This window comes from Mustela lutreola, chromosome 9 (genome assembly GCF_030435805.1).
Source record: "Mustela lutreola isolate mMusLut2 chromosome 9, mMusLut2.pri, whole genome shotgun sequence".
Classification (NCBI taxonomy): Eukaryota; Metazoa; Chordata; class Mammalia; order Carnivora; family Mustelidae; genus Mustela; species Mustela lutreola.
The window spans coordinates 45,966,227-46,175,089 of record NC_081298.1 but is presented as its reverse complement, the minus strand read 5'-3'; the positions used below and the strand labels follow the sequence as shown (position 1 = coordinate 46,175,089).

The window sequence follows — 208,863 nt, the reverse complement described above, 5'->3', positions numbered from 1 at the left end:
TGTCCTCTCTGAAGCCAGATGTTGAAGGATTTCAAAAAAGGTAAAATAATGTCATTCTTCTCACTAAATGTCTTTTGTTGGGGAAATAGAGTTATTTTCATAAACTATGTTAACAGGAACAAGTTTTTTTCTATTTTTAAGTGAACTGATAAATTAGCATTTTAGAATTTTCTCAAGGTCAATTTGGAACATGGTAAACATTGATAGATACAAAGCACACAAACAAAAGCTCCTTGGGGTGCTCAATAATTTTTAAGAGTATAAAGGAGTCCTGAGACCAAACACTTAGAGAATCTGTGTCTTATAACATAAAATGGAAATGGAGTCTATATGTTAGTGCTCTTAGATCAAGGCAAAGCTTTGTTTTTTCATATTTCTAAGATTTTTTATATATTCAGATGTTGTCTCAAATGCTCCTTGCTACCTAAAACATTCTGCACTCATCATCACCAAGTATAATTCACAGTTACAAATGAACATGACCTTGGTGAACAAACACACGAGCATGTTTGTTTATATGCAGTCCTGTCTTCATTAAACTTCAGAATTTAGCTCAGAAATAAAGGTAGAAAGAGGCAATACAGTAATGTAGATAATCAAAAGATGTATTTTTAAGGCCTGAATATGTACACATTGCAAAATTTATTCATAAAGACTATTTAACTGCAAACCTTCTCACTATATACTCATACCTTAAGTTAACTAAGGAGGTATAACAATGAGTAGTGCACCCCAAAGTGTGTGAGAAAGAGGATCCGTGGCCAAATAACTTTGGGAGCATTGGGTTAAATTTGAGCTAAAGGGACCATATTTCTATGGCCCCTTTAGAGGCTTTTTGTATGCCCCCATCTCTAAATTTCTCCAATCATGGGAACCTCCCCCACATCTTGCAAGGCATCTTGTAGGCTTTGTATCCCTCAGAAATGCAGGGAAATGGTGCTACAAATGTGTAAGTATGTACAGGCTGCTACTGAGGTTTTAGCAAGCTTTGGCTACATTAGGTTGCCAAGAACAGGGTTTGACCAAAACCATGAGTCTAAATCCTTACTTGTTATTACATGGATTTAAATGACAAATCCCATGCTCTAAAATGTAACCCCAAATAGTCAAAGCCTGCTAGAACATTATTCACTTGTAATGCCAGTAAAAGATGTCCTAGATCCAGCACTATGAAAGGGTCCTACTACATTTCATTTCCTAATATGACATCTGAGAAAATTCTGGGGGATTTCTGTTTAAGGCCACAGGTTGTACCGTCTCCTAAAGCAAAAGACAGGGAGTTGACAGAAGGCACATATTTCAAGGAGTTGAACTGTAATAATTCCCTCTGGGGGTATAAATGGGGAAGCCGGATGGAAAAGACCTTGTTTAAAGGATAATAAAGTGTAAAGCACTCAGAAGTGTTGAAGGTAAGACCTCAACCCTACAAGCTGATAAGCAGGCCCAGACTTTTATTTATAGTGACATGAGTGACATTTATCTGCTTTTCACTAGAACATCTAATCCACTTGTCAAGGTGTGTCTTGAACAGAGACCCGGTTTCTGGCCACAGTTGGCAGACTTCGCATACAAATGTGACTACCCTGGCTGATTCTCGATTGAAAAACACATCAGTGGGATATGAAATGATTGGGTAAATATATCAACTCAATTTCAATTTGATTCAGAGAAGACACTGTCTGAAAAGGGTCTTGACGTTGTGATAGAAATAGGAGTGGAGATGAATTAACAAGGGGTTCACAAACCTCGGTATCTTCCTTCTCAGTCCCAAAGTACAAGCGTAATAAGACATAACTACCCCTTCCTTACCCCCAGTTGTTAACACGGTCCAGTTTTAGGAACTGAAAATCTTATTGAGTCAAGAACACCTACAAAAACTGCCCACCTGCTATGGTTAAAGAACTGTTAGAGATCCTGGATACAGTGCTCTCTTAAGGAGCTTGTTACAGATGATGAGATGAGGCATGACCACATTTAAAAATTAAGTAGTGACAAGCAATTTGAATAGCAGTTCAAGAAAAAGAAGACCATGTTTATCTCCAAACAAATTAAATACACGGAACTTACTAGCAGAATGCAGAGGAGGGAAAGAAGAAATGGTTGCTGTGGGTAGCTAGTCCAACATGTATTTATGGAGGAGGTGGGAATGGAAGCAGGTCTTGAGGGAAGAGCAAGATAAACAAGATCTTCAGCAAAACTGACATGTTATTAATTAATTCTGGTCCATAGAGATCCCTTCATACACACACACACACACACACACACACACGCACACGCGCACACACACTCTGCTCTTTTATTTCTTCTTCATATCTACCCTGACATCTGTTGTTCTTCAGTATAGGGTCTGTGTTATGAGACTTTACCTCATCTTCATTCTAGATGACACATACTTTAGGGAAGTCTCTTCTGTCTCCTCTTTGCCTTGTGTAGAGCTGTACCCAAATGTAGTTTTTCCCCACCACTCACCTTTATTGGGGTATAATTTACATAAATTATAATGCATCCATTTCACATGTACATGTACAGTTCAATGAGTTTTCACAGATGTATATACTTGGATAACCACCACTACAACCAAGATATAGAACAATTCCATTGCCCCCCAAGTCCTCCTGTGGTTTTGTGCTATGGCAACTCCCTCCTCAACCCTGGCTTCAGGCAACCTTTGATCTGCTTTTTGTCCCCATACAATAGGTTGGTTTTTTTCTAAATTTCCTGTAAATGAACTCATACCATTTATAGTCTTTTGCCTGGATTCCTATACTCAGTATGATGTTTTTGAAATTGATCCATGCCGTATGACTCCATCATGTTTTTAATTGCTGTGTGGGATCTCATTGTGAGGAGGTACCACAATTTGGTTACCCATTCATTAATTAATGGATATTTGGGTTGTTTCCAGTTTGTGGAATAAAACTCCAATGGACCTTCTTGTACAAGGTTTTTTTGAGGAGGTACATTTTTATTTCCTTAGAGCAAATACCTAGGAATAATGATTGGATGGTAGGTATATGTTTAACTTTGTAAGAAACTACCAAACTGTTTTCAAAGTAGTTGTACCATTTTATTTAAATATATGCTTGATGATTATAGGAATGACTTCCATGAGCATTGTTGTCACTGTTGAAAAAAAAAGCTCTCTGATTTCTGTAGAATGGATTTCACACTCCTCAGGCTAGCGTCCTTGGCCCTCTACAGTGTCCTCATTTCATTTTTTGGATTTTGTCTTCCACTGCTCTGGTATGTGCTAACTTCACTCACTCATGCCCCATCGAACTACTTGCTCACTCACAAGTGAGCCATATTTAAGTCACAGTGCAAATGGATACATACAAGTTCAGCTCCTCTGTTTGCCTCGTTGTCCACGTGATCAGTGTCTCATACTTATGAGCCACATGGCCAGGGTTAGGGCTCGACAGAGGCAGGATTAAGCACCAACTTACATGTGTGACTCAGTATATTCCTCAGACAGATTTCACAAATATTATTAATTTTGAAATTATATTTGTCTCTAAACATGCCAAACATGCATCTAGGATTTGAGAAATACTCTTTTTGAAGAGGAGAGGAGTACAAAGGCCATTCTGTCTTCATAGATGCAGTTGACAAACATTTACTGGGCATCTACAGTGTACAAAGCTTTATGAGAGATACAGATCTGTAGTGTCTCTGCAGGATGGGTGGAGTCACTGCAGCAGTATGAAAGGGGGGAAATAGCAGATGGCTCTCAGAGAGCCTGAAGTATCTAAGTAGGCTGATGCGATTTTAACTGAAGCACAAACTGGAAAATTGGAATGTACGGTCCATGACAATTATGAAAAGGAAGAAAAAAGAAAAAGAGAGCAATGCAGCCGATCCTGCCTCATTATTCATTCATTGCTTAAGCAGATAAACTTAAGATCATCCATTTGGTGATGCTGAATTTGAATTAAGTCTATTGCTATTAGAAACATTTTCATTGAGGGATACTGGAGGGGGAGAAAAACCATGAGAGACTGTGGACTCTGAGAAACAAACTGAGGGTTTGGAGGGGTAGGAGGTTGGGTGAGCCTGGTGGTGGGTATTATGGAGGGCATGTATTGCATGGAGCACTGAGTGTGGTGCATAAACAATGAATTCTGGAACACTGAAAAGAAATAAAATGGGGGAAAAGAGGAAAAAAGAGAAAAAAAAATAAAGCACAGGTAGTTTCCAGAAAAAATAGAAAGGAAGGAAGAAAGAAACATCATCATGGGCAAGATTTGGCCCCATAATGTCTCCTGAACTCAGGTGGTTTCTCCAAAGTAATGCTAATCGTGAAGATGGGGACCAAGATAGAAAGGAGAAGAATTGTGTATTTTAAAAATCACCAATGGCTGATTTTGCTTGTGACACAATGATATCAATTTGAAGTAGAAAATACATTAGTAATTTAGTGTATAAAGTGTGCAAGCACCATTTCTCGTTTCTTGTCTCTTTTTTTTAAAAACCTGGTTCACACTGTTCTGTGGATCCTCATATTCTTTTCTGAAATGAATCTTCCACCTGAATTAGTGTGTTCCTTTGTCCTAACAGATGTTACTTAAATAGAATCATTCAAAAACCTTGAATAAGAGCTAAAACATAGAATTGGACTCTTGTGTTATGCAAAAATGAGTCATTATTTGGCTTAAGGCTGCACAATGTGTGCTGCTCATACTCCAGATGTAGTACAGCATAATAAGAGAATGTCTTAAATTAATTAGCACTCTCAGAAATGCAACAAAGATAGGGATCCCAAAGCTTTTTCATGAGTGAATAGCCATAAACATGTTTCTATGTTTCTATCATGGAATCACTTTCTTGAGAATTGGCTCAGAAATCTTGAGCTTTTACAGAGAGTTCTTTAGCTGATGGTGGGGAAAAAAGAGGATTTTATGACTCTAAAGACCAGGAATTTTTTTATGCAGCTGATTCCACTACCCAAGGCAAATCAAATGACCTAAAAACTCCAAAAAGCATGCATTGCCCTTCTGTATCATAAACAGAAATTCTGCCAATATGTGAGCATGAATTTTATTGTCCGATTCATAGTCCCATTTCTAAAATTTCATTCATTTTTGTCCAGCCAGCATTGTCAGGGTAGGAATGATCCTTTCTGAAAAGGCGTTGCCCTAGAGGGAGCAGCTATCCTTCTCCAGAAGAATAAAACATCTGGAGCTTTAACTTTACCTAGTGACCCAAGTCATGCTGCCTGGCTCCTAAACCTACTGCTGTGTGACCTTAAATAAGCTTTTCCCCTCCTTTGGATCCTACCCTCCTCACCTGTAAAATGAGGAGCTACACCAAGTCACCTCTAAGGATCCTTCTGGTTCTAACTGTTCAGAATTAGATGCTCCTTCCGTTGTCTGAATGGCTGTGACAGTTGTGATCTGCATTTAATATGTTGATATATATCGCCTATTGCCATTTGTTTTCTGCTGATGGTCTTCCTTTCCTGGAGCCATTCAACATACTCAGTAACATTTGACAAATCTTTACTGAGCAGCTGATGCATGCTGGACTCTGTTGTAGGTGCTGAGTGTTGGGCACAAAATGCCTGCTTTCTTAAACTTTGAAGTCTTGTTTAAGGTGGGAGAGAGATAGTAAATAAGTAAAAAAACAACATGCAATACTGTGTTGGACTGTGATAAGTGCTTTTATTTTACTTTAAAACAGGGCAAGGGGATGGACGGTAATGGTGGGGTGGAGCTTCTATTCTAGGGTCAAAGAAAGTTATTTTTCCATTTTTAAAATTGGGGTATAACTGACATACCATAAGATGAACAATTCTTAAATGTTCAGTCAATGGGTTTTGGCAATTGTTCAGACCCGTGGTTGCGTTAAAATGTGTCTAAAAATTCTGTGGCCTTTGTGACTTAATTCCAGTGCATAGAATGTGGTAAAAAGGACACAGTATGACTTCTGAGGCTAGGTTAGACAAGACAAAACATCTTCCACCTGACAGTCTCTCTCCCTCTCTTTCTCTCTGAACCCATCCATCACGCTGTGAGGAAGCCACACAGCCACATGGAGAGGCCAGTGTAGGTGTTCTGACCAAAGCCCCAGCTAAGGTCCTGGTCAACATCAACATCAAATAAAAAGTAAATGAGTCTTTGTATCATTCTAGCCCCCAGGCTTCAGTTCTCTAGCTGAGATCCCAGACATAACAGAATACATTGCTCCTAATGTGCCCTGTCCAAATTCCTGTCCCACAGAAACTCTCAGAGTTAATAAATAGTTGCTTTGCATAACTGAGTGTGGGGTCAAATTTGTTACACAGCAATAGATAACAGAAACAATATCCACATGGGAATCATCATCCCAAATAAAGTACAGAACATTTTCATGCCCCCTGAATGTTCCCTTGTGGTCCTCCAGGCAATTCCACCTCCACCCAGAGGTACCTCCCCCTAACTTTTATTGTCATAGATTAGTTTTTCTTATTCTAGAGAGGGAGGTCCTCAGGATGAAAAGTTTTGATTAAACACCTGCAGGAAGTAAGGGAGTGAGTGAACCAGGCAAAGATCTGTGGGATGTAGGCAGAGGGAACAGCCAACGCAAATGCCCCCAGACAGAAACATGACTGGGGATTTTGAGAAACATCAAGGGACTAATGTGACTTGAATGAGGTGAGTAGCAGATGAGAACTGGGAGGGGGAGCAAGGATCAGATGAAACAGAGTTGACAATCATGATGAAAAACTTCAGTTTTAGTCTGGACAAGAGAAGAAGCTACTAAGGAGTTTTTAGAATAGGAGTGACATGGTCTGACTTATGTTTTCAAAGAACAAAGTCGTGAAGCTATGTGGAGAATTATGGGATGAGAAAAATGGAAGCAGGCAGAACTGTGGGGGTTAAAAAATGACCACAGATTCTTTGCTGCTCTTCCCATCCAGAAGTGGAGTTTATTTCTCATTACTTGAATCTGGCTGGTCCTGTGACTGCCTTGACTAAAGGAATGCATAGCGGTAATTCTGTCTAACTTCCAAGGCTGTGATTTAAGAAATCTCCATTTGCCTGTCAGGGTAGCTCCTTCATAGAACCCATGTTGTGCGGCAGCCTAAGTAGTTACATGGAGAGCTGAGGTTCGTGTAGAGGAGCTGAGGCCAGTGTGGAGGCCAAGAGCTAATAGTGCACGCTGAGCTCCCAACTAAGCTGTCATCACAAGCTGCTAGCTGCAAGAGTGAGATCATATTAATCCTAGCCATCCTATACCCCAGCTGACACCACATGAAGCTGTGGAACTGCCTGGTCAACCCACAGAATCATGAGAAATAATAAATAAACTGGTGTTGCCTTAAGCCATTAATGTGGGGACTGTTTATTACACAGCAGTACATAATTGAAATAACCTGTTAGGACAGTATTAGTCTGGTTGGGGAATAATGATGGCATAGCTGAGGGTGGTAGTAGCAGAGGCCATAAGAAGAAAGATGACAGGATTTGTTATTGTGCGATGAGAGAGAGAGAGAGAGAGAGAGAGAGAGAGAGATATGATACAGGAAATGCCAAGGATTTAAGCCTGAATATTTGGAAGAATGGAGTGGTCATTTACTAAGGTGGGAAGAATGCTAGAAGAGCAGGTTTGGGGAGAAATCAAGAACTCAGATTTGGACAGGTCGAATGTGATATGCTGATTAGACCTCCAAGTGGAGAAGGCAGTAGGCAGGTGGATCTATCAATCTGAAACCCGGGGCAAGAATTTGGGCTGGAGACTTTAATTTGGAAGTCAGCAGTATATATGTGTTATTTAAAGTCATAAATATGGATGTAATTACTTTGGGCTAGTATTAAAAAGGAAGGGAAGAGTTGTGAGCACCGAGCCTCCAGGGAACTTCAATATTTAGAGATCAAAAAGATGAGGAAAAATCTCAGAGGAGACTGAGAAAAAGCTGCCAGTGAAATGAGAAAGAACTCAAGAGACTGTGTCCTAGAGGCCAAGAGAAGAACATGTTTCAAGAAGGAAGAACAACTATGACCAATGCAGCTAATGTACTCTTTAAATGCAGCTATGAAGTCTGCTATTGTACCAATCATTCTGTATTTGTTGAAACTTGCTCTGTGGCTGAGGATGCAATTAATGTTTATTAATGTGTCTCCTGCAGCAGAGGGGTGCAGTATTCTGTACAAGTCAGATAAAGCCTGCTAATTGTGTTCAAATCCTTTATATCTTTCATTATTCTTTTGGTGTGTTTGATCTATCCATTACTGAAAATAGCTTGTTAAAATTACCCACTAATGGGTGATTTTATATATTTCTCTTTGTAGTTTTGTCAATTTTCTTTCTTTATATATTTTGAGGCTATGTTATTAGGGGCATTCAGTTTTAGATTGCTTAGATTGTTACAGTGGTACATCCTTACGAAGTGATTCTTTATTTCGAGAAATGCTTTGTGTCATGAAAATCTAGTTTGTTTAACATTCATACAGCTATACTAGCTTTCTTTTGATACTTGTCAGATATATAATTTCCCATTCTTTCCCATTTCTTTCACTCATTCTGTATTCTTATTTTTTATGTGTTTCTTTCAAATGAAAAATGGTCTTTTTTTTTTAATCCAGTCATCTCAGTCCAGGTGCCAGACAGAGTGAAGTAGCCATCCTGGACATCCAGTCCTGGTAAGCATTCAGATGACACCAGTTTTGACCATGGGGTTACCACATGCAAGATCCCACGAAAGCACAACCAAGTTGATCCCATCAACCCAAAGAACGATGAGAAATAATAAATCATTGTTTCAAGCTATTAAGTTTTAGAGTGGTTTGCCACATATCAATAGGTAACTGAAAAGAGAACTTTCTAGTATCAGAATAAATAGAATAGTGGACATTAAAAAAAGGAACACTAATGATTTGACTATATATAAAATATTAAACTTTAGTATGTAAAGTTTAAAAATATAGAAAGATAGAGGCATGTTTGTCTTCCAATATCATGAAAAGCCCAGGGCTCTGGGCATACTTAACCCCACAACAGCTAGATACTACACACTCTCTGCGGCATTGCTAGGGTCACAAGAACTTGGTATGATCTCCAGGGGCCTTTCTCCTTGCTTATCCTCCAAACAAACCACAACCAGAGTTGAGCCCGGTGGATGTGGGAGCCAGGGACCGGGCAGTCAAAGGCCAGAGTAGGAGTGCTTGAGGTTCGAGGCACAGAAGCAGGGTGGAAGCAAGAGAGAGTGGTGAATCATGTGGCAGGCAGGGGTGGCGTCTAGCAGCTACAGCCCATCAGGGACAAATCTAAAGTTCAACAAAATTAGATTTGATAGCATGCTACAATGGAGGAGTCCCTAACCAACAAAGGAATAGGCAGGGATATTCTAGGATTGGGGAAAAGAGGAGTTTAGGCAATCTGCATAGAGCAGTATTTTGATAAGCTTAAAGCAAAGCCAGGTTGTGTATGAAGTTTATATTAGTCTGGACTGAGGAAAGGGCCCAGGATCCTATTTACTTGGAAACGACAAAATTGAGGTAAATGGTACTGTTGTATAGGGTGGAGGTGGAGGCCGTTGTCAAAGTGACCCACAGTGCTCGTCCTCAGAGCAAGAGAGATGCTATGTTCTCACTGATAAGGGTTCAAGAGGCAGAATTTCTTTTTGGGGGGAAAAGAACAATTTTAGAGAAGAAGGTTTATCAGCACCTTGTTCTTTTGTTGATTAGTGAGTTGGCTTTTATAGGTCCTCACCAGAGTTCTTTAGTGACTGTTGGAGCAGCAAGGAGGAGGGGAGGCTGAGTCTCAGATGAACATTTTTAATCTAAACCCTCCATGGTTGCTGAAGAGGTAGGTACAGAACATTTCAAGGCAGCACTCTGTGGTAAAAAGGAGAAGGGAGAAATGGTTAGCTAAAAGGGGTATATTGATATAAAGGAATACTATAGCAATTTAAAAAGACCAAGGTAGACTCTTAGGTAGCAATATTTTGTCAACTGCAACACTTTTGTAACCAGAAACAAGAAACTTAAAATTCCTAAATATAAGGGCATATTTGTAAATGCACAGCAAAGCACCTCTAAGGATACTTACCTATTTATGGTTTGAATATTATAGAGTGAGAACCTACTCATATGTTACTTGGACAATTAAAGATTTCATAGGGAAACTAAAAACAAATGAAGCTAAAATTTCTACTGCTTGCTTGGGAAGCAAAGGGTATAGTGTTTATTTTCTTCTGTGTTTATATGTTTACATTTAGTAGATTTTTAAAATATGATAACTAGGGTAGTGTTGAAATAACAATCAAAATAAGAAAAGAGATTATCCAAAATGAAAAATAACAAATAGAACGTGTTCATTAAAGGGGATGTGAAATTGGAGAACAAGTGCTCCTGAGCACATTCCAAACTCTTCCCCTCACTGGGTATAAATACTTCCCAGGGGGCGCCTGGGTGGCTCAGTGGGTTAAGCTGCTGCCTTCGGCTCAGGTCATGATCTCAGGGTCTTGGGATCGAGTCCCGCATCGGGCTCTCTGCTCAGCAGGGAGCCTGCTTCCTCCTCTCTCTCTCTCTCTGCCTGCCTCTCTGCCTACTTGTGATCTCTCTCTGTCGAATAAATAAATAAAATCTTTAAAAATAAATAAATAAATAAATACTTCCCAGGGACTGTGTACATGGTGGTGGGGGCAGAGAAGGCATGAAGGACCTCTGGAACCATTGATCTTGGTTCTTGGTTCTTGGTTCTTGGGTCTTGGAGGCCAAGAATTGGCATAGTAGCCTAAGATGGATGGCCAAGAGGTCCTCTAAGAGTTAGGAGCATCTCCATGGGGTCCATTTGGCTGGATCCAGAGAGAAAACAGTTTCTGTGGATAATAACTGTGTGGTCAGGACCATTCTAACTTGGATACAAGCTGCTTGCTGCAGTGGGGCCTAATTGCCACAACTACTCTCCCTTTCTTCTCCACCTGGTTCTACTCCTCCTGCTCAGCTGCTTGGCTCGTGGCAAGCTGGCAAAGCTGGTATGCAGGCCAACTGCACGGCTGCAGCTGACCAAGTATGACACACCCCATCTATGTCCCCTCTTTGTAACACTGATCTTCTGAGAACAGAAGTAAAATCAGAGCCTTCCTTCAAATGAAGGTTGCTCACTTTCTACTAATACTGGTTTAGAATCTAGACCTCCCCATTTTCCCCTTTGGCTTCCTCAACCTCTGAATTCCAAGAGTCTTAATCAATATTAATTGACCAATAGAATGGACCTTGGCAGTGCCCAGAGGTCAGACCAGGGGATGTCTCTGGGCAGCATAAACAGAGTGTGAGGTCTGAACACTAACCTTCCATTTGTTAAAAATTCCTTCCTACTCCAGGCCCAAGACCCTCATTTGGACCAAGAGAAAGAGAGTCTCCTGAGAGACTAGGCAAGAGTGTGCACTCAAAGCTAGAAAGATTCAAGACAGAAGGAGTACAAACAATGCCCCAGGGGGAGGCAAAAAAAATTGCTTTGCCATCTAAATAAAACACCTTATAGTGTTTATCCCATTTGGAAGTGAGAGGATGATCCTGACATTGTCCTCTGAGAACAAATAAGAGTTAGTAGTGCCCAGTATGAGGAAGCAAGAAAACTTACATTCTTAAAAACTTGTTTCATTTTGAAATAATCTCAAACTCTCAGGAAAGTTTCAAGAATAATACAAAGAATCACATTTGCTCATTTTTTGACATTTAAATTATTTTTTAAATTTATTTAAGTAATACATGCATATAGTTTATGAAATCAAATAGTCCTAAACTTTTATAACAAAAACAGTGGCTCCATGCCTCACCTCTCTCCTCTTCCTTAGGGGTACTATTCTCATATTTATACATGTCTCGATCTCTAAATAATATGCACATCATCTTTATCATGTCCCCTTTCCTTCAACCCTTATATTTTAAACTTAATTTCATTTTTTCAGTGTTCCAAGATTCATTGTTTATGCACCACACCCAGTCCTCCATGCAATACGTGCCCTCCTTAATACCCACAACCAGGCTCACCCATCCCCCCACCGCACTCCCTTCCAAAACCCTCAGTTTGTTTTTCAGAGTTCACAGTCTCTCATGGTTCGTTTCCCTCTCCGATTTCACCCAATTCACTTTTCCTTTCCTTCTTCTAATGTTCTCCATGTTATTCTTTGTGTTCCACAAGTAAGTGAAACCATATAATAATTGAATTTCTTGCTTGACTTACTTCCCTCAGCATAATCTCCTCCAGTCCTGTCCATGTTGATACAAAAGTTGAGTATTCATCCTTTCTAACGGAGGTGTAATATTCCATTGTATATATCCATTCCTCTGTTGAAGGGCATCTTGGCTCTTTCCACAGTTTGGCGATTGTGACCATTGCTGCTATGAACATTAGGGCACATGTGGCCCATGGCCCTTCTTATCACTACATCTGTATCTTTGGGGTGAATACCCAGTTGTGCAATTGCAGGGTCATAGGGTAGCTCTATTTTTAATTTCTTAAGGAATCTCCACACTGTTTTCCAAAGTGGATCCACCAACTTTCATTCCCACCAACAGTATAAGAGGGTTCCCTTTTCTCCACAAGCCCTCCAACACTTGTTGTTTTTTGTCTTGTTAATTCTGGCCATTCTAACTGTTGTAAGATGGTATCTCAATGTGGTTTTGATTTGAATTTCCCCCATGGATTATGATGAACATTTTTTCATTAGTCTCTTAGCCATTTATAAGCTTTCTTTGGAGAAGTGTCTGTTCGTGTCTTCTGCCCATTTTTTGATGTGATTATCTGGGTTTTGGGTGTTGAGTTTGAGGCATTCTTTATAGATCTTGGATATCAGCCCTTTGTCTATAGTCTCATTTGCAAATATCTTCTCCCATTCAATGGGTTGCCTCTTTGTTTTGTTCATTGTTTCCTTTGCTGTGCAGAAGCTTTTTATCTTAATGAAGTCCCAAAAGTTCATTTTCGCTTTTGTCTCCTCTGCCTTTGGAGACATGTCTTGAAAAAAGTTGCTGTGGTTGATGTCAAAGAGGTTATTGCCTAAATTCTCCTCCAGGATTTTGAGAGATTCCTGCCTCAATTGAGGTCATTTACTCTTTATTCAGATTCATGACTGGTCTATATTTTGCCACATGTGTTTTAGTATTCTTTCTCTCTCTTGCATGCACTTTCTTTCTGATCTCTTTGAATACAACTTGCAGATATCATGTTTCTTTACCCCTTGATATCCAAGTGCTTTTTCTCAAAACAAAGAAATTTGTGGGACATCTGGGTGGCTCAGTCAGTTAAGCATCTGCCTTTGGCTCAGGTCATGATGCCAGGGTCCTGGGATTGAGTCCTGCCTTGTGCTCCTTGCTCAGTGGGGAGCCTGTTCTCCTTCTGCCTGCTGCTCCCCCTGCTCATGCTGTCTCTCTCTCTGAAAAATAAATAAATAAAACCTTTAGAAAAATAAATAAAAACAAAGAAATTCTCTTAGACAATGATCAAAATCAGGAAAAATACTGACAGTACTTTCATTTTTTTTTATTATGGAAGTATGGTCAACATACAATATTATATTAGTTTAGGTGTACAACATAGTGATCTGACAATTGTATATGTTACTGTGTTCACCATGATAAGTATAATCATCATCTGTCACTGTACAATGTTATTATAATGTTAGTGACTTTATCCCTAATGCTGTGGTTTTCATATCCTTGACTTATTTTATAACTGCAAGTTTGTACCTCCTAATCCCCTTTACCTATTTCACTCACTTGCCTACCTGTCTCCCCTTTGGCAATACCAGTTTGTTCTTTGTATTTAAAAATCTGTTTTTTTGGTTCTTTATACTTTTGTTGTTTTTTTTTTTTTGATTATACATATGAATGAAATTGCATGATATTTGTCTTTTACTGTCTGACTTATTTCACTTAGTGTCATGCCCTCTAGGTCCATCTATGTTGTCACAAATGGCAAGATTTCATGCTCTAATGACCAATAATTGTTCCATTGTATGTGTATATATCACATCATTTTATCCACTCATCTATAGATAGGTGCTTTGTTTAAATTTAATATTATTATTATTAACTATAAACATTCATTATTCAACTTTTACCCTCTGTCCTAATAGTGTCCTCCATGGCAGATTTTTTTCTGGATTGGGACATAATTCTGGATCACACATTTGCATTTGGTTGGTATAACTCTTTAACCTCCTTCAGTCTGAGACTGTTCCTAATTCCTTCTTTGTCTTCCTTAACCTTAACATTTTTTTGAAAAACAGGCTAGTCATTCCATAAGATATACCTTAGTGTGGGCTTGTCTGATTTTTCCTCATGATTAGTTTTGGATTACACATGTTGGGAGGAAAAAATCCAGAATTGACACTGCTTTCTTCTTGGTGCATCTGAGGTCGATGTGTCCCATTGTTGGTGATGTTAATACTGATCTCAAGTTTCTCCATTATAGAGTTACTATTTTCCCTTTGTAACTAATTAATTATTGGAGAATGAACATTTTGAGAATAGATATACCATTCTTTTTTTTTCTTTTTTGTGTAAATTTTTAAAATTAACTTTTAAATTTTTAAATTAACATATAATGTATTATTAGCCCCAGGGGTACAGGTCTGTGAATTGCCAGGTTTACACACTTCACAGCACTCACCATAGCAATACCCTCCCCAATGTCCCTAACCCCACCACCCTCTCTCTATCCCCCTCTTCCCAGGCAACCCTCAGTTTGTTTTGTGAGATTAAGAGTCTCTTATGGTTTTTCTCCCTCCTGATCCCATCTTGTTTCATTTATTATTTTCCTACCCCCAAACGCCCCACATTGCATCTCTCCTTCCTCATATCAGGAAGATCATATGATAGTTGTCTTTATCTGATTAACTTATTTCGCTAAGCATAATACCCTCTAGTTCCATCCATGTCGTCGCAAATGGCAAGATTTTGATGCCTGCATAGTATTCCATTATATACCACATCTTCTTTATCCATTCATCTGTTGATGGACATCTAGGTTCTTTCCATAGTTTGGCTAGTGTGGACATTGCTGCTATAAACATTTGGGTGCACATGCCCCTTTGGATCACTACATTTGTATCTTTAGGGTAAATACCCAGTCATGCAATTGCTGGGTCATAGGGTAGCTCTATTTTCAACTTTTTGAGAAACCTCCATGCTGTTTTCCAGAGTGGTTGCACCAGCTTGCATTCCCACCAACAGTGTAGGAGGGTTCCCCTTTCTCCACATAGATATACCATTCTTAATCAAATGTTCATACACTAGTTTTAGCATCCATTGATAATTCTTACACCACTATTAATATGATGACTGCAAAATGGTGATATTTCTAATTGCCTCATTTCTGCCACACTTATTAGTTGTCATTCTATGTAGAAACAAATGGGAGAGAAGGGAAAGATCTTTTTTATAGTAGAATGTCAGCTAATGTGTACTATGTATAGGCATACACATAGATACTTATACATAATATACTAATAATGTATGTGTATATATACTTTTATATTAAGTTTGTACTATTAATTAACATTCTAATATCTAATTTTTAATTATGCATATGTATGCTTATGTTCATACACACACATATATATGCAGTGTGTATATAATAACCATGAGATGATAGATTCTTATTTTATTTATGGGTTATAACCTATTACTGTCAGTAATTATCTTTATGGTCAAATTATCTCAAATTTGGTCAGTGGGAACTTCTTCAAGATAATTCCTGCATCCTTTTGATGTATTTCCATGATTTTCAGAGTCAGTCCTTTCTGTCACAAGAAGTTGTTCCCAGCTCTTCTTGAACTTTCCATGCCCCAGGTCTAGAACCAGCTATTTCTCCAAAATTCCCTGGAAGCTTATACATTTAGAAATGAAACTGGGTCTAATAAAGAACCAGAATTGTCTATTTCTAAAGCTCTTGAAATTTCCCCCAAATGATCCATTGGGATATCCATGAAGCACCCCATCTAGTTAAAATAAAAGTGGAAGTGTCCTTTCCTTCAGCACTAATATTCCATGTAAAATGATATTTTATCTCATTTAATTTCATTTTGTGTCTTAATTATTTGTAGTATAACGCATTGAAAAATACTTATTAAGAGGAGACTTTTGATGTACTCTATATGTTTAAATGTCTTATGATATTTAGAACAAAATGTAATATGGTTTCCTACCTTTTGTTTTTGGATGAAATGAATATTTTTTGCCACAAAATCAAAAGAGTAAGCTTTTATAGGCTCATCTGAACACCTTCCTAGCCATTATGTAGAGTTTGTATGGGAAAATGCTTTCTGACAGTAAAAACTACCAGTTTGTAAATGGACTTGGAAAGATAAATGATTCCTAAGATGAGTTCAAAAGGCAGTTGAATTAGCCAGTGAAGTTTAAATTCTCTATTACTCCTGAAATTCTTTTCTTCTATTCACCTGTAATTACCTTTAATTGGGAACCAACACAAAGCTTGACTCTGAGTGGTAGCTGTAGGTGGAAGGTAACTTTTAGTATGTGACTTAGCTCTTATATTCTTTTCCATGTTCCACCAGGGATCAGTTCAGAAAAAAACTTGTCTAATGAACTCAGGAAAAAAGGGAGTTTTTCTACCATGCCACATAATTTGGAGACGTGGTTTGTCCAAAATGGGAAGATGTGCAAAGAAAACAAGGGGACAGCAGGTAATTGGTACCACAAAGATTTTAGGAAATTGTTCTCAAACTGTGGCCTCCAGACCAGCAGTAACAGCATCTCTAGGAAACTTGTAAGAAATGCATATTCTTGGGTTCCTAGGTAGCTCAGCCCTTTAAGCTTCTGCCTTTGACTCAGGTCCTGATCTCAGGGTTTCCCACTCAGCACGGAGTCTGCTTCTCCTTCTTCTTCTGCCCTTCCCCCTGCTTGTGTGCGTGTGCGCTCTCTCTCTCTCTCTCTTTCTCTCTCGTCAAATAAGTAAATAAAATCTGAAAGAAACAAAGAAAGGAAGGAAGGAAGGGAGAAAGTAACGCATGTCCTCAGTCCACACCAAGACCCCTGGATCTGAATCTTTGTGCATGTAGTTAACACTACCTCCCGGGGATTCTGATGATTCTGATGCCACTCAAGTTTGGGAATCAATGTTCTAAGGAGTAGGATGGGAGGTCAGAGCTGCTCTGCATAACAAGCCAGACAATTTTCCAGTGGACATGGGCATGCAGCAGGAAAGGGAAGCATTTTAGCTTACGGGGGCAGGCTGGAGCAGCTCCAGATTTGTCCAGATCCAGGTGTTCCGGTGAACCAAAACCAGCAGGGAAAACTCCAAGTAGGGAATTTTCTATGTTCACAGAAAATTTGCAGTTCATATCAAAATTATGTTAATTTGTGGGGTGCCTTGCTGACTCAGTCAGTGGAGCATGCAACTCTTGATCTCCGGGTTGCAAGTTCAAGCCCCACACTGGGTGTAGAGATTTCTTAAAATCTTTCCCAAAATTATGTTAATTTGAGCAAAAATTGATTTGAATCAGGGAGCACCAAACAGTAAGTGGTTAGGAGCACTCCATGTACAGGAGGTAGGGAAGGACTTGCATAGAGAAGAGACAGAAGCAAAGCAGGGAAATTATTGATTAGCTGAAGCTTGAGTGGTTGCCTTATTTGGAAAAGTCTAGTTGGCTATAATTGGTTGTCCTTAGGTTTTGATTTCTAAACTTTGAGAGATTTATAGGCTTAGGTTTTGATTTGCTTACATAGGCTACTAAGGCATTAAAGCCACCTCATTGAGTGGCCTCCTTGTTTAATTAATTTAACACCAGTGAGACCAAAAATAATTTCTGTTTGTTGTCTCTATTGGCTCCCCAGCCTATGCCTGATTCCATTTCAGAGAAGTCTTCTTGGGATGCTGGTTTTTTCCTTGTTGAGTCTTCCCTGACAAATAAGGATGTGAGGGTTCCAAGGGAATAGGTATGGGAAACCCTAGCAGAATAGTTTTATGTGGAAAAGTTTGCGAGCCAGGGACTGAGGGCTGGTGGTTGAAGACAAAGGTGAAGAGAGCTTTTCCCTGACCTTGTGGTCTGCCCTTCACAGGCCAGGGAGCATCCAACCCCTCAATGATAATGTGGCTGCCTTAGAATCTCTGTTCCTAACCATGAGGATGAGGGAACAGGATTATGATCCCAAACTGAAGCTATAATAATATCTGACATCTATTTACAATTTCAGGATTAAGCTTTCTGCTATCCTAGAAAAAGGGCCTGCTGTGCTTGGCAAGTGGATGCAGAGTTACCACGGAGGGGTCAGGAATGGTCTTGAAAAACCATGTGGATAAGTTGTGTAAACAGGACCGAGTGAGTTATTCTGGACTTATGTGGGCCAATGTCATCTCTCACTTTCTGCAAAGAGAGGCTCAGTGTGACTTAAACCTTAGGCATCTTTAGGAAATTACAAAAGTAGGAGCTGTGACAAATGCTTTCCTGACCAGGGCATCACAGGCAGCATAAGGATCCAAACGCTCTGTATTTAAAGATGAGTTCAGGCCAAGACTGGCCTCAGAGGGAGAATCGCTGAGTCTCTTTCTGCCCACTCAAAGCCAGGCTTGAGAGTCCTACTGGGCTGAGAGGCTCTTCAAGGATCTCAAATTTGCCCATCAGGGAGGATGTTGACCTTCCATTTTAATCAGTAGTTCTTCCCCTGAGACCACATAGAAGATAGAGCCTGCAATCTGTCCTTTTGCCTTCTTTTCTCTCTCTAAAGCCCTTCCTCAGGACTTGCAGAGCTGTTCCCTTAGAAAGAAATAGGCAAACATTTACATCTGACTTCCAGGGTCCTAGGGATAGTCTGTGGAGTTCCTGTAGCCTTCTGTTTTCTGACGGTTTCCTAGTGTGGAGGGTAGAAGAGAACTGTCCAAGCCAAAGGTTACAGTCCCTTTTCCTGCAGGTAGAGGACTCACAAGAAAGGGACTCCACCTTAGAGAACTGAGATCATGAATAAACCTTCCAAAGTCCTTGTACACATTCTGGCATCTATTAGAATAAAATGATAGCTCCCCCACATGATGTAAAGGCAGTAGAAGCTCACCAGGGGCCTTCAGGGTCCTTCCATGCAGTATCAATAAGAAGCTTGTGAATGTATTTGGCTTTGGGCTAGATAATGTGTAAATCAAGAAGAATTATAAGAATGTATGTCTGGTTCTTCATGCAAGAAAGATACTCTGTTTAGTGTCGTGACTAGGGTTAATAGACTCTTGTATTCTGGACTCCTCCCTGTGTCTGGAGATGTGTTACCATATCTTCCACCAACAGAGGCAGGAAGGTCCTGGGTTTATTTACTTTCACTCTCTTGATACCACTTTGCAAAATCTGTTCTTCCTTCCTTTTTTTCTTCCCAACCACCAGTTCTCACTCTTTCTAAGTATCATCCAGAGTGATTTGTCTCTACTCAAAAGAGTAAATAAACATGAAGGGCATAGGGGTTCCCAAAAGGGAAATATACAGCTTAGAATCACTATGGAGGGAAAGAAATGATCCACCAAGAAATAAAATAAGAACATAGATAAGACCCATGAAGAAGCCAATATACCAAGTACTAAGGACACTAGGTGTTTATGTATGACCATAAATGAAAATAACGTATGCAAAAGTACTTGATAGCCTAGAAAGGACTAGTTTACAATAGCATTCACCACAAATGCTAACTCCTGTTAAAACTTAGGACTGTGACAAGGGTAGAACAAATGTTGCTCCTCATTCTGAGAGGAGCAAAGAACTGCCCAAATAATAACCACACTGGGATTTCTAGTTATGATCTTTTTCTTCAGTAATTTCAAGAATTCATCATGTATATAAAAACCAAATGCAGTGAGTAAGTGTCAAGTAGCTTCTGCAGCTTAAAAAAAAACTTGCTATAAGAATTTATTTGGGCACAAATAGCAAAATTCAATTGTGGACTGTATGTTTTTTTTTTTAAAGATTTTATTTATTTATTTGACAGAGACAGAGATCACAAGCAGGCAGAGAGAGGCGGGGAAGCAGGCTCTCTGCTGAGCAGAGAGTTGGATGCAGGGCTGGATCCCAGGACCTTGAGATCTTGACCTGAGCTGAAGGCAGAGGCTTAACCCACTGAGCCACCCAGGTGCCCCTGAGTGTATGTTAAATGACAAAACAAACTGAGGGTTGCCGGGGGGAGGGGGTTGGGGAGAAGGGGGTGGGATTATGGACATTGGGGAGGGTATGTGATTTGGTGAGTGCTGTGAAGTGTGTAAACCTGGTGATTCACAGACCTGGGGATAAAAATATATGTTTATAAAAAAAAAAAAAAGTTGTCTTAAATATGACAGTAGTACTGTAATTAGGTAGAAGATGTCCTTATTCTTCAGATAAGATAATTCAGAGATGCAGGCTAGAGGATATAGAACATCAGGGAAAGGGGGTACTAAAGGTGAAAGAGTGAATGAAGATATCAGAAGCCCCCACTGGTCTGCTCAAGACCCCACTCAGTCAGATGGAAAACATACCGTTTTGCACAGCTCTTGCTGCATAAATAAACCAGCCTGAAACATGGAGGCTTAAAGTAACAATTGCTTGTTTGCTTCCAATCTGCACTCTGGGCAGGCTCCTAATCTCTGCTTCATGTAGCATCACCTCCTGTGCTCAAAGGATTGAAAGCCGAATGGAATGACTTAATGTTGCCAGCTTCATTGATTCTGCTCCTCAGATCCTCTCATGTGGTTGTTTTGGGCTGCCTCACAGCCTGATGCTTTCAGAGAAGTTAGATTTCTTACACTGCAGCTGATTCCCCTTGAAGTGTGAACATGGAAGCTTCCAGACCTTCATAAGTACTAGACCTAGAACTGGCACTGTGTCAATTCTGCTTTAAGTCATAAGGCCAGGTGAGATTCAAAGATGAGAGAGAAACTCATCGTAGGGGTCACTAAATTAACAGTTTGCCACAGATAGGGATCAGGAACTGTGGCCAGCGAAATTTCCTGTAGACCAGCAACTGCAGGGACAGGGCATATGAGAAGTGACAATGTTTCAAAAAAATTCTTGGGTCTTGATCACTGTTGAATGACCAAACTCTTGGTCACTGTTGAGTGACCAAACTCTTCCATGAAAATGGGAAAAACAAAGGTTTCCTTTTTGTAGCTCCTCTCTGAGAACTGGAGAAGATCATATGGATTGAGATATAATATAAAGTGTTTCCCGGACCTGTCAGACCATGGTGTACACTTTTTATCGAGTATCATTTGGGATATAAGGATTGTAAAGATCCAATTTGGATTTCTTAAAATTTAGATTTCTTAAAACTTAATAGCACTTAATAAAACTGTGGTAAAATACACATAACATAAAATTTACCATCTTAGCCATTTGTAAAAGGGATTTTATTTAGTTGTGAGAGACACACAGAGAGCACAAGCAGGGAAAGCTACAGGCAGAGGAAGAAGCAGGCTCCCCGATGAGCAAGGAGCCTGATGTGGGACTCAATCCAGGGCACTGGGATCATGACCTGAGCTGAAGGAAGACACTTAACAACCCACCAAGGTGTCCCTTAACCTTTTTAAAAGGAATACTTCAGTGTTATTAAGTGCATTCACATTGTTGTACAATCATGACCACCATCCATCTCCAGAACTCTTTTTGTCTTACAAAACTAAAAGGCTATATTCATCAAACAACAATTCCATTTCCCTATTCTCTTAACCCCTCAATAAACACCACTCCACTTTCTGTCTGTGATCTAAGTACCTTATGTAAGTGGAATCATACAATATGTGTGTGTGGGGGGGTGTAGCTTACTGATAGCTGGTCTCTTTTGATTACTATTCATATTGAATATATTTTTCCATATTTTCACTTGCAACCTGTTTGTGTCTCTAGATTTAAAGTGAGTCTTTTGTAGATGGCATAGAGGTGGATTATGTTTTCTTTTTAGAATCCATTCTGCCAATCTCTATCTTTTGATTAGAGAATTTAGTCTACTTACATTTAAAGTAATTACTGGTAATGAGGGATTTACTTATGTCATTTTGATGCATTTTATATGCTTTGTGTCTTTTTTGTATCTTATTTCCTGCATTATTGCTTCTTTTTTGTTTAGTTGATTTTTTGCAATGAAATATAACTCTTTTTACTTCCTTTAGTGTATATTCTATAGCTATTTTCTTTGTGGTTACCATGGAGATTACATTTTAACATCCTAACATGATAACATTCCAATTGGAATTTGTACCAGAATAACCCCAGTAGCATACAAGATCCCTCATCCACTTTCAGTTATTGGTGTTACAAATTACATTTTTATGCATTGTATGTCCAAAACCATAAACTAGTAATTGTTTTTAAATGCATCAATCTCTTAAATTATGTAGGAAACAAAATGTGAAATTATAAACCAAAGTTATAGTAGTAGCTTCTAAACTAATACTTTTAGAAAATATATTAGTCTCTTAAGCTATGTAGAATATAAAAATTGGAGCTATGAACCAAAGTTAAAATAATACTAGCTTTACAACTGTTCATGTATTTATCTTTAGTGAGATCTTTATTTCTTCATACAGCTTCAAGTCACTGTCTAGTGTCCTTCCATTTCAGAATTTTTTTTAAAGATTTTATTTATTTATTTGACAGAGAGAGATCACAAGTAGTTGGAGAGGCAGGCAGAGAGAGAGAGGAGGAAGCAGGCTCCCTGCCGAGCAGAGAGCCCAATGCGGGACTCGATCCCAGGACCCTGAGATCATGACCTGAGTCGAAGGTAGCGGCTTAACCCACTGAGCCACCCAGGCGCCCTGTCCTTCCATTTCAACCTGCAGCATTCCTTTTAGCATTCTTGCAGGGCAGGTCTAGTGGTAATGAACTTTCTTAGCTTTTGTTTTTAGGGAGTGTATTAATTTCTCCCTTACTGTTGAGGGACAGTTTTGCCAGATATAGGATTCTTGGTTGACAGTTTTTTTCTTTCAGAACTTTTAATATAAAAGCCCACAGTCTTCTGGCCTCCAAAGTATCTGATGGGAAATCTGCTAATCATATTATTGAGCATCACTTGTAGGTGATGCATTAATCCTCTCTTGCTGCTCTTAAGATTCTCTCTTTGTCTTGGAACAGCTTGATTATAATGTTTCTATACTAAGGTCTTTTTTAATTCATTTGACTTGGAGTTTGTTGAGATTCTTGGATGTTCATATTCATGTCTTTAATCAGACTTGGGAAGTTTTGGGGCATTATATCTTTGACTAATCTCTTTGCCTCTTTCTCTCTTTTCTCTTTCTGGGACTCCCATAATGCATATGTTGATCCATTTTATGGTGTCCCACATGTCCTTTAGGCTCTATTCACTTTTCTTCAGTATTTTTAATCTCTGTTCTTCAGATTTGATCATTTCAATTGTCCTCTTTTAAAGTTCGCATATTTTCTTTTTCTCCTGGCTGCTCTGATATACCTTTGACTCACTCTAGTGAATTTTTCATTTCAGTTATTGTACTTTTCATTTCCATAATTTCTTTTTAATTTGTTTTTAGGTTTTCTATCTCTTTATTGGTATTTCCATTTTTCTTATACATTTCTTTCTTGACTTTCTCCCTGTCTTTCTTTTGTTCTTTGAGCATCTTTAATACAGTTGTTTTTAAGTTTTTGCCTAGCAATTCTGTCATCTGGTCTTTCTTGGTGATGGTTTCTTTTGCTTTCTTTTTTTCCCCTTTAAATGGGCCATAGTTTCCTGTATGCCTTCTTATTTTTTGTTAAAAAATGGACATTTGAGTCTAATAATGTAGTAACTCTGGAAATCACATTCTCCCTCTTCCTCAGGGTTGTTGGGAATCAGCCTAAAGCATAAAATTAAGGTCTTCTCAGGTCTTTTTTAAAAGACTGTGCCTTTCCCTGGCCCAGGCATGGTGACCTTTTTATTTCCTTCATACAAAATATGAAATTTTGAAATCCCTGGACTTTAAATGTCTGGCTCTCAAAAAGAGGGAAAGAGGAAGGAGCAAAATGAAGGGTATGAAAAGAGGAGGGAAAGGCGTACCTGCCTTTGATTTCCCTGGAAGTTGCTTCAGCTGGAGGCGGAAGAGCTTGCAACATTGTAAGAAGTGCAACAATGACCCCCTGCCTATGTTTCTGCATCTTCAAGATCAGAAGCAACAATCAGCAGAGGGCACCAGATCCTCAGTTTTTGGAGGTTGGGGTCCTTATTGCCCACCCAAAAGGGACTGAAGCTATATGCCATATGGCTGAGGGGTTGGGGGCTACCATGTTAGGAGCTGAAATTGACCAAAATTAACTGCAACAGGCATTAAAATCTTCCTCTGGAAGTTGTAGGCCTTGAAACAGACTCCAGAGTTTCAAAATAGTTACATCAGCCAGATTTTGCCAGTGCAATCCCTGCCTAGGTAAGGGACAGATTCCTGGTGCTTCCTATTCTGCCATTTTCCCAGAATCCTTGCTTCTCTGGTTTGGATTCTTGTCTTCCAAACATAGAAGATGAGTTTCATATTGGATTATGACTCTGGCTTTTCTGCTGCCTGTCTTCAGTGCCAATATGACACCTGTCCCCTGAATCTCATGATGTATGTTGATGATCTCTCTTCTCCCACATCCTCCCATGGGGATCTGAGGTTCAGTGTCACTATGGAGCCAGAATGTGAGACCCAGGGGGCCCAATATGAGCTCCCTTGGTAGGAGAAAATTTTAATTGCTCACAGGTAAAAAAACATTATCTGGTAAATGTGTGCCCAGAATGACCGAGGTCCCACTTGTTCAATTTCTATTGGTCCTTTGAGACTCAGCCAAAGTTTACCTCCTTATCTAAGCCCGATAGGACCCACTCATAGGCAGTCTATCTAATATTTTTATTGTATATCCATGGAATGGTAAATAATAACCTTATCTAATACTTCCTGGGTACCTACTAAGTGAATGATACTGTATTGTGTCCTGGGATTCAAATATAGCTTGTCTGACGCCTGAACCTGGGTATTTAATGATTTCATGATTTGGCCTCTTTGATATTTTCCTCTAACAATATTTAGCACATAGTATTGTGTGGGAAAGACTACCAGTTTTCCACTAAAATCCATTTTTCTCTTCTTCCCGTGAACATATTTGTCCAGCTGGAGATTGTTTCCCAATCTATTTTATAGCTAGGTATGGCCAAATAAGCATTCACTGATGGAATGTAAGAAATACGCATGTCATTCCTTAAAAGAAAATTCCTTTCCTATGACTCCCATTCTCTACCTCCTCCTGTGTCTGCAACCCAGTTTCACCATGCAGACTAGGGATGACCTATGGATCATGGAGGAAAAAAATGGAAGGAACCTGCATTTCTGAATGTAAGAGGGGAGCCACCTGCCAATCCTGGGTCTATTAATGAGAGAGAAATAAACTTCCATATTCCCAAAGCCACTGTATTTGGGGGCCTATTTGTTACCACAGCTAAAATGTCACCCTAAAACATTTGCATGTAGATGCCCAGTTTCTTTCCAATGAATCAGGGAAGTTCTTGGTTTATCTCTCCATATATTTGGGCTGGCACAGTGGCTGGGGCATAGCAAGTACTCCAGAGTGAATGCTCTTGTTAAACAAGTGATTGAATAAATTGTTACTTCTTATATTATTGCAAAAATGCCTATGAGAAATGTATGAGCATTGAAACTGGAAAGGGAAAAAGAACTGGTCATTGGCAAGAACTGGGACCAGGATGCAAGACTGACAGCATTCTTGTTGCACCAGAGGGAGGGATGTAATTTGATTTCAGTTGATTTCATACGGTTGCCCTAAGTATGCTTGCAAGTGCTAGGAAAACCTGGCCAGTGGGGTCCTATGAATAGCATTTAGTAAACTACCATGGTAATTAAACCACAGGATACTGCAGGGTGACTTCCTAGTGCTTTTCTCCAGCACGTTCCCTCAGTTGAGAAGCATCCAGCTTTAAATTTGGGAAGGCAGGAGATGGCAGCCGTACTGTCCATCAGTATCATCTGTCGCCATCTTTGAGCTGCCAGCGTGACAGCTGGGGAAGAGCAGGATCAGGTTGACTGGCAGAATGTTTTACATCTAATGAGTTTGTGCACAATAATAGTATAATAAATAAGGCTCTAGAGGAACTCAGTTATCGCTTGCTTTCCAAAAGTGAGATATGGCCTTACCAGAAGCTCACAGAGCCATCTGTCATCAAATATTAGTCTTTGTGTCAATGGCTGGACTGGCCTGAGGAAATGGAAAACATCAGTGCAGTGAGGCAAATGACGACACCATGTCGTTCAAAAAGATTTAAAGGGGGCTACCTTAAGGAGCCAGAGATTTCCAGATGATTCTGAAATAAATATACAGAACCACTACCAGAAGCGGTTAGACTTGAAATCTTGGCTGCTGAATGCTAATGAGTATTTCTACTGGATGAATTCAGTTTCTGTCACTCGGGGTAAGTTCTTGAGTAATATAATCCTTATCTGTTTGGATTTGGGGCTGGAATTATTGCAATCTTCTTTAATGTGTTTTTGCCAGTTTGATACATCGAAATCTGATCGTCACCGAAGCGCTCTGCCGATGACAGTCATAGTGACAGGAATACTGAAAGTGGACGAAAGCTTGAGAGCTGGATAAAAGCTGTTAGGATTCACAGTTGTTCGGTTTCCTCATTTTTTCTTGAGGAAAAGGAGAAGGGAACTCATGAGCTGTCACCCATAGAGAATTGGGCCCTAAACAAATCTTGTCAGTCAGTAATGCAATTAAATGAGGAGAGTAGCAAACCACATACACGATAATGAGAGAAGTCTGGGAGGACGCGGCGGCAACCGACCACTTAAAAAGAAAGTATAAATAGAAAAGCAATTCACCGAGATGAAAGGTTCAAGGATAGCCAAATCCCAGTGGCAACAAATGTCAGGTCTTTTAGCCAGGACTGGCCTTAGTAGGATTTATGCTAGGAGAAGTGTCATTTCCCACTGTTGTTGGAAAACCCTGCATAGGCTTCTGTTGGGAGTTACAGGGATTGGTCCCGGGCATAGACTTCAGTGAGATTAATTTTGGTCACTCAAACTCAATAGAATCTGCCCCTGAACCTGGCTTCCCTATTCAGAACAATCCTTCCCAAGTGTATTCCAGGACCAATACTGGTAGATATTGACAGTAGACATGGTAGAATGATGCTCAGTTACCATTCTAGCTTCTAGTGGTATGCTTGCTATACTGCAAAGCCTGAAAAGTTAACAATTGCATTTTCTACATTCCCTTTGTGATTTAGGCAGGTACTACCAATCACATGTATGGGATTTGGACATCGGTTTCTTTCTAGTAACTAGGATTGGGGAGATGGTGTCTAATAGGCACAGAGTTTCAGTTGTCCAGGATGAAAAGGGTTCTGGAGATGGATGGCAGTAATGGCTACACAACAATGTGAATGTCCTCAATGCCACAGAACTGTACCCTGAAAAATGGTTAAGATGGTAAATGCAGCTCTGCTGGGCATGAAATGGCACCTCACTGTACTATTTTTCTTTCACCGTTTACTATACTAGTAAGTCTAAGTAAATTTTAAATTTACTGATCATTTGAATTTCTTTTTCTATGAACTCCTCATTCTGATCCTTTATTTTCTACCGAGTTGTATTCTTTTTTATTGATATGTGGTTCTCTATGTATTCTATATATAGATCTTTGATGGGCATATATCCTACATACATCATCTTCTAGCTCATGATCTGTCTTTTCATATTGTTAGTGTTTTGGTTATACAGAATATTTTCCTTTCAATGTGTGAACTGTCCTTGGGAATGTAAAATGGTGCAGTCACTGTGGAAGACATGCATGGTGTTACAATGATCATTGAACGAACAAAAACCAAAAAGCAGTATGGCAGTTCCTCAAAAAAATGAAAATAGAATTGATAATCCATATGATCCAGCAATTCCACTTCTGGGGATGTATCCAGAAGAACTGAAATCAGGATCTTTTTTTTTTTTTTAAAGAAGATATTATTTATTTATTTGACACACACAGAGAGAGCACAAGCAGGGGGAGCAGCAGAGGGAGAGGGAGAAACAGGCTCCCCAATAAGCAGGGAGCCTGATGTGGGACTCGATCCCAGGACCCTGAGATCATGACCTGAGCTGAAGGCAGTTGCTTAATTAACTGAGCCACCCAAGCATCCCTGAAATCAGGATCTTGAAGAGGTATTTGTACGTCCATGTTCATAGCAACATTATTCTCAATAGCTTAAACATGGAAGCAACACAAGTGTCCACTGACAGATGAATGGGTAACCAAATGTGGCATATACATATGATGAAGTACTATTCAGCTTAAGAAGAAAGAAATTCTGACATATGCTACAGTGTGGATGAATCTTGGGACATTACACAGAGTAGAATAAGCCAGTCATGGAAAGGCAAATAACTGCATGATTCCACTTATATGAGGTAGTTCGAGTGATTAAAATCCTAGAGACAGAAAGTAAAATGGTGGTTTCCAGGGGTTGTATGTAGGGAGGGGGCATTCAGAGTTTTAGTTTTACAAGATGACAGAGTTCTGGAGATGGATGGTGGTGACAGCTGACATTGCGAATGTTTTTAATACCACTAAAGTGCACACTTAAAAATGGTTAAGATGATACATTTTATGTTACATGTATTTTATCACAATAAGAAAGATTGGGGAAAAATGTACTGGGAGAAGTGGAATGGCATCAGATGTACCCTAAGTGAATAAATGAATTAATTAATGGTGGGAAAGAGTGAGGCAGGAAGAGAGAAGGGCCTTTTCTTTTTTCCTCCATAAGGAGAGAAGATATCAGCCATGAAGAGACGGCAATGGAAGGAAGACAAAGGCGCTTATACTTCAGTCTTAGCAAACTAGCAATCTTAGCAAATACAGCTGGGGAAGAAAGAGGTTTAGAAGGGCTAGAGTGGTAGCATGCTCTCCTAGGTAATTTTCAAAGGGTCACTAAAAATGTTCCAAGGCACTGAGAGTGAAACTGATGAAAAAAATGAATATTTTATGATTACCATGTAAAAAAAATTAATTTGGTGTTTTGCCATGTGGATTGCCAATTGGTCCAGCACCATTTATTGAAAAGTCTATTACCACCTCATTGACTTCTGAAACTAAATTTGTACACACTCAGTTTTCTTGCCTGGGGCTAGCACTAGAGCCTCCCTTCTGCTCCATGGTTCTATCCCCAAGCCAATACCACAAGGCCTAATTACTACTCTTAACAATAAATCCTGATGTTTGCCACCGCAAGACCTCCTTTTTGTTTTTCCAACTTGTCTGGGACATTTTGGCCCTTTAAATTCCTTCTGAGTTTTATGACCATCTTGTAAAGTTCTGCAAAAGACCTGTTGGGATCTTGATTGAAATGGAATTGGCTTTCTGGATTAATTTGGACAGAATTGTGTATTTTAAGATATACGGTTTTCCCCCAGGGAAGACTGAGTTCTCTCTTGTCAATAAATATTTTGAATTTTGTCTTTCAAACTGAGAGCTTTTCCCCTAAGATCAGGAACATGACGGGGATGTCCACTTTAACCACTGTTGTTCAATATAGTACTGGAAGACCTAGCTGCAGCAGCAATCAGACAACAAAAATAAATAAAAGGCATCCAAATAGGCAAAGAAGAAGTCAAACTTTCACTCTTTGCAGATGACATGATACTCTATGTAGAAAACTCAAAAAATTCTGCCCCCAAATCACTAGAACTGCTCTCGGGATTCAGCAAAGTCACAGGATATAAAATCAATGCACAGAAGTCAGTTGCATTTCTATACACTAACAGTGTATAGAAACTCACTGCCTAACAGTGAGGCAGAAGAAAGAGAAGTCAAGGAATTGATTCCATTTACCATTGCACCCAAACCCATAAGATACTGAGGAATAAAACTAACCAAAGAGGTAAAGAATTTGTACTCTGAAAACTATAGAATGCTTATGAAAGAAATTGAGGAAGACACAAAGAAATGGGAAAACGTTTCATCCTCATGGATTAGAAGAAGAAATATTGTTAAAATATCTATGATAACCCAAGGCAATCTATACATTCAATACAATCCCTATCAAAACACCATCAGCATTTTTCATAGAGCTGGAACAAATAACCCTAAAATTTATATGGAGCCAGGAAAGGCCCCAAATAGCGAAAGGAATGTCGAAAAGCAAAACCAAAGTTGGAAGCATCACAATTCTGATTTCAAGCTGTATAACAAAGCAGTAATCATTAATACAGTATGGTATTCACAAAAACAGACACAGTGGAATGGAATAGAGAGCCCAGAAATGGACCCTCAACTCTATGGTCAACTAATCTTCCACAAAGCAGGAAAGAATGTCCAATGGAAAAAAGACAGTCTTCAACAAATGGTGTTGGGAAAATAGACAGCTACAGGCAGAAGAATAAAACTGGACCACTTTCTTACACTATGTACAAAAATAAACTCAGAATGGATGAAAGGCCTAAATGTGAGACCGGAATCTATCAAAATCCTAGAGGAGAACACAGGCAACAACCTCTTTGACTTTAGTTGCAGCAACTTCTTGCTAGACATGTCTCCAAAGGCAAGGGGGAAAAAAAGCAAACTTGAACTATAGGGACTTCATCAAGATAAAAAGCTTTTGCACAGCAAAGGAACAGTCAATAAAACAGAATGGGAGAAGATATTTGCACATGACATATCAGATAAAGGGCTAATATGCAAAATCTATAAAGAACTTAACAAATTCAATACCAAAAAACAAACAAACAAAAAATCCAGTTAAGAAATGGGCAGAAGATATGAATAGACATTTCTCCAAAGAAGACATACAAATGGCCAATAGACATATGAAAAAATGCTGAATATCACTTCGCATCAGGAAAATACAAACCAAAACCGCAATGAGATACTGGTCAGAAGGACTAAAATTAACAGCTCAGGAAACAACAGATGTTGGTGAGAATGCAGAGAAAGGCCAGCCCTCTTACACTGTTGGTGGGAATGCAAACTTGTACTGCCACTCTGGAAAACAAGTTCCTCAAGAAGTTAAAAGTAGAGCTACCCTAAGACCCAACAATTGCACTACTAGGTATTTATCCAAAGAATACAAACATAGTGATTCAAAGGGGCAACTGTACCCATGTTTATAGGAGTCAGGTCCGCAACAGCCAAACTATAGAAAGAGACCAGATGTCCATTGACAGAAGAATGGATAAAGATGTGGCGCACGCACACACACACACACACACACACACACACACACACACACAGAGGAATATTTCTCAGCCATCAAAAAATGAAATCTTGGGGTTCTTGGGTGGCTCAGTGGGTTAAAGCCTCTGCCTTAGGCTCAGGTCATGGTTTCAGGGTTCTGGGGTCAAGCCTGGCATCGGGCTCTCTGCTCAGCGGGGAGCCTGCTTCCTCCTCTCTCTCTTCCTGCCTCTCTGACTACTTGTGATCTATGTCTGTCAAATAAATAAATAAAATCTTTAAAAAAATGAAATCTTGCCATTTTCAATGACATGGATGAAACTAGAGGATATTACACTAAGCAAAGTAAGTCAGAGAAAGAAATACCATATGATTTCACTCACTATGGAATTTAACAAACAAAAAAAATGAATATCGGGGAAGGGAGAAAAAAACGAAATAATATTAAAATAGGGAGGCAAACCATAAGAGGCTCTTAACTATAGGAAAGAAACTGAGTGTTGATGGAGGAGAGGTGGCGGGGTGGGGGGCTAGTGTAATTGGATGATGGGTATTAAGGAGGGAACTTGATGTAATGAGAACTGGGTGTTATGCAACTGATGGATCACTAAATTCTACCCCTGAAACTAACACAGTATATGTGAACTAAATAGAATTTAAATAAAGAATTGAAAAATTTATCTTTTAATCCCTTAAAAACTTTAGATTTTGTGCATGTGATTTTTGTTGTCACTGTTAATGACGTCTTTCAAAGGCTTTCAAACTGGTTTTCCTGTATATTGCTATACTATTTTTCGTTGAAAAGCCACCAACTTTTCTGAGCTTACTGGTTCTAACACTTTCCTTTTAGAGTCTCTTGATTTTCTTAGTAGACGATCATATTGTCTGTGTTAAAACACACACAGAGGTGAGTCTTGAAAATTCTGAGCAGATAAAACCACTTTAGTCATACAAGTAAATCTTAACTTAGGTCATTTTCTAAGACGAGAAAGGCTCCCTTGAACTTCACCTCTTGCTTATGCCTCTGAAAATCACAAGTGAATCTTCAACTGTTTCCCCAAGTTGATATGTGGTAGCCACTAACCAATTCCCTTTCGTTTAGGAAAATTCTAACATAACCAATCACTGTGAAGGATAGACAGTCCCTGGTGCCACACTACATAAGTCGCTTGACAACAAAAGACCTCTGAGTCTCATCCCATGTTATGTTTCAGAGCTCCCACTCTGCAAACCATTCAGTATGTGCACAACAGTTTTACAAATTACAACTTCAGTGATTCACTGGTTTTAGTTCTTTTTTTTTTTCTTTTTAAACATTTGACATCTGTGGGTAATGCACACAAATTCATTCCCTCCCAGCTAGAGTTGCTTCCTTCTCTTGATGCCTGCCCCCTTCTCTCCCTGCCTGCCTTCAGACTCAGTGCTCATCCTTGCTGCACACGGGTCTTGTGCTAGTCTCTCTGCTTGTGTTTCCTTTAAACATGTTCTTTTGCACCCCTAAGGCTTGCAAGTGTCATTTCTCTGCCTCTAGTCCCTATTCCCCCAGCCCAACCCCATCCCAACAAATGTCACCTTCCCGAACTCAACCCAGGAGAAACCATTTTTTTCACTCCTCTGAGCCTCTGTGTGTGTGTGTAAGCTTATCTTTCTATCATCTATCTATCATAATATATTGTACATAATGTGCCATGTTTAAGGCTTTTTCTCTCTTGTTGGAGTGTGAGCACCCTGAGGTTAATGACTGTTAAGATCCATCTTTGTATTATTCCCAATGACTAGCACACTAGGTACTGACAGGCAGGAAGTGTCAATAGAGGCTTGTTAGTGAGCAGATGTTAAAGCCACATCTGAAGCTCGGTTGGTAGGTGCTGGGAGGGCAGTTACCCCCAACACAGAACTGAGTCCTTAGCACTGAGCTCTGGTGCTTGATTCCATCAGGTCTTCCCATTAACCAACCTCACCAAAATCTGATCCAGAAATTGGAAGACCAGTGGGAAGTAATAGAAAATGTATATACTGGACTCTGCTCCCTGGTTCCTGACACAGAGCACTTAAAACTCTTGGACTTGCCCTGGGTGACTGGAGTCTTTTGTTCTATTGAGGTGACTCTGGGTGGGCTCCTGACCGCTTCAGGGTAAGGGCTGATCTCCAGAGAGACCAAGCCATGATGAGGAGCTTGGAACATTCAGCCCCGTGTTCTTTGGAGAGGGGGTGGGACTAGAAGTGAGGTTCCTAATCTGTCATGCTTACATGATGAAGCCTCTCTAAAAATTCCCAGTACTATGAGGTTTGGAAGCTTCCAGGTTGCTGAACACACAGAGGTGCCAGGAGAGTGGCCTCCCTGGCAGAGAAGTTCTGTGCACCCTTTCTACATACGTTGTCCTTGCATCTCCTCCATCTGGGTGCTCATCTCTGTCCTTTGTCATATCTTTTACGATAAATCAGTAAAAGGATTTGGTGTTCCCTGCATTCTGTGAGCCATTCTAGCAAATTATCAGAACCAAGGAGGGACTGTGGCAATCCAGCTTTTAGCCAAGTCTGATGGAAGATGTGGGTAACCCAAGGACATACTACTTGTGACTGGTGTATGTGACTTGTGAGACTGAGCCCTTAACCTGTAAGGTCTGCACTAAGAGCAGGTAGTGTCAGAATCGAATTGCATCGCAGGACGGGGTCAGGGAACTTGTTAGTGTGGGAGAGCACCACACATCAGGCGTCGGGAGCAATATGAGTTGTGGTAGTGGAGGGAGGGTAGAGGAAAACACAGGGGAATTTTTCATACAAAGAGTTTACGAACTTACGTTGTCCCACTGCCTCTACCTGGGGAAACAAGACCGGCTACAGGCCTGTGTGTGACGCTCTAGAAATTGAAGCCCTTGGAGACCTCAAAATGGATCAGAGTGTTGTCTGGTGAACACAGAAGAGCAGAGCTTAGCCAAGCCCTCTTATCCCTTGTACTGTTATTTTCTTAGTGTATTTTAAAAAGTTGATTATCCTCTTTTCCCTAAAACATATATAAAAAGGGAACTTTATATTATTCCTCTTTATTTTAAATCAGGGTCACTTGAGGTCTCCCATCCAAGTACTAACCAGGCCCGACCCTGCTTAGCTTCCGAGATCAGACGAGATCGGGCGCGTTCAGGGTGGTATGGCCGTAGACCAGGGTCACTTGAGGTAAATAGGAAGTAACCAAAAAAAGAATGTTAAATTTAGCTGGAAATTTTGCCTGCTAAAGATGTTGGGCCCCAGGCCTACTCTACTACTATGCAGAAGTAAGATTAAATGTTAGAAAAGTAGTGGACTAGCACCAGACCGAGGCTTTCTTCTGGGTCATCATCAGTACACCTGACATATGATCTCCAGTAAAAGGTGTTTAGATCTATGACTCTTGCTTTCTGTTAACACTGCTGACAAGTAACCTAGTTAGTGTCCTGGCTGAAAGTCTGTTTTATTTTCTGATAAGATTTAGAATTAGCGGGGCACCTGGGTGGCTCAGTGGGTTAAGCCTCTGCCTTTGGCTCAATCCGGGGGTCCTGGGATCAAGCCCTGCATCGGGCTCTCTGCTCAGCAGGGAGCCTGCTTCCTCCTCTCTCTCTGCCTGCCTCTCTGCCTACTTGTGACCTCTGTCTGTCAAATAAATAAATAAAATCTTTTAAAAAAAATTTAGAATGAAAAATAGAAATGTTTAAGATGATGTAAAAAACAAACACATACACATAGTGACAGTCTGGAAGGGTATCACTTACTTGTCTATGTTTACTGCCCGCTGAGCAGAGAGCCTGATGCGGGGCTCGATCCCAGGACCCTGAGATCATGGCCTGAGCTGAAGGCAGAGGCTTAACCCACTGAGCCACCAGGTGCCCCTACTGCTGGATTTTTGCGTATGGAATAATTTTAGATTTAGAAGAGTTTAAAAAAGTTGCAGAGATAATAGAGATAATACAGAAAGTTCTGGTTTCTAATGTTATATCCCCCTGATCTTATGTTGCCATGGTTCATTTGCAGAAACTAAGAAACCCACACTAGTACATTACTGTCAACTATACTCCAAACTTCCTTTGGATTTCCCATTAATGCCTTTTTTTTTTTTTTTTTTTTTTTTCTGGTTCAAGGATTCAACCTAGCATCTCGTTACAATTTTAGTATATGTGCTGCCGAAGCGAGCACCAACCTAGCATCTCACACTGCATTTTGTCTTCGTCTCCTCTGGTTTGTAACACTGTCTTTTCTTGATTTTCATGACCTTGACAGTCTTGAGAATAGACCAGATATTTCACTGAAATGTCTCTCAATTGGAGTTTGTCTGATTTTTTTTTTTTTTTCATGATTAGACTCTGGTTACACGTTTTTGTAAAGAACACCACACAGGCAAAGTGTCCTTCTCGCTGCAGCATGGTGGTGGTGTGACAAGCAGATGACCTCTCATTGGCGATATTAAACCATGGTCACTTGGTTAAGGTGGTGTGAGAGTGGGAGAGAGAATTACGTTCCACTTCCTGGGTCAGAAGGTTGGAGGAAACTTACTTATTTCATCTATTATTTTCCAGGTGGGAGCTACATAAATACCCAGAAAAAAGTTCCGGATGCTGTGCCAGCTGTCCCGAGATCCCACTGCATTTCACAGGGGCTGGGGTGACCGCTTCCCATGTTTTGGTTCTTTTGTGGAGTTGATAGTGTTTTCCAAAGTTGTGGCACCGTCTCCCATCCCCACCAGCAGTGTGTGAGGGGTTTTCTCCACATCCTCACAAACACCTGTATGACCTGTCTTTATGATTTTAGCCATCACATGGGAATGTGGATACCATGTGATTCTGACTTGCATTTCCCTGTTGACTAATGATGTCAAGCATCCTTTTACATGCTTATTTGTCATTTGTATATTTTCTTAGGAGCAATGTCGATTCGGATCCTTTGCTCATTTTTAAATTGGCTTAGTTTTCTTTTTGTTATTGAGTTATAAAAATTCTTTATATACTCTGGATACAAGTCTCTTTTTAAATATATGATTTGCAAATATTTCTCCCATTCTTTTCGCCTTCCTGATAGTGCTCTTTGCAGCAAAGAGTTTTGATTTTGGTAAAGTCCAATATATCTGTTTTTCTCTGTTAAGGGCCTTTGATGTCATAACAAAGAAACCATTGCCTAATGCAAGGTCACAAAGATTCACAACTATGTTTTCTTCTATGAGTTTTATAGTTTATCTCTTACATTTAGGTCCTTCTTCCACTTTGAGTTAATTTTGTATACAGTGTGAACTTCATTCTTTTGCAGGTGGCTATCTAGTTGTCCCAGCACACTTTGTGGAAAAGATCATTTTCTTCCCATCAAATGGATTAGTGTCTTTGTCAAGGATTAAGTGACCATAGATGTTAGGATTTATTTCTGGATTATCAATTCTAGATTATATATAAATTGATATTTCATTGATCTATATGTCTATGCCAGTCCCACACTGTCTCAATTACTAGTTTTTTTTTTTTAAAGATTTTATTTATTTATTTGACAGACAGAGATCACAAGTAGGCAGAGAGGCAGGCAGAGAGAGAGAGAGAGAAAGAGAGAGAGGGAGGAGGAAACAGGCTCCCTGCTGAGCAGAGAGCTCGATCCCAGGACCCTGGGATCATGACCTGAGCTGAAAGCAGAGGCTTTAACCCACTGAGCCACCCAGGTGCCCAATTACTACAGTTTTTAAGTAAGTTTCAAAATTGGGAAGTGTGAGTACTCCAATTCTGGTGTTCTTTTTCAAGACTGTTTTAGTTATTCTTGTTCCCTTGGATTTCAATATGAATTTTTGCATCAGCTTGTCAATTTATACAAAGAAACCAACTTGAATTTTGATGGGCATTTCATTCATCACTTTGTTTTTTGATAGCACTTCAAATGAATATGCTAGTTTATGTTTATGTACAGAATTTTGCTCCAGTAGCAATGTGGTCCCAAGTTTTCCCATAAAACAATTAGAAAGCTTAACAACACATGTTTATTTAGGATATCACATACAAACACAGGGTTTTAGTTTGTTTAATGACTTTATTTCCAACAGTTGTTACTGCTTATTAGTCATAAAAATCATCAAAATCATCAGAGGATGTGTTATGGTTTCTAGGACGTAAAGCAGCTTCAATTTCTGAGTTACTGTCATCAGACTCACCCCAGAAGGCTGGAAGAGAAAACCAGACAGTAATAGTATCTCTCCATCTAAACAGCTGGACTTCATCAGCCAAATAGTTTAATCAGACAGGACCACTGGCCTGCAAAAGACCTACTAGGGACAAGGAGGGACGAACCTGACAGATGCATCTGGAATGCGTGTCAGTACAGCACTCATTCGCACATTTCAGTGTGTTCTATGGAAAACACTGCAGAATATTTCCTTCCTTTTTGTTGTGCCCAGAACCTTGCTGCAGGATGGGTCTTTAAGGCCAGGATTACCATGGAAGCAGGGTTTGCTGGGTGTTTCGTCAGGCCTGGGACTGCCTCAGCTCAGTTGCTCCTGCCCTTTCATCTCCTCTGGTCTCCACAAGAGCAAAGGGGAGAAGGGAAGGCACAGGGGAAGAAGAGCATGAGTTGTGTGCTGAGACCAGGTTGTGCGTGCACATGGTTTACTTGGGAGGTGATCCTGGGAACCACGGGAGAGGCTAGAAGAGCAATGCAGGAAGAAAGGAAACCAACGGAGGGTGTGTTCATGAGGGGGCGGGCAGGGCACAAGAGGACCCAGTCCTATAGGGCACCCTCTGAGAGACCAGAACTTCCCTCAAACTGTCTCAATAAAGAGTAAGGAGCTGGGGTTATTTACTGACCAATTTCCTCTTCTCATTAGGGGTTATTCTCAAGTAGGAGATCCACTCCCTGGCACTCTGGGCGGCCCTGTAGGGGCTGGGCATGCTCCCATGGCCAGACAAAGCCCTCAGGCAGATGAGCACTGCCCACGGCCACCAAAGGCCACAAGCGTGCCTATGAACTGCACTGTGATCTCCAAGTTGGCCAGTCAGGATGTGGGGAGGACACTGTCTGCTATACTGACCATCTCCATGACCACTGATATCTCTGCTGTACTCACTGCCATTCTGTGGTGACTTCTTATATCCAGTCCCATTTCACCCTTTTCCTACCTTGGAAAGCCTCCACCTACTGAGCAAACAGGTGGAAACTGGTCCCAATCGCAGCATTACAGGGTGCTCAAGCTACCAGTCCCACCCAGGTTGTTGGATTCACACCCATGCTCTTGATCACAGGCCACCCGGGAAGGGGGTCTAAGCTGATATGAGCAGAGCAAGCCTAAGCTCCACAGGAGACATGCCATAGTGCTGGCCTGCGAGGTGGGGGAGAGTCTCCCTGTGGGCTGGGGGTTCAAAACTGAATAAGAACTCAAGGTGCTAAGGAAAAGGGAAAAACCGCATGAGCAAAGGGACAGAGGAACAAGTGTGGTATCCAGGGACACCACATTTTCCTATGCTTCTCAAAGATTGGGATTTTTAAAAATTCAAGGTCTGTGTCAACCCTACATCAGGCAAATCTATTGGCACCATTCTTCAACAGCATTTGTTCACCTTGAGTCTCTGTGTCACATTTTGGTAATTCCTTCATTATTTTAAACCTTTCTGTTATTATTATACTTCATAGAGGGACCTGTGATCAGTGATCATGACTTGCTGAAGCTCAGATGATGATTAGCATCTTTTAGCAATAAAGTGTTTAGTTATTTTTAAAGTATTTTAAATTAATGCTGATTAACATTTTTATAGGCATAATGCTGTTGTACACTCAAGAAACTATAGTATAGTGTAAATACAATTTTATAGGCACTGGGAGACCAAAATTTTTATTTGGCTTTATTGCAGTGGTCTAGAATCAAATCTGCAATACCTCCAAGGTATGCCTTATATTTGGAAAAAGCTGGTTGTGACCTGACCCGAAGAGGACAAGACCTTGGAAGGAACACAGCTGGAAAGTAAGGAAGGGCCAGACCACAAAGGGATCAAATTAGAGACTCTATCCTGCACCTAGTGGAGGGCACTAGCAATTTTTAACTAGGAAAGTAAGAAGGCTCAGTGAAGTTTTAGATGCTGGTAGCCAGGTCGAAGGCATTCAGGACTTGGGGAGGGACTGGATGTGAGGAAACCAGTTAAGGAGCCCTGTCATATCATGAGCAGTGGGTACTTGTGGGGCATTAGCTGTGAGATTGGGGAAAGAGGCAAAAAATATTTCACAGGTAGAATATACCAATGTTGGCAATCAGTTGGATGTGGAGGCCAGGATACCATGCAAATTCATACTTGTGAATTAGAACGCTAAGCCACTGTGGCCCAGTGGCACCCCCATATGTGGTCAGGTCCCAGCCCTGTCACTGAAGAACTGTGCCCCGAGCAGACCCTCCGATCCCCTCAGAGACTATGCCACCCTGGGGAGGGCTGCAAGGGCCCCCTGTGATCACAGGCACCCTCAAAGCCCTTACGTGAGGGTTCAGAAAACAGATAAAAGGTGCCCAACAACTCTCAGTAAAACACGAAATGAATTCTCTTACCTTTAGACTCTAAAGTGGTAGGTAGTTTCTTTTCATTTTCATGCCTGAAAAATAAAGAAATAGCCTAAGTCCTGAAAAAATAGTCCTATCAGACTGATATTTTTGCAATGAGCACATGAGCGAAGTCCGTGTGATGCACTGAAAGGCCAGGCATTTTATGCGTGCTCCCCACGTTTTGGGTTTTGTTTTGTTTTTAAGGTTTTGTTTATTTGTTGGAGACAAACAGATACAGAGAGAAAGATAGAGAATGAGCAGGGGAAGCGGCAGAGGGAAAAGGAGAAGCAGTCTCCTTGCTGAGCAGGGAGCCTAATGTCGGGCTCGATCGCAGGACCCCATATTCTCCAAGTCTTAAGAGCAAGAAGAAAATGTCAGGACTATGGTGGCCAGAGGTATTTGCCATGGTGGGTGGGTCGCTGTTGCGACAGCATCATAGGGTCTCTGAGTGTGTTCCGTGCTGGTTCTTCAGAGACCAGGTCAGAATGCTCCTGTGGGCACGGCTTGTAGCATTGGACAAGGAGCCCACAGGCAGTGAGGCAGAGCACGGACTTCCTGTTGACAGCCCTCTCAAAAACAAGAACGGGCAAAGTTTTGGTACTTTGAGACAAGCTAAAAGTAAAATACTTGAGAAATGTAAGTATTCTGGACACCAGTGTGTAGATTTCTAGGTATCCCATGCACAAAATGCTAATACTGAGTAATGTGCTCCTGCCAAGGTATTCACTGGCATCAGATTGATAGACTGTTTCATTAAAACAGATTCCGTCCAGGCTTTTAGATGAGTAAAATGAAGAATACAGACCCCAATGTGCACGGTCCCTGCTCAGGGTTAGAACCCCAGTTCCCCTGATATAGGAAACCTTGTAAACTCACCTTCCCCCTCCCTATGGTTAACCTATGCTTAAAAACCTGCTGTTGGCCGGAGCTGCCATAATTTATGGATTTGGTTGGTTTCTTTTTCTGTAGAATAAGCTCCACTCACGTATCATTTTTCTGGGTTCAAAATCTTCCAACACTCCCTTTAAACTTGGTGCCTGTTCCATGATCTGCCATGACCTCAGCTGCCTGCAACTATTTCCCCACGGGCCAGCTCTGTGGCCATGAAATAAGGCCTGGCACTCACCAGCAGTCACAGAGGTGGCAGGGAAGGTGGCTGCCATCCACATGGGTCCATCTGACATGAAGTACTAGCCCCCTCCCCACCCCTAATACACACACACACACGCACACACACACACACACACACTCTAAATGCAACTACTGGGTTGGGTGTTGTCTACTGTTTACCTACTTCCCATTTCATACGGACACTGGTCCAGATGGCGGGGCAGAGGTGGATTTGACAATGCTGGTGGTACAGAGAGGCTAATTTTCCAGGTGTAGTCCAAGTAATGAGAGTTGCAGGGGAAGAGGGCAAGAGTGCCAAGGGCTGGGAGAACCTGGAGCACAGGGTAGGTGATGGGTGCCTGCAGGGCACCTCCTGGATCCTGCTTTGAAAGCTGGAGTGGACCTCACAAGCCGCGATGGAGAAGGAGGATGTGGTAGGGTGTGGTAGTGGGGAACCCCTGGAAAGAACAAGGGCACTATGGCCCCCACCACTTCTCTGTGCTCCAGAAGTATGTCCAGTGCTCATGTGCTAGCTCTACTTGGATGCTTCCAAAGTTCCTTGTGGTCAACATGCCCATCCATTACCAAATTCACAATCTCCCCAGTGTGGTTCACTTCCCCTGCTGGGCCAGGCCCCTCCTATCTCAGCCAACAGCACCTGGACCCTCTGTTCCCTCCCCAACCCCTTCCACTCCTCTGCCCTCCTGCACCCAATCAGCCCTTAGGTCCTGCCAATAGGCCTCCCAGTACTTCGTGAAGTCCTTGCTCTTCCCTTTGCACTGTTGCTACCCAGCCAACTACACCAGCATCTCTGCCTACACTTTGTAACCACCCCTAGTACGTGATGCCACAAACAGTCCATTTTCCACTCAGAAGCAAGAGTGAACTACAGTCCCTTTTCCACTCAGAAGCAAGAGTGAACTCGTCAAAACACAAACCTGATCACTCCACTTCCTCACTAAAGACCCTTGATGCCTTCCTGTTGTTTTTGGGCAAAAGCCCTAAATCCTGAACAGTACCTCCAAGGCTGATCCCCAGACTTGGTTGGGTCCTTCTGCTACAACCTCCCCATTGCTCCTCTCCTGCACCACCGGCACGATAGTAATCCTCATCCAAGTTGCCACTTCACAAGCATCTGTGTAACGAACACATGTGTGATCACGCCCCCTCCAGAGTATGAGCTCTGTGAGGGCACAGACGCTACCTGTTTGGCTCAGGGTAACCCAGTGCTTTGCACTTAGTGGATGCTTGGGGATTATGTGTGGAATGAAAAGAGGAACCTCACTAAGAGCAGGGCCCTACTTAAAGACACCTGACCAATATGTGCTGATATGTGCTGACAAAGCATTTGATTTGCAGGTTTCTGCTTATGGGATTTCAGAATCAGGTTTAAGTTTCTTATTGGAAATGTGCAAGAAATATGTTGCAGAACTAAACATGTGTGGTTCACCTACTGAGAAAGGTGGAAAATGCCTCTAGGTGTTTCCTACTCCATCCCCACATCTTTGGGGAAATTATTTTTCCCTGGAGGAAGCCATCTCTACATGCCACAAAGTGCGTGACACCCCAAAGTTGATCTGAATTGCACAATTCTTCAGGTCAACGTTTCTTTTGGAGCTATACCTAACATGTAAAGCTCAGATGAGGCCCAGGGGCATGGTGGGAGAACATTCCCCAGAACTAGATATAGCCAATTTGTCTAGCTACTACAGCAAATTAGAGACAAAACATTTTCAGTTTGGAAAGCAGAAAAAAATGGAAGAGTTAGTCTTACAGGCCATGAGATAGGGTCACCATAGCTTGTCACACATGCTTGGAACCGGACTGCTTCATCTTCCCTGAGAGAACGCAAGTAACATTTCCGTCTTATAATGCCCAGGTTAGCAGAGGTTTGCCTTAATGAGCCAGAGAGCAAACGCCTTGGGCGTTGTGGGCCATCTGGTCTTAGTCACAACTGCTTGCTTCTGTGGTTGTGGCATGACAACAGTTGTGAACAATGTGTAAACTGGTAGACACGGCTGTTACAATTCAACCTCTACAGGCAGGCACTACAATTTGAATTTCCCAGTACTTCTGGGTGTCATGCAACATTATTCTTCTTTGGATTCCTCACAACCATTTAAAAATATAAAAACCACTCTTAGCTAGCTGGCTGTACAGGACCAGGCGGCGGGAAGGCCCGGACTTTGCCTTGGGGCCACAGTGCACCAAGCCCATTGCACGGGTGATGCGTGCCATACTTGCAGCCCATCAAAGGGCCTGCCTTTCCCCTGCAGTCTTCATGGTAACTCCTGGGATCCAAGACAGCAGACTTGACTATTTCCCATGGTTAGACTTTAGACTTTGCTTTTAAATGCTGCAGATTTCCCCAGTAGGTTTGGCAATTTCTCCCCTTAGCTGTACAGTAAATACCATGTACCCATGAAGGGGATGTTCAATTGTTAACCTTCTGCCATATTGGCCTTATCACATAGCTTCCCTCTTTCTATCCAGCAAGCTATCTTATTTGTGATGAATTTCAGTAATTGTTTATAAATCCCCTGTCGTTGATAAATCAGATTGGGGAACTCAAGTCAAAGTCACTTTTGTGTTCATCCTTGCTAAACTTGAGACATTAAGGTTGGCCACGGTCTTAATAGGTTACAGTCTGAGAGCAGCACCCGGCACTACGTATGCAATCATGGCAACACACAGAGTACTAAAGAAATAGTTGAAATTATGGGTGCCGACTGTCCATTTTATAGCAGTACAAGGCTAATGTAGCTAGAAATAGTTACTTAATCAGATTAACACAGTCAATATCAACACAGTTAGATGGCAAGGTCTATTGTAAACATGAAGTTTTGCTTTGTGGAACCAGCAAGTACAGTAAAAATGAGCTATGGAAAGCCTATGAGTTTCTAGGAAATCTATTATTAAATTATAGCAGGGCATTTATGGTTTGATTATCAATCCAGCACTTTCACTGTCTAGGTGGTGGGGCCCGGGAGGCTGAGCGGGATGTGTCTCAAGACACACAGTGCTAGCAGATGGAGGGGACGAGGTGGGGCAGAGCTCCTCCTGGCTCACAGATACTTCCCAAAGGCATGCATTGCAAAGACCTTTCCCCACAGGAACCGGTGAAAAATTGTCACACAGTAGGGTGGGGAGAACCTACGTTGGTACTGGTCCCTATCCCAGTGTTGGACTGCTGATGGGATACAGTGCCAGCTCTGGGGCCAGAGAGCCTCTGGCCACCCCCCATTCCCAGCCCCCATGCCCAACTCTGCTCCCTGTGTGGCCCTGGGTAAGTTCCCTACCTCTCTGAGCATCTGTTTTCTGTCCGCAAAATGGAGGTAGTTAGGTCTTCCTTGCATTGTCCTGGTCAGCTTTGAGACAATCACGCTCAACAGCCTGGGAGCAGTAGGTCTCAGGGGGTGGCCCTGCCTCACATTTACAGCTTTTGGGTGAACAAGGGCATGTGCTTGGTTTAGTGATGTGCAGTCATGGGGTCTAAGTGGAGGTGACAGGTCCTCTGGCACAGTGGCTAAGGAAAGGGAAAGTCTGGGGACAGACTGAAAGGCAACAGGCCCAAGATGCATGAAGTCTCCTCCCTGAGGAGCCTGATGGGTGGGACGGAGAAGAGACTAGGCAACTGCCTCTGCTGGGCCTGGTACATGCAGATGGGCCAAACCTCTCCTCTGCAATGGGCTGTTCATTCGTTTGCTCACTCTCTCATAAATCCCGTACAGGTGACACTATACATCAGCTCTGTGCTAGGCCTGCAGACACAAGCAAGACACATTTCACCTCTTCCTGGGCCTCTCATGCTTCATTGGGGAGACAGACAGCAAAATAAGAACTGTGACATCAGCCAAAAAAGGCAACTGCAGGGTGGGCCAAGAATTGACAGCAGCAGAATTAAGGGGCAACAGCCAAGCCCCTAACATGTGCCAAGAGCCTACAAGCCCTTGTCAAATTCAGGGCCAGGAGCCAGACATCCTTTCTCCAACAGACAGGATGGCAGTCAGGTAAGGATTCCAGGAAGCCACTCAAAATGTGTACACCCAGTGTGCTTCCTGGAAGCCAAATGTAGAGTGTGTGAGCAGAGTGTACACAGTCAAAGTTGACTGCAAGAGTCTCCCTTGGGAAACATGCAAGTGCACATGGCCTTTCCTCTTCCACATGCTTGTGCAGAGACCTTTGTGGAAAGCTCCCTGTGGAAAGGGTACATGATGCCGCCCAGAGGTGAGAACATCTAAGACAAATGCCCGAGTGAACAGTAGAGCTATATACAGATGTTCACACACTCAGCAAGTTCTATGGTTTTTGAGCACTGGTGGCCAACAAAATCTCCCCAGGCCCTAGTGAGGAGCTCACAGTGGGGGCAAGGTACCTGCAAATGGCTACCACCCCTATGTTACAGATGATGCTAGAACTAGCCATGGTGCCACACCAGGGGCATATTGTATGACCAGCTCCTCTGCTTAGGAAACTTTTAGAAAGTTAATAGTTAAACCTTGACAGTCTAGTGGGCATTGGCCAGGTGAAAGAGTGGGGCAGAAACATTCCAGCAAAAGAGCAAGACTAGAAGCTGGTGCATATGATGCAGCAGGTTGTATGAGGACATGACATGAGGCTGTCCAGTGGGCATAGGGCACGTGGGAACAGGCTGGGGGGCACTGCAGATGATGGTACACGTGGTACTTGAGTGGGGCCATGGGAAGAGGAATCTGGAAAACAGTCAGTCCTGGGGGATATCCCAATATTAGTAACACAATGACTTTCAACCTCATGGTCAGTATCATTGCTTTAACGGAAAAATGTGTCCACAGCCTGTTAACAAACTACCCAAGTTACTGTGACTTTGAGGTCATGTCAGCAGAGTCTGGCAATGAGACTCTTAGGATGGATCCTGCCGAGGGCAGGGTGTATGGTCGTGGGGACAATCGGGAGGGTCTCCTACTGGGAAGTGCCCTTCTGGTTCTAGGCTCTTACTTTAAGACTGAAAATAACTAGTAAGAAGATGTGATCTATAGGGGTGCCTGGGTGGCTCAGTGGGTTAAAGCCTCTGCCTTCAGCTCAGGTCATGATCCCAGAGTTCTCGGGGAGGTCTCTGCTCAGCAGGGAGCCTGCTTTCCCCCCTCTCTCTCTGCCTGCGTCTCTGCCTACTTGTGATCTCTGTCAAAAAAAAAAAAAATAGAATTAAAAAAAAAGATTAAAAAAAAAGGTGTGATCTATAAACCGACTTCTAATTCTAATGATTTGACTGTTAGCTAGAATTGGTATTAAAATGTCTCAAACTGCATCTTCGGCTAGAATTTTTCTTAGAGAAGACATATACTTCTGAAAAACAGAAGGCATGAAATAATTCAGTAAGAAAAAAACCCCCACAGGTATGCCAACAAATCTTGGTAAACAGTAATTTCAAGTTTTCTTAAGAGCAGACAGAAAGCAGACACACTTTTAATTTGACAAAGTCCGAGCGCCCCCTGATGGTTAGCCAGGGGCCCTGCAGCAGATGCCTTTTTTTTTTTTTTTTTTTTTTTTTGTAAAGCTGCCTGTAGAGGGTCAACTTGTTAACTCCTTCCCTTCAGCTAGTCAAGCAAGGGACTGGCTCTTCCATGCTCTGTGTAGAAAAAATAAAGTATGTGGGTTTGTGAGAAGAAACATGGAGGACATTTAGGCAGCTGCTTATTCAATGGCATTTAAGGAGAATGTAGATTTGTTTAGCCAGAGACGTGGAATGGGGACTTTAATAGGAGAGCCTAAAGGACTTCCAGAAAAACTGCATTTTTATTTCACTGGTACTGATTCCTTGTGATCTTTGTATTAGCCCAAGGGAAAATGGCACAGTGACCAGGCAAGAAGAGAGATCCCAGGGTCCCCACCAGAGCATCAGCTGCAACCTGGCGCCCTCCACTGGCCACGCGTGTGGCTGCAGAATGCCACCCACAGTGGCCCTGCCAGGGTGCTGCGCCTGGGTGACTTCTGCTACCTTTCCCCCAGGCAATTATGTTGCAAGCACACATCCTTTTCTTCCCGTAAAATGTTATCTCGATCTGGCCAGTAAACTGAAGTTATACACGACAGGCTGTTGAAATATACTCTCCATTGAATAAATGGATCCCGGAGCGTGAAAACTGCTTCCTGAGGAAGGTAAAGCGAGACAATGTTTGCAGAGGAGAGGAAGCTCTGGCATGCACCCCTGAACAAAAGGGAACAAGTGGTCTTTACTCGGAGAACGGCTTCCTATTAGGACTCACTCCTTCGTACATTATGCCTTTCATCCCCACTCAACCACAAAATGATTTTGCTGAAGCAAATACAATGGTAGAAAAAGATTTACACTGAAAGAATCTTTAATAATAAACTGTTGCCGATCTGCCTACTTGCCCGTGATTTATAATACAATAAACATCGGATTCTATTACGGCTCATGCACTGAAGCTGCTGCTCTGAAAAACGGAATATGAAAGCACCCAGATCCCACCACCATCACAATGAAATGAGCATGTATAAATGTGCTAAGAGTATCTCTTTGCATCTTTTATAGCTTGTGTGTATTAATCTGTAACGCTTATTAAGAAAGTCATTGCTATGCAAAGCAGCACCCAATCCCTTTCTCAGGCTTTTCAACAGAGTGCACTGTTTAGCCAATAGGACGGACCCTCTGGACCTCATTCTGCATTCATCACAGGCAACATTTGCACAATGTATCTCTCAAAGGCGGCTGAAAAGAAGGCCTTAATACTCATGTAAACAACTGCAAACCAATTACTTAATGAATCAGGCCCACACATAATGAGGTGCAGACAAAGAGCTATAAATGCATTTTTGCACCCAAGCCGCTGCTTTAAAGTAAAATCCCTCAGCTGTAGTTTGGGCTTAACTAGCACATCATAATTATTGTCTCTAGGACATCAGAGGAAGCCATTTTTTTTTTTTTTTAAGGTCCAGCAGGGTCTTTTTTTTTTTTTTTTTTTTTTTTTTTGAGGTTGCTCATCAGCTCACTGACAAAATAGAGCAAAGAAGAATTTTTAAAAGTGCTACAGCAGCACCGCACTGTTATGTTTATTCTCAAGTACTGGGTTTCGAGACCACTTGTAAAAGCAATAAAGCACGAGGAGTGACTGCAGTAAGTGGGATCCTTAAATGTAAGCCTCTAAGAAATTTCAGTGAATCCAGGCACAAACCACAAACCTAGAGCTCTCCAAAGCCCAGGGTGCTGTACTAACACCACCAAACCCAGCACAGCAACCACACCATGACATACAGCACACCGAACCCACACACTCAACACCCAGGCCTTTTCCTCACTGGATCATTAGTAAGGGTCTAGAACCAAAGATTCCTTGATTTTTCCCACCTCCTTAAAGGGGGGTGATAAGATGACTTGTAATTTATTTAGAAAAATAATTTCACGTAGGAACGATACGTCCTTGCTTCAGAATGAAGGGGGAAGAAAGTGTGAATTTACTTTAGTAACATACAGACACAAGACTTAGTTAATGTTCTTGGGGCCCAGCTGCTTTCTAAATGTATTTTAAAACTGCCTCAGGTGTGTATACCTATAAAGACAAGTTAAAGAAGAATTGAGCTTTTTTTGTGCCCTTAAGATATAATAGAAAAGAGCACTTCTAACAAACTTTTTTTAAAATTTCTTTTCAGCTTAACAGAATTCATTGTTTTTTGCACCACACCCAGTGCTCCATGCAATGAGTGCCACTTCTAACAATCTTTAAGAAATGGTAATAGGATGCCCCGAAACTACCTGTAGAACTCATTACCTTTAAAATTTCCTTTAGAAGGCCCAGAATTGAATTTACAGTATAACCCAAAAAATATAACACTTTAGCACTCTTCCTGTTCCATGATTCATTTCCTCCCACTTCCTTCAAAAACAAGGACGAAAACCCAGGTATTACAGATGCTAATTTCTGAGAACTACATGAGTGATTTTCTAAAATTGAACTTGCCAGGTTTCTAAATGAACGATCTAATTTTAGAATGTCATTTCAAGATATTCTGAGTCCTAAAAATATCACATTTTTTTTTTTTGTTTTTACAATGTTTTTCAAAATAAAAGTGAAAGCATTTTAAAAATACTAGATTTCTGGATCAAATCATTTTATCTTATGGGACATTTTATCTTATGGGACATTAGATATGTAAAGTTTCTGTTTTAAAATTTCATCAGGGTAAGAAGTTAATTAAAAAGTAACCCAATCATCTAAAGGACATCGCATAAATGAGAACTGTTATCACAAAAGGAAATTTGTGCAGTTTTAAGCAACATGCAGCCCAAAGCCAAAACGGTAGGTATCTCCTCAGACAACTGCTTCTGTCCCCACTGATAAATTCTTTTTGACCCAATGCTACCGCATGGTCAGTATTTCATGTTGGAGACAAATCCAGCACACAACTCACCAACTCACATATTGTTGCCTGGAAAACTTACGAGAAGGGCTACATTTTCCACAGATGTGAAAGTATAAATTTTGTTCTTTATGGACAATAAGCAGGGAAGTTGCAGGAAAGGAAAGGGTAACCCAGCCCAAAGGCTTGGTGAAAAAGAGGAATACAAAAACAAATCCCAGGCAATTGCCAGTATATATGTCAGCCGCCTCAGGAAGAAGAAACAGGCCACTTTATTTCTTTTAAGGCCCGATGTTTTCTCTCTGCCCTTTTCCGACACCCTTCATTGTGTGGTCTCTAAGCAGCCCTACTGCGAGCAGCTGTAGACGCTAATTTGTGGTTCACTGAGGTGTCAATTGAGTCTTAAACCAACGAAACAACAGCTGCAAAACAATGCTTGGCTCTGGTGCAAATATTTTCAAAGGTAGACTGAAGTTTCTACTGTTATTTCAGATCAACAAAACCCCAAACCGTAACCTGCCCTTGAGTCACACAACAAAATAATATGAGTTTCATTCATTACAGAGTGACATTTCTCATCTTGTCGATGCTGTTCAGAAAGGCTTTCACGACTTTACCTTGACAAAGAACTTCCTTTGCTCGATGAAAAACTAGCCTCTGACACGATTTTGTTAGTTGTCTTTGTCTTGAATGTCCCACTGCCAATGTTCAAACCTGTGATAAGCACAAATGTGGAGAGTGAGTGCCGGTCGCCACACAGCAAAGAAATGCACTGAATGGAGCAGCAGCCGCACAATAACTTTGGTGAAACAAACGTTGACGGGGCTTGATGCTGTTCAAGCCACAGAAGGCAAAGGAGCTTCTGAGGCAAGGAACACGTTGGCAGCATACTGAAAGGAAGTGTGTGTGTGTGTGTGTGTGTGTGTGTGTGTATTTGTGGTGGTGGGGGGATGTTTCTGGGACAAACTGAAACCAAAAAAAAGTAAAAATCACTCAAAGAGCTCTATTTTAAATGACCAAGGCACACAAGTACACACATGGATCTCTTCCCTGGCACTAAGCACTGATAATCCACCTTGTTGTAACATGTGGACACGGGCAGTGAGAGATCACCAAAACGATGGGTGCTGGGAACCAGGTCTCAGAAATCACTGACACCCCAGGGTGACAGTTACCCCTCTGTCAAATCCTCTTTTTCCCATCTTGTAGAGAAGAATGAACCTCGATTGAAAGCCATCAAGGCCACTCTTTACCCAGCATGAAAAGGTTGATGGGAAGATGCACAATCTACCTCTTCCCTGGAGAGGGGGGACCAGACCATCCCCACAGGGCAGGCCTGACCCCCTACCTCCTGGTTGCCCTTGGAAGTGTCGGCTACCAGTCTGATTCTGAACTGGTGGTCACTAGTATCATGGATGGAGAGTGCACGGGCATCGCTGGGAAATGCACCGGCCGAGCTTCTGACCTCCTACTTGCTCGCCTCACAGAACCTCCATAGCCAAGTGATGTGCTTAACAAGGTGTCCACATTTGCCTGAAGAGAGCCCCCACATGCTTAAAAAGACGAGGTCTTTTCAGACATGAGAACAAAGGCACAAGGTTTAAGTGGCTTGCCTTCGTGACAGGTCCAGAGACACAGCCTAAAACATTTGACACAAAAAGTAACTGAAATCTGCACTTCTTCCATAGTTAGAGTTCAGCGTGCACACCCCTCCTACTATGTGTAACAAACTTGTGAGGTCTAACAGGGATGCATGGCTTCCATTTCCCTCTGCCCTCCCAGCCCACTTCCTGCTTTTCTTTGGAGCTCAGAGAAGTTCCTGGGATCACAGTGAGTGTGAATGTGAAAAAGTAATCATAACCAAAGGTAAAGCAAATGCTAGAAGCAGGATCTAACTACAACGAAAGCCAGGACCATGAGAAACACTTCTGTGATCCCAGTGCTAGAAAATCTGGACACTTGCAAAGCAAACAGCATCATTTTGCTGAATGTAGGGGTGCCTAATGATACAACCTATCACTTCACTTACGAATAGGTTAATCAATGGATATACTAGTTATTACTATATAAATAGTACCAAGCCACTTGATATACATGCTATAATTTATGTCAAATTTACTTATCCTTTGAACCTGTCCAATGAACTATAGCAAATATACTTACCACAAACAGATTTGTGGAGTCATCTTCCAAATGTGTTGTTTGCTAATGGGCTGTACTGCTCTGAGAGAGGCCTCACCCTCTTGAGGCCCCATTTGTAACACGAGGGGTTAGAGAAATACTTTCTAAGATCCCTCTGGACTCTAGTTCTGTGACTCAAATGTGAAGAAGGTGATGAAAAGCCCAGTTGAGGGTTCACAAGTGTTGTATCTTTCCAAAGTGCTAAAGACTTCCACCAGGGTAGGGGTCCTGCTTTCTACAGCAACAGACAGCATGGTCTCATGTTTGTGGAGATGAGGTCACCATCACCAATGCTCTTCGAGGACTTTTCTCTCACAGGTGCTGTGCTGGGCATTTAACCTGCAGTGACTCACTGCATCCTCAAAACAACCAAAATAACTGAACTTTGCAGCTACTGATTCTAACACTAATATTATCTAGGAAATAGCTCCCCAAAGGCAAGTGAAGTCTGAACCACTGAAGTACGTCCCTCCAAAAAAAACAGTCTGTCTCATGAGATGACTGGGAAACCCGGATGTGGATTGGGAATTACGTGATTAAAAAAAAAAATCATTATTCCGGTAGGTGAAATTAAGACATGATTGTTTATATAAAAATAAGAAAGTCATTAAAACATACTTTAATGCATTTACTTTCTCAAAGGGAGCTGAGGTGACTCATACTAAAAAAAAAATGTGTAATAAGAGAAAAACCACTAAGAACAATAAAAATACAATAACAGAATGTATGAAAACAAAGAAAATTACAGTTCCAACAAGGGGTGCCTGGGTGGCTCAGTGGGTTAAAGCCTCTGCCTTCAGCTCAGGTCATGATCCCAGGGTCCCGGGATTGAGCCCCGCATTGGGCTCTCTGATCAGCAGAGAGCCTGCTTTCCTTCCTCTGTCTCTGCCTGCCTCTCTGCATACTTGTGATCTCTCTCTCTGTCAAATCAATAAATAAAATCTTTAAAAAAAAAATCCTATGTTGAAGGAACTATATTTAAGCTTAAAATTTAGTTTTACTGTGATTTAGAGTATTTTCATTTAAAGAGCTCCAAGTCCTCCAACATTCTGGGGAGGGAAGGTGGCCCAGCATGATGTTCCCATTGATGATTAAGAAACTGGGAAATGTAGGGAAGGGAAGGAATTTGGGGTATATCCAGTGCAGTTACTATCGCAACATCCCAGGCAGAATCTGAGGGTCTTTTTAGCTCTTTGTTGTCATGCTGGGAGCCAGCACATATCTAGGAGGGGGGACTTCTAAACTGTTATTCATTAAGAATTGAAAAAGTACTGGTTTAGTCTGACCTGGTAACAATTTGTTACAGAGCAATCCCCAGAAACCTTCCAAGGATGACCGCCCTCGCCTGAACACAGCACCAGTTGCCAGCCCAGGTCCCCCGGACACTGGCTTCAGGTGCTGAGTATGCCCTGCTTACCTGATAGCTGTAATACAGAAACATCTGCCTTTTGGAATCTGTCTTCAGTGTGATTTATATTATCCTGCAGGGTAGACTGCTTCAGCAACTGGTAGGCTTTTGTTTCTACAGATTTAAAAAAAGACACAGATAAGTGGATATCCACATGCAAAAGAATGAATTTGGACCCCTGCCTTATACCACACAAAAATCAATTCGAAATGGATTACGGACTTAAACACAAGACCTAAGACTATTAAATCCCTGGAAGAAAACACAGCAGAAAACTTTCAGGACATTGGACTTGGCAATGACTTCTTGGATGATACCATGGTGAAACCGAGTTGACAAAATTAAAAATGGACAAATGGAACTCTAACAAACTTATAAACTGTTGCATGTCAAAGGAAAAAAGTGAACATAGTGAAAAGGCAGCCTACAGAATGGGAGACAATGATTGAAATAACATATCTGATTAGCGGTTAATATCCAGAATATATAAGGAACTCCAACAACTTGATACCACCCAGTGAAAAGGTGGGGAAAGAACCTGAACAGACTTTCTCCAAAGAAGACATACAAATGGCCAATAAACACAAGAAAAGATGCTCAAAATCACAATCATTAGGGAAATGGAAATGAAAAACACAATGAGATAATCCCATCTGACCCATGAGGATGGCTACTATCAAAAGAACGGAAAATAACAAGCATTATCAAGGATGCAGAAAAGTTGGAGCCCTGTGCACTACTGGTGGGAGTGTTTTCGAGATGGTGCCACCATTCTGGAAAATACTATCGAGGTTCCCCAACAAGTTACAAATAGAACTGCGACATGATCCAGCAATCCTACTTCTGAGTATATATTCAAAAGAACTGAAAGCAGGGTCTTGAAGAGATATTGGCACACCTGTGTTGCCTGCAGCCAAGAAACAGAAGGCACCCAAATGTCCATCAAGAGATGATAAGCAAAATGCAGCATAGACATACAACTGAATATTAAGAGCCTTTAAAAAGAAGGAAATCCCAACACATGCTACAACACAGATGAACTTTGAGGGCACAATGCTAAGTAAAATAAGCAGTCTGAAAAGAACAAATACTGTATGATTCTGGACATATGACATTCTGGACACTGACTATTGAAAGTAGTCAAAATGATAGAAACAGAAAGTGGAAAGGTGGTCACTAGGGCAGGGGAGAAGGGGAAGGGGAAATCAGTGTTTGGTGGGTATAGTAGTTCAGTTCTACAAGATGACAAAGTTTCAGGCAGCTGTCGCACAACGATGTGACTGTGTTGTATACTACTGAATTGTACACTTAACTTGGTTAAGATGGTAAATTTAATGTTATGTTTTTTTTTTTTTTATCACAATTAAAGAAAAAAGTAGAGTGACCAGACATCCCAATTTGTCCATGACCAATTCAGGTTTATGTCTATTGTCCCAGTATGACTATGAATTGAATCCCCTTCTGGAACAGTGACTTAGCTGGTCATCCAGACCAAATGTAGAGTGTTGGTAAAGTCTGGCTACTGACTGAAGAAAAAAAACCTATAAAAAACATTAGAACACTGATTGGATAGTTGATGATACTGATAAATTATTATTAATTGTTTTAGTTATGGGGGAAAAAAAGACATAAATACAAAATATTCTTTCTAATTTATTTATTTATTTGAGAAAGAGTGAGCGAAAGCATGAGAGTGTGGGGTGAGGGGTGAGGGGCGGAGGGAGAAGCAGACTCCTCACTGACCAGGAAGCCTGATATGGGGCTCAATCCTGGGACTGTGGGATCATGACATGATCCAAAGGCAGACACTTAACCAACTGAGCTACCCAGGCACGCCAATACAGAATATGCTACTACCCAGAGAGAAGTTTCTTAAATTCTTCCTATGATGTTAACACTGTTCAAAAACATGCAAATTATTTTTTGAACTGTCACATTTTAGAAATTCTGAAAACAAACAAAAAACAATTTAGTTGAACCCAGGTTTCAAGATTCGAAGACCTGTTGTAGGAGTTTATCTGAAGTGGCCAAATTCCAGTCATTATTTGGAATGAAGCTGTAGTTAAGGCTCCACATCCTAGTAAAATGGTTTCTCTCTTCCCTGGGCCTTGCAGAAGTCACTAGAGGAACAAATTCAAGAGTCCAGCCCTGACTGCCTCGGTCTCCCAGGCCCTCTGCAGGCACTCCTGGATCTAGAGGGCAACAAGGGCCGGGGAAAGGCTGGGTGAGGGCAGGAGGGCCAGGAAGACCAGCGGCCACAGGGTGTGTGAAGAGGCCGGCAGCTGAGAAAATCGAACCAAGACTTACTGTAGGGATGGAGCAAAGTCAGATGCCCCAGAGGGATCAGCAGCAGCCGGGACCTGGCCCAGGTCCACAGGACAGGAGGCCCTGAAGGGCTTCTAATCATGCCTGCTGCAAGTTACCTACCGTGGGAAGACTGTTGGGAACAACGACAAATAAAAGCTACGTAAAGGACGGGAGTGACATAACCTTTCCTGTCACCTCAGGTCAGACCAGGTATCAGGTCTCCAGGATACCTGAATGAAACCGATCGCACAGACATAACAAAAAAGGATCCATGGCTGTATCTTCAATACGGCCACAAAAATAAAAGGATTCCTGCTGTCAGCACCAGGGGCTTGCATTCCTGCGTTTGCTGGCTCCATTTAAGAACTTAACCATGAGCCCCTTATTACTGGATTAAAGCTACTGTCACACTGAAGAGTAAGAATATAACTTCTCTTGCCCTACTGAGAATCAATCAAGATAAAAATAAGTATTGAAAATGAGCATCATATTTTGGAACGCTAAATGATATATAATTAAAATATGTACAGATCAAAGACTCTTAACTCTGAAAATAATAACTTCTAAGGCAACATTTTTAAACACTGCTGGATTGTGAAATCAGTTTGGTGCATTGGAACCAGATTTGTGCAAAATTTAATACATAAAACACCAGATACAGTGCCTGCAGAATGTGTGTGTGTGTGAGTGCGCGCGTGCGTGCGTGCGTGCGTGCATGCATGCTGGCCTGGGACAGAAAGTGTTTCTTGCTGTTGATTAGTCTCATTGTCCTAGGATAGCTTCAATAGGATGGCATCATAATACTCTCCAATTAATCCTAATGTCCATATTATTTCAGAGTTGTAAGGTTATTTGGAGAGAGGTGAGATATTAATAAAATCAAAGACAAAGCCTCTGGATTCTAAGTAGGTAAAACATCACTGTAAAGGAGGGGAAAATGTACTGTTTTGTTTTTATTTTATAAAAACTTTCTAGCATTTAGGATCTAAGTCCAGAGCATAATGACCCTATGCTATTTCTGCATTCATTTACACTTAATTGGTCAAGGAAGAGATAAGCAAAGACAGACATTTTTTTTTTTTTTTAAAGATTTTATTTATTTATTTGACAGAGAGAAATCACAAGTAGATGGAGAGGCAGGCAGAGAGAGAGAGAGAGGGAAACAGGCTCCCTGCTGAGCAGAGAGCCCGACGTGGGACTCGATCCCAGGACCCTGAGATCATGACCTGAGCCGAAGGCAGCGGCTTAACCCACTGAGCCACCCAGGCGCCCAAGACAGACATTTAACAACAAGAAAACACAGAGGCTCCTGCCAGCTGGAGGCAGGGATTGGGGTTCCTCTCCTTTATTATCTTAAGGTAAATCATTTCACTCCAGTGAGCTGGCTCTCCTGCTTCTCAGAGACCAGGAAGACATGTGCCTTTTATTTTCAGGAGAGGTTTTTTGTGAAAAATGGCAAGCTAGTAGTTAAAAGTAATTTCAGATTTGGGGGGATTAAATATTCCATCCAAATATTAAACAGTACTGATATTGTTACTGGTCTAAGTCTAGCAAGGGAGAAATGTGAAGTGAGTTCACTCTTAGCATTTAACTATTCTGGAAAGATCAGCCATTTCCATGTTCTACCTAGTTTCTGTCCTGGTTTTCTTTCCTTCTTTTTTAAAATTGAGGTATAACTGAAATACAACATCATATTAGTTTCAAGTATACCACATAATGATTTCAGCATTTGCATGCACTGTGAAATGATCACCACAGTAAGTGTAATTATCATCCATCACCTTAATAGTTACATATTTTTTTTCTTGTGATGAGGACTTTTAAGATTTACCCTTCCTTCCTTATTAAGGGACTTGGGCTCTGTAACTGGGCTGTAGCCTTTCCCTTCAAGGCTGCTCCAAGTCTGCTTTGAGAGAGAGCTCATGTCTCCTGTTCCATTCAACCAGAGCTCAACCCCCTTCCCAACCATGGATCCTCACTGGTATTTGATCCTTAAACCTTCTATGGGCCTTCTCTAGTAAGTCCCTGAAGCCCACCCGGATACATTTTATCTGCAGCTGCCCTGACCTGAATGATAGAGGGTTTTAGCAAAATCAAGCTGAGGACTGCTGGGCACATCACCTGCCCCATCCCCATGCATGATTCCTTCAATGGTTTAATGGCAAAGTGAAGCTTAAAAAGTAAAATGATTAAATGCATTCCCTTGGAGGAATAAACACTAGTGGAGAAAGGACCAGAGACACCAAAACAGCTAGAGGAGTTGGAACAGACTGTGCTTTTGGGCATCAGGAGGTCTGTGTTGGGGATCAGGTGCTCAGAGCTGGGTGTCACTCTCCCATGGAATGTCTACACCCTTATTTAGCCAGTAGAGCTGCAATAAACCACATATGAAGGACTGGGAGCTCACCCAAAAATGGTTTGGTGAAAAAAAAATAATCAGGAGAGGCTAAAGGCTGCATAGCCTAGGTTGAAATAGGGGAAGAAGGGTTCAGGTACACAGATACTGCAAACAGACAGGACAAGGCAGGACTGTAAATGTAGATGCTTTCTAGAGTCAAACAGGTACCACACACAAGGGACTCTGGCATGGTGGGAGTGGTGGGAAGGGGAGCCCTACAGCAGGCTGGAGAGCTCATGTCGCATCCAGAGAGGACAGCTGTTATCTGGAGACAGTCAATTGCTGCCAGGTGTAAAAGAGGGACAGACTTCTTGCCAGAATTCTATCTTTTTTAAAAAAATAAAACCCTGCACAGGCCAAACAGAACATACCTGTAACCTTAGAACTTGAAGGTAGTGAGCAAGTTTTTCTGTGTTCACAAGAACCCTTAGAGAAAAAGTCCAGTCAAGGGATATAAGTTCGAGGTCAGGAAAAGCTTCCTCAGTTGAAAGTTGATTATGGGGGTGGGGGGTGGCGCTGCAAGAGCTGTGTGATTTTTAAATAGCCATCTGTATCAAAGGGACCAGGCTGCACAGTCTTTGGAGGAAAGGGTGCAGTTTTTGCTAGGGGTCTCCAATAATTCAGATATCCTCCTGGAATGGCTTAGAAGACTAGGATGTCAGCTTTATAAAGCAAAAAGGCAAAGCCACAGGCATGAGGTTTATGGCAACTCAGGCCCAGGCTTTTCTAAAAGGAAGGAAGGAAGGATCAGTAAAGAATCAGGCTGTTAAAAGTTGCACTGTGTTGCCCTGAAAATTCATAGTTATTTAATGATTGAACAAATCTAGAGGTTCAAGTTAGTACGTTTAAGCAAAGCTAATATGGTTCCTAGGGAAAAGACTTCAGGGGTGCCTGAATGGCTCAGTCGGTTGAATGTCTGCTTTCTGCTCAGGTGGTGGTCTCAAGGTCCTTAGATGGAGGGAGCCCTGCATCAGGCTCTCTGCTCAGCAGGGAGTCTGCTTCTCCCTCTCCTTTTGCTCCTTTCCCCTGTTCATGTGCTCTTTCTCTTTCAGATAGATGGGTAAAATTAAAAAAAAAAAAAAGTCTTGAGTTTTCTCAACTGCATATTAATTGCAGTCTGCAAACTGGAGGCCTAGGTGGCCCCTTAAGGTTTCATTTTCCAGCCTGTGTCTTAGAACTCCAGAGAAATGCTTCCTCCTATTACTATTGTCAGACCCTCAGAAAATTATTGAGTAGTGCAAATAATTCGGTAAAACAAATATTTCTAAAGAATACAACTCTTTTTGATGAGAATGTTCTGGTGTACACACAAATACACACGCGTGCTCAAGCATTCCGTTCTGGATCTCTCAGTTAAATGTCCATTATATACTTAAATCTACGTCAAGATTTCATTTAAAAAGTAGAAAACAGTGGAGTTTAAAACATAAAGTAAGACAAGGTGGTTAAAAAATCTATCCCTGGCTACTAAGTCCCTACCAATGACACAACAATAAATACATCTTTCCCTACTTTGTTACATAAGCTGGCTGAACCCAGTCATCTGTCTTCCTGCAAAGTGGGTGAGGGATCACTGAGATTGTGTTTTTCTTTTTGATATACACTTTGTGTCTAGAAAATGGAACAGCCAGGGAAAGAAAGAGGAAACATGCTGAATAAAGGGACGGAGGAGAGATGATGTTGGTGAGAAGGGGAGAGAGAAAAAGCCTCAACTTCTTATCTTTCCTTCTCTTTTATATGCAAATGTACACCTGCTAAAATACTTCTAAATCTACAAATAAAGGGAAAAAGAAAATATCTGATGAACAAGTGCATTTAACAACCCTTTACAAGAGCGTTTTATAAACGTGGGGTTCACCAGCCTCGAAGGGGTGTCTCCAAGGCAGAGCTTTCGCAGAAATCCCCCATGAAAAAAGGGAAGAGCTGGGCCCGGAAAAGGAATAACAAAGGGGGATGCAAACAATACTATCACTCCGGCTAGGAAAAAACGACCTTGAACCGACAAAGCGCTGGGTATCCTCGAGTACAGGAGGATAATTATGATTCCTATATGAAGTGTGCAGTAATTTAAAAATGAAATTTGAAAAGTATTTTCTGCCCGCTGAATTTCCCAGTGCTGTTACCCTTCACATATGTCTACACCCAAACAATTTTTCCCCCACACTGTGCTAGATGTGTGGCTGATTGTGGCAAACCCATTTTTGCAAAAGAAAATAAAAATTATGGTATGTAGTTCTAAAATTAATTCTAAAGATAAAGACTATCGCTTAAAATCCAGAAATCATTTGTCTAATAATCTGCTCAAATGAAAGTGAGAGAATATTAGGATATGGGTGTTTCCAAGGTCAGAGAATACAGAAAATTCATCTATATTTAGGATTTTTAAAATTAAAGGCTGTGAGTCGATGTTAGGTGAAACACACAGGTTGGATCCAAAACGAGAATCGCTTTTCATGTCCAGATTTTCTGCAATAAACCCCACTCAACCAGTCATCCTGGGCCCGTAAATCTATCACCAAGGAGAGGGTTGATGCATACAGAAGAGACGAAATACCTAATCCAGAAGAGTCGTCTGAAGCTGCTTCAGAAAACAAGTATATACACCACATTCTTAACTTCCATAGAGCAATTCAACAATTACACCTGAAAATAAATGGCAGGATTGTAAACCCCCTTTAAGAATATTTCAAAACCAAACCGAAACACTTCTGGGGGTGTTACTTCACATGTAAATTTATAGCCCTAGTGTCTGCCACTTAACACTATTCAGTCCTGGGAGGTGAGTGTTCAACTCTGAAAGTCATGGAGTCTGAAGATGAAGTAATCTGATCAGGAAGCTGTATTTTATAGGATTTTTTAGCAGCTTTGCATGCAATGATTTATAGGAGAAGAATCAGAAATAAAGACAGTAATACTATCATTATCATCATTTATAGTAGGGCCAGGAAAAATCGCTGTATAAGATGACTTGGGTGCTAGAAATGTAAAATATGCAGATATCCCTCCTTATCCACTGTAGTGGGTTGCCAAGTGTCTCCCCCATCTCCCAGGTTTATGACCACCCAGAACCTCAGAATGTGATCTTTGGAAACAGGTTCTTTGCCGATGTCATTAGTTATGGACCTTAAAATGAAATCACCGGAGATTTATGGTGGGCCTTAAATCCAATGACTGGGGTCCTGGTAGGAAAAGGAGAGAACAGAGACACAGGAAAGAAGGCAATGTGAACATAGGCAGAGACTGGAGTGGTCCTGCCAAACGTGAGGGGCCACCAGAAGCTGGAACAGGCACAGAGGGATTCTGCCCTCGAGCCCTTAGAAGGAGCACAGCCCTGCTGACATTCTGATTTTAGGCTTCTAGCATCCAGAACTGTGAGAGAATACATTTCTGTTGTTTTAGGTTTGTGGTACTTGTTATAGCAGCCCTGGGAAAATAATACACTCCCTGAGCCCCAATTTTACTGAAATAGTCAAAGCTCAATCCCTTTTCTTTCTCTCTTTTCACTTGGGTCTCGTGTAAAATGAGGGTGTGTCACAACATGACCCACGGGGTTCTCTCATCTTGAGACCTCCTGCTTTGTGGTTCTCATACCTGGGAAGTCACCAGGTATCTAGAAGACTGATGCCTGGGCCCCATCCCCAGAGTTCTGATGGGACTGGTCAAGGGTGTGGCTGGGGCATGGACATGTTTAAAAGCCTGCATGGGATGTTACTGCACAGCCACTGAGCAGAACTTCTCTAGGCACTTAGGAACTGATTTTCTGGAACACAGGAGTCTCCAACCAAGAATGAAAGATGCCTTTCATTCTTTACTGACCACTTTAAGTCACCATGGCCACCCTTAATGCCATGAGTGAGGACTGCTTTGCTGGAGCAAGCAATAGGCAATGGGCCCCACCCGTGAGACCCCAGCAGCCTGACCGCCCTCCCCAAGAGAGACAGGACTGTGTGGACTGCAAGGGACAGTCTAGCAGCACATGGTAGCTCCCCTGGTTTTGCATGAGTTGGGGGTTCCCAGTCTCAAGTACCGCAGGTGACATGTCTTTACATGATTCTTGTGCATTTCTGGGACAGGACAAGTGAGACACGGTCTTAGAAAAGTCTGGGTAGTGGAGGGGCTGTGCCGCTGTTCTCTGGCTGCCAAAAGTTGTAACTGTAGTCTTTTCTCCCAGGATAAATCTAGTAGCCAATGACAACCTGGCTGTTGTAGGTTCTCAGCCCTTTTGCGATGTGATGAAAAACTCAAGTAATCATGTTTGGGGAAGCACTGCCCAGAACCCTAAGTGGCAACCTTCAAATCGATGCTGACCTCCCACAAAGCTTTTAAATGGACGTACCTTAGTATGACCTTGAATATTCAGCTTCCAAAGAATATCAGTGAGAAATGGCACAGTCAGGCAACCACTTTCAACACAGCTTGACCAAGAGAATTGGTGTCAAAAGAATGAGAGGCTGAATGGACATTCTTAGAGGCTTAATCCTCTTGAGATAAAAGCTGAGAGGTCTTTTCACATGGAGCTTAAGGAGATGAGTTTTGCCAGGATGGGCACGTGGGGTGGGAAAAGTACTGGTGGAGTGAATGACTGAAAGAGATAGTATTCTGGCCTGAATCAACAAGCATTAAGGAAACTCCTTAATACTCTCATTTTTATTCATTCGTTTGACAAAATGAGTGGCCACTATGTGCGGGATACTGTGTTAGGAGATGGGTTTTTAGGACATTTAGCATAACTGGCTAAAATGAAAACTTACTTACCTCTCAAAGGTAAATTTAGTGTGAATACAAAAAAATGAAAACTTACCTCTCAAAGGTAAATTTAGTGTGAATACAAAAAAAATCACCAGTGTGGAAAATTTTACTTGGGGGTAGAAGTAGTTCAGAGGGAGACTTTCTCTCATCAGCTAGATTAAGTGTGGCCTTAATCCTGGCCTACATGTTTCAGGGAAACACTGACCTGAACAGCCTCCTACTTGCACACGGTCTCAGGCCTAACTGCACTCAGGCTTGCCCTTCTTTATGAAGGGCAAACCTTTGGTACAATCTGTACTTGGAAATCCTTGTGAGCTGCCCACCTCTCTAGGCCTGACACAAGGGAAAGGAAAAGTATGGCTTTGTTCATCACAGCTCTCCAAGCATCCTCACAGAGCTCATCTTTTGTGGGAATACACACTGACATTTCACTGATCCAGACATCCTGATGCGGTTGTCTCTCCTGTCAAATGAAAGGGGAAGGGTGGTGGAATGAAGGAGGTCAAGGCTTAAATCTTGAAGCTTGAGTTCCAAACCCAACACACTAACTACAAGGCCTTGAGCAGGAATCTTAATCTTTCTAGGTTTCTGTTGGACTGTCTATAGAATGAGTGACTGATATTTACCCCACAGGACTGTTATGAAGATCGGACCGGATGGAGGCTTAGTGAGGGCAGGGTCATGGGCTTTTGCTGTCCTGGTATTTCCAGGAAGCAGCCCAAGTAAAGGTATAGCATGCATGCATATGATATATTTATTTATTTTACACAGAAAACCAAATGTTCTTAGTCATTCAAATTAATATTTGATTTGTACCTGGATTCTTAAGTGTGAAGAGCCAGACTAATAAAAGGAGTAGACTCTGTTAACAATGGGAGATCATAAAGGCTGTGTGTGTGGTGTGTGTGTGTGTGTGTGTGTATTGAAGGATTTCTCTGTAAATTCTAGCACAGACTGTGGGAGCCTAAGTTATGAAACTTACAGTCTCCCAAATGATGATTAACAAAGTAGATGCCTTTCAGAGTGATAGCAAATTTGTTAAAGATGAGCCCCTCTGCCAGGAAAACCCATGTTTGGGAATGATAAGCAAATAAAGGGAAAAAAAAGAAATGAGAATGTTGGCACATTTGATTCCTTTGCTACGGACTGCGAATCACAGACTCCCAGCATTTGAAGGAATGCTGGGGTTCCCAGAAACAAGAATTCCTTCCATAGCACCCCTCTAGAGTGGGTTCCTGCCACAGTGCAACAGCCAGCAGCTGAAAGACACCTTGTTTTTGCTGGAATGGAGAGCTAGAAAGTTCTTCTACAACCCCACTGTGAATTCCTTCCTTGCAACACTCACAAACTGAGCTACACTATGCAGTTACACTTGATAAATGTTGGTATGTAGCAGCCCCACAAATATTTACAGATAGCTTTTGTGCTCTTTTTGGTTTAAACTTCCCCAGGACCCTCATCATTCTGAAAACGGTGTAACTTCAGGGCCTCCCACCCATCCTGCCCAGCTTCCTGGGGCCTGTCCTACATTTCACCTCAGCCTCTCTCTTTACTACGTCTCTCCTGAGATGGCTGTAAAGCAAATAATGTCACACAGAGGACACACATGGAAGAGGAGCACTTTGGACTGTCACAAGTTACTACTTGTCAGTTCAGGGAGCAGCTTTAACATATAGCTTTCAGTCGTGACGTCATCTGGGCTTAGTTACACTAAATATTATAATATCATAAAGTAATCTAATCTGTGAGGGATGTTCCCACAAAAGAGAACCATAGGAAAATGTTGAAGATAAATTTAGACTATTGAGAATACAGGTGCCCTCGTTAGACTTAAGGCTTTTGTTTGTTTGTTTGTTTTAGAAAGGAGGAGAGGGGTAGGGGGAGAGGAAAATATAGAATTCCAAGCAGGCTCCATGCTGGGCTCTATCTCCCGACCCTGAGATCATGACCTGAGCTGAAATCAAGAGTCAGACGTTTAATTAACTGAGCCACCCAGGTGCCCCTAGACTTAAGGTTTGAATAAACATTCCAGATATATGTGTGTATATTTACATTTCCCAAAATGTGTCCCACAGAATATCAACTTTGTTGGCCATTTATAGGAAGGATTCCATTTTCAGATAGGAGATAAGTTATATGAAACTCTAAGCTCACACTTTTAAATGTTTCATTTATTGGAAATTCTAAAAGTTCTTTAATGTGCCTCGGCACACTGTGCTGGCTAGAGAGGGAAAGAGGGATCATGTAGGGTTTGGTCCCAAAATACATGTTCCTCAAAGTATATTCTCAGTGGAGTATTGCACAGAACAGATTGGGGGGGAATGTTGCATCAGCCCAGCAACATGTGTTAGAGCACACCACGGGAACACTTGCCTGGTGATCAGGTGCCCTGCAATTTCCTCAACTGTGGATATGTCAGGCATGTGGTACATGAGTTCTCACAAGCAGAAACGTGCGGCCTTCACCAAGAAGACCTCCAGGAATCACTTCATCATCCTCTTAAATGGTTTTTTCATGGGAGTAATTAGAAGTTCCTAAAATATCATGAAACTCTCCTCAAGATTCCTTTTTGATAAGGTAAAAATCCTTATACATTCAAACCATCCATTGAGTTTTCAAGTGGAAATTTCTTGAAGAAATTAATTTAGTGGTACTACTGGGAAGTGCTGTCTATGAGGAATTATGGTAGCACAGGGCTTGGGTAGGTCTTGGTCCCAAGTGCCTACTGCAGTTCTGGAAGTAGCATTCATATATTGAATGTGTAGTACATGCTTGGCACTTTCACACACATGATCTCATTTCAACTTTAAGATAACCTTGCCAGGTAATATGTCTGCTTTCCTAATAGAAATGCTCAGAGGGCGCGCCTGGGTGGCTCAGTGGGTTAAGCCGCTGCCTTCGGCTTAGGTCATGATCTCAGGGTCCTGGGATCGAGTCCCGCATCGGGCTCTCTGCTCAGCAGGGAGCCTGTTTCCTCCTCTCTCTCTCTCTCTGCCTGCCTCTCTGCCTACTTGTGATCTCTCTCTGTCAAATAAATAAATAAAATCTTTAAAAAAAAAAAAAAAAGAAAGAAATGCTCAGAGGGATGAGGAAACAGAACAGGGAGTAAAGAGCTGACATATATGGCTGATGCCAAAGCCCAGGGACAGCCACCATATCTCCTCAACTCCCAGAGGAAAGCCTCTGGAATATTCCTTCTTTGGAATATTCTAGAAGGAATGCAGCTCATACAACAGAAAAAACTTAAAAAATTATTATGAATGGAGAGGCGGACTCTATCTTAAATCAGATGATACACCTGCCCTAACTCTACCGAGGGCCAAATCCCCAAGTAATTATGCCAAAAGACACAAAGATTTAGTAAAAAGATGATGGTTGGGGCACCTGGGTGGCTTAGTTGGTTAAGCGGCTGCCTTCCGCTCAGGTCATGATCCCAGGATCCTGTGATCAAGCCCCACATCGGGCTCCTTGCTCAGCGGGGAGCCTGTTTCTCCCTCTGCTTGTGCACTCGCTCTCTTTCTCTCTCTGTCAGATAAATAAATAAAATCTCAAAAAAAAAAAAAAGATGATCAAAAACTTGGGAGATTGAACTAATACAATGTTATATGACAATTATATCTCGCAAAAAAGTGGGGCGAAAAACGAACTTAAGATTGTAACTTCAGTGACGTGTGCAACAACAGTATTAAGCAGGGCCAAGGTGTCTGAGGTCCTCAAACATTAACTTCATGGGAGATCTGGTGGGTGGGGAGCACAGAAGAAAGTTGGTAGCCAGGACAGAACTGGCAAGGCTCAAACAAAGTCACTGGCTTTGAAAGCTTTTTTTTTCTTCTTATGTATTTCCCAAGTTAGTTTATGTGTCTACTACTTTGGCATACAAGAAGCACAAAGTACTTTTTTTTTAAACTGCCAACTACTGATCGGTCAACGGCAGGTTGTTGGAATTGCAATTTCTTTGAAGATCCTAATGGCAAATAATCCTTGTTAGGCTCATTACACCTCTTTCTGCACAAGGAGAAAAATGTGAAAGTCCAGTACCTAACTCTCTTCTACTCTAAAAGTCTGTGGAAAATGCCATCTGGATTAATTTGGGGGGGAGTCGTCTCTCCCATCTCGCAAGGGATGACTGGAAAGAATACTGGAGAAGTAAGAATGGGCAACTGGGTCATCTCCTGGCTTCCACCCAATTAGCCTTTGTCATTTTCACTGAAACAAATTCAGAGGGCATTAGATACTTCTGCATTCAAAGGTAAACTGCAAAGGAAAAGCATCCAAATAACTTCTTGGTTATTTGCAGCTTGGGATCATCTACACTTCTATTCATCAAAAGAAAATAAAGAAGAGACCCTCACAGAGTTTTCTCAAAATGAAGAATAAAAATGCAATAAACTATATTACTGGGAAAATGTTGAAAAGAAAACCTGTGTATTTTGGAGTGAAATACTATCTGATGCAGAATATATACAATAATTGCTCTACTATAAACTCCTTTTTCAAAACCAGAGTTCATCACAGAAACATGGGTTTAAAAAATTAATCATCAGGCCATGAATTGCACTGCCATAAAAGAAAGCCATTCTTTTCTGCTTATAAACAACAAAACTACCAGATATGCAGATGCATGCCTCAGTACCTCGGTGCAATGGTGTATTTACTTGTATAAATATTTAAAGTCAGACCTTTGAATTTCTAATGAAGTAGTATACCACTTTACAAAATAAGGTACTAGTAAATTTAGATGTACGACAAATAGAACGCTGTTCAGAATACTAATTGCTGCTGTTGATGTTCTAAAACTAAAAAAAAGTAATGATATTCAGATTGCATCTAAACAAGCCTAATACATGTGCAGAAATATTAATAGGTCTTGATGAAACTTTACTGCTAAAATTGTTAAATTATCAGACAAGCTAATCACCTCCTACTTTGGTTAGTTTTAAGTTATCAGAGGTACAGGGCAAGCTTCCTGTCTGGCACTCCCCCAACCCTTGCTCTTATTTTAATGATACACATTCAATTATCACAGGCAAGAAAAGAGTCACAACAGAAACATCTGTAGTTTGCCATATAATGACTGGGTGTTCCCCATGGAGACTGACCTTGTCACCCAGACGCAGGTGCTGAAAGGCTGCGGGGTGGGGGTGCTCACATGTGTAAATATATGACATGATTATGAAGTATTTTCCATCTTAGTTTATGTTAACGTAAGCTCACATGTTCTGCTCTGACGATTAATCGCCTGCTCCAGTATGCAGTGGCTGAATATCCTTGCTCTTAGTGGAGTTCACAAACCACTAACCTAGAAGGTTCCGATTACATGATAAGGCTGAATTCCTTTTGAAACTCTCAGGTCACTGTAACTTTACCTGTGATTGGGATCTTCGCTGCCATGCTTTCTTCCTTGCTCTCATCTCCACAGCCACTGGAAACTTCTAAAAACAAAACATGCGATGATAAAAGTGTATCTCAAGGTTATATTTTGGAGTGGACCTTTGTTTGCCTTTTTTTTTTTAACTGCCGTTCCTTTTATTTTCATTGACTCCCCATGTCCCTTTCTGTGGGTTAGTTAATTTTTTTTGTCCGAAATTGTACCATATCTAAAAGGAAGTCTATTCTTTTTAAAGATTATTTATTTATTTGAGAGAGCTGGAGAGAGCGTGAGCAGCAGGGGAGGAGCAGAGGGCGAGAGAGAAATGGGCCCAATCCCAGAACGCTGGGATCATGATTTGAGCCCAAAGCAGAGGCTTAACTGACTGAGCCACCCAGGTGCCCAAAAGGAAACCTGTTCTAAATCTAAGGTATCTCTATGTTGCCTTGAAGCAAAATACTATAGTGCAACATCTTTCAAATTCAAATAGGTCTTAAAACAAGTGAGTTCCAAATCCTGTGCATGTATATCGACTTCTAAGCATATCCTGAGCAACTTATGGCTCTCAGAAATGACATTACAGCAGTTTCCTGGCATGCCTTAACAGTACTACTAAAACAATCACAATTCCCAGATACTAAAAATTGCCTCTTAAATTTGGGGAGCATAAACTCATTGATTCTTAGTCATCTGTTAAAACTTTTATAAGGTTCCATTATAATTAAAAAGAATGTTTACAAATTATGAATAGATTTTATTAAGGAATCATTTTAATGGAATCACCTTCATCTTTGTGACATGATCAAAATGATCTACTGCCAAGAGATTCATTTTGCTAATATTTCATTACTTACAAAAACTTATTGGAGGGGTGCCTGGGTGGCTCAGTCACTTAAGCCTCTAACTTCGGGTCAGGTTATGGTCTCAGGGCCCTGGTATGGAGCCCTGTGTCCTGGGATCCAGACCCACACTGGGCTTACTGCTCAGTGGGGAGTCTGCTTCTCCCTACCCCCTTTGTGCTCCATCTCTCTTTCAAATAAGTAAATAAAATCTAAAAAAAAAACCCTTATTGGATATTCAGCAGAACTGCAGACCTATGGTTAGGTCTTCCATTTCTGTTAGACTAAATGAAAACAAATATATTTCCTAAGAGGTGGTATAAAACAAAGAACATATCATGCATATTAAAATCAGAAGTATTCTCTAATCAGCTTAATTTTATAGGCAATACCCTGAGAAAGAGGGTGTTGGGTTGACTCTGAATGCATGTTTTCTGTGGACAGAATTTATAGCAATAGTTACCTTGTTCCTTTGTACAAACACTGTTGAGCCACTGAGCGGGTTTGGCTTCCTTTATTCCACTATTGTCATTCAGAATAGATGGCAAGCTGCAAGATGATTCATTACTGTGAATAGCTGACCTATCCTCACACTCTTCTGTAAGGGCTTTTTTCAATAATGCTGTTGCCTAGAGTGTTTAAAAGAAAGCCTAAAGAAGTAAAAACAAACTCTAACCACATTACCCTTGGTCTCAAAAACCCAGCCTTCAAAAGTAATGTTAGGTTAAGCTTTACTTGGGGTTTAATTTGCTTCCTGACATTTAACTGAAATTAAAATATCTTCAAGATGAGACAACATCTGATTATTTTCCAGCATAATTTCTTTACAACACTTGCACTTGTGATACCTTCTTTGAGGACTTAAAGAATGCCGAAATGTTCTTTGACTCGTAAAGTATGTATATGAGATGTGACCACCTCCATTAATCTGGGCTGGTTTATCCAAGATTTATCTTTCACTGCATGAATCTGTTTTTCAGGCATAGAAGATGGTTGATTTGGAATGAGAAAGAGATCTGGAAGAATGTGACCTTGAAATAACCCCATCTTTCTAGAAATGACCCTGAACTTCCCCAAATGGGAAGACTGTAGAAAAACTTCATGGCTGAGGAGGATACATGAAAGCAAAAAGAGAACTAACCTTATTCTATTTTATTTTATTTATTATTTATTTATTTATTTGACAGACAGAGATCACAAGTAGGCAGAGAGGCAGGCAGAGAGAGGAGGGAGCAGGCTTCCTGCTGAGCAGAGCCCGATGCGGGGCTCGATCCCAGGACCCTGGGACCATGACCCGAGCTAAAGGCAGAGGCTTTAACCCACTGAGCCACCCAGGCACCCCAAACTAACCTTATTCTAAATCATCATCTTTAATCAAGGATAAAGACACTCCGCACTTTGCCCATCAGTCCGCTGGGAGCTCAGGAAACTAGCCTGCCACACTGCCTATCTGTTTTCAAAGGGCCCTGAACTGTCTTACCCATATCACCTTATGTCTCGTGGGCAGGCAGGTGGGCACAGATTTTATCACGGCCAAGTTGAGAGGTAGAGAACAAATGGCAATTAACAGGACAAGTTAATACTCTCGTCTATTCATTTCCAGGTCAGTATACTCTGCTCCTGAGAAATAAAAATATACTGGCAGCAAGAGGTAACCAAGCCTCCTTCTAGAGTGTAGGTTTCTCTCTCAGTTCCTACTTGTAAGTGGTGATTTGCCCAGGCTTTTCGCAGAGAAAACCTAGGTGGTGGTGCTGACCTATCACTGGTATCTGACGACAGGGCAGTGTCCAACCCAATCCATGGGAAACGAACATGAGACTCTACAAGTTAATAAGAGTGGGACTGGACAGAACATTACAGGTCATCTTTAGTCTAAGCACAAAGCCGTGTAACACCGTAATTATCTGGGGAAGAAGAGGGAATACAATAATCTTTCCTTGTGATTAATATGAAAGAAGGTGAAGATGCCTTGACAGGGAGAATCACTGAGGCAGAATATGGAAGATCTAGCCTTGTTGAGTTTGCCTGGAACATACTTTGAGGTCACTGCCATGGGCCTTGACATCCCTGCAAGGCTCTTACCATATGCCCTCCCTAGGACTAGCTGGCCTCTTGAACTTGCACCCATTCTAGGGGCTGCAGCAGCTGAATGGAGGGGAATAAAGGAGTTCTAGCCTCCTTGGTCAAGGGACTTGGCATTAAGTTAGACTTGCAGCCAAGACCTGTCTGTGGTCCACTTCTAGTAACTAGGTGTTTTTCCTCCATTTGTTTAAAGTTAGTCCTGAATCTTACTCCCATGGTGGTAACTCTGTACTGGGGTGATCTGCACAGTATCCTTGCAGACTAGGATTCGGGTATAAAGTCTTGCCTCTGAAGCCCAGGCCAGGGCTGGTTCCCGTCACTGGCTGCCACAGTGCCCCAGTCCCAGCTGCCCACATGGACCACTGCACTACATCTGCTTCCAGAATCTGTCCAGGAAGAGAGATATGAAGAGTAGGAGGACCACGTCCTTGAGCTGTCATCTTTCAATTGACAGTATGGTCTCTGGACCAGCCTGGAATGTCTCATTTCTAGATCTCCACTCATTCTGATCTAGTCTGGTCCCACAGAGAGTTAAGCTCCAATTCTCTGTACCCAATAATCCTGGCTATGTGAAAAGCATTTTAGAATGTGAACAGAAAGGGGTGCCTGGGTAGCTCAGTGGGTTAAGCTTCTGCTTTTGGCTCAGGTCATGATCTTGGGGTCCTGGGATCAAGCCCCACATTGGGCTCTCTGCTTAGCAGGAAGCCTGCTTCCCCCACCCACTGCCCACCTCTCTGACTACTTGTGATCTCTGTCAAATAAATAAATAAAATATCTAAAAATATATATATATATGAACAAAAAGAATTGGCCCAGAGTCTATATTGACAGCTGTAGTTTTGGGGCGCCTGGGTGACTCAGTGAGTTAAGCCTCTGCCTGTGGCCCAGGTCATAGTCTCAGGGTCCTGGGATTGAGCCCCACATTGGGCTCTCTGCTCAGCAGGGAGCCTGCTTTGCCTGCCTTTCTGCCTACTTGTGATCTCTCTCTTTGAACTAAAGAAATAAAAATCTTGGGGGAAAAAAAAAAAAAAGAAAGCTGTACTTTTCTTTTTCTGATAGTAAAATACTCCAAACATCTGAATATCCCTCAAAGATGTATTTCTTCCACATCTTACCTTACGCAATAGCTGTAACTAATAATTTCTTGGCATGACTTCAAAATGGCCTGTCTTCACATATATCTTAAGAATAAAATTATTCAAGGACTGTTGCTACTTCCTGCACTTTGTGCTGTAGAATTTGCAGACAATAGAAACTGGAGTTGCCAGTGACTCAGATTACTTCTAATAAGTAATGTGTGATGACACACAATTTATTTCAAAGCTTTGTGCATCCCTTTTCATAGGAGACTTTCTTTTGCTGTAGCTGCGTTCCAACTGGTCCTCAAAATAAAATGCTAAATTAATATTGAATGTCTTTCTAATAATAAGTCTTTCTATGCTTAATAACCATAGGAGCCCTGCTGACAGTTCTACACTGAGCCCTCTTTTCTTTCTTTTTCTTTTTTTTTTTTGACTAGGGTGAAGTAAGTAGAGTGGTGGGTATACTGCAGGTCTTTATTTATTTCGTGTATTTCACAAGTGAAGATAAATGATCTTCAATCCTCAATACTCCTTTCTCTAGGACTTCTCTTACTTTTTTGAGAGAGACATTTATAAAAGGACTCATCTTTTAAGATAATTCCATAGATAATTTCTCAAAGATGAGTTTTGTCTATCTATAAGGATTTTGATAGAAGGTCAAATTACTACAGGAGAATGGCTGGCTTGGCTTTAGTGGACCATGGAGCCAACAGAGAACAGCAGATGTGCCCAGCAGGTCATCCGTAAAGGAATCCACAATATAAGGCCCCAATAAGCAGGGAATAATGATAAGCAGCACAGTAAGAAACACCAGCCTCAGATAAGGAATAGTCAGAAGGTTTTGAGTCAAAAACAAGTTTGGTAATGTTGGGAGAAACATCTGTAATACATTCTCAAACTGTATTTTTTGCAGACCTTTTAGAAAGGCATATTTTTAAGGAAGCCCCCGACTTGAAGGAGCTACAACACTAACCCATACCTGCACAGGAACAAAGCCCAGAGAAGAGTGAACAAGCTGCTTTACACAGCTCATGCTGGGACTGAATGGGCTCTGCAAATTGGAGCTCTCTATGTGAAAAATGCCACCAGACAACAACTTTTCCTACCGGCCTCCTGATGGTGCTTATGAATGGACTATGCTTGGGTTTCAACTTATCCGTTAGCTAATAAAGGCTCTCTTTGATTGCATACATTTTGAGCCCAGGAGGGCGATGGAGACTGTCACTGTTTAAGTCTGATGCTTAAGTCAATATCAATAAGCTAGTCTCTCACTTTTCTGCCTTCCCCAGAGCCAGGCAAAAGGGAAATTCAATGCCAAGGCACACACTGTTTGCAGAATGACTGGTGGTGATATCTCCACATTTCAGATCTTACTTTTTATTTTTATTTTTTTAAAAGATTATTTATTTATTTGACAGAGAGAGAAAGAGAGAGAAACAGTGAGAGAGGGAACACAAGCAGGGGGAGTGGGAGAGGGAGAAGCAGGCTCTCCACAGAGCAGGGAGCCCTATGCAGTGTTCGGATCCAGATCCCAGGACCCTGGGATCATGACCTGAGTTGAAGGCAGCTGCTTAACGAAGGAACCACCCACAGTCGCCCCCACATTTCAGATCTCATAAAAGATAAATCATCCCATGAATTATACTCAGCAGGACACCTAGAGTTATTGGTTCAATGTGCTAGAATTTTCCTCAAAGTTCAGTTTCAATATGGATCCTGCTAGGTCGAGAGCCCCGAGAGTCATCTCTTAATTTATATCCAGAAACAATCAAGTGTGAGATTCACATGCATAGATAGATAGATGAATGTATTACTGGAAAAGACATTATGTCCTAAACACTATTAAAATAAATGAAAGGAGGAAATCAAACTGTTCAAAATATTGCAACAAATTGCACCAATTTATAGGGGAAAAAAAGTTCTTACAAGTCAGTAAGAAAAAAATTACTAACCTAATAGAAAGATGAGCAAAGAACATGAGCCTGCAAATTATTAAAGAAGAAATTCAAATGGCTAACAAATAGGTAGGGGAAAATTTGACCTCAATTGTAATAGAAAGGTCAAATGAACAACAACAAAAAAAATTGGATGTCATTTGTACTTCTCAATCTTGTTCCAAAAAAAAAAAAAGTCAATAGTATCCAATTTCATAAAAAGCTCAGGGAAATCACATTTTCATTCATTCCTTGTACCTGATGACCCTTCCAGAGTGAGACGTACTGGTGCATAGCTACAGTGTGAGAGATACATGTACCTTCTGACCTCACAATTCCACATCTAGAAATTCATCCTAAGGGAATAGTGTGGACATCTGTAAAAATTGAATGGCCCAGATGTTCTTTGAAATATTTTTTACTAGAGGAACAATTAAAAACAAAAGAGACTGGAGTATTCATATGGGGATATCTGTACAGCGATTTGAAATGATGTAGAAGAACATGGGATGATATGAAGGAACCCTACTTGTGACAAGTGGGAAAAAAAGCAACTTTGTACCTACAGTACAGCCCATGTTTGTCAATATATTAAATATTAAGAACCACATACTGCAATTCCAACGGAAAATTATCTTTTATTCTTTTTGCTTATCTCAATATTCCAAATTTGGAGGGTTTTTTTTTCTACTAGTTTTTTTTTTTTTTTTAAACATATGCTACCCATAAAAGAGGCCAGTTTCTGTGATGGGTGCTACAAATATAAAGAGAAGGTAAATGTGAAAGCATTTAGTAAAATTAAATTCTCTCCTACATAAATCAGTGCTATTAATGCAGATACAAAAAAAAAAAAGAAAATTTAAAAAAATCAGGTGACATTTTCTTCTAATACACAGATTTAATTGATCTTCCTCAAGGAGGCTCCTCTTGCACACTGGAAGTAATTTTTCACAAGTTAAAGCAAAATGCTCTTAAGTTATATCTAAGTTATAGGAGGAGAAGAGGAAAAGTTATGGGAAAGGGGGTTTTTATCTATGTAGCAATTAAAAGAAACAGGAAAGTATTCATATGAGCCAGCAAACATGTATTCAAGAGATAAGATCAAAAATCTTGTCCATCATTTAGGGAGAGATGAAGGGATTTCTGTGACTAGTCACATGTCCCTCTGGCGGTGCATGTGTGGTGAGGGACATGACTGACCTGCTCTGCAGGTGACACCAGCAAGCCACTCTGCTTTGCCTGGAGGAATTCTGGCAAAAAGAGGCATCACGTAGGAAAAAAGGAGTATTGAGGCACTTAGTGTTTTAATGAAGCACCCAACTCATTCTTTTTTCCACATAAAGTAATTACAAATTTTTATGATTTAAAAGCAAGCAGCTCAATTATGTAATTACCTAATAGGTTATGCAGGTGCTGTGGATCTTATCTGGTCTCAAGGGGACATAATCTGAGTTTCCTCGGCTTTAATGATGTATTTACTCAAGAGACAGGATTGACTCCAGCTGACAGCAAAGGGACCCACAGGTAAACATCATTTACATGTGGCTGTTTAATTAGCCATTTACCCAAGAGATCAAAGTAAATATTTCTGAGCTTCATTAGGTTCTTCACCAAGTAATTTCTAGTAGAGCTTTCTTAAATTTTGAAAATCTCTTAGTTTTATGATTTTTATCTATGGAGAAATATTTAACCCATATACTAAATGTGTATATTATTTCAATGCAGAGAAACAACTCAAAGACACTTGAAATTTTGCTCATTGTGACAGAATGACTGTGTAAAACAAAGCAGTCCTAGAATTCACAAAAGCATTTTGTTGTAAAGTTCACAAGGCTCATCTTGCTCATGTCATTTTGGTAACAGGGTTCTTTAGGGCTTTGCATTTCTTCAGTCCCAAACAGAAACTTCTCGCTTACTTCTACTTTTAAGGGCAGATTTCATCATTAATTTGTTGGTAGCTTTTATGATTGTCACAAAGATGAGATCACAATGATTTAAGAAGGAACAAAAAGTATACTAGGGGAGGCAGAACATCATTTGGTTTAAAAGTTTTTAATCAAGCTGCCCCCTTCCCATTAATACTGGAATTATTATTTGAAAAATTATGAGTGAATTGGTAGTCTGGAACTTGGAATATGTGTTCTACTATCAACAACTTAAATAGCAAGATGACTAGATAGCGAAGGGAAGTATACCAGTACTTCTGTCACCCTTGATGTGGGTGAAATGTGAAGTACTTGCAGTGAATGAAATGAATGGGAAACAATGTTGTTATAAAATAGTACTGAATAAAACGGACAACAAAACCTGAGAATAAAATTCTTCTTAAGAACCACATTTATCAACAAGTATGGAATGGATCTAAGAAACACAGGTTCTGTTTTTCCTAAAGAATATCGTTCTTTATTTACCGAATCACACAAAATGCAGCAAAATGCAAATGTGTGCAAGGGGGATACATCCAAGATTATCTGTGAAAAGGGAAATGGGATCCATGAGAGAAACATGTAGCTGTATCTGTAACTGCAATAGTGATTTCAGAAGGAAGCAAGTAGGAGGAGGGCGGGGAGGCATAAGGTGATGGCAGGTTTTGTAGGAAGAAGGAAGCAGAAGGTGAGGTTTGAAAAAAATCTGGTGCAATGGTAACAACACACATGAACTTGGACAGGCATGGGACTTAATATTAAGTTCATTACATCATTCTATGTGTGTATGTTTGAAATCCTTAAAAAAATCCTTGTCCTCTCTTTTTACTTTAGTTAAGATAGAGGCAAGGAAGGGGGGCGCTTGAAGGATGGAAGGTGCTCTGAAAGGGGAAGTGATGGCAGAGACTCGACTGCATAGTGACAGTGGTGTGTGACTTCAGTGCTGAGGTGGCAAGGCTTGCCTCCAGGAGGGGCATGTGTCAAATCCTTGAACCCTGAATGTGATACAAATACAAACTTAAGAAAAGATCAAAGCCAGAATACCCTACATTGAAGATGAGAAAACATACTTTGAAACAAGACACAGTGACAAGACATTAAACTTAGAAGAAGTGCCATCTCTCTGAATAGATGGCCTTCTAGAGAATCATGAAGACTACTCTGGGCATGCTTTAGACCTGGGCTTCTGGGTCCTCTCTTGCTCTCCTTGGGGATCTACTCCATCTGTTCAGCATCTTCACACTCTCCCTCAGGCGATTCCTTGCTTAAAAAACTCTTAGGGCTTTCCAGGTCTGCTAAACCAAATACAAACTCCCCACTTGTGCTGGATGGATGCTGCACACAGGGCCCATGACCACTCAGGACCTTGGAGGGATCCTGCCCTCCAACCAGAAGGACCAGAGCTCGGTTCTACTTCCTGGGCCTGTTCTTTGGCTCCCAACAGCACTTCCCTGTTGCCCCTGCCATCACCTTCCTGATACACCCACCTGCACTCAGTCTATTAATATTCTGTCTCTCTTTTACGGGTCATCTCATACCTCTCTACTTCCTCTGCTGTAAAGTCAGCCCTCATTGGATCTCTGGGTGGCTTGGCTCCTTTTTCTGAAGGCCCATAGCCTTTGGTATTCTCTTATTGCACACATCCCACTATGCCATTCCCCAGAAGGAGATGCCACATTTTTATTTCTTTTTTTCTCTTCAATGGATCTGGTCTGGTACCTGTGTACAGAGGTGGATCAATATGTATTTGCTGAATTAACATTTATGACTGTTCAGTATTTTTTTTTAAGATTTTATTTATTAATTTGACAGAGAGAAATCACAAGTAGACGGAGAGGCAGCCAGAGAGAGAGAGAGATAGGGAAGCAGGCTCCCCGCTGAGCAGAGAGCCCGATGCGGGACTCGATCCCAGGACCCTGAGATCATGACCTGAGCCGAAGGCAGCGGCTTAACCCACTGAGCCACCCAGGCGCCCCTATGACTGTTCAGTATTTTTAAAGTATGGAGTAGAGAAAGAAAACCAGAATGCTATAAAATGCTTCTAAGTTCTTGGAAAAATGTTGTGCTTGTTGTGTCTAATTAGGTCACCTCCAGGATCTCAATTAACTGTATGGAGGAAGTTGAGATTCCTACACAAAACTCTGTGCAAAAGGCCTAATGTGCAAGCAAACCAACCATAAAAACTCACTTATTATGGAATATTTTTAAAAATTATTTTAACCATTGTCAAGAATGTGACTATTTCTACAAATAATCCTTTGCATAAACTTTAAACTTATTTTTTAAAAAAGTAAATATTACTGACCCTTGTCATCTGGTCCATATTTTTGACTGGGAAAACTTCAGATGACTTAGCTACCTCTTCTCTGATAGAATTATCATGTTCTTGCAAGGTGGTGACACGCTGACCCAAGTGTGCCCTCAATAAGGCTGCTGCTGCTGCTTGTTCAGATCTATAAAACAGAAAGGGGAGACACATTAAAGGTTGGCCGTACTGTATTACCTAGGAGATTCCTTCATTTTTAGAGGTGCCATAGTCAAGTCAGCAAAGGACAGTTTATCCAAAAAAGTCTGGAACCTAGTATATTCGGGACTAAGATAATTTCCAGGGTCCGGGTACCTTTTTTTTTTTTTTTTTCCATTTACTTTGGTTATGAGTTCACTGCTAAATGAGCATTCCCAACTTTGATTGTCTAGAGGAACTACCTGGGGAGCTTTGCAAAATCTAAGTGTCTGGTGCCACCCCTAAAGGATCTAGTAAAATTGGACCGGGGTGTGGTCTGGCTGTTAGGACGTTTTTAAGGCTCACAGACAGAGTGGTTCTAGTTTCAAATCACGGCATAGATGGTCAAGCTCCTCTTACATGGGGTTAAAAAAACCGATCACATTTTATGCTCAAAAACAGTATATCCTTGTTATACTCTTACTATGGTCTACTTGTAATTAAAAAGCATTAAGATAATATTAGGAAAGACTTAAAAGTGAGCCTAAATTATATAGCATGTAGTACACCTCTGGGGTAGGAGATGGACAAGATGAGCCTGGAACACCTTGGCATCACAGAGGAAGCTCTCTGAGACTACTGAGTCATGTCTAAAGGCCTCACAGGCTACTGTGAAGGGGATCCCAGTGGCCCCAGATGAGACAATGTGAACACCAAAAAGAACAATGACTGCAATGGACTGACACACAGCAGATATACGAAAATCATGAGTTCATTTAAAAAAAATAACCGAAAAAGTAAGGAAGCTTTGAAAAGAATAAGAACCTCTGGATTTAGCCTTAAAAAAGGAAGCAAGTCTTACCACATGCAGCAATAAGCATAAATCTTAAGGACATTATGCTAAAGTAAATAAGCTAGTCACAAAAAGGCAAATACTGGAGGATTCGACTCACATAAGGTACCTAAAATGGTCAAATTCATGGAAATAGCAGAATGGTGCTTGCCAGGGGCTTGGAGGGAGGGAGAAATGGAGAGCTGTTTAATGGGTATAGAGTTTCAGGGTTTTTTTTTTTTTTTTAGCTGATGTTACGTTTTATTGAGATAGAACAGAATACATGTACTACATACTGCTGCATTTGGAAAGGAATTAAAGGAGTTACAGTTGCTTAGCTGTTCAAAAAATGCCCCCAGAATAATTCTCCATTGCTCCTTGGGACTAGCACACTGAGGGGGTGTCACTTGGACAAAGCCAACCTTCTAAAAGTTAAGAGCTCTACAAGGGGATAGGGATGGGAGAAAGGGGGTTGAGTGGCTCAGCCTGTCATAGGGTCCTCTATGCATCCTGGCAGCTGGACTTCACCAAGGAGGTCTTGCCCAGCCAGGGGACAGTGTATATCTGGAAAGAGCAGAGCGTTTTCCTCATCAGGTGTGGCTGGTCATGAAAGGGACAGCTGTCCAAGTTGGGCTGAGACTTTGTACATCTGGTTCGTCCGATCTCCACCTCCAAGAATTAGTTCAATCCAGCCACGACCTGCTTGCGGACGCGCACCACGCGCATTGCGCGGCTGTGGTACGCGTCGTTGCTCGCCTTGTTGTACTCGCTGAGGGCGAAGTTCAGCGCCTGCTGCACGCCCTCCTCGTTGACATCGGCGTCCAACAGGCCGCCCACCATTGGAGACTTGCCATTTTTCCGGCTTGCCCTGGGACCCAAGTCCACAGCCAGTGCCAGGGTCAGGGCCAGGGCGGCCAGCAGGAGCAGGGGGGTGCGGAGGTGCCCGGCCATGGTGTGCTCCGAGGCGAGTGAAGCTCAGCAGGAGGTGATCCAGCAGCTCTGCTTCTTGTGCTCCCCTAACCCAGCTCTTCCCTCCCAGTCCCAGCCCTGTGTCCTGAGTCGGGGCCCCCACTCTTCTCTGGGCCTTATTTCCGCAGGTCAGGCTCTTTCTCCCTCCTCCCGAGTTTCAGTTTTTTAAGATGAAAAAGTACTGGGGATCTGGTGCCCAACAATGTGAATGTCCTCAGTGCTTCTGAACACTTGAAATTGGTTAAGATGGGGAGCACCTGAGTGGCTCAGTCAGTTAAGCATCTGCCTTCAGCTCAGGTCACAGTCCAGGGTCCTGGGATCAAGCCCTGCATTGGGCTCCCTGCTCAGCAAGGGGTCTGCTTCTCCTTCCATCCCTCTCCCCACTCATGCTCTCTCTCCCTTACTCTCATTCCCTCTCTCTCTTGCTCGCAAACAAACAAATGAAATCTTTAAAAAAAAAAAATGGTTAAGATGGTAACTTTTGCTGTGTGTGTCTTGTTTTGTTTTGTTTTCTTGCTGTGTGAGTTTTTACCACAATTAATAATATAAACCAACCAACCAACCAACAAACCTTTGGAGGTTGCTAGGGCAACAACTTATTCTGAAAATTGGTAAGTAAAGGGACAGAATCATTTGTTCCACCCTTTCGGTCAAAAAAATGCATTTCAGGATTACCAAGAAGTTGATGGACAAAATTCTCCCAACTAATAAATGCACAACAAATGAATAAATTAGTCACCATTCTATAAGTCCAAATTAATGAATGCATCCAAGAAATGATAATTTTGTGAAAACTGCGTACTGGTAAACGTCCTACTAAAGGCATCAGTGTGCCAACACTTGGACCCAGCCATCCCATGCTGCCTGCGGATGTGTAACAGAGGGACCACCACCAAAGACGTTGTCTTGTCATCTTGTATCTGGATTGAACCACCAGTTCATGGGTAGCATCATGTGGAACCTTTTTCAAACAAATCAAATATAAAAAGACTTTGAGACAAACAAGGTCAATTGGCAAAGAATAGGTATTAGATAAGGAATCTTGTTAAACGTAATGTATCAAATGCTTATCTGTTAGAAAGGTAAGTATTTGTATTTATAAAGGAAATATATTTTCTGTTTTAAATGACTCAAGAAAAAAGTGTAGGGGAGGAAAAAGGCTAAAAAAATGTTGACAATTGGTAGAACATGATTATAAATACATGGGATTTCATTATGTTGTTATATTTACTCTTGTGAATTTTTTAAAATTTCAAAGTAGAAAGTTAAAAAAAAAAAACCCAGTGTATTAGTGCCTGTAACTACTTGTAAATGCATAAAAATAAGAGATTGAGATTGAGAGATGGATGGAAGGATGGAAAGACAGACAGATACAGGTGTATAATAACATGTCAATGGTAGATCTGAGGGGTGGATATAGGGCTCTGTACAGTTTTCTTTATTTTTCTTTATGTCTGGAAATTTTCATAACAAAATGTTTGGGTGGGAAAGTAAGTCTATGTACAATTGAGACCTTTCTTTAATGAATCTTAATTGTTATAATCTCTGCTTGACTTAACCAAGACGTGTCTAAAGTAGGATGTGTCATGGGGATCCTTGAACTTCTTTAGAAACTTCCCAAGATGATTCCAAAGTTTCTGGCTGGTTTGGCAAAAGCCCCTTCAGCAACTTGAATTTCTTCACTTCTTCCAGACTTCACTGAAGTCATAATGCCACCCAGTTCCTTTGTTCTGATTCTATACAAATGAAGGAACATCCATCTGCATTTGGTTTCACAATAGATTTCCCTACTGAGAAAATGTACTCACAGGACAGGAGCAAATTCTAGTCTATTCCGCTGTTCCATTTCTTATAATGAGTAAATCAACTGTGTTTCTGGTCTGAAAGCATATTTAGTTAGGTTGAATTAAACTTGAAAATAAGTTGAATTCGGATGAATTACATTAATTAAATTAGTTGGGAAGGATTAAACGATCAGAGACCAGTCTCTCAGGTGATTGACACATATGATTTCTGCGGAGGCAAAGCCAAGGCAAGACTCTGGCTACTAATAACCCCACCAACTATAACCATCCTTCAGGTCCTGGGATGAAGAACTAGCTAAGGTTTTCCACAATTACTGTACAAACTTCACAAAAGGACAAAACCATTAATCAACTTGCACGAGGCCAAACAGCAAATGAACTACTGAAGGAGTTACAACATCTAGAATCTGTGACTTTGGAACAGCTAAGCCAAGACTTAAAGTACAAAAAATGGGCTTTTCTGCAGATTTATTTCAGGATCAATTGGGCAAGGAATGCAAGAGCCATGGCTGTTTTTGCATGAAGTGTTGTCCGTGGTTCTACATAAATACACCAAATCAGAAAATTTGCGAAGTGGTACAAAGCCCTCTAACGTGTTTTTTCTTCTTTTACGCACTTCTGTTGAAGATTTGTAATGTCAGTGCCACAGAGAGAAAACAAAGTTTGGTGTCAGTTAAATGATATACTCCTCTAGTTAAAAATACAACAAAGGAAGAAACTTGTATCTATAATTAATTTCATATATTTAGAATGGCTTCCAATCAAAAAACTGCAATTAACACAAATGCACCTATGCTTCCTAACCACAACTGATTTATAACAGATTGGTAATTGATCAAAGTTTTAAACATTTTTTTTTTAAAGATTTTATTTATTTATTTGACACAGAGAGATCACAAGTAGGCAGAGAGGCAGGCAGAGAGAGAGAGAGAGGAGGAAACAGGCTCCCTGCCGAGCAGAGAGCCCGATGCGGGACTCGATCCCAGGACCCTGAGATCATGACCTGAGCCGAAGGCAGCGGCTCACCCCACTGAGCCACCCAGGCGCCCTGATCAAAGTTTTAAATGCAGGCAAATTAATGAACATCTTGATTTTTATTTTGAACACAGTCAGATAAAATAAAGATGTTTTTATATGTTGTAATCCAAACAATATAAAGCTGACTCAGTTTTTCAGTGTTGAGTTTGAGAGCAAAATTGGGAAACTATGTTTGAGAGTAAGCCACTAAGAGAGACAATTACTAATTGCATGATGGCTCATCATTTAAGATAAAACTACTTACTAAGTGATCATTATTATCTTAAAATATGCTTTCCCAGATGCCTGGGTGGCTCAGTGGGTTAAATAAAGCCTCTGCCTTCAGCTCAGGTCATGATCTCGGGGTGCTGGGATCAAGCCCCACAATCGGGCTCTCTGCTAATCAGGGAGCCTGCTTCCTACTCTCTCTCTTTCTCTGCCTGCCTCTCTGCCTGCTTGTGATTTCTGTCTGTCAAATAAATAAATAAAATCTTAAAAAAAAAAAAAAATGTTTTCCCAAAGGCATTGATGAACGAAATTTTTTATCAAGTACCCCAAATGACACTAAGCATATTTTAGTAGTTCATTAATTATTTAAAATACTGACTTAGTCCTCTACGTACTAAAAAGCCTTTCTTTCAAATGAAGGTCTTTGAACACTTAATCCTTGATATAACAAAAATCAATAATGATGATAGTAATGGTCTTGTTCTTTTTTCTTTTCTGTTCATCTTTTCTTGATACTTCATTTTATGAGCAGGAATTTGGAAGTCTTCACATTACCTTTTAGCATAGGCCATGGGGCAGGTATCCTAGTCTAAGGATGAGATTAAAGAGGTCGATTGCCATGGTTTGGTCAAGGGCACAAGCAGGACTTCAGCCACACCAAACATGGCTCTATTCAATAGGCTTTGAGGAGTTCATAATTGCTAGAGGCGTCCCACTCTGTCTGGCTTAGACTTCTATGAAATCAGAATCATTAGCAATCAAGGAACAAAAGCAGATCATTCTTTCCAAATCTGCGTCTCTGAGATGGTTTATCAAATTGACTAGTTTGGTCCAGGGGAGATCACCAAGAAAGCAGGAGTATTTCACTTAGGGGAGTACCCAGCAATAACTATTGGGTGTTGAGGGGTGTAGGGGAGTCTTTAGAGCAAGGAGGACAGTGGGGAGCCCGATGCCAGGGTTAAAACCGTTAGAAAGAACGTGTATTTAAAAACCTACTTGTCTCTCACAGGTCCTATAAAACTTGGCACTTTTTCCAAGGCTAGACAGCAAAACAGTGACAATCAGTGTGTGTTACACACTATTCCCACAGTACATGCGACAATTCTAATTGTAACAGAACATAACACTGACATTAGTAACCATTCCTGACTTCTTTATCTGGCTTTGAAAAATGATTGTGGTAACCAAACAGTCTTGAAGGCTCCAGATATTAATTTTAAAATTTGTGTTCATCATAAAGAAGGATGATTCTTAGAGAAGGCTGATTTATACACAACTATAGATCAATAGTCACGTAAAATGCAACCTTTCATAATGGAAATCAATGCTCTATCATGCATGTTGAGAAACTATAACAAACGTTAGTCTAGTAGATGTAGATATTATATCTTCTCACCCACAATCACAGTTTGGCAGCCGAGGTTAAGAGAGTCAAACAATGAATCATTTAGTCTACAAGTCAGTTTGCACACAGAATTATAAATGCATATATGCTTCCTATGCCACATGCCACAACTGTGGTTTATGCTGAACAGTATATCAACAGATATAAAAGGCAGTGAGAAAGAAATAGGGGCCCAGTCAAAAGCCTCACGACACACAAGCACTGAACAACCTATAGAGTGCAGAAAGACTCCTTCCAGGCAGCTTCTTCCACCACCTTGTAAAGGAGTATTTTAAGACTGCTCTTTCATTTCACATGATAAATACATGGAGGAGGATTATTTTTCCTTTACTGCTTTAGGTTGAAAAGCTACTGGCTAGGAAGGTCATTTCCAACATTTTGGGGATCACTAGTGGAGATGCTGAGGGTAAAGGAAATGCAGTCAGGACTTGTGAAGCTCATTGTGGTCTGTGAAATGGAACCATTCAATTGGTCAAGTTTGTTTGTTTGCTTGTTTTGCAATAAGGCCCTTTTAGAGACCATTATCCTGACTTCTCATGCCTTAAGGGGATCCAATATATACTACACTTAGGCTGAATTCTACTCTAAAGAAAGTAGTGAACAAAAAACAGTGAACATGGCACATTAAAGGTAGATAAAAAGATGTTGGAGCTAAGATAACCAGACCCCAAGAGCCCCTCCTGTGCTCTCAGTCACACTAGGTCCTTGCAGATGGGCTTTCACAGACACCCATCTGCTGACCAGGCCTGAGCAATAATCTGTTTTCTACTATAAATGGTAGGACATATTTTTATAAGAAGAAATACAGTCAATCCCCAAAATATAAATCAAAGAACACTGGCAACATTTATGCCACATGAATTAGGTACCTATCAGATGACAGTACTGGACAAACCGTTACGCACTTTACATATTTGTAATTTTATGAACTCAGTAAGTAGCCCACTGTCACAAAACTTCTGGGGGCCGTGAACAGAAACCCACACTGCCTAAAAGGTGGGTAGAGTGTATGGAATGGATTTCTCTTTGACTTAGGAAAAATGTGTAAGCATTATGTATGGTTCATATGCACCAACCACCCTGCAAATAATTAACTTCCTCTCATCCCAGATTTGTGACCATTTAAGGCATATCTTTGGAATGGTGGCTCTCAAACTGGAAGGAGCAGAGTTCCCTTAAGGGTTTATTAAAATCCAGATGGCCAAACTGCACCTCCAGATTCCTGATTCAGGGGTTCTGAGGTGGGGCCTGAGAAAACATGTTTCTTTCTTTTATTTTTTTAAAATTTTTTTAACAATTTCATTTATTTGTGGGGGCACACAAGTAGGCAGAGGAGCAGGCAGATGGGGAGGTGGAAGTGGGCTACCCACTGAGCAGGGAGTCTGATGGGGGGCTCAGTTCCAGGACCCTTCGGGAGCTGAAGGCAAACGCTTTACCGACTGAGTGACCCAGGTGTCCCAGAACACGTGTTTCTAACAAACTCCCAGGTTTTGTTGATGCTGCTAGTCCAGTGACCACACCTACAAATTAGAGGCCTGTGTCACTAGCATGACCTTGGACATTGAGGAATGCATCCCTCTAGGTGGTGGTTATAATGGATTATATCCTGGGTTGTTCTCAAAGTATGCTTATATGCCAGACAAAGGCTACCTGCACTCCCTGCCCCCTGCCCCCCAGCAAGCCCTTAAAACACTGCTATGAGCAGACACTGAGTAGATATATCCAATTAATAGGAACAGATATATTTACAAAGAAGTGAGAGTATTGTGATTTACGGTTGGTAAAAAGGTTAAACTGATGACTACAAGCATCTACCCCGGTCACCACTGGGTGAGCTCGGAGTCTGCAACTCTGTAACCCTTCACATGTGGAAACTCGAGAAACAAGAACGGCGATTGCACCCCAGCAGCAATTAATACCTGACTTGCTTTTCACTGCTGTCACCCGCAGATAAGGGTCTCAGAAACTGGTGAAGGACAGCTGCTCTGCAGGTTTCAAGGTCTTCTTCCAGAATGTCACTGTGATTATAGAGCCTATAAAATAAAACAGGTGCTGCATGAGATGTTTATTTAAGCACAGACCCCCTGCTTCTAGAATCTATGGTGGTTCCTTGTGGTTTATTGAAATATATCTGTAATATAATCTAGACATAAAAATGCAGCAACTAGACTGTCTCTTGACAAAAATGTAAAATGGGGCAGTTTGAAAAACTTGTTTGTGTGTATGTAGCAGTTTTAAATCCATCAGAGGAAGCAACTTTTAACCCTTTGAAGCCTTCAACGTTGTTCAATCTATAGCTGTGCAATCTCATTCCACATTGCATCTGACTGATAGGAATGCTAGATAATTTTAACCGTGGAAAAGGCTAATTTTATATTGTCAATCATAACAAAGTTAGAGCTTTACAACTCATGTGGAATTTACTTAAATTGTCACTGCTAAGAAATTGCAAACTGCTGGCTGAAGTATAGGTTATGTCCTCTATTTCTGAATGCAGAAAAATGACTATTATTTCTCCACTTGGATTCCACTACAATAAAATTTTCTTGTTCTTAGTAAGAACAGGAAAGTGTGGGAAGAGGGACTAGCCTTCATTATCTAGTTCCAGGATACTGGGGACCAGACAAGTCTAATAATTTGGCTACTGTTTCTAGTTAGGTCTGTCATGGTACAATTAGCTTCCAAAGAGATTAGCTAGTAACTTCCTTTTCAAAAATGTCTATTTTGGGGAAAGAATGATTCTAAAAAGCTATTGGGAGAGGATATCAAAAACAAAACAGTACTTCTACTTTAAAGGAGATGATCACAGTTGGGAATGTTTGATATATTACCCCCAACCCCCAAAATGAAGCAACTCCTGAAGCAATATGTTAATTAGCAAAGTATTACTAATTTGTATTTACTTCCATAGTTTGTTATGTTACTGGATCCATTTGATAGCCCTATGCCTGACATCACAGGGATAAAGGAGATGTGCTCTGTCGTATGGGAGGATGAGAGACAACTGCAGGCATAGTCCCCTTCCCTCCCCCACTATCTCCCTACTCTGATGCAGGCTTTTACTCTGGGCAGGAAATTAAAACGACCCCCTTTATCTGGGACCTATTTTGGGCTCTGGGTCATACTGTCAGTGCCCCAACTCCTTGCCAAGTTCTGACCTCCTGTTCAGATTCTGAGTTTGGATTCTTAGACCTTGTGGGCAAGACCCTAGGTTGGGAACTTTACTCCTGAGCTCTGCTGCCAAAAATCTTCTAGACTCCTGGCCCATATCACTTAAGTACCTATGAATACATTTTCTGGGCAAAATCAGGTCCTAATTTTTCCTGAAAGGCTTTATCTTGCATCCACTAGATTCCCATAATAACACTTGCTCTTCAGAAGGGGAAGACAAGCCCGCCAGTGGTAAGCCAATTTTAGAGATGTAAAGGGGAGCTCACAATCAGTGGGCAGACGATCAGGAATGGTGAATGCCTCTGCCAGGTAGCATTTAGACAGAAGGGAGATAACACTTCAGGCTTCCAAGCAGCACAGGCCACGGTGTCAGGAAATGCCAGGAAAGAGGGGTGTGGGGACCAGCAAGAAGACAAGTTTGGCCAGATAGGGGTTGCTGTTGATGGTGAAAGGATAGTACAGATGACTCCTGAAGAACACAGGCATTATGGGCACCAACCCCCTTGCCCCTGCCCAATACAGTCAAAATGCCATACATAACTTTTGTTTGTTTGTTTATTTATTTTTAAAGATTTATTTATTTGAGAAAGAGAGAGAGAATGCACTAGTGGGAGGGGCAGAGAGAGATGGAGGGAGAATCTCAAGCAGACTCCATACTGAGCATGGAGCCCCACACAAGGCTTGACCTTACAACCTTGAGATCACAACTTAAATCAACAGCAAAAGTCAGATGTTTAACTGACTGCACCATCCAGATGCTCCATATATAAATTTTGATTGCTCCCAGCCCCCAACATAGTTGGTTAACACACATTTTGCATACATATTATATGCTATAGTCTTTAATAAAGCTAGAGAAAAGAACCATTAAGAAAATCATAAGGAAGAGAAAACGCATTTACAATACCGTATTTATTGATAAAAAGCTGCATATAAGTGGACCTGTGCAGTTCAAACCTGTTGTTCAAGGGGCAACTGAAATGGGAAATAAAATTTGATGTAAAACTGGTGAGAAAACAGCCATAAACCTTTCAGATTTCTGAGCTATGGCTGGTTTCCTAAAAGCAGCATTTTTGAGAAGGTTAGCCTGGAGGCCATGGGCTGCTGCTATTCGTGAAAGGAGAAACCGGAGGCCCCAAGCCAACCAAGAGGCTGAGCCTTCTCTCTTCGGCAAGGGGAAAGCGCAAAAATGTGAGAGCACCAGTGGCGGTGGCAGGGGAGAGAGCAAGCACCCCAGGTGGGGGCTGGTGGGGTGGGGTAGGGGGGACTGTGGAAGGCTTGCGGCTACGCTTCACTCACAGCTCCCACGTGGTTCTCAGTGACTATGATCTTCCTAGTCTTTAACAGAAGCCAGAAATCCACCACCGCAAGGTTTCTTTTCTTTTCTTTTATAAAGATTTTATTTATTTATTTAGAGAGAGAGTGAGAGAGAGCATGAACGAGGAGAAGGTCAGAGGGAGAAGCAGACTCCCCATGGAGCTGGAAGCCCGATGAGGGACTCAATCCCTGGACTCTGGGATCATGACCTGAGCCGAAAGGCATTCGTCCAACTAACTGAGCCACCCAGGTGTCCCGCAAGGTTTATTTTCATAGGACATCTCCAAATTTGCAAATGTGGCCATTAATTCAAAAGAAGGTTAAATCCTATGCTAGACAAACAGAGCCCACCTGCAAGAGTGGGGTCTTCAGCTTAGAATGCCTTTTGTCTGACTCCCTGAACCAGGTGGTACACCCAGAACAAGGACCACAGCTCGATGTTTCTGTAGCTCCTCTAGAATGGAGGCACGCTTGCGGAAGTCAGCAGACACTCAGGGATGCTGGTGTCCCTAGGCAGGCTGTGGTGGGGGTGGTGCTGTGGTAGGAACAGCTTCCCGCCAGGGAGGAGTATTTTACCATTGTCATTCTTAACAATGGTGATAGGAGAAAGCAGACAGTTTGGGGCTATTGTTTCTAAATTCTCTACCAACAATGCACCTTGCTGCCACTGCCATCTCCCCCACCCTCCAGCCTGGTGTGCCAGTGCTTTATGACACCCGACTGTCTGGTGACATAACCCTGGTCCTTTTCCAATTTGAGCAATCCAAATGTCGGGCTCCCTTTGACTGGCTCATCTCATGCTTGTCTAGGCCCCTCTCTGACTAGCTCATTCAGGGCTCTTTCTTATCCCTGACTTCCCTTAGCCCTCACTATATAGACAGCATTCTTCATCGTATGGAACTGCCCTTTAGTTAGGCCCTGTCTGCTTAGTCTGCTCTACAAAACCAAAAGCTTGTTGGAAAGGGCCACTGGACTTGTAGATTTTTATCTTATTTTAAGTTTCATACAGCACTCAGCATGACACTGAAGACACACTTAACAATACTGTGTGTTGAATGACAGGCCAAGATTCAAACCCAGATTAGAGAAATTCATGACCCACTTATTCCAACAGTTCATTTTTACACGGTGATTGTTAAACTAGCCCAGCACTTCCAGGGCTAGGCAACAAGTGATCAGTAAGAAGTACTGTCTGCACAGCACTTGGGTCTACTCTAGATAAACTCAGGAGCTTCTCTGACTAAAAGATGAGTTGGTCTGTGCTGAGGATTTCTAATAGCTTTACCTGGTTTTAGTTGATAAAATAACCGTCAGTCCTTTGCTAAAAATAACTCTACTCAAGAATTCAAACACTTCAGAGCCCAAGATTAAAGACTACATCTTATGGAAACACTGCCTGTGTTAGAATTCAAGATCTCAGCTTTTGTGTCTTCCATTTGCATTCCAACCAAAATAAGTCCTGTTGGAGAGATATGGGTCTGATGAGTCTGGGTCCAGTCTTTCTTGGGAATGTGTGGACTGGCCTAGCATCAACACACTGGGCCAGTTTGCTCTCTGTGAAGCAAATGGACAAACCTGTTGGTTGACCAGGAATCACTACAAACATAAATGGAATTTTAAAGAGATGTATTTTGTTTTACCCAGCAATGGTTAAAGCATATACTGCATAAAATTTGGGGGGGTGTCAAATTGAAAGCAATTGTTTCCTAGCTTCATTTTCATTTCTTAGTCACACAGAATTTTGGAGATGATGTGAAAGAAAACAATTCCATCCTAGGCTAATAGAAACACTCAAATTAATATACACACTTTCTAAAAAAAGGAGAAGAGAGAAAAAGCGCTATGCTTTGTCAGTATTGCAAACTGAGAATTTCTTTTTGGCAAAACAAAAACATCAACAAAAATAAAAACCCTGCATGAGGGCTACTGAGTGTCAGCTATTCCTTAGCTTTGCCGGTAGCTGTCTCCCACATCTGTGGGTGTCAGCCTTTCAGGGACTCAGAACTCAAGTGTTGCAGCTGCAGCACTACAGGCTCAACCTTCAAGTTCTATCCTCTCTAGGGAACAACAGTCTCAGAAGAGTATGGTAATTGATGGCCATAAATGGTAATGAGTGGCTTACAACATTTACAACAGTTACTTTCAAAACACTCACAGTATATGTTTACTGTGTTTTTAATGCAACCGAAAGATCACAAAGCACCAGAGCAGGTCACATCTAGAACAAAGTTTTAGGGAAGGAAATCTGCATTCCAAAATGAGCAACAATAGAAAGGCATCATTTGAAGAGGTGGTCCACAGGTTAGGAGTGTGTAATTTAGGAAAAAATTATACCCAGAAAGGTGGGAAAGGGGCAACACACCCGGCTTTTGTTTCCAATTCCAGTGCCTATAGCAACACTAGCCTGGGAAACTCAACTTCTTCCTCCTCATTGGTCTGACCCACCTTCCTTCCTAAATGTGAGAAGGCTTTGATCTTTAAGCTAAGAACACATGGTCTCGATAGAAAAGATTACTTTGTAAAACCATCATTTTGTCCAGTTCTGGTTGTTTTACATTTCATTCCCATGGGCATTTGTTGACTACAATGAACGTTTAAACCTCCTAAGAACCCCAAGGATTCTTAAGTTTAAACACAACGGAGTGCACATTCATGTACCAAACACTCAGACCACAACTGCTACAAAATATAACTAACGAACCAAAGCCGATTGTTGTCAGTCAAAACCTGAGAAGCTAATTCAATTTGTGTAGCTTACTGGTCATCCTGAAGCAATTTAGCACCTTCACCAAGAAGAGAAAAACCTCCAGTGACCTCCCACCCATAGGTACACAAATACAACAGAGAACCAGAGAGGTCTCTAGAAGCTCTACCTCCATAAAGATGCAAATTAAGATTTAAACAGTGTAACAATCGGCCAGAGCTAATCCTTTTACAGAGGTGTAAATGGCTATTGAGAACCGAATTCCGGGCTGCTAGCCTTTGTTAAGTAGCATTACAGAGAAATTTCATCCGAGAGCAATGACAAGCCACCAACTCTGAGGACTAGTGTGATAAAATAGTTTCATAAAGCCAGTGCAATTTGTTTGCTTTGATATCAAATTTCCTGACCATAAATCCAAACGTGTAAATATAAACCGCATCAAGAATTACTGTCCTGGGAAAATAAACTGGAAGCGACTATCTCAAGCCTGACACCCGATGGCTGGAACAGCTGTATGTGCGGCCACAGTGAAGTTTGTATATGGGGTTTTGTTTGCCACACAAAACAGTTGTAGAAAGGACAAACACATACATAGTTAAACAGTATTTTTCTTTTAACGGGCTGTCTTACAAAACCTATGTTTTGGTGGCTACCTCGGTCCCCATTGTGCAGCCCCCTGGGTGGTCCCTTCCAGGGGGCCACTTGAAGGGAGCACAATGCCAAAAAGGAGGGAAGGAGGGGACGGCGACACAAAGGCCAACAGAGCGGGGCGGTCTGCGGCAGGCTGAGGACCAGGGGTCAGCAAACAACGCTCCTTCTCTTTACCCAGGAAACAAGGGCTCCTTCTCTTTACCTGGAAACAGTGTGATTAAGCTGACAGCTTGAATTATGGGCTACATTTTGTAGGGTACCATCCGTCTGTGTTAAGGTCCTCTGTATTGTAGCAGAGGCTCACAAGCAAAACCCTTGCCTTTTCCCCCACTTCGGCCTCAAAACAGACCTCATCATTCTGTTCCACTTTAATTCGCAGAACTTCTCCCTCTCCCATGCCATCTTTTTTTTTTTTTTTTCCCTCGAAGTTCCTTAGTGAGGCACAGGACAGCCTGGGAGAATTTGTAATGGCTGTTTTCTCTACCCTTAAACAGAGATAAGCAGCCAGAACCTACACGGAGTTTTTAGTAGCCCAGAGTCATGACTTATGGCTGCAGACAGACGGGCTTTGTGAAATGCATAAGTACTCCTGTTCATTTTCTCCTTGATTAAGCTATGGATCCCAAACTTAACATTATCCTGTTGATAAAAGTCCTTGCTAGGAAGGTAAAGAACAGAAATATTTACTCTTGCTCCCTGGGTTTCTTTTAAATCAGCACTGACATGTCATTAAAGGGGTGTCATCATTAGGGTCCTGGCTGTGCTCCCCAGTCTGAGGCACACACAACAGATTTAGGGCTTTGAATGTCTGCTGCAAAAAAGAACAGAGGGTGACTGTCTTACTATCATGCAACTTTATGCCTTTCAAAAGTGGAATACAATCAGGCCCTGCATTTTGGAAAAGTTTCAGAAATATTATGAACATAGGGGTCCCTGAGGGGCTCAGTCGGTTAAGTGTCTGCCTTTAGCTAAGGTCATGATCCCAGGGACCTGGGACTGAACCCAGCATCTGGCTCCCTTCTCAGTGGGGAGCCCGCGTCTCCCTCTTTCTCTGTTTGCTGTTGCCCCTCCTTGTGTGAGCGCACGCGCTCTCTCTCTCTCTGTTAAATAAATAAATAAAATCTTTAAAAAATATTATAAACATAATAAACTTTTGCTAATTAGACATTATCACAATCAGTTCTGTAACTAAGCTCTAGGGGATGCTTTTGGTAAAAGGGCATCTGTATTGTCAAGGTGGAGCCATCTTCGCTGGGCCTTAATGCCTGGTAGAGGACTACAAAACAAAACATCAGATTTCTGCTGTGCTGTTACATGTCTGCCTGTCTCCATATGTACGTGTGCATCCGTGTGTCCACATGTGAGTGTGTGCGTGTGTTAAAAGGGAAGGTGAGGAGCCTTAGACTGGGCTGGCAAGGGTTACATCATGTGAGGGGACCCAGGGAGAAGGGAAAGGAGAGGACACGATGGGGTGATGGGTGGGCTTATGGAGGGCTCTTGCCAGATTCAGACTCTGTAATAAGTTAAGATGTCACTTGTGTGGGATAGGTGAGTCTCCTTGGAGGCCAATAACTGACGAATAGGAATGGGGTCAAGTGTAGTCACCCTCACTGTGGCAGAGCTCAGACAAGTAGGCCAATTCCCTCTCTGGATTCTGACTCTAAGTTCTGGATGACGTGATGACAATGAAATGGGAGTGGCACTTCCCTGGGTTTGGGAGGGGGGGCACCTGCCAGAAGGAGACTGAACCCTTGGCTATTAACACTTGCCTTCTGCTGGGAAAGTAAGGTAGAAGTCAAATGCAGTACTGCTGCAAAGATGGTTTGCTGCTGGCCCCTCACAGGCTCAATCCTATATGACAATGAAGAAGCTGAGTCAATTAATTATGCAAATGTACATTCACCTAAGAAGCTGCTCAGAGAACGCCAAAGACAAAAAGAGAAAATAGGAAATAAGAAAGTGGAAGATGCCAGCTCATCCTTATTAATGAATAAACGGGTTAAATGTGGAGGAGGGGCAGGATGTATGCAAGAAAACAAGCAAAGCCAACTGGCCCTCCTGGGTAGACCCTGGCAACCACGTAAAAAGGCTTGTCTCCTCAGTGTCAGAGTTCAGGGGTGTTGGGCGAGCACATCCCTGATTCCTGCTAAGTATACTTTTCAAAACTGTGGGAACCAATTCCAAGTGTGCTCATGATCACAGATGTAATAATGCTCCCAAACCACCATGTCTAGAGCATGTCCTTGTAATAATACATAACACAGCTTATCAGTAAGGACCGTTGGCCCCATGATTCCATCCCAGAGATTTTTTCAGGGATTCACTTGTCCTAGATAGTGGTGCTTTCCAATGTTTAAGGTGGCACAACACTTGGAACACACAGAACTTTCTTGCAAAACAGCATGAAATACTAATATATTTAATTTCATCATCTACATTGGAAACATTTTTATAAGCAGTTAATATATGTATGCAATATAACTATCAAACCATGAGTACATATACCCATGATTAAAAAAACAATCTGTCAAAGCTGACAAGATCGGCTGTTCTAACACAGTTCATTACTATTCATCTGCTACTCTTACGAATTTTATCTTCAAGTAGGCAGGCAGTAGTAGGTAACAAAGTGTTAGTAAAATGATTTTGAGAAAGTTCTCAAAATTACAAAAATTCATTCCCCTACCAACTTGGAAAAGATCATTTTACTTAACTGCAGAATAATTGTGCTGAAATATACCTGAGAGTCACCGCAATAAAAAAATCAAACAGCATTGTTTTAAGCAACAGATTCCTGTCCTTCAGTATGACAAGCAAATTAAGATAAATTTATACTGACAAAGGAAAATAGAAAAAAAGTTAGCTAACTGAAAGCCATAAAAGACAAGATTCAAAACTGCTCCTCACATCTCTCCTGTAGGTTAAGGCAACAGTGTCAGTTTCCCAACTAGGACACAAAATGGTGAGATTAAGTATAAAAATACAAATAAACTTATCAAAGTTTTGCTTTTTGCTTAACTTTTGAGTTTTTCCTTGTCTTATCTGCTTGTCCTGTCCAGATAAACTTCGTAACAAAAGTTCTCACTGAAGGGAAATTTTCTCATTCAGCTATCAGGCTCAAATGTGCTTTTTCAAATCCCACCTTAAAATGCATTTGTTTTTTCCAGAAGCCTATGAGAAATATAAGTTAAAGAAAATGAAAAGAAAAATGAGCCATAAGGAACTGAAGGAGGAGGAATAAAATAGGCAACAACATGCAGAAGTGAAGTCAGGAATGAAGAGAAGGAAGTGTGGTAGTTTGCTGCCCAACAGCTTGGAACATCTAAGTTTTGCTCTGATGAACTACTACTCCACCATCCTAACCCACCCACCTCGGACGGGGCACAGGGTGAAGCATGGGGTCCAGGTGTAAGCCAGTGGTGCGCTCCCCTTGCTATAGTGACTGTGGAGGAAGTCAGAGCCAATGAAAGACTCTGGCTCAGCATACCAGGGCAAAGGCCACTAGGATGCAGGGCCTGAGAACTGAGTCAATCCAAGAGAAATGGAACCAAGAAAAAGAGGAGTCAGAGCCTAGTAGCATCATCTGAGTGTTGGGTGAAGCCAGCATGCAGACTTTCTACCCCTGGACTTCTTGCTATATGCCAGTAGAGTTCCCTTTGACTTAGAATGATTTAAAATATGTAAATACTGAACAACAGAAAGAGTTCTAATGGACACAAAGAGTAAATAAGGTTTAAAATACATTAAAAGGACAAAAATATTCAGTAATTTCTTGCTTCTGCATCGTTTTTTGTTTTTTTGTTTTTTTTGTTTTTTAAGGATTATACTTATTTTAGTGAGATAGAGTGTGAGCATGTGTGAAGGGCAGGGAGGGAGGGGGATGAAGAGGGAAAGAATCCCAAGCAGACTCCGTGCTGAATGTGGGGCTCGATCTCAGGACCCTGAAATCATGACCTGAGCTGAAACCAAGAGTCAGACGCTTAACCAACTGTGCCACCCAGGCATCCCTGTATTATTTTTATCTTTTTTATAAGCAAGCTAAGCATTTGATTATAAAATACAAAACACCTTCTATGGCCTGAAGGATATTTAATACACATGTCCAAAAAAGTGGTCATTAAAAGCATCCCCATTATAGGAAGATTTTCAAGGCCATCAGTGAAAGCTATGAAACCAGCCATATAAACAAAGGTGCCCTTCCCTGCACAGGGCAAACACCACAGAGCTGTAAGACATGACTTTTTTTTTAAATTTTTTTTTATTTTTTATATACATATATTTTTATCCCCAGGGGTACAGGTCTGTGAATCACCAGGTTTACACAAGGACATGACTTTTAAGTAATGTATTTTAAACCTCTGGAATTTGGAAGATCTAAAAAAAAAAACATAAAACAGCTTTACTACAATATAATTCATATAACATAGAAATCATTTAAAGTATATACTCAATGTTTTTTATTAATAACTCATAGAACTGTATAACCTCAATCTAACTTTAGAATTTTTTTAAAAGGTAGTTTTGAGGGCTTGTTTTCAGCTTAGTTATTTTTGGAAATTAATTAGTTATAATTATAATTATAAATTATAATTATTGTAATTATTTTTCTCATTACAAAAGCAGTACCTATTCATTATAAAAAATTTGAGTTCTGCCTTGGACACAGCTCCTTTGCCTATTTCCCGTATCCACAAACTCTTATTTTAATCAAGTGTAACAACACTCTGGTTGTCTATTCAATGTCCAGCTCCTTTCTTTCCTTTCACAGAACCTCAGTTTTGTTCAGGAATCAACCTCCCCCTCGAGTAACACCAGTTCAGGAGTAAATCACAATTAGTCTAAGCCAGGGGTGATAGAATCCAGACACAGCCTGCTTTTATACAACCCTTGAGCTAAGATTTAAAAAGAAGAAGGGGGAGAAAAGGGGATGGGGGTGGGAAGAGGAGAAGCAAAACCTGAAATATTAATTATCTAGTGTCTTACAGTACAAGTTTCTCTCACCTCAATCTGTTATAATAATCCTTGCTAGTGATTGGTTTCGGAATGAATATATGACTAAATTTTAGTTAATGAGATATTAGGGGAAGTCTACTGAAGGCGTTCCTTGCTGCTAACAAAGAGACTGGAGAAGAGTAAGTGTCTTTCTATCTTTGGTATCTCTTTATCTTTGTGGTGTCAAGATGAGGTTCTTGGTACTTGTATTCATTAGCTTGGGCTGCTATAACAAAATACCATGGACTGGGTGGCTTAAATAGCATATTTATTTTTCACAGTTCTAGAGGCTAAGAAGTCTAAGATCATGATGCTGTTTGACTTGGTTCCGGGGAGGACCCTCTTTATGGCTTGTACAGAAGCCTTATCACTGTGTCCTCACATGGCAGAGAGACAGGGAGAGCTCTCTCATGTCACTTCTTGTAAGGGTTTAGTTCCATCATGAGGGCCTTACCCTCATGACTTCATCTAACCCTAGCACCTCCTAAAGACTCCATCACCACATACTATCACATTGGGGGCAAAGGCTTCAACATGACTTTTGAGTGGTGGACATAATTCAGTCCATTAATAGCACTGCTGCCGCCATTGTGCTCCTGGCCTTAGGATGAGGCCAGCATTGAGGATGACAGGGCAAGGAAAGGGAAAGGACCTGGGTCTCTGAGGACAAAAGCGAAGGGCAGTAGCAACCATCCCCAGAGCCTGCTTTATTCCTGAACTTCCAGAAATAATAAGTACATTTATTATTTAAGGCAGTTTGAAACAGCATTTCTGGTATTTGTAGCCAGCAGCAACTTGATATATCAAGATAATTTAGAGATGAAAAGATGAAAAGGCAAAAAACTAACTTTGAAAAAAAAAAAAACAAACCTCTTATGGATGTCTTTTCTTCTTTTTTCTTCTTTTTTTAAACATTTATTTATTTGAGAGAGAGAGAGAAAGAGACAGTGTGTGCAAGTTGGGGGAGGTGCAAAAAGAGAGGGAAAGGAGAGAGAACCTCAAGCAGACCACCTTTTGAGCAGAGTCTGATGTGGAGCCTTAAGTGTGGAGTCTGAAGTGAGGCTCCACCCCACGATCCTGAGATCATGACCTGAGCCCAAAGGAAGAGTCGGCCGCTCAACTGGCGCCTGATGGATGACTTTTCAGTAATTCCGATTCATATTTGATTGAAAAGAATTTAAGAGGTATCTTAAAATGACAATCCTGCCCCTGCTACCCTGGCCCCCACCATATCTCCTTTTTATAAATATGAGCAACAGCAGGATCCTTGCTCTTGGAGTGGCTGGCCATAGGACACAAGACCAGGGGCTGTCCCTGGAAGGGAGGGAAGAAGAAAATGTCCCTGGAACTGGAAGAAAGAAAAGACCCTTGCAGCTCCTGAATGTGTGCCCTTGAGGGTGCTATACTCTGCCACAGGAGCCACTTTCAGTGGGAGTCACTAACAGTTCCCTTGACCTGGGCTGTGCTGGCTTCTCTCTGGGCCTTTGCTCACACTTTAGCCCACCCCTACCCATGGTCCAGAATGGCTAATTTCCTTCAACCAGCTGAACCAATCACCACCAGTCTTCTGGTTATCTAGTGCTGTGTTGCAAGTTAACCCAAATTCAGTGGTGTAAAACAAAAACCAACAACCTGCTATGCTCATGCTTTTATGGATTGGGAATTTGGACAGAGAGCAGTGCAAGTGGTTTGTCTGCTCCATGGTCTGGGACCTCAGCTTGAACACCTAGGGGTGACCTGGAATTCAGGGGACTCTAACTACTTGGAAACTTCTATACTTCCACCGACAGCCTGGGCTGGGATAACTTCAGGCTCAGCTGGGCCTACTAATGGCCACGGCTACATGTGACCTCTCCCCGAGGCCCTATGCTATTGGCACTAATTTCTTGGAAACTTGGCCATGCTCTAGTCTCTCCTACCTTATCTGAGTCTTAAACAACCAGGACATGACTCCCAGAGTTTACTCTCCAACATCTGAAACCATGGTAAATTTGTCCCACTCAGAATAAACTACTTTCAGATCTCAAATTTGTATTGAAAGAGGTTTAGTTTAGCTACACTCCTAGCAGGATTTGGTCTGACTGCTGTTCCCTCCTTGGCAGAAGTGTTAGTCTGCTACATTAGCTCACTAGCCTTCCTTCTCTGTCTCCACCCTCCTTTCCTCCCCTCCCCCTCCATCTTTTGGTTGACTCCCAGAGAGCTGGGGCATGGCACCTTACCACTCCATAGGGAGGTCTCCCACAAAATGTTGTAATTTGCTGAAGTATCAAATGGTAAAAAGAAAATAGTATCAGCATAGTCTTTTTAAAAAATCTCTCAGAATTCCCTTATAAAATGAAAGAGAACAATTAGGAGAGCAAACCAAAAACTCATGGGTTACATCTATTACAAAATCAGATGACAGAATGTGAGGGAGTATGACTTAACTCCTGATAGCAACCTAACCATTACACCTGCAACTGTGCAGAAGGAAGGGGAGGGACAGCAAAGGGACATATGATGTCCCCCAGAACATGAGAGCCTCCATATTGGCAGGGTTCATACTGGAGGGACAGCAGCCCATCTGGAAGGGGGTCTGCGGTCCAGTTTCAAGGGTGAGAAGAGAGACTGCAGGGGGGTAGGAGCAGCAGTGATGCAGGCCCTGGGACTCTAGGACATCTCTGGTCTAAATGCCCATACAGTGGAGAGTTTAGCCCAAGAAGAAAGTGCTAGAAGTGAGCTCTAAGTTGAGCTGAACTGAAATAATAAGAAAGAAAGAATCCTTCTACTTAAAGTGGAAGAGGGGAAAGAGGTGAGAGAGCTGAGAAAGTAAGAAGCCACACTTAGGAACACTATGAGAGAACCACAGAAGAGGGAGCTCTGGAGCCACAGAAGTAGGAAAGCCGGCCTGGCTCACCTGCCCTTCCTGAGTGCAGAAGGCACTGGAACACAGTCCCTGAAGAGATTCTGGGTCCCCTTATAAGTAAAATGCAGGTAATGACCCCTCTACTGCATAGGACTGCTGTCATGAATGAGCTAATGTGTACAAAGTGGCTGGCACAACACTCAAACAAAATAGAAATTATCATTATTATTATAAATATTAGCATATCAAGTTTGTAGAACAACCTTAAGCCTAATCCTCAAAATATTCCAGAATTCAGGTAGGCTAGGTGAAGTGTGGTAAAACACTGCCCCACTCCAAGGGACACCTCCCAAGTTATTACCCCCTGGACTCAGTGCCTCTCTCCCCATATCAGTAATAGATATGGAACTACCCCACTCTGCCTGGAGCCTTCCCCTTCCTGGGCTGCAGGCTGACCCTGTTCTAGCTGGTCACTGGTCACACATTCTTGCTTCAGAGAGACTCCTACAGCTGATTAGTCTCTGATTTTCCTTTATGATAACTTTTCAGCTCTGATTACAGGCATACCTCAGAGATATTGTGGACCATTAGAATAAAGAGAGTATCTCAATAAAGTGAATACTGCAATAAAGCAAGTATCACAATAGAGTGAGTCAAAGAATATTCTCATTTTCCAGTATATATAAAAGTTATGTTTATACTATATTGTAGTGGTCTATTAAGTGTGCAATAGCATTATGTCTAAAAAGGCAATGTAAATAACTTAATTTTAAAACTAAGTGAGTCATATCTTTTTGCCAATGGAGAGTCTAGCCTTAATGTAGATAGCTATTGACTGATCGAGGGGGTGGTTGCTGAAGCCTTGGATGGCTGTGGCAATTTCTCAAAAAAAAAAAAAAACAATGAAGTCTGATGCCTTAATTGACTCTTCCTTTCATGAATGATTCCTCCATAGTAGGCAACGCTGTTTGATAGCATTTCACTCACATGAGAACTTATCTCAAAACAGGAGTCAATCTTCTCAAACCCTGCTATTGATTTATCAACTAAGTTGATGTACTATGCTAAAACCTCTGTTGTCGTTTCAACTATCTTCACGGCATCTTCACCAGGAGTAGGTGCCATCTCGAGAAACCACTCTTTGCTCATCCATAAGAAGCAACTCTTTATCTGTTGAAGTTTGATCATGAGATTGTAGCAACTCAGCCACATCTTCAGGCTCCACTTCTGATTCTAGCTCTCTTGTTATTTCTACCACATTAGCAGTTACTTCCCAGTAAAGTCTTGGACTTCCAATTTGTAAAAAATGCAGAATCTGTGAAGTGCAATAAAGTGAAGCACAATAAAATCAAGGTATGCCTGTATCTTTTTTTCTAGAAAGTACCTCATTTTTTGGGAAACCTTCTGGTCATACATATATGGATGATAATTTCCTGGGTGAACTCTCAGATTTCTGGGGCTCTGCAGTGACCTTATATACTGATGTTAAGTACAAACTATACTTACAGTGACTGCATTTATACCCAACATTTCTCAAGGAAGAGTTAAGTAAAACAAAATACCCATTTTTTCATGATTTAGATGCTAGAAACTAAATTTGCCAAATTGCCAAGAGTCAGAAGTAAGAGAGACAGAAGCCAAGTTCATTTCTAACTTAAAAAAAAAAAAAAAAATCGGCCATTCCTGTTTCATTTCATGTATGTTCCTGCATCTTGACTTCTAGAAACATTATGTTAGGTTCCCTTTAACCAGTTATCAAATGCCAACATGGGCCAGCCATGTACCAGGTTCTTTAGCTGAAAAAAATTAATCTGATGAAGAAGAAGAAGAAGGTGAGAACCAGAAGTTAAGTTCAATTAGTCAATTGTAATACTAGCCAAAAGGAGATACAAGATGACAATCACAGAGGTCACAGTTCTGCCATTCCTCCTGTGATTTCACAACATGTCTACAGCAGGCAGAGAGCAAGAGAACATTTTAACCAAATAAATGGATTCCTCATTTGTTTCTTATGATCATCTTTAGTTGAAGAAAGGGGATTAGAGATAGCATTAGCCTGATGGGAGAAATAAAAGTAAGACAACAGTTTCATTTTCTGAGTGATTCTTTGTAAATGTGTATAAAACATAATATTCTAAAATAGCATATTCTACATGTCAGCCGACAGTCATGAGTTTGGAAGGCTCTCTAGTAACTGCACACAGGGAAACAAGAAAGTATTGTGTGCAATCTAAAGAGACAAATTGTTAGAAGACTTGAGAGGGCTCATACAGGGGAAAAAAGATAAAATGGAAGGGGAGAAAACCTTCCATGTAACAGATTTAAAGGGGAAAAGGCAATAAATAAAATAATAATAAATTAATTAGTAAAGGGGAAAACTCAAACCAAATTAGGAAGGCCTTGGCCAAAGCAATGCATTTCATAATTGAAATTGAAAGGGGCCAAATGATATCTGGTTTCCTGGTCTTCAGAAAAGAAGCAGAAGTCAGTGGAAGCAAAGAGGAGGGAGAAGGGAGAAGGGACACAGGGTAGGCTTTGGGTGCTGATACCATCTCTTGACAGGTCAGGGCTACCAGGGGGTGTTCACTCTGTGATAAGCAATCAAACAGAATATCATGATTTGTTCACTTTCTGATGTATATGCTATACTTCAATAATAACATTTATTTTTAAAAGTGCATTTGACAAGGACTTTAGCTTCTCCTAATGGCATCCTAGGTAATACAGGTGAAGCCTTACATTAAGCCTTATATCAAGAACAAAAACATACATTTATTTTGAAAAATCTCCTTGATAGAATTAGAGAGATAGGTAATAAAGAATTACAGGATCAAAATGTAGAAAAAAGGAAATTCAGAGAAATGAACTTAATATGTGGGGCAACTTTTCTTTGAAGGGCATGTGCCAATTCCAGAACAGGAGGCTGAAAGCCTGAAAAGCTGGACAGAGCTTTAGACAACACCCCAGAGTTAGAGAATAAAAACTGATGCTCAGGTTTACTAAAGAAGGGAACCCTAATACTAAAGAAGGGAACCCTAATAAATCACCCATACTTTGAAATGGAACTTCAAAGGGCTACTTCCTGCAGATAAGGGTGAAACAACAGTCTGGTGGTCAAAGGGACCAAAGTCTGGCTCCAAACCATCAAAATCCTCACAGCTGGATGAAAGATTCCAGGATTGCTTCTGCCCCAGATACCTGCCAGAAGCATTCTGCCTCTTCAGAGGAGGAGAACTTCCCAGGTCTGAAATCACTTTGAAAATGCTCCTATATAATAGCCACTCAAAAATTACTAGAGGGGTGACTGGGTGGCTCAGTGGGTTAAAGCCTCTGCCTTTGGCTCAGGTCCTGATCCTGGGATTGAGACCCACACCAAGCTCTCTGCTCAGCAGGGAGCCTGCTTCCTCCTCTCTCTCTCTCTGCCTGCTTCTCTGCCTACTTGTGATCTCTGCCTGTCAGATAAATAAATAAAATCTTAAAAAAAAAAAAGTACTAGAGATTTGAGAAAAACAAGACAGTGATTAAAAACGAAAAGAAACAAAAGAAAATCGATCCACAGGGAATAAATGGGGGTACAGTGTCTAAGGTACTTATATTGTCCAAGAATGCAAAATACTGGAATGTAAAATATTGTCCGGAATGTAAAAATACTAACAATAGATTTTGAGAGGTCAGAAACTGGTAGATCAAAAATTAGTGGATACACAGTTTAGAACTATGTAATTAATAAGTTTGAGCTAATGGAAACATATAGAACTCTACATCTAACAAAGAGTTGAATATACATTCTTTTCAAGCACACATGAGCATTTATAAAAACTGTCCATTATTGTTACCAATCAACAAAGGCCAAGAGCAGATGCTGTTCAGAATTCAGTCTCTGCCAAAAATGTAATAAAACTGGATATCAAATAAAAAGATGATCCTTCTTTCTCTCAATGTTTAAGAACTTAAAAAAAAACTTTTAAATAATGCCTTTGTTAAAGAAGAAAGTTTAATACTTATTTACAAACATTAAGATAATTAAATTAAAATATATATTTTTTAAGATTTTATTTATTTATTTGACAGACAGAGATCACAAGCAGGCAGAGCAGCAGGTAGAGGTGGAAAGAGAAGCAGGCTCCCCGCTGAGCAAGGAGCCTGATGCGGAACTCGATCCCAGACCTGGGATCATGACCTGAGCCAAAGGCAGCGGCTTAACCCACTGAGCCACCCAGGCATCCCTAAATTAAAATATTTAAAACTGACACTGATAGTGTCACTTGTCAAAACCAGCGGGGTGCAAGTCAAGCAGTATTCAGGGAAATTTAAAGCCTTGGCAAAAGAACCACATAAGAAAACCAAGGAAAGGGGCACCTGGGTGGCTCAGTGGGTTAAAGCCTCTGCCTTTGGCTCAGATCATGACCCCAGGGTCCTGGGACTGAGCCCCAAATCGGGCTCTCTGCTCAGCGGGGAGCCTGCTTTCTCCTCTCTCTCTCTGCCTGCCTCTCTGCCTACTTGTGATCTCTGTCAAATAAATAAATAAAACCTTTAAAAAAAAGAAAAAGAAAACCAAGGAAAGAAATAAAGGAATAATAAAGATAATAATAGATATGAATGAGATTTTTTAAAAAAGCAATCTGTGAGATCAAATCTGATTTGAAAAAATCAACAAAATAGACAAATCTGATGCCAGGTTAATTGAGTAAAAAAGTAGGGCAGGGGCACCTGGGTGGCTCCGTGGGTTAAAGCCTCTGCCTTCGGCTCAGCTCATGATCCCAGGGTCCTGGGATTGAGCCCCGAATCGGGCTCTCTGCTCAGCAGGGAGCCTGCTTCCTCCCCTCTCTCTCTGCCTGCCTCTCTGCCTACTTGTGATCTCTGTCTGTCAAATAAATAAATAAAATCTTAAAAAAAAAAGTAGGGCAGACATAAAATTATGAATGAGAAAAGGAGCATAATTATTGACGCAGTAGAAATTCTAAAATATAAAATAGGCCCACACATTTGAAAACTTAGAAAATGAATCTATTTTTAGCTTTGCAAATTAACTTGAGATGAATGAAAACATAAGTATACACATGAGCATTTAAGAACTGAATAAGTAATCAAACAAATATTTTTGGAATCTTCACTGATAGACCTGTCTTGTGAAAAATGTTTAAAGAAGTTCTTCAGGCTGTAACTTCACAAGTGCTTCTCAGTATTCCCAAGCCTGTGTTCCCTATACGTCACTCACCTCTTCTGACCCAGGCCAGCGGGTAGGGTGGGATGGCTGGCAAAGGCTAAGGAATCAGGTTCAAGATGGCCAATGGAGTTGTTATTTTATTTTACTTATTTTATTATTTTATTTTATTTTATTTTTAAATCTGCACAGACAGCAAGTAACAAGGACTGTGATTACTGCCTGTTTTGCTAATGATCAGGTATTAGAATTACTGCCCTCTTGGAAATCTGATTCTAGGCTTTTCAAATTTTAACCAAAGCAGGGATAAAGGAAGACTCAGATTTTTCAGATCAAAATACATTAGCTAAAAACAAGAGGCATAAGCAAAACTGGAGAATGATGTGCCAAGTAGAACACGAAAAGATATACCGATGGCCCCACCTGCTGGCACTGCGTTATTTTCCCAAAAGTGTAACGCACAACCTTACTTTGGGAACAAAGGGCAAAATCTGTGGGGTGGAAAGAAAAAACGCAGGAGGCCACCTGCACTGAGGGTTAGAGGTCATGTCCTGAAAAACAAGTGGCAGTAGTTAAGAAAAAAAGCAACCAAGATATCTGAAGGCATCATCCCATCTGAAGCAATGCTGAATTTTCCAGCTCCTCTTTAAGTGAATTTAGGGTAAGTTCTAAAGGAACACAGTTATAACTTAGAATTCCTGAAAATATGATTTCCACTAGCAAAACTTTCTCAGATACAAAAACTTCCTTCCTATGTGTAACTTTGAAGATGTGCTAAATTAGTATCATTGGATGAGATTTGATCTATGTGATCACATTTTTATGTCCTTGAGAAAGCAAGGCTTTATTTGACTTAACGTAAAAGGCAGCATTACATTTTGCTTTCAGTCATACTCCACGGGGAGAAAAAACAAAGCAACTTTACAAGTCCTTTGTTCAAGTGTGAAGAAAGGCATAGCACTTTAGCAGCTAATTTGAAACTTGAAGGCACAAAAATCAATGTGTACAGAGCAAAAGGTCAAATTGCCACAGATTAGTTTTCTTTTCTTTTTCTAATTAAAGAATCTAATTTGCTTCCTGAGCTTCTTTATTCAACCTTATGAAATATTATCCTTGATGACACTCCAGTTATTTAGACAGGAGAGTGTTACTGGGAAACAGTCCAGCATACTAGTTAGAATTGCAGACTGTGGACCTAGGCAGCCGAGCTCAAAATGCAGATTTGTGACTTTGAATATATCCTCTCTGTGTCTGCTTCCTCTGTAAAATGGTGATAATAATAGGAATAAATGGGGGCGCCGGGGTGGCTCAGTGGGTTAAGGCCTCTGCCTTCGACTTAGGTCATAATCCTGGGGTCCTGGGATCGAGCCCCGCATCGGGCTCTCTGCTCAGCAGGGAGCCTGATTCCTCCTCTCTCTCTCTCTCTCTCTGCCTGCCTCTCTGCCTACTTGTGATCTCTGTCAAATAAATAAATAAAATTAAAAAAAATAAGAATAAATGGATTACAATGGTGTTATAACAGTGCCTGACAGAGTTGGTGCTATTAAAGGATATAGTTGTCATTATGACTGTGATTTGGGTGATAGAGCACAGAAATTGAGCATGAATTCTGGTTCTATGTGTATGGATGCTAGCTGTACTTCTGACTAGCTTTGTGACCTGGGAAAGTTACTTAATCTTTCTAAACACCACCTGAAACACTCCACTTGGTACCTACAACACAACTTCTTGATTCTCCGTGTTCTTCCCTGTAGCATGTCTCAGATTCCTTTGTTGATTCCTGTTATCTTCCTGACCTTGGATATCGGTCAAGCTTGGGCTGTTTTCAGGTTATATGATTTAAAATGCATTTATATTCTGATGACACAATAAAGGTGCAGAATACAAAAACAAAATACAAAAATCGGTTTTATGCTCATGGATTGGAAGAACAAATATTGTGAAAATGTCTATGCTACCTAAAGCAATCTACACATTTAATGCAATCCTTATCAAAATCCCATCCATTTTTTTTCAAAGAAATGGAACAAATAATCCTAAAATTTATATGGAACCAGAAAAGACCTTGAATAGCCAAAGGAATATTGAAAAAGAAAGCCAAAGTTGGTGGCATCACAATTCCAGACTTCAAGCTCTATTACAAAGCTGTCATCATCAAGACAGTATGGTATTAGTTGTGATCTCTCCCTTTTCATTCATAATTTTATGAATTTGGGCTTTCTCTCTTTTCTTTTTCATAATTCATAAAATTATGAATGAAAAGGGAGAGATCACAACTAACACCAAGGAAGTAGAAACAATCATCAGAAGTTATTATCAACAGTTATATGCCAATAAGCTTAGCAACCTTGATGAAATGGATGCATTCCTGGAAAACTATAAACTCCCAAAATTGAACCAGGAAGAAATCGACAACCTGAATAGACCGATATCTAGTAACAAGATTGAAGCAGTGATCAAACCTCCCAAAAAACAAGAGCCCAGGACCTAACAGATTCCCTGGGGAATTCTACCAAACTTTCAAAGAAGAAATAACACCTATTCTCCTGAAGCTGTTTCAAAAAATTGAAGCAGAAGGAAAACTTCCAGACTCTTTCTATGAAGCCAGCATTACCCTGATCCCGAAACCAGGCAAAGACCCTACCAAAAAGGAGAATTTCAGACCAATATCACTGATGAATATGGATGCTAAGATTCTCAACAAGATCCTAGCAAACAGGATCCAAATTAAAAAGATTATCCACATTAAAAAGATTATCCACCATGACCAGGTGGGATTCAACCCTGGGCTACAAGGATGGTTCAACATTCGCAAATCAATCAATGTGATAGAACAAATTAATATGAGAAGAGAAAAGAACCACATAGTCCTCTCAATTGATGCACAAAAAGCATTTGACAAAATCCAGCATCAGTTCCTGATTAAAACACTTCAAAGTATAGGGATAGAAAGAACATTCCTGAACTTCATCAAATCTATCTATGAAATACTCACAGCAAATATCATCCTCAATGGGAAAAAGCTTGCAGCCTTCCCATTGAGATCAGGAACATGACAAGGATGCCAACTTTCACCACTCTTGTTCAACACAGTATTAGAAGTCCTAGCAACAGCAATCAGACAACAAAGAGAAATAAAAGGTATCCAAATTGGCAATAAAGAAGTCAAACTCTCTCTCTTTGCAGATGACATGATTCTTTATACGGAAAACCCAAAAGACTCCAAACTACTAGAACTCATACAGCAATTCAGCAACGTGGCAGGATCAGTCAATGTGCAGAAATCAGTGGCTTTCTTATACACTAACAATGAAAATACAGACAGGAAAATTAGAGAATCGATTCCATTTACTATAGCACCAAGAACCATAAGATACCTGGGAATAAACCTAACCAAAGAGGTAAAGGATCTGTACTTGAGGAACTACAGAACCCTCATGAAGGAAATTGAAGAAGACACAAAAAGATGGAAGACCATTCCATGCTCTTGGATCGGAAGAATAAACATTGTTAAAATGTCTATACTGCCAAGAGCAATCTATACTTTTAATTCCATTCCAATCAAAATTCCACCAGTATTCTTCAAAGACCTGGAGCAAATAATCCAGAAATTTGTATGGAATCAGAAGAGACCCCGAATCGCTAAGGAAATGCTGAAAAACAAAAATAAAACGGGGGGCATCCCGTTACCTGATTTCAAGCTTTATTACAAAGCCGTGGTCACCAAGACAGCATGGTACTGGCATAAAAATAGACAAATAGACCAGTGGAACAGAGTAGAGAGCCCAGATATGGACCCTCAACTCTATGGTCAATTAATCTTCAACAAAACAGGAAAAAATAGACAGTGGAAAAAAGACAGTCTCTTCAATAAATGGTGCTGGGAAAACTGGACAGCTATATCTAGAAGAATGAAATTCGACCATTCTCTTTCACCGTACACAAAGATAAACTCAAAATGGATAAAAGACCTCAATGTGAGACAGGAATCCATCAGACTCCTAGAGGAGAACATAGGCAGTAATCTCTTCGATATCAGCCACAGCAACTTCTTTCAAGATATGTCTCCAAAGGCAAAGGAAACAAAAGCAAAAATGAACTTTTGGGACTTCATCAAAATCAAAAGCTTCTGCACAGCAAAGTAAACAGTCAAAAAAAACAAAGAGGCAACCCACAGAATGGGAGAAGATATTTGCAAATGACAGTACAGACAAAAGGTTGATATCCAGGATCTATAATGAACTCCTCAAACTCAACACACACAAAACAGACAATCATATCAAAAAATGGGCAGAAGATATGAACAGACACTTCTCCAATGAAGACATACAAATGGCTATCAGACACATGAAAAAAATGTTCATCATCACTAGCCATCAGGGAGATTCAAATTAAAACTACATTGAGATATCACCTTACACCAGTTAGAATGGCCAAAATTAACAAAACAGGAAACGACATGTGTTGGAGGGGATGTGGAGAAAGGGGAACCCTCTTACACTGTTGGTGGGAATGCAGGTTGGTGCAGCCTCTTTGGAGAACAGTGTGGAGATTCCTCAAGAAATTAAAAATAGAACTTCCCTATGACCCTGCAATTGCACTCCTGGGTATTTACCCCAAAGATACAGATGTAGTGAAGAGAAGGGCCATCTGTATCCCAATGTTTATAGCAGCAATGGCCACGGTCACCAAACTATGGAAAGAACCAAGATGCCCTTCAACAGATGAATGGATAAGGAATATGTGGTCCATATACACTATGGAGTATTATGCCTCCATCAGAAAGGATGAATACCCAACTTTTGTAGCAACATGGACAGGACTGGAAGAGATTATATTGAGTGAAATAAGTCAAGCAGAGAGAGTCAATTATTATATGGTTTCACTTATTTGTGGAGCATAACAAATAGCATGGAGGACATGGGGAGTTAGAGAGGAGAAGGGAGTTGGGGGAAATTGGAAAGGGAGGTGAATCATGAGAGACTATGGACTCTGAAAAACAATATGAGGGGTTTGAAGTGGCAGGGGGGTGGGAGGTTGGGGTACCAGGTGGTGGGTATTATAGAGGGCACGGATTGCATGGAGCACTGGGTGTGGTGAAAAAAATAATGAATACTGTTATGCTGAAAATAAATAAATTTAATTTTAAAAAAAAAGACAGTATGGTACTGGCACAAAAACAGACACATAGATCAATGGAACAGAATAGAGAGCCCAGAAAGAGACCATCCACTCTATGGTCAACTAATCTTCGACAAAGCAGGAAAGAATGTCCAATGAAAAAAAGACAGTCTCTTCAACAAATGGTTTTGGGAAAATTGGACAGTCACATTCAGAATGAAACTGGACCATTTCCTCACACCGCACACGAAAATAGACTCAAAATGGATGAAGGACCTCAATGTGAGAAAGGAATCCATCAAAATCCTTGAAGAGAACACAGGCAGCAACCTTTTCGACCTCAGCCACATCAACTTCTTCCTAGGAATGTCGCCAAAGGCAAGGGAAGCAAGAGCAAAAATGAACTCTTGGGACTTCATTAAGATCAAAAGCTTTTGCACAGCAAAAGAAATAGTTAACAGAACCAAAAGACAACTGACAGAATGGGAGAAGATATTTGCAAACAACATATCAGATAAACGGCTAGTGTCCAAAATCTATATAGAGCTTAGCAAACTCAACACCCAAAGAACAAATAATCCAATTGAGAAATGAGCAGAGGACATGAACAGACATTTCTGCAAAGAAGACATGGCCAACAGACACATGAAGAAGTGCTCCACACCATTCAGCAGCAGGGAAATACAAATCAAAACCACAATGAGATACCACCTCACACCAGTCAGAATGGCTAAAATTAACAAGTCAGGAAATGACAGATGCTGGCGAGGATGCAGAGAAAGGGGAACCTTCCTACACTGTTGGTGGAAATGCATGCTGATGCAACCACTCCAGAAAACAGCATGGAGTTTCCTCAAAAAGTTGAAAATAGAACTGCCCTATGACCCAGCAATTACACTACTGGGTATTTACCCTAAAGATACAAACATAGTGATCTGAAGGGGCACGTGCACCCGAATGTTTATAGCAGCAATGTCCACAATAGCCAAACTATGGAAAGAACCTAGATGTCCATCAACAGATGAATGGATAAAGAAGAAGCGGTATATATATATACAATGGAATACTATGCAGCCATCAAAAGAAATGAAATCTTGCCATTTGTGACAACATGGATTGAACTAGAGGGTATTATGCTTAGCAAAATAAGTCAATCAGAGAAAGACAACTATCATATGATCTCCCTGATTTGAGGAAGTGGAAATGCAATGTGGGGGGTTTGGGGGGTAGGAAAAGAATAAATGAAACAAGGTGGGATAGGGAGGGAGACAAAACATAAGAGACTCTTAATCTCACAAAACAAACTGAGGGTTGCTGGGGGAAGGGGGGTTGGGAGAGGGTGGTGAGGTTATGGACATTGTGGATGGTATGTGCTATGGTGAGTGCTGTGAAGTGTGTAAACCTGGCAATTCACAGACCTGTACCCCTGGGCCTAATATTATACGTTTATTAAAAAATTAAAAATTAAATAAAAAAGAATTTGTGGCCATATTTTAAATTGCCACAATCCCATACTGCACAATACAGAGCTTTGGGCCTAAGAGGCATTCAAAATATTCTGGTTGAATCAAAACAGAATAATAGAACATGATTTTCAATTAGGTTACTATAATTAGAAGAACAACAGTCTGATTCCTTCATACAGGGATTTAAAAAGAATAATTAATTTAAAATGGTCTGCCTAATTTCAAAACCAAAAACATCCTAATTTCAAAACCAATAAACATCCAATTCAAAACAAAATATCAGTGATGGGCTCACAAGCAGACTGTATTTAGCTGAGGAAAGATCAGTGAGCCAGAAGATACGTTAGTACAAACCTCCCAAAATGAAATACAAAGAGAAAGAACAATAAAAAGAAAAAAGAAAAAGGAACAGAATATCCAAGCACTGTGAGGTGATTACAAAGGGTGTAACATTCAAATAATGGGAGTATCAGAAGAAGAGAGAAAGGAGCAGAAGAAATATTTGAAGTAATAATGGGCAAGAATTCTCCAAAGTTAATGACAGACACCAAACTACAGACTCAGGAAGATCAGAGAACATGAAGCAGGATAAATATTCAAAAAACTACACCTAGGACTATCACAAAACCCCTAATGTGCATGCACCCAACAACAGAGAACTAAAATACATAGGCAAAACTAATAGAACTGCAAGGAGAAACAGGTTAATCAATCATTAAAATTGAATACTTCAACACACCTCTGTCTGTAACTTGGCATATCCAGCAGGTAAACAAGCAGCAAGAATATAGCTGATGTGAAGAGCTAGTCAACTGGATCTAACTGACATATTTATAGGATATGTCACTTAACAACAGCAAAATACTTCTCAAGAAGTATTTTGTTTTGTATCTCAAAATACTTCTCAACAGCAAAATTCTTCTCAAGCTAACATGGAACATTTACCAAGGCAAACCATATTCTGGGTCATAAAACACACCCCGAAGAAGTTAAAAGAACAGAATTCATAGAAAATACGCTCTCAGACCACAGTGGAATTGAACTAAAGATCAATAACAGAAACATAGTTAGGATATCTCAAAACATTTGGACATTAAAAGTACACATTTCTGAAGAACACATGGGTCAAAGAAGATGTTTCAAGAGAAATTAAATAATATTTTGACCAAGTGAAAATGAAAGCACAAATTATCAAAATTTGTGGGATATACCAAAAGCAGGGCTTATAGGGAAATTTACAGCACTGAACACATATATTAGAAAAGAAGAAAGGTCTAAAATCATCAATCTAAGCTTGTACCTTAGAAAACTAGAAAAAAAAGAAGAGAAGATTTTCCAAAGTAAGCATTAGAAAAGAAGTAATAAAATTTACAGAAGAAATCAATGAAATTGAAAACAGGAAAACAACAGAGGAAATCAACAAAACAAAAATCTGTTTCTTTGAAAAAAGAAAAGCCAACAAAATGGATAAACACCGATCCAGGTGTCCCTTCCTCTTCTTGTAAGCGCTCCAGCCTTATCGGATTAAAGCCTCTTTTTTATGACCTCATTTAACCTAGATGACTCTTCATAGGCCATATCTCTAAATACTTGTAGCACTGGAGCTGCAACTTCCAGTGCTTATGAATTCCTTTAGTAAAGTTTTTATTTATTTATTTGCCAGACAGAGACAAAGAGAGCAGAAGCAGGGGGAGCAGCAAGCAGAAGGAGAGGGAGAAGCAGGCTCACAAATGAATAGGGAGCCTAGCACTGGGCTCAAACCTAGGAACCTGGGACCATGACTTAAGTGGAAGGCGGATGCTTAACTGACTGAGCCACCCAGGCTCCCCTCAACATATGAATTTTGGGAGACACAAACCTTCAACCCATAATATAAGACTAACCACGAGGAAAAAAAGAAAATATTCAAATGTTTGAATGAATGGCAGACAATCATTAATGATTCCATGTGCATTAAAGAGATAATAAAGGAATAGTATAAATAATTCTATACTCACAAATTTGATAAAGATGAAATGATCCAATTCCTAGAAGAACACAATCTACCAAACCTTACATAAAGAGACACAGACAATCGTTAATAGTACTATATATGTTAAAGAAATTGAATTAATAATTAATTAATTAATAATTGATAATCTTTTAAAACAGAAAGTACCAGGGCCAGATTAGTTCACTGGAAAATTCTGCCAAACATTTAAAGAAGAAATTATACCAACTCTCTACAGAATCTCCTTCAGAGGATAGAAGCCAAAAGAACACTTCCTAACTCATTATGTAAGGCTAGAATTACCCTTACACCAAAGACATTATAAGAAAGGAAACTATAGATCACTATCTCGTATGAACATAAATGCCAAAATTCTCAAAAAAATATCGGCAAACTGGGGCACCTGGGTGGCTCTAGTCGGTTAAGCATCTGCCTTCACTCAGGTCATGATCTCAGGTTTCTATGATGGAGCCCCTGGGCTGGGCTCCCTGCTCTGGTGGCGTCCTGCTTCTCCCTTTCCCTCTCTCTCTGCCTCCCACTCCCCCTGCTTGTGCTCTTTCTCTCTAATAAATAAATAAATAAAATCTTAAAAAAAATATTGGGGGCGCCTGGGTGGTTCAGTGGGTTAAGCCTCTGCCTTCGGCTCAGGTCATGATCTCAGGGTCCTGGGATTGAGCCCCGCATCAGGCTCTCTGCTCAGCAGGGAGTCTGCTTCCTGCCCCCCACTTCTCTCTGCCTGCCTCTCTGCCTACTTGTGATCTCTCTCTGTTAAATAAAGAAAAAAAATCTTAAAAAAAAAGTATTGGCAAACTGGATCTAAGAATGTATTAAAAAAAATTATGCATCATGACCAGTTGGATTTTATCCCAGGTACAGAAGGCTGGTTCAATTATTTGAAAATCAATGAATGTAATCCATCACATCCCAAGGTAAAGAAGAAAAATGATATGATTGTACCATTAGGTGCAGAAAAAGCATATAACAAAAGTCAACACCCATTCATGATAAAAACTTCCAGTGAACCCAAGAATAAAGGGAAATTTCTTCAACTTGGTAAAGAACAGATATTCTTCAAGAGATCAAGAACAAAAAACCTACAGCTAACATTATACTTAATGGCAAAGAACCAGATGCTTTCCCCATAAGATCAGCAACATGGCAAGAATGTCTCCTCTCACTACTCCTGTTCAACACTGTACTAGAATTCCTAGCTAATGCAATAAGAAAGAAAATAAAAGGCATATTGATTGAGAAGAAAGAAATAAAACTGTTATTCACAGATGACATGTTTATGTATGTTGAAAATCCTAGAATCAACAACAAAAACTCCTGGAGCTAATAATAATTATAGGAACGTTGCAGAATATAAGGTTAATATATAAAAGTTAGCTGCTTTCTCAGCAAAGGAAACAAAACTAAAAGGCAACCTACAGGATGGGAGAAGATATTTGTGAATGTTTTATCAGATACAAGACTAGCATCTAAAATCTATAAAGAACTTATCAAACTCAACACCCAAAAAACAGAAAACCAGTCAAGAAATCAGCATTAGACATAAACAGACATTTCTTCAAAGAAGACATGCAAATAGCCAAGAGACACATGAAAAAATGCTCAGCATCACTTAATATTGGGGAAATACAAATCAAAACTACAATGAGATACCACCTTACACTGGTTAGAATGGCTAAAATTAACAACCAGGAAATAACAGATGTTGGTGAGGATGTGGAGAACCCTCTTACACTGTTGGTGGGAATGTAAACTGGTGCAGTCATTCTGGAAAACAGTATGGAGGTTCCTCAAAAAGTTAAAAATTGAGTTCCCTTACTATCCAGCAATTGCACCACTAGGAATTCATGCAAGGGATACAAACATAGTGATTCAAAGGGGCATCTGCACCCCAATGGTTATAGCAGCCATGTCCACAATAGTTAAACTATGGAAAGAGCCCAGATGTCCATAGACAGATGAATGAATAAAAAAGATGTTGTATACACACACACACACACACACACACACACACACACACACACACACACAATGGACTATTACTCAGCCATCAAAAAGAATGAAATGTTGCCATTTGCAGTGATGTGGGTGGAACTAGAGGATATTATGTTAACTGAAATAAGTCAGTCAGAGAAAGACAAATATCATATGATTTCACTCATCTGTGAAATTTAAGAAACAAAATGAATACGGGGAAGGGCATGAAAAATAAAATAATATTAAAACAGAGAGGGAGACAAACCAAAAGAGATTCTTAACTATAGGAACAAGCTGAGGGCTACTGGAGGGGAGGTGGGTGGGGTTATGGGGTAACTGGGTGATGGACATTAAGAAGGGCACTTAAAGTAATGAGCACTGGGTGTTATATACAACTGTTGAATCACTGACTTTACCTCTGAAAATAATAACACAGTATATTTTAATTAAGTTGAATGTAAAATTTTTAAAGTCAACTGCTTTCTTATATAGCAGCAATGAACAACTGGATTTTGAAATTAAAAACACAATATATTTAAATTAGCACCAAAAAAGAAAAATACTTAAGAAAAAATATAACAGCATATATCTAGAAGAACTACCAGAAGAAAACTATAAAATTGATGAAAAAAAAACAAAGATCAAATAAATGAAGAGATATTCCATGTTCAGGCATGGGAAGTCTCAACATTTTTAAGATATCAGTTTTTCTCAACTTGAATTCCTAAGTCTGTATCTTTTATTTCTCTCTTTTTCTCCTCCCCCCTTTCTCTCTCCTTTCTTTCCATCTCTCCCTCCCTCCCTGACCCCCTCTCCCTCTTTCCTTCCTTCCTTCCACTTACCTACCTTCCTTCCTTCTTGTTTTAAAGTAGGCTCCACACCCAATGTGGGCCTGGAAATCACAAACCTGAGATCCAAAACTACATGCTCTATTGACTGAGCCAGCCAGGTGTCCCTTTGAATACCAACTCTGGGTTCAATACAATATCAATCAAAATCTTAGCAAAATCTTATTTTTCTGGATCATGAAAAACTGATTCTAAAGTCTATATGGAAAGCAGAAGACCTAGAGGAGCCAATACAGTACTGAAGAAGAGCAAGGTCAGAGGACTGATACTAGATGACTTCAAGATTTACTACAAAACTACTATAATGAAGACAGTATAGTACTGGTAAACAGATCAGTGGAATAGAATAGAAAATCCAGAAACAGATCTACACAAACAAACTATTCATCTCTTCAATGGAAAAAGGATAGTCTTATGAACAGATGGTACTGGAACAAATAAGACAACCACAAGCAAAAAGACAAAATGAATCTGGAAACTGATCTTCTGCCATTCACAAAAATTAACCCAAAATGGATCACAGATCTAAATGTAAACTACTTCTAGAAGATAGTATAAGAGAAAATCTAGGTGATCTTATACCTAAATATAGTACCATAAGCATAATGAGAGAGAGGGAGAGAGAGATTGAGCACATAAACGGGGCGAGTTGCAGAGGAAGAGAGAGAATCTCAAGCAGATTCTCCCCTGAGCACAGAGTCCACACAGGGCTGGATCTCATGACCCTGAGATCATGACCTGAGCCAAAACCAAAGGTAGATGCTTAACCAAATGAGACACCCAGGTGCCCCTAGGCTAGTGGAGTCTTTCACTCAGTCTCACCAAGCAGAAATCAAGGCATTGGCCAGGTCTGCAATCTTGTCTAACTCTGGGTCTCCTCCAAGCTCACTGGTTGTTGGCAAATGAACTTCCTGCGAACTGTTTCTTGCCTTTCTGGCCTTCTTCGCAAATGGCAAGTTTGCTTTTTCAAGGCAAATAGGAGAGTATACCAGCAGCTTTGACTCTCTGACTTCATAAAGACCCGAGCTCTTGTAAAGGCTGATCTGCTTAGGTCAGGCCCACTCTGGATAATTCCTTTTTGATTAGCTCAAAAGCAACTGATTTGACACTTTATCATATTTGCAAAATCCTTCATGTCTATCATATAATATAGACTAATTACGGGAGGGAAATCCATCAGATGCACAGTCCCACCCACACTCAAGGCAAATGAATGATACAGAGTGCACCTAGGAGGCAGGACTCTTGGGAGCCACCTCAGAATTCTGCCTACCTCATTGTGGATGATTAGTTCTCTGATGAGACTAATCATGTCAGATTAATCTTCCTAAGTGAAGTTACACACCATACTACCCTTCAGCAGTTGTGCAAAAGGTAGAAAATGAACTCTGAATTCATTAACCTGATTCTAGGCCTGTTCCTGGCCACACCTCAGGCACCATTTTAAACCTTTTCTTCAAGGAGTCCTGTTCAGTGAGCCTCAGTCACACCCTAGGCTCTACCTTCCCTTGCCCTCTGTGCTCTCTCCATCCATGTGCCTTTCTGCACTCTTCCTCCATATCTAACTTGCCTCTTTCTACTGCCTTCTTACTCGAAGCCTTACTCAACAGCCTTCAAGATGCTGCATCAACACCTGTGCAAAACTTTTCCTGCCCTTTGAACTCACACTGAGCTTATCTCCCTTTGAATTTGTCCTAAAGTACTGTGGTGGCTTGCAAAAAATGACCATAAACTGCCCTTTCTTGTGTGTCTCCCCAACTACACACACTTTTTAAAATGTGACTCTGCCACTTATTCCATCAAGAGGTCGTGACCTCCTCACTTTTTCATCTGTTGACTCTGGGCTGGGGCGACACTCTAAAAGCACTTGGGCCCTGGGGCTTGCTGTCTTGCTGTCTTGGGAACTATGCTACCACCACCAGGTGACAGGGTGAACTACTCTCCTGGATGAAGAGGGGCTCATGGCCAAATTATCCCTATGGCCCCAAATGACACTGGGCCAACCACCTGATACGTGAAAAGTAATAAATGTCTAGTGTTTTAAATCATGGAGCTTTGTACCAACATTTGCAGCAAACTATTTACTCTTAAAGAATAGCAAGATTCTTTGGGACATTTTTTTTTCTCTCAGTTTCATTTTAGTATGCTTTCTTCTGAGAAGGGTTAATTATAACCTGTGATGAAGGAATCCAGAATTCAATATCTAGAAGTAGCCGTGGGATTGGGTTATGAAGCTTCTCGAAAACACTTGGCTTTTAGGTAGTGGCAACCCAAGTGTCCATCAACAGATGAATGGATATATAAGATGTGGTATATCCATGTGCTGGAATATTACTTAGCCATAAAATAGAACGAAGTTCTGATATTTGCAACAATCTGTATGAACTTCAAAGACCTTATGCTAACTGAAATAAGCCAGATACAAAAGGTCAAATATTGTATAATTACCAACGGAACAGACAAATTCATAGACAGAAAGTAGATTAGAGGTTACCAGAGACTGGGAGGAGGAAAGAATGGAATCACTGCTTCCTGATTATGGAGTTTATATTTGGGGTAAAGAACAACTTTTGGAAATACTGGTGATGGTTGCACGATGGTGCTAACACTAAATTATATGCTTAAGGTGGTACTTTTTAAATGTTTTTTATATTATAGCACAATTTTTACAAATCAGTAATGTAATGTAACCCAAACCCTTGAACTGTACACTTCAAATGGGTGGATTGTATGGTATGAGAACTGTATTTCAAAAGAGCCATTCAATTTTTTTCTGAAAAAAACAAAAACCAAGTAACACAAAAATAATCCTTGGCTTCATTTTTCCCCTCGGATGGAAACTATTCAGCATACTGTACTCCTCTTTTCACCTTTACTGCTAGGAAGCTAAAGACCAAGTTTTATGTCCAAACACAGCAATTCAGCTGGCACAGAGATGTACTAAAACATCATAACTATCATCATCAGAGGTAACGGTTTTCTGTTTATATTTTCCTATGTGTCTGCCTTTGTCCTACCTCCTCATCTTTGTTAACTAAAATTCATTCAAATGACTTTTCTCTAAGCCCCCAAAAGACCCTAAAGTAAACCAAGATAATGAACCTTTGAGGTCACAGTGTCAGCTCTATAAATGATTATAACCCCAGATTAATAATTAACCCTTAGAGCAAATAAGAGTAGCTCAAGCTAAATAATAAGTAAGACAAAGTAGGGCCTCAAAAGCAGTAGGAATCTCAGCAGGTTAACCAGCATCATTTAAAACCACTTTCAACCTATTCATAGTGAGTACTTGCACCACAAAAAATCAATAGGCTCAAATCTGATAGCACAAATATCAACCAGTGCTGACTGACCTTTCATTCTGGGGGCATTCTTTTAAGGCAAATATTTAAAAATTCCCCAAGTGCCCATATTTCCCAATAAATTTTGGAAAACCATATCCCCAAATTCCAAGGAGCTTGGCTTTAAGGTCACAGGAAAAAGGCATTCATATAGGAGAAAGAGAGATAGAATGCTCTTAATTCCACACATATACTCAATGTTTTTGACATTGTTTATATATACACACATACTCAATGTTTTTCATCTCAGAAAAAGAATGAATCCTAAGTAAGTACCCTGGCCCCCTGGTTAGCCTACCAAAGTACTAACTTGGCCAATGAGTTGCTATAAAAAGAAGCCTTTGAATACAAAACCCCAAATAGATTACTTTATCTCTAGTAATAAAGTTTCTGATGATGTATGATGTAATACCTGTACCTCTTTGATGGGAGAGAAGTATTATGACTAGACAAACCCATTTGGCTTGCCTTTGCAACAAACCAGGACAGGAAACTTGTCAGTTCTTCCATCCATAGTGCAAGTACTTTGTACTTGGGGGTGCTCTTAGTAAGTATTTCTTGAATGCCAGCTTGGAGTCAATCAGACTATAATTAAACTTTTTCACATAAGTAGATTATGAGTGGTAAGAAGCAATATGCTGAAAAGGATAACAGTGTTCTAAAAGAGAATATATACCCTGATATGCAAGAATGCCTACTTAGTTTTTCACTGTTGCTGAGATGCTTGAAAAGAAAGAGTGACACCATTGCAGTATAAAAGAAAGTTCTAGAGGTAGTATGGAGGCTGGGGAGGTAGGCTGTATAGGTCTCCCTGAATGGCTCAAATGTCACTCCTATGTTCCTGGCCTTGGTTTCCCTGTTTTTAAAAGATGAGATCCACCTTAGGTTGTTTACTTAGGTTCCTTCTATCCTTACAAGAGATGTGATGCTACTTTTTATTGCAGAATTGGTTTTCTAACAGTTTCTATGCTTTCTATACAAGTCAGTAGTAAAAATCATAAATCAGCTTTTATGAGTTAGATATGATTTTTTAAAGATTTATTTAGAGAGAGAGAATGTGCATGCATGAATGGGGAAAGGAGCAGAGGGAAAGAATTTTTCAAGCAGACTCCCTATTGAGCACAGAGCCGAAGGCTAAGACAGCTCTATCCCATGACCCATGAGATCATGACCTGAACCGAAACCAAAAGTCAGACTCTCAACCGACTGAGCCATCCAGGCGCCCCATAAGGTGAATATTTAAGTGCTCAGGATGTATAACATGGATGTTGTTCCTACTTAACATTAAAGATCCCAGTGTCCTCATTTTTACATTCAGAAAAGGAAAGCTGACTTAGAAATACTTGTAACAGAACTTGTAAACTCATATTTAACCATATGATACCATGGTAAGGAATTAAAGGATTAAGCAAATTAATCAGATACAAAGTTCTTAGCCTCTAAAGATGAACTCCTAGTAAGTTTAACTATTTGTCACCTGTGTTACCACAACTTGAAAAATGATTTCTTTTCTAAAAGGCTGTAAGGCAGGGTATGGGAGGAATGACTTACAAATTAACTAGAGATTGTTTGGATATAATTATAAACTGCCAATCACCAGGATTCAATGATATTCAGACTTTTAAAGCTATTTCATTAAAAAAAAAAAAAGAAAAGAAAAATCAGACCTTATCTAAAAGACTGTTTATGAGACTTAAGGAACTTATCTACCCATGGCTGAGGGTTCAATAATACATTCCCAGTGGAATAGTCTCTAAAAATGTCTATAATTAAAAACAGAACAGTAAAAAAAAAAAAAAAAAATTGAATGGCTTACTCTCTTGTTGGTGAGTTAGTGGAGGATTCCTTTTTTGAATCAGAAGAGCTTAGGGTTTGCAAAATACAATTATGTTTTTCGGTGGATAGGGCATCTCTTTCTTGCTCCGAGTGGATTAATTTTAAGGCCTCTATTCCATCTTCTCCTTCCATCTTGTCACTCGGATTTGGCTGTGGTTCTGGACTCTTGAAAATGAGATCATCTTCACTTACAGAGACTGTGAGGTCACTGCTGCTGCTGCTCAAACTTTTCTCCTCCTGCTCTTCCTGCATTTTTCTGAAGGGTTTCTGTGACTCGGGGCCCCTGGGAGGAAGATGATCTGTAAGAGGGGATATGCATAGATTACCAATCACTAACTTCAGGGAGAAGCGAGGTAAACAAGTTCTGCCTCACAGGCAGAATTACTCAGCTTCATACACGTAGAAACAATCTACAACTAACTATAGTACATGAAAAGTCAATAAAAATATCACAGTGGGCTTTAAAGTCAGCAAATTAGCTTGCGAAAATATTTCCATGCCTATATTCAAGAATTCATTAGAATGGAATTTGTTGGCCAAGTCACTGGTTTGCTCTTTTGACAGAGAAAAAACTAAAGAGTATATGTTTTTCTTACACAAGAACGCTACCACCCCCAAAACTAAACACCAACAAAAATCAGCAAACAAGCTCAGCCTCTCACCCCACCTGAGAAACCTTCCCAAGCAGAATCCTTCTCTTGAGAACACTTATTTTCAAATGCACAGTATTCTGAGACTGATATCGGAGAGACTGGCGGTCTGGCTCTTTCTTCCTTGACTTCAATATGTTCCTGTGTCAGTATTTCTCCCTCTGATCCTGCTGATCTGTTGGAACTGTCACACTTTAAATCCGTGGTTCTGTTCTCTGGACTTAATCTTTCCCGTAACAGGGAATGGAGTTCAGCAGACTTTTTGCCTTCAGATAAACTACTCTTGCTGTGACGTGTGTTGCTTCCTATCTGCAAGCAATGAGTTTGTTCCTTCTCAGACAATGCGCTGGCTGTGACTGGCGTTTCTTCACCAGTCTGAAGAGATGTCTTTCCATCTATTTTGTCAGACTTATTTAAGCGCTGTGTGTCACTATTAGTTTGTACTACATAGCTGTCTGTCACATTACCGCTCTGGGCTGTCTGTCGGTGTGAATGTGGGTCAGGAATTGAAAAGTTCTTTGTGGGCTGGGGAGATTTCTGCTCCGTACTGAAACCTCCAATGCTTGAGACAGCTGACATTTGGCGGCCCATAAAGATTGTTGCTGGTTGATACAATCCTCTTGACATGGCTGTCCCCAAGTTAATTCCCGCCTGCCTTGCAACCTGCGACACCAAAAAAGATGTGAATTAAACATCCTGTGGATAAACAAATAGGTTGTTTAGGTTATTCTCTTAAATGAAATGAGGAAAAGGATGTATGATCACTAAAATCAACACCGACCTTGTTTTATAAAACTCACAGCTTCCACAAAATGTCAGAAACACAGTACAGTCCATATTAGTTAATTTTAATAACAATATTGGTTCACAAAACAAATATTGCCCAGCAACTGTGGAATCTGCATTTTTCAAAAATGGATGTACACATTGCACAACTATGTGAAAGTAATTAATTCCACTGAATTGTACACTGGAACATGGTTAAAATGGTAAATTTTATGTTATATATATATTTTATCACAATTTTTAAAAAGCTGAAGATTCTAACCACTTTTCACAGAGAAGCTTGGATTTAATAGAGCTAGATACTAGACAAAAAAAGAAGAAAGAGAGAAGGAAGGAGGGAGAGATACATACAAAGGACTATAGGAGGTTTCAAAACTCTATTTCTAGTATTATGCATAATATTAAGAAAAACTTCAAATAATCACATCAGGATTACATTAAAATATACTCCATCTGTGCAAAATAATCCTAATTGCCAGTCAAACTACAAATAACAGCAGATTTTCCTGAACATCTTCAAGTAAATTTAAACACATGTAAAACAATTTAAATTTACTGTTATGTTATATGCAACTGATGAATTACTGATCTCTACATCTGAAACTAACTATATGTTAACTTATTGAATTTAAATAAAATAAAATGAAATAAGAATAAATTTACTGCCATGTCGATGGGGAGAGAATGAGCATTATCTCTTCCTTAAAAAGAGAGGGGGGTGGAAAAAAGACGGGGGGTGTTGGGTGGAGCAACAGAAGCAATTGGTTCAGTGGCTTGATCAAGGACACACAGTGGGAAGTAAAACTGGAAGTAACAATAATGAAGCCTTGAAGAAGTTAAGTGCCTTTCTTCTAAAGGGGCCAAAGCATCTCTATGTACTGAATAACCTTCACAGAGCCCTACAGAACAGATGGGGAGATGTATTTGCATCACTCTTCTGTGGATGGAAAAATCTGAGGCTCAAATTTTAAGACAGAGAAAATGTTACATACACAACTGAAACAGAATCTTGGTTTGCTTCTCTTCAAATATTCTGTCCCTCCCTGAAATCATAAAACTTCTAGAAAATACAGGCAGTAATCTCTTTGCCATGAGCCTTAGCAAGAGTTTTCTAGGTATGTCTGCCTCCTCAGGCAAGGTAAACAAAAAGCAAAAGAGAACTATTGGGACTATACCCACTTTTGCACAGTAAAGGAAATCACCAATAAAACACAAAGGCAACCTACTGAATGGGTGAAGATGATTTGTAAATGATATATTTGATAAAGGGGTTAATATCCAAAATATATAAAAAAAACTTCTACAACTCAACACCAAAAAACCACATAATCTGATTAAAAACGGGTAGAGGACCTAAGAGACATTTTTTTCCAAAGAAGACATACAGATGGCCAACAAATACATGAAAAGATGCTCAATATCACTAATAATCAGGGAAAATGCAAATCAAAACTACAATGAGCTAACACCTCATACCTGTCAGAGTAGCTAGAATCAAAAACCAAAAACCAATCAAAAACCTCACCAACACTTGTTGGTTTTCTCCACTTGATGTGGAGAAAAAGAAACCCTTGTGCACTGCTGGTAGAAATGTAAATTGGTGCAACCACTGTGGAAAATAGTATGTTAGTTCTTCAAAAAGTTAAAAATAAAAATTCCATATGCTCCAGTAATTCCACTACTGGGTATTTACCCAAAGAAAACAAAAACATAGCAACCCTATGTTTATTTTACCATTATTTACAGTAGCCAAGATATGGAAGCAACCTAAGTGTCTATTGATAGATAAATGGATAAAGAGGATGTGGTGTGTGTGTGGATAAATGGATAAAGAAGATGTAGTATGTTTGTGTGTGTGTGTGTGTGTACATACACACTATGGAATATTACTTGGCCATAAAAAATTAGATTTTGCCATTTGCAACATCACTAATAGAACCTAGAGAGTAGGGGTGCCTGGGTGGCTCAGTGGTTTAGGCCGCTGCCTTAGGCTCAGGTCATGATCTCAGGGTGCTGGGATCGAGTCCCGCATCGGGCTCTCTGCTCAGCGGGGAGCCTGCTTCCCTCTGTCTCTCTCTGCCTGCCTCTCCATCTACTTGTGATTTCTCTCTGTCAAATAAATAAATAAATAAAATCTTAAAAAAAAAAAAGAACCTAGAGAGTATAATGCTAAGTGAAATAAATCAGAGAAAGACAAATACCATATAATTTAACTCATATGTGGAATATAAAAAACAAATGCACAAACAAGTAAATTTTTTAAAAAGCAGAAACAGATTTTTAAATATAAAGTATAAACTGATGGTTGCCAGAAGGAAGGGGATGGAGGGATGGGTAAAATGGGTGAAGGGCAGTGGGAAGTACAGGTTTCCAGTTATGGAATAGATAGTCATATGGATGAAAGGTTCGGCAATATACTCAATTATGTTGTAATAGCATTGTATGGTGAAAGACAGTAGCTGTACTTGGGGATTTGAGTATAGCGTAATATATGGGGCTGTTAAATCACTATGTTGTACAACTGAAAATGTAACTAATGCAACATTGTGTGTCAACTATACTTAAATTAAAAAATGGGAAAAAAAGAGAAATAAATAGCACTAATAAGGGTAACTACACTGGTAAACATAAAAGGTAGCATAAATGTATTTCTGTAACTCTTTTTTTCTCCTGTATGATTTAAAAGACAACTGCATCAAGCAATAATTATAAATATATGTGGATGAGCAGCATATAAGATATAAAGACATAGTTTGTACTACAATTACACCACAAAAGGAGTGGGAAAAGAATGGAGTATACAGGAGCCAAGTTTTGGCAAGCTGTTAAAGTTAAGTTGGAATTAGTCTGAACTAGATTATTATAAGCTATTAATTACAACACCAGGAAATCCACAGTAACAGAAATGACAGGGAATTAAAAGAGCACACTAGAAAATATATGTTTAATGCAAAAGAAAGCCATATGGAAGATTAAAGGAACAAAAAATATGTATAGAAAACAAAGTACAAAGTGGCAGAATCAAATCTTACCATTTTATTATTATTTTTTACGATTTATTTATTTATTTGAGAGAGGGAGAAAGGGTACGCGGGGGTGGGGCTGAAGGAGAGGGAGAGAGAGAGAATCTTAAGAAGATGCTCCACTGAGCATACAGCCCAGTGTGAGGCTCAATCTCAGGACCCTGAGATCATGATCTGAGCCAAAATCAAGAGTTGGATTCTTGGGGGGTGGGGCGATGGGTGAGCCTGGTGGTAGGTATTAAGGAGGGCACGTATTGCATGGAGCACTGGGTGTGGTGCATAAACAATGAATCTTGGAACACTGAAAAAATAAAATTAAATTTAAATAAATAAATAAATAAAATGAATATATAAATAAAAAAAAAAGAAAGAGTTGGATGCTTAAACAACTGACCCACCAGGTGCCCCTAAATCCCACCTTTTGAGTAATCACATTAAATTTAAATGGATTAAACGCTACAATTAAAGTCAGAGACCGGCAGAGTAGATTTTTAAAAAGCCATGACCAAACTATATATTATCTAAAGTGACTCATTTTAGATTCAAAGACACAAACAGGTTGAAAGAACAGGAAAGGAAAATGATATATGAACAGAGCCTCATGAAAAAATATACTATGTAGTTAGTAACCAAAAGAAAGCTGAAGTAGTTATACTAATATCAGACAAAATAGGCAGATGATCTAGACAATTAAATAGAAGATCAACAGGGAAATAGAAGATTTGAACAATTATACACCAATTAGACCTAACGGACGTATACAGAAACCTCCACCTACCACCAGCAGAATCCATATTCTCATGTGCACATTGAACTTTCTATTGGATAGACCCATATTTTAGGTAATAAATCAAGTCTTAATACATTTAAAGGAATTTAAAGTATGTTCTCCAATAACAATAGAATAAAATTAGAAGTCAGTAAAAGAGGGAAATCTGGCAAATTCACAAATGCATGGAAATTACAAAACACACTCCTAAATAACTAATGGGTCAAAGAAGAAATTACGAGGCAAATAAGAAAAGAGTTTGAGTTAAATGAAAAGGAAAATACAACATACTAAGACCTACAGGAAGCAGCATTTAGAGGAAAATTCATAACTGTACAAGCCTATATTAAAAAAGAAGAAAGAACTCTAAGCAGTAGCCTAGCTTTTCATATTAAGAAATTAAACAAAGAAGGGGCTCCTGGGTGGCTCAATCAGTTGAGCATCCAACTCTTGATTTTGGCTCAAAGGTCGTGGGATTGAGTGCCATGTTAGGTTCTGTACTCAGCACAGTCTGCTTGATATCCTCTCTTCCCCTCTCCCTCTGCTCCCTCCCATGCTCATGTGTACACGTGGGTGTGCACACACACTCTCTCTCTAATAGATAAAATATTTCAAAAAAAGAAATTAAAAAAAGAAGAGCCAAGTAAATCCAAAGCAAGCAGAAAGAAGGAAATAATAAAGATCAGCAGAGAAGTAAACAAATTAGACACGAGAAAAGCAATAGTGATACTCAACAAAACCAAAAGTTGATTCTTTGAAAAGATCAGAAGATTGACATACCTCTAGCTAGACTAAGGGAAAAAAAAGAATTTAGTTATCAAAATCAGAAATTAAAGTGAGTACCTTGTTACCAACTTTATAGATATAAAGAGGATTTTAAGGGACTACTATGAGTAATGATATGCCAACAAATTAGACAACCTAGATGAGTTGGACAAATTCTTTTTTTTTTTTTTTTTAAGATTTTGTCTATTTATTTGACAGAGATCACAAGCAGGCAGAGGGGGTAAGGGAAGCAAGCTCCTGCTGAGCAGAGAGCCTGATGCAGGGCTTGATCCCACAACCCTGAGATCATGACCTTAGCCAAAGGCAGAGGCTTAACCCACTGAGCCACCCAGACACCCCTGGACAAATTCTTAGAAAGACACACACTACTAAAACTGACTCAAGAAGAAAGAAAAAATCTGAATAGATGTGTAGCAAGAAATTGAACTAGCAGTTAAAAAAAAATTTCTCACAAAGAAAAGTCCAGGACCAGAAGGCTTCATTGGTTAATCCTACCAGAGGTTTAAAGAGTTAACACCAGTCCTTCACAAACTCTTCTAAAAACAGGCAAGGAAGAAATACTCCTCAACTCATTCTATGAGGCCAGTCCCTAACACCAAAACCAGATAAAGATGTCTCAAAAAAGGAAAACTACAAACCAATATTTCTTATGAATACAGATGTTAAAATTCTTTCTTTTTTAAAGATTCTATTTATTTATTAGAGAGAGATCACAAGTAGGCAGACAGGCAGGCAGAGACAGAAAGTGGAAGAAGCAGGTTCACTGCTGAGCAGAGAGCCCGATGCGGGGCTTAATCCCAGGACCCTGAGATCACAACCTGAGCTGAAGGCAGAGGCTTTAACCCACTGAGCCACCCAGGTTCCCCTAGACGTTAAAATTCTCAACAAAATACTAAAGAACTGAATTCAGCAACACATAAAGGAATTATACACATGACTGTGTAGGATTTACGCCAGGAATAAAAGTTTGTTCAACGTATGAAAATCAAGTAATATAACATGCTATCTTACTAAAGGGAAAAAAACCCCAAAGTTTATGTCCATAGACAAAGAAAAAGCATTTGACAAAATCCAATACATGTTCATGACAAAAAGCACTATACAAACTAGGAATAAAAGGGAACTCCCTCAACATGATAAAGTGCATCTACGGGAAACATATAGTTAACATCATTGCAGAAATGTCTGTTCATGTCTTCTGCCCATTTCTTGATTGGATTATTTGTTCTTTGGGTGTTGAGTTTGCTAAGTTCTTTATAGATTCTGGACACTCGTCCTTTATCTGATATGTCGTTTGCAAATATCTTCTCCCATTCTGTCAGTTGTCTTTTGATTTTGTTAACTGTTTCCTTTGCTGTGCAAAAGCTTTTGATCTTGATGAAATCCCAGTAGTTCATTTTTTCCCTTGCTTCCCTTGCCTTTTGCGTTGTTCCTAGGAAGATGTTGCTGCGGCAGAGGTCGAAGAGGTTGCTGCCCGTGTTCTCCTCAAGGATTTTGATGGATTCCTTTCGTACATTGAATAGTTAATGGTGAAAGACTAAAAGACTTCTCCCTAAGATCAGGATTAACACAAGCATGTCTGTGTTCACCATTTCTATTAAACAAGATATACAGATTCTAGGCAGAATAGTATTGGCAAGAAAAAGAAATGGAAGGCATGTAGATTTCAAAGGAAGAAGTAAAACTATCTCTCTTGGCTGATAACACGATCTCATATAAAGAAAAACCTAAAGAATCACAAGAAACAATTAGAGGTAATAAGTTCAGCAAAGTTGCAGGATACAAGATCAACATACAAATAGAAGTGTATTTCTATATATTAGCAATTAACTATTTGAAACTGAAATCAGAAAACAATTCTAGGGGCACCTGGGTGGCTCAGTGGGTTAAAGCCTCTGCCTTCGGATCAGGTCATGATCCCAGGGTCCTGGGATCGAGTCCCACATCGTGTTCTCTGCTCAGCGGGGAGCCTGCTTCCTCCTATCTCTCTCTCTGCCTGCCTCTCTGCCTACGTGTGATCTCTGTCTGTCAAATAAATAAATAAAATCTTAAAAAAAAAAAAAGAAAAACAATTCTATATATAATAATATAAAAAAGCATAAAAAAGAACACATTTATTTGTTTGTTTTTTTAGATTTTAAAGATTTTATTTATTTGACAGAGGGACAGAGCAAGAGAGGGAACATAAACAGGGGGAGTGGGAGAGGGAGAAGCAGGCCTCCCATTGAGAAGGGAGCCCGAAGTGGGGCTTGAACCCAGGATCCTGAGATCATGAACGTGAGTCGAAGGCAGACGCTTAATGACTGAACCACCCAGGCAACCCAGAATAAATTTAAAAGTGCAAGACTTGTACACTGAAAACTATAGAACACTGATGAAAGAAATTAAAGAAGGCTTAAATAAATGGAAAGACATTCTGTCTTCAAGGAACATAAGAGTTATGTAGTAAAGACGACCAATTTTACTCCCAAATTGATCTATATATTCAATGCAATCTTTATCAAAATCCCAACTGGCAGTTTTACAGAAATTGGCCAGCTAACACTAAAATTCATATGGAAATAAAAGGAGCCCAGAATAAGCAAAACAATTTTCAAAAAAAAAAAAAAAAAAAAAGCAAACTTGGAGATGTAATATTTCCCACTTCAAACCTTACTACAAAACTAGGGTAATTGTAGACTCTACTGGCATACAGATATATTATATAAATATACGGAACAGAATTCAGAGCCCAGAAATATCCATACCTCTACAGTCTACTGACTTTTTTAAAGGCATTTTTAAAGAGTAGTTTTAAAAATTCAAGGCTAGAAGGGGCTGGAATTGATTATTTTCCTTTCTTCACATAAAAGGCTAGATAGACTACTCCTGAAGGCAGATCTTGTTAAGAACAGAACTCTCTCACATATTTAAAAATGGTTACTTTTCCCCTGCCCATCCCTGAATTACAGGGGGATTTTTCTCTGATATTCACTGTGCAGACCTGTTAATGCTCCCTGGAGTTAAAACACAGAAGTGGGGAAAGAAGGACTATGACTTGATTTCCCAGGAACTTTTATCTCAGGCTTGTCTATGCTGAGCCTCTGGCAATTTGTCAATTACAGTTCATTTCTCCAACCTGGCCCTGGTTATTGTAGTGGTTTCGGCTCTGCTCTAATAAACTGTGATTCTCTGTATTCCTTGCTCGTCTCTCCAAATTTAGAGGCAGCGGATTGCTCTGTAACCTCACTTCTCTGAGAAATCTAAGAAGAGTTGCTGATTATGTGGTTTGTTCAGCTTTTTACTTGTTAGGGTGGTGTGGTGACTTCCAAATTTCTTATACGTTGGACCGGAAACAAGACTACATTGTAATTTCAGCAGCTGAATTTTATCCTATTCTATAAACATACCATAATTTATTTAACAAGTCTTGTTTTGATGGACCTTGGTTTGTTTCCCACCATCTACCGTTCTAAACCAAGCTACAGTGATTATCATTGAGCGTATGCCTCTAGACAAACATGGGAGTACATTAACAAGACAGCTTTCTGAAATTGAAATTGTTGGGTCAAAGCTGACTTACAGGATATTGCCATTTCACCATCCAAAGAGGCCATCATGCCATTATTAAGAATGTTTCACATGGGTTGGTTAAACAGCAAAATTATAGTAATCAACATCCTGATTCAGTGATACAAATATTTGTCTTCTATTCCTTTCGTAATTGAGAAGCTGATATAAGAAGAAAGACAAATTTTAAAACAGGTGAAAATCATCTATTACCATTGTCTTAATCTAACAACTACTATCATTTTTCATGTGCTCAAAAAACGTTTTCAAATACATGACTTCAAGTGATGGGCTACTGTGAAGAACTTTAGCTGGCCATATGCTGAGGCCACTTAGTGAAACTTGAGGCAAATCAATGATCAGACTTGTGAATTGGGGAGGCCTTTGATTTTTCACTTTCAAGACCCACTTAGGGAGTGTTAATAAACCAATATTTGAGTGATTATTAACCCAACACAGGGAGTACACACCTCCCTCTTTGTTGGTCTGATAAAGGCCAAAATGTAAAGCAAAGGAGGGGGCAAGTCTTGGAGACGAGAAAGCCACCTAGGGAGGGCCAAAGGAAGTGTCCCTGATTAACCCTTTCAACCAGTAATTATCTAAGTCCTCTGACCTACTAAAAGGCCAAAGACTCCAAGTCCATTCCACTGAACAAAGAACCCCAAGAGCCAAGAAACAGAGAGAAACCGCAATATCTAAGTAGTAACCCACACAATCAACAAAAGCAGCATGTAATCATGATTTAATTTATAGTAAATGCTTCTAGAACCAGAGTAAGTGAAAAACAGCAACAACAACAATTCAAGAGTGTACTGTTAACAAAGGGTACGTCTGGGGCACCTAGGTGGCTCAGTTGGTTAAGCCTCTGTCTTCAGCTCAGGTCATGATCTCAGGCTCCTGGGACTGAGCCCCTCATTGGGCTCTCTGCTCAGCAGGGAGCTTGCTTCCCCCTCTCTCTCTGCCTGCTGCTCTGCCTACTTGTGATCTCTCTCTCTTTGTCAAATAAATAAATAAAATCTTTAAAACAAAACAAAACAAAACAAAAAACAAAGGGTACTTCCTAAACACAGGAGAAATTATAAATCTCTACAATGGCAAATGGTTATAAAGTGCCAATTTTGCCAAGCATTCCAGACTTTTTGGAATATGGAACTGTGGGTCCTCAACAAATTACTAATTACTGATATTAATAAGAACATTGCATTTTAGTAGACTATAATAAATCAGGAGTTATGAAAAGGTGGCCCTTAATTATGCATAAAATAAAAATCTGTGGGTTGGTACATCTGTTCACCTGTAGGACCAAAAGAGACAACTTACATTTGAGGATCTCTTGAGACTCAATAGGAAGTTTTTGCTGCTATATCTCTAGTTGTTGTTTTTGGGGGGAGGAAGGTTAAGTTTCTGATATAATTTCAATGTTGCAGGAATCATAAGAAAAACTCCCCTTATATCTTTTAACTAGATTTATCAATTGTTTATATTTTGCCCATTTATCACTCTCTCTCCCTCTACATATATGTGAATGTTTATACACACACAGACACATACATGCACAATTTTTTCCTGAACCATTTGAGGATAAATTGGAGATACCTGGTCCCTCTCCCCCAAGCAATTCAGTGTGTATTTCCTAAGCATTGGGACATCCTCCTTCATGAACAGACACAGTTCAATGATTAAAATCAGGAAACTTAACATTGATAAAATGCTATTTTCTATCCCACAGTCTACATTCAAATTTTGTCACTTGGCCTAATAATGTCTTTATATAGCTACCTTTTCTCCTAGGTTCAGGATCCAATCTAGAGCCATGCTTCTTGAGTCTCCTTTAATCTGGAACAGCTCTTTAGTCTTTGTCATTCTTGGCCTTGACATTTTTTAAGAATACAGGCTGGCTACTTTGTAGACTATCTCTCAATGTGTGTTTGACTGATATTTCCTCATGTTCACGTTTGGATTATGCACTTTTTGCAGGAAGACCACAGAACTATGCTTCTAGTTTTTTAGTAACAGGAATAATACTCTGATAAAGCAAATTTATTGGGATGGAAGTTAACCCCCAATCTTCCCACTATCAAGCAGAATAATTAGAAATATTCCCTTTAAAACGTGACCTCTTGGGGGACCTGGGTGGCTCAGTTGGTTTAGTGTCTGACTTTTGGTTTCAGCTCAGGTCAGTTTGGAGTCTGCTTATGATTCTCTCTCCTCCTTCTGTCCCTTCCCCTGCTCATGCTCTCCCTCTCTCTCAAATAAATAAATAAATCTAAACAAACAAATAAACAAAACTTGACCTTAAAAAAAAATTTTTTTTAAAAACAGACTGACAATAATACAATGTCATTTTAAAACCATAATATTAAATTTTAGAAATTAAAGTTATTATATACAATTCTGGGTTTTGTCCTAGAACAGAAAAAGGACAGTGATGGAAAAACTGGTGAAATATGAATGAAGTCTGGAGTTTGGTTAACAGTATATACCTAAGTAGATTTTTTAGATTTGACAAATGTTGCACTGTAACGTAGGTTGTTGATAACTGTGTGAACTGGGTGAGGGATCCAAGGAAACTGTACTGTCTCCAACTTTTCTGCAAATCTGAAATTATTCTAGAATAAAAAGTTTACTTAAAAAATAACCCCTGAGATGTGGGGTATTGGGGATACCATTTAAGGGTACAAACATGCAATGAGTAGTAAATAAGTCCTAGAGACCTAATATACAATATAGTGAATATAGACAATATTATAATCATCAAACTTGCTCAGAGACTAGAACTCAATTATCCCAACCACTGAAAGGAAATGGTAATTACGTAATGACAGGTGCTAATTATCACAACAGCAATCATATTACAATATATAAATGTATCAAATTAACCTGTCATATACCTTAAATGTATAAATATTATATGTCAATTAAAAAATAAATAAAACAAAAATAACAAAAAAAATCCCCAGTATTGATGAAGGTTATATGAAATAGAAATTCCTATATTGTTGGTAGCAAAATAAATAGGCAAAATCCTCTGATAGCAAACAGGAAAGAATCCAGCATCAAAAGTCCTAAACACCTTTATTGCCTTTGACTCTGTACTTTTACAGGTAAACTCCGGAAGGAAGTAAGCCTAATAGGAAAAAAAAAAAAAAAAAGCTATGTGACAAGTTCATTCACAGCATATTTACAATCATGAAAAGTATGAAACAAACTGCATAAAACAGGGCAAGATTATGAAGTCACAAAAATGAGGTAAATGAAGACTATGGAGTAACGAGGGAAATGCTTAGACACAACAAGTGAAAAAAAAAATCCAAAATTATACATTCAGTATGCTTATACCTACATAAAGATAAATCTAACATAGGAAAAAGAAACTAAAATGTGTTTGTGTCGGATTGTGCCAGGAAAATGAATATTGCTCTGCTCAACTGTTCCTTCTTCCAATTTAACTTGACCTAAACCGTTAAAAATAAGTTTATTGAGCTATAATTCACAGACCATAAAATTCATCCTTTTATTAAAGTATACAATTCAGGGGTTTCCATATAATCACAGATGTGTAGCCATCACAATCATCATTCCCAAAAGAAACCCTGTACCCTTTAGCAATCACTCCCCATTCTCCCTGACCAGCCGCCAGCCCTGGGCAACCACTTATCTACTGCACCATTTTACATTTCTACCAGCAATTATGTAAACTTTTATAACAAAAAAAGTATTACAAGAAACCTGTAAAAATTAATTGCTGCTTGCTATTAGGCAACCTTACATTTGAACTGGCTCAGCATTTGCAAAGTAAAATAGTGGCTCCAGTAAAATACAAGCTGTGCTTCTGCGTGTTGGCAGCTTTCCCGTTCCACTGAGATCAGGCAGTGAGACAGGTGCCTCTTTTCTTTTTTAAAATAGTCTGTCATTTTGTTTGCTTAGCAACAGGAAATAGGGTGGTCTTTAATCTTAAAATTCTGACATTGTTATGTGTCTCAGAAGCATTTTCTAAGCCAGGGAAGCTGAAGAGAGAATGCCATGCTTCACATTATTGTTGACACTGGAATAATATTAGGAATTGAAAAGTTTTTGAGAGATAAACATTATTGCCAAAAGAAGGGGCATGTATCAGTATTTAAGGATCTGACATAATGATCAATGTTTCTCTGCCTTCCTATTACTTTCTGTAGCTCAGTGCTTGAGGTAAATCTCTAATTCAGGATTTCAGTTCAGTTCTTCCTTTTCCCCGACACAGCTATACACCTGTAGTTTCTCTAAAAATTTTAAAGGAGTTGTAGAAAGTGATAGCAAAGCAAATGAATATGGCTGAAAATACTCATGAGTGAACAGCAGATAACATTTAAACCAGGACTTCATCTTTACTGGGGTAACGGGAGGGGACATATACAGGGAGAGATCAACAACTGTAGAATTATTGTAATGATGAAAAATAAAGTAAGATTAAAACAGGAAGGGAAACCATAAAAGGTTTGTTGAGGGGAGGTAGGTAGGGGATGGGGTAACTGGGTGATAGGCATTAAGGAGGGCACTTGATGGAATGAACATTGGGTGTCATGTGCAACTGATGAATCACATTAATTCTACCCCTGAAACTAATAATATACTACATGTTAACTAAGCTGAGTTTAAATTAAAAAAATTTTAATGAATTATTATAATGATGACTTAGTTAATAATTACTAAATACAGTCAAAGCAGGTAAATCTTAACCATTATTGTATTTAAAAAAATATATTTATGTTATACTTCACATCTTACAAAATGTGGTCAAAGCAGGTAAATCTTAACCATTATTGTACTTTAAAAATATATTTATGTTATACTTCACATCTTAAAATATTAATTTTTTCTTACTATGTTATTATTTTTTTCACAGATGAGGCAACTGAGAAGTATCAGGATGAATGCAGAATGAAAATGGAGCTATCAGAGCAATTTCCAGCTTTCACACAGTACAGTAATACTTTTAATTTCTAGGTAAGCAAGTCTTTAAGTCATATTGAGATTTTTAAAAAAGATTTTATTTATTTGACAGAGAGAAAGAGAGATATCAAAAGTAGGCAAAGCACTGGAGGCGGGGGAGGGGAGAGGGTAAGCTGAGCAGAGTGCCTGATCCAGGGCTCCATTCCAGGACCCCGAGACCATGACCTGAGCAGAAGGCAGAAGCTTCTGCAGAAGCCACCCAGGCACTCCACATTGGGATTTCTTTTTAAAGATTATATTTATTCATTTGTCAGAGAGAGAGGGAGAGAGCGAGCACAGCAGGCAGAGGGAGAAGCAGGTTCCCTGATGAGCAAGGAGCAGGACATGCAACTTGATCCCAGAACCCTGGGATCATGACCTGAGTCAAAGGCAGGCACTTACCTGACTGAGCCACCCGGGTGTCCCAGTCACACTGAGATTTAAAAAACTCCCTTAATAAAAATTTACACACAGGGGCGCCTGGTAGCTCAGTTGGGTAAGCATCTAGATGCCTTTGGCTCAGGTCATGATCCCAGCGTACTGGGATCCAGTCCCATGTTGGGCTGCCTACTCAGGAGAGGAATCTGCTTCTCCCTGAACCTCTATCCCTGCTCATGTGCTTTCTCTCTTACTCACTCTCTCAAATAAAATCTTTTTAAAAATGTACAAATAACAATCCTGAAGGAACTATTTTACTTTACTATGTGTTATAAACAGAATTGTGTGTCCCCCTCCCCAAATTCTTATGTTGAAGCCCTAATTCCCAGTGTGACTATTCAAAGATGGGACCTTTAAGGTAAGGGTGATTAAGGTTAAATGAGTTCATAAGGCCGGGGCACTACTCCAATAGGACATGTCCTCATAAGAGGAGGAGATACCAGAGATCCTTCTCCACACAAATGCACAAAGTAGAGAGGCTATATGAGGACACAGAAAAGGGGCAGTCATCTGCAACCCAAAGAGAGAAACCAACTCTGCTGGCACCCTTACCCTAGACTTTCAGCTTCCAGAATTGTGAGAAAATAACTTTTTAAAAGATTTTATGCATTTTTTGACAGAGAGAGAGGCAACGAGAGAGGGAACACAGGCAGGGAAAGTGGGAGAAAGTGAAGCAGGATCTCCGCCGAGCAGGGAGCCCAATGCAGGGCTCTTTTCCAGGTCCCGGATCATGACCTGAGCCAAAGGCAGACAGACACCCAACAACTGAGCCACCCAGGCACCTGAAAATAAATTTCTATTATTTAAGCCCTCAGTCTGTGACATTTTGTTATGGTCACCTGACCTAAGACATCATGCCAACACTTACCACTTCTTTCATTTTGCCACTGTGATAAATTATAGACACAATCAAATTTTTAAAAGAGGCATCTCTAGCTATTAAATCTAGTAGTTGTTGGAACTGTCTTAATTTTAAAATGGATCCATTAAATTTGGGCTTCTAAGGTATGTTCTGTAAGTAATTTTGTTGGGTAAATCACTACTACAACATCAATTGGTTACAAGCTGTCATCCTTGTCTTTATGTCCCATTTCTTTAATTCATAGGTAGCCTCTCCATCCCCAGATCTGGTGTCTTCAGCATCCTAGATGAGTGGCAAGAAGTCAGTACAAAATAATGGCTAGCCTGGTAGAGACCAAAGATGGAGATGATGGGGACGACGGTGAGAGCAGTAGCAGGATCAGTGAAAATCTGTCAAGCACTTACTGGGTGTCAAGCAGATTTCTATTCATTACCTTTTTTCCATCCTCACAACAATGATTACTATTTCCCTGCTCTTATGAGACTTAGTTAGCAAGGTTGAACAATTTGCTCTTGATCACAGGATTCAGACCTTCACAGGAGGACTCCAATGCCCATCTCTTGTGCTACAATACTCTAAATGATATCAGTGAGACTCAAACTGTGTTACTGAGCCACAGCTTTTTTGAAAAACAAATACAAAAATCTCTAATAATAAATTATAAGTCTACAACTAATTTCCTACTAAATTCAACCAGTACAAAATCAGACGTACTAAAATAGACTCTAAATGGAACCTCTGCCTAAAAAATAAATCGAGTCTATGTATGGTAAATGGGAAAAGTAGGAGAAAAGCAGACAGAAACTTCAACCAAAATTTAGCATTCCTAAATGCTACCAATAGCTGATCTTCAAAAAATAAACACACACACCAGCACCGTCCTTTCCCCCATTATCTGCAGGCCTACAGAAGTGCTTGAATAAAACAGCACAAAGCAATGATTTTCAAGAAGAGAAGCTTAACAAGTATCTGAGAATATCAAGACAACAGCCCTTTCTTAATATGCCCTGTATTTGCCCATACAGGGTGGCTCAAGATATAACTGTGTTTCTTAGAGGTTCCTGTTCAAAAAGAAATGTGCAGAACTACATTAGAAAGGCATTGTGCCACCTCCACTTTCTAATTTTGAGAGATGTGAGTGAGGACAGAGGCAACTCACACACTACAATTCAAAGAGCAATCCCATCCACAGGCAGCATCTTTCTTCCTAAAATGCTCATCCCTTCCTCAACCTTTTTTTTTTTTTTAAACTATATTAGATTACTAAATGAACTAGAGCTTCTATTTCTTTTTTTAATTAATTTATTTGAGAGAGAAAGCACACACACACACACAAGTGCAAGCAGTGTGGAAGAGGCAGAGGAAGAGAGAGAGAGATTCTCAAGCAGACTCCTTGCTGAGCACAGAGGCCAACTCGGGGCTGAATCCTATGACCCATGAAATTATGATCTGAACAGAAATCACTAGTCAGATGTTTAACCAGCTGAGTCATCCAAGTGCCCGTGGAGCTTCTATTTTGAGGATAGATTACCAAAAGTTGGATGGCTGGCAAAAAGCATATGTGTACAGCCAACCCCCTGCACAGTCAAAAATCTGTATATAACTTCTGACTCACTCAAAACTTTAACTACTTGTACTGACTAGATTACTAGACCAGACTATTAGAGTACTAACACTAAACTATATTGACTGACTACTGACCAGAAGCCTTTTCTATAACATAAACAGTAGATTAACACCTATTTTTGTATGTTACATGTGTTATATGCTGTATTGTTAAAATAACACAAGCCAGAGAAAAGAAAATCATAAGGAAAGTACATTTATAGTACTGTACATAAATTTATTTTTAAAAGACTTGACAACTCAAACCCATGTTGTTCAAGGGTCAACTATATATTTAATTATGATAATTACTGCCAGGTTCCTTTCCAAAAAAGTTGTAGTGCTGATTCATTTTTTTCTAATAACACAGTACTTCATAGAATATAAGTATATGAAGTTTAGAAAATCTTTTAAAGAATAAGAAGTCAATATTTGTTCTCCTGTGGAGATTTCTGTAATCCCTTGTACCATCAAAGGGAGAAAAGAAACAGTGTTTTCCACAAAAATTTATCTTCCTCTTGCTAAGTCAACTTAGGTTTCCTTTTCCTGTTTCCTTTACTTTTTCTTTTCTCTATCACTCCACTACAAGATATGTACATATATGTGCACTTTTCTTACTTGTAAGAGCCTTTGACATATAACACACTTGTTACATAATTATACCACAGAGAGAGCAAAGGAAGATAGTTGTGTAGCCAAATATCTCCATAAAAGGAGAGTTTAAAAAATATGGTTATTTTCATTCTTGACTGTGAGAAAGAGGCTAAGTCCCTTCCAGAGAGGCTTTTGTCCCCCCTTGTCCTAAGTGAAACCTTTCTTTCAGTAATTGAGAAGCAAGTTGATATATTTATTAGTTAAGGCTCTGCCACTGACCAGTTAAGCAATCCTTAATTTTGGGGGGCCTCCATCGCCTAACCTGTAAAATGGGTATAAAAACAAATCTTGGGGTGCTTGGGTGGCTCAATGGGTTAAAGCCTCTGCCTTCAGCTCAGGTCACGATCTCGGGGTCCTGGGATTGAGCCCCGTATCGGGCTCTCTGCTTTAGCAGGGTGCCTGTTCCCCCCTCCCCCTCTGCCTGCCTCTCTGCCTACTTGTGATCTCTCTCTCTCTCTGTCAAATAAATAAAATTAAAAATCTTTTAAAAAATTAAAAAATAAACCTTACTTTGTAAAGTTGTTGTAATGAGTATATGTATGTCTGTATATTCAAATATATTTATAGACGTATAATATAAATTCTTAGAACAGCCCCTGAAAGTAAGACCAATGTAAGTGTTAGCTGTTAATCTGAGCCATATTGCCCACTTGGGAGGTATCCTCAAAAGAAAGGATATGGAGAGTTCAAACTTTACCTGTCTTTGAAATCCAGTGGAATGGGGTACACATCTTGTGCAAGGAGAATTATCTCTCTCCTGTTTCTCACTGTGGACTGGCAGGCTGCTACCACTCACTAGGTAGAGCAGTGGATGGGGTCTAGACCCTAATGTGCAGGAGCTCACAGTCTAGTAAGCCTGGAGAGAAGAGCATTTCTAGCCTCTCCTGAAAAAAGATCTGCGTATCTAGTTTTAGGGCCAGGATTTGAAAAAACTATTTGTGTAATTCAGCTTAATTGTCAATTGTTTTACGACTAGAAACACATACAAATAAAAAAACTATTCAGATCAAAGAGGTCCAGCTGAAAACCTTTGGACTTGTCAAATAAAGTCACAACTTTGATGATGGCAACAGCTGAGGGTGGGTCACCATGACAAGCAAGGTACAACAAACCTGGGCAAGCACTCAGTGCCCTACTTTAGAGAGATTCTTGCACTCTTTCTAATTGAGCAGTGGTTCAAGGAGACTGCTGGTGAACGAAGCACTGTGGGCCCCTAAGGATAAGAAATTGGGGCTTATATAGATAAATTAGAGCAATATCTCAACTCTTATATCCCCTTCCCAGCACTGCTCTTTCCAGTAGCAGATATGACAGGGTCAGACTCGTTTCCGCAGGAACTTCGCCATCCTAGTACATGCCCACAGCTCCTCCTGGGCTGGGAGCTCCCCTCACTGAGGTACAGCAGCCAGGAGAGGAGCCAGACACAACATTCAGTCAGTGACAGAGAGGCGTTAAGGAATAAACCCCTCTCTTTCCTGCTCCCAAGTGTGAGGACACTGAGGTGTATGCAACACAGTCGTCCAAGCTTCACTGATGGGACCAAGTTCCAGTTGCTCACAGTGATAACCTACTCAGTCACATACCACTAGCCGTGTGGCTTTCCTCTCTCCTCTATATGAGGTTCTTGGGACCACCTCCCAAATAATCCACCTACATTCCAATACTTATCTCAGGATCTGCTTCCAGGAGATTCCAACCTAAGTTATTTCCTCTTTAAATATGGGTACTTTGGGATAGTCTTATGATGGCTTTCTCCTTGCCATGAAGTTTATTTCAATTGTGTGTCTCCTCCATGACACTGATCACTTTACCCCTTGGAGATGAGCCCAGGCCCCACAGTGGCTGCCTTGGTCCTATAAAAACTGCTCAGATCTCAGGAGCTGCAGTCTGCCCTCTGGGAGTAGAACCATTCCCACTACGAAACATGGGGGTGCCTTCCCTGTCTGGTGCCTCCCCTGCAGCGGGGCTGCTCCCAACCACAGCTCCACCACCTCTCCTGACATGGCTCCAACATGGCACAAGGTGCACATCTGTCTTCTGACTTGGAAGTTCTTCTTCAGTAGAGCTCCACCAAACCAACTCAAGCAGATGCACCTTTTAATGAAAACATGAACAGTTCAGAGACAGGCACTCCGCTTTCCTTGGCTCACCTGATGCAGCTGGAATATTGAGACCATTTTACTCTGCCAAGGTTAGGTACAGATACAGCATCTAAATGGGTAACTGAAATATTTTGCATGATGTGGTTAGGCTGTTTTCATCTGGATCAGAAATTTCTCCCAACTTTGGAAGAGCATCTCACCCACACCAACCTAGATGACGGGGCAGCAAGATAGCTAATAGCATGGATGCCAAAGCAAAATGGTCTGGTTTTGAGTTGTGGCTCCACCTCACTGTGTAGTCTTAGGCAAGTTAATTAACCTCTCTGAGCCTTCCCATAAAATGAAGACAACAACAGCATCTACTTCCAGGATTGTTGAGAAGATTAAATGAGCTGATGAATATAAAGTAGTACTTCATCTAGCAGCTGGCACAGAATAAGTATGCAATGATCATTACCCACTGCTATTATTAGTATCAGAAGTAGAAATAACAACATATAACCATTTCTCCATATGACCCATGCGGGAAGGTTTACAATGGTGAAATGGAACTCCCCAATTTGAACTTACGTCCTATGATGAAAGGGTCCTCCATGTCTCTCCACCCAGGCCACGCATAGTATAATCCTGCTGTGAAGTATCCATTTCACTTCTTCTACTTTTAGTAGAATATGTTTCATAGTACAATAGTTCAAAGAAACTTCACAACCCCAAATTTATACTCAAATTTATATTCACAAATGCCATCTCTATCTCTCATGGTATAATGTGTTTTTATGTATATTCTTTGGTCACCACTCATAAGAAAAACTGAGCAACTAGAGGGGCGCTTGGGTGGCTCAGTGGGTTAAGCCTCTGCCTTCGGCTCAGGTCATGATCTCCAGGTCCTCGGATCAAGCCCCACATTGGGGTCTCTGCTCAGCAGGGAGCCTGCTTCCCCCTCTCTCTCTGCCTGCCTCTCTGCCTATTTGTGATCTCTCTCTGTCAAATAAATTAATAAAATCTTTTTTTAAAAAGTAACTGAGCAATAAGAACATGTCTCAAGACCAACAGAATTAGAGTTTACTCCCCCAAAAACTAAAAAAATGCAATGTATAATATAGGAAAAGGATTATTAAATTATAGTAAAATCTGTGAGGATTCAAATGGGGACTTGAAATTTGTCTCTTTGCTGTTAACCAAGAAACAAAAATTTGCTAAGTAAACTAATACTGGTAACAAGTTTGGGGAATGAGTAGACCAATCACTAATTCTCTTAAGAGAATACATGACCTCGGGTTGCCTGGGTGGCTCGGTCATTAAGTGTCTGCCTTTGGCTCAGGTCATGATCCCAGGGTTCCAGGGTGGAGCCCCACATCAGGCTCCCTGCTCTGCGGGGAGCCTGCTTCTCACTCTCCCACTCCTCCCACTTGTGTTCGCTCTCTCTCACTGTCTCTCTGTCAAATAAATAAACAAAATCTTAAAAAAAAAAAAAAAAGAGAGAGAGAGAACACATGACCCTGAAGAATAGCCACTGGATGCATCAAGACTTTGGATGTCTTATTATGAAACTGAGCTAGAGTTTTACCTTGAGAAGATGGACAACCACTACTTCATGACTTTTCTTAGTAGAATATCCAAGTTACTCCAATGGTTGAAAGGTACACAACCATTTAAAAGACATACCTTTTTATAATTCAGAATTATCACTAATTTGATATATCCTCTCCCCTTCATTAGTGTTTTCCACTTCAGTGGTAGCCCCAATTTCTGCTCTTAACTCTTCCTGTCTGAACAAACCCTAATATCTTCAGTTCTACCAACTCCTTCCTCTAGTTCCTCCTGCATGGCTGGCATCTTTCCGCACCTGCGCACTGGGGATGACACTGCTCTGTCCACAAGTCCTGCCTTAACCTGCCCATAACACACACAGACAGACACACACACGTATGCATATACACAATTCCAGGAGGAAATCTCAATCCTTAACCTGGTACAAATAATAATTAACTGCCAGTCCCTGAAGACGGACAACTCTGGGAAGAGACAAACTCATTTGACTGTCTAAAGAAGAGATATTGTATTTCCACTGGGAAAAAAATGTAACTCATATGATAAAGAATTGTTCTTGAAATAGTATATGAAGGATGACCTAATTCACGATTTTACTGAAATATATTTAGCTCCATAATGTAACTTTTCAAGTTCATTGTCTACCACTTCCCTACAAGAACATTAGATGTTAGCCAGGCCAAACAATTAACCACTGGGCTTTCCTGCTCCTGCTCCTTTCCTCATAACATCTCCAAACCTTAGAATTCCTACCATATTCCCACTGACATCCTTCCCATCCTACACAATAGGCCAATCACCACCTCCTCCATCAAGCCTTGGGCTACTCCTGTCAGTGGAAGCATACCTTTATTTCTTTATGAAGCACATGCCTACCTCATGTCACTGGCCTTTATCACATACTACCCTGTGCCTTAGAAAGGACATCTCCTTGAAGGGAAACACTGTGGAATTCATAAGGGGATCAACCGTGGCTCCTCACACAAATCTCTTGCTCAAAACCTGTTTATTGACTTTAACCAGTGACACTATACTGTGTGCTTCCAGCCCATGCCCGAAGACTGACAACTCTGGGAACAGAGACGAATTCATTTGACTGTGTAAAGAAGAGATGTGTGGATTTCCACTGGGGGGAAAAAAAAGGTAGCTCATATGATAAGGAACTGTTCTGGAATTAGTATAGAAGAAGGATTAACACATCATTTTACTGAAATGTATTTACCTTTTAATTGATGGAACATCAATAGTAAATTGAAAAAGGCAAGATACAAATTTCTCAAGATGTTACCTAATTGATTCTTATGTACAGTCAACAATCAAAGCTTTTAAGGAGATGACACTTTTCAGTATAAAGGGAACTACTTCTCTTCTAATTATTATATGTAACATCTATAAGGGGTTGTCAGCTGCATGTCTCTTGTCCTAATTTTAAATATAACTTAAAAGGAGACTACATAACTATATGTAAGGTAAGGAATCAGTAGTGTAAATAGAAAAAAAAAGTCTCCCATTTTACTTAAGTACCATTGACAATGCTGTACTAAGAATGCGTTTATCAGGAATGGCCTAGAAAGAACAAAGCAGTTTATAGATTAAAAACACATCAATTATTTCATGACCCAATGTCAAACAGAAAAACTGCCTGAATGATTTAGAAGTCTATCACATCATACCACATTTGGCGCACATCTAATGGTACAGAAATCATTTATCATTAAAGGCCTTTTTATATAGGTCAAGGTTGCTGGGATTTGGTGTTTTGTATCTTACGGTTTAAAGAATGCTCTAAATTCTAGGTTTTTTAACTTTTTAATCTTTGGGAGGGAAAACTAAAACTTCCTATAAACTCAGATTAATGCCTGCTAATGCATGGAAAAAAGGAAAACTAAAACCTTCCTCCTACTATAAAAACAAAATAGTGTGGCCTCTGTTTCTTTTCTGATAAGAGTCTTAAATACCAAACAGTTAACTGCATAATAACATTTACTGGCAGCCAGGCAGCCTGCTTAGCAGATATATAAAGCAGGTAAAAGGAGAAAAAGTTAATTTCTTGGCTGAATGATTCCATCGGTAGCTATAGGGCAAACCTGAAAGTCTTTTAGTAAAGTAGCAGTTGGTTCTTCTATCAATCTGTAGCACACATACTCTTCCAAGGAAAGCATTAAATATGAAAATCATATCCCGTTATCATCTGTTTCCAGCTTTCAGCCCAGTAAGCTTTTCTTAATGAATGCTGCAGCCTAAGGAACAAGCACGCTGTTGGCTTCTCTGAATAATGGAGTGATGCTACCATTTTTGCTTATTACAATATCGACTGGCTGAGGGGGTTTCACACATAGTCACAAGTGACTACTCTTGCCAGCATGCTCCAAGTTATTACAAGATGTTTTTAGACATTTCATCTAAAAGAGCTTTACTGCTTTTAGTGAAGAAAACATCTATGGTCTTGAACAGAATCATTTATATGGAGATAGGCTGCAGGATTAGAAGCCTGCATTACGGCAGATACATAGCAGAATTTATTTAAGTATTCCTTGCCAGTCTTTTTGTCTGTTGCTTAGATATGCAATCTCTTCTTTCCACTTCCTCTGTGAAAAGGTTAAAATGTACAAAATTATATATACAAAGAAGGGGAAAAAAAGGCAACATTTTGTTTACCTTTTACTTAAAACATTTCTGGAACTAAGAAAAAAAAAGTGGCTAAAAAGCATTCTTAAGACAAACATAATTTCATCTCCTAACAACTCTAAGGTTTTCTTGGGAATCTGTCTCTTTCAAACCTGCCGTGTCAGCCTTTCAGCACATTTAATTGAATTAGACATTAAGGCAATACGCTATAAGGAAAAGTCTTTAAATAATACTTAACGATTAATCAAAAAGATCTTTGTAATAAGATGATTTCATTTAAAACACTACTGTAAAAGAGGAATACTGCAGAAATCCTCTATCAACAGAGGTTTATTATTTTAATTACTACCTTTCTTCTGTCTTCATCTTTCGGTTCTCCTCTTGTTCCCAGGCTCTCTTTTGACAACAGCTGCACCTTCTTCACTTGAGCCTCATACTCATTCTAAACATAAACAAAGTTTTGGTTTTGTAGTGGCTCTTATGGCAACCAGCATCCACCTATAGTTTTCTGTCTTTAGAGCATAAAAAGAATATTGAAGTAGAAAGTAAAAGCTGATGTCGCCAAGAAATTCAACTTATCTTAGAAAAAAGATGATTTCACAATTAAAATGTCAAAAGTTGAGTTCTATAAAATGTTGTATGTTCTTAAATAAGATTTGACGGATTCTCACTGTCTTTCATCAATGTAGGGAATAAAACCTTGGCACATTAAGTTCTCAGGAAAAATCCAGTTACTTTATTATGAAAGCATTAGACAGTGTTTACTCTGAAAACTTTTGTCCTATAGGGAAAGAAATCAATCCTACTGACTTCTTATCTGTATGATATCTACATTAGCATCATGGTCCTAATAGTCACAGCAACAGAGTATATTATTTGCTAGATCATCAACTGGAAATGAATTCTATTTTCTATGAATAAAAATATACAGTAGACATCAATGATCAGCACCATTGGAATGAAGTTTGCTCTGGCACTAATAACTACATAAAGATGTCTCTTCATTATCACATTATAATTGATGAAAGTGATTCCATCATAAAATGACTTTTTCTTAAAAGCAAGGCATAAAAGGTGCTTTGATTCAGCATGTTAGTAATTAAGGTCTTAAGAAATTCACTGATGGTGGTCCATCACAGATAAGTATCAGAACATTTTCTAAATTAGGCCGTGATGTACTGCAATTAGAAATACAACTATGAGAGAAAAAGAAAATATACCTGTGAGATAATCAAATTAGAAAACTGTTTCCTTAGTTCTCAGTGTGAACATGAAATTGGTCTCAGCTTTGTTTTGACATAGAAAGAAACAGTGATGAAAAGTGATTTGTTTCTTTCAAAATATCTTAAAGGGCATTATACGCTGGTCCATTTCTAATAACAGTTAAGCAGGGAATTTTTTTTCTTTCTCAGAATGATATTAACTTGATAGATGACAGTAATAATCTGAAGAGATTCCTAATTAAATAAAAGTTTTATAAGACCAGTACATATGATAAAACAAGAAAGTATAAAGAAATAAGGCAATTAAGATAATACAATTTATGTCTCTCTGTTCTATATCTACTCCTTTGGACTCAGAGATATTTATTTTTTAACCCTAAGAGCTTTCAACAGGCATACTTTACAGAATCTAAGGGAAAGTATCTTTAAAAAGGGATGGTGGTGGATTATGAAATAAACAAAATAAACATCAAGCTTTATTAACTAATTAGAGATTAAACAAAAATTCTTCATTCCTGTGGCTACACATATTTTCTTAGGTTCTTTGAGATCAGTTATAATCATGCAACAGGCATTGTACGTGATTTCCTTGTTATGGGATCATTTCAGAGCCATAACTTCCAAAGGCAGAGTACTTTCTCATGGAAACATGTGAGTTTTATTTAATTCATTTGGCTGCAGCAAAAACTAGTAACTCCATTCGGGCTTTATAAAGAACAACAAGGCAAATCTCATCACTAGTCCAATTGACACTGTTCTCAGTGCATCCAAAAAAATTACAGAATTATAGGTACTTTTCTAACTTAGTGAGGCAAATAAAAAATGAACACTGTATTTGAGATCAAAAGTTGCTATGATAAATAGATAACTGATACAAACTATAACTCTACATCCCCTAGACTTGCACCTACAAATGCTCCCTTTCTTTGCCTTTTATTTATATAGGACATTTTGTTACTATCCATCAAATCTACCTTCTGAACACTGGAGAGCAAGGCTTTTCAAGCCCCACCTCCTAATCTATCTCCATGTTTAAAAAAGGGCTGTACTATGTTTAAAAGTTTTTGGTTTGGAAATCTGTATAGATGAATCTTTCCAAAGCTTCCACAGCTAACAATGTCTGATGAGACAACATAGCATGTGTCCTGGTTTTCCAACAAACAGTCTTTCATGTTTTAGTCCCTATTTCTTCTCTGATCAGGTCCCATTATATTTCCAAAATACATCAAGGCTTCTATTGCATCTTTTCTGTGTGGTGCTGCATGAGGTTCCTGTTTCCTCCTTTGTGTGGCCTAGATTCTTCACTGTCAGATTTGCTGCTTTGGGGGCCAAAGTTCTCATGTCCCAGTAGCATCTGCCAGTCCACAGCCTCTCTAAGGAGAGTCCCCCCTTGCCCCAATTCCCCTATGGAAATCTGTTTTAATAAAACCAAGAGCACGCAGCAGGGAGCTTGCTTCCTCCTCTCTCTCTCTGCCTGCCTCTCTGCCTACTTGTGATCTCCCTCTGTCAAATAAATAAATAAAATCTTTAAAAAAATAAATAAATAAAATAAAACCAAGAGCACGAATCAACGCATCAGGTAACTTGTTCTGTCTGTTACCATCTTGTTTCACAGCACTGGGCTGGATGCTGCCCACCTCCACTTAAGAGGACTTTTTTATTCACTTCCTTACTGTGTGCAATACATTTCATCTCAGCTCAACTGATGAAATCTGTTGATGATGGTCTGGAGTGGTGGGAAGAGGAGAGGGAGGTCCTGGCGGGTATTTCAGGTCTCTAGGCTACGTATCCATGCTCATGACAGGTCTCATTTTCCATCTTTCCTTCTTTTCTTCTGTATCCCCAATTACTTCAGTTTACCCTCATCATATTAGCACTTCCCTGAAAGTGCCACCACTACCTTTTATTTAAACAGGCTTCCTTTTTTCAGTGGTCTTTGGGATTATGTCAATATTCTTGGTTATAGAACTGAGCAGACATTTAAAATCTACTGGCCCAGGCTCCTCATGTTAGAGTTGAAAAAAAAAAATGGGTACAGAGAGTTACACAAACTTGTCTGATTTGACCCTCAGGACTATGATTCACAATCTTTTGTTTTCTCTTCTGGTTTTTTGTTTTGTTTTGTTTCGGTTTTGGTTGTTTTTGGTTGTTGTCCGCCCCCACCCCTGCCCACCCCAGTATTTGGGCTTCCTCTTAAATGCTGAGTTCTTACAAAACGGTACGGAGGAACACTTCCTCATATGCAACCAATGCGTATTAACAAGTAAGACACTCTGGTTAATAAAAGACAGGATAAACTACAGACTGTTTTCCAGGAGCCTGAAGGCCATGCCCTGTCGACAGTGGTTGTTACAATGCTCAGCAGGGATTGAATGAGAGTGCAAAGATTTGCTCTCTTCAAACTTTATCCCCAGTATGCACATGTCACCTAAGAACTGATTTTTTAACAAGAATCACATCTTTAAATGGTGATATTATATCTTTAGAGTGTGTCTACTATTAAACAGAAATGTTCCTGGGAAGGTATAACACAGGACAGAACCAATACCATATTAGCTCTCTCTTAGTTGTTCGTGGTCCATAAGAGAGAAAGATGAAAAATACAGAAGAATCAATTTTCAGTCAAGGTGGGGGAGTCTCCATGCTCACTGAGTGCTTCAAGTCTAGGGAGGTGCTCCTCAACACTGAGTGCTTATTATGTGCCACATTCTAGGTCAGATACTGACAGCACTGAAATAAAAATAAGATGAGGAGCCCACAGTGAGGTGGAAAAACATGTAAACAATCCCACAAAGGAAATGCTTACAGAGATAATTATTGCACAGACATAAGACAGGACAGAGGGAAAGAGGCTTTCTACTTGAAGAAGATAGAAGATAATGAATACAGTGCTTTCAAGGAAACACAGTGCTCAGTATGTTTAAAATTCAGTGGTTATGTGTGAGTGAGTACATGTGTGTGAGAGAAAGCACACATGTGTCGGAGATAAAGATGGAGAGGAATGGTGGGAAGACATGGGGGTGAGGGATTGCATGGGGGGTATGGAGGGACAGGAGTGGGCAGAGCTGCGTGTGGGGAGGGGAGGGAGCAGAGATAGGAGGCAGAGATGGGGATAGAGGAAGGTGGTGGAGGGGGGTGCATGAGGAAGAGAAAGTGTGCACATGTCTGTGTATTTGTGTGAGGGACAGCAAGAAGAAACAGGCGTGTGCACATGCATGCATGTCATAAGATTGAGCTGCAGGATGGTATGCAGGCAGAGAGCAGAATCTGGGCTTTGTTGTAAAAGGCTGAGCAAGCACTCAAGGCTTTCAGACAGATGAGAGATGTAACCAGATGATGACTCTCCTAATCTGAGGACTCCCCCTTGAATGCCCCAACATGCCAGCCTCATGCCTGGCACTCGAATAGGGCAGGCTGAAACAGAGCTGGCCATGCTCCACACATGCCCGTGGGACACTTTTCAGTGTGCCTAAGTCCCAACATCTCTGTTTCTGTGCCCAAGGAGCTCACAGTTAATTTTCCCTCACTGCTTCTCTTCCCCATCAGTCCTTAATCAGTGATACTCAGGAGCCATGTGTGCATATTCCAAATGCTCTGAACCACTCACCAGGGTTTCCCTGCGGGGTTAAGTTCCAGATACCAACTATAGTAGTTGGCTTAGTGATACACCCTGTTCCAGCCTGTCCTTCCCTGTCTCATCTGCCTACCTGCCTACTGATCCTCCCTACTGATCCTCCCTCCCCAAATAAACCACTTACATTTGAATACTTATCTCAAGGTCCACTTCAGGAGAATCCAAACTGAGATAAGGGCAAAGGGCACCCAAGGAAAACTGCTCTAAGAACCAACTGGGGCTCTTCTATAAAAGCACTAATGCAGGAAGCGGAGGCTCAAGGACAGGCAGAAAGAAGGAGAGGACATGATCCTCACACTACTACTAATATTTATATGCTTGAACAGAGTTTAGTCAGCCTCTTTATCTGACAAGTAGCAAAACAGCCACAACACTGTATTTTCAAATCTACATGACAGATCAAGAATCTTTAAAAGCCCTGAAAATGATCACAGGCCCCAAATAAAAGAATATAATTCACAAAATCAGTTGAAAGGGTATTTCTTTTAGCCTTTATCCCATCTTAAAAGATTTTAACATTATATAATAAAGTGGACAGAGTCCTACAAAGAGGGAGAAAGGCACTTAATACAATTAGGGCCAAATGACCACTTCTTACACACTGCTTCATTTAGTTTTACTTTTTGGAACTCTACCAATTATTAATTCATTTGCATTAACTTTATCCTATTCAAGGGAAAATAACACTGGCATTTTGGAATGCTTGGGCAATACCCTCCATCAAAACACCTCTCTCCTAAGACTTACACGTGGTGAGCCAGCAGAGGAAGTAAAGATCTGATACCTTAGTGGGAAGAGTCTAAGAGGAGACAAGTCGTTCTGGCCTTCCTAAGACTACCACTGGACACCAGGACAAAAGGAAGAGGCAGAAAGGAAGGGGGAAGACAGCAAGGACAAACATTTCCTTCTCTGAAACTCTGCTTACTACTATACAGTTTGCTGAGGTTAAATGGTGTCATTGGCTGCGTTTCAAGTATCACTACCTGGCTTCATGGGCACAGTTCAAACAGTCAGCTTTGGACTCAGGGTAATTCCCAATGTACAATTCTCCATGGAACGCACATCTTTCCCAATTGTAGCTACATGGTCTGCTCTTCTATGCTGTCAAAGATTGTTTGCAAAAGGCATTTCTTACCCAAGATTCAACTGCTCTTGATATGAAAATATTAACAAAGGATCATTTTCCCTTTCAAATTCCTCCCTCTCACATTTGGCTACATTATGAAATCAACAATGAAGTAAAGCATCAGTGTGAAAATAAAAAGCAAATTTCTATTATTTCATTTTTTCTATTGGGAAGGCAAAAACTCCCCGCTTTGTCCACTACTTTTATTTTCTCTATGGAATCTCTGAACAGCAAAGAGATTTACATAGTTGATACTAACAACTGCTTTTTGATGTTAAGTATTCTATTTGACTAGTAAGAGAAGAAAACCTGTCGTGCTGCTGCAGCTAACACTTGCTATTGCTTGAGCACATCTAACCTCCAGATCTTGGTTTCTAAATACCCTTCCCCACTAAAAGGAACCGCATCTCCTTGGAAAAGAGGCTAATTCTATGCCTGAGGCAGGGACAAATCTGGTAAACCTGGTATACCTTGTGCCCCAAAGCAAAGAAGGCTCAGAATTAATGGGATCAGGTCAAAAGGACACAGAAGCCAATCTGAAGAGACTCCCAGGCAAAATTTGGGAAAACATGAAAAACAAAAGCACTAATGATAGTGACTGATAGTACACTGACAAAATAAAAATTTAAAAGTCCATGTTGATACTTAGAAAGAGAAAAAAGAAGGCAAGAAAGCTTTTTTCTATGGAAGAATTCCAGCTAATAAAGTAAAAGATTGAATTAGAAAGTCACCATTTCACAACCTCCACCATAACTGATTCAGGCCTCGCTGATGGATCCTAAAACCACTTGATAAAAGGCTGTTGAGGAACAAGACATCTCCAAGATGTCAAACTAACAATTCATAGATTATTTGTTCAGTTGCAAAGGGGAAAAAGGTACTATATAATAGAGAGATCTAGAGATTGCTGTCTTAACCAATGCATCAAACTCAACCTCACTTGGGTCAGACCACCCGATATCACAACTCATGAGCCTCCTGATGGGCTGCAATAGGAAGTATTAACCTCAGCTATGACTACTTAAATTTAACTAATTAAAACTAACAAAGTTAAAAAACTTAGTCCTCAATGTCACAAGCCACATTTTAAGTGTTCAGTAACCATGTGTGGCTAGTGGCTACTGTATTAGACAGCAACAGTACAGATAGAGAACATTTCTATCACTACAGAAAGTTCTTTTTTTTTTTTCTGAAGATTTTTTATTTATTTATTTGACACAGAGAGATCACAAGCAGGCAGAGAGGCAGGCAGAGAGAGAGGAGGAAGCAGAGCCTGATGCAGGGCTCGATCCCAGGACCCTGAGATCATGACCTGAGCCGTTAAAGCCGAGGCTTTAACCCACTGAGCCACCCAGGTGCCCCACTACAGAAAGTTCTACTGGGCAGTGCTGGTCTAATCCAAATTCTCAGTTAAATGATACCTCAAAGGAAAAACTAGTCATATTCAAATCATTCTACAGGCAATTAGACTGTCTTCTTTAAAAAGCCAGTGTCACGGGAAAAAAAAGAGCAGTAGCAGACTTAGACTTACAGACCAAAAAAGATAGAATAACCAAATGTAATGTGCAAACCCTACTTGGCTCCTGGTCTGGAAAAATAAAGAGAATTTTGGAGGGAACTGGAGAAATTTAAATATCAGGTAGATATTAAATGCTATTATTAATTTTCTTAGGTGTGATAAAGGTAGTATGATTATATAGGAGACTTTCCTTGCTCTTAGGAGATCCACACTCAAGTATTTAAGGGAGAAATGTTATGGTGTCCACAGCATACTTTCAATGGCTCAGGAAAATACATATATACACACACACACACATACCCCAAATATGGTGAAATATTTACAACTAAAATTGCATCTGGGTAGACAGCATGTGAGTTTTCCTAGTCCATTCAGGCAGCCATAACAAAACACCACTGACTAGGTGACTTACAAACATCAGAAATGTTTTGCTCACAGTTTTGCTGGAGGCTAGTAAGTTTAAGATTCAAGGCACCAATGCAGTTGCATTCTGGTGAGGGCCCTCTTCCTCATTCAGAGCCACCACCCTCTCAATGCATCCTTACACAGTAGAAGGAGCTAGGGAGCTCTCTGGAGCTCCTTTCAGAAGATGTCCTATGTCATCCATGGGACCTCTACCCTCATGACAGGAACACCTCTCAAAGGCCCCAGCTATAAGTACCATCACATTTGGATGTTAGGATTTCAAGATACAAATTTCAGGAGGACACAAACATTCAGAACACTGCGTGAATGTTCGTTATAATAATACTTTTCATTTTCCTGCATACTTGAAATAAAGGTTCAGTAGGGGAAACTCCTAGAGGGAAAAAAAGAAAGGGAAGTACTGGTATTCAATTGGGTTAACTTGAGCAACAGCCCCCGGCCAGCACAAATGGTGAGAAAAAAGGCCTAGCCCTCCACACTTGGCATAATTTGTGGAGCCAAAGTTTGCTCAGTACCTTAGGGGAATGGGGCCCCAGAATGAGAGAAGGCCACAGACAAGAGTCGTTCTGGTTCACACATAAGGAGCATAAAGGCAAACTCCACAGAGCCAATTCTACCCTCAGGCTCTTCCCAACACACTGCCTGACCAGACCCCAGAAAAAGAAGCCTTTAAAGGAGGTAATCTTCCAAAAGAATGAAATCTTACCATCTCTAATGACATAGGTGGAGCTAGAATGTATTACGAAGCAAAGTAAGTCAGATAGAGAAAGAAAAATGCCTTATGATTTCACTCACATGTGGAATTTAACAAAAAAAAAAAACAGATGAGCATATGGGGATGGGGTGGAAGAGAGAGGGAAACAAATCATAAGAGACTCTTTTTTTTTTTATAGATACAACTTTTATTTTTAATTCATTCCCACTATTCCCATAAGAGACTCCTACCAACAGAGAACAAACTGAGGGTTGATGGAAGGAGGTGGGTAGGGGAAAGTCTAGATGGGTGTTGGGTACTAAGGAGGGTACCTCCTGTGAAGAGCATTGGATGTTGTATATAAGTGATGAATCACTGAATTCTACTCCTGAAATCAATATTGCACTGCACATTCACTAACTAGAAGTTAAATAAAATTTATTTAAAAGTTGATAAAGGAAAAAAGAAAAAAGAAAAAAGCATAAAAAAAATTAAAAGGAGGTAGTCTCTAGAGGAATCGCTAATGTTACTCAAATTCAATCATGAGGCCAACAAATACCATGTGCCAGGTCTGTGCCAGGTCTGTGCCAGGTCTGTGCCAGGTAGTGGCTAGTGCCTGTGCCTGCACAAGGTAATTATTAGTGTAGTGTAACAAAGTACAGATAGTCCATTAATTCCTCAACTAAAACAGAAATCTGAGAAAATGCAATTTTAAGTTCCCCAATCAAAATCTGGCCACATAGTAATCCGCAGAGAAAATGTGCAGTTAATCTTATGGATGAACATCTGAATATTAGTGACCATCACTGATCTGACATTTTCTGCTATTACTTCCTTCTAATTTTAGCAAAAGAGAGAGAGAGACAGAGAGAAAGAAATATAGCACAAAACAAGATGTTACCTTCAGTTCTTGAAGCTTCTCTGTATTTGTGGTGAAGTGCCCAACATGAGCTTGGACATGCTCAAACTGCTTTAAATATTCTCGGTTTCGAGTATGAGCCTTCTTTTCTGATTCACATATTTCCTTCAGATATTTCTTTAGTTTAACATACTTCAGCTTAACTCTAGAAAAATAAAGGCAAATTTTTAAACAATGCAGTTAGACTTTGGCAAATCAAAGAAGGAGAATTTTCTTTAACAAAATTGTTAATGAGACAATGTATTTGGAGATATTTTACCCAAACACTGAAAGCTAAGGGCAGAATGTACATCCATTTTTAGAGAGAAGAAATTAATGCAACATCACTGAGTATCACATCCAGGAATAACTCTCCTGAGAAATGTATACAAGACTACATTATAACATTCACACAATAAAGATTTATATGGATTTCTTTCTCAAAATTAAATGTGATTTCAAGAGCGGCGTCTATGTGGCCACGGTCGGATGAAAAGCCCATTAGCATTCTCCTTATGACAGACCATTTCAAAACTACCTGCTTAGATGGAAATAGAATCAAACTATTAAACCACAATCCATAAACATTAATCCAAAATGTAAAATACCCCAAAGGCTCTCATTTAGATAATATTAAAAATTTTAATTAGCAACTGTCACAATAAATTATATTTTAAGAATATTTTATGATAATATATGGGCTGCAATCTAACTCAAATTGTGAAAAAACCTTTAGAGACTCTCATCAAAGTGTAAAACAAAGGGCACACTACTCTTCCCAGAGAACCAATATTGCTCATTCTAGCTCTTTCTTTTTCACAAGTTTTACATGATAAGAGTACCTGGTATGAAGCATTTCTATTGTTAGTTCAATACAATAATTCAACATTCTTTTTTTATTTTAATCCCAGTATAGTTAACTTATAGTGTTTTATTAGTTTCACAGGCAGGCACTTGGTGAAGCTGCTGATGGTGGCCAGTGTCCAGCTGGAGTGGGTACAACAGTAACCATGCCTTCTTCACCCAAAGTCTAGTTTCATTCCTGCCCCCGCATTACCCTTCAATGCTGACCACAGAAGTCACCTGACTAGCCATGTAATCATTCATGTATTCAGTGCTGTGACTAGGAAAGCCACTCAGCCAGTCAACAGGGAAAACAAGAAATTAGAGAGTCCAATACAGTGTTATGAATGCTAAGAGGGAAACTACCAGGCACTCTTACAGACTGGACAACCCAACCTAGCTGAAGGGGTCAGGAAGGCCTTCCCAGTGGAAATCAATTTTTAGCTTAGACATGATAAAGGATGAATGAGTTAACCCAAATTGGGGAAAGCCAGGGTGAGAAGATGAGGGGAAACACTCAAAGCAGGGGAATCAGCATGTTGGAAAGCGCAAAGGCAATAATTAAGAACAACAACAGTGGGGCGCCTGGGTGGCTCAGTGGGTTAAAACCTCTGCCTTCAGCTCAGGTCATGATCCCAGGGTTCTGGGATCAAGCCCCACATTAAGCCCCACATCGGGCTCTCTGCTCAGCAGGGAGCTTGCTTCCTCCCTTCTCTCTCTCTGCCTCCTTCTCTGCCTACTTGTGATCTCTCTCTGTCAAATAAATAAATAAAATCTTTAAAAAAAAAAAAAAAAAGAACAACAGTAAAATTGGCCCAAAGTAACAAATAATAAATTACTGTCTCTTACACTGGGTCAGACACTGCTTTAAAGCTCTGTTAAGTTCTCATAACTATTATGACAGATAACTATTATGTGACAGATGAAGAAATGGATGTACAAGGTGTTGAAGGACCCGTCCTAATGTCACATAACTACAAGCTGGTAGGCCTTAGATTGAATGGAAGCACCAAGCAACAAAGCCCACTTGCTTACTTGATACTATAAAACTCTTGTCCTGCTTCAGACACTGAAGATTCTGTGTAACAAGTTAGTGGAGGCTGGTAAGAGAGGGTGATGATGAAGATTACCCAGGGGTAGATAACAGAGGGTCTGGTAAGCTGTCGTGCTAGATACTCTGCAGGCCCTCCTCACATCCTCTAGGCCCAGCTCTTCCTCTGCTAGTCATGGCTGCAGTCACCTGGTAGCACCTGTCTCGGCTGCATCTGGTATCTTGCTTTCCCAGAGCTGCTCCCCTGAGTTTGCAACATGGATGCAAGAAGGCATTAACACTCCTTGGGGGAGCCCTGCCCAATGCAGGGTTACTAGTAGGTAAACAGCTCCCCTTCCTTCCCTTGAGGAACAGAGAAGCAGGCTATAAGCCTCCTCTAAAGGTCTGGAAGGATGGAGCCCCAGATGCCCACAGCAGTGACTGGCTCCTATTTCATTCTTCTCAGCTCTGCTCACCAGTTTTATATGACCACTTCCTAAAATAAACTATCATCTACACACAAACCCCTGTCTCAGGCTCTGCCTTCTGGACAGGGAGGAGGGACGAAATTTAAACAGCCATGTTAGACAGTTTGGATTTTTATTCTGTCAGGCAGTCCAAAAAAGTACATTTTTAGCAAATCATTCCCTCTGTCTTCCAGGAAATGAGAGGCTAAGTAAGAGAGGGGAACCAACTTGACAAACTGATAGCTTGATAAAGATCTCCAGAAAGCCAGGAATAGGCTGCAGGAAAAGTCTCCATCTCTTTGGCCACCCCTTTAGCTGCAGGGCTACAAAATGGCAGCTGCCACAGATGTTCTCAGACTTGGGCCCACTTCTGAGGCCATCGCATCCACAACCATTGCTATTTCTTGCACCATCTCACTGGCTTTTTATCTCTTTTAAAAATAATGGGTACAGGGGCGCCTGGGTGGCTCAGTGGGTTAAAGCCTCTGCCTTCGGCTTGGGTCATGATCCCAGGATCCTGGGATCGAGCCCCATGTCGGGCTCTCTGCTCCACAGGGAGCCTACTTCCTCCCCTATCTCTCTCTGCCTGCCTCTCTGCCTACTTATGATTTCTCTCTCTCTGTCAAATAAATGAAATCTTTAAAAAAAAAAAAAATAACGGGGACATATCTCTGTCCACCGTGACTGGTATCCTTGGAAGTCCACTGAATCCCAAAACCATATGAAGAAACAAATGGACCTGATGGGCGGTTTGGTTTTAAGGTTTTCTCTCACTTCTGAATGATGTGTTTTCATTTCTCACTTGTATTATCATGTGACTAAATCACAAAATCAATGCTATCATAGCCAGAAATTTTTCATATGAATATAATTGGAGGTAATACCACACACTTGGCTTAAGGATGAAGTTCAGTTTCTGTAAAACAGAATTAAAAATATTAAAAGTTGGCTCCTCATATTAGAATAAACCAGTATTTTATCCATTGCTCATAATAATTTTCACAGGCATTATCAAATATCCATGAATAAATGAAACATCATGCTTTCAACAGTTGGTTGAAAAGCCAGCTACAGTCATTATGCCTTAATCAATATGCAGGCTCAATGTATTTAAATTGTGATTTAAAAAAAAAGACTATATAATGCATCTTATTCTTCAGCTATGCAAGCTAAATAGATTCCTGAAATACCACAAGTACCAAATGGTGAAAGTAAAACAATTTTTATCTTACACAAATTTTAACAAAATTTATTCCTACATTTGATAGTGGTTATATTAAATTTCAGTGTTTACTGGAAATGATTACACATTAGACATAAGAGAACAGTAAAAGTACTGCAATTATGGTATCTGTAACGTACATTAGGGTTACATTTTTATTGATTAACACCCGCCAACTGGCTTAAAGACTATTATCACTGTTACATCTTACCTGTATGCATCAGATTGATTATATTCATAAAGCTTCTTTTCCAGGTCCAGTCTCTTTTTTTCACTATAATATACAAAGAAAAGATTTTATGAATAAGTTACGCTGATAAGTAATAGACAGTTGGATTTAGAACATGATCTCTTTTGAAATTACACCTTTGTGAGAATGCTTCTCTGGTCTTTCTAAAAAGCAGAAAATGCCAGCTGTTTGAAACTCAAGACACAAAAATATTTGGCAGTTGCCATGGAAATCTAAAAAGCAGAATGATACCAGTATGAAGCAAAAAGAACAAGATTTTCAAAGTAAATGGGAGAAAGGCACTAAGAAAAGACTAGAAAGCAGATTCATTCATTCAACAAGTATTTCTTGAGTGCCGTGATGAATCAGATACCGTTCTAGGCCTAAAGACTAACATGGTGAACAAGCCAGACAAAGACCTCTGCTGTCAGGCAGCTGACTTTCTAGAGGGAAGAACAAACAATAAACAAGATAAATATGTAAAATATACTATGGCCAGATTTTTCTGTGATAGTGGCATTTGAGAGATGGGGATTCCACCAGGTCAAGACAACATACTTTGCAAATCTACATTGGACTGCAAACTGGTGGCTTGTTCTGCTCCTAGCCAGACAAGCCTGGAAGAGCCAAGTCTCTGAAAAGTGCACCTAGCTCCATTCACAGTTAATGAAGACCAAGTCCCCTAACAGTACTACTTCAAATTTGGAAGAGTTTCTTTATATAACTTTGTGACATCACCATGATTTGTCACTGACTGCTACTACCTGGAGCTAGTCCCAATAAAGACTTAGCTTGTGTTGTTCAGACGAGTGCTGCTAGTGAGTTAGAGGACAAATCTTACCCTGCACATCTGTACACCCAAGCCTGTTAAGAGGTAAGGGAAACTGAGCAGCAGGGGAGTTAACAACAGTCAAAACCAAGGGGCTAGGTGGTAAAACAGCTGAATGGGACTAGCCATCCCAGTTCCAGAAAGAGCCCTTGGGGGGGTTTAGCCATGGGGTGGGGGTAACCACAGGAGGTTGTGCTCCACCACCAAAGTACCAGCTTCATCTGAAGCCAAATTGCTAATCTAAATTAACATTAACTAAAGTTCAAAAGAAAAACTATAGAAGTCTGCAAGAAAAATGCCAGGGGCAAAAAAAAAAAAAAAGACTGTGAATCAAAGACAAGGAGTCCAACAGAAGGTGACCTCAGGTGGCCTGTTGAGGGAAAGGGGCTGAGCCCATGTCGCATTTGGGAGCTCTTAATTATTAGTTTGTGTTTTCTTCAAATATATTTTCCCTTTAAAAAAAATCTCAAAAGTTACTCTATTAGCTACATTAGAAGTTAAGTAAATTTCTTTGCTTAGCATAATCTAGAACGGAAACAACCATCTAACCAAATTCTTTTAAGGGGAAAACGGGGTCCAAAATCCAAACACCAAATCTTAGCTTGAGGAACATAATCTATTCTTTAGTTAGGCTGTGCCTATGTTTAAAAAAGGAAAAAAGAACCCAAGGAAAAGAAATCATAGAGACACCATTTTTTAAGTGGTAACACCACACACATATTTACGTTGTCATTAGTAAGAGTAAACTTATTTTTATGTAAAGTGTAAAAAAATGGTCCAGTTTCATTCTTCTGTAAGTGGCTGTCTAATTTTTCCAACACCATTTGTTGAAGAGACTGTCCCATTGGATAATCTTTCCTGCTTAGTTGAAGATTAGTTGACCATAGAGTTGAGGGTCCATTTCTGGGTTCTCTATTCTGTTTCACTGATCTTTTTTTTTTTTTTGCCAGTACCATTCTGCCTTGATGATTACAGTTTTGTAATATAACCTGAAGTCCAGAACTGTGATGCCTCTAGCTTTGGTTTTCTTCTTCAATGTTCCTCTGGCTATTGGGTGTCTTTTCTGGTTTCATACAAATTTTAGGATTATTTGTTCCTGGTCTGTGAAAAAAAAAAGTTGATCATATTTTGATATAACTTTGTGACACTGTACTCAACATGTAGATTGCTCTGAGTAGCATAGATATTTTAACAATACTTGTTCTCCCAATCCATGAGCATGGATGTTTTTCCATTTCTTTGTGTCTTCCTCAGTTTCTTTCATAAGTATTCTATAGTTTTCAGAGTACACATCCTTTACCTATTTGGTTTGGCTTATTCCTATGTGTCTTATGGTTCTTGGTACAATTGCAAATGGGATCAATTCCTTAATTTCTCTTTCTTCTGTCTCAGAATTAGTGTATGGAAATGCAAATGGTTTCTGTGCATTGATTCTATATCTTGCCACCTTGCTGAATTCCTGTATGAGGTTCTTATACCATAAACAAAAATAAACTCAAAATGGATCAAAGCCCTAAATGTGAGACAGGAATCCATCAAAATCCTAGGGGAGAACACAGTCAGCAACCTGACCTTGGCTGCAGCAACTGCTTGCTACACATATCTCCAAAGGCAAGGGAAACAAAAGCAAAAATGAACGACTGGGACTTTATCAAGATAAAAAGCTTTGGCACAGCAAAGGAAAAAGTCGACAAAACCAAAAACAACCTACAGAATGGGAGAAGATATTTGCAAATGTCTTGTCAGATAAAGGGCCAGAATCCAAGATCCATAAAGAACTTATCAAACTCAACACCCCCAAAACAAAAAATGCAGTCAAGAAATGGGCAGAGGACATGAGCAGACATTTCTCCAAAGAAGACATACAAATGGCCAAAAGACACATGAAAAAATGTTCAACATCACTTGGCATCAGAGAAATACAAATCAAAACCACAATGAAATACCACACACTGGTCAGAACAGCTAAAATTAACAACTCAGGGATCAGGAAATGTTGGCAAGGATGCAGAGAAAGGGGAACCCTCTTACACTATTGGTGAGAATGCAAGCTGGTACAGCTACTCTGGAAAACAGTATGGAGGTTCCTCAAAAATTTAAAAATAGAGCTACCATACAACCCAGCAATTGCACTACTAGGTATTTACCCAAAGGACACAAACAGTGATCCAAAAAGCACCCGTATCCCAGTGTTTATAGCATCCATGTCCACATAACCAAAGTATGGAAAGGGTCCAGATGTCCACTGACTGATGAATGTATAAAGAAGAAGTGATACACACATATGCGTGCGCGTGTGCGAAATGGAATATTACTGAGCCATCAAAAAGAATGAAATCTTGACATTTGCAATAATGTGGCTTGAACTAGAGGGTATTATGCTAAGCGAAATAAGTCAGTCAGAGAAAGACAAATATCGTGTGATTTCACTCAGACATGGAATTTAAGAAACAAAACAGAGGACCATAGGGGAAGGGAGGGAATAATAAAATAAGACAAAATCAGAAAGGGAGACAAACCATAAGAGACTCTTAACTATAGAAAACAAACAGGGTTGCTGGAAGGGCGGGGTTGGGGGGGGATGGGGTAACTGGGTGATGGACACTAAGAAGGGCACGTGATGTAATGAGCACTGGGTATTATAAGCAACTGATGAATCACTGAACTCTACCTCTGAAACTAATAATACACTGTATGTTAATTTACTGAATTTAAATAAAGGAAAATTTAAAAATAAGAGTGAATTTAGAAGAGAAGTGAAATATGGCAACTGCTTCCATGTTAGAAATTTTTATTAGCCACTTTTGCTGCTTCTAAGATTTTATGATTAATAGGATAGTTAGTTCATGAAGAATGAATGGACAGTGAGCTGTCATTAAATGACAAAGACAGAAAGACTCTTAAGTGTGTCAATACTTTGTGCCTCAATGTCATGCTTCACTTCTGTGCTTTTCTTGCCAAGAAAGTGTTATCAGAGTCTGGTCATGAGTAACCATTAGATAGATCCAGCTAGAGGATCACCCACTGGAATGAAAGTTGTACTCTAGAAACTGTCAGGAATGACTATGGAATAGCTCCAGACTGGGGGAGACTGAAGAGACATGGCAAATGGGTACAAAGATGGGAACCTGAACCAGTAAAGAAAAAAGACAGTCTTAGGACACTGAGCAAAATGAGCATGTGGTAAAATTTTATTGGAGTCTGTGGACTGGTATCAATCAGTGTTGACTTTCTAATTGGGAGAGCTATAAGGTATATCCATGTCAGGGAGCATCACTGTTTTTGGAAATAGACACTTGAGTTTTTAGGAGTAATGGGGTATGATATCTGTAGTTCTCAAATGGTTCAGGAAAGTCTAATGATTTTAGACAGGCAGATAGATAAAAACAGAAAAAATATAAAGAAGTGTTAAGAGCTGGGGAATCTGGGAGCACCTAGGAGGCTCAGTTCGTTAAGCATCTGCCTTTGGCTCAGGTCATGATCCCAGGGTCCTGGGATGGAGACCTGCATCCAGCTCCCTGCTCAGCAGGGAGTCAGCTTCTCCCTCTCCTCTCTGCACATATGCTCTCTCTCTCTCTCTTTCTCAAATAAATAAATAAATCTTAAAAAATAAAAAAGAGTTGGGGAATCTGGGTGAGGAGAATATAAGTCTTTGTCCTATACATGCAACTTTTCTGTAAGCTTTAATTTAATTCAAAATAATTTTGAAAATCCACCTATGACCTCTGGACAAAAGGTCTTTTGGGGAATCCATCACCTCCTGTGCAGCAAGTTCTTTTTAAAGATTTTATTTATTTGACAGAGAGAGACACACCAAGAGAGGGAACATAAGCAGGGGGAGTGGGAGAGGGAAAAACAGGCTTCCCGCTGAGCAGAGAGCCCCATGCAGGGCTTGAACCCAGGACCCTGAGATCATGACCTGATCTTCCACTGGCCTTCCTGGCCTTCCACTACCGACATGATGTTCATCTCATTAACTCTTCAACACAGGACCTTTTCACAACCTCTTCATTCCCACTGCAGAGCTTCTGAATGCTGTCCTTCCTTTCTATCGTAAATGTAAGACTTAAAACAAGATATTTACCCTAATGAAAACTCAGAGAAAGATTTATGGGGAGGAATATCTTGCAACCCCTCATACTAAACCTCTATTTCAGAATCTCTGAAACACGCAGCCCTGGGATGTATACCCATAGCCCATGGTTTCTGTCACCTGCACCCCTCACCTGGACCAATTAAAGGTTTACACAGATAGGTGGTCCTTAAGAGCATAGCCAAATGGTTTGCTTTTCTCCTTTTCCACTTGTTATTCTGTTTTTGTCTCAATACCAACTTCAGCTTTACTCAACTAATATCTCAGAATCAATTTCTGGACTATTATGATATCTCACTCTGAATCAATACTGGCATTGAAAGAACTGGGGCTGGTTAATGGGCCTTTTAAAGGGATGTTTTTATGTAATTGTAAGAGTCAATTCCACTCACATGTTTCTACCATGCTTGTGTCTTTACACACACTGAAACAAGTCACTCCAGCAGGCTCTTTAAGATGCTGATTGATTTCACCAGAGTACAGAGAAAACACGACACGCAAAGAGGAAAAAATTAAGAATGTATAAGTACATCTATGTGTGACTATAGCTGAGACAATCTGGGCTAGAAAAACACCACTTACAAGGGAAAGACCCCATTATTAGACCACCTACATTAGACCAGCAATGAGCCAGCTCTAACAAGGCCAGGAAAAAGCAGATTGCTTTTATTTCCCACCCCTGGAAATTTCTGGACTGATAAAGCAGCTGTGATGACCCAGAGATGCGGCCTTTAAAATGACTCTGAAGTTTTAGAGTCCTTACAGTCACTGTAATTGGTTAAAAAAAAAAACTAAACTAAACTAAACAAAAAAGCAGGTACATTCAAACACTCAAATAGGATACAAACAATGATATTCATTACTTGCTCTGCAAAACTACAGCTTTCAACTTTTCATTTGAAGCTCATTACTCTACTAGAGAAAAAACAAATCTGTGGCCTTACTGTACATATAATTCAGTGCTCCTCATTTCTGGTGAAGAACCAAGGTTCAGGACGCTGAATAACCTGCTCAAGGTCATACAACTGTTGTAGAGCAGAACCTAAGTTTCTCTGCATCCAAAGTTATCTGCCTCTGTACTTACTGTGCATTAGTTATGGACTTTTAAAATGAAAATTAAGGAGTGCCTGGGTGGCTCAGTTGGTTAAGCATCCTACTCTTGATTTTGGTTCAGGTCATGATCTCAGGGTACTGAGACTAAGCCCTGTGTCGGGCTCTGCACTCAACGGGGAGCCTGGTTGGGATTCTCTCTCTCCCTATGCCCCTCCCTGCTTCCTCTCTTAAAAAAAAAAAAAAAATTTAATGAAATGAAAGATGAATACACACAGCAACAGATTTATACCAACTTAAAAATTTTTTTAAAACTCCAAATGCAGAACCATGAATAGGCTATAAAATTTGACTTGAATTCTTCATATAATTTCAACAGACTCATCTTACTTAAGTTAAAACATTAAGTGTTAAACATAAAGTGAGTGCTAATCATTACACAGTTACTATACCATAAGTACTATAAGCACCCAGGTGTTCCTAGCATACGGAGCAAAAATGATAACTCATAATGAGCTTAGTTCAAAAAGAATGCCATTTGAACCCATTTTAAAATTAGAACATGGGCTAAGACATACAAATACCTAACGGCCTGGTGGTAACTAACCTACTCTTCTAACAGAACAGAGTCAAAAGTACTTTAGGTGTGCTGATATACAGAGCAGTATCTTGTCTTTTAATTATAAGGTATGTACAGACACTTAATACTGACTTTGAAATACCATACTGCTCCCTTTCCCTGGTTGACTAGAAAATTGTAATGACTTAGTGACAATGTGTGGCAACAGTTTTGTATATAAGACATTCGTTAACTCCTGGATCCTGGATGGGTTGGCTTTGGGATTTCTGCCATTCACTCAACAAACATTTGTCAAGCCCCGCCTCTCCTAAAGTACTCTTAGCTAAAGATCCAGCTAAATATGGTTCCTGTCCTCCTGGAATTCTCCCTCTAAGCAGGAAGCAAGTCACTTAAGCCATCTACCTACAGTGCTATAAAAATAGAGATCACAGGGGCACCTGGGTGGCTCAGTGGGTTAAAGCCTCTGCTTTCAGCTCAGGTCATGATTTCAGGGTCCTGGGATTGAGCCCCACATTGGGCTCTCTGCTCAGTGGGGAGCCTGCTTCCACCCACCACCACCTCTCTGCCTGCCTCTCTGCCTACTTGTGATCTCTGTCTATCAAATAAATAAATTTTTTAAAAAATAGAGATTATATAAGTTAGGAAGTGGGTTAATCAATAGTTGCCATAGGGAAGGCACTGCAGGAAGTGATTTTTTTTAAAAGTTGGAGGTAAGGAGGTCCCTGGAGTGGGTAAGTGGCAGTGTGTCAGTAAGAAAATAGGGTACAGAAAAAGATTAAGGGGTAAAATATAGTGAGGACAATTAAGGAGGCATGTTGTGGATGCTCTATAAATATTTGACAAGAATTAAATCTAGGATAAGATGACTATAATTCCTTTTCATAACCACTTACTTCTGTCTTTACCTGACATGTAATTATTGTCATTTTAGAATTGTCACACACAAAGCTCTCCTCTTCACTGAAATGATTTTGTAACTTCATTAAACGCTTTATCAAGAGATCCAAATATCTGTTTCCTTTCTTGTCAACTAATGAGATTTCCAACTCCAATTAATTTAGCAGCTAAATAATAGTTCCAATAACTTATCTTTTATGTGGTTATTTATAGTAAATTGCTTTATAATTTTCTCTCTGTGCTCTTAGATCTAGCTGTTTTCAGTGGCTCTCATCTTTCATGTCTCAAAGTATCATGAACTCTCTGGAAGCTGGACTTCTGTAAATTTCATCTCTTTAAATAGGGCATATATTCACACACACACACACACACACACACACACACTCCCGCCTGCGTTCCGGGACCTGTCACCATTGATGCAGTGCAGCTGTCAGGGTGGGATGACAATTTGAAGAGAGAACGGGAAGGAGGCGTGGAGAAGGGAGTAAAGAAATTCGCAGGGCTTGATTGAGAGTGACAGACAGGAGAACTCGCACTCTCACTTCTGGACAAACTCAGGATGAAGCCGCATCTTCCGGCGGGAGACCTCCAGTAAGGACAGTGGGGCACGGTGTTTAGTAAACTTTGTCCTCTAGGCCCCACTGGAACTTGGGTGGCGTCGCGGGTGGATCCAGGCCCACGGAAACACCGCGGGGGGAGTGGAAAGGAACCGGAGTTAGGGCACCGGCTGACCTTCGGCCTGGCCCACTCCCCGCCCCCGCCCCCGCCCCGAGTAGGCCGTACCTGTCCCGCAGCCGATCCTGGAGGCGGCCCAGCCTCTCGTAGTATTCGGGGCTCGCCAAAGGCGCTGCCGATGTGGAGGACGGAAGCATGCCGCCGCCGCGCGCGTTCTCCACCGCCAAGGGACAGCCACCCCGGAGGTGGCGACGGGTTGTCTGAGGCGACAGCCCCACCATGCACCGCGGGTAAACAGGGCGCCTGCCGCGGTGCAGGGGGCGGGACCGAGGCCCTGTAGGGGCGGGGGCAGCGTGGGTGGGCGGGGCAGACGCCGCGGAGGGGCGGGGAGGAGGCGGGACGTCTTGTGAGGCTGCGCTGGCCGCCTCCAAGAAGGCTGGCGGGTTCTCTGCCGGTGCTGCTGAAGGGGAATCTGGGGGGCGTGTGGGCGCGGTTCCCAGGCTTCTCCGCCCCTAGTCTGGCGTTTCCCTTTCCCCTCACCCTTCAGAATTCTCACTGGAGAGAGCCTGGCCTTCCTCGAGGCAAGGAGCCCCACCGAAGGCCAATCAGGAGCCGGTCCTGCTTATGCTCCCCACCTTGGTAGAGGCTGGAGGAGTTGAGGGAGCACCGCTGGGCGGGAGCAATTCATCTGATCATTTTTGCCTTTGGCATCAAACTACTTTCATTTTCCAAGGTGCATTCTCTCCTTCTTCCTCCATCTCTCCCTCCCTTCTTCCAGGATTTTTGAGTGCAGGCACTGTTTTCCTACCACACTTAGAAGTAAAACAAAACACCACAAAAAAAGATAAAACCCAGGATGCTAAGAAACTGCGCTCAGCTCTGACAGTAGAACAACCTCTCGCTTGAAAGTCCGTGCTGACCCAAGGATATGGTTAATGCTGCAGGTGACATCACTGGTTGGTGAGGAGGGAAAAGTTGTTTTTGAAGCAGACATTTGTGCAGATGTGGCTCGGTGGGCAATCACCTGTAGAATTCTTCAACAGGGATGTGGAGCTAGACTGCCTGGGTTCGAGCCTGCTTTTCCTTCGCCCAGCTATGTGACTGCAGACAGATCATCCTCTTGATGGCCAGACTTCCTCTTGTAAAAGGGGAGGCTGTTAGTGCAGGACCCACCTATGCCATTGTTATAATAACTCATTAATGTGTTGTAGTGTTTATAAGACGGCTCAGCACATGGTAAGCATGAGTTTTTATAGTCATCACCATCATCTTGGAGAATAAGCTTCCTGAAGAAAAACATCTTCCAAAACCCACAGAGCAGAAGAAAAGGAAATACAGTATAGAGTTTCTTGGGTCTCTTATTCTTCACTTGGTTTCTTTTCTCAGCCATTAATTTCACTGATCCGTATGTGCAAGGTGTGACTTCAGGTGGTGAATAATTGATCATTAGCAAGATAGATGGACCACTTAAAGGTGGCAATATAAAATTCCATGATGTTACTCAGTCTGTTCTTCATATTTTCCAGGTCCAGGGCAAGAGTACTTGGAGGCCTTCATGTTATCTGTTGAAGTATTAAACAATTATAACTTATGTTGACAAGCTGTAGATAAACTATGTTCTCTCCTCCTACCTTGACCAATGTGCCTTCATAAGAACCAAGAAAACCACAGGGGAATTTAGTTCTGTGACTCCTTCTGCTACTTACCCTCTTATTTACCACCTCTGGCTTGGTCCTACATTGTGAGGAGCTTCTTACATGGGCAGGGATGTGTGTGTTCCCTATAGCCCACAAGTGCCCACTCTATCCTAATCCCCACCTTAGCCTCCTTTTGGCCACACATCAAGTCTAATGGTGAGGAACCAGAGATAGTCACCCCTGAAGTACTGATCCAAGACAGAGGTCTCTGCAGGCCTTGGAAAGGAGTTTGGGCCCCTCTGAGAAAAGAATGTCAGCATTGTATGTACCTGGAACATGTTCTAGAAGGGTGTGTGTATGTGTAAGTTCCAGGCAAATATGTACCCTGGCCCTGAGGCCTCTTTGCCTTGTATGGAGTAGCATGGCCAAAAAAGGGCCAAAACAGCCCCTGCCATATATAGAACCAAGGAAGGGGTCCTCTTGCCTGGGTCTAAGGGTAGTACTAAGGTTATGCTTTTTATTTGTTATAGTAAATCATTATACCAAATAGATTCTGTGGTCATGAAATAAGGTTTATTTTTGTTGATTTTATTGCAAAGTACATTTTACCCACCACATTGGCAAGAATTATGCATATTTTTAGCATATTTTATTTAGGTTCATCCTCACTGAGATAAGTTTTTTTAAGGGAAAAAATATCCCTCAATTTATATAACTAATTATTTTCAGCAAATACACATAGTAAGCAGATGAAGCAGTTACTTAGCATCTCAAAATTTTTTAGACCATCTTAGGGGAGCCTAAACTTAAATATAAGTAAACAGTAAATAGATAATTCAAAATAATAATAATTTGCATTTTATAGCTGATTTACTAAGGACATGACAAATCTAGATGCAAGACCTTCTTTATTAATAATAAAACATAGCAAACTAAGTGAATATTTCTGGAGTATTCATGCTAAAATTATGCATTCTAAATGTTGACACTTTTAACAAAATGCAGTGTTCTTCACTTTGAATATTTAATTTGCCGGAGTACTGTCTTTTAATACTCTTCTTAAATCCCTTTATATTAGCAGAGCTGATTTCTGTAAGCAGCTCTGTGTTTACTTACCTGATCTACAGGCTAGCAAGTCTGCCTGGAGCAGCAAGGCTTCCTATAAGCTACAGAATGTTTTAGGTAGAAATTAGAATCTAGTCACCCCTTTATTTCTTAGAGGAAGAAAAGGATTTAGATTAGGTAAGGGACTTGGCCAAGGTCACGCAGCTGGAAGTCTGTGTGGAATCAGTGAATTTAGTTCTAAATATGGGTCCCCAGGAGCCCCACTAAACAAACAGCAAGGAAAGCCAGTGTTTTATCCTTATAGTCATGGATCCTAGGGTGACCCATAAGAAGCTGCTGCTTTTGTAAACTCAAAAGCAGATTGATGAATTGAAAATTGGTGTTAGAAATATGTTGAAATTAGAATTTTATGATTTAAATTTTATTTATAAATGCCATTTTAAAAATAGATCCTATATATTTGAGTCAATAGCTGCTTGGATATTATGTTTGTTTGCTACAGCTGCCATAATAAAGTACCGCACACAGCATGGCTTAAACAACAAAAATTTATTGTGTCACAGTTCTGGAAGCTGTAAGTCTGAGATCAGGGTGTTGGCAGGATTGGCTCCTTCTCAGGGCCGTGAGGAAGAATCTGTTTCATGCTTCTCTTCTAGCTTCTGCTGGTTTGTTGGCTATCCTTGCTATTCCTTCACTCACAGATGCATCATCATGATCTCTCCCTTCATTTTCCCATGGTCTTCTCACTGTGTGCATGCATGTCTCCAAATGTTTCCTTTTATAAGGACACTAGTCATATTGGGTTAGGAGCCCACCTTCCATCAGTATGACCTCATCTTAACTAATTGATTATATCTGTAATGACCCTAGTTCCAAATGAAGTTACATTCTGAGGTACTAGGAATTAGAACTTCAGCATATGAATGGGGGGGACACAACTAAACCTACAACAAACACAAACATGGAAAAATATTTGATTTTGCGATCTCTATACAGAAATATTAGACATTGCATCCCATGCTATTAAAAAATTCAGTTTGTAAGAAGCAAGAACTCGAAAGTAGAAGGTAGGAGGGAAAAAAAAAGAAAAGGTAGGAGAAAGGGCTGTCACATATATGTATGTATGTAACCCCTTTGTCACTAAGCATTTACACTGGTGTAAGTATTTATTGCCTTATTTAAACCTCATGATGGTCCTTTGAGGGCACCGTGAGCTTAAGCAACTGGCCTAAAATTATGCTGTCTTAGATAGATGACAATGGCAATGACTATATATTCTTAACCAGCTAGTAGTAGTGCTAGAATTCAGACACAGACCTTTTGCAGTTGCAAAGAACTTGCTTTCTTAACTGCCATTCTATATGGCCTTAAAACTCACCATTTGCTACTCATTGATACCTACTGTTATTTTTGTTTTCCTGTTTGAGATGTGTAAAATATAATGTATACAGGAAGGTTTTTACATACACATGTGTCATTGTTTGGGGGAAAAGTATTCACTGACAGAATGCATTTTTCCATATGCTGTGATATAGCACTATGCGTTCACCATTCTGTTCGTTTTTCTCTTTGGCACTACGTTTCTCATTCTTTCTAGAAGTCTGGCCAATGAAATGTGAATGGAAGCGATGCAACTGCTTCTAGGTATGGTCCTCTCTTCCCCATTTTCTGTTTGTTGGCTCACTATATGCAGAGATTCCAGGGGAGAGCTCCGTGGCTCTGGAAGACAACAGAATGACTGCAAAGAGCAGAGGATGTGACTTGGGCAAGAAATAAGCCTTTATTGTATTAAGCGATTGATATTTGGGGGATGTTTGTTTCAGCAGCTGGCATTACTTCGCCTGATTAATACACAAGAATGTCGTAGAACAGTATTACACAAGTACATCAAAATGCCTTTCCACAACATTCTCAAAGAAGATTTATAGGACTCTCCAGATGGTCAAGGAGACTGCAAACCTGGAACTCTGAGGTTAAGAGTCAATGTCTGAGGAAGAAGCATTTAGAGTTAAATGAGACTTTCAGCAATAAGGAAAAGGTTCTATTCTGCGCTGTCCAATATGATAGCCACTAGCAACATCTGACTATTGAGCCATTGAATGAAGCTAGTGCAAATGAGAAGTTGAATTTTTTATTTCATTTAGTTTTTAAATTCATTTAATTTTAATTAATTAAAATTTAATTTTTATGGGACATGTGATTACATGGATTACAGGACAGCTACAATGTTGGACAGTACAGATCAAGAGAAAAAGTGACAAGATGGATAAGGAGAAGATCATAAGTTACTGGGAGGTAGAAAGGTAGGAACTAGCATGTGAGATGCGATCCTTGGTGGGAGGTGGTAGTGGTCAAGAGGGGAGGTGTGGTTATTAATTTTATGTGTCAAGTTTGGTAGGCCATGGTGTCCAGTTGTTTGATCAAATACCAGTCTAGATGTTGCTGTGAAGGTATTTTTAAGATGTGATTCATATTTAAATCAGTAGATTTTGAGTAAAACAAATTACCCTCCATAACTGGAGAGGCCTCATTCAATCACGTGAAGACCTTAAGAGAAAACACTGATGTCCCAGAAAAAAGAATCTTGCCTCCCGATTGTCTTTGGATTCAAGACTGCAGCATCAATTTCTGCTGAAATGTCCAGACTGCAGGCCTGCCCTATAGACCTTGGACTTGCTTGCCCCTACCATTGTATATGCCAATTCCTTAAAATCTATCAATCTCTCTCTCTTTCTCCAGATTATCCATCTAGCTACATATCTATCTTTTTTATCTATCTATCTATCTATCTATCTATCTATCATCTTACAGGTTCTGCTTCTCTGGAGAACCTTAACTAATACAGGAGAGCATGAGGTTACTGAGAGAATTTTGCTCAAAGGAATTTATAACAATAATTTGAAACAATAAGAATTGAGTGAAAAGATCAATAAACAAAGTGAAAACGTAGATTTCCTCATTTTACTTCATATTATGTAAGCCAAGCTAATAATATTTGAGTTTCTAAAATACACAAATTCTACGAAAGATAAATAACAGACCATTTAGATGTTTCTAACTAGAGACTTCTTCCGCTTCTTCTCCCCCTCCTCCTACCTCTCTTCTTCTTCCTCCTCCACCTTCTCCTCCCCTTTCTCCTTCTTCTTCTTCAGTAGGCTCCATGCTGGGTGTGCTGCCCAGCTTGGAATTTGAACTCAGGACCCTGAGATCAAGACCTGAGCTGATACCAAGAGTTGGATGTTTACCAAGTGAGCCACTGAGGTACCCCTCTAGCTAGAGACTTCTTAAATGAGATGGGTTCACTTGGTTTCACAACTCTTGCATACCTATGATTTCCATGGAAGTCCTTGAATTTTCTTTCATGAGGTCTTCAGGATTATCCCTTTGTTGACAAAGAAGAATCCTCAGAGGCTGTAGACCTGCAGTGCCAAATCCTTCTATGTATTCTTTTCTCCCTGTAGTACTGAATGGTGGCTTGGTTCTGCCTGGCAGGGACTGCTCTGCCACTGTGGATCCCTGGCTGCATGAGCAGCAGCCCTGTAGGTGCTGATGTCATGTGTGAACAATCTTTGAATGCTGTGATTCTCCTCAAAAATCATTTGGTGGATTTCATAATTGTTTGCACTTGGATGCACTTCTCATCAGGGTTCAACAAGTACTCCTAACTAGAAGGACTGGAAACAAAGGGATACTCTGGGCCTACTCTTACAACTCACACACAGGTTGAAACCAAAGGGTTTTGCATAATAAATACCATTTCATTTGATGTCTATGTGTTTATGTTTATAAGGTGACAGGGTGCCAGGTGAAGAATATTCCACTTCTCATTGTCTGCAACTATCTATAGCACATGTCTTTGTAGAAATGTTGACTTCATTCATTCCTGGGGCTCTTCAATGGTGGCTACCACACAGAGCACCCTCCCCTCTCCAGTAAATGCTTGCCGTTGTATCCTAGAGAAGTGGCAGAATACAGAGGTTGGGGATTTTGGTTCAGGTCCCCCTCTGCATGTACCACCTCCTCTTACAAGCTATGCAAATTTGGCCAGATTATTTAAACTTGCTGTGCCCCAAATTCTTCAGGTGTGTTGAGAGGATTAAATTTGGTGACTGTGAGATGCACTTAGAATCATGTCTGGTAGAATTAGCTCCCAATAAACATAAGTTACCATCATTTCTTCAGAAGGCAAGAAGAATATCCCTTTGGGAGATGGAGAGAGTCATCAGAGGTAAGGGCCCACATTTTGCTTCTTAGCATTTGTCTGTCTCTTGAAGGCATTTCTCAAGCTTTCTCTCCATCCTCCTTCTTCAGTCTTCACATGTCCACTCAGAGAGGTCAAGTCACTTGAACTTGGTGCTCAGTTGGGCATCTCAATCCATGATTCAGCCCTGGCAGTTGGAGGGATTCTCACTTACCACCTCTCAAGAGTAAAAATCAAGGACTCGGGAGGGGGCATGTAGCACCGTATCTTCAAAAGATCACACACTTTAACATCTGAAGATCTGAGTTCAAATCTTGATCCTGCCTCGTACTACCTGTGTGAACACTTTTCTTAACATCTTGAGTGCTTCATTTGGCTCATTTCAAAAATGAGGATAGTGATTTTTTTTTTTTTTTAACAGTGTTACTGTGAGTTGTGAATAAGGTATTATTTGAGAAGCTCTTAGCACAGTCCTGGCCCACAGAAACCATCCAGTAAGCAAATGGTTCCAGTGTCTCCCTGAAGACAAGGAGCATTACTAGTTTCTTAGGACTTTTAAATGTAACCAAAGAGGATGGCAACTGGTTCATTTCGTTAATTGTTGTGTGTGCACACACACACATGCGCCAATAAATACCATCAGATAGCTATTATTTATGGAGGCTTACTTCATTCCTAGCTCTTTATAAGTATTACCCCCATCTTCCAGATAAACACTCTGGGGCACATCAAAAGTACACAATCCAACTGAGGTCACACAGTTAATAAGAGGAGGCGTGGTATTATAACCTACACAATAAAGTACAGAGCACAAACTCTCAACTGCTACCTTCTACTGCTCCTCACATGGCAAGTGTTTGTTGGATCAGGGAAACTGAAGCATGAGAGGTAATGCATGACCAGGGGGGCTGGCCACTGCAGCATGAGCTGATCTTGGAGTGGGCCTGTAGAGGCATGGCAGAGGTGTTGCTTCTCCCCCGTGGTAGGTTTTCTTGGGCTGGACTCAATCAGGAATCTTGGCAGCTATTTAAATAATGCACTGGGAGTATTTTTAAAATGTGTTTCATTACCATAATTCAATTGTAAGACTTCTGCAAGGAGGAAGACTGGCATATGTCTCTTTGGTGTTCTTCAGTCCAGCTCCAGGATGACAACCCAGCCAAAAGATTACCCCAAAATACCAACTGATGGGCAGATGTAGTAACAAGAAGCCATTTTAAAAAAATTGCAGTATAGTTCATATATTATAAAATTCACCCTTCTAAAGTGTACAATTCAGTGGTTTTTAGTATAGTCAAAAACTTGTGCAACCATTACCACTCTGTAATTCCAGAACATTTTATCACCCCCAAAGGAAACCCTATACCCATTAGCAGTTAGTCTTCATTCCCTTGGAACTTCAACTCCTAATAACTGCTCATCTATTTTCTGTCTCTATAGATTTACCTATTCTTGAAATTTCATATAAATAGAATTATACAATATGTAACCTTGTGTCTGAAGAAGCCATTATTTTCTAAATGCAATAAGACAATCAGTATAGGTGTTAGCTTCCACATTGACCCTTGCATTAGTTTGCTGGGACTGCCATAACAAAGTACCACAGATGAATGGCTTAAACAATGGAAACTTATTATCTTATAGTCTGGAGGAGGCCAAAAGTCCAAGATCAAGTTTTCAGCAGGGCTGGTTTCTTCTGAGGCTTCTCTCCTTGGCTTGCAGGTGGTTACCTTCTCCCTATGTCTTCATGCGGTTTTCCCTCTGTACCAGCCTATGTCCTAATCTCTTTTTATAAGAACACCAGGTATATTGGATTAGTCCCACCCTAGTCACTTCATTTTAATTTAATTACCTCTTGAAATAGCCTATCTCCAAATAAAGTTACATTATGAGGTACTGGGGCTTCAACAGAATGAATTTGGGAGGGGGTATACAACTCAACCCATAGCAGCCCCTCAGTGTTCCTTTCCAACAGGAATTTGTGCCCTTTTATAGTACGCTTTCACACTTGATCAAGGCTAACTTGTGTGAAGGTAGTGACATCCAAGGATAGATGGCTCTCTTTGAGGTAAGCCAGCCACCATACTGTGAAGACACCTGAATAGTCCTTAGGAAGGGGCCATTGGGTGAGTAACTGAAGCTTCCTGCTAACAGCCAGTACCAACTTAACAGCCATGCAAGTGAGTGAGAGTCGATCCTCTAGCCCTGTGTAACTTCCTGAATGACTGCAGCTCTAGCCAACATCTGACTAGAGAGAACCGACCAGCCAAGCTGCTCTTGAATTCTGGTCCACAGAAACCATGAGGTAATAAGTGATCCTTGTTATTTGTTATGCAGCATCAGATAACTGATACAGCTGAGGTGGATAGCAGTGGTTGAAGAAGTCAATGACAATTATATACCCATTATCTTCTAGCCACAGAATCATCTTTAGGAATCCTCTTCAAGCCTCACAAGAGCTCTGCAAAGTGTGTGTTATCATCACTGTTTCATCGAGGCTCAGGGGTTAAAGAGATTGCTGAGGTCTTAAATCTGTATGCTTTCCACTGTATCACTGGACCCCTACTGTAGAATACCCTCATCCACCAACTGGTGTTTACACAGTTAACCACTTGTTATTGCTTAGCAGCAATGAAAGTGAGCTAAAATTCTACTTTGGAAAAGTCACTCTTTTGCACTCAATGTTCTTTTTTTCCCCCTCATGTATTTCTTTACTTTCTCTTCTCGTGTCTGTGTGTATGTGTGTGTGCTTTTTAGTGTTTTCAAGAAAAATGACTTATTATTCCCCATGGATCTGTGACTTGGCTGGGCTTAGCTGGGCGATCTGGGTTACATATTAGGCTGCATTCAACTAGGAGCTCAGCTAGGCTGAAATGTCCAAGACGGCTTCACTCTTATATCTAGGCTTTGGTATAGCTGTTGGCTGAAACTCTCTTTCTACATGGTCCTGCATCATTCGATGGTGTAATTTCATTCTGCAATAGCTGGTTTCTGAAAGAGTTCTCCTATATTTTATTATTATTTTTTGTATATAATTTTTTAAAATTTATTTATTTTCAGCATAACAGTATTCATTATTTTTTCACCACACCCAGTGCTGCATGTAATCCGTGCCCTCTATAATACCCACCACCTGGTACCCTGAACTCCCACTCCCCTGCCACTTCAAACCCCTCAGATTGCTTTTCAGAATCCATAGTCTCTCATGATTCACCTCCCCTTCCAATTTACCCCAACTCCCTTCTCTCTAACTCCCCATGTCCTCCATGCTTTTTGCTATGCTCCACAAATAAGTGAAACCATATGATAATTGACTCTCTCTGCTTGACTTATTTCACTCAGCATAATCTCTTCCAGTCCCATCCATGCTGCTACAAAATTTAAGTATTCGTCCTTTCTGATGGAGGCATATTATTTTTAAAGCAATATGTCATGCAAAATTCAACTGAAAAGATATAGAATGAAAATATCCCTGCCCCCAGACTCTTCTGTTTCTTTTCTCAGAGGTAACCAGCTACCACTCTACTTTTTAAATCAGATTTCCTGAGTTATTCTGAACACCCATGTCTACATGTATATTTATACAGTTTTATCTATATAGCTATATATCATTTAAAATATAAGTGATATTACTCATTACACACTTGAACATCTTGCATTTTTGCTTAACATATCTTAGAAATCTTTATATATTAGTATATGGAGAGCTATAGATCCATACTATCCTTTTTAAATAGCTATGAGATGTTTTGTTTTACAGATATTACATGAAACAATTTAATCACTCCTCATTCAATGGACCTGTTTTATTTTATATACTATGACATTGACTTTGGTGACACTTAATGCAGTAACTATTTACTTTTTAAAAACCGTCTTTATAATGTCACAGAGATAGGCATCTTTCTGGTACACCACTGTCACCCCACTGTGGCACTATGAGTAGGGCATTCATCAGATGTGTACACATGCCACGCTTATGGAAACATGATCCCATAAGTGCTGCCGACTGATACCTCTAGTGTTTTTGAAACTTGCATCATTAAGTCATAATTACAGATGTGCTCTACTATTTTAGGACTCCTTTCCCCAATTTCCATTAGATTTTTTTAATAGCCCAAACCACTTCTACTCCATTTTCTTAGAAAAATTATCCTTCCTTGGCTTTTGTGACCTATACCTGAGCCCCACCTTCAATCATTAGCTGTTTCTGTTGCTGCCTGAAACTACATCAAGTCAGATCTATTACTTTGTAATAACAGCCTTAGGAGACAAGCATGGCAGAGTTAGTAGTGCATTGTTAGTATGGAAGTACATGCTGCTCGACACTGTATCATCAGTGTTTCAAGTGTATACTCCCACATTGAGTAAAATGAAAGGACATAATCTAGAGCCAAGAGAAAGGAGCTCTAACTCTAGTTCAGCTACTAACTAGCTTAATCATTTGTTCAGTGACGTACTTTACTGTGAGTCCCAAAGGCACATCTCAAGGCAAGGATTTCTTTCACACAATTGGTTTGTTTAGTGAGTGATCCCAGGAAGCAATTGAGAAAGAGGGTGTGCAAGACTGGGAAGGGAAGGAAGGAAATAACAACGTTCCTTATGAGCAGGTTACCACCATGTGCAGCTGGTGACTCAATTCAACTGGGACACAGCAGTGACTACGTAGAATAGAACAGAATCATCCTGACTGAGGGATGAGGAAGTAGGGTTTTTATTATTTATCTACTCCCATTACTCACTGATGGGAATTTTCTCCTGGTGTTTCCAATCTTTTGTGCATTCTCTTCGGCAGCCCCGGGACCAAAGAACACCTTCAGGTAGAGAGATATAGGATGCCTTTGGCTGTAGCGAAACTATGAAGATCATTTCCAGGGGCCCAAGGGAAAATGGATTTGGACAGAATCTGCTCAGTTTGGAAGTAGCATATACATTAGCTAACAGCCTAGCTTCTCAAGCTAGAGTATTCAGATGGAGTATGTCATGGTAGGGCAGCAAGCAAGGACTTTTTGAGCACTGACTCTGGGTCTAAAGGCTGCTTAGCACTCGGAGGTACACAAGAAATTTCAATACACCACTAGGCACCTGGGTGGCTCAGTCAGTTAAGTGACCAACTCTTGGTTTACACTCGGATCATGATCTCACAGTCATGAGATTGAGCCCCGTGGGTGGCTCCACACAGTCTGCTCCAGAGCCTTTCTCCCTCTGCCCCTCCCCCCACTTACACACACACATACTCAATCTCTCTCTCTCTCTCTCTCAAATAAATAATATTTGGGGGAAAAAAAAGAAATTTCCATACAGGGCTTAGAATATCAGGCATATACTGAATGTTTACCCTGGGTGGGCCTTAAACATACATGATCCCATCAATTCTAATGTAGTGCAGCAAGTTAAGAATTATTATCCTGAGGCTCAGAAAAGTTGATTTTCTTGTTCAAGATCCCACAGAGAAATAGAGGTCAACCCATGGTCATCTACATGATCAATGTCCTCTAGCTTGCTACAGGGAGCAGGGACACCAGGCTATGGCTGACCTCTGGTTTCTGCTGGTTTGCTGAGAACTAATAAATGAGGTTATTAAGGTTGTGGGATAAAAGATCAATTTTTAAAATAATTTTTTAAAATGTAGGATTATTTGTTATTTGAGAGAGAGGGAGTGAGCAAGAGAGAGAGAGAGAGTACAAGCATGGGCAGAGGAGGAGCAGAGGGAGAGGGTGAAGCAGACTTCACCTGATGTGGGGCCTGATGTGGGGCTCAATCCCAGCACCTTGGGATCATGACCTGAGCCGAAGACAGATGCTTAACCCACTGAACCACCCCTAGGCTTCCCAAAAGACCAGTATTTTTTTTTTTTTAAATCTGTGTATTTTTATATACCAGCAACAAGCAATGGGAAATTGAAATTTTTAAAAATGCTATTTATAATAACATAAAGAATGAAATGCTTAAGGATAAATATGACAAAAGATGTGGAAGTTTTATACAGTGGAAACTCAGTATTGCTGAGAGAAATTAAAGAAGATCTAAGTAAATGGAGAGAACCTTGGGTCAGGAGACTCAATATGTTAAGATGTCTGTTCTCCCCAAACTGATATATAGATTCAGTGGCATTCCAATCAAAATCACAGCAGGCTTTTTTTGTAGAAATTGACAAGTCGTTTCTAAAATCCATATGCAGAGAATCTAGAATACCCAAAACAACTCTAAAAAAGAAGAAAGCTGAAGAAGGAAGTCTGATTTCTAGAGTTATTATAGGGCTGCTGTCATCTACTACCTTGCTTAAAAAGAAACTATTCAGCTGTCCCTCCCCCCAACATGATTTGGGTAGAAGAACTTGGTGGATGTATTCAGAAGCTGGAAGGTGGACGGGGTTGAGCTCAAGGAGGTCTCATCCTGAGTCTAAGTCTTGGGCCAATTGGTTGCCTTGTGACAGTAAGAACTTCAGTGCATTCAAGAAAATGAGTTTTTTACTTGCTGGTTATGTATTTGTTGATTTTCTGGGTTTTGTTGTAAGATTGGGAACAACACTCTTTCCAGCTCTCTATATTATCAAGCAGAAACTCTAAATCAATGGAATGAATTTTAAATAAAAAGAAGGGATGAAATGATTCAGTGGTCTAGGAGCGACAGTATGAAATGAAAAGAGGGCCTCAGGCCAACTGAATGTTGGAAGACTGTCAGAAAGCCCGAGAGCACAGTCAAGGTTCTCTATCACTTCCCCATTTTCAATACCATGTGGATTTCTTCTCCAACATTCCCTAAATTACTTACCTTTTTAAGCTTCCTTGAATATTTCAAAGCTGGTTCTCTCTATAACAATAAATTTCTAATGAACACGTTGGAAATTGTGACGTCATTATCTCTGAGCAATAAAAGGATAAAAAGGGAAATAATTATCTGCTATCACAGTAGAAGAGGAATACAAAGAGTTCCCATAACTTCCCAAATCTCAGAAAACGCACCTGGCATTCCAAGAGTAGGAGAATAATTTGACCTCATGTTATGTCCATTGAGATATTCAGCTACATCTCTGGAATATTTTGGCCACATTACTGACAAAAATGATTGCCTCTTGTGCAGTAGAAAGCCTGTAGACAAGGTCAATGTCATTGTGTTTTACAGAAGCATCAGATAAGAATTCTCTCATCATAAAACCACAGAAATATTTAAGGTTTACTTAAACAACTTTATAGAAAAAGCAGAATAAATTCTTTCATGTTAACTTATCAACTATTTAACTAATTTCATAACCTTTTTAAAAATTTATTTATTTGACAGACAGAGATCACAAGTAGGCAGAGAGGCAGACAGAGAGAGAGGAAGGGAAGCAGGCTCCCTGCTGAGCAGAGAGCCCAACCTGGGGCTCGATCCCAGGACCCTGGAATCATGACCTGAGCTGAAGGCAGAGGCTTCAACCCACTGAGCCACCCAGGCACCCCTCATAACCTCTTTAAGTCCTACAATTTTTATAACTCAATAACTCACCCATATTATCATTTTTTATTAGGTGCTTCATATTTTCCTTGCCTCAGTATTAATAAATTAAATGATAGCAAAATATTTTAGCTCATTACTGAGTCTTGGGAATTTGAGAACAAGAAATTTTGAAAAGATCTAAAAAATAATTCTAGAAAAAGGTATTCACCATAGAAATTATGAACCTGAGACCCCCAGAGAAGCAGAAATAGTAGGCTCTGTCAGTTCCTGTTCTGACACCTATTGTCACATGATAAATGATTCTTTATTACCTTTCATGGTTCTGTGAGTTGACTGGGCTCAGCTGGGTGATTCTTGCTTGGCGTCTGTATCAGTCAGGGCTCTCCAAAGAAACAGAACCATTTATATAACATGTAAATACTTAGATATTTTACATATTTATATATGTAATTGGTTTTATAATTTATATAATTTGTAAATATTACATATCAATATAATACATTATACAAATTAATATAAATAAATTCTTATAATAATCATAATAATTATATAAATTATATAATATATTATACAATCATATTATAGAAGAAAATATATAAGTATAATTATATAAACATAATAATTTAATATAATCATAATAATATAGTCATATAAATAATTATAAACATACAAATTAATATTATGTGACTTATCATATATTATATAATCATATATGTATACCTTTTAAAATCTGCTTTTTAAGGAATTGACTGGAAACTTAGGAATTTATGCAGCAGTCTTTTTTTTTTTTTAAAGATTTATTTTATTTATTTGACAGACAGAGATCACAAGTAGGCAGAGAGGCAGGCAGAGAGAGAGGAAGGGAAACAGGCTCTCTGCTCAGCAGAGAGCCCGAGGTGGGGCTCGATCCCAGAACCCTGAGATCATGACCTGAGCCGAAGGCAGAGGCTTAAACCACTGAGCCACCCAGGCGCCCCTATGCAGCAGTCTTAAGGCAGAATTTCTTCTCTTCAGTTTTCTCTTAAGGCCCTCATGATTGGATAAGGCCCACCCACATATTTGAGGATAATCTCCTTATATAAAGTTGACTGATTTTAAATGTTGACTAAATCTACAAAATACCTCATAGCAACAACTGGATTAATGTTAGATTACATAACTGAGTACTATAGCATAGCTAAGTTGACACATAAAATCCAGCCATCAAATGGCCTCTTGTATGGTTACAGTTAGATGTCTTCTGAAGGCTCTGTTGGGCTGGATGCCCAAGATGGGCCACTCCCCTGGTGGTTGGTGCTGACCATCAGCTGGAAGCTTGGCTCAGGCTCTTGACCATGTCAACCTGATCCCTCTCTGTTGCCTTGGAATTCTCTCAGCATAGTGTCTGTGTTCTGAGAAGGAATGTTCTAGGAGGCAGCATTCTAAGAAACAGGAAATGGAAGCTGCTAGGTGAGTTAAGGCCTTGCCTGGAGCTAGTACACTGTTACTTCTACTATGTTTTATTTGTCAAGGCATTCATGGATTCAAGAGGGTGGAAATATAGATTCCATCTTTTTATGGAGAGTGGTAAGGCCACACTATAGAACATATGGGCTGGTAGTTTTAGTTTTGGGTATTTTTGGAAAATATAATGGCACTCACCATTTCCATGTACACTGGCCAGCCAGCCAACTACCAGCACCTGCAACTCTTTCCCTCATGGCTTTCTCCAGTGGCCAGGGTCTGCTGTGCTTCTTGTGAGATAGGTCTTCAGCTGTGGGAAACTCATACCTATCCACTGCAGTTCTCAACCAATAATTGACAAGAGTTGGGTACTGTAATTCCTTTGCTTCCATAACTACTTTAGTAGGATTAAGTTCCAGTTGCAGACTATGGTAACTTGCTTGATAATTCACTCTTCATTGTTGACTTTCTTTTGTTGTTTCTCCTCCCCACTTTCACTACCATGTTGCTTTCTGAGATCACCTACTGAAAAATTTACTTGCCCTCAAATCTTTGTCTCATGGTCAGCTTCTGGGAGAATCCAACTGAAGTTACATAGAGTAATGTGTCCAATGTCAGAGCCTAAACTAGTGGCTAATCTGACTCCCAGTCAAGAGTACTTCCCATAGTTGTTATATTCTGAGACAGTTTCAGAATAATCAAGTGTTAGACTTTATTGAGTGATGGGGCAGGGCTCATAGAAGAAAAATTTGAAGTGTATATTAACTACATTAAACAGATGTTGCTTGGAAAGAGCACTGGAATAGGAGTCAAGGAATATGGACTCTCACTGTTCTGTTCCGTGAGTATGTTGTGTAACTCCCAAGCATGAACAGGAAAGACTAAATTCCCATTCCACAGTCACACTGGAACTTTCCTTTAAGAGTCAAACTGGTGACAACTGCAAACAGCAGTATCAGAAAGAAAAACAAGCAAATGAATGGAACCATTTAATTTTTCTCAATTTTGATGGCTCATTCAATAGCATATTATGTTTTTAAAATTTTCTTGTAAGCTTCTCATGTAGTCCTGATCCACATTTGAGAAGTAGACAATTAACCCAACACATCATTCTACACTGTCTGGATAATCAGCCTATGTTGAAAGTTTCTGGTTTTAAAAAACAAAATCTTCAGCTATGATCTTTAGCAGACAGTTGTCAATGGCTCACTTTAACAAGAAAGGGCTCCAGGGATAAAAAGTGATCTCTCTGTCTGAACAACAAATGTTCCTATCATTGCAGAACATACATAGGCACGAACTGCCTGGATAAAGACAGTCATGATATTTTTTTCTCCATTGGTTTATTTAAAAAAGAAAAGCCCATATATTATAGCTTCCCCCCACCACTAGCTTCTTTAGGATTTATGAAATTCACCTAGCTCGGTGTGTGTGTGTGTGTTGAGTTTTTGATACCTATCTCTTTGTATGTTAGTGAGTAGGGTAGAAAAGTACAGAGAACAGATTAATAAGAGAGAGAATATCTCAAAAATGGTCTTGGACACAAGTAATAATACTGATAATGTTCTGTAATAAAATAACCACAGGGTCAGGATGTATGTCCTTATTTGCTTACTAAACTGATCACACTTTTCTGGTTGAAAGGTAAAATGCGATTTAGGTGCTAAGAATTTAGAACTTACTTTGGTTTGACATATATTTTTATGTTTTTTTTTTTTTAAGGCAAATAATTTGATTTGGTCTATAGTTTGTTTAGAAAACTTTACTTTCCAACTTAATTGAATCCACAGCTGCTGGAACTGGTCTTTCCTTGCTACACACTAGCTTTTGCTTCTGCTAAGGTGGGAAAAGACTTAATTTGGGAATTATATTTCTCTCAAAGATCGATTTCAAATTGGATATTTTTAAAAAGATATGTTAGTTGACAGATTCATATCTACATTACCACCTCCAGAGCAGAGGATGTTCTTTTTTTGTTTGTTTATTGTTCTGCTGGTGTGTTACATCCTGAATGCTGAGAACAGAGGCTTCCTCTGTGTCACGAAGACAACTTTTTATGAGCACTTGCTTCTTCATTCTATGGAATCAAATACTAGGAACTTTCATTTAATCCGTGTATTCATTTTTTAAAGATCCACCCAATAGACATAGGGAAAGGGGGAGGAAAACCTAGGAAATAAAATCAGTTTCTAAGACGTTAGAGTGAAAAATAATCTTATTTTTAAAGAGAAAGCCTCAAATTAAGGAATGAATTTTAAAAAAAACTTTATTTTTCCTTTCTTGACATCTACAGTATGCAAAAGGCAAGAAAGCCTCTTTGAGTTGGGGAAAAGTTGTCCTTTGAAATGACTTCAGTGATATGATTTCAAACGCATTAATTTCACACCGTCCACAGTAGGTAATGAAGATGCAAATTCGGGTCAGATTCACGGTCCGGAAAAACTGCAAATTAAGATGCTGTTGATTGATCCGCTGCCGGCTGTCTTAATCACCGTGATCAAAATCCAAATATTAAGAAAAGGGGCCCGGAGGGATGCCTTTGGGCTTTTGACAAACCCTCGACCAAACTCGGAAGCCCAGCCTGCGCTTTTCCTAATCTTTTTCCAGGCAAAAGTCCCCATCAGCCCGCGTGGGGCTCGCAGTGTTTCTCGAGAGCTCTTCGACATCCCCCATCCCCCAAACCCACACCCACCACGACCCCGGGAACCGGTTTGGGCTGTCAAAACACGCGGCGGCGTGCTGAGTCCCAGTAACTCGCATGACGATTAATGAGCGGCTTGATAATTTAATATCGCGTGTGATTAAATTATAAGGCGTGGGGGAGGGGAGCTCTGAGCTCCGTCGCCGGCCAGGGCCGACGCCGCGGAGCCTGCGGGTCTTGGCTGAGTGCAAACCGCGCTCTTCCTTCGCTCAGTGCCTGGCAGGCTGGGCAAGCGGCGGGTCCGCGCCTTCCCAAGGTCAGTGGGCCTCGGGAGGGGAGGGCGGCGGGCTTGGGGTTTGGGGGGAGAGGTGGCTCGCAGAGCCGAAGTGGGAGGTACCGACACGGGGCAACTCGGGTATGAGCGGAAGAGCTGGGCGATCGGCTGGCTTTTCTCTCAGCAGAGGCGCGGAGGGGCCGGGCGACGGCCCCAGGCAAGGGAAGATCTCTTTCTTAAATCCCCTGTCCCTCTGGTACAGTGGTTAATGGAATCCTTGGGACCCCCGAGACCCCTAGAAACAGGGAGCTCCGGGCCTGGCCCAGCGGGGTCTGTGCCGGGCCCCCGCCCCCCGCGCGTGGACTTGGAGAGGGTTTCCCTGCAGGTGAGGAGGTGGAGGCCGCGTTGAGCCCCCAAAGCCCCTCTCCTCTGTCGCCTCAAACCCCGGTCCTGTCTCCCGCCGGGCGGGGTCCACGCCAGCCTAGGTTTAGGCACGTCGGGAGGAGAGAGGGAGTATAAAGCCACACAAGAGCCTGAAGTCTCGGGAAAGCGGACGGATGCTAACAGTCTCCGGGGTTCCCAGCTTGATTTATTGGGGAGTAGCGCGGGATTCCGAACTAAGCCCCTTTGAGGTTACTGGAAGGACTCCTTGCTGTCACTCCCTTCTCCTTAAAGGACCGCAAGCACGTTCGGCCGTGGCTACCCCTTTCTCTGGAAGTGTGAGCCGAGGTTTGGAGGCGAACGCCCCGCGTGGACCCGCGGGGGTAAAGGGGCCGGCTGCCCGCACAATCCCCGCAGCTATGGCGTAGTTCCTCGGCGGGAGAGGTAGGTGGCTGCTCCTGCTGCAATGCAGAGCGTAGAGTCTGCGCGGAGGACGACTGTGCTGGAGGGAGAACCCCCTCAGTGGGCCAGACCGAGCGTCGCCCCTTTGCGGTCCCATCGAAGGGCTTCATATTCAGCAAAGGGAGGGTAGGCCCCCGAGAGACGAGGATGTCCCTGAGAAGACCCTAGGAAACTGTTCAGACGCCGAAATGAAAACGCCAAATCCGGGCTCCGGAGGGTGGGTGTCCAAGCCATGCCCCGGACAGCCAGGAGGACCGGCAGGATTTTCAGCCAGGCAATGAATCCTGGAGGGGATGCCACAGGCTGAAACCAGGCCACCTGCCTCCCTTCAGCTAGAGGGCCCGGGAGAGCTCCAGGAATGGCGCGTCTGGTGTCTCGTGCTTTGCGCTCCAGGTGCCCTGGCAGAACCTCCCTCCAAGAAAGGGATAGGAGCTTCCTACGCCCTGTTCCTTGGATATGCATGTTAACCACACTTCCTTGGCTTCTTTAAAAATTTGGAAGTAGCACCAAGCAAGGGGGGAAATCAGTAGCAACCAAATGGACTTGTAAACAAGGGTCACAGGATGGGGGATATATTATCTATATATGTATTATAAGTGTAATAAATGCATATATACATATATGCATATGTAATATGTGCATATGTTTGTATATAATATAGAAATATATAGTATATATTTTAATCATATATATATACCAAAGGAGACGATGAAAATGAACCTGCCTGAGCACAAACAAAATACAAATCTGTTCTAGGAGGCTTAGCCTGAAATACTCCAAACTAGCAAAGGGTGTAGGTAGGCTGTACCTACAAACCCAGGATATTTGGAACACACAAAATGCTCCTTAGGAAAAAAGTTTGAAGGGTGCGGTGGGGGAGGGGTGTTGGAAACACACCCAGAAGACTTCTTTCGCCCTTGGCCTGCGACTGTCCTTGGAAACGCCTGTAATCCCGGTGGCTTTGTTCCGGCCGAACTCCTCTCGGTCCAGGCTGGCAGGCTCTGAGGAGGAGGCCACACCGTCAAGGTGTCTGAGTAATAAGTAACGAGGTTTCATAGGCAAGGATGCTGCCCTCCACCGCCTTTGTATCTGAGAATCACTCGGCAGAGAGGTAGCCCCTGCACGCTGGCACTGGACCCCCGCGTACTGCCACGCCCCAAAGCCAGATGCAAGATTGTGGACTGCCGCTTTTATCCCTGTTCTTAAAACATTCCTTAAGTTGTTCTTCCTCTGTGCCTTTCTCCGACACAAGCAGAACGCCTTTATCTGGTTTCCACCCCAAACAGCGGATGGGCCTACGGAGGACAATTTGAAAGCTCAGGGCCAACTTCTTCCTCCAAAAAGTGCCACCTACCACGTAAATGACGGACGCCTCGTGGACACAATACCTTTCCCAGGAATTAAATCTGGGTTCCACAAATCGGACTGGGAAAGTCCTAGACAGAAGTGTGTCCTTGGAAAGAGGGACTCGAGGAACGTGTTGTGATGAGGGGCGCCAAGCTAGGTTTCCCAGATTGTTTTGTTAATCTGTAGGGTGACTAAAGGACACTACGCTCCTGTGAGGGAGAAGGCAGGCTCCAATTTCTAACGACTCCCAAATTTGCAAAAAGGAGGAAGAGTCGTTTTCTTTCATCCACGAGATCACTCCTGTCTAATGATGTCGGACACCTGCAAAATGACGTCGAAATCGGTGGCGCATGGGGTGACATTGTTCATTCAACCTGCCAGGACGCGAGCGGTGCTGCCTTTTTCCTGCCTCCCGAGGGCGAGTTCGCGCATTGATTTCACCCCTCGCTCTCAGCCCTGCTGCCGAACACCATTTAGGCCAAGATCGGGTATAATGGGAAACACTATCAGCAGACAATTACCCTTTCAGAGGATTCACTTCTCCTCACAGACACTGTTATTTGAGAAATAGGATCATTTGATTTCATATTGCACTAAATAACACCCAGCCGGTTCAAATTGCCAGCTTCTTAAAAACCGCCCATTGGAATAAATTGCAGCAGCCTCTTTTGCTTTTCAGGGCAACATGATGGGCACCGGGCAGAACTTGTAAAAATAACTACAAAGCCAGCCCCGAGCTGCCGCTATTGGTGGGAACAACTCTGCCACCCGGCAGGCAAAGGCATTTAGCCATCCGGTTTCCTGCCACCGCCCCCTCCGCCCGCCAATTTAGGGATGGTTCAACCACTTGGCTTTGGGATTAAAATGAACAGCCCCAGCTGCCCGGAGAAAGCGCTTCCGGACACCGCGAGTTAGTGATGGGCAGAGAGAGGTGGGCGGGTGCACAAGGCACGGATTTAAGTGGGTGCGGCCGCGCTGCCTCCAGGGCTTTGGCGTCTGGAGATAGCCTAGGGTCTGGGGTTCGCATTCGGGGTGTGCGCCCTCCAGGTTCGCGGGTCTTGGGATCGCACCTGGAGCGTGCCACTGCCGCCGCGCTTTGCTTACCCGCGCGCGCTGCAGACCTGCGGGCCGCAGCACCTCGCTTCCCGCCCCCCCCCCCACCCCGACAGCCTCCTGACCTCAGCCCCCGCGCCAAGCAGGGAGCTGTGGCTCAAGGGCTCCGACTGGGGACAGAAACAGAAGAGAGCCTCACTGTGGCTTCAGCGAGGAGTCCAGAGGGTGAGGAGGAAGGAACACGGAGAAAGGGAGAGAGACGAGTTTGAGTTCGCTGCACACCCGCCCCCAGAGACGTTTCAGGACGAAATTAAGCTTTTTGAGATGGGCCACGAGCTGCGGTTTAATAGACACTGTTCAACTGGGTGACAATTCTGCTCGATGGGAGCGTTTCACCCCAACCCTTTTGTGTACAAGATTTGACTCCTTGGTGCTTGTTTTATTTGTGCCAAGGGGCTGGGAGAATTTAAGACGGCCCAGGCATTGGCGAGTCTGTCTGTTGAAGTCTTTATTACATTTGTGCTAATGTATTTCACGAAGGCCGAATTAGATTCTCCCTCAGGTAAATTGAAGGCCGCATCCCGGGGACTCACCTGTGCACCCCGATTCCGGCCGTGAGCTGGAAGGACCCTTTAGTGGATCCCGAGCCCCGGAGGGAGTTAGTCTGGCCCTTTGGGGGACTGGGTGGAAGGCTTTTCCCTTCCCAGGCACTGGGAGGAGCCAGGGAGCAGGGGTTGTGGGCATGCGTCCAGAGGGAAGGTTACTGGCGCGTCGAATGAGAAACTAAATTCCTCTTGCTGGGTTTGGCGCAGACATTAGGTCCGGGACAGCGTCTGGGGTTGAGGAGAAGGCGCGGGCGCCTGCCTTAGATGGGGTGATGGGAGTCTGAGCGTGCCGCACCCTCCACTTGGCCTTGGCCTTGCCCTGCGGAGCCTGAGCCTCGCTACCCTTTAGCATTTCGTCCCTTTCAGTCTTCTCCCCAGCAAATAAAAGAGCAGTCCCCGAGCCCCATGTGTGCGTACCCGCACCAGACCCTGGGCCGGGTTGAGCCTCGGGTTTTTGAAAGGTTGCCTCCCCCGCCACCGAGCCTAGGACGCGACCGCGATGCGCGATTTCCCAACCGCCAGCTTTGGCGCTGAGCGTCTGGATCCAAGGCCGGCCCCGGGTTGCCCACCGGAGCCTAGGCAGAGCCCCGGCGCCTGCAGCATCCAGGTCCCTACCCTAAGGCCCTGGCGTCCCCACCCCGCGTTGCTCTTTGCTCCAGCCCCTTGCACTCAGCGAGTTCTCTCCCAACTTCCCACTGCCTCCCGGTGGGGGCGCAGCCAAGGAACGCTTTTCTAGTTAAATGCCAAGCCCAAACGCCGCAGCTTTACGAGGAGGTAGGAACAGGGTGATCAAATTCGGAGGAGCCGGAAAACATGTCTCGCCCGGCTCCAGTCTTTTCTGCGGGCGACAATGGAACCGCAGAGCTATCGGTGGAACCGCAGCGCCTCAGTTATCCCGACGCTGTCCGGGTGCTGGACACCCAGAGCAGGCGGAGGCCGCTGCAGCGGCTAGCTGCGTCTTAGGGTCCCCAAAGGGGATTCTTGGGGCAGTGTGGGTGGGCCTTTCCTCCTCACGCGCCTCTCTCACTTTCTTTCCAACCAGGGCCGTGGCAGCGCGTTCAAAGTCGGCCTCCAGCACACAGTAGAGAGCCTTGCGTTCTCTCTGTCCTGGTCTGGGAGCCCTAGAGAGAACCGGTTGTCGCAGCTCCTGTAAGCTTCGGCCTCGGGCTCTGGCCGTGGGTAGAATGTCATCCCCTTTGCTCACTATTCCCGCCCCCATCCCCGATCTCGATTCTGCAGTGCAGGCCCCCGCGCCACCCTCCCTCGCCCCTTCTCCCTCCACCTCGCCGCCTTTACCAGCGCTTTTTGTTCCCCTGCAGGATTCCCGGCCGAGGGGCAGTTACCGTGCTCTCCTCCGGTGGACGCTAATCAAGTAATTTCCCCATCCCAGCCCCATCAAATTGCTCTTTAGCTGTTGAACCGCGGAGTTTTGCTCGCCTTTTCACATGCTAATCACACCCATTCAGCGGCTCTCGGTGGGGCTGTTTGTCGCGGGATAAATCTTCTTGTTTGCCGGCTGCATGATTAATTGATATTGTTGTCTGGCTTTTGTGGGGGCCGCGAGGAGCTGAAAGGCGGCGCATCGTGACTGCGCCGGGGGCCGCTGGCGACATCATCGGGCTGCCGAGGTCCCGGCGAGGTCGAGCCGGGGCTGATGACATTATGCGCCCGATTTGGTTTTCCTTATTAAAAGGATGATGAAAGATTCAGAGACCCCAGTTTTACAACCCACCAACAGGACTTGAAAACCGCACAGAGTTTAAGCCAGAAGCGCAGACAAAGCCCGGGCGTTTGCTTAATTCTGAGAAAAGAGTGGGTGTCACTTCTCCACGCAAGAGACAATTAAATCGCATTTCGGCCTACCCGGGATTTCCATAGGAGTTGAACGTGAGCGCGCAAAGCTGTGGTTTGTTTTTTCAAACAAAGATTTTTTTTTCTTTTTTTGAGAGCCGTGAGGGTTGTAAAGATGGGTCAAAACCCCTAAAAGATAAGTAAAGGGATCCAAGAGCTTAAAAGGAGACTTTGCAAGTTGTGGTCGAGGAAGCAGCGCAAAGGCGCTTCCTAGCCTGACTGCGGACTGCCAAGCGCGCGATATTTAGACCGAATCGCCCGCCACGAAGTAGCCAAGCGCCAACGCTCAGCTCTCTGGATCACGAAGGCCGGCGACCGCCTGCCGGGCAATGTGTTATTTGCTGTGACCGGTCCCTGCTCTTTGCTGTAGTTTTCCACTGTCCGCGGGGTGTACAGTCAAACCAACAAATTCCTCCGTCCTCCGCACCGCTCCCTCCCCTGCGTCCTGGGGTTTTATCCCCTATGGACATCCCTGAAAACTTGGAGATTCAATTAAATAATTCCAGTTACGTGATGCTCCTACCGCCTGCTTATTGCAAATATTTCCTTTTTCGAGTTCTTAAAAAAAAAAAAAAAAAGCAAAGAGAAGAAAAGAAACTGTCGCCTTTGCTTTCACTGCGCGCGGGGTAATTGATAGGCGCCAGCGGAGGTCAGAATTTGCATAATAATTAAGAGCAGTAAATTAATTTAATATTCCACGCACATCTCCAATTATTCCTGGAGACCTTTGTCTCCGCGGCTGCCAGAGAGGGGATTCAGCTGCTCTTCAGCCAAACAACATCTGTGCGGTTAATAATTTGATAAACAGCTCATACAAATAGTTTCTGAATTATCTGGCAGCCCAATGACTATTCAGTTTGGAAACGTTTTGGCAGGGTCTCCCCCGCCAAAGGGGGCCTCCGAGGGCCTCAGGCATCCGCCCAGACAACTGTCTTCTTATCTTTTAAACATCAGCAGACGACAATGTGTACAATGAGTCATTATCATTAAGTAATAACCCTACCCCTTAAAAAAAAAAGAGAGAGAGAGAGAGAGAGAGAAAGAAAAGAAAAACGCCTGGGTCATCGCAGTGTCGGCAGGTCGTGTATCAAAGACCCTGAGATTAATAGACCTGTTGGGGAGGGGGTACTGAGTGAAGAACTGCTTGAAGGGAAGAAGATTTGGGTGTTGGGGAGGGCTTAATATCATGGATTGAAATTGCACCTATGTATGCAACTCTCTCCTGGAAGAGGAACATGATAGGTGGGTGAGAGGGAGACTAACTTTTCACTGGATCCTCTCTTGTACCTTTCAATTTTTCCCTTCATGCAGGTATTATTTATTCCAAAAATAAATACATAAAAGACAAATTGAATTATCAAAAAGCAGAGGTGAATTATTTTTGCTGCCTATAGCCCTTAACTGACATCTCCCCATTCCTCCATCCTACCCTCACCCTGCCCCCAGCCTGTGCCTCCCACCTGCATTCTGATACCAACTTCCCACAAAAGCAGAAGTATGTCAGCTAACATGTTGAGTTGGCCTCAGTTTGTAATGAAGCACTTGTACAATGATGCCATAATGTTGTCAAATACAGACCTGAATTTAGACACTTTTCCTTTGCCATTCCTGTCTCTACAGTGAAGATTTCACGGCTGCGATTATGTTCCTTTATCTTTCTGCCACCCATAGCAGAACTCTATTCCTGACATTAAGTCTACGAAAGAACCATTTGATCTTGAATGAGGCTCAGACTGCTCTAATTTTTGCAACCTGTGTGTTGCAGCTCTTTTGACAAGTCTGTGTTTACCCTGGAATTGTTCCGCTTCGACTTCACTATAACAGGATGTTCGACTGGGATCCTTATCTCTGTCTATACATTCCTACACGTTTGATGTATATACCTCACCCATTCAATATGTTTTCTATTTCCTATGCTTCTGACAATCAAGTACTTGAAGCCACTGAAAATTACCCTGAAGTTTTGAGTAGTGTCCAAGCAGCAATATGATCGAGCTTTGTCCTTGTACTCTAATGGGGTAGCACTAAGCTTTAAATACAGGCAAGCCCTTCAGACTACAGGTCTAAATATACAACTTTACAATGAATACAATGCTTGCCTGGCTCAATTGAAGAATTACTTTTTCAGAAAACAAGTCATTGTGTCACAAGAATGCAACAATAGCATTTCAATGAAGCACATTCATTTCTATTTTTTAAAAAATTCTTTTTGCATTTCATTAGGTTTTTTCCCTGGGCCTTGCAAGCTTTAAAATCATACAAATCATCTCTGTTATTTATGATTAGGGGGTCTCTGTCTGCATCTTTTTATTGATTTCTGACTTTGATTCAGACTTCCAGTCAGCAGAGTAATTTGAAAACATTTCTTTTCTTAAATGGAACATTATCAATTCAATTGGGAACCATTCTAATTTTAAACACCAACATATTCCGTTTCTTAATCTGCTGTTCTGATGTTACTCATTTTTATGCACACAACCTATCCCCTTTGGCAGTAGTTCCTTTATGCTTGATATTTATCTTCTTACATTTGTTTGACTATTTTTCAAGGCAGTAGATGGGCAGAAAATGGCTATTAAACAATAAGGCAGGGAACTCTGATTATGTTTTTGCCTATGTAAGTAAAGCCACAGACCACTGAAATTTTGAGGCTGGCTTTCTTCCTTTCTCTCTCTCTTTCTTCTCCTCCTTCTCCCTCTCCTTGTTCTCCTTCTCCTCCTCTTCCTCCTCCTGCTCCTCCTTTTCTTCTTCTTCTCTGCCCACTCTTCCTCCCCCTCTTTCTCCCCTCCCCTCCTCCTCTTCCTCCTCTTTCTTCTTCTTCTTCTTCCTCCTCCTCCTCCTTTCCTCTCTTCTTCTTCTTCTTCCTCTTCTTCTTCTTCTTCTTCCTCTTCCTCTTCCTCTTCCTCCTCCTCTTCTTCTTCTTCTTCTCCTTCTTCTTCTTCTTCTTCTTAACTAATGAGCCCTCTCCAGAAAAGCCGTCTGGATACCATTGAAGTTGATGAGTTTGGAAGGATGATCTTGATAAAGGCTTGGCTTCTTGATGATTAAACACACATTTTCAGCACAGTTTCTTAAATGAGACTGAGGTCTGCATTGGAGGGAGGTTTGCTGAACACAACCAGAAATTATTGGCAAAAACAATCTAGAGTATCACTTTACTTTGTAGAGTTCAAATCAAAGGTAACTGCTACTCACATATACTTGCAATAAAAATATGAGAAATATGGTATTAGGTGATATTCAGTAACTTAAATGACACATACCCTGGGTATTTCCAACCTAATCATGAAAGAAAGAAACCTTCTCTCATGTGGAAAGTTATAGAATGGACAAGGAGCACAATAATGATTTTAAAAGTTACTATCTTCCTCAAGGATAAAAAGACTTTTGTTTTTAATTTGAAGGAAAGAACAGTGCAGAGAAATTAAAAAAAAAAATTCTCCCAGTAAACAAATTCTTTCATTTCATTTGAAAAAATGAATGATTCTGGATTTTCCCTTTAAGAAAGACAATTTCTACATATGTGGCCATCTTGGACCCAAATCCATTAAAAACTGAGTTTGAAAAATATAGGCTAGCATGTAAAAGTTATAAACAGGATTCACTTAGATAAACCTGTCTCCTTTCATTCGCTCCTATTTTAATATTTAAATAAGCTGCACTGGGATCCTGGATACTGGGTTCAAAAAGTTTTGGCCTATGGATAATTGCAAGCCACAGAAACAAGTCCCAATTCCTCAAAGATGACTGTAAAATGTCTCTGGACATCGTAGATGTCAACCAACTTCATGGTTCTTTCTTCTCCTTTTGCTCCCCCCAGGAATCATGATTACAATCAGCAGGTTGACCTTCACCTAACTCTAAGGACAATGTTCACACCATTCCCATTATAGATGTGTATGTTTTTTAAAGACTGTTCAGGAGCATGGCAGTAAACTAAAGTTGAAGAAGACAGTCGTTATTATATCTTTTCTTTTCTTTTCCTTTTTCTTTTTTTCTTTCTTTTCTTCTTCTTCTTTTTTTTTTTTTTTTTTTAAACAAATGTGTACCAAGGGGCAACATGGGTTAAGTGTGAGTCTGGCTGGCTCTGTTTGAAAGAGAGGGTCATAGACAGTGGGGACTGTGGACACCCTGAGCCACCAGCTTTGGCTACAAAGTTCAATCCAGCAGTCTAGCGTAGACTGAACTTGAGAGGGGTTCCAAAGATTTATTCTGGTTTGCTGACTCTGTGAGGAGAGGAGATGGATCCTGCAGAATATCAGACTCATCAGCATGACATTTGAGACCTGCCACAGTCTGGTTGGAATCAACATTGGGGGATAAGGGAAAAAATGTTGGGCAGTAGCTAATGGTTCTATTTGTCCACTGTTGTACTGGCTCTGTGTACTTGGGCAATCACCTAATCTCCCTGTGTCAGGGACCCCTGTCCACCACTTCTCACCACCCAGTTACTCTCTTCTTGAAAAGCACATGCCTGCCCAGCTGGACTACATTTCCCAGCCTCCCTTGCAGGGGTGTAAACCCACATGACTAAGTTCTTACCAATGAAATGCAAGTAGAAGTGAAGGGAGTAATTGTCATCTCATACTTGCACCTTCCTGTTCTTTCTTGCTGGTTGGAAATGGTGCTAATGGAAGCCGCACTTAGAGGATGACAAAGCTCCCCCAATGACCTGGGTTCACCAGATGACTCCTTGGAGGGGAGCCTGGGTGGCTCAGTCTTTAAGCATCTGCCTTTGGCTCAGGTCATGATCCCAGGATCCTGGGATGGACCCTGCATAGGGCTCCTTGCTCAGCAGGAAGCCTGCTTCTCCCTCTCCCACCACCCCCCTTTGTGTTCCCTCTCTCGCTTGTCTCTCTCTGTCAAATAAATAAATAAAATCTTAAAAAAAAAAAAGATGACTCCTTGGAGCAGAGTCTGGATTGTTACAAGGAGTGAAATAAAATATCTATTTTATTTGAAACAGTGCATATTTTAGTTCACTTTGCACTTTACCCAAAGTAAATCCATTCCCCGACTTCATTATTCTTAAATGTAAAACTGTGTCTTAGTTTGGGTTTCCCCCAAAGCAAGCATTTTATTGGGAAGTGATCTGAGGAAATGCCAGTTGAGGAGTGGGTTTGACAGACAGGAAAGGGAAGGCAGCCATTAAAGTGGACTTTGAAGCAAATTACCATTGTGAGCAACTGGGATTTAATTCTATTGAGGCAATTCTGGGAAGCGTTATAGAACACCTGCCTTAGAGTAAGTCCATCTGAGCTGGAGTATTGATACACCAACCCCCATCAGTCATTAGCTAAGGGTTAGTTTTCATAGGCATTATTTCCCCAGCACTTGTTTGGCCTGTTGCATAGGCAGAGTGGGCTTCAGGGACCAAAAAAAAAAAAAAAAAAAAAGCACCAAGGCAATGCAACGCAGGTGCTGGCGTTGGATATTGAGCTGGTAGGAACTGAAGTTAAGGGCAAAGGTCTACTGATAGGACACTGACCACATTTGCTACAGAGGGTGTTGGTGAATAGTCTTGAAGCTCCCCTTCCTACATTAAAGTTATCTGGACTCAGTTTTTATCAGTCTGTTCTTCTAGTTGCTAATCTGAAGTGCCTGCTCTAGTCAGACTGGTGTACTCGATTTAGGGCTCTCCAAATATCATGAGCATTTATTTTCCTATTTGTGCCATCCTTTCATGGGAATGCATCTCATCACTTGCGTAGGCCCCTTTATCTTTACTACTTGAACAACCACCCTAGAACTTAGCAGCTTCTTTTTATTTTATTTTTTATTTATTTTAATTTATTATTTTTCACAATTCCATGAGTCAGAAATTTGGGCAGGACTTACTAGGCACTTCTCCATAGAGTACCAGCTGGGCCTATTCATGTGGAACCACCATGATGACCTCTTATCTTCAAGGGCCTCTCTTTGTGTGGCTGCTAATCATTCAGTAGCCCAGCCAGAACCTTCCTACAGGATGGCAGCTGGGCTCCATGAACGAGGAAGGAGGAAGGGGAAGCTGCTAGTGCTTTTAAGGCATGTGCTCCCAGAAGTCTCAAAATATCATTCCATCTCATTCTATTGGTTAGAGCAGGTCACAGGGTCTGCCCAGGCCAAGGTGGGCATTAGACTTTTTCTCTTGGTGGGAGGAGCTGCATGTGTGTACAGGAATAGGAGGAACTGTCAGTGGGCTGATTGAGATACTGTTCATCATGCCTACCCACTCCTTGGGCACTTATTCAATTCCCCGAGACATACTCTTATCCTCCCTCATCTAGAAAGCCTTTGCTGCCACATTAGTTCACTAAGGTCTTATAGCCTCATCTGAACTCTCTAGGCACCTCTTATTACACACATTTCTTATTTTGTCTTTAGTCACTTGTTGTCTTGTAACGCTTTGTTACTATCTGTTCTTGGCTCTTTGAGGGTATAAATCCATGTTAGATTTCCTACATTTTGTACAGTGTGGGAATACAGTGTGTATCTGTGCAAAAACAAAGGAAGGGGCATAGAAGTAAGGGCTGGGTAGAAGGAGTGACCAGCATACATATACTCCCGGGCTAAGATGTAGATCAGTAGGTCATTTCTAGTAGATTTCTCTGGAGTCCTCAACTGTATGCTCTGAAAATCAAATAATTCTGAAATCCTCTGAGGCTAAGTGAGGCTTAGGGGGCACACATATCCACATACAGGAATGTCCATGTTTGTGACTGGAATAGATATCCTGGAAGGCTTCCCCATCCCAAACACTGTTCCTCTGACATGATGATTCTCTTGTGTCAAACTTAGCCCTCTTTTAGAAGGCAAAGTACTACCTGATGGAGGTGGAGTGAGAAAGAGGGGGAGGGAATTTAAATCCCTTAGTGATAAATTAACTAATAAGAGAACTGTTTCTTTTTCTCTCAACAGAAGGAACTGGGGCAGCTCCAGCATGCTGGAAGATTAGAGCTCATAGAGGCTGAATGAAGGAGAATTGAGGAGGAGAGGTCCTGATGGATAAGAAGTCTCTATTTTCAGCCAGGCCGGTTGTCCAAGAGACATTCAAAATAATGCATTGCCCTAGGCATTAGAAGGTGGCTAGCGTTCTTCTGGACAATAGGAACAAATGGAAACATGGGCCAAGAGAAGATTCTGGAACTCTTGCCCATGTTTTTGTGGGTTTGTAGTCAGTGAATGGACATCCCTCCAGTCTCTGGGATTCAGTCTCTTACACTGCGACTAGGCCCTTTGTCACTATGTGTCCAAAGGCGGAGTGAGCCGTGGGAAACCTGGCCCATGATGTCCACAGGAAGTGAATTGAGAGTTGTTTTCTTTTAACAGAATCACTAAGGGAAGTTCAACAGACAACTGGGATGAGTATGAGAGTAAAAGACTGACGCTTCCTCTGTTGCTCCTAGTGACAAGTGGGGGTATTTCTATAGCTCCTGAATATGTTCTCCCTGCAACCCCCACCCTACCTTTTAATTAAATGCCCTTAATTGCCCTTTTGGATCAAAACTTTCTTTATTGTGGCAGTCAAAGTAGGCTTGCTTTAGCTCACTTCATGGCTAAAGATATCAGATGTGTAAAAGATGATGGGTTATACACATTTTCATGATGAGCAGCTCTTTGTGTGTTGAAGTTAGCTAGCATGCAGAAAATGCACTTTGCTGGGCTCCTGGAAATGTTTAATGGATGTTGGCTCTAAGAGAGGCAAAATGTAGCATGGGTTCTGCTACAGGGCACACTTGGGTTTTAATTCTCCCTCTGTCACTAGCCTTGTGACCTTGAGCACATTTGAAAACTCATTTAGATGTGTGAAAAGTTGTCCTCATCTGGGAATTGAGAACAGCAGTACCTAAGTCATGGGGCTGTTACATTCAATACGAAGATATGTGCTAGGTTTTTATAAAGTTCACTGAAACAAAGTTGTATTTAATAAATGAGTTTTAAAGCAAGGTTCTTTTTTTTTCTCCCTCTTAGAAGGCTGTACCTCCAATTTCCCTTTTCTCATTTTACCATTCTGCATCCCCACCCCACCCCCTTCTACTCCACACCCTTCTCTGAGTCTACCAGTTCTCTGTATTTATGAGTCTATTTCTGCTTTTTTGTTTTTTTAGGTTTTGTGTATAATTAAAATCATAGGATATTTCTTTCTGTTTCTGATTTATTTCGTTTAGCATAGTACCCTCTAGGTCCAACCATTTTGTCACAGATGACACCATTTTTCTTTTATATATATAAATACATACTATATATATATATATATATATATGTTCTTTATCCATTCATGTATGGCTGGACGCTTGGGTTGCTTCTATATTTTGGCTATTGTAAGTGATGCAGCAATAAACACAGAAAGGCATGTAACTTTTTGAACTGATATTTTCATTTTTGTGGAATCAATGTATCACATGGTATTTCTATTTTTAATTTTTTGAGGAACCTTCATTTTCTATAGTGGCTGCACCAAGTTACACTCTCACCTAGAGTACACAAGCATTCCCTTTTCTCTACAGCATCTCTAACACTTGATATTTCAAGCCTCTCTTTCTGTTAGTTACGATTTGATCATTTTACCATATCACCGTTCTGGCGGATTTTGTGTTTGCATTTTCCACTGACCCTCAGAAATTCTCAAAGGCATGCATCCTTAAAACAGAGAAGAAATCCAGAGGATCCAAGATTACCAGCTATCCTGTTACTTGAAGGGAATCTTTTGTTTCCAGTTTGGGGGATTCATGGAGATGAGGTGTTAAAGCCATAACAGTGAGATATTCTTTTTGATGGTTGAAATAATAGATGATCTGTTTATAAAAATTGACAGAAACCCCTGGATGGAGCTCTTCCTTCTGCTCAGAACATTCAATCCCAGATTGCCCATTGACAGGGAACTCCTACTGCTTCATTGTTATGATTTCTTATAAATGTGTAAAGAAACCCTTCCATTTTGGATGGCCTCTAGTTATTAAGAGTCATCCTTTCTGGCATTTGCTGAATCCCAAAAGCATTGAGACTTGCTTCTCAGATGGGAGACTTGGGAAACGGTCCTGCTTGTTCCATCTTTATCCTTGACCAAACTTCTCCATATGCAATCATGTCTCAAAAAAAGAAGAAGAAAAAAAGCAAGAGTAATCCTTCCTATCATCTTCTCATCTTCCAAAGGCCATTTGTTGGTTGATGACACTACAGAATTTGCAGTGTCCTTAAACACTTGGTGGAGCAAACATCTCTCCATTGACTCTTTAATTTGGTTGAAGCACCCTGATGAGGGGTCTTTATTTAGCCTTTTCATTGAGTTATTTGTCAGAAAGCAAGGGCCCAGGGATTTCAGAACAAACAAAAAGAACTCAGTAACTTTCTAAGACTCTGCTCCAAAATCCAAAGGAGGAAAAAAAATGCCCGGAGAAATTAATTTAAAGATAAATATCAGACAGATCTGGGAAATTGCTGGAAATGAACATACTTACAGATGTCACCTTTCCGAAGGCAGTTAGATTCTTGAATTTCATTTCCTTCATTACACTTTGTGCCCATCGCCAGGATGTATCCTTCTAGGATAAGTAAAGGCAAATTTCTTGGCATTTGCTTTACATCCCCCACTGGAAAACTCATTAAAGAGTCATTCCTGATGGTGACTGGAGATGTAAATGAAATGGCCTCCTTTTAGTATTTAGTTGAGTTGGCCTAAATATCTGGCGGTCATTAAAACTTCCCCAAGCAGCATTCATAATAATAAACCAAAGTTGCCAACCAGTGACATCATTAAAGCTCTTGTCAGTAGTCACCATTGGAGGGGAAATGGAAATCAGGTTGCATCAGAACGCATACACTTCCAAACCATGGCTTCAGCTCCAGTTTTTGGGGCAGAGGATAGGCTCCCAAGTCTCTTTACTGAGTTTTTAATCAAGTTGCTATTCCACTCTTTCTTTTATGGAGCCATAGAAGTGTCTGTAATGAAAGATTAAAATGGTCCTGTGCAGTGGTTTGCAGTGGCTATGCCCAAATAAAATATGACAGCTCTCTCATAGGGCCTATATGTAAGCAGAGGGAGCTCCCTAACAAGCCGAATTACGCCCTCAGCCATGCATACTGATTGCAAATTGTGTGGGTTCTCCTGGATGCCATAAAAAAAGAGAAAATGGGTGTGTGTGTGTGTGTGTGCGCGCGCGGGCGCACGCGTGAAAGAGATTTTTTTTTTCTCCCAACTGATTATGAACCTCACCCACAGCAAGCAATGGAGAAACCACGTTCAAATTTCCTGTAGCAGAGGACACACACACACACACACACACACACTTACACACTGACAGGCTAATGGCTACTTTCCCAAAGAGTGGTTAGAAAGAAGTAGTAAATGGGACTGTGTTGATGCCGCGAGAAGACCCGGGCAAAGATCAAGATACCCAGCAACATATCGGATAACACATAATTGGCGGGTCACAGCCAAATGAGTGTAGTCATGCATCGCCGGGCAGGCCTTTGCCGGTGATAAAGACACTTGTAAACAATTCAGTCCCAGAACATGGCAATAATATGTTGATCCGGCGTGTAATGAGGTGTCCCTGGAATCAATAAGCAGTCCTGGAGAGCAGGGAGCAAGGGCAGTGGCTGTCTTTTTGATGACCTTTCCTCACCACCGAGGACCCCATCTCCCCTGAAGAGGACTTTTCTCATTTTGCAGCCGGCTCCGAGTGTCAGAACTTCCATTCGCAGCCGGCAAATGAACAGCCAGGCCCTGCATGCTAATGAAGTCCGGGCTATTTTGCACCTTTTCATCCGCACATTATGCTCTTGACTCTGGAGAAGGTGGGAATTAGGCCGGACCCCGGTGTCAGACTGCCTGATGGCTCGGCTCCGGAAAACTGGTAATTGAAGCTGATGACTGATGCGAGGGAGGCCTGAATTTGGAAATAAACAGTTTCAAGCACTGCATGTCATTTCTAGAGAGACTGCTGCGAGAATGGAAATGAGCTCTGTTTCTTGAATCTAATGCAGTTTCTCAGCGGGAAAAACACCGTCTTTTAGACAACAATGCCAGTCATTAAGATTTAAATGTTCTGGCGATAATAGAAGCACTGGCCTCCCTGTTCACAAACAGCACTTATGTAAATGTCTTTCAACACCCAGATCTACATTTAATCCACGCCCAAGAAGATAACTGTGTCGGAAAGCGGAAGCAAATGCAATTCTTAGTCTATAAATATCATTCATAAGGAGAGAGAGGAAAACACTAAAAATTGTTTGCCGACATGTCACAGAGCCCGGCCTGTCAGCGCGTGCAGAACTGCGACTCCCTGTCGGAACAATGAGAAGACGTCTGGAAGTGTCCAATAAAACACCCGGAAGCCACACTTTTACTGGTTCTTTGTGCATCGCTGCATTTCCTTCCAGATACTTTCACCCCCCCACCCCCGTCCTAGCCTTTCATATCTAAGTGGCCCCAATATTTCCCAGCTTAGATGCAGAATCTGTATGTGGAGAGAAGTCCAAATCTGGACCCATTCGTTTGTAATCTTTTAAAAGAAGTTCCTTCATCGGGTATTTATTTCATTTTCTAGTCCCATCCCTGGGTTGTCACAAAACCCCAGACCAAACATGACATACTATTTTATCCCCTCTCCCCAGTCTGGCCAGATTAATCGGACATTGTGTTGCTTATGCAAAAAGGAGAGCTCATAACCCACACACAGCCTTTTGTGTTTTAAGAGGTTTAAAAAAATCATTTTTTACTAGCATCCCTCCAGCCCAGTTTTTCCTGTGCAGGTGAGACACCTTCAGGGAGAAAATTATGAGCCTGGAGAAGAGGAGAATGAGGCCAGGGGTATTTATCATGGCTGGCCGGAGTGATTCATGAATAACCATTGGTTTGCTCTTTTCTCAATTCTCTTCCCTACCAGAAGTGAGATTTTGATACTTCGGGCCTTTTTCAATTTAATGGTGACATACAGGATTCTCACAGGCAGGCTTTGGTTTGTTACGACATCAAGGATATCAGCACAACTTGAGAGAAGCCGAAGACGGCTGGGGTGTTATTGTCACTTCAGTTTAAAGGTAGCAAACCTATCTCACAAAGGATCAACACTGAATTATTTCAACATTTCAAAAATATAGATAAGCAATGCATTTCTAATAGCGTACTTGGGGATACTAGATAGATCAATGAATATTCAGCAATCCTTTGCATGAAATATATGAAACTCAATGAGAAAAAGGATACATTTTAAAAACACACACATACTGGCACACCTACCCCTCACTGTGACAATGTCCCTGTGTCTCATGGGGTCTCCCACAACATAATGGCTAGAAAAGAGGGAGAAAATTGGGGTCACTAAAATGGGATAATGATAACTGCAAGGCTTTCTGAGCATGGTGTACACGTACACCGGGGATTCAGTTTTTATACAGTGATTCTTTCCGTGGCCAGGGTGGCATTGATTTTTTGAAAAGCTTTTATGTGTATTTCCTCACTGGACTCTCATCACAAACCTATGGCATAAAGTTTTATTTTATTAACATGTAAGAAAAGGGAGCTAAGAGGAATGAGATGATTTTTCTAAGATCACACAACAAATAGAGTAGTAAAGCCAGGATTGGAACTTCTGTTTTTAATATCTGCCATGTTGCTCATTTCTCTAAGTCCATGCTCCCCTGTGTAGACACCACCAGTAAAGGAAGTTATGTAGTATTTGGCTATTTGTACTTTCATTTTTCACAAGCACTACCTCTTCTGCTGCTGTTATGAAGTTGATATTGTTCTGATGGAGAAACAGGACATGCGAGGCCAGGTGTCCCGAGGAAGAATAACCAAGAGCAAGATTTTTGCCAGGCTTTAATGGCCACCGGAGGTGACTGTTATACAGTGAAAGCATCCTTTTGTGTGGAGAGCATTGCCTGGATAAAAAAAGCAGTGAATCAGCATAGATTAAGGGTCACGATCATGGACTTGGCTTTGGTTCAAATCCTGGCTCCATCACTGTCTCAGTAGTAACAGAAAAGCAGAGTGGGGCATTTCTCATTCATGTGACAGGAATTCCGGAAGGAGGTAGTCGAGGGTGTCTAGGGTGGAAGAGAACAGGCCTGTGACACTATCAATAGCCCGCATTCCTATTGTCTCCCTGTTCTACCCTCTGGGACTTCATTTCCATCTCAAGTTTGCTTGGGGCCAATGTCATGGCTCTACAACTTCAGTCATCACATTTTAAGGGGGAAGATGGGAAGAGAGCAAGGCAAGGCGTCAGATGGTCATTGTCCTTTCAAGGAGCTTCACAGGAAGCACCTCTACCCCTAAACTGCATCTATAGCTCATCTGTAAGAGCTTTCACATGGCTATGTCTACCTATAAAGAAGGCTGGAAAGGGGATATTGGAAGCTGCTCCCTCCACAGTCTGGGTTCTCTTACTGAGGAATAAGAGAACAGATACTGTGTAATTAATGAGAAGGAGCTCGCTGCCATCAACACTTACTAGATGTGTGAATACAAGCTAGTCTCAGTTGACTTACCTGCCACTTAGGAAAAAATAGTGGCTTCTTCCTCACTACTATACCAGGGAGGGGTTGTGAGAATAAGTGAAATATTTTGCATGAAGTACCCATTGCAGTCTTAGGCAGATAAATATTAGGAGACAGTGATCTAAGAAATGAGGTCCTCAAATATGCTCAGCTTTTCTGCAGATTTTGGAAATGCAAATTAAAATCTCAACAGGACGTCATGTTTCTCTCCCTTCTAATTGACAAAAATTAAAATAAACAATAATGTACACTGTTGGCAAGTTTATGGGGAAATGGGCACTTGTAAGCTACTAGAGAGATAATTGGAACAATGGTTTGGAGGGCAATTTGGCAGCAGTCCTCCTAGGAATCCACCCTAGGGAAATACTTGCGCAAAAGTATAAGGAGACCTGTCTGACAATGGTCACTGAAGTACTGCTTGGATTAGCAAAAAAAAAAAAAAAAAAAAAAAAAAAGAAAACAAAAAAATCCAAAAAACCCCCAAAGAAACAGCAAAACTAAACATATCCAAAAGAGGAATGTTTAATTGAACTGTAGTGCATTCATACCAAGGCCCACTATGCAGAAAATTTAGAAGAAAGAGGAAGATCTGTGTGTAGGTAGTGACAAGGAAAGAGAAAAGGGAAGAAATGTGAAGACTTTTTTGTTTGTTATAAAGATTTTATTTATTTATTTATCAGAGAAAGAGAGACAGAGCACAGGCAGCAGTGGTAGGCAGAAGCAGAGAAAGAAGCAGGCTCCCTGCCCAGCAAGGAGCCTGATGTGGGACTGGATCCCAGGACGATGGGATCATGACCTGAGCCAAACGCAGCCACTTAACTGACTGAGTCACCCAGGCATCCCTGAAGACGTTGTTCAATGAAAATAGTAAGTTACAAAATGACATGTAGAATATAATGTCCTATATTTAAGTCATTCTATACTGCACTCTAAATCTCTCTTTTCTGTTTCTCTCTCTATGTCTATATCTATCTATCTATCTATCATCTATCTCTCTATCTCTCTATATATACTGTTGGGTTGGTGGCTCCCGGAGTGCAGGAGGAACAACAGAAATGATCGCTTGGGCCGCCATCCTCCAGCCCCCTCTCCCCCCTTCCTCAACCTGTGACTCTCCCGCCAAAAGGATGTATGCCCACGTCGTGTCTTCATAGGCAACCCGATACCTATGCTGGAAACAGAAGTATTAGGAACCCCCACCCCATACCCTCCTGATCACCAAATACCATACCATATATGGATGTGAGCCCATGCCCTGCCTTGGCTGGATAAAAGACCCCCCGCCACTTCCCTCCCAGTGTGTCTTCTCCGACTCCCCTTTCCAGAGTCACAGAATCTCGCTGGAGGGTGCCCACTTCCTCCCGGCGCGACTTTCCTGGCTCGCCTTCACCTGAGCCCTGAAACTTCGCCGGAGAGTGCCTTTGATAAATCTTGCCTTGCACCCACCTTGTCTAGTGTCATGTTTACCTCGCCTGTGAAACTTTGCATATACTATATATATGGATATTGTTATATATAGGCATACATAGGAATACATATGTAGATACTTATAATTGTGTAGCTAGTGGTCTAGAAAAGAATACACCCAACATTGATCACTTCTTGACTTGGAAAAGGGAAATGGTCAAAGAAACTTAATCTTTAGCTTCGTCTGTAATGATTTACTTAAATGATATTTTAGGGGAGATACAGTATACTTTATTGATGGTACCTGATAAGGTAGGGGTTCCCAAGCCCCTTCCTTTCTTCAAGGGGTCTGAGATGGAAACTGTGGAGGTCAAGAGATTCTCAGTGTATTGGGGGATGAATTGAGGCAAGTACTCCCCTGTAGCTGAGGACCTCTCTCTTCCTCTTGCTCTTACTAAGGCTGGTGGTCCAGGGGGCTTTCTTACTCCTTGGAGGCCATGTGGACCATAATGTCCACCTTCTGGTTGCTATAACTAAATTCATTGTCATACCAGGAAATGAAGTTGACAAGGTGGTCAATGTAAGCACTGTCAGCCCAGCATTGAAGGAGGAAGAGTAGGTGTCACTGTTAAAGTCACAGGAGACAATCTGGTCTTCAGTGTAGCCCTGCATGCCCTTGAGGGGCCCTCTGTTGCCTGCTTCACCACCTTCTTGATGTTGTCATATTTGGCAGCTTTCTCCAGGTAGCAGGTCAGATCCACGACTGACACATTGAGGGTGGGGACTCAGAAGGCCATGACAGTGAGCTTCCCATTCAGCTCAGGAATGACTTTACCTAAAACCTTGGCAGTGCCAAGTAGTAGGGATGATGTTTGGGGCAGCCACTCAGCCACTACACCAGTTTCCAGTTTCCTAGAGGGGCTTTCTATGGTCTTCTGGGTAGCAGTGATTCCATGGACTGTGGCCATGAGTCCCTCCATGATGCTGAGGTTGTCATAGATGACCTAGGTCAGAGGGGCCAAGCTATTGGTGGTGCAGGAGGCATTGCTGACAATCTTGAAGGAGCTGTCATACTTTTCATGGTTCATGTTCTTCACAAACATGGGGGCATCAGCAGAATGGGCAGATATGATGACCTTGGCTCTACCCTTCAAGTGAGCCCCAGTGTTCTCCATGGTGGTGAAGACCCCAGTGGACTCCACAACATACTCAGCACCAGAATCACACCTTTTGATGTGGGGATCTCACTCCTGAAAGATGGAGATAGGCTTTCCACTGATGACAATTTTCCTTTTCTCAGCCTTGATTGTGCTATGGAATTCGCTGTGGTTGGAATCATACTAGAATATGTAGGCCATGTAGTTAAGGTCTATGAAGAGGTCATTCATGGTGACAATATCCACTCTACCAGAATGGTAGGCAGACCTGGTAACCATGTGCCCAATAAGGCCAAATCCATTTACTCTAACCTTCACCATCGTGTTTTGGGACACAGCTGACACTGCACCAGAAAATGCAGTTGTCTACTGAACAGGGAAGAGCAGAAATCCATGATCTTTATAAGTGTACATTTTTATTGTAATATTATTGGGAGGCAATTTTCCATGGGTCTCGTATTTATACTTTATGTCTTATGGGTATAGACACCAACACCTTTTTTTCCAGACTATCTGTTCAAGGATGTCTGTACAGCAAACAGTTTTGGAAGATAGGGACGGTCGCTTTCTGAGACAAGGATAGGTTTGTCTGCTGGCCAATGTAGTAAAGATAATGCCCCCCTCTGGGACAAAGTTTGAGCAGTTTGCTTGTAGTCCCTTTAAAAGATTGAGATTTCCTAAGCCTAAGGTCACTCAGGTCTGTTGCAAACCAAGTGTGTGTGCTGCATCCACCTGTGCTCAACCCCATGTCACCCCCTTGGCACTTAGGAGTCAAAAGGAACTCATGCAAACACAAAGCTCATAATTTCTGGGAGCAACAAAGTCCTTTGTCTCTGACCTGGGAGTCTTATGTCTTCCACTGACATCCATGAGATTGTGGCAGGCTAAAATCTCAGCATGTTTACAATGTAGTGTAAATACTGAATAAGTGGACTCACATGTAACCAGCACCAGATCCAGGAAAAGACCATCACTAGCATTACAAAAATCTTCTTGATGTATCCTTCAGTCAATATCGTCCCAAGGGTAACATGCTCTTATCTAGGGCATGGATTAATTTTTACCTGTTTCGAGTTTTACATAAATGGTATATATTCTTTTGTGTACATTTCTTGCAGTATTATG

At 40.9% G+C, this 208,863-nt stretch overlaps 1 protein-coding gene, 2 long non-coding RNA genes and 2 pseudogenes across 3 annotated transcripts; 1 reads left to right on the top strand and 4 right to left on the bottom strand.

Moving 5' to 3' along the window:
* Window positions 1–37,100: 37,100 nt before the first annotated feature.
* Window positions 37,101–167,783, bottom strand: KIZ (kizuna centrosomal protein). The gene is made up of 14 exons (XM_059134179.1): window positions 167,398–167,783; window positions 159,148–159,210; window positions 155,378–155,540; window positions 146,204–146,296; window positions 122,151–122,796; window positions 121,464–121,782; window positions 85,968–86,081; window positions 77,655–77,802; window positions 68,790–68,955; window positions 67,486–67,551; window positions 52,675–52,779; window positions 49,694–49,790; window positions 39,615–39,658; window positions 37,101–37,250 (listed from the first exon to the last, which is right to left on the bottom strand). Exons 1-14 carry the CDS (start codon window positions 167,568–167,570, stop codon window positions 37,147–37,149), a joined length of 2,301 nt encoding a protein of 766 aa, XP_058990162.1. The 5' UTR covers window positions 167,571–167,783; the 3' UTR covers window positions 37,101–37,146.
* Window positions 78,855–79,663, bottom strand: LOC131808192 (cystatin-C-like; annotated as a pseudogene).
* Window positions 167,784–178,929: 11,146 nt separating the features above from the next.
* LOC131807637 (uncharacterized) lies at window positions 178,930–182,020 on the bottom strand. Its single transcript, XR_009344569.1, has 4 exons — window positions 181,944–182,020; window positions 181,158–181,283; window positions 180,967–181,057; window positions 178,930–179,006 (listed from the first exon to the last, which is right to left on the bottom strand). It is a non-coding gene; the product is annotated as an uncharacterized LOC131807637 (long non-coding RNA).
* A 3,808-nt stretch (window positions 182,021–185,828) lies between these two features.
* LOC131807562 (uncharacterized) lies at window positions 185,829–199,862 on the top strand. The gene is made up of 3 exons (XR_009344542.1): window positions 185,829–186,032; window positions 186,666–186,815; window positions 198,590–199,862. It is a non-coding gene; the product is annotated as an uncharacterized LOC131807562 (long non-coding RNA).
* Window positions 199,863–207,062: 7,200 nt separating this feature from the next.
* LOC131807508 (glyceraldehyde-3-phosphate dehydrogenase-like) lies at window positions 207,063–208,059 on the bottom strand (annotated as a pseudogene).
* Window positions 208,060–208,863: the final 804 nt, after the last annotated feature.

Bases quoted from the DNA above. Each gene is read 5' to 3' on its own strand.
- KIZ (XM_059134179.1), bottom strand. From the start codon at position 167,570: ATGGTGGGGCTGTCGCCTCAGACAACCCGTCGCCACCTCCGGGGTGGC. The intron at 159,211-167,397 runs GTACGGCCTACT...TGTATATTATAG, and splicing joins CAGGATCGGCTGCGGGACAG to TGAAAAAAAGAGACTGGACC. The intron at 52,780-67,485 runs GTAAAGTTACAG...TTAAATCTGTAG, and splicing joins AGCGAAGATCCCAATCACAG to AAACAAAAGCCTACCAGTTG.